At 49.9% G+C, this 277,347-nt stretch overlaps 14 protein-coding genes, 1 long non-coding RNA gene and 1 pseudogene across 33 annotated transcripts; 9 read left to right on the forward strand and 7 right to left on the reverse strand.

Annotated features, from left to right (window-relative positions):
• The first annotated feature begins 223 nt into the window (after positions 1–223).
• On the forward strand, positions 224–41,064 carry XPO7 (exportin 7). Of its 2 annotated transcripts, none has more exons than XM_047092440.1 (28): positions 224–308; positions 836–982; positions 3,027–3,120; positions 3,702–3,868; positions 5,193–5,285; positions 7,967–8,071; positions 9,452–9,617; positions 10,197–10,270; positions 11,938–12,057; positions 15,231–15,377; positions 16,554–16,726; positions 18,696–18,889; positions 19,578–19,683; positions 22,560–22,695; positions 23,209–23,282; positions 24,428–24,508; positions 25,426–25,489; positions 25,897–26,005; positions 26,967–27,073; positions 29,593–29,681; positions 30,390–30,497; positions 33,109–33,191; positions 33,417–33,631; positions 33,874–34,012; positions 36,044–36,204; positions 37,571–37,669; positions 38,337–38,464; positions 39,462–41,064. In XM_047092440.1, exons 1-28 carry the CDS (start codon positions 288–290, stop codon positions 39,553–39,555), a joined length of 3,294 nt encoding a protein of 1,097 aa, XP_046948396.1. In that variant the 5' UTR covers positions 224–287; the 3' UTR covers positions 39,556–41,064. The 2 variants fall into 2 exon arrangements, with proteins under 2 accessions (XP_046948396.1, XP_046948397.1); XM_047092441.1 differs by having other exon boundaries at positions 5,193–5,258.
• A 9,706-nt stretch (positions 41,065–50,770) lies between these two features.
• Positions 50,771–65,601, forward strand: NPM2 (nucleophosmin/nucleoplasmin 2). Of its 6 annotated transcripts, XM_047092117.1 has the most exons (9): positions 50,771–51,038; positions 51,385–51,474; positions 51,576–51,661; positions 51,812–51,937; positions 63,073–63,163; positions 63,956–64,143; positions 64,313–64,347; positions 65,196–65,229; positions 65,311–65,601. In XM_047092117.1, the coding sequence occupies exons 2-9, from the start codon at positions 51,417–51,419 to the stop codon at positions 65,353–65,355; spliced, it is 663 nt and encodes a 220-aa protein (XP_046948073.1). In that variant the 5' UTR covers positions 50,771–51,038; positions 51,385–51,416; the 3' UTR covers positions 65,356–65,601. The 6 variants fall into 6 exon arrangements, 5 of the variants coding, with proteins under 5 accessions (XP_046948073.1, XP_046948071.1, XP_046948074.1 ...); XM_047092115.1 differs by having other exon boundaries at positions 65,196–65,601; XM_047092118.1 differs by lacking the exon at positions 64,313–64,347 and having other exon boundaries at positions 65,311–65,363.
• Positions 65,602–70,762: 5,161 nt separating this feature from the next.
• On the forward strand, positions 70,763–76,126 carry FGF17 (fibroblast growth factor 17). Of its 2 annotated transcripts, none has more exons than XM_047092017.1 (5): positions 70,763–70,896; positions 71,070–71,106; positions 74,105–74,282; positions 74,524–74,630; positions 75,669–76,126. In XM_047092017.1, exons 1-5 carry the CDS (start codon positions 70,862–70,864, stop codon positions 75,960–75,962), a joined length of 651 nt encoding a protein of 216 aa, XP_046947973.1. In that variant the 5' UTR covers positions 70,763–70,861; the 3' UTR covers positions 75,963–76,126. The 2 variants fall into 2 exon arrangements, with proteins under 2 accessions (XP_046947973.1, XP_046947974.1); XM_047092018.1 differs by having other exon boundaries at positions 70,778–70,896; positions 74,138–74,282.
• Positions 76,127–84,590: 8,464 nt separating this feature from the next.
• DMTN (dematin actin binding protein) lies at positions 84,591–103,849 on the forward strand. Of its 6 annotated transcripts, XM_047091158.1 has the most exons (17): positions 84,591–84,885; positions 86,155–86,246; positions 93,018–93,223; positions 93,502–93,576; positions 93,946–94,101; positions 95,025–95,069; positions 95,400–95,499; positions 95,860–95,916; positions 96,147–96,299; positions 96,810–96,934; positions 97,551–97,656; positions 101,378–101,442; positions 101,611–101,659; positions 101,846–101,853; positions 102,032–102,097; positions 102,371–102,451; positions 102,615–103,849. In XM_047091158.1, the coding sequence occupies exons 3-17, from the start codon at positions 93,206–93,208 to the stop codon at positions 102,726–102,728; spliced, it is 1,218 nt and encodes a 405-aa protein (XP_046947114.1). In that variant the 5' UTR covers positions 84,591–84,885; positions 86,155–86,246; positions 93,018–93,205; the 3' UTR covers positions 102,729–103,849. The 6 variants fall into 6 exon arrangements, with proteins under 6 accessions (XP_046947114.1, XP_046947113.1, XP_046947116.1 ...); XM_047091157.1 differs by lacking the exon at positions 86,155–86,246; XM_047091159.1 differs by lacking the exons at positions 84,591–84,885; positions 86,155–86,246 and adding an exon at positions 87,664–87,746.
• A 2,898-nt stretch (positions 103,850–106,747) lies between these two features.
• On the reverse strand, positions 106,748–108,246 carry LOC124520443 (uncharacterized). The gene is made up of 2 exons (XR_006964319.1): positions 107,988–108,246; positions 106,748–107,705 (listed from the first exon to the last, which is right to left on the reverse strand). It is a non-coding gene; the product is annotated as an uncharacterized LOC124520443 (long non-coding RNA).
• Positions 108,247–108,345: 99 nt separating this feature from the next.
• Positions 108,346–126,042, forward strand: FHIP2B (FHF complex subunit HOOK interacting protein 2B). 5 transcript variants are annotated; one of them, XM_047091018.1, is made up of 17 exons: positions 108,346–108,445; positions 112,272–112,350; positions 115,271–115,443; positions 118,197–118,301; positions 118,397–118,519; positions 118,747–118,974; positions 119,078–119,274; positions 119,564–119,672; positions 119,891–119,967; positions 120,535–120,724; positions 121,211–121,356; positions 121,474–121,602; positions 121,762–121,867; positions 122,072–122,254; positions 122,595–122,735; positions 122,951–123,051; positions 123,281–126,042. In XM_047091018.1, the coding sequence occupies exons 1-17, from the start codon at positions 108,401–108,403 to the stop codon at positions 123,417–123,419; spliced, it is 2,271 nt and encodes a 756-aa protein (XP_046946974.1). In that variant the 5' UTR covers positions 108,346–108,400; the 3' UTR covers positions 123,420–126,042. The 5 variants fall into 5 exon arrangements, with proteins under 5 accessions (XP_046946974.1, XP_046946976.1, XP_046946975.1 ...); XM_047091020.1 differs by having other exon boundaries at positions 122,072–122,215; XM_047091019.1 differs by having other exon boundaries at positions 121,777–121,867.
• Positions 126,043–126,453: 411 nt separating this feature from the next.
• NUDT18 (nudix hydrolase 18) lies at positions 126,454–129,120 on the reverse strand. Its single transcript, XM_047091024.1, has 3 exons — positions 128,850–129,120; positions 127,773–127,986; positions 126,454–127,509 (listed from the first exon to the last, which is right to left on the reverse strand). The coding sequence occupies exons 1-3, from the start codon at positions 129,009–129,011 to the stop codon at positions 126,914–126,916; spliced, it is 972 nt and encodes a 323-aa protein (XP_046946980.1). The 5' UTR covers positions 129,012–129,120; the 3' UTR covers positions 126,454–126,913.
• Positions 129,121–134,023: 4,903 nt separating this feature from the next.
• On the reverse strand, positions 134,024–147,969 carry HR (HR lysine demethylase and nuclear receptor corepressor). The gene is made up of 18 exons (XM_047092373.1): positions 147,358–147,969; positions 145,836–146,625; positions 144,020–144,173; positions 143,756–143,940; positions 142,164–142,328; positions 141,299–141,388; positions 141,007–141,122; positions 139,873–139,954; positions 139,370–139,533; positions 139,016–139,252; positions 138,638–138,803; positions 138,377–138,446; positions 138,057–138,187; positions 137,818–137,937; positions 137,603–137,718; positions 135,440–135,604; positions 134,879–135,007; positions 134,024–134,724 (listed from the first exon to the last, which is right to left on the reverse strand). The coding sequence occupies exons 1-18, from the start codon at positions 147,967–147,969 to the stop codon at positions 134,662–134,664; spliced, it is 3,555 nt and encodes a 1,184-aa protein (XP_046948329.1). The 3' UTR covers positions 134,024–134,661.
• A 1,436-nt stretch (positions 147,970–149,405) lies between these two features.
• HRURF (HR upstream open reading frame) lies at positions 149,406–149,672 on the reverse strand. The gene has a single exon (XM_047090770.1). The coding sequence runs from the start codon at positions 149,594–149,596 to the stop codon at positions 149,492–149,494; it is 105 nt and encodes a 34-aa protein (XP_046946726.1). The 5' UTR covers positions 149,597–149,672; the 3' UTR covers positions 149,406–149,491.
• Positions 149,673–157,125: 7,453 nt separating this feature from the next.
• On the reverse strand, positions 157,126–160,781 carry REEP4 (receptor accessory protein 4). Its single transcript, XM_047091946.1, has 8 exons — positions 160,275–160,781; positions 159,434–159,506; positions 158,974–159,050; positions 158,759–158,879; positions 158,218–158,331; positions 157,677–157,812; positions 157,362–157,516; positions 157,126–157,275 (listed from the first exon to the last, which is right to left on the reverse strand). Exons 1-8 carry the CDS (start codon positions 160,304–160,306, stop codon positions 157,210–157,212), a joined length of 774 nt encoding a protein of 257 aa, XP_046947902.1. The 5' UTR covers positions 160,307–160,781; the 3' UTR covers positions 157,126–157,209.
• A 4,646-nt stretch (positions 160,782–165,427) lies between these two features.
• Positions 165,428–172,322, reverse strand: LGI3 (leucine rich repeat LGI family member 3). The gene is made up of 8 exons (XM_047090380.1): positions 172,117–172,322; positions 171,173–171,244; positions 170,250–170,321; positions 169,834–169,905; positions 169,659–169,730; positions 168,726–168,895; positions 168,413–168,577; positions 165,428–166,245 (listed from the first exon to the last, which is right to left on the reverse strand). Exons 1-8 carry the CDS (start codon positions 172,320–172,322, stop codon positions 165,428–165,430), a joined length of 1,647 nt encoding a protein of 548 aa, XP_046946336.1.
• Positions 172,323–177,206: 4,884 nt separating this feature from the next.
• LOC124521292 (60S ribosomal protein L17-like) lies at positions 177,207–177,722 on the forward strand (annotated as a pseudogene).
• A 795-nt stretch (positions 177,723–178,517) lies between these two features.
• Positions 178,518–180,779, forward strand: SFTPC (surfactant protein C). 3 transcript variants are annotated; one of them, XM_047090466.1, is made up of 5 exons: positions 178,518–178,586; positions 179,290–179,448; positions 179,778–179,900; positions 180,155–180,265; positions 180,642–180,779. In XM_047090466.1, exons 1-5 carry the CDS (start codon positions 178,518–178,520, stop codon positions 180,777–180,779), a joined length of 600 nt encoding a protein of 199 aa, XP_046946422.1. The 3 variants fall into 3 exon arrangements, with proteins under 3 accessions (XP_046946422.1, XP_046946423.1, XP_046946424.1); XM_047090467.1 differs by having other exon boundaries at positions 178,545–178,586; positions 180,155–180,273; positions 180,629–180,779; XM_047090468.1 differs by lacking the exon at positions 179,290–179,448 and having other exon boundaries at positions 178,545–178,586; positions 180,155–180,273; positions 180,629–180,779.
• Positions 180,780–182,192: 1,413 nt separating this feature from the next.
• BMP1 (bone morphogenetic protein 1) lies at positions 182,193–225,583 on the forward strand. The gene is made up of 20 exons (XM_047092319.1): positions 182,193–182,346; positions 189,626–189,739; positions 191,835–191,999; positions 192,189–192,306; positions 192,539–192,789; positions 193,576–193,681; positions 195,139–195,263; positions 195,828–195,943; positions 204,164–204,266; positions 207,673–207,789; positions 208,037–208,182; positions 208,281–208,476; positions 211,543–211,668; positions 212,394–212,554; positions 212,939–213,119; positions 217,103–217,228; positions 220,392–220,519; positions 220,923–221,136; positions 222,746–222,996; positions 224,920–225,583. The coding sequence occupies exons 1-20, from the start codon at positions 182,193–182,195 to the stop codon at positions 225,052–225,054; spliced, it is 3,033 nt and encodes a 1,010-aa protein (XP_046948275.1). The 3' UTR covers positions 225,055–225,583.
• A 6,837-nt stretch (positions 225,584–232,420) lies between these two features.
• On the reverse strand, positions 232,421–238,178 carry PHYHIP (phytanoyl-CoA 2-hydroxylase interacting protein). Its single transcript, XM_047090435.1, has 4 exons — positions 238,014–238,178; positions 236,609–236,783; positions 234,637–234,754; positions 232,421–232,955 (listed from the first exon to the last, which is right to left on the reverse strand). Exons 1-4 carry the CDS (start codon positions 238,176–238,178, stop codon positions 232,421–232,423), a joined length of 993 nt encoding a protein of 330 aa, XP_046946391.1.
• Positions 238,179–253,144: 14,966 nt separating this feature from the next.
• Positions 253,145–258,148, forward strand: POLR3D (RNA polymerase III subunit D). Its single transcript, XM_047091171.1, has 9 exons — positions 253,145–253,249; positions 253,456–253,625; positions 254,582–254,625; positions 255,255–255,406; positions 255,566–255,690; positions 255,873–256,041; positions 256,413–256,678; positions 257,107–257,259; positions 257,360–258,148. The coding sequence occupies exons 2-9, from the start codon at positions 253,461–253,463 to the stop codon at positions 257,480–257,482; spliced, it is 1,197 nt and encodes a 398-aa protein (XP_046947127.1). The 5' UTR covers positions 253,145–253,249; positions 253,456–253,460; the 3' UTR covers positions 257,483–258,148.
• Positions 258,149–277,347: the final 19,199 nt, after the last annotated feature.

Genomic DNA, 277,347 nt, shown 5'->3' on the forward strand with positions numbered 1-277,347 from the left:
ACTCTTACAGGTTTCTTTCCTCTTTGCTTCTCAACACTTCCACGTTCAGTGGAAGTAGACTTGCATCCCTTTGGGTTTTGACTGAAGCACACACCCATCCCCTTCCTGCCTCCCTGGAACTGTTTCAAGATTTGAAGAGAAGGGTTTGTTTGGGGGCGTTTCCCTCATCTTATCTCCGTCTGAGCATATGCTAGGGTTGAATGTATTTTGACCCTTCCACTTTAAATTTGGAGCTGAAGCACAAGTTTAAAGTACAACAGGAGAAGAGAGTCTGCTGAACTTTAAACATGAGGGATCCAGGGAGGAAGGTGCGTACATGCATTCTGAAGCTTTCCCAGAGAGGTTGTCCATCTTTGTTTATTCAGACACAGAATTGTAAGCTAATAACTACTAGGCAAAGGGAAAATATTTAAAACTATATAAAGATGTGTGACACATTGTGTGTTTATGTGCTTAATTTTACAGGAATGCCTCTAGTATTGAGTTTTGAAATTGATGGGAGAGCAAGTAAATTCTGAATTTTTATTTGAAAGCCTTTTGGAAAAGCTTAGGAGGATGGGTATTTGCAAGGAAAAATGTATTGTTTGTGATTGATCTTTAAGGCAATGACTAAAAAAGTATAGATAGACATTTTAGGTATTTTATCATTTTGTCTTCTAAAGCATAAAATTTTTAAAAAGCTATAAATAGTTATTATGAGATAAAAGTCACCCAGATTCTCCTCAGAGTTGAAAAGCAAGTCTCTCTCCATTGATTATTACCTATCTTTGTCTAGTGGCTTTGAGGACAGTACATTGTGTGTATAGACTGATTTCTTTCTTGACATCTTTTCCAGAGCCTGGCCCAACTCGAGAATCTGTGCAAACAGCTCTATGAAACAACAGACACAACCACTCGACTGCAGGCAGAGAAAGCCTTGGTTGAATTCACCAACAGCCCTGATTGCCTGAGCAAGTGCCAGCTGCTCCTCGAAAGAGGAAGTGTACGTAAGGCTTGAAAAATCCTGTAGGATCAGAAAGGTTGAGGAAAATACATTCTAAGTTTAAGGGTGGACTGGGATAAGTTTTGTTCCTTAATTCTTCTAGGTACCTCTGCCTCCTTAATTTCACCTTTAAAAAGCACCATAGCCAGCTGCCTGGTCGACAACAAAAGGACACACAGCCCCATCAGGAAAATCTCACTGAAATATATCTTGTTCTCTCATTTTTCATCTTGAATCAAATTTCTGGGGCTTTTTTTTTTTCCTGTTTCTCACACTTAAGTACCACCTCATATCCTTTACAAAGAAGACAGACCTTTCTTACCCACATAGCCCGTGTCACACAGCGTACAAGCTTCCTGGTCACCTCTGTTCTTCCTCCTCTGTACCAGAGCCACTGCTTACTGCCTCAGAGGGGTTGGGGAAAATCTTGACAATGAAAACTACAAGAAGTTACAGTTTTTAAAAAGGGAATCAGCGCTCCTTCCAGCTTAAAAATGGCAGTGTGGTGATCAATATAATGCTGTTAATGAGACATAATTTGATTAAGTTAACATTTTAGGCAAGATAGAGATCTTAGGAAGGGAAGGGTAAGAATCCAACCAGGGTATCATGAAAGGGCACCGAGAGTCAGAATCCCGACTAGCAGCAAATATCTGAAGGTTACAGAGACCCGGGTCAGAGGTTGTAGAGTGCTCTGCTCTGCTTCTGCATGTACTGTTTTGTATATTGCTTTCCAGTCACTCAGTCTTAGGATTGACCCACTTAGATTTGTATATTTGTGCTATGGGAGATGCACAACCAGCTCTTACAGGTGACTCCCACTGGGGCCCCACCCTATCATATCTGACATCATTAACTCCGGATCCTCGTGTTGACAGTCAGTAAGTAAAACAGGCTGGAATAAATTGGTGCAATACTAAACACAATTATAGTGGATGCTTCCTTCTAATCTCTATTGACTTCTTAGAGTGACCTAGCAGATTTATTGGAATTATGTGTGAAAATCATTTAGATGTTATATAATGTATAGTTACATTTATATGCTCTATTCTGCAGTTAGAGTAACCTCTCTTGCGTTATTAGTGATTTGACACACCTGCTGTAATCAGTTAACCCATGTTCAGGGCTGTTGAGTAAAAGTCACATGTCAAGTGATTTTTTTTTATAGATTTTTTTTTCTTAAGCATAAACTTTTTTATAACTGGTGGCATTGTGCAGTGCCTATGGATAGCCTGCTGTCTTAAGGACTTTTAGTGTCGTGGGAAATTATCCTTAAACCTTAATTAAATTGTTTTAATAGTTCTGAGTCTGTCACTGTTATATGACACTATTATAATAGAGCCACATGGAAGAATTTGTACACGGCTCCCTTTTATACATTATGATCAGTTAGAATACTCTTGATTCTCCATAAGGTTAAAATTCATAAAATCCACATACGAGAATATGATAATGCTATACCCTTGCACAGGGCATAATTTTTCTTTCTCATAAATAATTGTTATAAATTTACTTTAAAACTACCATATACATTCTGGAAAGCTGTATCTGATTGCTAGTTATGCTGCTGTGAAGATAAAAGTTTAGGATTACAGCTTAATGTAATGACTTCCTCTAATGCTGCTTTTTTTTTTTTTTTTAACTTTCTAATGGTATACTACAGGAATATTTTGAGTTGAAACTTTTTGAAGCATCATTATAACAAGGCTTTTGACAGAAGATTTCTCAGTTTAAATAAGAGATCTGTCTTCTTAATATCTTTCTGAAGTGACCCCCTCTAAGTGATGCAGAAGTGGCACTGGGTTCAGTTTGATCAGACCATTCACTTCATACTGCCTTGTTCGTAACTGAAATCAGTTAAGTGAACACGTACTGTGTGTGGGACTCATTTTTCCTGAGGCCCTCTAAAATGCAGAGAAACGAAGAAAATAGCAAAACTGATTAATTTTTCTTGAATCTAAGCATAGATATCCAAATAAAAAGCCTCATGACTGACTAATTCAATAAAATTGAATTCTGAGTCTTTTCCCCCCTCTTTTCACAGTCCTCTTACTCCCAGTTACTGGCAGCTACATGCCTTACAAAGCTTGTATCACGCACAAACAACCCTCTACCATTGGAGCAACGCATAGATATTCGTAAGTAGAGAATTATCGGTTTTTCCTTCAAGAAATTAGTTTGTTTAATGATGTGCTAATAATAGTTAAATTCGTGTTGCTTGTTTGATAATGTTCTGAAATTGCTGAGCATAAAAAATATATAGAATCCAGTTTTTTTCCAGAATTAGGGGCCTTAATTATTTCTAGATAAGTCTAAGTCCTCCCTTTTGTCATCAGGGGGACAGTCCTGTCCTTTGTCATCAGACTGTTTTGTTCAGCCTTTACTGCCACTAATAACTAAGAAAAAACAATTGTTAAGGATTTTGAATTCTGTGCAGACAAGCTCAGTACATTCAAGCTCAAGTACATTCAGAACGGCCATACTCCAGGGTCTTCATTGTGACAACTATAAAATCCTGAATTGGAAAGCCTAGTAATCTTAAATTCAAAGGGCCGTTTCTCAGTAGTATTAAGAATTAAGGGAATACAACAAAAACAAGAGTTACAGGAGGTTTAGGGGAAATAGTCTAAATTTACCATTCCTCAGACATTTTGTATATTTAAAGATGTTTGCCCTTCCCTGGCAGAGCTTGCTTTATGTGACTTTTTTTGTTTTGTAGGGAACTATGTGCTCAACTACCTTGCCACTCGGCCAAAGTTGGCGACTTTTGTGACGCAAGCGCTTATTCAGTTATATGCCAGGATCACAAAACTGGGCTGGTTTGACTGTCAGAAGGATGACTATGTCTTCAGAAATGCAATCACAGATGTCACAAGGTTTTTACAGGTAAGATGTATATATCTGATGTAATAAGAATGTGAGAAGCAGCTTGCATACGCATATGTAATAAACATTACACATTTAAACATTACACAAAGTGGTATTATCTTATACATTCTCTTCTGTGTCTTTTTCACCTTTAATATGCCTTAGCTTTGCATGTTTACATGTCAGCACAGACAAACTGTTCCAATCTTAAGATACCATAATTTAGTTAACTAATTTCTTATATAGGTGGGCATTTAGTTTAGTTTTCTATTTTGACTGTTATGTAAACACTTGAATGAATATCCTAGAATATATATACCTGTCATATTTGGAGTAAGTGTGTTTGAAGAGTGAATTCCTAGCCATGGAATTATACAATCAAAGGGCTATGTGCATTTTTGGCTGTCAAAGATACTTCCAAATTATCCTCAAAAAAAGTTGTTTCCTACAGCAATTAAAGAGTGTCTGCCTTTCTCCCGTACCTTCACCCTGGGAGCTCAGCTTTTTAATTTTTCCAATTTAATAGCTAAAAAGAATTAGTATCTCAGCATTTGAGTTATAAATGAGACAAAACAAAATTTTCATTTGTTAATTTACTACCTATTTTTTTCTGTGAACTTCCTGTTTTATATCTTATGTACATTTTAAAAATCTGGTTCTTTGTCTTTTTCTTATTGTATGTAGTCTCTTTGTAAATTATGTTATGCATTCATTTGTCACTTATCTTAAATGTATTTTGCCAGTTTCTCTTTGTATAATGGGTATGAGGTAATACGAGTATTTTTAAAGTACAAAAGGCCTCAATGTTGATAAAGGCAGATTTAGCAGTCTCCCTGCATGACTGCTAGGTTTTGTGTGCTGCAAAGCAATAGTTTTATTTTATTTTATTTTATTTTATTTTATTTTATTTTATTTTATTTTATTTTATTTTATTTTATTTTATTTTATTTTATTTTATTTTATTTTATTTTATGTTTATTTACTTTTTCAGAGAAAGAGAGAGACAGAGGCATGAGCAGGGGAGGGGCATAGAGAGGGAGACACAGGATCCCTAGCAGTCTGCAGGCTCTGAGCTGTCAGCACAGAGCCCAGCACGGGGCTTAACCTCAAAAACCATGAGATCGTGACCTGAGCTGAAGGCAGACACTCAACCAACTGAGTCAGCCAGGCGCCCCAGCAAAGCAACAGATTTAAACTGCAATTCCTTGCTACCTTATCCAGGCAGTTTTGATAGCAACACAGGATTGTGCCATTTCAAAATTGTGAGTGCACTGCCATTGCTGAAATCAAGCTGCACATCCCAACTTCTACCTTATGTTTTTGTTTTTGTTTTTTTTTCCAGGATAGTGTTGAATACTGCATCATTGGCGTCACAATTTTATCTCAGCTAACCAATGAAATTAATCAAGTAAGTGCTACAGCCTTCCTCATTGAAGTAAGTGCCATATTTTTTCTCAGTATTGGTGTTTTCTGCTATGTGTGGGATGATCTTTTTTGGCAGTTGTGTGCTTTTGCGGTAAGTGATTAATGCCCTTTGAAACAATAGTTCCATTGGGTTTTCCTCTGTAAGTGCAGCCTTCCTCATTCTTAATGTCCTGGTCCTCTTCTGTCTCCAGAATATTTGATCCTCCCATCAGCTAGCTATCCTTGCTGGAATTAAGGTTCATTGTGAGAGATGGGAGGAACAGTCCTAAGTCAAAACGTTAATGAAACAATTGTTAAATGAGTCCAAAAAAGGGACCACAAAAGTGGAAGCAGAATATTTGTGTGCCACTTCTGTATACATTAGTATGTGTTTATAATCATTTAAAACTCAGTTCCCATGTGCTATTAAAGATTTGTGGGGGGATCTTTTTAGAATGCATAAAACATTGTGCTAAATACCAAATAATTATTTGAGTATCCATTGACGTTATAGATTACTACAGAGGAAACACCAGTGGCTTTCTTTCGCTCTGGCTATTATTTTGGTAGTCATTTACTTTTATATCCGGCTAAAATTTTATAATTATTGAACAGGCCAGTATTAATATTAATTGTGACATCTCACCCTTAGGTTGTCAGCTCTTAATTACATTGGCATCACTGTTGCTCTGGTGCATATTTATGCAGACATTTTTATTAACCCTGAGAAAATTTAACTGTGAGTTAGTACTACTATAAATGCATCAGCTTACAGCCATTTAAAACCTGGAGTCCATATTATATTCTATGTCACATGCGATCCCCACTGTGGTCAATCATTATCAAAATAATAATAGCTTATACTTTTGAGTGATTACTATGTGACAGGCACTGTTCTAAAGACTTCACTTATATTAACTAATTTTATTCTCACGGTAGTCCTGTGAGGTAGGTACTATGGTTGTCCCGTTTTCTATATAAGGAAACTGAAGCACATAAAGGTAAATAATTTGCCTAAGATGTCACAGTCAGCAAGCAAAAGTATCTGAATTTGAACCCACATAGTCTTATTCCAGAACCTATGCTCTTAACAACTAACTTATTAATGTAACTGCTATTACCTTTATGGTCGTAGTAAAGCATGCATTAACTAAATACAGAGATTGTGGAGTTAATGTTCTCCTTTTTGGGGGTGACTGGGTGGCTCAGTCAGTTAAGCATCCAACTTTGGCTCAGGTCATGATCTCATGGTTCATGGGTTTGAGCCCTGCGTTGGGCTCTGTGCTGACAGCTCAGAGTCTAGAGCCTGCTTTGGCTTCTGTGTCTTCCTCTCTCTCTAATCCTCCCCCACTTGTTCTCTGTCTCTCTCTCAAAAATAAATAATAAACATTTAAAAAAAATTTTTTTTAATGTTCTCTTCTTTGAAGCTTAGCCCCACAAAATACATTAATGTTAATATTTTTAAAAAAGAAAACTTCAAACTTTTGTCTGTCTTGATGGAAATGTGTGTAATGTACTTAATGTAATTATTCTCTATTATGATCAGCATAACTGATTATACTTGGAATATGGTACATAATCTAGCAATGGAATAATATTCAAGACATTTATGATGACACAGTGACAGTGAAGCTAGAATTGGGGAATATTTTGAATCTCTATAAAATTCAGTTTTCTGTTGGGTTTGTGTTTTTTGGGGGGGAGGGGATTGTCAGATTTAAATCAGCATTTTTCTGTTACCATTCGTGTTTGAACTTAGAAATAAAATCAAGGGAGGGGTGCCTGGCTTGTTCAGTAGGAGGAGCATGTGACTCTTGATCTCATGGTCGTGAGTTTGAGCCCCACACTGGTGTAGAGATTACTTATAGATAAAGCGTTAAAAAAAAAAGAGAGAGAATCAAGGGGAGTGCTGCATTACTCTTTAATGAGCCCCCTCTTGAATGAGTTGATTGGTCTATAGAAGAGATTTAAGCTTTCAGTAGGTGGTTGGACTAAAAATTCCCTTGGTAACCTTGAAATCCCTTTGTTCCCTTACTGAAGTGTCTGTGTGTCAGAAATAGAGGGCATACTAAAGAAGCCAGCGATGGAGTCCTTAACCACAGAAACCTTTAAAGTTTGGCTGAAAAGAGAAGAACAGAGGAAAAAAATGAGAGACCAATACAACCATTCAATTTAAGTGCTCACTTCTGGGATAGAGACTACATGTTGAATAGGTTAGAGAAGGCAGAGAATGTTGTGGGCTATTGTCAGTTATCCTAAGTTCATGGCTGTTAGTTAATTAATGACTGTTGTAGAAATTCTATGGTAACTTTAGCCCTGAGCAGATTGTTTACCAAACCCAAGCCTTGCCACTGTCTGTTTCTGAGACTAAGCCACAATACAACATGCTAGTAATTATTAGCAATATCTGCCAGCAGTTTGTTAAATTTTACCCCCTTGTGCAGAGGAAATTAAAACTTTGGAGTGGAGATACTCATCTCTCTTTCCGTCTTCCATCTGTAAGCAATAGACAGATCCTGGCTAGCTGTTAGCCGCTTATTGTCCTTTGCATCCTCTTACTATACATAAGTTAATGGTGATTTAAACATTAAAAATGTATTTTGTATATACAAGTTGGTTTTATTGGAAATCCTAGTTTATTTGAAGTCTGCATGAAAGTTTTTTTTCTTTGCAATTAATTCTAAAACTTGGATTGGTTTATTTTTTGCATAGGCAGACACCACCCATCCTTTAACCAAGCACAGAAAAATAGCCTCTTCTTTCCGAGATTCATCGTTATTTGATATCTTCACACTTTCCTGCAATTTACTAAAACAGGTAAGATTGTAGGTTGGGTCCTCTTTCCCAGGCCTCTTTGAAAGGATGAGAATGAGTGGGGACCTGTTAGGGGTCAGCTCCAAGCCAACCCCTTGAGAGTTGGTGCAGCCCTTTAACCATCACCATCTCTCCTACGACACCTGCCTCTGAGATGCAGAAGAAAGTGGCACGCTGACCACTGACATTAGGAAAAGGATTGGAATTGCCCTATTTCAGAGCTGTTCCCCTAAGCAAAGCACAGTAAATGAACACATATCCCAAGGAATCTAGTATAGCACAGAATTTGGGACTTGCTGTTTGCTTTTTTTATACGCACATAAAATCTTCCTTCATGGAGTAAAGGCATGTTAGCTTTATGGTGTTTGGATTCTTAGTGCTCTGAAAGTAGGTTCAGGCTGCATTGTTAGCATACTGAAACAGGCCAGCTCCCCTGCCCCCTGCTGAGTTACAGGCAGCAAATAAACAAGCAACATCTGTAAGGAAAAGTAGATTTTGAATTTTTAACATCCATTTAGATTTCATATCCTGAAGGGGTAGACAGTTATCATATAAGGAAATTACCTGTTTTAAAGCAGAAAATTGGTGTTGTGGTTCATTTATGGATAGAGTTGAACTAAGAAAACAATGCTCACCTATGAGTTCTACACATTTGTAACAATGTGTAAGGAAGCTTCTCTCTGTAGAAAGCTAAATGGGATTAGCCTCTGGCTGTTTGTTTTTGTTTTGTTGTGGGGGGTTTGGGGGAGTTGGGTTTTTGTTTTTGTTTTGTTTTTGTTTTTAGTCTCTTTTTCCATTATGTCTCAACTTTTAGAAGCAAGTTTGGATTCTTTCTGTTGCTCCATTTAATGATGTTCATCTTCCTCAATTACTTCATTCTACCTCAGAATTCCCAAACATTCCTCAGGTTGGGCAAGCTGCCTGGCAAAAGCTGTTGTACACCCTGGGGGGGAAAGCTTTGGAGAAAACTGAGGATTGACTCCTCCCCACTGATACTGTCAAAAACAGTTAGCCAGCCGGTCACTGAGTTCACAGACGCTATCTAGAAATTATTAGGATCTCATAGCAAATGGAACAACCACACATCCCATATTGCTTCAGAATCCCTTGTGGTCACTGTGTCTACAACATGTAAAGGATAAGTGTCCAAAGAGGGATGTCTTTAAATACCAGTTTCATGTTTTTATGGTAAATAAGGATCTAGTATTTTCATAGTGACGTTAAGGTGATGGAAGTACAGTGTCTTTTGCAGGGGGAAAACTTGCTTTATTGAGTTGAAATACTGCCCTCCTTATCTGGCTTAACAGCTTTCTCAGGAGTCTGGCAGCAAGCTGGGAAGAGAGGAGTGATTGTTTGGGGCTCATTATGTGGTCACTTTTACAGGCTTCAGGAAAGAATCTAAACTTGAATGATGAAAGTCAGCATGGCTTGCTCATGCAACTGCTCAAACTCACTCATAACTGCCTAAACTTTGATTTCATCGGCACTTCTACTGACGAGTCCTCAGATGACCTGTGCACAGTACAGATCCCCACCAGCTGGAGATCAGGTAACAGAATTTTACCACCTGGGACAGACTGCTGCTGCTCAGACCTGCACAGCGTCTGTGGGATGACAGCCCTTTGCTTGTTGTTAGAGACGATTTAGAAGGTCAGCATCTGCCTTGATAAAGTGAGGAAGAGGTTGTTGGAGGAATCTTACAGATCCCTCAGCCTCAGAGCCTTTTTTTAGTTACTGGGTTATTAACGAATGTAACTTTGACCTTCCTACATTAATCACCTAGAGACCTCTGTGATCTTACTCATTTGACCTAATTTCTAGCTTTAAAAATGAAATAAAAGAACTTGTTCTTATTCTGTGTTCTTTAGGATAAAACTTGAACACAGTCCTGATTGGTTTAAGTTCTCTGAGAGTCAGAAAAATGAATCTGTCTCTTAGAGGAGCTAAAACCTAGTTCTCTAAAAACAATAGCGAGGGAAACAAAAAGCCCCACTTACCTTGTCACTTTGAAAGGAGGTAAACACTGGGAGATAGGAAAGCAGGGAGATGTCCACTGATACATAGTCCCATGTGTACCACTGGCAATGAGCAGACATACTCAGTAACGCACTCCTTTGTCTTTTTCCAGCATTCTTAGATTCTTCAACTCTGCAGCTGTTTTTTGACCTGTATCATTCCATCCCTCCTTCATTTTCACCTCTGGTGAGTCAGGACCACAGTTTCTAAAACAAACCTACTTCTAGAAAGTAGCAATGGTGAATGAGCCTTATGCTTGTTCATTTTGTTGTATAAAATCCTAGAAGCAAGGCATAGAAATAGTGGGGGTAGTTATCTAGCCTTTTGTGGTAAAGCTTGTACCCTAAAGGTTCTTGCAGTAAAGTCTTAACTTAATTCTCTCTAAATTATTCCTGTCTAATGACAAATTGCTGCAGATGTCAAGCTCTTTTGGTCTCATCTTGAATCTGACTTTATACTACACCTCAAATCACAGGCTGGAGTGGGAGGGTTCACCTTGTATTGTCTAAATGAAGATGATCCTGCCCAAGAAAAGTTTTTAAAATCCTCAGGCACATGTTACATAGGTGATAAATGGAAGCTGTAAGGGGAAGACAAATTTGTATACTATCCTGGACAACATTTGAGGGCTCTTGGAAGTAATGCATTTCTTCTTTAAAGCAGAATAATTACCCTCCTCAAATCTCAAAATTATCCAGGTCCTAAGAGATACTGGTCTCGTATTTCAAATTGTTTGGTGTAAAATGCTACTGTACGAAACACAAATAAAACAGGAAAGTAATGGATGTTTTGCATAGTTTTTCTACAGTAGACTGTTTTCCTGGTTATTATGGTACTTTTCCAAATGTAGACCTTTGCTTTAGTAGAAACATGAATACATGGCTGTTTGTATCTTTATGTTTACTTCAGGAAAAGGTAGCTCACTCAAGAGGGGTAGTTAGTGAAAGGACTATTTGTAAAGATATGTGGGCAACGTTAAGGGAATCCAACAAGGGGTGGTGAGGTGCCATACACCCTTAAGGGAGTGCAATAGTGGGGAGCCCGTGGGGGCAAGAGGAGGAAACCCTGGAAAGAGCTGAAGCTGTGGCTTAGGGGAGGGCTGGACAGCAGAAGTAGGGACACTGCCAATCATGGCCCAGCCAGGAGTTGAGAAGGGGTGCCTCTCTCTTCCTGCCCTTAATCTCCTGCTAGAACTTTCCAGTGGTTGAGGCCTACTAGAGGCAAGAGGGCAGTGGAGCTTGGCTCTGCTTAGTTAACAGAAGTCAGCTTCTGAAGGAGTAGAGCAGTGTGGAGAAGGATAGAAGATATAGATCTGGAGGGGCAAACAGTGTAAATATCTAACATAGTGGGGAAAGAGAAGTGTTTTCAGTATAAACCCTGGGTTTTTTTAGGACACAGATATAACTTGGTTATTTCATTATAGCACTACATAGCAAAGCCTGATGAGCCAAAAGTCTTCATGAAACAGAGAAAACCAAATCTAAAACTTTACTTAAACTATGAATTGAATGATATTTTAAAACCTTAAATACATATCTTAACAAGAATCAAAGAAGCCGGTAGGTGGTCAAAGAATAATACCTAAGTGAATTTCTAAACTCTGGATTTAACTAGTTGTTATGGTAACTTGGATCTAATGGGTTTTTTTTTCTTGTAATAAAGCTGTTTCCAATATCCTAAGTTGCGTCTTCCTCAACTTTTTCTACATCATTGAAATGGTAGCAGGGGTTGAAAGAAAAGAATTAATGGCATATGTAAGAAGAATATTATAGGAGGGGAAGGAGGGAAAAGATAATATGGAATAGCCGTATCATCTTTTTAATCAATTGTGTTTGGATTGCATCTGCTTTTAGGTATTATCCTGCTTAGTACAGATTGCCTCAGTCAGAAGATCCCTGTTTAATAATGCAGAGAGGGCCAAGTTTCTCTCTCATCTTGTTGATGGTGTTAAACGAATACTGGAAAACCCACAGGTAAGATTTTTGAGAATTTATTTTTATTTGAATAAATACATACATATATATGCTGTTGTGGGGGTGGGGGTGATTAGTATATGCCTATCTGTTAGGAGTCAGAAGGAAATCCATCTAGAGGCCACACTTAGCAGAAATCCTAGAGAGCAGTTGGGTGTGTCATTCTTCAGAAGGTTTAAGTGAATCTGTATCTGTAGGCAGTTTCTTGATCCCAAACGAGGGATTTGTGTGCTCTCGCTTCAAGAATGCAGACTTATACAGGAAAAATAGGGAGAGAGCTAGTCATTTTCCCTCAAGAAATGTGGTTTTTGTTTTTGTTTCTTTTTTTTTTTTAATATACATTATTTACCTAAGTGTATAGGGCTGCTTTTAGGTGGGAAGAGAGATAAAGTGCTTTTTCTAATATAATACATTCTGTAACTCGATTGCCCTTTTTGTCTTTTTCAGTCCCAGAGATTCAGCCAACACCTACTTTTCTTAAAGTACCACTTCTCTACACTAGGAAATACCATACAAACATTTCATTTTTAAATATACTTAGTCCTGTCCCTCTGTTTAAAAAAATTTTTTAAAAATTTTTTTTGAAGTTGAAGTATAGTTGTCTCAGAATGTTACATTAGTTTCAGATGTACAACATAGTGAAACAACTCTTTTATGTTATGGTATTCTTACCTCAAGTGTAGCTACCATCTGTCACCACACAACACTACTACAATACCGTTGATTATATTCCCTGTGCTGTACCCTTTTATCCCTGTGACTTATTGACTCCATAGCTAGGAGTCTGTATTCCCACTCCCCCTTCACCCATTTTTGGTCATCCCCACAAACCTTCCCCTCTGGCAACCATCAGTTTGTTCTCTGTATGTATAGGTCTGTCTCTGCTTTTTTTTGTCTGTTCATTTGTTTTGTTTTTTAGATTCCACATATAAATGAAATCATACGGTATTTGTCTTTCTCTGTCTGCCTCTCTCTATATATATATGCACACACATACACACACACACACCACTTTTCTTTATCCATTCATCTGTCAGTGGACACTTACGTTGCTTCCATGTCTTGGTTATTGTGTTGTATATGCTGCAGTACACATAGGGGTGCATATATCTTTTCAGGTTAGTGTTTTTGTTTTCTTTGAGTAAATAAATACCCAGTAGTAGAATTACTATATCATATGGTATTTCTGTTTTTACTTTTTTGAGGAACCTCCATACTGTTTTCCACAGTGACTGCACCAATTTACATTCCTCCCAACAGTGCATGGGAGTTTGTTCTTCACCATATCCTCACCACCATTTGTTATTTTTTGTCTTTTTGGGTCAAGATTTTTTGTTTGGTTTAAAGTAAGCTCTACAGGGCGCCTGGGTGGCTTGATCGGTTAATCATCCGACTTCGGCTCAGGTCATGATCTCACGATCCGTGAGTTCGAGCCCCATGTCAGGCTCTGTGCTGACAGCTCAGAGCCTGGAGCCTGTTTCAGATTCTGTGTCTTCCTCTCTCTCTGCTCCTCCCCTGTTCATGCTCTGTCTCTCTCTGTCTCAAAAATAAATAAACGTTAAAAAAAAAAAATTTAAAGTAAGCTCTACACCCATTGTGGGGTTTGAACTCATGACTCTGAGATCAGGAGTAGCATGCTCTAATGACTTAGCCAGCCACATGCCCCAGTATTTCTTGTCTTTTTTAAACTAGCTATTCTGACAAGTGTAAAGTGGTAGTATCTTATTGTGGTTTTGAGGATTAATGATATTGAGCATCTTTTCATGTGTCTGTTGGACATCTACATGTCTTCAGAAAAATGTCTATTCAGATCCTCTGCCCATTTTCTAATCAGGTTGTTTTTTGGTGTTGAGTTGTAGGAGTTCTTTATATATATTGGATGTTAACTCTGTATTTATATCATTTGCAAATATCTTCTCCCATTCAGTGGGTTGGTCGTTTTTTCATTTTGTTGATTGTTTCCTTCACTATGCAAAATCATTTTATTTTGGTATAGCCCCAGCACTTTATTTTTGCTTTTGTTTCTCTTGCCTGAGGACACATATCTAAAGAAATGTTGCTGTAGCCAATGTCAAGAAGATGACTGCCTACATTTCCTTCTAGGAGTATAATGGCTTCAGATCTCACATTTAAGTCTATAGTCCATTTTGAGTTTATTTTTTGTGTATGATATAAGAAAGTGGTCCAGTTTTTTTTTTTTTTTTTTTTTTTTGCATGTAGCTGTCCAATTTTCTCAGCAGCATTTATTGAAGACTGTTAAAAATGCATTTATTCATTTAACAAATACACAGATCACCTACTATGTGCCAGGGATGTGTTGGTGAACAAAACAAAGTATGCTAATAGAGGAAGACCTGTGTAAGAAAACAGATATGTTTGTCTAATATGCAAGCAAATCCAAAGTGTTTGATATAAGTATGAAGTAAAACATATAAACATACTAATATAGGACTAAATTTTTTATAACAATGGTGATATAATGTAAATAAACTAAACATTTGTGTAACTTTGCCACTGAAGTGTTAGTCTTATTTAATGATCTGACAGATGTGAGAATGAAAATTTCATAATTTTTTTATCAGTATAAGACCAGTCATATCTTAGAATGTGCTCCTTTTATGCTATTTAATAGCTGCTTTAGGCAATTAATGTGATCCTTCTGGGCTTCTATTTCAGACTCTTTATTGATGCTAGAAATTTTATCTCACAGGATGATTTTTATGAACATATGAAATAATAGATGCGACCGTCCCTTTTTAAAAACAACTTTTAAAAAAAATTGTTTTTAAACATCCTAACAGAAGTGTCATTCTTTTTTTTTTTTTTATTAATTTTTTTTTTAACATTCATTTTGGAGAGACACAGCACGAGTGGGGGAGGGGCAGAGAGAGAGGGAGACACAGAATCCGAAGCAGGCTCCAGGCTCTGAGCTGTCAGCAAAAAACCATGACTCAGGGCTCGAACTCACGAACCGCAAGATCATGACCTGAGCCAAAGCTGGACGCTTAACCAACTGAGCCAACCAGACACCCTGAGATGTGTCATTCTAAGGGAGGACCTGTAGCTCAGAAGTTAAAGTAGATTCTCCTTTCCCCTCATGCCATCCCAAATGTCATTCTGGAAGTATAGTGAATCACATTTTACATTTCATTTTCCTTCTGTGCTGTCACCAGAGTTTATCAGACCCAAACAATTACCATGAGTTTTGCAGACTACTGGCCCGATTGAAGAGTAACTATCAACTGGGAGAATTAGTAAAGGTGGAAAACTACCCTGAGGTCATCCGATTGATAGCTAACTTCACAGTGACCAGCCTACAGGTTTGTCTTTGATTGCTTGTCTCTCTCTTACCTACACATAGGAACCTTTTCTCTGGCTCATTGGTTTTAAACTTCTAAGAATACAGGCAGACCTCGTTTTCTTGCACTTCACTTTATTGCGCTTCACAGATACTGCATTTCTGACAAAGTGAACGTTTATGGCACCCCTGCGTCAAGCAAGTCTTCTGTCTGTGCCATTTTTCAGCACCATTTGTTCACTTCATGTCTCTGTGTCACATTTTGGTAATTCTCCCAATATTTCATGCTTTCTCATGTGTATTACAGTGATCTGTGATCAGTGATTACAGCTTCCTGAAATCTCAGATGATGGTTAGCATTTTTAGCAATAAAGCATTTTTTAATTAAGATATGTACATTGTCTTTTTAGACATAATGCTATTGCACACTTAATATACTACAGTATAGTGCAAACATAACTTTCTTATGTGCACTGGGAAACAAAAAATTCATTTGACTCACTACTGTAGTGGTCTGGAATCAAACCCGTGGGTGTGCCTGTATTCCCTTTTTTCCCTCAAGCCAAAGTGAATAGAAGTGTAGGGCAACTCTGCAAAGTAGTTCTTGCAGCCTACTCATTTGCATTTAAAAAAGTGCAAGGATTTGGTTAGAGGAACTTGTAGGAATTGCAGGGATAATATTTAGATTATCACTCTGAAAAAGGCAAGATTGGAACAGGGAGCTAGACAGAAGAAGGAAGAGTTAGTGACATCTTTTTCTTAGTCACGTAGTATAAGGCAGTGGTTCTCAAATTTTATGGCTTGATTCAAAATCCTCTGGAGTTTGATGAAAAATGCAAGTGCTTGTCTTACCTCCATAATTTCTGCTTCAGTAGGTCCAGGGTGGAGCCTAAGTGTCTCTGTGTCCAACAAGTTCTCCCGGTGATCCTCATGGATACTAATGTTTGAGAACCACTTACGCAAGGCTTTCCTTGTGGGAAGGTTTACACAACCAGGATAGAACAGCTCTTTTTATTAGATGGTTAATCTCTGAAATACTAATAAGTACATTGGATGAGTTGTCATGCACAGAACAAAGCCCATAAAAATCTGTCTTTTTTTTTCCCCAAGTCTTTATCCTTTGTGTCAAGTGGCATGGGACTAATGTATTGTGTACAGAAATGAGAAGTATACTTCCTACTCTTTTGGCTTTCCTTAGCACTGGGAATTTGCCCCGAATAGCGTGCACTATCTCCTGAGCCTATGGCAGCGGTTGGCAGCCTCTGTGCCATACGTGAAAGCCACAGAGCCCCACATGCTGGAAACTTATACTCCTGAGGTCACCAAAGCCTATATCACATCCCGTTTGGAATCTGTGCACATCATACTGAGGTAAGGAACCTGGGACAGGGTTCTGTATTCTCTCCCCAGTTGCCTGGTGTTGGACTTGCCAGAGATTAGACACCCACTTGGCAAAGGCATTCTTGACATGATTCTCTTTTGGAGCTAATGCTGTTAATGGCCATTTTTTCATGTCAGCAGAATAGCAGATGAGAGCATAAAATCTGAAAGAATAGTCTTTCTCTTTAACATACTTATTATGTCCCTCTTTTTTGCCATCCTTAGTAATATCTTTGACTACTAGGTATATCAGTATACTGTTTGTCCTTGCCACTGATTTCCTTTAAACATGAGAGGAACATTTATAAGCTATAGATGATAAGAATTATGTGTAAGCTATAGGTGCTTTATTTTCCCGAAGAAATAAATGGATAAATAAGATGATACAATCCAGAGCTTACTAGGAGATGATCCTAGGCAGTGGATAGCCGATTGTATCATAGGAACACATGGTTTCTGTCTACCTTGACTGTTAACTAGACCGGAAATCTATAGCTAAAGAAATGTTAGACCCTTTCAAAAATGACCTGTATAAAGTGACGTTATTCTTTGTTTAGGGACCTTTCTTGTAGATTTTTTTGTTAGCTGTTTTTCAGGGGAATTTACTTGGATTCTGAAGGTCTGAGGTATTTTTAAAATCAGATCTTAATTGGCTCAGAGTCAAGTACATTTAATTGCCATGAGTGATAGTCTCAACTGTTAATGACTTGAATCATTTCAAAATCCAAGTATTTGTGAAGCCCACTAGAAAGCATCATTCTCTCTCTTTTTTTTTTTTAACATTTATTTATTTTTAGAGAGAGCACAAGCAGGAGAGGGTCAGAGAGAGAGGGAGACCGAGAATCCCATGGAGGCTCCGCGATATCATTGCAGAGCCCGATGTGGGGCTGGATCTCACAAACCATGAGATCGTGACCAGAGCTAAAATCAAGAGTCAGACACTTAACTGACTGAGCCCTCAGGAGCCCTGAAAGCATCATTCTCTTAGTGACATAGTTTCTGTTCCTGAGGATTCAGCTGGTTTCATTGAGGCAGTGTTGAGGAGTGGTTAGACGTGCAGGCTCTGTGCCCAGGGAAGCCAGTTAATAGATGTATGCTCTTGGGCAAGGTTATTCGAAGGATCACACAGCTATGTCCTGGCCCAGTGTGTGGACCATGGTGCACCCACAACTGTGAACTCTAGCTGTAATGGGGGCAGTGTTGCAGCCGCTGGGGTGTCACACTACAATGTAGCAATAGACAAAGAGCTTGCAGTATGACAAGATTTTTAAATCTAGGAGCAGTAGGTAAGGTAGGACCTGGTGTAGATCCACAGCGCCTCAACTGCAATTCTGAAATCCAAGATCTAGAACCAAATTTTCTCATCAGTTTGGAATGAAAATGCATTTGGTGGCAAAACTTGGCATGTGCTAGTATGAGCCCATTTATAGTTTTTTCTAAAACTTATGTTTTTTGTGACTATTCATAATATTGATACATTTTGCTACAGGAATGTTGTATTTGATACCCCAGAGAGTCCATTGAGGGTTCATATTATATGGTGGAAGCATTCATATTGCTTCATTAAAATCTGGAGATTTCTGGAGATTGGGCCACAAAGACCGCACACGAGGACAGGATATTTGTAGTCCCAAAGGTTATTATAGTCAAGGACCAAGAGCCTCTGGGGTGAGAAGCATAAGATAGAGAGGGTTGAGGCAGACGAATGTTAAGGGAGCAGTTGTTCAGATCAAAAGACTGGACACGAACACACAGAATCTATCTAAAGAAGATGCATGCTAGGGTGACAACACTGGTCTTCCCACTTTTTATATATGTTCCTTCTGTGCAAAAGGGAGTGTGGGGATGTGGGCCTCTACCAGTGTAAGTGTTGGCTAAATGCAGAAGAACAAGAGCTGTCGTGGTAAGGAAATCAATGGCATATTTTAAGAGAGCCTCCTTCTTCTTCCCTCGGGAGCAGGGATGGACTGGAAGACCCTCTGGAGGACACAGGCCTGGTGCAGCAGCAGCTGGACCAGCTGTCTACTATCGGACGTTGTGAATACGAGAAGACGTGTGCGCTCCTTGTGCAGTTGTTCGACCAGTCTGCCCAGTCCTATCAGGAGCTGCTACAGAGCGCCAGCGCAAGCCCCATGGACATCGCCGTGCAGGAGGGTGAGTGGGTGGGGGATGCGGCCTGTTAGGCGGTGCTGCCAGTACCCCTTCACTCGTTGCCACCTCTCTCTCTTTTTTTTTAATGTTTATTTTTGAGAGAGCGCAAGTCGGGGAGTGGGGGAGGGAGGGAGAGAGGCGAGACACAGACTCCCAAGCAGCCTCTGCACTGTCAACACAGAGCCAATCAGGGCTCCACGCAGGGCTCCTCCTACTCACGATTTTGACCTGGGCCGAAATCAAGAGTCAGATGCTCAGCCAACTGAGCCACCCAGGCGCCCCTTATCACCACCTCTCTTTCCTCCGTTTACCCCAAAATGACTCTTCCATCATTAGTTACCTCCATCTGCACGAAAGGCTATTATAAATAAATGCCACAGGTAGCTGGGGAAGAGTAACCAAAATCTTATCTACATGGATGTCTTTAACTTCAAGAAAGTACTGGACTCTAAAAGTAATGACCTTGTCTGATAGGAGAATGTCTGTTACCTAATGAATTTCCCCCTTGGCATCACCCTTAGCAGAGTGGGGTGATAGCTATACTCTGTAGGAAAAGTTAGGCATTATAGCTTTACCATAGTGTTCTTAAGATTACAGAAGCCCATAGTAAGAAATGAACCTCACTGTGAGGAAATTTCTTCAATGAAGTAACCACTGGAGTGGACACTAATAGATCTTCTTCCTTTTGCAGGAAGGCTGACATGGCTGGTTTACATCATTGGCGCAGTGATTGGTGGCCGGGTTTCATTTGCCAGCACTGATGAGCAAGATGCTATGGATGGCGAGCTTGTCTGTCGGTAAGTGGTCTCACAGAGGCTTTCTATTTCACTGCTGTGACTGCCACCGCTCCTTTTGGTGTTCTCAAACCATGGGAGCCTGGCCTGCTTCTGTTAGTGCTTTCCTCCCCATGTATAGAATGTAATCTCACAAACCTGATTGCCCATGAAAATGAAGGTCCAACTGCAGACATTTTATAAATACATTTTATAAATATAGCAGGAATTCTACCTTCAGCTTTTACTGAGGAAACATCTGCAGTAATTCAGCAAGGAAATGATGGATACAGAATTAGGAAAATGACAGTAGGGAGTAGCTTTTAGTTTTAAGGACAGTATCTCAGAGTTAATGAAATGTGGACTACTTTTGCAATAGCAGAGTGAGACTAATAGGAAACTGTGGTTCTTCAAATATTTCCAAATATGGAATTGCAGAGTTTCTGCAGCCTTTCAAATCTCTTGACATAACTTTTCCACCCAGAGGATTTCAAGTTACTTTGTACCTGTGATTCTTATCCATCTTTCTAAAAAAACCTATAAATGAACATTTAATGATTTCTAAAATTTCACCTAACACAGAAATAAAAAGGCAGGATTTTTTTTACTCTATTGCAGAGGTTCTCAAACCTTTTCACCAAGACTGTTCGTCCTCTTAAAAAGTATCGAGGATCTCGGGGCCCCTGGGTGACTCAGTCCATTGAGCATCCAGCTCCTGATTTTGGTTCAGGTCATGATTTCATAGTCATGAGATCGAGCCCCACATCAGGCTCTGTGCAGAGCATGGAGCCTACTTGGGATTCTCTCTCTCTTCCTCTTTTTGCCCCTCCCCTGCGCACATGCATGCTCTTCCCCTCTCTCCCTCTCTGTCTCTCAATAAATAAACTTTAAAAATAAATAAATAGTAATTGAGAATCTCAAAGAGCTTTTGTTTATAAGATATAGCTATCAAAAGGACACCCAGGTGGCTCAGTCACTTAAGCTTCCCACTCTCGGTTTCGGCTCAGGTCATGATCTCACGGTTTCGTGAGTTTGAGCCCCGTATCATGCTCTGTGCTGGTAGTGTGGACCCTGTTTGAGATTCTCTCTCTCCCTCTCTCTGCCCCTCCCCTGCTCACACTGTCTCTGCTCTCTCAAATTAAATAAAATAAAACTTAAAAAGGAAATAACATACAGCTATTGATATTTTTCGTATTAAAAAGTAAAACTGGGGTGCATGGCTGGCTCAGTAGAGCATGCAACTCTTGATGTCGGTGTTATGAGTTTGAGCCCCACGTTGGGTGTAGAGATTACTGAAAATCTTTTTTAGGGGTGCCTGGGTGGCTCAGTCGGTTGAGTGTCTGACTTTGGCTCAGGTCATGATCTCACAGTTAATGGGTTCGAGCCCCGTGTCAAGCTGTGTGCTAACAGCCCAGAGCCTGGAGCCTACTTCAGATTCTGTGTCTCCCTCTCTCTGTCTGTCCTTCCCCCACTCATGCTCTGTCTCTCTATCTCTCAAAAATAAATAACATTCCAAAAAAAATCTTTTTTAAAAAATAAAAATAAGTAAAACTGAGAAAGTTTAAATTTATTCATTTAAAAATAACAATAAGCCCAAAACATGTCAACAGAAATAATGTTTTTTTAAATATTTTTCAAAAAAATTAATGAGAAAAGTGTCTTTGTTTTAATGTGTGGCCCAGAAGTCAGCTGGATTCTCAGATCTGTGTCCGCAGTCTGTCATGATGTCATGCGTCTGGTAGCCACTGGACACCCCAGTGCACCCTCCTGTCAGAATGCAAGTAGAAGAGCAGGTCATGTTTCAGTATTGTGTGACCTTGGGGAACCGCCACCCTGAAGGTTTCTGAACTTTGAGATGCTCTCCTTAGAGATAAGCACATTTTAACATGATGCCTTAGAATATATTGGTTCCCAGACATTTCAATCCGTAATTCCTATTCTGAAAATTCCCATTTGTCTGTTATCAGATGCCCGTATGCCCTTAGGTGCCTTAATCCCGACAAAAGTCTCCACGGCATGTCACACTGGCATTTTTTGAAGAGCCGACCAAAGATTTGATAAGGATGAAAGCAAATAAGCTTTCTGATTCAGCAGCTTGGTGTGACACTGTGTGTGTGTGTGTGTCCTAATATAAATTGAAGACAGTGTCTTGTATCCTCGTTTCTCACACTGAGTGTTACAGCATCAGGCCTGAGTCTGATTCACTCATGATGTGTCAGAAATAGTTTATCACCTGTTCTCATGTCATCAAAATGTCAGATGACTTGCTTGTAATAACACTCATTCAGTACTTACATGCTTGCATTCCAGCATTCTTTCGCCAGGAAAAGGCTCGGGGAAAAGAGACAAGGTCACAGTAGCACAGGGATGAGGTCACGGTGGTATATCTGCTCTTGGTTCCTGGAGCTTTTACCTACCTGTGGGCATTGTCCTTCATGGGTCCATTCCCTTCATGTCTCTGTGGGAAAAAAGATTGAGGACCATGGGCTTAGTCCAGTCTCCCTCGTTTTATGGGTGAGGAATTGGGACTCAGAAAATAAATTGCTTTACTCAAGGTCTCACAGAAGTTTCAGGAAGACCAATACCCAATACTGGTCGGGGGCGGGTGGGGTCCACTATTTTTAAGCTAATTATGAGTTCTGACTCAGCCTACGGTCTCAATGGACTAGAAGTTTTAAACATCCAACCGGACATTCATATTCATTCTCTGGCTATGGTTCCTATGGGGGCAGAAATAGAGAATTTTGTTCTCTCAGCAGAGCATAGAGCCTGTAGAGAATGCCTTTTAGATAGGATGGGTAAGGAGAGGAGACACATATGACCATTGGAGGGTAGGTTGGATTTTCTAAAGTGACCAGGATATCCTGCTGTTGAGAGAATCATTGCTCTTCTTCCTCTAGGGTGCTCCAACTGATGAACCTGACAGATTCTCGCTTGGCTCAAGCGGGTAACGAGAAGCTAGAATTGGCCATGCTGAGCTTTTTTGAACAGTTTCGTAAGATCTACATTGGGGACCAGGTGCAAAAATCCTCTAAGGTAACAGACTCTCAGTTGGCTCTACTTCTTTCTCACTTGGGCTTGCGGAATTGCTAACTAAGAAACATCTGATAACAATTCAGACACGGGTTTTAGTATCAGGATAGCCCACATGTCTCTTCTTCATCTGTAGAATTTTGAGAGATTCATCAAAGAATTGGGTCCATCTCTCTAATGCTCCCTATGCTTAACAAATGGCCAGTCAAAACATCTGTTGGTCTCAACACTGGCAATTCTCAGTTTCTGTACATGAATTGATACTGAGAACAGCAGAAGGTTTTGATAGTCTTTATAATCTCAGGGTCGAAGGGGACTGGTAAGATAGCTCGGCATCTATCCAGTGTCAAGTAATACTTCAAAACTAGCTTAATCCCTTCAACAAAGACTTCCCCTACAGTTTCGTCCATTTTCTTCCCACATCTTACCCCTGAATAAGGACAAACACAGTACTGAGATGTGATTTTTCTAATCCATATTTTCTGATTACTTTCTCTTCCCTTAACACAACACCAGCTGTACCGCCGACTCTCAGAAGTTCTGGGCTTGAATGATGAGACCATGGTCCTAAGCGTCTTCATAGGAAAAATGTAAGTGTTTGGCTTGCCATCAGCAAGAGTCCCTTGCAACTGTAAAATGTGATCTTGGCATTATGCTGCCAGTGCCTTGGTATTCCAGCATTGATCGTTTGCGTCAGAAAATTGTGCATTTGAGTGTGTGACAAGCTGTGCTTAGAGATATGGCCCGGCCCCAGAGCATTCCAGGCTTGTACAGGCAAGGATTTAATTTTGTTCATGTGGAATCTCCTCTATAGCCTCTGGAATCACCGGTGAAACCCTGTCATGGCATTAGCAAAATGGACATCCCTCCCCAGAGGTGCTCAGCCTCTCACCCAATCACCCTGCTGCCAGAGATGCCCAGAGTAGGCATTCGTTTTCTGGTGCTGATTTCCACTAGGTGTGCCCCCGCCCCCCCCCCCCCAGGAGGAGAGCCCCACTTTAAAACAGGCTTATTCCTCTCAAGAACTATCACACTCTTGAAGAGTCTTGAATCTGCAAAATCTAGTGCTATTTGAACTGTCTTCAAAGTTGGAGCTCCTAATTGGCCCTTTTTTTGTTTGTTTTCTTTTTTTTTAAGTTTTGCCCCCTTTGTTTACATTTTCCCCTTTTTAGGAGCTCAGTATCTCAAAGCACACAACTAGGAGCTAAATATTTTACCCAGGGCTGTGTGCAAAGTGACATTTTTCCCCTTCCAGCCATCCCAATCCTAAACACCCATATTCATGAGCTGGTTAATAATTTGATGCAAAAAGCAAAGGGGGTCTAAAGGACTCTGCCAGCCAAGAACCCGGAAGCAAGGGCTACTAGAATTCTGCAGCTGACAGTGGATGGCGCAGGTGCAGAATTGCATACGTCTGCATGTTATCACTGCCGCAGAAATCTCTTACCCTTGCTGCAGAAATCAGCCCTGGAGTGCCCCAGAATTCCAAGGGCCTGGGTATGGGCCAGTGTAGCTTTGGAACCAAGTAGTGAAGATTATCTGAAGGATAATTTTTCTAGTCAACCAAATGTAAGTACGGAGATTTTATACCCATTTTTTGTGGTTGTGATGTCTGTGAATTGGTGATGCAGATGTGTGGTGACTCTTGGTGGATGATTTTCTTCTTCTTCCAACCCTCAAGGAAACCAGGCAAATCAAAAGTATCTCCTGCTTTTTTTTTCTTTTTGTCCTCCAGCATCACCAACCTGAAGTACTGGGGCCGCTGTGAACCAATCACTTCCAAGACACTACAGCTTCTCAATGATCTCTCCATTGGATATCCTTTTCTAAGCCGGTTTCTGTGCACAGCAGGAACTGTGGCTTGCCACAGTCTTAGAAATCATGGCCTCCTGCTGCTTCCACTTTAATTTAGCTTTATGTGTGCTCAGGTATTCTCCATTCTCCTAGGAGCCAAAGCCAATACCCACACAGAATCCAGGGAGAATTCCAGACTCCAAATAGGAGCCACCCCATAAGCTAACAGTTTCTACAGATTTATGCCTGGTTATCTCTAAGATCCAGAAATACATAGCAGAGCTGTCTGATCAGTATACACTCTGTGGCCATGATTTTTGCATCCCCAGTGATGACAGAGTCCACCTTGATTGTCAGCCTATTGCTAGAAGCAGCCTGATTCCAGGCCCTGCAGTAAAAGTAGTGGCTGTATTCCCTCTTGGCCTGGACCAAGTCTACTATAAAGTTTGAATTGCTCTTGAGGCAGGCTTCCACAATCAGGGGTCTACAAGAGACTAAACCCTATAAAAATTAGTGACTTTTAAGATTGTACGTAACTAGTGCCATTCTAAATGCATAAGAGAGAACCTAATTCACCACACACCATGGATGCCTTAGGCAGGGATTTAGGGCTTAATTTGCTCTTAGAAGCCTCAGTGAGAAAAGCTGTCCTAGGATATTCATGATTCTTGGGGGGGAACTGCTGGGTTTTATCTCTTTTCTTACAGATAGGAGTTTGGTATGGGTATTCTGTCATCAATCAGTTAAATACTGCTTAGAAGAAAACACATTTTCCCCCCGCTTGGCAGGTGTTATATTCAAGTGCTTAAGGAAAATAAGATAATCTGGGTATGGAATTCATAGCCAAGAAAGAAGCTACTTTATCCTAGAAAGTTGCATTCTGCATTAAAGATTCTTCATTTGCACACACTTTCCTTGACCTTCTTTCTTTGTCTTCACATACAGTAGTGTAAGGAAACTAGTGAAGCTTAGTGCGGTACAGTTCATGCTGAACAATCACACGGTGAGTGATTTAGCACCTCTTCCCGGTTCTCCTCTCCAGCCAGCCACACACACTTCCTCAGCCATATAAGGGGGATGTTTCAATTGAGGTCCGTAGTGCCCCCACAGCCAGAGACTGCTCCCTGACTCCCTTCACACTGCCAGATCACACTTACTCTCATCTGAGCTGCTCTTTGGAATCCAAATTATCTGAATTATGGTGAAGCTGCCTACTATTATTCATAGAAAGATAAATTAGTTGTAGATAACAACAATCATTAAAAAAATTTTTAATCCCACTCATACCCTTAAGGAATGACGATGTGGCCATTAGCTTGAAACGGCTCCGTAATTCTGAAATTCCTGTCTTGCCTTCCGCCTGTGACCCATGTCTTTATCTTTTTAACTTGTCTTCCTTTTTTTTAATAGAGCGAGCACTTTTCATTTCTGGGTATTAACAATCAGTCCAATCTGACAGACATGAGGTGTCGGACTACGTTCTACACGGCACTTGGGCGTCTCCTCATGGTGGATTTAGGTACTGCAATAAATCCTAGAGGCTCGCGTAGTAGTCTGGCATTGTTCTAAATTCTTACTTGAGCATGGAAAACTAGATGTGGGGGAGGTCTCTCCTGTTGTTTCATCAGTAACAAAACTGTCTGAAATAACGATCTGATTTCACCAAGAACAGATCATGCTATAATGGTCCCTGTAACTGGAAGAGAAGAACTATATGTGCCAGAAGTTTTCATCTGATGTGCAGTGATTTTTAAAACCTATTTCATACTTGTCCTCAGAAAGTTAAGAGAATTGAGGCCTAAATGCATGTTGTTGGCCAGATAACCCTCTACCCCACATGAAGGTGCAACCCACCCAAGACAGTCAACACAACTTTTCATCCCCCCCTCCCCCCCCCCCGCCCCAGTTCACTAGCACATGTGAACCCACAAGGCTTAAGAGCCTTTGTAGCTGCCATGTGATATTAGCAGTTTGAGGTCAACTAATGACTGAAACGCAGCACTGTCTTCATTCTGAGCTATTTAAGTTCAATCCTACTATATAACATTACAGAACCTTCCAGGTTTATGGAAGATTAGTGAAAAGAGAGAAGTGTGAAGAGAGCCTCCACAGGCACCTGACTCCAGTACGAGTCTCATCAGGTTCTCATACACCAGACTCGGTCCTTTCTTAACTGACTGTCAGCTGTCACTTAAGGAGAAGTAAATAAAAACATAGTACCTCATACACATAGGAACCTCTGGTATTGTCAAACACAATGTGGACATCCCTGGACTGGATGACTTCCGGCCATTTTCTAGTTTAAAAATTCTCTCTGTATATTTTATTCTGAAATTAGTACTCATACCCGTGGGGATGATAAAGGGGCCCCCTTGAATTATCCTCGGGTCTGCTCATCTTTCATACTATCTTATTTTCCTTGCATGCATAGCTTTGAATTTTTTATATTGGAGTCACACCCTGGGTTGTTTACCTTTCAGGAGAGGATGAAGATCAGTATGAGCAATTCATGCTGCCACTCACAGCCGCATTTGAGGCTGTGGCCCAGATGTTTAGCACTAATAGTTTCAACGAGCAAGAGGCAAAGGTGAGTCCTTCACCCACTGACTGACCAGTTCCTGCTTTTGGGCAGCCCCTGACAGAAACTAGATTAGCTATTACTACAGAAAATAGTGCTCATCCATACATTTCCCACTGATTTCACTTCTATTTAATCTCTTGGGCTCCTGGGATTTTGAAATCGACAAACCAGTAGAGATTTATAAAGTCTTTTGTTTTTATGTTAAAGTGTTTTCTTATGTAATACTTACGATTTTTGTCTACATTTTCAAATATAGTAGCATAAAGTTATTTTGTGTGTTTTCCTATTGTTTTTTGATCTCTGGTTGTATCTTTAGTTATGTGTCGCCTCTCAGTTTTAATACTGCATATTTGTGCTTTCTCTTTCCTGGATCAGTCTTGCCAGAAATGTGTCAACTTTATTAGTCTTTGCAAAAACAAAACAAAACCCTGTTATATCTTTGTTTTCTACTTCATTCAGTTCTGCTCTTTATGTTGATTTTCATATGTTTTTCTTGGGGTTTTTCCATTCTAACTTTTCAGCCCTCCTTCTTTCCTAATGTAATCATTTAAAGCTATAACTGTCCCTCTAGGCATATTATTCCACATGTTGGTTTACATAATGTAAAATTTACCAGCTTAACCGTTTTTTAGGTGTACAGTTGAATAGCATTAAATATATTAACACTGTCATGAAATAGGCCTCCAGAATCTATAGTTTTTGTATGTAACATTTTCATTTTCATTCAATTCTTTGGATTTTCTAATTTTCATTGAGATTTCTTCTTTGACAGGAGTCATTTAGAAAGGTGTATGAATTTCCACATATATGGAATTTTAAAGTTACCTTTAGTTATTGATTTCTGGCTCTCAGAATTATCATTTCTTGATTTTTGCTCTCCTCATCTTCACACATACCTGCTCTCTTTGTCTATAGATCTCTGGACCAAAACCAGAAGATACTAGGCTATTAATATTTGTAGGACGTAGGACTTTTTTGCAGTGTTCATAATGATGCTGAAGCTGAATTATAGTCCCCAAATAGCCAGAAGTATTGCCCCAAGATGCCAGGCTTTACCTAATATTCTAAAATTCTGTTTTCTTCTCTAGAAAGCCTCTTAGTTTTCTGTCTCTAAATCATCAGGGAAGTCACAGAGCAACACCACTTTGCCCGGCTGTCTCCCCTCTTTCTACCAGTGTTTTGAGATAGGTACTATTCAGAGCTGAGTTTAGTGTGGAGCATGTCAGTAACTTGAGCTGGAGTACTAACCAGTACCAAGGATAATTGAGGGATATCACTGAATAGCAGCCCTTTTCCCCATCACTTTAGTTCCATACCAAAGCAGGTGAAATTAATGAAAAGAACCATTTTGGCCACGAACTGCAAGCATTTTCCACATCTTTGTCACACCTCATGTAATAAGTTTTTTAAAGTTGCTGTGTCTTAGATTTGAAGACAAGTTATGGTATCAGTTTAGGAAGAGAATTGTCTGCTTAAAGCAGGCTGTTAGAAGTACAGTCAGTTTTGTTTTGTTTATTTAGAGAGAGTGTGTGTGTGAGTGGGGGAGGGGCAGAGGGGGAGAGAGAGGGAGAGAGGGAGGGAGGGAGGGATGAAAAGAGAGAGAGAGAATCCCAAGCAGGGCTGTCAGTGCAGAGCCCGACACAGGGCTCGATCTTACGAACTGCAAGATCATGACCTGAGCCAGAATCAAGAGTCAGACATTAACTGCCTAAGCCACCCAGGCGCCCCAGAAGTACAGTCATTTTTGGCAAATGAGTCAGGACACCCAAATGTGCCCGTGTCCTTGAGCCTGTTGATTATCAGCTTTTAAAAGCAGTCTTCCTGCTGTTCAGGGCCCACGGGACAAGTAAAAGTCCTGCTGAGAAACAGAGGATTTGGAGTCTCGATGGTATGAGTCTTAACCCTGGCCCTCATGCCACCTAGCAGCATGATGGCACAGTATCTGCCTCTTAGGCCTCCATCTCTTTCACTGTGAAAGTGTACTTTACCCTCCAACATTTACACATCAGTCTTATTTCCAGGGCCTCCAACCAGGGCAGGTAAGATGGAGGCTGCTGTGTTTCCTCCCTGCAGGATCTGCATTTGATTTCCTGTGGTGCTGATGCCTTTGTAACTAGGTGTGGTACCAGACCTTTCAGATATGTGGTCCCTCTGCCTCTTCTTGTGTGGACTTTTTGGCCATTTTTATCTTCTTTTTTCCTAACTCTTCTTCAATCAAGCTTTTTTGCTCTTCTCCTTTTTACTTAGAACTTAACCATATTAGTGTCTTAAAACTTTATCAGCTTCTGTTTTTGCTGTGATGGATCAGGAACCATTGCTTTTTCTTAGTAGATAACAGGCTTACAAAACTAATTTTCTAAGTGAAAAGATTCCATTCTAGTAGGGAAGAGATCAGTTCGGAATATCTGGGAAGGAGTATTTGTTGAATGGTGGAAGAATTTGATTACACATTTGTGAAATCCCCATCAAGTAGTTATAGGTTTGGTTTTTCTTCTATTTTAACCTACTTTTGCCTTCTACTACAGCGAACTCTGGTTGGCCTAGTAAGAGACCTGAGAGGGATAGCTTTCGCCTTCAATGCCAAGACCAGTTTCATGATGCTGTTTGAGTGGATGTATCCTAATACAGACCAGGAGCGTGCTACTACAAGCCTTAACTGGAGGGTGGATGGGCGATGTAGTTATGGGGGATGAGGGTGGGCAGGGTTAGGGAGGCAACGAAGGCAAGGAGTTGCCCCCAAAGGCAACTCGTAAGCTCCCATTCCATAGTGGTGTGATGGCATAGCACTACCTGCTCCCGTGAGAGAGATGGGGAAATGAACGAGGTCGTTTCCTACCACTTTCTTTTCTGGGACCCAGATATAAAATGCCTGTGGAGCTGCTGCATGTGAATTTTGCCACACTTAGAAAAAAGAGATATTTCTATCTACTAAGAAAAGACAGCTTCCCTAGGAATTAGAAAGCCTAACCTTGGATTCATAACCTTGAACAAATCATTTCGTATCTGACTGCCTGTTTCTCCAGTAGTTATATAACGGAAATAGCTGCTTCCCTGTCACAAAGGGATAAGAGGATAAATAACAATATGAAATACGTTATGCTCTTCAGAAGAAAATCATTATGTAAATTACAGCACATTATTAGATGCCTATGAAAATTTTAAGAACACACAGTCTGGTTAGAAAGACTGCAAGATTAACAAGCAGGAGGCAGGAAATTAGAGAACTTTAACTTGACAGTTTATGCTTAGCCAATGCGGAGAGATTATTTTAAATTCTGTACCTTTCTGGATTCAGAATTTTTCCTTAGCTTTTCATTTACAGATATCCATCCTACATGCCAATTCTCCAGCGGGCAATTGAGCTATGGTACCATGATCCAGCCTGTACCACACCTGTGCTCAAGCTCATGGCTGAATTAGTTCATAATAGGTAAGCAAGAGGAAATTTTCAAAGGGCACAAGTGCCCTTTTACCCGAGAGAATTCTAGGAGAAATTATTTCATCTAATGTTTTGGGCAGATTGTGAAAGATAATAAGACTCACTGCTAATAGAATTTGCAAAAAATATCTATAAAAGTTCACGTATGTATATTTTTGTATGTTTGGAAAAAGGGTGCCCCAGCCACACAAAGCCACAGCTGCTTACGGGAAATAAGTCACCTTGAAAAGAGTCCCAAGATACCCATTCTTACAAGAAGTGAATTCGGCAACCAACATTCTGATTTTGCCACCCACATATAAAAGTTAACACTTAGTAATGGTGCCATGCCTACCACATTTCAAAGTTCTCATTTCAGAAGGACTAATTGAGAATGATGCCGGGTGCATTAGAATACCGTTTTAAGAAAGGTATCTATTTGCAAGATTGCAGCTGGATTGGTAAAGATTTACTTAAGAAGAGAGTAAGAGAGACTTCCAAAATACCAAATTTTAGATTCGCCGAAAAATTTAGGGATGGAGGAAAACAGTAATCCGGCACATTGACTTCACTAGAATTTCAGGTCTGTGTAACTGCCTCTCATGGCACACCTGAGATAATTAATTTTTAAAGTTTTTTTTTTTTTTTCAACGTTTATTTATTTTTGGGACAGAGAGAGACAGAGCATGAACGGGGGAGGGGCAGAGAGAGAGGGAGACACAGAATCGGAAACAGGCTCCAGGCTCTGAGCCATCAGCCCAGAGCCTGACGCGGGGCTCGAACTCACGGACCGTGAGATCGTGACCTGGCTGAAGTCGGACGCTTAACCGACTGCGCCACCCAGGCGCCCCGAGATAATTAATTTTTAAAACTGCCTTACTGAGGGGTGGCAGTAGCCTCCCGTCAGGCTTATAATCAAGAGTTACTCATTTACAAGATAAATATTTGAGAGCATCTAGTCTTTGCCAGCCACTTTCTTAGCTGTTGTGTCAGACAAAACCTCTCCTCTCTTAGATTTTACATTCAGGGGAAAAGACAGTAAAACAAGCATGGAAAATCATTTCAAATAATGGTAAGTGCTATGAAAAAAAAGTTGATAAAATGGGAATTGAAGGAGAAGAGGGTCAGAGAAGGCCTTTCAGAGAAAGTGATATTTAGGCTGGGTTCTGAATGACAAGAAAGACTCTGGTAGCCCTGCAAAATAAGGGGAAAAAGCATCCTAGGGGCACCTGGGTGCTTGGTCAGTTAAGCATCCAACTTCGGCTCAGGTCATGATCTCATGGTCCGTGAGTTTGAGCCCCGCGTCGGGCTCTGTGCTGACAGCTCAGAGCCTGGAGCCTGTTTCAGATTCTGTGTCTCCCTCTGTCTGACCCTCCCCCATTCATACTCTGTCTCTCTCTGTCTCAAAAATAAATAAACGTTTAAAAAAAAAAAAAAGCATTCTAAACAGTGAGAACAACTATAAAAACCCTAAGATGGGATGAGCTCACGGGGACTTGAGACAGAAAATACCACTGGCTGGAGCATGGTGAATGAGGGGAGGCCATAGTAGACAAGTCAAACAGGCCGGCAGAGACCCAGTCATATAGCAACTTAGGACAGCAGTAGTGAGGACGAGTGCATTCTCATTACAGCAGGAAGCTGCAGAAATCTTTTACGCATGGGATTAAAATGATCTCTTTTTACCTTATTTAAAGGTATCACTCTACTCTGAAGTAAGAGACTGTGGGGGAACAAGAGTGGGAGCAGAAGGACTGCACAGGAAGTAGATAGATTCAGGGCATACTGTAGAGCTAGATCTTGATGGATCCAGTGTGGGGAGGAAAGGAAAGAAGAATCAAGGAGGACTGTTAGGTATGAGGCCTTAACCAACTAGAGTCATTAAAAAGACCAACTAGAAGCTCATTTAAAAGGTGGAGCAAACCAAAGAAGAGGTGCTCTGGTCAAGAGAACAGTCAGGAACTCAGAACTCAAGTGTTTGTTTGTTTGTTTGTTTGTTTGTTTGTTTGTTTTTTCAAGTTTATTTATTTGAGAGAGCATGAGTGGGGGAGGGACAGAGAAGGAGAGAGAGAATCCCAAGCAGGCTCCAAGATGCCAGCACAGAGCCCGATGCGGCTTGAAACCGTGAGCCAAACCCAACTGGGCACCCCAGAACTCAAGTTGTTTAAAATGCTTGCCTCACCTACTTTGTCCTGTAGCATTCGCAGTCCCTTTGCCTCTCTTCTTTTATAAAGTGGTAATAGTGCTTGTACCCTCCCTTAGTTGCCACCAAAGCTATAAAGGTAAATGTAGATTAATGTCTGACGAGCTTTGAGTTAGTACTACCAAGAAATGACTGTTGTAGAAACTATACTTTAATCAAAATGGACAATTTTAAGAGTAATTTCATCTGCCTCACTTTTTTTCTTTTAAATGCTTTCACTTTGAGAAGCAGAACTTGAGTCTAGGTGTTAGTCTTTAAGATACAAGCTCTGTCACAGGTTAAATATCTTTAACTTGGTTATTCCATGTTAGGATAGGTAATCTGCACATCTTAGTGCAAAAAGAATCACCCAAGCCTCAAGTATCCCAGTCTTCCAGCAACATACCCCTGACTTTTTCTCCTTCTGTGTTCTCTGCTCAGATCCCAGCGGCTCCAATTTGACGTGTCTTCCCCCAATGGCATTTTACTCTTCAGAGAAACAAGCAAGATGATAACAATGTATGGTAAGGGCTTTAGAGGAGCATAACCCTGGGAATGAATTCCAGCTCAGTCGCCCTAGTGTATGCAGTGTAGGTCTCAGGCTAGCCCTGGCAATAACCAGGACAGTATTACAATGCCAGCTGACACCAAGGGCCTTTGAGTAAGAGGGTTGAGTTGGTTACAGAAACTATCAGTTACAATGTGGTTGAATAAATAATATATTACCACATGTCTGTCTACTCACTCAGGCAATCGCATCCTGACACTAGGAGAGGTCCCAAAGGATCAGGTCTATGCACTGAAGCTCAAGGGCATCTCCATCTGCTTCTCCATGCTGAAGGCTGCCCTCAGTGGGAGTTATGTTAATTTTGGAGTCTTCCGTCTCTATGGAGACGATGCCCTGGACAATGCTCTACAGACCTTCATCAAGCTGCTCCTCTCTATTCCCCATAGTGACCTCCTGGTAAGCCTTAAGCATCATTGGCAAGATCTGAGCCCGTCATCTTGTTTGCGTGTTTTTGTTTGGGGGTTTTGTTTGTTATTTTGCCAACACTGATTGAATATTTCTCTGGAGAGCTTACGCTGGCTCCAGCTAGCTCTTCTGTCTTCCCATCTGAAGGGAACTGAGCTGTTTTATTTAAGATCTTGCTCCCTGCATATGGAGGTGCACAATGCTAACCTGATTTTTGTCCTCTCTTCCCACAGGATTACCCCAAGCTTAGCCAGTCTTACTATTCACTACTGGAAGTCCTGACCCAGGACCACATGAACTTTATTGCAAGCCTGGAACCTCATGTCATCATGTATATTCTCTCTTCCATTTCTGAAGGACTTACTGCACTTGGTGAGCGCCCGTGTCGGTTGGTTTTAACCACTTAACAGAAAAGGAGAATTTTGCCCCAGGATCCAAAAGGGTTACTGCTTTGGGGGAATTGGCCTTAACCACAGAGAGTATAAGAATCATGAGTACATTCTCATCCAGCAAATATTTACTGACCCTGTCCTGAGGACCAAGTACTGTGCTATACACTAAGGATACAGTAGTTAACAACACATAGTCCCTGTCCTTTAGGGGCTTTTTATCTGGTGGATGAGGCAGACACATAGACAACTGCCTATTTCCTACACTTTTCTGCTTACTACAGTGAGGACGGAGTGCTGAGAGAGCTGCCAGGAAGCATACCTAAACTAGTTTTGAGGAGGTGAGGTGGGGGTCAGACAAGGCCTGGCTGAAAGCATTCATATCAAAGCATAAACCAAAAAGGTGAATGGGCAGTATCAGGTTAGTGGGGAGGCTTCCCAGCATCAGGAACTGCAACTACTAGCACCTACAGCCCAGAAAGAATCAGGAAATTCAGATGGCAGGTACACTGGTGCAGAAGAGAAGGGGGGTGGGGGGAGTAGAGCTGGAAAGAGATGGCGGGGGGCGGGGGGGGCAGGAGGGCACAAAGGCACCCGTAGTATCTGGATGTCTGGATTCTAACCTACCGCAATTGGAGGCTGTGGAAGGTGTTCACACAGCCAGCTTCACAAGTTTTTCCCCCTACTCCCATCTGGTTCCTGTCAACCCTTTTGTTCCCTGGGTACCTTCAAGCAGTCATAATAGGTGTATATTAGGTGTGTATGTGTTCAAAGAAGAAAATACTTTTTTTTTTTTTTTTTTTAGCATTTATCCATTTTTGAGCAGAGAGAAACAAAGCATGAGCTGGGGGGAGGGGCAGAGAGAGAGGGAGATACAGTCTGAAGCAGGCTCCAGGCTCTGAGCTGTCAGCACAGAGCCCGACGTGGGGCTCGAACTCATGGACTATGAGATCGTGACCTGAGCTGAAGTCGGATGCTCAACTGACTGAGCCACCCAGGTGCCCCAAAAATACATTTTTTGTAGTACGCTGAGCAGAACATAAATGGGAGGATTAAGTCAACTGCAAAATAATCACCATATATTGCAAATGCATATTGGATGACTTGGATTGCCTACATGGTGAGTCATCCACACCTCCATGCCACCCCTTTGATACACATTTACCTCCAGCAGGGTGCAGAGGCATATCTAGGACAGTCTAGCCAAGGGATCCAACCTGGCTTTGGAAGGCTGTTTTATAGCTCCTTAAAAATAGAGGGCCCTCTGTATAAACAGAAACAGAATGGTTGACTTGTTTAAGGGTTCATCCCTCAATGCCCTGGCCTGTGCCTCACGTGGTCAGAGCGCTGTCTGCAAGCTCTGCTGCAGTGTCCCCTTTGTAAATTACACAGACGAGTCTGCAGCTCCCACAGGATGCCTCGGAAACCAAGAATACAGGTCCTCTGACAGACCAGGAATGTTGCTAGGCAGTGCGAAGCTGTGCCACCCCTGTAACTCAGAGCAGAGGCTTAACAACTCACACTTGGATTCTCCTCACGGCCGGTCCAGTTATTAGCAATATGATCTCTAGACTTTGGTTTATTCATTTGTAAAATGGATCACCTACCTCCCAGAGTTCTCAAGAGGATAAATAAGAGATAATACCTACAAGGTCCTTATTAGCACTATCTGGCACAATGGAAGTACTTGCTATACTAAATTGTTTGTTATTTTTTAATGAAGCAGAAGACCTACATCCATACCACCTGAGTCAATAATGTCAATATCAGTCATTTATATTGTCTATCACCATACACACACTCTCAGACTTAGGATCGGGCCTTGCTATCTGATGAGGGTGAGAGGCTAATGGGAAACACCCAGCACAAGGCGTTGACTGAAACGGGTGCAGTTCCCAGTCTGCCGGGGTACCTCTGCCTCTATGGGATCTCGGCTAAGGGCAACCCATGTTTGCCTGGGTCACCGTCAGCAGCTGCGTATCCCTGCTCTAATCCGCCCCTGCCCCTCTTCCAGACACCATGGTATGCACAGGCTGCTGCTCCTGCCTGGACCACATCGTGACATACCTCTTTAAGCAACTGTCACGGAGCACCAAGAAGAGGACGACACCTCTGAACCAGGAGAGTGACCGCTTTCTGCATATCATGCAGCAGCATCCAGAGATGATCCAGCAGGTAAGGAACATGAGCATTAGGAGGCATTGTGGGGTGTTCTACAGTGGAAGACCCTCTCTGGGGGAGAAGAAAGGCCAAGCAAGGTGCAGAGTCTTACGTCTCACCAGGATAATGCCGCCAAAGTGAAGTTTACACCTTAAAATTACAGTGGATTTTGAGTTTGCTGAGCAATCATCAGACAGAAACAATCTGAAAAAATCAGGTTCTGTCTGAGTTGTTCTTCCAAGTGTCACACCTACCGCTATGCCTTGGACCTGTCCTCCTTCTACAGCAATGACTGTTGCCATAAGCGGGGCACAAGTTAGCAGCACCCAGCTATAAAGCTTTTACTCCCATTTGCAAAGTGGGAACAGGAATGCAGGACAGAGGGAAATAACTGACCACACAGAGATCAAACCATATGTTTGCCATCGTTTTATTTGTATGCTGCATCTTTGCAAAAATAAGATTTGCAAAAATAGATAAAAATAGATAAGGAAAGGGGATCAATGGAATTATTTAGCTTTTAGCTACTAGTCCCACCTTTGTCTGTATTATTCTCTAAAGAAACTGAAATAATTCACATTCGTATCACATCCCCAAAATGTTATAAAAGCTGTCTCTGGGGCACCTGGGTGGCTCAGTCGGTTAAGCCTCTGACTTCACCTCTGGTCAGGATCTCACAGTTTGTGACTTTGAGCCCCACATTGGGCTCATTGCTGTCAGTGTAGAGCCTGCTTGGGATCCTCTGTTGCTCTCTCTCAAAAATAAACATTTAGGGGCGCCTGGGTGGCGCAGTCGGTTAAGCGTCCGACTTCAGCCAGGTCACGATCTCGCGGTCCGTGAGTTCGAGCCCCGCGTCGGGCTCTGGGCTGATGGCTCAGAGCCTGGAGCCTGTTTCCGATGCTGTGTCTCCCTCTCTCTCTGCCCCTCCCCCGTTCATGCTCTGTCTCTCTCTGTCCCAAAAATAAATAAACGTTGAAAAAAAAAAATTTTTTTTTTAAAAATAAATAAATAAACATTTAAAAAAAACAACTTAAAAAAAAAAAGGCTATCTCCTCTCAGACAAGTACCGGGGAGCTACAGTGCAAAGGGATTTTACCTAGTATGATCATTGTGTGACCCATCCCATTCCCCACAGAAAACAGGGTGAACTGGAAAGGTCCATTTTTAAAGGAAATATTAAACCAATTTAAAAAGCAGGAAAGGAAATACCTTAGAAAATTTACCTCATAATAGAAGATTAAAATGAAACTTCATAAACTATTTGCCTGGTTTACTCCAGACAGAAGAGGCGTTCAACCCAATAAACTCTTCTGTTTGGAATCTATAATTCTATCTTGGGTAGCTACCCACTAGGTCACTGCCTCAGATTCTCCATTTCCAGATGCTGTCAACGGTGCTGAACATCATCATCTTTGAAGACTGTAGGAACCAGTGGTCTATGTCTCGGCCCCTACTTGGCTTGATACTACTTAATGAAAAGGTAAGAGAGCCAGAAGCATGGGCAGACACATTTAGCTATCATTTGCCAGGGCACTGTGGGGAACGTTATAGGAACACCCCATGATGGTAAAGCAGAGGGAAGATAGCCTGTCTTCTGAGCATGTTCTGTTCATGGTTTGACAAGTACATAATCACTTAACTGTTAGAAGTCACCATGTATAGCAATTCAGACAAAGGTAAAGGCTGAGGAAATGTTACCAGAAGGGAATATACCTGGAGATCAGACCACCTGTGACCTAAATTCTAGCTCAGCTCTACCACAAACAAATATAAGGAAGTCTAGAGATTCCTATAAAAGAAACCAAATCCGGGTCACCAGTCCGGCTCAGTTCGTGGAGCATGGAACTCTTGATCTCAGGGTTGTTGGTTCTAGCCCCACATTGGGTATAGGGATTCCTTAAAAGATAAGATAAAATCAAGAACCTGGATCAGATGACCCTTAGAGTGTTTACAAATTTAAAACTCTTGATTTTTAAGTAAGATGAAGATAAATTATCTGGCAAGTACTTGCTTGAATCAAAAAAGGTACCCAGTTTTGGTAGATAATTCTGTGTCTTGTTGGAGAAGAACATTCCTTCCACCCTGCAGAAGAGGGAAGGCTAATAAGCCTCATCTCTCCTTACCCTGTCTCACTCCTTGCCCCACAGTATTTTTCTGACCTAAGGAACAGTATCGTGAACAGCCAGCCACCAGAGAAGCAGCAGGCTATGCATCTGTGTTTTGAAAACCTGATGGAAGGCATCGAGCGAAATCTTCTTACGAAAAATAGAGACAGGTGAGTGTAGAGAGCCCTGCCGAAAAGTCATAGGCAGTTTCTCCAGTCCTCGAAACAGGACACTCCTTAACAGTCTTTTAGAGGCCGTCTAAAGCAGTGCTGTCCAATAGAAAAGCAAGCCACATAAGTAACTCTAAATTTCCTAGTAGCCACATTAAAAGGGGATAACAGGAAACAGACAAAATTCATTTTAATACATTGTATGTAACTTAATGTATGCAGAATATTATGTCAATGTGTAATCCAGACTTAAAAATTTAGAATTTTAACATTCTTTTTATTTTACTAAGTCTTCAAGATTCTGTATATTGTACATTTAACAGGGAATCTTAATTCAGATGCTAACTACTCATTTGAAATGCTTGATTTGTATTTAGACTTCATAAAATTTACAGTTGACAAAGTAGATTCCCATATTCAAGTATACCAAACATACTTAGAAATTGTCCAGTAACTGAATTGAATGTCAGGTTTCCCTGAATTCAAGTTTAAATTTGATTTCATTTTAAAAATGGCATTTTAATTTAAAACTAATTAAGATACAATTGGGGAACAGAATTTTAAATTTCCATGTAATTTGCTTCAGTTCTTCTGTTGTACTGGGTACATTTCACGTGTTCAGCAGCCATGTGAGGCTAGCAGCTACCATATTGACAGGTCTCCGGCATTAAGAAAGGAAATAGCTTCATTTTCTTCACACCCTCACTGTGTGAGGGTTACTTCCCACCTCTCAGATTTTCCTTTTGTGCTGTCACGAGTTCAAGGCGGCCCTCAAAGCCCCAGATTTGACCAGATCTCCAAGTCTACCACAAGGTTGTCAGGTAGAAAGGGGTGCAAAACTAGCTCAACTTTCCCTTAAGGTCTTAAGACCGAGGTTAACTGACCTTAGATTCATGCATTCTGCCTTTCAGTAGCCACTTCTCTGCCAGAAATGTTTTAGGCAAAGACCTTTCCCTTCCACCCTACTCCCTCAACCTACAATTCATCCTCTCTGCAGGTTCACCCAGAACCTGTCAGCATTCCGTCGAGAAGTCAACGACTCGATGAAGAATTCCACTTACGGCGTGAATAGCAATGATATGATGAGCTGACACCTCCTTGGACTCTACCTGTACAGAGCAGCGTCCCTTTGGTCTGGCCCAGAGGGGCAAACAATTACAAGGGAGAGGGCCTGGCTGATCCTGGCCCCCTCCACCAGGGGTGTGGGGAAAATGGCAAAGGTCAACTAGCTACTTCCCCAGGGAATAGGGATGTGAGTGCACTCACTAGGGGGCAGGGCGCTGCTGGTTCCTGGGGGGATTGGGTGGGAAGGGTGGTGGGAGGAGATAGAGACACAAGTGTGTGAGACTCCAGCCCCTCCTCCTGGGGCCACCCCAGGGGGTGGGGGAGGAACCCCCAGTGTCCTGCCACAACCTGCCTTGTATAAACATGTACATTTTTTCATAACATTTTGAACAAGGTTTATATTGACTCAAGTTTAAAAACAAAAAGTGTGACTGAAAAATTTTTACAGAGTCTAGTGCACCAATGCTGATGTGAGGGGTTGTGTATGCGAGTGAGAAAAAAATGTGTATTCTGGTGGCCTGAAGCTTTACTGGACGAGGATGTGTGAACGTGCAGAGATATATTTAGTGACACAGTGTAGAGAGGCAAAAAAAAAAAAAGGTAAAAATTCCAAATGTATATTTTTTCTTATTGCCCTTTCCTTGCCCCCAAAATTATCACTTCCTGTTACTGTATTACCCTTGTTATTAGGAACTCTAAGCCATGTGGAGCACCATCCTTCCCCTTCAACCGTAGATGCTGCCCTAGGTCCGTTGGCCTCTTGCAGTGACAGACAACTCCAGCTAAAAGTGTTTGGTGTTCTTAGCTTCATCCTTTTTCCCACTTTGCTTATCCTCATCCTCAGACAGATGCCTCTTGCTTTTATAAGTCCGATGTAACTCTATGATTTAGGGTTCTCAGTCTCTGTAAAGGTAGAGACCAGAGAGAAGGAATTGAGCCAGTTGCTCTCCTGTTGAGCGATTTGGATGAGTCCACCAGAGGCCTGATTGTATGGCCGGTAACTTTGAGTCTTCCCCAGCCCTTGAGGCAGTGTGTGTGGATGTGTGCGCGTGGATATTTATATATGTACCCTGCACTCGTGAATGTATGAACTGGAGGAAGTTACTACAGTGGAGGGGTTCTTAATAACAAGGTCTGCCTAGCATGAAGTATTTAACAATCTCCCACCCTTTAAAAATATACATTTTTATAAAATAAAAACCATAATAAATGTTTTGAATATTAAAAAAATTAACCTACAGAAGAAAATTAATGGAGAAAGCTATTTGCCTTGTACTTTTTCCACAATTGCTGCTGCTAGTTGTACGCATCTCTAGTTCAGCTCTTGCCCATGGGACACTCATCAATTAGGTTTTATCTTTATTTCTCTCCTCTACCCCCAGAAACAAGCCTGTTAATTTTTTTTTCCTTCTCCTCTGGCGACTGTGTGGTGAATCCTTTCTTGCGTGATCAGGTTGCGGATAGACTTGTAAGGGTGTTTGCTGCATACAGTGTAAGCATTGTGACCGCCAATAAACTTCAATGGTTTCTACTGACCTGGCTTCAGCGATCAAGTCTAGTGTGTCTATAGGGACACGTCTCACTCTAAACACACTAAGATGTTTGAAACACACATTCTTAAAAGCCAGTAAATGACAGGTTCGTCTCACCCTTGTAAAATTCGCTTGTTTCTCATTCAACTAAGTCTGACTCCATTTCTTTTAAAAGTATGATTGTTTTAGTTGATATATCTATGCAGATAGATATAAATATATATAGATACATACAGTGCTGATATCCACAACTACAAGAGAGAAGCCACTCTACCTCTACTAGCAATCGGCAAAGAAGTAATGATTGCAGAAAGCCCAGTTTTGTTAACGTCCTGATCCCCGCTCCTCTTCTGTGAGCTGGGCTTCATTCATTAGACCCTGACAGGTTCAAGGGTAAGTTTTTCACTGTACTATGCAGGCTTCATGGGCCAGAATTATCAAATGAAGAACCCTATAGTTAATGAGGGCTATTTCTCATCCCCATACTATGTAGTACCTAGGTATAAAAGAACTTAATTACCAGAAACACTGTATCTTAATGGAGATTTACATCCAATGAATCACAGGCTCTAGAGTGCCACTCTTGTCTACCTTATCTAGATGTACTGCTACCTATGTTTGCTGTTTCAGTGTTCTGGGTGGTATCTTGGTCCTAAGTTATTTTGAAGGCAGAAATGTGTATTCTAATGACCAGAAGGCAAATAGAATGGATTTATCTTAGCCAAGTCTATCTCTAAGCCTAAGAGAAATATAAGATGGTCAGGCTTCATTAATATGCAAAACACACCAGTCACATGCCCCAGTGACCTGGAATTCTAATTCTAATTTACTACAGTAAATGAAACAAAATAACTTTCTCACTGGTACTTGAAAAACCTCCTCTGCCCCAACTATCCTGAGATGTTGCTTGATCAGCAAAATGGCAGAGCCCTCCTTTCCCTTCCACAAAAACAATTTTAGAGGCAAGAGACTCACCAAACATGGTGATCTCCTCAGCGCAGCCCTAATGCTGTCCAGTCATGACAAACTGCCATAGTTAAAATCTTCTACAACCACATTAAACTATTTAAACAGTAAAGCTGTTCCTTTCTTGACAGTTCCAAGAGGGGGCACCCCCAAAAAAGCCAAATAAGATATTTTTTCTGGTCAAATTAGCAATTGAACATGACCCGTCTTAATAAATGTGAAAGTCAGTCATCTTTAAACTTTGGTTTCCCCTCAAAGTCCTGTGTAGGCTTTATTCAGTTAAAAAGAGTTGTTTATTAGTTTCTAGGCTATCCTGGGGGACTATGGTTGTCAAGTCAGGTGTCTTTAGACAGTGTTTCCTTACACAAACTATACCTTAACGTTGACAAAACACCTAAAGTCTTTATGGCAGATGACTAAATTGTATTATGTATGTACATGTTTTTTTGTTGCCTCTGCCTAAATAAGGGTTATCTATTCCCACTGAAGTATAAATCAGATGAAGAAGGATTTGGCCCAGGGTCAAATTTTAAGTTTTGATATGACTTTAACCCAATGTCATGAAGTAACAGGAATTGAGTGTAAAGAACCAAAGCACTTCTCTGTATCCATTTGCCACCAGCCAACCCTTCTCCCACCCAAGATTTTTGGCTTGATCTACAAACACACCTAAGTTGCCTTCCAATGCTGCCAAAGTGCCAAATGCCACGACAAAAAAGGAAAGCAAAGAGAATACAGGGAACCTGCACAAGCCATAAATGTCTGTAAACATTTTAAAAGCCCTACTCTAGATATTTCAAAAGTAAATTTGAAAGGATAAAAATGTACACACCAACCATAATTAATACAACTACCAACTGAGTGCTAGGTAATGAATGCCTAAGAATTCTTGCCTCTGTAGCTTGTATCCTGGGTCCATTACATCTATCTTGCAATTTCTTAGATACCTGGAATTCACTGGTCAGCCACTTTGGTGTATTTCAGGAGCAGTGGGTCAACTAAACGAATCAGCTGCCAGACCGTGAGACATCAGATGATCAGAATGGAGGACGGGATCAAGCTTAGAATATTAATCCCTCTTCCTCAGAAAACCCTTAACGGTTTTCAGGGTAGCCTGACTGTTGCTACCTGTTCATTTACCAAATACTTAGCATCCACTTCAGGACAAATACCTTTTTGATGGTCAGCAACAGAAAAGGAAACTCCAAAGCAAACAACATCATGTGCAAGGCAAATTCACTTCCCACTCTTTGCATAAGATCCCTCAAGAGTACAAACTAACTACAAAGCATAGTGAACAGTACTTACATTGTTACACAGGCATCACACACAATTATATGTTTAATTCTGTTTGATAACCATGAAGACAATTTATAATAGATCTAAGCATACAGGACTACCTATATGGGCCAAACCACCCCATTATCCGTTACAAAGGAATGAAGAGGGACAAGTGGGCAATCTCCTAACTTCCGCTACTAGATAACAAATTCAGTCCATTCAAGGTCTGGAGGACAACCAAACTCGAGACAAAAACTAACTGGAAAATAGATTTGGCCTCGAGAAGCTCACGCCACTATACAGTCTGATAAAGTAAAAGGGTGGATGAATTTAAGAACAGTATTCTCAAAGTCAAAAAACTCAGCTCTTACAGACTGATTATATTGTGCAATGAAGGTAAAGCAACCTCTAGAGGCTGAATTAATTCAACTGAAAAATCAAAAATGAAACCACTTTTTAAGAGAGCAGACCATTATCGTTTCTATTTATCAGTAAGCCCAGGGCCTACCCTTTAACACCTTGCCGTGTGGGACAGGGGCCACAAAAGCAAACCAAGTTATAACTTTACCAACCAGGCTACAAACGCTGCAGTAGAACCCTTCCCTTCAACCAGGCATCTGCCTCCACATCCTATCTCGTGCATCCTACCTCCTTTTCCCCGTCTGCAGAACCCTCTCTTCTCAGTCTAAATTTCCATGCCCTTTGCCGACCTGCCGTTTTCAAGACCCCAAGTAGAACCCCACTTCCTTTCTGGAGTCGCTCCCCACTGTCCCTGTCTCCACGTCTTACGGCCTACTCAGGTTTGAGATATTCCTAGCCCCCCCTTTCTCCCCTCAGCAGCTAAAATGTGCTCCTTACGAGTCGGGACCAGATGGCAGGTGAACAGTGGAGAGTAGCTGGGACTAATCTGGGTGAAGCCCCGGCAGCATGGTACGGGCGGGTTAATCTCCATCGCTGCCACAGTCAATACCGAAAGAAAACGAGTAGAAGCCGCTAACATCAACCCCTCGACCTCACGAAGAAGAAAAGTAGAGCTCACCCCGACCCCGTACCCCCGCCCCGACAAACCGCCGCGCCCCGGAAGAGCTTCCACGCGTTCCTTCCGTCCCCGTCGCGTCTGCGCACATAGGCCCTGTCTTCCGGCATCTCCTCGGCGCCGTCGCTTGCCCCGCCTCTGCCGCCCTGCGCAAGCGCAGTCGTTACTCCTAATTGTTCTCGGCGGCTCTTGGTTGCGGTTGGAGGAGGGTTTGGCAGCTGGGTGGTCCTGGGACGTTCTTGGGGAAGGCGGACCTGGGCTACTAAGGCGCCCGGACTTCTGCCCAACCTTGTGCCTTGTAGGGGTTCGAGTTCACGAGCACTGTGGCTTCACACCTAGTATCTGCGGTAATAATCATAGAATTACTGTTCAAGGACTTGGTTCATGGCTGGGAAGGACTCAATGAAGTGGGCAAACGGGCTAAAAAGGGTGATCGTTGGAGGCTTAGTATGCTCTGGGAGTACCAAGGAGCCCACCCCCTGCCCCCAAGTCGAGCCCTAGCAGAATAAGCCGTTTGGAAGAAGGCAGGGGGAAATATTCAGGCAGTGCAAAAAGCCGCTGCATTGTACACCTTGTACCTTTCTCGAGGGTGCAAAAATTGCACGGCTGAAAGGAAAGTGCACATGTCAATGAGGGGTTGGGCACAAGAGATTGGGATTTAGGGGCTCCTGGGTGGCTCAGTCCGTTAAGCGTCGGAATTGGGCTCAGGTCATGATCTCACGCCTCCGGGCTCTGTGCTGACAGCTCAGAGCCTGGAGCCTGTTTAGGATTCTATGACCCGGTCTTAGGGCGCCTGGGTGGCTCAGTAGGTTAAGCGTCCGACTTCAGCTCAGGTCACGATCTCATGGTCCGTGAGTTCGAGCCCCGCGTCGGGCCCTGGGCTGATGGCTCAGAGCCTGGAGCCTGCTTCCGATTCTGTGCCTCCCTCTCTCTCTGCCCCTCCCCCGTTCATGCTCTGTCTCTCTCTGTCTCAAAAATAGATAAACGTTAAAAAAAAATTTTAGGATTCTATGACCTGGTCTCTCTCTTCCCCTCCCCCGCTCAGGTTGTCATTCATTCATTCATTCATTCATTCTCTCTCTGTGTCTCTCAAAAAGAGAGAGAGAGAGAGAAAGAGGTTAGTATTTGATCCTAAAAGCCTCAAGTTTCAAGAGGCTACTTTGCAAAGCAAGCTAGTGATCATTCTTTGTTTAACCCATCAGCTAGTGGGTAATAAGGATTTGAACCAAGACAAGGACTGTGGAGGGAGAGCTAAGAAAGATTGGGGAGGTAGAGGGTGGAGGTTGGAATCGACACACTTTGTGACCAATTGGATGTGAAGAGTAAAGAATAGAGGATTCTAATAGAATTCTCAGGTTCTAGAATGGGGCAGCAACTGAGTCAAGGCAGAGGAAGCACAAGACAATGCAGGGATGAGTGCAGAGCTCTTGGTGAGCCTGAATTGAACTCTGATCCAAGGACACTTCTCTACTCTTGCACAAAACATAAGAAAACAGAAGAGGGAACACTTGCCAGTCATTTTATGAAACAAACATCTCCCTGATACCAAAAGCAGACAAAGATGTTAAAAGGAAAAAAAAAAAAAACCTTTAGAATGATATCCCTCGTAAATGCAAACATTTTTAATATAAGCAAACTTAATCCAAGAATACATGAAAAAGATAATACATCATGACCAAGTGGGATTGATCCTAGAAATGCAAGGTCAGTTTAAAACGTTCAGAAAACCTGGGGCATCTGAGTTGAATGCTTGATCTCAACTCAGGTCTTTATCTCAGGGTCATGGGATCAAGCCCTGTGTCAGGTTCTGTGCTGAGCGTGGAGACTGCTTAAGATTGTTTCTCTCTCTGCCCCTCTCCCCCACTTGTGTGCTTGCTCTCTCTAAAAACAGAAAACCAAATATTTCTAAAACAATTTTTTGATTCAGAAAACCAATAAATAATTCACTGTATCAACAAAATGAAAGACAAAAAGTCGATCATCTCAGTAGATAAAGAAAAAGCACATTACAAAATTCAATACTCATGATAAAAAGTCTCAACAAACTAGGAATAAAAAGAAACATCCTTTACCTATTAAAAGACATCCACGACAACCTACCACCAACAGAATGTGATGGTGAAAGAGTGAATGTTTTCCCTAAGATTAAGAACAAGGAAAGGGCCACCCTCTCTTACTACCTCTATTTAACATTGTACCTCAGGTCTTAACCAGAGCACATAGGCACTTAATTAATTAATTAGTTAATTAATTAATAGTGCACAGTACAAAAAGGAAGAAGTGAAACACTATTCATAAATGTCATGATTTGGGGTTCAGAAAGCTACTGGAACTAATAAGTGAATTTAGTAAAATCACAGAATACAAGGTCAGTAGACAAAAACCAAATAGTATATTTCTATAACTAAAACTATTAGGGGCACCTGGGTGGCTTAGTTGGTTAAGAGTCTGACCCGTGGTTTTGGCTCAGGTCATGATCTCACAGTTTGGGAGTTTAAGCGCCAAGTCCAGTTCCACCCTGACAGCATGGAGCCTGCTTGGGATTCTCTCTCTCTCCCTCTCTCTCTGCCCCTCCCTCTCTCTCTGCCCCTCACCTGCTCATATTCCCTCTCTCTCTCTCTCCCTCTCTCAATAAATAAATAAACTTAAAAAATAAACTATTAGATGAAATTTTATTTTTTTTTAATTTTTTTTTCAACGTTTATTTATTTTTGGGACAGAGAGAAACAGAGCATGAACGGGGGAGGGGCAGAGAGAGAGGGAGACACAGAATGGGAAACAGGCTCCAGGCTCTGAGCCATCAGCCCAGAGCCTGACGCGGGGCTCGAACTCACGGACCGCGAGATCGTGACCTGGCTGAAGTCGGACGCTTAACTGACTGCGCCACCCAGGCGCCCCTAGATGAAATTTTAAAATATATACTGCTTGTGGGGCTTCTGGTGGCTCAGTTGGTTAAGCATCCAACTTTTGATTTCGGTTCGGGTCATGATCTCAGGGTTCATGAAACTGAGCCCCAAATTGGGCTCTACACTGGCAGCTCGGAACCTGCTTGGGATTCTCTCTCTCTCTCTCTCTCTCTCTGCCCCTCCCCTGCTCTCTCTCCCTTTCTCTCTCAAAATAAATAAGACTTTAAAATGAAATAAGATATATATTATTTGCTATAGCATCCAAATACATGAAATACATAGGAATAAATTTAACAAGATATATAACAAGTATATATACACTAAAATCTGTAAAACACTGCAGAGGAAAATCTTTAAACAAATGCAGAGATCATAACATATTCATGGGTTGGATGACTCAAAACCGTGATGTCCTTTCTCCCCAAATTGAACTATGCATTCAAAGGAACCCCAATAAAAATCCCAGAAAGTTTTTTTTGTAGAAAACGGCAAGCTGATTCTAAAATTTATATGAAAATCCAGGCACTTAGGTGGCTCAGTCAGTTGAGTGTCCAATGATTTCTTCAGCTCAGGTCATGATCCCAGGGTTATGGGATCAAGCCCCACTGCAGGTTCTCTTTCTGAACCTGCGTGGGATTCTCTTTCTCTTTCTTTCTTTCTCTCTCTCTCTCTCTCTCTCCACCTCTCTCCGACTTGTGTGCTCTCTCTCTCTTCAAATTAAAAGTAAAATAAAATTTATGTGAAAATGCAAAACATCTAGAACATCCAAAACATTTTTGAAATAGAAGAACAGATTTGGAGAGCTCAACTACCTGATTTCAAGATTTGCTCTAATGCTACAGTAATCAAGACTGTAGTGTTGGCACTATGGCAGACAGATCAATAGAACAGAATAAAGTCTAGAAATAGACCAATATGTACATGGTTAAATGATTTTCAGCAAAATGTGCCAAGGTATTTCAATAGAGAAAGGCTAGTCTTTTCCAAAAATAGTGCTAGATGAACTGGGTGGAGATCCACTTGAGGGGTAAAAGAAATGAACCTGACCTTTAGCTAACACCACACACAAAAATTAACTTCAAATCAATCACAAATGTAAAAGTACAAGCTCACACCACAAGACTTCTAGAAGAAAACTTAGGAGAAAACTTTTACAACCTTGGGTTAAACAAGATTCCTTCAAATACCAAAGCCATGAGCCATTGGACTTTGTCAAATTTAAATTTATCTGCTCTTCAAAAGATACCGTTTTAAAATATGAAAAGACAAGTTATAGGCAGGAGTAAAAAAATCTTTGTAATACATATACATGACACAACACAGGTATCCAATATATATAAAAAATCCCTGCAACTCAGTAAGAATAATCTGAAATAGCCCAATTTAAAAATGGACAAAGTATTTAAACAGGTATTTTGCCAAAGAAGATACACGAATGATCAGTAAACACCTGAAAAGATACTCAACCTCACTTGTCATCAAACAGAAACAAATAAACACAAGAGATGTCACTATATACATCCACTAGAATGGCTAAAATTAAGAAGACTGACAATACCAAGTGTTGATGAAGATGTATGGCAACTGGAATTCTCATACATTGCTGGTAGAAATGCAAAATGACTTCAGAAAGTAGTTTTACAGTTTCACGTAGTTTAATACATGCTTACAAAATGATCCAGCAATTCCACTCCTAGGTATTTATCAAACAAAAACTAAAACATATGTCCATGCAAAGACTTGTTCATGTTATTTTTATTCATAATACATGTCTAAAACTGAAAACTACCCAAATATGCATCAACAGGTATATCAGTCAGGGACATATCACAAGGAATTGGCTTATGCGGCTCTGGGAGCTAGCAACAAGTCTGAAATCCACAGGGCAGGTCATCAGAAAAAGCAAACTGGAAGCTCTCTGGTAGGAGCTGAAGCCACAGTCCACAGGCAGAACTTTTTCAGGGAAACCTCCCACCCACATTACTGACAGTAATCTTTATATAAAGGCAGCTGATTATAGGTGTTAATCACCTCTACAAAATGCCTTCACAGCCACACCATTAGCGTTTGACTGAACAAGTAGGTATGATAGCCTAGCCAAGTTGACACATAAAACTGACCAGCACATGCGTGAGTATACAAATCATGCATAAACAATAAACAGAAACAGGGGCGCCTGGGTGGCGCAGTCGGTTAAGCGTCCGACTTCAGCCAGGTCACGATCTCGCGGTCCGTGGGTTCGAGCCCCGCGTCGGGCTCTGGGCTGATGGCTCGGAGCCTGGAGCCTGTTTCCGATTCTGTGTCTCCCTCTCTCTCTGCCCCTCCCCCGTTCATGCTCTGTCTCTTTCTGTCCCAAAAATAAATAAAAACGTTGAAAAAAAATTAAAAAAAAAAACAGAAACAAACTACTGATACAAACAACAATATGGGTAAGTAACTCTCAAAACACATTTTGTTCAACAAAAGGACTGGTGAAAAGACCCTGTAGGATTCTACTTATATGAAATTCTAGAACAGTCAATAATGATCCACAGTGTCAGAAAGCAGGTAAATGCCTAATGCCAATTAGGCATTGATGTGAGGATACTGACCGCAAAGGGAAACCAGAAAATTTGGAAGAGTGATGGATATTGTAACTGGACTGTGGTGGTGGGTACCCAGGTATATACATTTGTCAAAATTCATCAAATTATACACTTTAAATGAGTGCCTTTTAAGAAATAAATTATTTCTCAATAAAGTGGACATGTTAAAAAGGAAAAACTAAAAGCTGATTCCTGCACAGCACAAGCTCCAATCAAGGTTCCAGAGAGATATATCCAGTTCCTCTAGCACTATTTTTGGAAAAGACTAACCTTTCCTTATTGAATTACCTTGGCACTTTTGTTGAAAAGCACTGAACTTTAAGCACTGAACTTTATGTGTAGGTGAGAAGTTTCCAGAATGGAAAGGAAGGATAAAAATGCAATCTGATCAACTATACTTCATTTTTAAAAAGGGGTTGGGGGAGGAAGGAAAGAAAAGGAATTCAAAGAGAGAGATCCCTGGTTATTTCTGACTCCCAGAGATGATGCATGTGCAGAGTAGGCCAAAGGGGGATGTGGCCGGCTGAAAGGCAGCGTCCTCTCCACCACCCCCAACCACAGTGCCCTGTGAGCTGCTGTTTGTTAGATGACTGGCCCTGGTAAAGTCACTCACTGGGCCCTATGGTGTATTCCCCACCAGCTGCCACAGCTGGTGACCTCTGGTGTCCTAACTCATCCCCACCCCCTTCCTGTCCGTGGGACAAATTATCCTTCTGGAAACAGGGCTCTTCTTCTCTGGGGCCCAAAACCCTGGGGGACGGGCCCTCCTGGCCTTGGAAAAGGCCCACACCGAGAGGGTATGAAAAAAGGAAGGCGTTGAGCAGGAAAAAGCCTTAATGCTGCTTCCCACTGGGTGGCCACGCAAGTCCAAGCTAGGCGATCTCACCCAGTAGGCCTCCGTGAATCCCCAGGGGCCATGAAGGTGGTGCTCACAGCGCGGTCCTCGACCAGCAGCAGCAACTTCACCTGGAAACCCGTTAGGATGCAAATTACCTCGGCCCCACCCAGCCCTCCACGACCGGAAACTGGCGCTGGCACCTAGCTCGGTGCTTTAACGAGCCCTCCAGGTGCGCCGAGGCACGAAGAGCAACGAATGGAGGAGCGGATTGGGGAAAGAAGGGCCTCTCCTTTAAGACGGAGCGGACGCCCCCCGCCGCCCCTTCCCGGGCCTCCTAACAGCCTGCAGCGGCCGGCGGCTCTCAGGTGCGGCTGAGAAGAGGCCGGAGTGAGGGAGCCCGAGACGCCCAGCGCGCAGGGCCGGTGAGGCGGAGGCGGGCTGGCGAGCGGGTCCGGCGCCAGGGGAAGTACAGCCGGGACCGCGACGGCGCCGACGGGGCCCCCGGGCGCAGCGGGCCGGCGCCCAGCACCTTTCCAGCCCGGGCAACCTCAGCGTCGCCCCCACTCCCACCCCACCCCGCACCGCTGGCTCCGGGCTACGGGGTTGGACGGCTGCGCCCGCCAGGGGCTCGGAATCCGGGGCGGCCGGCCGGGATGCGGGCGGGAGCGGGGAACCGGGCCTCGCCTCACGGCGGGCGCCCCTTCCTCACAGCCGCCGGGACCCCGGCGCCCGCGCCCAGAGTCATGAACCGCAGCAGCACGAGCAGCGCGGCCGAGAAAGCGCCCACAGCCATGCTCTGGGGTGAGTGAGGGTCCGGCGGGTGGAGGGTGGAGAGGGAGGCGGAGGAGAAACGGGGAGCCTCCCTGAGCCGGCCCGGCCCCCTCGCTGCCCTCCTTCCGCAGGCTGTGAGCTAAACCAGGAGAAGCGGACCTGGACCGTCAAACCCCAGAAGGAAGGGAAGCAGGACTGTAAGCTGTTGCTCAGTACGGTGGGTGTCCCGGCCCCCAGGAGGGGATGGTAGGATGGACTCGGGAGGGACGTGGCCAGCTGCGGGGGAGCAGGTGGGGCTCTCTGGTCTCTGCAAGTGGAACAGGGGTTCCCTCCGGTGTTGAGGTGGCCTGTCTTCAAACGCTCTCAGATTTGCTTGGGGGAGAAAGCCAAAGAAGAGATGAACCTCGTGGAAATCCTGCCCCCAGCCAGCCAGGAAGACAGGAAGGCCAAGCCCATCACCATCGCCTCTCTTCAGGCCTCGGTGCTCCCCATGGTGAGCCTCCCTACCCCATCCCCCCCCGCCCCCGCAGGCTTCGGGAGGCTGCCTGCCCCGGGCACTCACCGCCTGAGCGGGTGTGGACGGACAAAGGTGGGATACAGTCGTTCTGCAGGAATGCAGTCCCGCCACGGGGCCGTATAGCCAATGACTTTGAGCCTTGGACTTAGGAGGCAGGGAGCTCCGTTTCCATCCCAGCTCACCTTTTCCCAGCTTGGGCAAGTTAACCTCTCTACAAAATCACGTTTTTAAACTTTTTGATGCTGGTGACAGGACACTGTTGATGACTTCCACATTGATTGTGTATCCAGAAGTTCTCTTATCTCTAGTAATTTATCTTGAGTTCTCTATGCAAATCATCATTGTTAATGGCAGTTTTTGTATCTTTTTTTTTTTTTTAATTATACTACACGGTCTAGGACCTCCAGTGTACTATTGAGGAAGATTGTAATGGTAGATGTCCTTGTTCCTTTCTTAATACATGTATGTATATTTTTAAAGGAGTGCTTCTAACGTTTCTCCATTAAGTGTGGCACATCTGATAAGACGATAACTTCCTTTTTCAAGTTAAGGAAGTCCCCATCTAGTCCTGCTCTGCGTTTTAAAATTGAGATTTCTTCTTTTTAATCAAAAATGGTTATCAAGTGCTTTTTTAGATTTAGATGATCATAGGTTCTTTCTTCTTTAACCTGTTAAGGTGGTGAGTTATATTAATAGAATACTCTTCAGCCAACTTTGCATTCCTAAGATAAACACTGATAGATCATACTGTGAATTTCTAGATTTGCTTTGCTAATATATTTTTTAAAAATTTAAATCTTACATACTCGTGAGGTTGGCCTATCTTATTTGGGTGTCAAGGCACACTAGCCTCATGAACTGGGGGATGGAGTGTTCTCTCCTTCTATATGGTGGAACAGTGAATGTAAGACCGGTATCATCTGTCCCTGAAGATCTGGGAGTCCCATCTGTAAAACTGCCCCAAAACTCCCCCACCCCCACCCCCATCTATGAGCTCTCCCTAGATCTCCTTCATTCCCAGGGTTTTATTTTTAAAGACCATCTATACAAATCAAAACTTTGATATTTATTTCTATAGACCCAATCCCTCTCTTGTGCTCCAGATCCTGTGTCCAACTCAGTGTATTTAATAGATATCTAAGAGATAACCCAAACTTAACAAATCCAAATCCAGATTCTTGATTTTTATCTATAATCTCTTCTCCCACCCCCAAACCTGAGCCTCTCCCAGAATATAATTGCTCTCCCAGTTATTCAGGACAAAAACTTCTTTCTCTAACACCACATATCACCAGCAAATCCTGTTGGCTCTGCCTTCACAATGTACCCCCATCTGACCACCTGTCACCACCCCCTGCCATGTCCTGGCCCAGGTGCTCAGTTTTATTGCAGAGTCTCCTAACTGGTCCACCAACCCCCACCCTTGGTTCCTTATAGTCTATTCCAGGGTTCCACAACCTACAGGATTAAATCCAGCCTACTGCGTGTTTTTGTAAATGAAGTATTATTGAAACACAGCCACGCTCCTTCATTTTGTATATTATCCATACCTGTTTTCCCTTGGTAACAGCAGAACTGAGTAGTCTCCACAGAGACCATAAGGTTCACAAGCCTAAAATACTGGATATCTACAGAAAAAAATTCCCCAATCTCTAGTCTATTCTATGTATGCACCAGGTGCCAGAAGGATCCTTTTAAACAAAAGTCAGACCATGTCGCTTCTCTGTCAGAACACTTATGTCAGTGGCTTCCCATTTCACTTAGAATGAAATCCAAGATCCTTTATGTTCTGGCCCTTAGAAACCTCTCTTAAACTCACCCTTGGCTACTCTCCCCTCCCTAATCCTGCTCAAACTGCACTGGCTTTCTTGATTGTACCTTGAAAATTTCAAACATACCCCCTTCCTGGGAGTCTTGCATTTACTGTTCCCCATGCTAGGAATTCACTTGCCCCTCACTTCAGCCTTTGTTCATATGTCACCTCATTCAAGAAGTCTTTCCCAGGGCACCTGGGTGGCTCAGTTGGTTGGGCTCTCAATCATGGCTAAGGTCTTGATCGCACAGTCGTGAGTTTGGTCCCTGTGTCTGACGTGAATCCTGCTTTAAAAAAAAAGTCTTCCCCGACCACAAACCGCATCCCCTCTTCCTACCCTTCCGTAACCACTTTTTCTCCCATGGAACCCATCACTGGCTTCAGTTTTCATCTGTGCCTGTCTTTCTCCCCAACAAGAATACAAGCTCCAAGACAGCAAAGACTTTGCCTTTTCATTTACTGCCTTAGCCATAATGCCTATATACCATATGTTATGGTATGTTGTAGAAACTGGTATATTGTAGACACTCAACATGTAATGAGTGAGTAAGGAAGTGAACAAACTATGTGCAACTGGTTTGATTTTAAACTATTGTCATTTAAGTTTTAGGTCTAGATGTTTCCATTTCTTTGAGTCAGTTTTTATATCTACTTTATTGAGATATAATTTATATACAATAAGATCCACCAGTGTTAAGTATACCATTTGATGCATTTGATAAGTGTATATAATTTTGTAACTACCACTGCAATCAAAGTAGAGAAAATTTCCTTCACCCCCCCAAAATTTCCTCATGCCTCTTTGCAGTCAGCCCTTTCCACCTATCACTGCCTCTGGCAACCATTGATCTACTTTCACTACTCTTTTGCCTTGTCTAGAATTTCATTTAAAGGGAATCATGCAATACATAGTGTCTGGTACCTGGCTTTTTTCACTTAGCGTAATGCTTTGAGATTTATCTGTTGTTGGTGAAACAGTAATGTGCTCCTTTTTTATGTCTGAGTAACATTCTATTTTACAAGTACATATATATGTCAAGGTTTATTTATTCATTCACTTGTTAGCAGACATTTGGATAGTTTCTAGTTTTTTGTTTTGGTTTTTTTTTTTTTTTTTTCATTTTTGAGAAAGAGTCTAAGCAGGGGAGAGGCAGAGAGACAGAGGGGGACAGAGGATCCCAAGCAGGCTCCGCACTGACAGCAGTGAGCCCAAGGCAGGGCTCAAACTCACAAATTGTGAGATCATGACCTGAGCCAAAATCAGACGCTCAACCAACTGAGCCCCCCAGGTGCCCTGGGTAGTTTCTGGTTTTATACTATGAATAAAGCTGCTATGAAGTTTGAGTGTATTTGTATGCACATGTTTTCATTTCTCTTGTGTAAATTCCTAGGAGTAAAACTGCAGAATCATTAGTAAGCATATGTTAAACTTTATTTCCCCCCTCCCATCCTCTTGCATATGTTAAACCTTACACACCACTGCCAAACTATTTTCTGAATTACTACACCATTTTGCATTCCTACCAGTTGTTCCACATCCTCCCCAACACTTTGCATTGTCAGTGTTAATTGTAGCCATTCATAAATTTAGGCCATATGTATAGTGGCATCTCATTGTGGTTATTATTTATGTTTCTTTGATGACTGGTGATATTGACCATCTTGTTGTCTGGTCATTTGATATCTTCTTTTGTAAAATGCCTGTTTAGATGTTTTCCCCATTTTTAAATCAAGTTATTGAGTTGTAGAAGTTCTTTATATATTTTGGATACAAGTCTTTTATCAAAAATATTTATTTCAAATATTTTCTGCTAGTACATGACTTGCCTTTTCATTCATAATGATTTCTTCAAAGAGCACAAGTTTTTAATTTTTATGAAGTCCAATTTGGTATTTTCTCCTCTTACAGTTCTTTTTTTTGGGGGGGGCGGGTGTCCTGAGAAATCATTGCCTAAACTAAGGTCACAAATGTCTTTTTCTATGCTTTCTTCTAGAAGTGCTATTGTTTAAGCTCTTACATTTGTCTGTATTCCTCCATTTCAAGATAATTTTTTTGTATGGTATAAAATAAGCGTAGAGAAACATTTTTTTCCCAAGCTGATACCCATTGCTCTAGCACTATTTTCTTTTTTTTTTTTTAAGACTGTCCTTTCACTATACAATTATGCTGGCATTTTGCTATAAATCAATTGCCTGTGTATGTATGCATGTATTCCTGTATTTTGTTTCATTGATTTGTATTTGTATCTTTACTCTCATGACAGACTGATTTGATTATTATAGTTTTATAGTTAGTCTTAAAATTAGTGTGTCTTCCAACTTTGTTTTTCTTTTCCAAAATTGTGTTGGCAATTCTAGGTCCTGAACATTTCCACATAGATTTCAAAATAGGCTTTCTTTGAAAATCAGTCTGTTGGGTTGTGACTGAGATTGTATTGAATCTATAGACTATTTTGGGGGGAATTGGCATCTTAACAATTTTTAGTCATTAATAATTGAGCATATGTTTCTCTATTTGTTTAAGTCTGTCACTTTTTACCCTAATGTATGTCTTTAACTTTAACTTTTCCTACTAATATTTTGTAGTTTTCAGGGAACTGGTTGTGTACATACTTTGTAAGATCTACCCCAACATACTGCTATATTTGATTTTAGGTGCTATTGAAAATGGTATTAAAGTGTTTAATGAAAGATAATTCACATGCCATAAGCTTCATCTATTACGTGTACAATCAGATGGTTTTTAGTAAATTAAGAGTTGTATGCCCATCACAGCCTAAGTGTAGAACATTCTCATCACCCCCAAAAGTAATTCCATACCTACTAGCAGTCACTCCCCATTTCCCACACTCACCTGCAGCACTAGGCAGCTGTTCATCTATTTTCTGCCTATTTTTGCCTATTCTAGACAGTTCGTATAAATGGAATCACAAAATGTGTGGTCTTTTGTGACTACTCCTTTCACAGCATAATGTGTGGTGTTTTTTTTTTAATGTTTATTTATTTTTGAGAGAGAGAGAGAGTGGCAGAGCATGAGCAGAGGAGGGGCAGAGAGAGAGGGAGACACAGAATTCAAAGCAGGCTCCAGGCTCTGAGCTATCAGCCCAGAGCCCCATGCAAGGCTCAAACTCGTGAACCGCGAGATTATGACCTGAGCCGAAGTCTTAGCCACCCAGGTAGCCCCACATAGCATTATGTTTTTAAGGTTCATCCATGTTGTAGCATATAGCACTACTTTCTTTTTATTGCCAAGTAATACCCATCTTATGGATATATATGAAATCATCCATTCAGCAGCTGATGGACACCTGTTTTATGTCTACCTTTTGGCTATTATGAAGGCTGTTATGAACATTCATGTACAAACTTTTGTATGAATATATGTTTTCATTGCTCTTGAGCATATCTCTGGGAGTGCAATTGCTAGGTCATTGTGGTAGCTTTATGTATGTAACATTTTGAGGAACTGCCAGATTATTTTCCAATGTAGTCACACCATTTTACAATCCCACCAACAGAATATGAGGATTCCACTTTCCCCACATCCTTGCAATACTTACTATTGTCTATAATTTTGATTAGTCATTTTAGTGGGTGTGAACTGATAGTTCAGTGTGGTTTTGGTTTGCTTTACCTAATGGCTAATGATGTTGCATCTCTCTTCATGTGTTTATTGGTCATTTGTATATCTTTTTTGCAGAATTGTCTATTCAGGTCTTTCTTCATTTTTTTTTTAAATTGCATTTGAGTTTGACATTTTAATATTGGTCTTTTTACTTTAAATTGTATGAGCGCTTTATATACTCTGCATACAAGCCCCTTATCAGATGATTTGCAAATATTTTCTCCCATTTTCTGAGTTGTCTTCTCAATTTCTTGATGATATCATTTGCAGCACAAAAGTTTTGAATTTTGATGTAGTCTAATTTATATGTTTTATCTTGTTTCTTGTGCTTCTACTATCAAATCTAAGAACTTGTCACCTAATCCAAGGTCATGAAAATTTGCTCCAATGTTTTCTTCTAGGGGTTTTATAGTTTTAAGTCTTCTAGATAATTAAGTCCATGATATATTTGGAGTTCATTTTTGTGTATAGTATAACATATGCAAATGTATTTTTAAATTTCATTTTATCGGGGCGCCTGGGTGGCGCAGTCGGTTAAGCGTCCGACTTCAGCCAGGTCACGATCTCGCGGTCCGTGAGTTCGAGCCCCGCGTCGGGCTCTGGGCTGATGGCTCAGAGCCTGGAGCCTGTTTCCGATTCTGTGTCTCCCTCTCTCTCTGCCCCTCCCCCGTTCATGCTCTGTCTCTCTCTGTCCCAAAAATAAATAAATAAATAAACGTTGAAAAAAAAAATAAATTTCATTTTATCATTGTTCAGTAGTAGTATATAGTTACATAATTGTGTTGGGTTTTTTTTGCTATTATTTGACCTTGCAAAACTTGCATAGAAATCCTAGCAGCTTTTTGTTGATTCCTAATGGATTTATTCATGTCATCTGTGAATAAAGTCAGTTCAACTTCTTGCATTCTTTTTTCTTGTCTTCTTTCACTGACTAGGACCTCAAATATAATGTCAAATAAAAGTGGTGACAGCATGTCTGTCCTTGCCTTTTTCTCTTCTACCAGTGTTCAGCCTTCTACCATTAAGACACATGAAGGATTTTCGTACAGATGTTCTATATGAGGATGAGGATGTTCCCTTCTGGTTCTAATTTATTGAGATGCTGTTGAGTTTTGTCCAAGAATTCTTTTCTGCATCTACTGAGGGGTTTTTTTGGCCTCCTTTATTAAGTGGCAAATTACATTTATTGATTTGTTTTCAAATTTTATTTTTATTAACTTTTAGTTTTTTTATTTTAGGTAGGCTCCACACTTAAAGTGGGGCTGACACTCATGACCCTGAGATTAAGAATGTCATGCTCTACCAACTGAGCCAGCTAGGCACCCCATCAAATTTCAAACCCATTGTACATTCTTGGGGTAAGCCCCATTTGATCATGATATATTATCCTTTTATATATTTTATATATTACTGGATTCCATTTGCTAATGTTTTATTAAGGATATTTGTTTTGGGGCACCTGGCTGGCTCAGTCAGGGGAGCGTGTGGCTCTTAATCTCAGGGTTGTAAGTTTGAGCTCCACACTGGGTGTAGAGATTACTTAAAAATAATATATTTTTAAAAAATATTTGTGTCTATATTTATGAACAACATTGGACTGTACTTTTCTTGTCATGTTTTTATCTGGTTTTAGTATTAGGGTCATGCTGGCCTCATAAAATGAGAAGGAAAGTATTCTCTACTTTTCTGTTTTCTGAAACAGTTCGTGTAACTTTGGTATTTTTTTCTTAAATGTTTTGATAGAACATTAAATAGATTTAGGACAGTTTGGGTTGTTTTTCTTAAGAGAGCTTTGTTTTTTCCATTTTGTCCACATTGTCAAATTCATTGGCATAGGGTTGTCCATAATATTTCCTTTCTTCCTCTCCTGTAAAATCTGTAGTAAACTCTGCTGTCTTATTCCTGATATTGATAATTTGTGTCTTCTTCCCCTTTTCTTTGTGCAGTCTGGTTAGAGGTTTAATATTTTTATCCATCTTTTTCAAGAACCAGCTTTTGGTCTCAACTTTTCTCTATTGTTTACCCACTTTTGTATTTTATTGATCTCTGTTCTTTATTTCCTTTCTTCTGTCTGTGTGGGTTTTAATTTGCTCTTTTTCTAGTTTTGTAAAGCAGAATCTTACATTATTGATTTAATTTTTTTTCTCACTTCTCTGTATACCTCTTAAGGTGTCTTCACACAAGCACCACCCACCAAATTCTGCTTGCAACTCACTGATCCAGAAATTAGTATTGCGGTCACTGCCAACTGCACAGGAAACTGGGGAATACGGTCTATGGTGGGTACAATATTAGGGCGCTGATATTATGGGAAAAGGGAAGAATGGATATTGGATAAGCAATGAGAAGCCTCTGCCACATCTGGTAAATATGTCTCCATATCTTCAACATTTGTATGTGCTCACATTTTAGGCATGTATCTTATAAGCAGTAAGTAGCTAAACTTTGTTTTAATCTATCTGGCCAATAATATCTGTTTATGTTTACTGTGATGCTATCATACTTGGATTTATTTGTAATATGTACTTTGTGCTTCTATGTTCATTGTTTTTTTTTTTCATTTTTTCCTCTTTTTCCTTTTTCCTCTTTTATTAGATTAAGGTTTCTTTCCCCCTTTTCCTTTCTACTGGTTTGGAACTGTAGAGTCTCACTCTACTTTTTAGTGTAGTTATCCTTAATTTTTTAACAATCATGCATGACCAGTTTAAAATTAATGCTAATTTTCTCTCTCCCAGACAATCCACGGAACTTTCCTGAGCACCCTTTTCTTAACCGACCTGTTGTTATCATGTAGTGTTTTAGCTTCAACTTGTTTTAAACCCACTCAATACTAGTCATTACTAGTACTATTTTATTTTACAATAATGCTGACTTGGATTTGTCTTGGTTGACCAAGTTGCTTGCTCACCACTGCTGCTCATATCCACTTCTTCCTTCTCAATTCGATTGTCAGCTTTTTGAGACCTCATTTAATAGGTCTGGGAGGAGCGAACTTACTTGGGCTCTGCCTGGAAATGTCTTTATTTTACCCTCATTCCTTCATGGTAGTTTGGTTCTGTATAATTCTACACAGAGAGGTACTTTCCCTCAAAACGTTGAAGACGCCATTCTAGTCTTCTGGTTTCTGACGTTGCTGTTGAAACCCTCAGTCTGTCTGCCTATTGTTCCTTTTCTGGACATCTGTCTTTCCTCTCTGGTTTATTTTAAGATAGCCTCTTTGTTTTTGGTATATACCATTTCACTATGGGATGTTCAGATGTACATTTACTTTTATTTATCTATTCAGGACCTAGGTTTCCTGGACATGAGGATCTGTGTCTTTGGTTGTTTCTAGAAGCTCTTGGTTATCACTTTGCCCATTGTGTTGTTTCTAGTCCCTTACTGTGATTAGATGCATCTTAGATCTCATTCTGTCCTCTGTATCTCTCAGCCTCTCTTTCATATTTCGTTCCTCTTGTCTCTGTGCTATGTACCGGGTCGTTTCTTCACAGCATGCTTCCAGTTTACTGATACTTGCTTTAGCTGGTGTATTCTTTTTAACCATTTGTTCAGTCTAGAAGCTGCATTTGGTTCTTGTTATTTCTCATAATACCTTGTTGTTATGCTTCTGATTCCTACTTCTATGTTTATTTGACTTTCATCAACCTAATGTCATAACTGCTAGACTGTTGTTCTTTTCTCTCTGGCTCTTGGCTGCATCGGTCTACAGTCGTCTCGTTTCCTTCCACTCACTCTAGCAGGACCGTGCCTTGGACATTTTGTCACTTTACACGGTGAGGCATCTTCGTGGTTCCACTGTTTTCTCCAAGAGAATTCTGTGTGAGGAAAATTGACAGCACCCCAAGGGATTGGTTTTGTGCTTGTGCCTGCTGTTGGCCCCAGGAGTCACCAGCCTGGGATCTTATACGGGTCTGTTGGCTTCGCAGTGCCCACCAAGTGAATTCAAGCTTAGTGTGAGTGGCAGGTACAGCCATGGGTTTTTAAGTTCTCACAGGAGACTTCTTTTATCCCACATGCATTTCCTTATTCCCTTCCTTCAGTGGAGAGGAGTTCCTGGTGGGTGGGTTTGGGATTCTTCCGTCCCCCGTCCTCACCCCTGACCCTGGAGCTTCTGCCTGAGGTGCACCTGTGGAGGACCCCAGCCCCATTCAGTGGGCCCCGTGACCGCACGCCTCTCTGGAGCCCAGGCCTGTCTCCTGTCCATGAGCGCATGTTAAAACCCAAGGCCGAGGCTGTTTTCGGGCACATTTTCCCTTCAGCTACAGCACCGGTGCTTGTGCGTGCTGCCCTCCTTTCTGGTGCACGGGGCCTCTTCCTTCTGTCCTGCTGTTCAACCAAACAGTGAAAAGATCGGAATACATTTTATCCAGCATTTCTAGGCTTTGGTGGCTACAGAGTTTCAGTTTTTGCTTGTCTCCTTCCTGTCTGAGCCAGAAACTCTAAATTAATATCCCTAAGCCTCAGTTCCCTCCTCTGTAAAGGAACGGCCCCTCCGTTGTGGGCTTGTTGTGAGGGGTTAAAAGAGGAAAGCAGGTGAAATGCTTAGCATAGGGCCTGGCACACGGTAGGAAGTCAATAAATCTGAGTATCATCACTGATACAATAGAAAATGGAAAGTTTGGAAGAGTATCAAGAAAAGAAACACCGTACTGTCCACTGAAAATTAGGGCTCACACTTAATAGAATTCTAACTTTATTCATATGTATATCCACACATGTAAGACAAAAGTAGTACTGTACATACAACTTTGCATCTGCTCTTCTCATTTGATTAGTGTCTTATTCGGGTTGGGCCACCATAACAAAGTACCAGAGAGTGAAGGACTTAATGTGCATCTATCTTGTCATAGTTGTAGAGGCTGAAAGTCTGAGACCAGGGTGCCAGTGTGGTCAGATTTGGGTAGGATCATCTTCCTAGCTTGCAGATGGCTGCCTGTACTCTGTGTCCTCACACAGCAGAGAGACAGAGACAGAGAGAAATCTCTGGTCTCCTTTATAAGGGCACCAGTCCCATCATGAGGGCCCAGCTCTCATGACCTCATCTAACCCTAATTACCTCCCAAAGGCCTCATCTCCAGATACTATCACATTGGAGGTTAGGGCTTCACATAAGAATTTGGCAGGGGCACGTGGATGGCTCAGTTAAGCATGTGACTTTCGGCTCAGGTCATGATCTCACAGCTTATGGGTTTGAGCCCCACCATTGAGCTCTGTGCTGACAACTCAGAGCCTGAAGCCTGCTTCAGAATCTGTGTTTCCATCTCTCTCTTCCCCATGCGTTTTCTCTCTCTCTCTCTCTCTCTCTCTCTCTCTCTCTCTCTCTCTCTCTCAAAAATAAACATTAAAAAATGTTAAAAAAAAGAATTTGGAGGACACAATTTAATCTGTAGCCATCAGACTTCTCTAACAGCTGCCCCTCAGCTTAGAAGCCTGTCTGTGATCTTTAACAAGAATGGGATTATCAGATTCACAGTCTTCCGTTTGAATCCACCTCAACAGGAAGGGCCAAGGGCTTGATAACACAATGAGGTCCAGAGAACCTGTGAAGTGTGTGTAGTTGGGGTTTGGGGAATAAATTCTGAACGTTTCTATTAGACACCATCCCCCAGACAGGTGCCAGGCCTGAGTGAGCCCATCTTTTCTGCTCCTGCCCCTACATCCCTCCTTCTGCAGGTCATGATGGGATTGGAGCTTTCTCCTCCAGTCACTTTCCAGCTCCGGGCTGGCTCTGGACCCGTGTTCCTCAGTGGCCAGGAATGTTATGGTAAGTTGGAGCTTGGACCTGAGGCGGGTCTGACTATAGTGCCTAGCACAGGGCCAAGGGAATAGGTATTCAAACGCTGGATGGATTCTTGAATTACTAGAGAAAATCTCCAAAGGCAGCGTGATGGCCGGTAGCCTGGAATGGAAGTTCTCCTTTACCTCCCCACCATGTCCTCTGTGGGCTGCAGTCCTCTTGCCTGTACCATGAGGGTGGGTGTAGACTTGGTTTCATCTTCAAAGAGCCACTGTGAGGAATAAATGGGATACTCAGGGAGAAGCAGTTTGCATGATAGCTAGTACTAGCCCGCATGTAAAATGTTAGGTGCTATGAGGTATGTAGCTGGAGGAGCGATATAGGCTCTATCAAATCACTGTGCTGTTGACTCTTCTCATATCCTTCTCAGCCCAGTTGTGCCTCTGTATCAGGGTAGTTACTCAAAAACCCTGGCAGGCTCCACTTCCCTTAAGATGAGGTCTAAATTCCTTAGCTGCTGTTTCCATTTCCTCCCTTCCCTTGTGCTCTCTGCCCACCCTCACCCTCCTCTGAATCCTTCCCAGCCAGAGCCACAGCTTACCACCTCACCTGCCCTCCTCTACCAACCACCCCAGCTTTCTGGGGTCCCGGACCCCTCACTCCATCTGAGCTTCTACTTTGTCAGGCCAGAAAGGGTCTCTAGGAAGTGGCAGGTGTTGGCTTCCCCAGGGCAGCTCTGAGAGCAAGACCGATCGTGGAACAGGAGCTAGGCCGAGACCTGGAGCTCAGCATCCCTGCTCCCTTTCCATACCCTCACAGACACTTCAGACCTGTCCTGGGAGGAGGAGGAGGAGGAGGACCTGGAGGAGGAGGAAGAGGAGGAAGATGACAGCGATGATGATGATGATGACGATGATGATGTTGATGTAGATGTGTCCCTAGAGGAGGAGACCCCTCTTAAACAAGTCAAGAGGCTAGCATCCCAGAAGCAGACAGGTGTTGCCAAGGTGAGGGAAGGGACACCCCCCCACACAGGCTCCTCAGAAACCTGGGCCAGGCCTCCCGAGTTGAGTGTGAGTGTACAGAGGCCTGGGGTCCTGCCAGGTGCCCAGCAGGAGTCTGCTGGCCCTGGACCCTGCCCTAACTGTCCCCATGCTGCTTGTGTTTGCTTCCCAGAAAAAAAAGGTGGAAAAAGAAGAGGAGGCAGTGAGGTAACTCTTTCCATCTGTTAACGTGGCCAAAATCTTACAGCTGAAGCCTATAGGGTTAGAAAGGGTCTGGCGTGTGTGCATGTTTGTGAACACACAGATGTGCTGTCTCTGATGGCCAGCACAGCCTTTTTTGGAAGGCATCAAAGTATTCTTATCTTCTGACCTAATTCCACTCATGGTAACCCCTTCCCAAGGACCCCATCCAAAATACAGGTAAAATCATATGCACTAAGAAACTGATCCCTGCATTATTCAAGTAATAGTGAAAAATGGAAGCATTCTAAGTGTCTACCAATATAGTAGATTAAGCTGGGTCACATTTTCCCAGTAGAATGTGACATAATGGCTGTGAAGAATATAGCATCCTGGAAAGTGTTTACAGAATTTAAAAAGAACAGGATCTTAAATCATTTTCATGTTATTTCACATGTTTTTAGAAGAAAAAGCAAAAAGTCCTGCAAGGAAACACATCAAAATGTTAATACCGGTGGGAGGTAAAGAAACAAGTGATTTCTATTTGCTATATTTTGTGCAATGTAGTTAAATATTACTTTTATAATGAAAGAGACCTATTTGTGATAAATAAAAGAAAGCAGGTGGAAGTCTAATAAGAAAACACCTCTTGTTAAAATAAGAGAGAGTCAGAATGGTCCCAGCAGGTGACGGGGTGGAGAGGTGAATTCTGCAGCCTCCCAGCTCTCCATATCACAGCCCCTGGCTTTCCTGGAAGTGGCCAGGGCCCTGCATTGCAGTGTAGGCATTAGGAGGTTCTGGGCTACTGGTGTCCTGCTGAGCTCTCTCTCTTTCTCACCCTCATCCCTTCTCCTGGCCTCCCCACCCTATTCCAGACCCAGCCTTAAAGACAAGAGTCCTGTGAAAAAGGTGAGTACCAGGAGAAGGGGCTGGTCCTCCTGGGGGCAGAGGGAGGGAGTGGGACTCTGGTGCCCTCCCTTCTCTCCATAGGCCAAACCCACACTCAAACCTAAAAAGCCAGGATCCAAGAAATGAGGAGCCAGGAGTGGCCTGGCTGCAGTGACGGAGAGAGAGCCAGCTAGAACACCATACAGAGTGGCCTTCCTGCGGGTGTGCTGCAACCCCATGTTCCCCCCACCCAGCCTCTCTCCCTCTGAGTCTGAATGTGACGGAGCTGTTGAGGGCAACACAAGGGGCCCACACTCCAACTATCAAGTTTCGGCAGGACCTGGAGGGAAGAGCCCTGACCTCAGAGCCCCAATAAAGTTTGATTTGCCGGGACCTTGTTTCTGCCATCTGTTCCAGAGGGCCTGTCCTTATTGCTGGCTGCAGTGAGCCCGTGTGCCCAGCAGAGGGAGGCCATGTGCCAGCACACCCCTACCTGGTGGCTGGCCCGCCACCTGGACTGAGGCTGAGGCACCCAGCCAGCCAGCTGGGCTCTGTTCTGTTCTTTCATCTCCCTCTCTGTCCTCAAACTCCCACCCATTCCAACCCCCCCCCCAGCTTTGGGACAAAAAACCAAGGGTCTCAACCCCCTGCACAGCTTCAACTTTGTGCCCTTGTCCTGAGGGAGGGAGCTCCAGACATTGTGGGTCTTCCTGTGTCCACACTCCCTTCTGGCTGGTTTTCCAGGTAGAGAGTCAGAAGGCTAGAGCTGCCTGCCCCCCGCTGGGAAGGGCCTTAGTCCCTGTCAGACTAGCCTGGGGATCTTCTCTCCTGGCCCTAATCACGTGTTCATTATCAAATGCACAGACCAGGACATCTATTGGAACCTCGGAAGTTCGATGCTAATGCTGCTCTCCCAGGCTTGCCTCTCCTGTTCAGGGTGAGCTCCTGTTCATTTGTGTGAAGATCTGTGTCAAGCAGGAGCCCAGAGGCCTGGACCTTCAAGGAAGCCCTCCCAGACAGGGCAGATGAGGCAGGCCTTGCAGAAGCTATTGAGGGTCTCTTACAGGAGGTGGACAGGTAAACACTTTTAACTCTCATGCGAGGGTTCACCCAGGGCAATTCTCGGAGCCATGGGAACAGGGCTCAACAAATTGTTAGGGTAAGGCAATAGGGGATTGGCAAGGGGACAAATGACCCATTGGGTGGCTCTGGGCTCCTGCCCTCTCCCAGGCCTGCACAGCCACTTTGGAGCCTGGCTCACCCATTGTGACACACAGATAGCCTCCCACTGGGGGTTATAGTTACAGGGCCTCCACTGGGCTTCTCCCTGGCCCTCCTCTACACCCCCACTGGCCAAACCTAAAGTGGGCCAATGGGGAAATGGCCCTGTCCTCTCTCCAGGATCCCTAGGCATGGGTCCCAGAAGGTTGGAGGTCTTTGAATGCCTGCACGGGAAGGTCAGCAACCAGGCTTGCATGTTCCTGTTCAGCTTCAGTTTCTTTTAGTGCCAGAAGAGACTGAGGACGGTAGCTTAGCATTCTTGCTGCTTGCTTTCTACATCCCAGGAGACAGATGTGGGCACCGTCCCACCCTCGAGCAAATGAGAATGAGCCACTGACCTCAGGTCACCCAGAGAGCGACAAGGCACATGGGTTCACATCAGGCTCCAGGTGGGCAGCGACCATTTACCATGGCCTCATGCCACAGTAACACAGGGTAAACAAGACAAATTCTTCACCTTCAAGCCACCTACAGTCTAGTGGAAACACAAAAGCCAACAGCAAAATTTCAGTTACTGTCAAATGCTTTGGAGGAAGTGAGACAGCACTTCTCCAGCCTGGAATTAGCCTATTAGGAGATCAGAGAAAGTCCCTCAAAGGAGAAGACTGACAAGAAGAGGGTGGCAGGCTCCATGAGTAGCTGGCAGAAGGACACTCCCAGGAGCAGGAACCAAGCAATGCAATGGGCCTCAGGCAGAGCAAGCAGAAAGAGAGAGGATTAGCAGGATTTTGGTAATAACATGCTGGAAGCTAGGTGCTGAGCGCCTTCTGGGACTCACTCCATAAAGCCCCATTTCTCAGACCTGGAAAACGAGGCACAGAGAGGTGAAACAACTTGCCCCCAAGGCCACAGAGCTAGTGGAGAAGGCAGGGTTCACCACCAGGTTGTCTGGACCCACGGCTCTTATCTTGAACCACTCTGAAATGACTGAGAGAGACGGACAGCACAGCAGCCAGAGTCCTACAAAGTCTCATAAACTGAAAATAATAGTTAAGAATAAGGTCCACAGTGTAACCCGCACCTTGGGAGGGGCAGCCCCCAGCCAGTTATAGCAAAGCACAGATGCACACAGATACTTCTTCCCTTCATCTCACCCAGGCAAGTGCCCCAGCAGCCTAGCTCAGCCATAGCTCTGTACATAAGGGCACGCAACAGCTAAGCCGTTCCTGACTTGATGTCCAAATGCTGGCAGGCAATGGGGATCAAACAGCAAGGATGGTAGGTGCTCCAAATTTTAAGAGTCCATTTGCCTTTTGCCCTGCCCCAGCCCCAGCCCCAGCCCTTCTGCTTTCCAACAGGAAAATGGTGGGCTGGGGTTTGTAGCAGGTGGTGACAAGTGGCAGGTCCGCAGGTGGGCTCAGTGTCTGCACCAGCTGGGCTGTTAGAAGGAGCAGGCGTGAGACGCCTCAGTTGGGGGGTGTTGAACTTGGCACTAGGGGGTGGGGATTAACCAACCAGCCCAGGCTACTTCTCACTTCCTTTATCACCTCCTGCCACCTCCCCCTATAAATGTTAATGAACCCTACTATTCTCCCTCTCCTCTAGTCAAGGGAGTCAAAGTTTAGGTCAACCGAGTCTGGACCATATAAGAAGGTCTATGCCCCTCGTTTCCATTCTTGTGGCACTTGATACTTTTCATGGAGTGTCCATCTCAGTTGATACTCATGGTGGCAATTTTGACAGCAGTGATAATAGCCATTTCCTTTTTACAAATTAGGAAGCTGAGACCAGAAAAGTGAAGGGACTTGCCATAGGTCGTAGAGGCCAGGGAACGGGGATAAAATCCATGGAACACTCTTCATGCTGCCTCCCCTCTTGGAGCCCAGCACTGGCCTTCCCATGGGGATAAAAGCACAAGCTGAGTCAGAAAGGCAGGCCTGCAGGTGCACAATGGGAAGGGACAAGGAGCAGATGTCACACCATGAAACAGGCTATCCAGCCATGCCCCAGAGGCCCCTGGCACCAGCCCCTGGCTGAGCCCCAAGGCCAAGCTTGACTGCTGGCATCTGTTACCATGGAGACCCAGGCCTGGCTGGGGGGCTGGCCACTGACAACAGGCCCCTCCCCCACTGATAGGAACCAGGCACTCAGGCTCAGAGGCCTGGGGTCCAGACCCCACTAGATGGGGCTCCCGCATCTGCCTCCTTATTTCATTCCACCCCCCAGCTCACCCATCCACCCCAGAACCTCAAGCCTGAGCTATCTCCTTCATGCATCTGCTCTTACCTGTCATCCCAGGACTGAAAGTGGGAGGAGGTAGCCTTTAGTACCCCACCTGGGAGCTAGTTTTTGGTGGAGATGTGGGTGAGCTCAAAGGCCCACCAAGAATAGAGCCAGAGCCAGCACCAGTTCCAGAAGTAGATTTGGGGATTTCCGCAGAAGAGGCAGAGTTCAAATCAAGACCCCAAACAGAACAAATGTGGAAGATGGAAACGATCAGGAGCATCAGCCTGAGCAAAGCAGAGCTGTGGGACGGTCTAGGGCATGCTCGGACAACGATGAGCACTGGATTGGGAGTCTGGGCACCTGGCACCTTGTCTGAGTTGTGCCACTGACTAACTAGCTGTGAGACCCTCGCTGGGCCTCATCAGTGAGTGAGGAGGCTGGACCAGATGAAGAATCTCTAAGACCCCTTCCAGTTTTGACATCCCTTCTATTTGATTCCAAGCCTGGATTCTGCCAGTTACAGGGAGCTACCCCTGCACTCTCCAGACCAGCTCAGGTTCAGCAGGGCCTTGAGTCCCAGAGGCCTGAGGGGTGGGGGGTGGGGCTAGGAGCCTAAAAGCTGGAGGTGGCCAGGAGGTAGCCTTGGGGCTTGTCTGGGGGAGGGGGGAGGGGTGGCAGACAACTTTGTGGATTGATCTAGCTCTGGAAGGTGAGGAGACTTGGAGGTGAGAGTTTCGCCCTCCTGCTCATCTCTTTAGGTAAATACCTCCACATCCAGCATTTCCCTTTCTCTTTCCATCCTGGAGGCACTGAGACCTGCAGGGAGCCCAGTGCTGAGGTGCGAGCTCCACTCCCTACACAGAAGACTTCCCTCAGAGATCCCTCTAAGCACATGCCCCCTTCCACAGCCACCATCACCCACCTTCTGTAGGGAAGGAACCATTAGAGTCCCTGGTCACCTAGCTTCTGGGACCTTAGATACTGCAGCCCGGAGGGCATGGACACAGTGGCAAGGCTCCAGACACGATCCATGTGGACCTTAGGAACCTAGTTCTGCCATTCACTGGCTGGGCCATTCTGAGCTAACTACCCCCCATGCCCCCCCCCACCCCTGCCCCGTGTGCTTTAGTGTCCTCTGCACAGGGGTCCTAGAATGGGGTCCTACCTGCACAGTACAGAGCAGGGTGGGACCAGAGGCCATGTGAAGAGGTTGGTGGGCACAGGGAGGGAGGAGGCCCTAGGGATGGCTGCTGCCCCAGAGAGGAGGGTGAGTGAGGCCCAGAACATATGACACACTTGACGTCTGCTAAGCCCAGTTATCTCCTTTGGTCTGCCGGCATCCTGAGGCACTACTGCCCCCATCTCTCAGGCAAAACTGCCGAGGCCCAGAGGAAAGTAGCTTGTGCCAGTGCACCAGCTCCTCTGAGTCTGTCTTCCCGGACGTCAGGCCAGCTCTCAAGATTCCATCGCGTCCTCCTCCCACAGCTGCACCTTCCTCCCCCTCCCTGACCCCCAACCTGCGGCACCCACTATTTGCTGCCATCGGGACAGCCCTAACACCTCCATCCCGGTGGCCAGACAGCAGAGAGGGGGAGCAAGGGGTGACAGAGGCAGGGGAAGCAACCGCTCCTAGCCAAGCCCACCGCCTGCCCCCTGGAGGGAGGCTCCTCCTTTTAAGGCTGCTTCTGGGAATTTCCACCCCCGGAGCCAGACTCAGCAACCCCTGGCCCGGAATGATACCTGCGCTCACCCTTGGGGAGGTGGGGCACCAAACCTGAGGGCAGGAGGAGCTGACCCTGGGAGGGGAGGAGGGACCCTCTAGTCCAGGTCTGAGGGTCACGGAAAACGTGGGAGACTACAGGGGCCAGCCTCCTTATCAAGAAGGCTCCACAGCTCCATCCTCTGTGCTCGGGTAGCCCAGCAAGAGGCTGGCAGACCCCGCCAGCCAGCGGCTGCTTTGCTGTCTCACTGGCCAGGAAGGTGGACACCTCACACCTCAGTCTCCCAATTACGCCCTCCTCCCCCATTCCTTCTCCCCTCCCTTCTCTCTCCTCCTCCTCCTCCCCTTTCTCTCCTCCTCTCCCCCCTGAAAACCTGTGGCTTGAAGAGACCTTGGCTTCTCTGGGACTCTACCCCTGGGGACTGCCCATATCTGCTCCTGAGTTTGGGGGCAGGAGGGCAACCGCCCCAAGAAATCTCTCCGGCGATGGGAGCCACCCGCCTGCTGCCCAACCTCACTCTGTAAGTGCACTGCCTCTCTGAACTGAAGTTTTGTTGCCATTTGCAGCCTGGGACAGACCTAATCTTACCGGGAATCCCACACGGAGGGGCAGGGAGGGGCGGGGGGCTCTGCCTTCTCACCCTGGGTTGGCTACTGGCACCCACACCAAGGTCTGCCTTGTCTTCTCACACAGGTGCTTGCAGCTACTGATTCTCTGCTGTCAAACTCAGGTAGGCGGGCGCCCCCCACTAGCTTTTCTCCATCTCTCCCACCCCACCCAGCTGGGGGGGGGGTAGCTTCCTTTCGGTGGACAGAGGCAGGTTCTGGCCTCTCCCTGGATCCAGAAGGTTTTTGAGGGTGGGGGCTGGTGTCAGCCTCTGGAGGTGTATAGAAGGGGCTATGGCAGATTTGGGGATTGACTAAGGTCTTTATCTGTCCTCCCTCCATGACCCTCTCTACATGTCCTGAGGTCTCCACTTTTCTCTCCATCCGGCTCCCCTCAAGTGTTCCCCTCAAGGCTAAATGCATGGGGTAACCCAGTCTTGAGGGATGGAGTCTGGAGTGGTAGGAAGAGGGCTGAGGTGATGGCTCAGGTGAGGCTTGTACTTGGAGGTACCTGAAAAGACAGGTTTTCATGCAAAACCAGTTGTGTATTCCACTTACTACCCCACTCTCACCACCATAGATGTCCTGGGGAATCACTGTCCTGGGGGATAGCCCCAGTCAGGGCGGGGTGACTCCTTACCTACAGGGCAATGAGGTCAAGCCCCAAGGGGTTTGTTTGGGACAAGATTCAGGGTTTGCATCTCCACACTCCCCCCACCCCATGTTAGCCCCCCCATGCACACCCCCACCCCAAGCCTCAGCCCCCTGTGCGAGGCTCGGTCCCTTTTTGTGATCCTCCATAAAAGTGCAGCTATTAAAATGCACTGGTCCAGAACCGCTCTGGGGAGAGATCGCTTGGCTTTCCCAGGCCAGAGGCCCGCTTCTCTTCATATCCAGTGGGGACTTTTTTTGAAGGTAAATGCCTTTTCTCTGGGAGAGGGAAAGGGGCTGCCTTTGAAGCAGTGGGGGGGTGGGAGAGAGAGAGAGACAACTCCCCCCCTTTTCCTTCCCCCTTTTGCTCTAGCCCCCGTTCCAGGCCTTTTGCTTCACACATCCAGGGAGAGCAAGAAGAAAGCCCCCAGCCTGGCCGGGAGGGGGCTGGGGGTGGGCCCAACCTGTTCTGGAAGGGGAATTAGCACAATGGTGAGGCTGGCCGGGGCGTTTATGGCCTGGCTGAGGCCCCATTCAGGACTCAGGGAAGGTGGCAAAGCTGTCCTTTCCCCCTTGAAGTGCCCCCTCGCCCCCCTTGGAGGGGGGGCCGGCAGGCCTGACCATAGCCATGCTTGAGGGGCCGTCTGACAAGCAGCTGTCTGCAGCAGTGGAAGGGGAGGTCCCCCCGCAGCGGGAACATGAAAGGGACAGGCCAGGTCCCGCGGGGAGAGCGACTTGTGGGTTGTGGGCTGTGGGGGGGGCGTGGGGCTGCTTTTGTGCAGGGCCTGAAGGGGGACAAGGAGAGGAGGGGGCTTCAGGGGGGCCTCTCTGCTCCTGACCTGGAACAGACAGCCAGAAGGAGGCTGCCCGCCAAGAGGGGCGGAGGGCCTGAACCTGGGCCAGGAGATGGGGGCTGGGGATAGGCTGGACCCCACCGAGGGTCCTGGCCCAGCCAGACCCCACCCCCTGGCAGGAAGGCAGGCCCTCACCCCAAATGCTGGCCTCAGGTTTTTCTGGGGTGGGGTGCAGGGTGCACTCTGCTGCTTTGAGTTTCCAGACCCTGCTCCCATAGGCAATGGGGGGGGGGTGCTCCTGGTGGCACTCCTGGCCTGTGGCCTAGCTGGAGTCGGAAATGAGCAGTGACACACATGAAGGGTTAACCCTGAGCAGGTTACAGGGTCAGCCTGTAGCCGCTCCCTCACCGCCCCCTTCCTCAAAGCTGATCCTTCCTGCTCCTCCCTCTACCATAGAGTGGCCCCTAACAGATGCTGATCTGGGTCGAGGTCTGTCTAGGTGGTTTCTACGGGGCCTGGAATAAAGGTGGCCTTAGGGATCTGGGGTACAGAAAGTCTGTTCCAGCACAGGCCAGTAGGATATGGGTGGGGAGAGAAACCCATTAGCCTAGGGTTGAGGCTGTCACCAGCAGCTGAGAAATGTCATCTGGTTTGCACCTTCCTGGAGACAGAGGACAGGAAGGGGTCTGTTTTTCTCCCACTCAGTGTTGCAGATAGGTGTGACAGGCCAGAAGAAGGTAATCGTCCTGGCTTTGCAACATGCATGGGTAGAACCTGGTTAGCGGGCAGGCAACAGTATTGCCCCCACTGGCCACGAGCCTCTGTTACATTGTGACACAGGCAGGCAGCTCTCAGGAGAGCCTGGGCCACCACTGATAGCTCCTCTCGCTGCTGCAGCCTCCATCTCCCTCGCTAAGGAGGCACCTCACCCCTAGTGGCGGGAGGAACACTGACCAAAAGGGGATGGGGTTCTCTGAGGGTCCTGAGCACCCAGAGGCAAAGGCAGGGGAGATGGGCAGGAGCTCAGGATTCCACAGTTAGCGCTGAAAATAAATGCTTACAGGGGCATTACAGGAGCCTAAACAAAAGGTCTTAGAGCCTCCATAATGCTCTCTGGTAAGCCTAACAGACCAGCTTCTGTATGCGCATGTATGTATATGCCTGTGCATGTGTGTGTGCCTGGGGATAGGATCCTTCAAGGCCAGTGGGGAGGATGAAGGAAAAATCTGGTTATCCTGGCTAATGGAGCCAAGACCCTGGCATTCTGGAGAAGGGACAAGCTCCAGTCCTAGAGGCAGGACAGCACTTCTGTCTCTAATCAGCTGGGTCACCCAGGGCACCTCTTTGACATTGGAATTGGGTACCATAACTGTGAAGGTTCTGTCTAGCAACCAGAGTCATGATTCCAGATCTGCACTGCATCACCAAGGGTCCCCCAAGCCTGTGCGGCCACCAGTTCTCTGCTCCAGGGCAGATGGGGAGCCAAGAGGTCATGACTGGCTCACCCGCTGGCCTGGAAAGACCATGGCCATATGCACCCTTCACCCTGCACCTCTGCTTCCCAGGACAAATGGCCTGGCCCCCTCACACTCACCTCCACACCCCTCTCCCTTGGATGGACCAGTGGTGGTGTCACCCAAAGCAAATTGACACTATTTTTCCCTTGGTAACCGCAAAGGGGGAGAATCACCCGTCTCCTAATTTTAACCAGTACGTGAGGGACCAGGGTGCCATGACTGACCAGCTGAGCAGGCGGCAGATCCGTGAGTACCAGCTCTACAGCCGGACCAGTGGCAAGCACGTGCAGGTCACCGGGCGTCGCATCTCTGCCACCGCGGAGGACGGCAACAAGTTTGGTGAGACCCAGCCCTCACCAGAGGCCACTCACACTGCTGGCCGGCCTAACCTGGTCCGTCCCCAGATCCTGTGCCAGGGCAGGGGCCACAGTGGGAAAACAGGGAGAAGCCTCTTGGAGTAGGGCCTCTCGGTGCCCCCCCCACCCAAGTGCGGAAGTCAGGCTGGTTGGGGGGCCCCCTGCCATACCTGAGCCGGCAACCCTAATGGACGGAGGTCTTTCTCCCCCTCCCCCCATCATAGCCAAACTCATAGTGGAGACAGACACGTTTGGAAGCCGTGTGCGCATCAAGGGTGCTGAGAGCGAGAAATACATCTGTATGAACAAGAGGGGCAAGCTCATCGGAAAGGTGAGAACTGGAAGGAGGGGGAGTGGATGAAGGAATCAATGTTACTGCGTGCCCCACAGCACCCCCTACTCCCCTCTACTAGGCCCAAGCCATGACTGACTACGCACACACCCCAACACTAGGCCACTCTGGTTTCTCCATTTAAGTGAGTCCCTGTGGGGTCAAGAAGCCCTCTGAGGACACTTACTGACCCATAAGGATCTTCAGCTCTGATTTATGAGGTATTTCCCCAACATCAAGGAGTCAGAATTTTAGCACTTACATGATATTGCAGTCCCTATGTTGAGGCTTAAGCGCTGATCAGGGTTGAGAGTTGACATTCATACAAGGCCACTAGTTTCCCCAAGGTCAGTGGGGTCCACAGGATCCAACTAGCAAGATGCACACTAACTGCCTGCTAGCTTAACCACCCTGCAGGGGCAGTTCCAGCACTGTTGGGTAGGAGAAGTCCACTTCCCTTAACATTTGTCAATCCTGGCTTCCAGTTCTGGCTGTTCTCACCAACTATTTGCTTACCTTGGTTAAGCCTCAGGCTTCTTGTCTATAAAAATGGGCATAGTGTCAAGGTTATCTATTGGGTCAAATGGGTGGTGGGGTGGCTCCTGACATAGTCTGGTATTCTGTAAACATTTGCCCCTTGTTTTCATCAAAGACTGTTGCCTCCTTTTCCTCCACCCAGCAGCACCATTGGCCCAGACTGAGGAGTGTGCTCGTGTACAGAGTGCCCACTGGGTATGCGCTGAACTGCATAATAATCTTGATCTTTATGCCACATCTTGGGAAACAGGCTCTGCATGGCTAAATACCTTGCTCAAGGTGTACAACTTCCAAATGACCAGGCTGTATTTAAGTTCAGACCTGACTCCAAGCAAAGCTTGCTCCTTTCTCCCACTTCTGCCTCTCACCAGGCAGAAATCCTTGGGCACACGGCTCCTGTCATTCCTTCCTCAGTCCCACAAAATAGGCCCCAAAGGCAAGCAAGGCAGAAAGTTGGGTGGACAAACTCGCCTCCTCTTGTTCCTTCCCTCCTCCCCGCAGCCCAGTGGGAAGAGCAAAGACTGCGTGTTCACAGAGATCGTGCTGGAGAACAACTACACGGCCTTCCAGAATGCCCGGCACGAGGGCTGGTTCATGGCCTTCACCAGGCAGGGTCGGCCCCGCCAGGCTTCCCGCAGCCGCCAGAACCAGCGAGAGGCTCACTTCATCAAGCGCCTCTACCAGGGCCAGTTGCCCTTCCCCAACCACGCTGAGAGGCAGAAGCAGTTCGAGTTTGTGGGCTCAGCCCCTACCCGCCGGACCAAGCGTACTCGGAGGCCACAGCCCCTAACGTAGTCAGGGACACTGGGGGCAGCTGCCCCTCACCAGCCTTCCCATCCCCTTCCCTTCCTAATCCCAAGACTGGGCTGGGGTGGAGGGAGGGGAGTCAGAGCCCCCAAGGAGGAAGGACCCTGAGGAACTACAAGCGTCAGAGCCTCAAGCCAGAAAGGGGACAGGACTGCCACATAGCAGGGCTGGGGCGTCAGGGCAGCTGCCCCAGACCCAACAATGGAATAGGCCCCGGGGGGGGGGGGGAGGGGGGATGGCAGACCCCCAGGAGAGGAACTGTAGTGTTACCCTGGACTCAGGCTCCCTGAAACAGGCGAAAAGGGCAGCAGGTTCAAAGCCTTGCAGACACTGTCTGGAGCTGGCTCTCTTTAAATTCTCCCCAAATCTTCTTCAGTCTGCCCCCAGCCTCCAGTTTCCTCCTGGCCAGACTGTAGGAAGGGACTTTTGTGTTTATTTCAGGAAAAAAGAAAAAAAAAAGAGGGTTGGCCATTCTTCACATTCCACTACCCAGGCCTGCACCCCCATCCCCGACTTCGAGCCCCAGAATAAAACCATTTTCCTGCAAACGGGTTATCTAAAGGCGGGTTGGAGGGATCCACTACCAAACGGCACTGGTAACAAAGTCTCTCGGAGAGGCGCCCGGGGAAGCCGTGGAAGCCAAGTGCCCCGGCCCGGGCGTGGCCCAGCAGGTGGAGGGGCAGCGCGCGCGCGCGCGCGTTGGGGGCGGCGGGCAGTGCCGCCTGGAGGGAAAGCGGGGTGTGGGTGGCCCAGGAAGGCCCCGCACCTCCGCCCCACGCGAGGCCGGCGGCCCGGGGCGGGCGCAGGCCCCAGGACCGGCGGGCGCGCCCCTCCCTCCGCGCGGGCTCCGGTTTCCTGGCTGGCACTGCGCGTCCCGTGCTACCTGTTGGGGCGAACCAAACCCAACCGTGGGGCCGGCGAGCGGCCGGGGCCGGGGCAGCAGGCCCGAGCGCCCGCGGAGGAGCGGGCAGGCGCGGCGCCCAGGCGGCCCGCGGACTCTGCAGTCTCTTCGCCGGTAGCCAGATTGCTTTTTTCCGGTGAGGAGGGGGGATGGGGGAGGAGGGCTCAGCCGAGCGGAAGGGGGAGAGAGGGCGAGAATGCGTCCCCTTGTTCCCCAGGCCCCTGCGGGGGGCGGAGGCGGGGGCCACACCTGAGGGGAAGATGCAATTAGAGGCGGCGGGCTGGGCCGCGCGGCCCCGGGGGGAGGGGTGGCCGCGGCGGGAGGGAGAGGGGAGGGCGCTCCCACCCCCAGCCGGAGCTTCTCGGGTGGGCTTTCCCAGACGCCTCCAGGTGTGCTTTAGGGGAGTGGAACTAAGAGCCATAAAACCCGCCTCTTTCCTCCTTTTCGCCGGCGTGTAATCTTGTTGAGGGGGAGGCCCTTCCAGCACGTCTCCACGCGCAAGCCAGCTCTTCCGGTGATGGACCCCCCCCCCCCAGCCTCAGTTTCTCCTTCCTCTTCTTTCTGGGAAATTGTTGGAGGGAAATATTACGGAGAGAGAGGGAAAAGGATGAGAGACATCCCTTCTCCCCACTTTTCCCAAAAATGGCCCAAAAATAAGGACCGAATGGGCAATTAGGGAGGAGCCTGGTTTAGTCATAATGGGAGGTGAGTGAAGCAGCCGTCCAAGGCGGTGGGGGCCAGGGGTCCCCCCCCCCCGCCTCTCCTTTGGTGAGGACTAGAGAGGTCTGACGCCCCCAGCTCTGGGCAATTTAGAAGGCAACAGCCAAGAGGGAGGTCTCTCAGGCCCCAGGACAGACATTCTCTCTCCAGCTTGTCATAATTGCTTTGCACCAGGTTGCTTTTTTCTCTCCCCCCTTCTAATCACAAAGAGCCTTAATCCTGGTGAAGACTGCGGGAGACGTGTTGGGGGTCGTTTTCTGGGAGGGGGGCGGTGTAGGGAGGGTGGTCCGGAGCCACAGCTGATAACTGGCGAGTTCAATGGGATTTTAAACACAGAGGCAACGCCCAGCAATTACCTGAGGACAAAGGGTTGGGGCCCCCAGGTGTGGAGGTCTGGACTTGGGGGGCAGGGGCAGGGGGCTGAGAAGGAGGTGTGTTGGGGAGGGGGAGCTCTTACAATCCCTCTGATTTCCGCAGGAATTTGAGACATTCTTTAAAACTCTAGACTGCCTCCCCCCAGCCCGGCTCTCAGACCCACCCCACCCTCCCTGGCTCGGGTTAGAGACAGCTTCAAAGGTGGACTGGGCCCTTTGTCTTGCCTCTGCTTTCTTCTCTGCCTTTCTCCGGCCCCTCCCTCCCTCTCTTTGACCTCCCCAGCACAGACGGCCTCTGGGGGCCGGCTCCAGAAAGCCCTCACTGTTTCCTTTCTTGCTTTTTGAGGTGAGACCTGGTGGGGAGGGCCTGAGACAGGGAGGAGTGAGGGAGGAAGGCAGCTCTGGAGGCCTGTGCCATCCCTGAGTGCCTTGCCCTGCCCCAAGCACCAAGCCTGGCAAGTCTTGGGTCTCTGGCTTGGCTCTCTGAACCTTCTCCCTACACCTTTTAGTGCCTCTGCCAAGTCCAGGCTCCATACCTAGGGGGCCTTGTCATATCTAGTGAAATCTATTCCAGCTGATTCCATCTGGTCTGGGGGTGAGTTCAAAGATGCTAAAAGGAAGAAGCCAAAGGAATAGATCTGATAATGGGGTCTCAAGGGATTTAACATGTGGAAAGGGGGGTAGGGGGAGAAGGCTTCCCAGAGGACCACAGACTACCCCTGGCTGCTTCTGTGTGCCGGAAGGTTCTAAGCAAGTGTGTGGGTGGGGGTGGGCAGTGTGGGGGAAGACTTAGGGCAAGATGAGCACATCCATCTCGGGGAGGATGTGACAAAGTAGAGGGAGCAGGCGGCAGGTGCCTCAGATCCTGTGTTGGTTAGGATTACCAAGACCTCCAGCTAAGAATAGCCTGCATATTGATCTCCCCTCCTCTGTGCTGTCCTCCAACAGCCAGATGGAGCAGAGGGGGACATCCACTTACTTTCTAGTCCTCACAAGCAGGCTACTATTTAAATAACTCTGTTGAGCCCTGTCCCTCATACTTTCAGTGGCCAGTGACCTCCTTGGCTTCAGACCTGGCTGTCCTCAGCCTCATATCCCTGGACTCTTTGAAGGACCTCCCCCCCCCCCCCCCACACACACCTTTTTGAAGCTCTTTCCTCCTTCTTCATTCTCTCACTGGGACCCTACTCTTCCTGGCTCCTCTTTAGAGAAACATTCCCTAAGATTTCTGCCTTTCTCTTCTCTCCTTGTTCTTCCTGCTGAGTCTCTCCTAGCAATGCAACATGTCAGCTGTCACCACCTTGCACACCATTGCTTTCTCTCCCACACTTGGGAACTGCACCACTGCCAGGCCTCGCTGGGGTCTGTCTCAGTTACTACAGCAGCTTTCAAAGTCATGTCTCTGCCTCCTGACACCCCACCTCCTCCAGGACATCACACAGTTTGTTCCCTGGCCCTACCCAACCCTAAACCACAGCTCTGCCAGTGTTACCTGATCACTAGCAGACTCCTTAGCGTGGTTTTCAAAACTCCTGTACAATCCTGCTCAGCCTTCCTTCCCAGCCCTGTCCCTACAAGTCCCCTCTGGGGAGTTCCAGGAGCTCTGGTTTAATAGCCAACCAGCACCCTGTGCCTGGCTCTGTTCCTGAGGTTCCCACTGCCCAGCACACCTTTCTCCAGAATGCTTGCATGCTGCTGTCTCCTCTGCTCCATAGACTTTCCTCCCCTCTGGGGCTAGTGGCAGTCTCTGGTGACACAAGTGTCTCTGGCTGCCGACTTGCCCTTCCCTTATGGCCTATATCACAGTTTTCTGGAACTGTACTTATTTGTGCTTGTGTAATGGTTGTGCTACAAAGCAAGTGTCTCAGATGTAGAAGTAGTAGGTCTTTGCCTCCCTCATAGTACCCAGTGCAGTATGTTACACAGAATAAGTATTTGTTGAGGGAATTAAATCGACTGAAGGTCCAGAAAGAAGTCATTGGCTCTGAGCCCTGCAGTCCCTCAAGATGGAGGCAGAATGAGAACCAGAATCCTGCCTCCACCCTCCATCCTTAGGTGGACTTGGGTGGGGAGGGGTCCTAAGCAGTTATCCAAATACTTATTTATCCCCTACAATGTACAAGCACTGTGCTAGCCCTTCAACTGACCAAAAAGATGGACAAGATATTATGTCATCCCCGGTCAAGATCTCAAGACACTTGAAATATAGGTGGGGGGATAAACCCACTTTTGGAAATTTTGGAACTTTTGGAAATCTCTCTTATACCTAAGATAGCAAAGTGGCATTTGGTACATCCCAAAAGAGGGAAAAAGGAAACAGGAGCTATTGGAAATAAGGACACTAATGTGCACAGAACTCTGGAGATGTGCTTACATGTAACCCCTTATTCAGGGGGTATTCCCATATAATGTGTGCACAAGCTTAGACTCAGAGATATTAACTCATCTACAGTTGCAGCTAGTGAGCATTACAGTCTAGGTTCTTGCCGGTCTTCATCACCTGAGTGGGATGTTCTCTGCTTGTGGCCAAGCAGGGAGGGTTCTCCAGGGTGGGAGAGTACGTGGGGCTGGGACACTGGGAAAGGCTGGAGTTTGCATGATCTTTAAGAATGAGCAGGATTTCAGTTAGCAGAGAAGATATGTAAGGGAAAAATTTAAGAGGGAAAACAGCATGAGAAAAAAGGTTTTGAGGGGCTCCTGGGGTGGCTTAGTCGGTTAAGTGGTTAAGCGTTGGACTCTTGATTTCAGCTCAAGTCATGATCGCACGGTTCGGTTCCAGAATTCGGGCCCTGAGTCAGGCTCTGCACTGGCGGCCCAAAGTCTGCTTGGAATTCTCTTTCTCTCCCTCTCTCTCTGCTCCTCCCCTCTCAAAATAAATAAATGAATAAACATTAAAAAGAAAAGAAAAAAGGTTTTGAGATAGAAAAATGTGAGGAGTGTTCAGGGGAAGGTGAGCAGTCCCTGGGTTTGGATAAAATTGCAAGTTTGCCTGGAGAAGTGGCAGGAAATGATTGGGTTACATGATGGAGAGTTTTGTGTGGCAGAGGCTTTGAGAAGGAGAGTGACCATGCAATTGTGGGGTTGGAAGTTGGGAGAGGGACTGGTCTGGTGGCAGCATGCTGTGAACTAAGGCTCTGGGGTCCCTGAGACAGAGGGTCCAGTGCATAGAGGTGGGGTGTGTGTGTGACTTCTAAACTCTTTGGAGAAAGTGTCATTTCCAGGCCCTCATCTTTCCCTTTATTCCTTTGGCCCAGTTCTTCATCACCTTGCCCTTCTCCTTAGGTGCCCAGGTGCCCTCATTAGCCTCTCCAGGAGTTAATGTTTAGATAGCACGGGGGGAGAGTCCCTGGTGCTCCCAGCCCCAGCAGGCTGGTGCATGGGGCGGGGCAAGGGGCAATGGAGTGAGACAGAGTACAGAGAAGCCTGTTGCACAGGCCTTGGTGAGGGGGCTGGCGACAGGGCCGAAGTCCAGCCGGGACATCTGGCACCAGTGATCTTGCTGCAGAAAGGAGCCAAGAACTAGTTGGGGCCTGGGACTGCCTGCCTGAGAGGGGCAGGAGCCCCAGCCCTTGTTGTGGACGAAAGGGGCCATCCTCAAGGCCTCAAGGCACTCCTGAACTTAAAGGTATGCTAGTCCCCTTAGTAGCTGGGTATGGCCAAGTGGTACCCAGGAAGCCTACCCCGGGGCCTGGACAGTAGGCACTGGTATTCAGTGTTGCCTGGCTCTAGGGGAAAGATTTTGCCTCCCCTCTTATCCCAGCCTGAAGGGGAGAGAGGCAAGCACTGGGAGGGGGGATGGTCTACTGGTCTTGAGGAGTCTAGGGCCTTCCCAGGAGGAAGCCACTGGTGACAGAGCAAGTCTCACTGTAGGACAATAGAGGAAGTGGAGGTGCAGCAGAGGCAGGCAACAGAAGGGTCTCCTGGCCTGGCTGTGACCTCCCTGTGAGCACCAATACACACACACACACACACACACACACACACACACACACACCAGGATCCCTCTCAGTAAGGAATGACCTTGACAGCTACCATGCCTCAGGTCGACAGAGGGAGCCCTAACTCTGCAGTCCCCTTGGTTCCAGGGCTGGCTGGTGGCAGACTGTTCCTGCCCAAGGTGGCTCTCCCACCCTGTGGAAGGACATTCCTGTAGAGTTGGGGGCAGTGAGAATGGGCCTTGCAGGATTGGAAGACTCTGATTCTCCTCTTGGTCAAGGGGAATGAGAGGAGGAGATGCTCAGAGATAGCCGAGGTCAGATGCGGGGCAGACTTCTGGGCCTGAAGCCCTGTGTCCACCCCAGCCTTCCTGCTGGAAGCCACCCTCTGACCCTTTAACATAGGTCATCCCTCCCTGTTCCTATCACTGTTCCCCAGCTGCACACCAAGCTTTCTGGAATGGAGGATGCTGCCCAGTGCTGCCTCCCTTTGCAAGTTCGGCCTGCTGTATGGCCCTGAATTAGAGCTGTCCTGAGGCCATACTGGGAGCCAACCCCAGAGCCTTATGGAAACGGGGAGGGGAGACTCAGTGGGAGCCCTGGCCCCTGCAGCTACCCCACCCCCACCTCAGCACCGAGGCAGACCTCAGGCCGCCTCCCTCCATCACTGAAGAGGCAGTAGGAGTCACAGCCGCCTCCTCCCCCCTCCCTGCTGCCGCCGCGGCTGAGCCGGCAGGTTGTCTTGGCAACGGGAGGCGGAGAGGAGATGCGCCGAGGGATGGAGGTGTATGTCACCGAGGAAGCTGCCGTGCTCCTGCCCCACGCCCCAGGCCCCTGAAGGTACCGGAGAGCCCTCCCTTCCCCCTCCCCTTGCCCTTTCCCCTGGATTCCCCCACTCTATCCAAGAAGGGCCTTGTTTCACAGACGAGAATGCTCCCTTCCTCCCAGGCCATAGAGACTCCTACCCATTTCTCATGAGCTACCTCATTCCAGGCCCCTGTCCACAGCTGTCCTTCCCTGCACCAGCTCATTCCAGCCCTACCTCTGGTCACCCTTGCACCGGAAGACAAATCTCCTGGGGTGGCGTTGTCTGGTGGGGGGCAAGTGGGAGCAGGACAGGAACCGTGGTAGTGGGAAAAATCAGGGGTCCTAAAGGGCTGAGGTGGAAAAGCACCTGGTGCTTGGTCTCCTGGAGGGTTGGCAGCAGGGCCAGGGCACTAAGGGTGGGCTTGAAGGGAGGGAAGCAGAGAGGCTGTCTGAGGCTGGCAGTTTACCCAGAAAGGCCTGATTCCCCCTCCTCCGAGGCTGTAGCCCCTCCTGCCACATCAAAGGTACACCCCCTCCTGCATCATGTCCTGACCTTTTTTTTCATGGTTAGATGTTTCTTTTCTCACCCCCAGGCTTTCTCATTCCTTTCCACAGGGCCCTCTCCCTAGCCACTCCCCAGCAGCTGAATTCCTTCTACCCTTCCTCAGTCACTCAGCTGCCTGCCTTCTTCATTTCTCCATTCTTTCTGGAGCCCATCCTTTGAAATTCATTCTTCTCTTTCACTAACCCAGACATCCCTCCCTTACTGTCCCTACCTGTCCCCTCCTGTCCTCTTTTCCTTGAGCAAGAGGTCTGGAGCACACTCTCATCTGTCCCCCTCAAGACCCTCCCCCTGTGATTTTCCATTCAGATACCCCAGAGCCCCCTCCCCAGATTCTAGATTTCCCGAAGGACAGCTCATACCATCAGCTGACCGGCTGTGGGCAGTGGTTACCAGGGCAACAGCAAGGGCTGCCTAGGTAGGCAAGTCTGCTGTGAGGTGGAAAGACTGCTGGGGCCACGGCCAGGGCCAGCCGGCTGAGTTCCCTCCCCTGCCCCCCAGGGGTCAAAGATGAACCACGCTCTGCTCTGTGCCCACAGAGAACCAACAGGCCAATGACAGGGTCCTGGACTTGTGAAGGTTTTCCCAGACAGGGAGGGCACATCCTGTAGTTCTGTGCTGGGACCTGGGCATCACCTGGCCGGAAATTCCCTTTTGATGAAGCTGCCCCAGTGAGAGATGGAGTGCTTCTCACAGTTGCCAGGGGATTCTGGTAATCTAAGGGCCAACCCAGTCTCTTGTGCTGAGGACCTGGTTTTTCAGATCTTCCCATTTGTCCCTCACCAGGAGGGGGTTAAGCCTTCCTTGAGTGACCAATTCCGGCATCTTTGCCCTCTCCCTACCACTGAGAATCTATGCCCTTTAGCACCCCAGGGAGGCAGGACCCCAGAGGCCTCCGTTGCTGCTCTTAGGCAAGGAGTCGGAGATACAGGTGCTGGGAGAAAAAGGTGTTGTCATCTCTCAGTTATCAGTAGAGCCCCCTCTGCCCCCACCCCAACTCAAATTCTGTTTATGAGGAGGCTTGAGGGGCTGTGTGTGTGTGTGTGTGTGTGTGTGTGTGTGTATGAAAGTGTGTGAGCATGGAATGTTGCAGGGTTGGGGGTGTGGGAAAGGGAAAAAGGCCAACAGCTCGCGAGTCTGCTTCCGATTCTGCTTCGTCATGATGCCGGGTTAATGCTCCTCTTGTTTGAAACGGATTGAACTGCAGCTTTGAGCTAGGTGGAAGCGCAGACACATACAAACACACACCCTCAGGCCGGCCACACGCTATCAGCTGGAGGTGGGGAGGGTGCTGTGGGGGAGCCAGAGGCCCGCCCGCCAGACCGCCAGACGCAGGCTCCAAGCGCAAGCCTGTGGAGAAGCAGGGTGGGGACGAGGGGGTGGGGGCTCAGAGGGTAGATCCCCTCCTGTGCCAGCTCCCCCCACCCGCCCACCTACCCTAAGCCGGGTTTTTCCTGCTATTTGTGCTCTGGGAAAGCACGGCTGGGTTCCTGGAAGAGACGCCTATTACCTTGGTTCTGGAGAAAAAGCGACAGCGCTGGGATCTGGGCCTGTGCCTGCCCAGCCCAGTCTTGGGGCCTCAGAGCATCTGGGCGACACTGTCTGGGAAGAGGTAGGTGGCAGGGTCTCCCATCTCTCTTCCCCTCTCTGGGCACTTTGGGCCACAACCCCTGCCTGGGAGTGAGGCTCTGGGTGGTGGCACGGATCCCCTTAGGAGGGGTCGGCTATGGCCGCTGTTCAGGGGGAGAAACCCTGGGACTAGCTGGGTTTGATCTCATCAAGCCTGATTTGAGGAAGAGGGCTGAGGGTTCATGCTGTCACTCCAGTGCCCCCTTCACCTAGCTGTGCTGGGCAGAAGTGCAAGTGATGGAATTGGGGGGGGCACTGGGGTGGGCAGGGGAGCTGTTCTTTCTTTGCTGAATAACGGGGAGTGGAAGGGGTTGCCCCCCTCGCTCCCAATGTGCTGCAGGTTTTGAGGGGGAAGCACTACACACAGACACCTGAATGCTGTTGGTGAGGGGTGTGTTCCTTGGGAGGAGGTACCTGGTGAGCCCCTTTCTAGCCCTTGGCTGGCCAGGCTGGGGTGAGAACCAAATGCAGAATGATGTTGGGTGGTAGGGCGTGGCTGCAGGCCTGACCCCTGCTCACTCCTGGCCACTGCTGAAGTGCTTGAAGAGGCTGGGGGCTGAGCAGACATTCAGGCCTGTGAGGATCCAGAGGCAACCCCTTGCCAGCCTAGCAGGCCAAGCCCCCTCCCTGGGCAGATGCACCTAGTGTTTCCCTCCCAGGGGACTGTGTTGCCAGGGTTTGAGAGTCAGGGGAGCAGGGGCAGGTGTAGGAGAAGGAAGGCAGTCATGCTTTGGGAATGGGGAGCAGGGAAGCCACCAGGGAGTGGGTAAATGGGGGGCATACATGTGCACAGCTCAGGGAGGGGGTGTCAGCACGTGATGCGAGTGGTTGTGAGCATGGAGAACGGGTGCCAAGAGAGGATCAGTGGGTGGGTGGGAGTGGGTGTCAGTAGCACTGTGTGTCACTGTGTGGGGGCCTTGCTGGGAGAGTGGGGGCGTGATCTTGCAAGCAGGGTGCATGGGTTCTGCAACTGTGTTTCAGTGTGGGCTCTTGCCTGTGTGGGCAAAGTGCTATGTCCACATGTGTCTTGCCTCAGTGCTGCTGGCCTCTCCTTATGTTCAACACCTGAGTCAGGCAGTTCACCTGGGGATGCAGGTCTATAGGAATTCCTCTTTTGGGGCTCGCGTGCGCGCGCGCGCGTGTGTGTGTGTGTGTGTGTGTGTGTGTGTGTGTGTGTAAACATCAGAGTAAGGATACCCTCAGAATTCAGAAAGCTGAACTTGGGACTCAAGATCCTTGCATCTCCCCGCAGCTCTATCAATCTACTTTGTACCAGTGGCACCACAATGTACCAACAGAACCAGCTATAAGTAGAGACCAGAGCAGAAGCATGCTGAGGACCAAGTAAGCCTGAGGAGTTGGGGGGCACACAGAGAGAGGGGCCTCTTCAGAAGGAAGGTATAGAGAAAGGGTACGTCAACACAAGAGAAGTCTAGGAGAAACTGAATGAAAAGATGCATATTTGTATGAAGTGGGGGGAGTGGAAGGGGCTGCCTGGGCCCAGTCCTGCTGTCATCAGGACCAAAGATGGGGCAGGGCCTTGAGCAGGTGGGTTCTCAGGCTGGGGCCCAGATTTTGGGCCCACCTGCCCTGCCTGATGCTTCAGCAGAGTGTGAGAGGGTGATATATATATAGTGTTGGTATTAGAGGAACACCAACCCTAGTCCTAGCATATCGAGCAGGCCTTAAAAAATGGGGATGAGGAGAGAAGGGAAGAAGGGCAGGCACAGGCCTGATGGATGCTCCATGAACTGCTGGCCCAGAGCTGGGAGCCCTCTCCTGGCCTTCCTCCACGTCCTTTTGGAGCAAGCATGGGTGCCCCCTGCGCACGCGTGCACACAACCACCCACACCCACCCACCCACACGTACACCCTCAGGCCTCCCTGGCTACTGCTGGTCTGCTCCTGCCCACTCTTCCCCTCTCCACCCCAGGATGGGATGCTGTTTTGGGAACCAGTGACCTAGCTGGATCCTTCCTTTATTTCTGGCACTGAATTGTTGCCACAGTAACTGTGGGGGTGGGGCTGGGAGCAGGACAGTGTGAAAGGGAAACAGAGCCAAGGGAGGAAAGATGAAGAAAGAGAAGAAAAAGGGAATGGAAAGCAGAGAGTGGAGAAGGAGCAGGGAAGGGGCAAGGCAGGCAGTCACACTGTGAGTGAAACTGGAGAAAAGGGAGAGGGGCAAAGTTCCTGCCCACACTGACCCCAGCCCACTTGGACAGCTCATTTGTCTCATTTCACAACTCACTTACTCTCTGCACTACCCGCGCCCAGGCTGACTTGACCCTGCCCAGGGGCACAAAGCCCCAGTCCCCCAGTCTCCCTGTTCCTTGTCCACAAGTCAGTCCAGCGGGCAGGAATCTGGGTGGCTCCACTATGTAGGGTTAGCACTATATAAGGTTAGCCCCAAGGCCCAAGTTCAGATTGAAGTAGGATCTTCAGAGACCCACTGAGAAGACTGTCCATTGGCTTTAGCCTGAGACAGGCCTGGGTAGCAATTCCAGCTTGCCTTCTATTTGTGTGGCTTTGGCAAGTCAGCCTCCCAGCCACAGTTTCCTCATCTCTAAGTGGGGGAAGGCTTGTGTGGAGGGTAAAGAGGATGTTATGAAAGTCCACGGCACAGCGACTGGCACAGAGCCAGCGGGGGTTGGCTTAGGATATGAGCAGAGGCTGGACTGGAGGTCCCCAGCTGTGGTTCTGCCCGCTGAGCCTTCATTTCTACAAGTCCAGGGAGGCACAGCCAGGCTAGTCCTATTTGCAGGAGGAGCCGGCTGGGATGGGTGCAGAGGTCTTATCACCCCCAGCCCAAAGCTGAGAGGTTCTAGTTGCCATGGAGATGCGCAGGTGGGCAATGTGAGGTGGGGCTGGGCTGGTGGCTTAGATAAGGCAATGCTGCGGGGCTGGGGGAGGGTGGGGTGGAGAAGGAGGGATGAGGAGCCCCAGTGTGTGATGGGAGTGAGCAGCTGGGAAGTCCTCTCCACCACCTGGGCTTGCCTGCCTCCACCGCCTTTCTTTCTTTCCCTGTCCTTCCATCCTGCCCTCCCTTCCTGCTGCAGCCTGCCCTTTTCGTCTGGTTCATAGGAGGTTTCTGGAACCGAGGGGGTGCATGTGCATGTGCATGTGCAGACACAAGGGGTGTGTACGGTCGGTCGGGAGAGAGGGTCAGGACTGGAGGAGGGGAGAGTGGGTGTTGACTTGGGAGGAAATTAGCTTTGGGGGAGGGGGCCTCTTGTGGGTGGAGTAAGCAATTGCCTGCATAATGTGATTTGAGAGAAGCCAAGAAATCCCTCTTTTCCTCCCTCTCGCCCTCTCCCTCACTCTCTCTCCTGAGAGAGAGAGAGAGAGAGAGAGAGAGAGAGAGAGAGAGAAACTCCACCCCAAAGCATTTTTCCTTAAAATTTCACCAGAAAGAACTTCACTTCTTAAGGCTAGCCCTAAATTAAAATGTAGTGCCCTGGAAGAGTAAGAGATCAGTTTGTCAGCGTGTTTCCTAACACACTGGGCACTGCCAAGCAGGCTCAAAGGAATGTGGCTCAGAGTAAGGGAGAGGAGACTCTGAGGCTAAGGGGATGAGACCCAGCACAGGGGACTGCCGCAGGGTTGTGGACAGCTCTGGAAAGGCCCAGGCAACAGAGCAGACACATCATTATTTTGAATCCTGTTTCTGAGTGGCTATGCCCGAAGGCCAGTGTTTGTGCACACGTGAGTGTGGGTTCAGGGCGATTGTGCACTGCAGTGACGTGGCTGGTCTGGTACCCTTCCCCTCACTTCTTGCCTGGGCAGTTACCACTCTGATACACAGTCATTGCCTCATCCTGTACCTCCCTGCCACACACACACACACACACACACACACACACACACTGGTGCTCGAGGGGAAGGTGCCAGGGCCACCACCAGGCTCAGCCTGAGGCTCAGAACACATGGAAACTCTCAGTTCTCCCTGGCAGCTCAGCCATCCACACTCCCCACCAGACCTTTTCTACTGCCTTTAGCTTCTGCTCACCAACCTGTCAGATCTGCGTATGGCCTTATCTGTCACTTTTCCTGGGAAAATAATGGCCTCCCAATGGGACTGGCCCAGGCTACATGCTTCTGTGTTGTGGATACCCAACTTTCCCTTTCCTCTCCTTCCAGGGAAGCCTAGAGTTTTCTTTCCAAAGCCAGCCTTCCACTTGGGCCTGAACCACATGCCTCTCCCCTGCTGGGATCCCTCTTCCCTCTTCAATGCCTACAAGCATGTTCAGGTCTTCCCTTTCTTTAAACACCTTCAGCCAATCGGCCTCCTCCAGAGCCACTCTCCAACCCTCTCCCACCCTCTGTCACACTCTTCTTGCCTGTGTGCTATGTAGGCCAGCCCTGACAAGGGAGCCTCACTACTCCTCTGGAAATGCTCTCACAGGCCACCAAACCAGAGAAGCTTCACTCCCTGCAACACTTCCCGCCTTCTCTGGGCCAGGGACTCTTGGCTCCATGACCTTCTTTTCTCAGCCCCACTTGCCTACCATTTTTCTCCATATTTATTGCACTCTTACTGTGCACTAGATACACTCCGTGCCCCCAAGGAGCTGGCCATTCCATTTCACCTCTCCCTTTCATGCCATCTGTGACTATTCTGGTCCCCTTGGTATTTCCCAGGATGCTGGTTTTAAACTTCTTTTCTCCTTTGACAACCTCATGTGCAAAGTACCGTCTGTAGTCAGATGGCTTCCAAATCTCTATTTCCAGCCTGCCCCTCCCTCAACCTCCTGTTCCTCCTGGATGTTCCCATGGGCTCATCGACTGCACCCACCTCAACCTCAAAAAGTGAACTCCATGCTTCCCCTTCTGTCTCTGAGGGCAGCCACCTCCCCATCCCCCAGGGGTTCTCCAGATCAAGTCTGTTTTGCACATTGTGCCTCTAGGATCTCTCCCTTTTGCCTCCTTTCCATCATGGGCCTCATACCCAAGTCAAGGCCCTCACAAGCCCCTGCCTGACTGCTGCCGTAGCTTCCAGGCTGGTCTTTGTCCACACTGCCCCTTCCTGTCCAGTTCGTCTTCCAGGCTGAAGCCACATTCAAAGCACTGCTTGGGTCTGTCACTTCTTTGTTTGAAAAAAGTTTCTAAGCATTCTATGGCTCCTCTTGCCCACAAAATACAGTCTGAATCCCCTAGTCTGGGTTGGAGGCCTCCATAATCTGACCCCTGACCTCCTGCATCAAACATATTTCAACCTTATGAGCTCTATAATTTAGCCATATGTGCTGTTCCCTAGCCAGACCCAGTGCTGCTCCCCATATCTCTACTTTTGCTCATGCTGCTTTATCTCTCAAGAATCCATTTCTTCGGTTTTTACATGAACTCAAACTGGGCATTCAAGGCCTACCTCGACTACCTCCTCTAAGGGATCTTTTTTATTATTCCTTTCTCAACACCCCAGCAGGAGTGATCCCTCCTCCTGTGACTTCTCATGGCTCCTTATATTATCTTATCTAGCACATGTAATTTTCTGCTTTGCGCGCAAGTTATCTACATACATGCCTCATTTCTGGAGGGGCAGCTCGGCTCCCCTGACTCATCTTTCTGTTCTCCATAAAGCTTATCACTGAGTGTTGTCTGTGGTTACTGAAGAATTAGGTACTCAGGAAGTATTTGATGAATGGATAAAGCAATATATGACTGGGTAGGTGGGTGGATGGATAGGTGGGTGGATGGATGGATGGATGGATGGATGGAAGGATGGGTAGATACATGGATGAATGAGTGTTTGGCTCTAAGGCTAAGCCAAGTATATAGTTAGTTTGACAATGGCTGCTAACACAGTAAAGATCAGAGAGGAGTGAAAAAGAACTAACAGCTCTTGAATATGTATTAGAGTTTACTCTGATCCTCAGACACCTAGTTAAAAGCATTACAAAGTGAGAGCTAAGAAGGCAAGAGAAGGATAAAGCTCTGGAATGGAGTCTTTCCATGGGAACCAAATACCTAGTGTGACTCTGATGGCCAGAGTCCTGTCTTAGACAAGCCTTGACTCTAGAATTTCAAAAGGACTTGAGAAATGTGGCAGATTTTAGTCTATCCCCACAATGCACCTGACACGGCACTAGGCAGGCACTTTGAATCATGCCAATGCTGAAGAACAGTCATTTTCAGCTCACAACTCTGGACAACTTTTTAACCTGAGCCTCAGTTTTCTCATCTGTAAAATGGGTCTACCTTTGTTGTTGAGGGGGGATGAAACAAAATCATTCTTTTAAAGTCCTTATCAGAGGCACCTGGCTGGCTCAGTTGGTGGAGCATGCGACTCGACTCTTGATCTCAGGGTTGTAGGTTCAAGCCGCACACTGGGCATAGAGATTACTTAAAAATAAAATCTTTAAAAAAAAAAAGTGCTTATCAAAGTACCTAACATGACCATTCAAAAAATGGTATCTATTGTTATTGTTTTGTCCTCGAGAAGTTAGCACTCATTCTGGTTAGTGAAAAAACATTTTCTGGCATTAGGCAACATATAATCAAGGGCAAAGTTATGCAGGTTTCTTTTTCAGTCCCACTGGAATTCTGAGAAGCGTTATAAGAAGGCCTAGAATAGTAGAGGAGGCCTCCCAGAGGAGCAGAGCTTAGGATGGACCCTGAAGGACTAGTGGGTTCTGGGAGACATGGAAGGGGACAGAGAATAGTGGAAAGGGCATGCGCAAAAGCAGGGACATGGGAGTGAGGGCTGCTTTTGCAGCAAGCAGGTGGTTTTGGTGGGGGAAAGAGGGTGAGCAGAAGAATGGCCTGATACAAAGTAACAGGTGATAAGATTGGGAGCACCAATGACCTCAGTCTTTCATTACCCCCTGTGGTAAAGAACAGCTACAGAAAAGACACAAAAGTTCATTAGCCTTTGGGGAAATAGAAATAATAATAGTTAATACTCCACATAGTAGAATTTATAATGTTTTAAGCATTTCCCATTTTATAACTTATCTAATACGCAGAGCCACCCCATGACATAGATACTATGACTGTCTTCCATTTTACAGATGAGAAATGTAAGTACAGAGAGAGTAAGTAACTTGCCCAAGGTCACACAGCTGCTGAGTAGCAGAGTCTACTCACTCCCAGGTACTCTGGTCCAGAGTTCATGCTGCCTCTTCCCTGTACCTTCTGTAGCCATCAACTCTCTGCACTCAAAGGCCCATGGCCACCATGGCTGGAAAGTCAGCCAGGCATTCACTAAGTGGTTATTATGTGTCTAGTACAGGCAGTGGGGGGATGGGAAGATTGCTAAAGGAATCAGGGATGAAGGGGAATACATGGACTGTGGCCCCAGGGAACTCATAATCTGCAGCAGACAAGACCCAACTCCCCAGGAACAAAGAGGCAGCAGTGCCAGCTGGGATGCCTTCCTGCTGAAGCTAGGGGCCCTGCCTTGTAGAGAAGTAGCAATTCAGAGGACAGCCTCAGCACAGGCATTCTGAGAAGGCTGTGCAGAGCTGGGATGTGGCCTCGACCCCAAAGGGGACTCTATCAAATGCCTGCAAGTGAGACTGCCTGCTGGACAGGGACAGGGACACCGAATGTGGTCTCCCTCCACACTCCCCTCCCTTTTTCCAGGAGGCCTCCCCCAGCCCATGACAGGGCCACTTCATGCCAAGTCAGTTTCACTGCATCTCCACCCAGTCTGTTCACCTGATAGGTTCAGTAGGTCCCTCTGTGTTAAACCTGCCTGGGATTTGAGACACAGGGGGCACAATGGACAATGGATTGAGTAGGGAGAAGGACAGGCGCCAGCACAGAGCCAGGGAGAGAGGCCACGGCCTTGGCCGAGAGGAGTGAGAACCAGGGCTTGAAACCGGACTGCAGCCCCAGGGCAGGGCAGGTGTGACAGAGCCGGAATGTGAGGCTGCACCGGAACGGGTGACCCCTGCAGTCATTTCCTTTCCGGCCAGAGAACAATGGCTCAAAAACAAGTGCAATCCCTCCGCTTTTCCCGCTTTGCCGTCCACACGCGCGCTCGCTTGCTTACCCGGGGCTGAGCGAATGGAAAGCCTGAACCCTGAAGGGCGCTGGCTCCTTTCCGCCCTGCTCTCCGGAGCTCCCAGAGATCCGGGGCCCCACCGCCCTCCCTGGCACGTTCTTCCCTCCCAGGCCCGGCACTCGGTCACCAGCCGGGAGAGTCACTGAGGGATGAGGACGCCACAGCCCGGTGGAACGCACTTTCTGCTCTCGTGGCCCCGAGCGCGCAGCGCCCAGGAGCCGGGCAGAGCCTGACGCCCTGTCGTCAACCCTCGCGCACGGGGCTCTGCGGGTGACCGGACCGGCCAGCTCCCTGCTGCATGGAACGGCTGCAGAAGGTGCGCGGGAGGTGCCCCCCCCCCCCCCCACGTCCCGGCAGTGCGCGGCCTGGGCACCGGGTGGGGCCAGGCTTCCCCGCCGAGGGTCAGGTCGGGAGTCGACGGTGCCACCTGCTGGTTGCCTGCAGAACCGCACCTCGGGGCCCCAGAGGCCTAAGGAAGCCCTCCCCTGCCCCAGCCCCACCCTCCTTCCCTCCCTCCGCCCGGAGGAGAGCCAGCCCGCACCCGGCCCTGGCACGCACGCTCATTCCCACCCGCCCGCCTTTCACTCTCCCCAGCAACCACTTACCTCCCCTGGGAGCGTCAGCTCCTCCCGAGGCTCCAGTGTTCCTGGCTCTCCCTCCAGCATCGTGGTGAGTACTTCTCGGCCACCAGCACCCCCAAGCTGGGACAGGGATGGGGTGGGGACACTGCTGGGCCACTTCACCCAGAGCCTCCCTGACGATGGTCCTGCCAGGGCTGATGGGCAGAGAGAACCCAGAAATCCAGAGAAGGTTCTCCACACCCCCCTTCTCTGGTCTGGTCCTGCCTCATTGTACCCAAAATGCTAGGTGAAGGATTATCATTTTGTAAGGTGACTCTCTAAACTCTTAAAATTAAAATAATAGAATTATTAACTTTTAAGAGCTGACATCTCAGATGGCTGCCCATTTTCTTCCTAAGGCCAGTATTCTAGGTGAGGCTTTTGGCACATCTGTTCCATTCACACCATTTCCCTTCAGGCCAAGATGGACAATCAGGTGCTGGGCTACAAGGACTTGGCTGCCATCCCCAAGGACAAGGCCATCCTGGACATCGAGCGGCCTGACCTCATGATCTACGAGCCCCACTTTACCTATTCTCTCCTGGAACATGTGGAGCTTCCCAGAAGCCGGGAGGTGAGGGGTGGGAGGCTCCTCTTGGACAGGACTTGGGGGAAAGGGCTCCCCCAGCCACACCGGGTAGGAGGTGGAATCCCTCTGACGCTTCCTTTCCTGGTGGCCAGACTCCAAAACAAGAAAAGGAACTGTGGGCAGAAATCAACCAATGGTCAACCCAGTGTTTGTGGAGAGCAGGCAGAGACAGGCCGGAGGCTGGAGGATAAGCTCCATGCAGAGAGTGGGGAGGCCATGTTTGAATGGCAGCCTCACAGAGCCGGTGGTGGGGGCAGGGGGGGGTTATGGAGGAAAAGGGTGTGAGTGGTCAGAAAAAGCAAATTTGCCAAAAGCCCTCAGGAGCACTGGACGAGAAGGCTGGAATTCCTAGCTGAGTGACCTACGTGAAAGTATGGTTTCAGTTTCCCCTCCTGTAAATCGAGGCAATACATCTGCCCTCCCACCTCACCAGCTATTTAAGTGTGAGAGAGAACTTGTGGCAGCTACTTTGTAAGCCGTGTTCCAGAAAGGGGTAGTGTCATGGCTGAACTGTGGGCTGGGGGCAGGCTGGGGGCTACCCTGCTGGGAGCCCAGACTCCATCCTGGCTGCTTGTGGGTCTTGTCCCTTCCCCTGGGTGCTAGGCTCTGAGGACAGGGTCAGAGCCACCTTCAATTGGCCCTCAGAGCACAAGCACACTGCTCCAAGATCCATGGCTTCTTCATACATCCAGAGAAAGAGAGGGCTCTGCCGAGGAGAGCACTAGGATGAAGAAGGATGGAGGGCCAGTTCTGGGAACTGGCAAGGACTGAGAGAGAAGAGGTGGCTCAGAAATTGGCCGGGCAAGGGTGCAGAGTTGGGCGGGGGATGAAGTGGCCCTTCCGGGGCTCTAGGGATGAGGATTTACCCCTACCCTTGTGGCTCTGACCAGCCTCCTCTCCATCCGCAGCGCTCACTGTCACCCAAATCCACATCCCCCCCACCATCCCCAGAGGTGAGTCTGCCCCACACCTGACACTTGCCCGGCTCCCCTCCCCCACACATATGCAGAGCCCATGGGATGACCTCATCCTGTTGCTGACCAGCTCTGTGTCCATCTGTCTGTCTGACCCAGGACCTCATTTAACCCTTTCTCCCTGGGTCAGACATCATCAGTAGGTTGAGTCCTTGGATACCCTTCCTCTGCCCTGGGGTTGGGGGCTTGTGGGCTGTCAGGGTGGGGGGGACAGAGATGGTGGAGTCAGGTGAAGCAGTGTCTCTCTGGGTTGGAGAGGGTAGGGTGGGAGACCTGGGAGCTTCAGTGAACCACACTTCTGTTCTGCAGGTGTGGGCAGAGAGCCGGTCCCCTGGAACCATCTCTCAGGTTTCAGCCCCAAGAGCCACTGGGACCCCACGGACCAGCCTACCCCATTTCCACCATCCTGGTAGGCTTTACTGTCGTTGTGGCTGCACCCTTTCCCTGGGACCTCTTTTTCCTGCAGGAACCCAAGCTTTTTACTGTCTGTCCCCCACTCTCTGGGGTATATGCTCACTATGGAATTGGCTGGAACCCCTGATGGCAGGACCACAGGCGGATGGTGCCTTCCCTCCCACCCAACGAGAAAAGTGGGAAAAGTCCCAATCCCCTGAGGGACAGCTCTAGGAACTCCAGTTCTGTCTTGGCTCTTGGCAGGAGCCCATGAATTTCCTGCCTTCTTCCATTCCATTTGTGCCTCCTCATTGGCCTGGTCTCGCCCACCATCAGCATATCCTCCTTCTCATCTGCTCTTGCTCCCTGTCCACAGAGACAACCCGCCCAGATTCCAACATCTACAAGAAGCCACCTATCTACAAGCAGAGAGGTGAGGGTTCCCCTCACTGACCTGGGCCGCTTTGCGCCACCGGCTAGGGGACCGTGGGAGAATAGCTGTTCATAACAGCATATAACCTCTGCTCTGTATTCTTTGCTGTGTGTTGTGTTTACACCCATGGTCTCACAGGTGTGAAAGAGGACAGGAGAGGGAGTTAGGGGCTGGGCTAGGCCGAGGTGGCCTGGCAGGGGGTATGGGCTGACCCTGACCTTCACCTGCAGAGTCCATGGGAGGGAGCCCTCAGAGCAAGCACCTCATCGAGGACCTCATCATCGAGTCCTCCAAGTTCCCTGCAGCCCAGCCGCCTGACCCCAACCAGCCAGCCAAGATTGAAACCGACTATTGGCCATGCCCCCCGTCGCTGGCCGTCGTGGGTAGGACACTGTGTTGGAGAGGGGAAGGGGAGGCCTGGGATACTGCCTCCCGAGAGCTGCTGTTGAAGCTCCATGAACCCACCCTCTCTCCACGCCCACCCCACGTCCTTCATGGCCCTCTCAGCTCATCGCCCTTCCCTGTGTTCCAATGGCTCTTGGTGTGTGTGGCCCTTCTTGTTAGTCTTTCATTCACTTTCCTTTCATTTGGCCACTCAGCAGACATTTACCAGAAGTCTGCCTCCCAAGCTCTGTGACAGGAGCTCTGGGAAAGAGAAAGAGGAGCAAGACAAGGGTTTAGTCCCCTGTAAATTTAAGTCATGTGAGTGTGCATTGCCTACTCAGCTTTACCACAAGGCTAGAAAACGTTACCTTTATTTTATTTTTTTACAAAATAATTTGTAGTGTTCTCTTCAAGGTGCAGCCCAGTTGCCACGCACAAAGCCAGCACCTGACAAATGCTTGTTGAGCGAATGGCTGATTGACGAGCCTGCTTTTGCCTGTGTTCCCCAGAGACAGAATGGAGGAAGCGGAAGGCATCGAGGAGGGGCGCAGAGGAAGAGGAAGAGGAGGAAGATGACGACTCTGGGGAAGAGATGAAGGCTCTCAGGGAGCGTCAGAGAGAGGAACTCAGTAAGGTAGCATCTCACTACCCCCCAGACACCCTGCCTATATCTTCTTGGGGACAAAAGTTCTGGTTCACTAGCTGTTCTGTTCTGAATGGTGTCATGCCTGAAGAACATCCTTGTAGGAACACGAGGAACCCCCCTTCTTCCCAGGACTTCAGCTTGCTGCTACTGAATGGACACCAGGACCTCGTGCTGCTTTTGGGAAACACTAGTTAATTTAGGGTCAAAAGGAAAGAAAAGGGTGCCCCCTCACAGTGCTAGGCTTCAGTAGACTAAGTTCATGGGAAGAGGAGCAAGGAGAGAGCAGGCCACTGGTCTCCAGAGCAGGAGAAAGGGTGTTGGGGGTCCTGGAAAGGTCACTGACGGTGGCACGGACTTGTGCTCTGGGATGCAGAAGCCACTAGGATACAGTTACACTGAGCTGCGCTGATTCCTTGCTCTCCAGGGTGGCCAAACCCAGTGTGGCAGTGCATCAGACAGTGACAGGCCCCACAGGCTCCAGGGCACCACCGAGCCACTCGGAAACCAGTCCCCAGTCCTGCCTGCAGATACCCAGCTCTGAACCTTTTGGAGATGAGAAATGCGGGTAGAAGTCTTGGACCCATCTTCCTTTCTCCTTCTCCAGGTTACTTCCAACTTGGGAAAGATGATCTTGAAAGAAGAGATGGAAAAGTCATTGCCTATCCGGAGGAAAACTCGCTCTCTGCCTGACCGGACACCCTTTCATACCTGTGAGTGCCATGGGGTGGGGGGGCTCCGAATCACCTGGCCAGACCTTGAGGCCAGAATCGGAGTCTGAGTTTGTTTATCATATGCCCAGCTCTGTGCTCCTGCGGTGTAAGGGACAAAAGATCGTGTCACTGGCTCAAGGCACTCGTGTTCTCCTTAGGGCAAGAATACCAGTCATGGAATAAGACTAAAGCAGAATTAGCAAATTTTGTTTAACTTATCAAACACTTATTGTGTGTTCAACATATGCTAGACATTGGGGATTATAAAGAGTCGAAAATATAGTCCTGTCCTTCAGTAGCTCCCGGTCCATGGGGAAGCTGACATGAGAATTACAGTCAGTGCAGTTTGGGGAGGTGTTGTGGTGACATGAGAGGCACACAGTGAGTGCTTCGAGAGGATCGTGACTGGGCCTGGGGCTGGAGGGTCGGGGAGGAGGGTAACTAGGTCTTGAAGCGAAAGAGTGAGTGGGGGAGAAGGGCATTGTGGACACAGGACAGTGTGCGAGCAAAGGCAAGGAACAGGAAACATCCTGGCCACCATACAGGGCCTGCAGGAGCCTGCAGTTACAGAGCCCAGAGTGTGCCTTGGGGTGGCAGGGATTAGCCAGAGAGATGGTGGGGGTGGTGTCCTGGGCTTTGGGTACTAAGCCCTCTAAATCACTGGAGTTTAGCCTGGACTTCCCTAGAGCAGGGCGGCTGCAGCAGAGGGAGGGAGAGCAGAAAGCCCAAGCTGCAGCAATGAGGCCTCTAAAAGCCTAGCCTCAGGAGCCACCCAGCATCACTCCTCTGCATCCTATTGGTCAGAGCAGCTCATGGGGCAGCCTAGACTCAAGGGAGGGGAGAGGCATTCCACTGCCTGATGAAGGCAGTGGTACAGAGGCTCACGGGCTGGAAGAAAATGTGCAAGCCATCTTTGGAGACACTCTACACATTTCCCAATAGTCTGGATAAGGACTAAAACTGTACATAGGTTCAGAGGAGAGGCGTTGGGTTTGAGAAATATATAGGAGGTGGAATCAACTGGACTAAGTGGTTGACTGGCTGTGGGAAAGGAGAGCCGAGTCAGGGTCTTGGCTTGGGTGCTAGGTGGGGACATACCTGGAACTGATGTGATGAGGGAGGAAGGGGTTGGATGAAAGATGAAGGGACTGGTTTAGAACATGTTGGGCTTGAGGTACATGTAGGTGAAAGCTGGGTCTTACTGAGTTGGAAGTTTGAAGGGCAAGTTGAGTCTTCAGCTTGTATGTAGTGGTAAGAGCCCCAGCAATGTCCAGCTGGAGGTCCCAGGAGGAGGCCCAGCCTCAGGATGTGGGAGGTGAGCCTTAAAAGGCCCCTTTCTCTGAGGGCTGGGGACTCAGGTCTGGGAGCAGGCCACATGGGAAGTTGAGGTTGTCTGCTGAGCGGAAAGAGGGTGAGGCTGGGTGAGGTTGGAAAGGTTAGGACCAGACGCTGCAGGGGAGGGGAACCGTTGCCAGTCTTTCGGACTGTAGTGATGATCATCCACGCAGTGTGGGCCTTATCTCTGTGGTTTGCAGGCAAGAGTTGCTGGCTAATCCAGGGTTAGAGTTTCATAAGGCAGGTGTCGAGGGATGAGGGGCTGGGTGAACTGCTGAGTGGTGGTGAAAGTGGTTATATACCCCACCATGGGTTGAAGGTCCCAGGGGAAGCGGGGAGCAGGGGGATCAAGACACTGGAGGTCCCCATGAGACTGATGGACATTTGTGCTGGGAATGAGGATGCAAGGAAGCCGCAAACAAGAAAGGTGCTATGGCTGCAAAGTGGGATTCCCAGGCTTCAAATGTGCAGCAGTTGGGGACAAGACCTAGGGGGTGGCCATTTGAAAGGGCTGCCTGATGGGGCTGAGGTGAAGGCCACAGAGGGGGTGGGATTCAAGGAGCCGTAAGGGTCATATGTGCTTGGACATCCACAGGGTCACTGAAGGTCCCCAGGATGGTATTTCAGTAGGATTGGGAAGAGTTACAGTAAGGCCTTTTTAGAGAATGTAGAATAGTGAAGGCTGGAAGAAAGAAGCAGATAGAGAGATGTCCCAAAGGTTGGATTCAATCTTCATGTTCTACCAGAATTTGCTATTCAGTCAAAATTAGCTCTTTAACTTCCATTTTGGCCTTGCAGAGTTGAATGGCCAAATATCTACCACACCATCATGTTTGGCATCCCTGAACTCCTATGTGACCAGTGATCACATGACTGCTTGACTGCTTACGTTACTGTCATAGCTAATCAGCCTCAACAGTTTCAGAATTGTGAACAGGCATGTCATTCTGACTTGATGGTAGTGTTGAAATGGTCACTTTCAAACGTAAATGAGCATTCTAAAAATAATTCCAAGTGAAAATCTTCTGATATGCTTTGTAGGTTGAAATTCTATCATTCATTTGAAATATAAATGTATACTTATCACAGAAATGAAATGCTTCAATAGTGAATGATCATTGTAGAAACAGATAATTTCCTATACAAAAGTAAGAAGTATTTAAAAAAAATTTTTTAACGGTTCTTTATTTTTGAGAGACAGAGAGACAGAGCGTGAGCAGGGGAGGGGCATAGAGAGAGACAGAGAGAGGGAGACAGAGTCCAAAGCAGGCTCCAGCCTCTGAGGTGTCAGCATAGAGCCTGATGGGGGCTTGAATTCACAAACTGTGAGGTCATGACCTGAGTCGAAGTCGGATGCTCAACCCACTGAGCCATCTAGGCGCCCCTTAAAAGAATGTTTTAAGAAGACAATTCCTTATAATTTTGAATCTGTCAAGGCTGAACCTTCAAACAAATTGTTTATCAGGGCACATGTCTGGCTCAGTCAGAGGAGCATGTGACTCTTAATATTGGGGTCGTGAGTTCAAGCCCCACATTGGGTGTAAAGATTACTTACATAAATAAATACATACACTTTAAAAAAATGTTAATCAAAATGATTGCCATAGATTGCCAATGATTTCTAGCATTTGGACATGAAAGAGTTTTGAGATCTGGGCAAACTAAGAATCTTAGGTACAAAGTTCTCTTTAGGAAAACCTGTTACTGAAAACCAACAATATGTAGAGATAGAACGCCTAGTGATCCTATGAAATGTGTAAGTTCAAAGTGATATCTGATCTTGCACACGTGAAGTCCCTCTCTAGATATTTTTAAGTGATCTCTACACCCAGCATGGGGCTCGAACTCATGACCCTGAGGTCGAGAGTCGCATGCTCCACCCACTGAGGCGGCCAGGCGCCCCACAAACATGGTGTATATGGACTTCTGTGCTCGTATACTGCTGCCGCAGTCTAGCAGCTGATGGCGCTGAGGAAATGATCGTTTCTGTATGATAACGTCATACATCTGAAATGTGATTACTAGCATTGCTAATTGTAAATTATGATTCCGTCCGTCATTTTGACGAAATTTCAGATATATTTCTGTAGTCCAGAGTTTCATCTTAAGACGGTGAGCCTCATCATCTGACTGTCACTGGCCAACTATCAGTTTTAACACTTGGGCATTTTGTCCAGATGTGTGTTTGTTTAGAGAGACAGCCCAGAGCTGCCAGCACAGTGCCGCTTGCTGAAGGTAATGGGCAAGAGCCAAAAGCCAACAGGGGCTCCCAGGGCCCCCCAGGTCTGCCCTTCACGGCCCTGCCTCTGGCAGGGGAGGCCAGGGAGGAAGCCCTCTCAGGAATGGCTGTCCAAAGGCACCGACCAGGCCTCTTGCTCTCTTCCAGCCCTGCATGCAGGAACATCAAAGTCATCTTCTCTCCCCGCCTATGGCAGGACCACTCTGAGCCGGGTAAGGTCCCAGACCAGAGATCAGCGCCTGCCAGGGAAGAGTGTGTCTTTGGGCACCTCTGAGGGACTGAGCTACTTGGGCATCCTGAGGGCACAGGAGACCTTTAAAGTGAGGGGGAACAGTGTGGAATCCTCTAGCTTCCTTCTGATCCCTTCATGTCCTTTCTAGCTACAGTCCACAGACTTCAGCCCCTCTGGGAGTGAGACTGGAAGCCCAGGTGAGAGACAGGGCCATCCAATACCAGGCGAGCAGGGAAAGAAAGGGGCCTCAGCAGGCCCCAGGGCAGCCCCGTGTCTGTGATGTGGGCTGGGCTGTGGCTGGAGGTTGGGAAGGCTGAGCTGGCAGGCTTGGAGGCCTGCTGACCTTTGAGCTACCTCCAGACAATGACTCTTCTCTCCCACAGGCCTGCAGGTGAGTGCCTCCTGGAGGGGAACACATGGAGCAGCAGAAGCCATGGATGAGTGACAGGCAGCATTGGGGGAGGGGGGTGTGGGGCCACAGAGGCCTGGTAAGGACTCTAGAAGCCCAGGGTAAGGCTGGGGAGGTCTCCCTGCCCCACTCTGGCTCACTGCGGCTTTGGTCTCCCCAGAACGGAGAGGGCCAGAGGGGGAGGATGGACCGGGGGAACTCCCTGCCCTGTGTGCTGGAGCAGAAGGTGAGGGGCAGGGGCAGAGTCAGGGGTGGTGGGCCGGGGACAGAACCATCTACAGTGGGGGTGGGCCAGCCAGCCGGGGGGAGAAGCCAGGGAAGTGAATGCACTAAGGGGTCGATGATGGGAGGGGCAGCAGGGAAGTTGGGGGACATGGCTGGCAAAAATGGCATGAGCCCTGAGGGCCCCTACAGGCTGATAAGGGGCCCAGGGAATTGAAGGGTTACACTGACAGGAAACTCTACGAGCCTAAGACTGCCCCTTCCCCTCCCTGCCCAGATCTATCCCTACGAAATGCTGGTGGTGACCAATAAGGGGAGAACCAAACTGCCTCCAGGTGTGGATCGGATGAGGCTTGAGGTATGCGGAGGAAATGTGTGGGGTGGGCTTAGGTGCCACTAATGGGGTGCCTTCCCTGCCTGATGGGGAGAACCAGGGGCCTCTTTGAGTGCCCCCTTAGTCATTTGGCCAGCCCCACCCTGCACCCCTGTTCCTAAGCTGCCCCTGTGTGTCCCCTCTACAGAGGCATCTGTCTGCGGAGGACTTCTCAAGAGTATTTTCCATGTCTCCTGAAGAGTTTAGCAAGCTGGCCCTGTGGAAGAGGAATGAACTCAAGAAAAAGGCCTCTCTCTTCTGACCACCCCTCCCACTCCTTGACTGACCCTGTCCCCTGCTGCTTCAGGGCTCTGGAGCTGGGATCACTAGACCCCAAAGCATCATCCCTTGGGGGAGCAGGGAGGTGGGGTGGAGGTAGGGTTGGCTCCATTCCCCAGGTGAGGAGGAACCAAGACCTCTGCAGTGCTGGGGTTGTAGGACATGAACTTGCTTCCCCATAATGAGCTAGGGGGGGCCTCCTTCCCTCATCCCTGGTCCTCACTGCACAGGGCAAACCCAGTCTGGACTCCAGCACACACAGAGTTAATGTTTGCACCCTCTCCCCACCCCAACCCCACATGAAGGTCCCCACAAGAGAGTGAGGAGAAACGAGGCAGCATTAGTGGTCAGGCATGTTGGCTGTCTTGACCAAATGGGTGGGTAGGACCCTCGGACCTGCTAGGAGGCAGGTGAGGGTGGGAAGCAGCCAGGCAGGCAGGGAGAGCCCCAGGATGCTGTGTGCACCCAAGCACGCCTCCTCACCTCACCTTGGACAGCTTTCCCTATACCTGGGCCTCTGGCTTCTCTGACTCTTAGCAGGAGCAGGCTTGAACTCAGCCTCTAACAAGGAGGCCACCCTGCCCTCCAGCTCACCTTGTCCTCTCCTTGTGACCCCTAAGCTTCAGAGCCTCTTGCTCCAGCCCTGTGGCTTCCCCAGAAGCCTTGGCTTAGAGTGGAGATGTTGCAGAACCTCAGCCCGCCGTCAGCCTGCAGGCAAAGTCCGCTAGACTTCTAGCACCCAGGTCCCGGGCAGAACCCAGGCCTTCAGGCTCCTTGGATGGGATCAAGAGGCCAGGCTGAGTGTCCTGGCTAGCAGGTCCCGTCCATTCCCACGCATCCCCCACCACGCTGTCTAAAGAATGTAATTTATTGGGGCACCCCCCCAGCTGCTTTCTCTCCTAACTCTCTGCCCTACTTTAATCACACTCCCAGCTTTTCTTCTCTACAGAAACATATGTGTATATAATTATATATATATTTTTGCCTGGGGCTGGGTTTGGTACCTGCCCAGACTCTGGCATCCCTTTCCACTGTGTGTGTGTGTGATAATGCTGTGGGAGGGGGACTCTGCTTGGAATTAAAAGGTTGCACTGGGCCCCCAAATCTATTTGTTCTTTCTGAGTCACCAGATCTGGGAAGGAGGGAGAGGTGACACCAGGATGAGGAAATCCATGGGAGTGAGGGTTCAAATGGGGAGCACGTAGGGTCAGAAGAGGTGGGGACAGCACACACACTGCCCTCAAAAGCAGGAGCTAGCATAGCAGGGTCCCATCTGCCTCCTCTTCTGGGCTGTGTGATGGTGGTGTGGAGGAAGGGCAGAAAGTCACACTGTGGAGCCTGATATAGGAGCCAGCTGGGAGGAAAGCTTGTCTGTCCTCTGCTGAGGCCCTATATACTCACCTTGGCAGTCAAGCTCATCAACACCTGACGTGAATGCACCCTCTGGGGCCTAAGATACTCACTGTTCAATGGGGAGGCCAAACACACAGAGAAGTTCAATGGTGTAGGAGTAGGCGGTGAGCTGACTTGTGAAGAGCAGGCGGGGAAAACCAATCAGTGGAGAAATGCTGGGTGAGATCTAGCGGAAGGCTGGTTAAGTGGAGGCTGAGGGAGGAGGTGGGTCACATGGTCTTGGTTGACTTAGCAAGGCCTCCGGTGGGGGGGGTGGGTAGACAGGGAACCAGAGTGTGGAGGTGGGTGGAGGGGGTGAAGGTTGGAAGATCAGAAGAACTTCAGGTGTGGGTGCTTGAAGGGAGGGGCTGGGCTCACCTGGCCAGAACAGAACCCAGATGTGGGTGCATAAAGAGGCGCGCAGTCAGAAGGACTAGGTGAGCTGGAGTGTGAACCTAAGAGCTGGAACCTGATTCCAGTCTGCTACCCCTGAGACGAGTTTCTATCCCCTTTGGCTGAAACAAAAGCAAAGGGGATAAGAATCCCTCCAATGCAGACAATTATTTTAAGCTGTAGAAGCTCTGATACATCTACAACATGGTTTTATCCTTTCAACAACCTGCGAGGTAACAGCATAGATCATTTTAATCCTTTTAGGCAATGAGAAAATTGTAGAAGAGTTCAGCCGAAGCCTGAAGGTACGTGTAAGTGAATGAGTGGAGAATGGAGACAGACATCCAAGTTTCATCACTGTTAACCCAGGACTTTCCCCAACGTAGTTCCCTCTCAAGGGGTAGCAAGGAGGGCCGACTAGGAGGCGTAGAGAGAATAGTCTCCAACACCAGTACCCAGTTTTAGGTGTTCAACCAATGTTTGGAGGGCTTACCCTGTTCCAGCATTAGAGATTCAGTGGTGACAAGGCCAGCATCCTCAGGGCCACGGAACTCCCAGGGTGTTGAGCACCAAGGGATGCTGAGGCAGTGTTTGATCACAGTTCACTGGGAAATGCTTTTGGTGGGGCAGACTGCATGCTAACACCTAAAGGATTTTAAGTTCCTGAGATTTGGAGACCTGGAGTGGAGGTGGGTCCCTAAAACAAAACCTTAGAAGAATCTCTCAGTGCCTCTTCCTGCGACACACACACGCACATGCACATGCACATGAACAGGCACATGCACATGAACAGATACAAAATCTTCATGATTACTTAGCAGTTTGCAAAACTTTTTTCAAAAAGTGTATCTTGGGGGCACCTGGGTGGCTTAGTCAGTTAAGCCTCTGGCTTTGGCTCAGGTCATGGTATCACGGTTCGTGGGTTTGAGCTCTGCATCATGCTCTGCTGTCAGTGCAGAGCCTGCTTCGGATCCTCTTTTCCCCTCTCTCTCTGCCCCTCCCCTGCTCACACTCTCTCAAAATTAAATAAAAACATTAAAAAAGTAAAAATTACATCTTATTATTAGTAATTGGAATACATTTATAAATTGAATTTTATAGTTAATTATAAAAATGAGTGAGAACAAAGAAGCTCTGATGAATAAAAATTTTTGAGATTTGTATATGACAGTTGCCCTTTTTTGTTGCATTTGGCTGCATAGTATCAGGAAAATCCTGATTCATACAGATAAGTAGTTACAAAATTGTGGTGGTTTAAAAATGCACACAAATCCATTCTCATTCCTCCCATCGAGTGGCAGTGTCCATGCCCCCTCTTCTTGAATCAGGGCTTAAGTGACTTTTACATTTAAAACTATTCACCCTCCAATAGCCTTCCACCCTCATTTAAACTGACAGGAGGAAAGGCTTTATTCAAAGGTCTTCTCCCCAATGAGCTAATCTGTCAGACTTTAACTACAGTTGACCCTTGAACAGCATGCAGGTTAGGGGTGCTGTCTCCTCCGTGCAGTCGAAGATCCACATACAACTTCTTACTGCCCCCAAATCTAACTGCTAATAGCCTGTTGACCAGAAGGCTTACTAACATAAAACAGTTAATGAACACATGTTTTGTATGTTATATGCACCATATACTGTATCCTTAGAGTAAAGTAAGCTAGAGAAAAGAAAATATTAAGAAAATCACAAGGGAGAGGAGTACTTGGCTGTCTTGGTCAAAAGAGCATGCAACTCTTGATCTTGGGATTGTGAGTTTTAGCCCCACATTGGGTGCAGAGATTACAAACACATACACACACACACACACACACACACACACACACACACCAAAAAAATAAGGGCACCTGGGTGGTTCAGTCAGTTAAGTGTCCGACTTCGGCTTAGGTCATGATCTCACGGTTCCTGAGTTGGAGCCCCACATTGGGTTCTGTGCTGACAGCTCAGAGCCTGGAGCCTGCTTTGGATACTGTGTCTCCCTCTCTCTCTCTTCCTTTCCCCCACGTGTGCTCTCTCTCTCTCAAAAATAATAAACATTAAAACAAAAAACAAAAACACACATAAAAAACCTTTTAAAATTTTTTTTAAAAAGAAAAAATCTTAAGGATGAGAAATTACAGATAGAGTGTTGCACTGTATCTAAAAAAATGCATGTATAAGCAGACCTGTACGGTTCAAACCCATGTTATTCAAGGGTCAACTGTACATCAGTGGGCTCTAACACTTTTGGCATATAACACGTTTCCGCTAACATTTATTAGAAGTTCTAAGACAAAATTTTTAAAGTGAAGCCAAATGAAAGGTTATGAATTCCTGATGCACTTTCACTATATCCCAGAGTTTCTTGGGGAAAGCTGATTTAATCCATTCAGCTGCTTCCCTTACCTATGAGGAAGCTGGCCCAGAAAAACAGTGCAGGACTGGACTCAGGTCTCCACCTCTCCAGGTGGCCTCTCTGTACACAACAGGCTTGTTTCTTCCCTTTGTTCTTACACATTCTGGCCTGAAAGCTTCCTCTTCTTTCCCATAGGGCTCCTCACAGGGGCCCATTTGCAGATGGACTATTTTAAAAGGTCTCTTTTTCCCAAGCAGTTGTCAGAGAACTGAGATCCAAATGCCAGCTCTGGATGGGATGGGCAGAACCCTGCCCCCCCCCCCCCTCGTGACTTAGCCTGGACTCCAGGCTCCACTCCAGGGTACACAGCCATCTCTGGACAGGTCGTTGTCTCCTGGGCCTCAGCCTGACTGGTAAATGGAGCCCAAAAGGCAGGGCTAGTGCGGTGAAGCCCCAAGACCCCCTCCCCCCAGCTCTAGGTCCTACAGCTTTGTGATAGAGGCTACCCCTCACCCTCTCATCAGATGTCAGTGGTCAGTAGAAATACATTTTGAACAGATATCAGCCCTCTTCTCAGAAAGATCTTTCCATTCCTGAGGGTTGGAGGTGGAGGTGGTAGGGAAAATGGGCTTTAAACTGTCAAGAGTTGCTGCTCCAGACGTTCCAGGAAACCCTGCTCTTGTTGAGGGTTCTGCCTGTGTAATTCTTGGGCTCACCTTGCCCTGGTAGGGGGCGCCTCAACATGGGAGACCCATCTTCTGTTTCTTTCCTTGGTGCTGCTAGAAGGGCAACCGGGCCAGTTGTCGCTTCCTCTGCAGAACCTCTGCACCAGTGGTGTATCCACTTAAAGGAACAAGCAACAAGGGAAATTAATTTTAATAATCTAGTCCGTTTAACCCAATATATCTAATATATTACGATTTCAACAGGTAATCAACATCAAACATCATCAGAGAGCTATTTTACATTTTCTTTGTGTACTAAGTCTTCAGAATCCGAGGTGTACTTGACCTTCGGCACATCTCAATCAGGCCTAGCGCGTTTGTTTCAGGGCTCCACAGCCTCATGCGGCCAGTGGCTACTGTGTTGGGCAGAGGGCGGGGGTAGGGGCATCTGGAGACTTACAGGATCCACAGACGTTCTTAAGCCTGTCTTCCTCGGGAGGAAGAAACCTCCCGGTCCCACTCGCCCTTCTCGCTGCCATCTGGCTCCCCAGGGAGCCCTGGCAGCACTTGAAGGCGCCCCTCCGCTGCGACGCCGGGCTTCAGCGTCCCCCCTGGCTCTCCACGGGCGAAATACGTCGGCGCCCGGCCTCCTTCCCGACCACGCCGGGCCGGGCCGGGCCAGGCCGGGCCGGGGCTGGGGCGGTGGGCAGCGGTAGCCCCGGCGGGCCGAGGCGGGGCGGGCCAGGCAGGGCCCCGCCTCCTCGCCGCGCCTCCCGGGCCGCGCTCCGCCTGTGAGCTCCGCCGCCGCTGCCGCCGCCGCCGCCCGCCGCCGCCCAGGAGCCCAGCCGAGCCGGGCTGGGCCGGGCCGCCAACATGCTGAGCCGGCTCGGAGCGCTGCTGCAGGAGGCCGTGGGGGCGGTGAGGCGGGGGAGGCCGGGGCGCGCGGGGCCTAGGCCGGAAGGGCGGGCGCGGGACCGGGGGAGGATCCGGCGGGCGGGCGGGCGGAGGAAGCGGGCCCGCCTCGGGGAAGGGACCCCCACCCAGGCCGCGGCGCCCTTTCCCCGGCCTCCTCTCTCCCCCGTCGCCTCCCCCCCCCCCCCCCCGCACAGCACTCCTGCTTCGCGTGGCTTCTTTCCCAATCGCACCGACTTCCAGCCCCTCTCCGTATCGCCCCAGCCCCTAACCCTTCTCCCCAAATGGCTTCCTGTCTCTTTTTCCTGCTCCCCGTTCCCAGTTCGCTCCCAGTTCCCCAACTCTTCTGTGCCAGAGGGCTCCCTTGTCACCCAAGAGTTTCTTCCCCAAAGTCCCCTCCCCAGGCTGTTCGCCTTCCTCCTCGGCCCACGCTCCTCCCTTCCTGGCCACCTGGGCTTGAAAAATAGACGTCCCTTGCCCTCCTTCTGAGCCTCCAGACAACCCCAGGACCTTAGTCAGGCGCGTGTCTCTCAGCCTCCACTTGAGAAGTCCCGGCCTAGATGGCCCAAGCCCTGACCGTGTATACACAACCCAGAGGTGGGTGGGTGCCTGGCCCAGGAAACAGCAGGGCCCAGGGGCTGTATACGGAATGTTATCTCCCACCACACTAGCCGCACCACACCAGCCGAGCCAGGTTGACCTTGAGTCAGGAGAGGCCAGCCTGGTGGGGCCTTGGGGCAGCCATGTGAGGAAGAGTTTGTGTTTTTGCCATTTTCTGTTGGGAGTTGAAGGCTGGTCACAGGCGGGTTCACTTCATTCAGTGAGATAAAAGTGCAGTGTGGATAGGGTAGGCCAGAGGCCTTCTGTTTAAAGCAACCCTGCCAAGAATCTGTCTGTAGAGTTAACAGTTCTTTTGTCTCAAAGTAGAAGTCCTCCTCTAATTGATCGGTTTAGTATATTGTATCAGAGTTGCTCTGGAGAAAGACTTGTGTTTCACCTCCTTTCTCCTCAACGCACCCCCCCCCCCAAAACAGAGCTTATTGTACATGGGAACAGGCTCAGCCTTAATGAGATTTGTGAAGAAAGTGAAAAGCTTCTCCTCCTGCCTCTCCTCCTGTCCCCAGCCCTGCCCTTCCTGATGTCCAGGTGCTTCCAGGGCAGCCCCCCTTGGGAGGGGTTCTAAAATGATCTCTTCTTCCGCTCCTCCTTGTCTCCTATCAAGACAGCTGTCATCTTAGAAAGTGATGTGACAAACTACTTCATACCTGTCAGGGAAAGCTCCATGGGCAGCGTGGGTAGGTGGGCCAGAGAGAGCCTTAGTTTTGAGAAGTGAATTTCTAATGCTTCCAATGAGGGAATTTCTGCATCAGTGGCTGGAGGGGGTACTGGTGGTCAAGGGAGATATTTTTAGGCAAGTGATCTTCTGCTCCTGAGTATACAATATATAGACAATTCTGGAGAAGTTTGGCTGACCCAGTATAGCTGTCAGGAGATATAGGAGCCCCTCTTTTGCTCTCTACCCCCCAGATCAGGGCATAGCCCTTACCCTGGCTGTGTCACCAGGTTAGGACCCCAGCAAGTTGCTTGACTCCTTGTTATAAGGAGGGAGAGTGCTCCTTCCTGCCCTCTTCTGACAAAACAGAATAGCAATCCTTATGGTTCTTTTAAAAAAACATCTTTGTTATCATTAACGAAGATAGTAAAGATCATCATGTGGTATAGTTCCTTTGGAGTTATGATAACTAATAGTAGATTCCCTTGCTTTCTTCCAACAGTCTGTTTTGTGACAATCCGTTACAGTTTGCTAACAGTCTGTGTTCTCTGGGTTCTCCTCTTACCCAATTGTTCTTTTCTAATGTAAGTCCAGCTCAAGGTTTTAGGAGACTATCAATGAATTTTGAGACTAGATGAGAGCCCATCACAGAAAAGTGAGATAATTATAGTGCTGGTCAAGGAGCAGGGGGCTTTCCAAGAGACAAGAAACTATGGAAAGGAGGTGTTAAGGAGTTTGCTGAGCTATTTAGTACATATGAATGAGTAGTCACTATGTGCAGAGCCCTTTAGGAGCAGGCAGAGGTAGAAAACACAGAACCCGAGCCCTCAGGGAGCTCACAGTCTGGTAGAAGAGGTGAGCACTAATCCAGCAATAATAGTATCACACAGGACGTGGTAAGATGCAGTCAATTCATGTGGAAAGTGTGTTTGGAATGACTTACTGGAGGTGCCACTCCAGTAAGAGTCATGCCCCCCACAGCTAACTTTGAAAGAAGACAAGGTTGTCTGGGAGCGTTTCAGGGCCTCTGATTCAGTGTTACTGCTTCTTTCTCCTATCTTAATGGCCTCCCAACCATTCTTCCTGCCTTCATCTCCTACACAAAACTGCCAGATGACCCTGCCTGGAACACTGCTCAGAAGATGTCGTTGACTGCCCCCCACTGCCTGCAAAAAACAATCCTGACTTGGTGGCTTGATGTACAGGGACACATACACTCATCAACCCATCCTTGTCCCAGACACTCTGTGCAGAGTTCCTTCTGCAGGAAATGTCTTTCCTTCATCTCGAACTGTTGAACTCGGACCCTGTTCTTCAAGTTTTAGTTCAAGGGTAACCTCAGTAAAGCCTTCTCTGTTCCAGTTCTCTTTTCCCAGAGATCATGTTCCATCTCTCCTGTGTCCTCATGCAACTTCCTGTAGCTGAGTTATTCAGGGTGGTTTTATATTCTCTTCTCCCTGGCACTGGGTCTTCAACATCCTTATATTGCTTATAGCGTCTAGCATAGCATCTTGTACACAGTGGGCACTCAAAAGATACTGAATAAATAAGGAGTAGACTGTCAGTTCTATGATGTAGTAAAGTGTGAGGTTAGAGAAAGATGTGTCCAAGAACTCTGGCAAGGCCTTTCTGGAGCTGGTGGCCCTTAGCCGGACCTCACTGGTGACTGTTAGGATCTAGGCAAGCGTAGGGGGATGCAGGGCTTCCGGGGTAAAGGAGTGGCCTGAGCAGAGATGGAGAGGTAGAAATGAGCATCTGTGGTAAGGGATTATTTGTGCATTTTTCTCCTGTAGTCATTTACTCCGCAAGAAAAGGGAACAAATGCTCTTTTTTGGAGTTTTCAGAGAAAGTAGTTATCAATTCAAAGCTACTCTCAGTGTAGAGATGGAGAGATCACTTCTGGAAAAGGGAGAGGTTTGGGGCTTGCTCACAATGGGAATAGAATTCCCTGGGGCTTCAGGCTGTGCACCCCTAACTCCTCCAGCAGTTCTCAGCCTTGGATAAAAGACGCAAGCATGTTGTAAGTAAGGCACTTTATTAATATTATGCTAACGTTACCCATCTGGTTGAACGAAGCCTTTCAGTGGCCTTGAACACAGATTTTTGCAGACTCTCAGATTGAGAGGGACCTAAAAGCTTTGTCTCTGCCATGTTTTCCACGTGTATCATTTTTATTTTGTTATTTTGGGGACGCTTCACTGTTTTCCTCTGTGTCTTTCTATTGTAGTGTAACTGTCTTGAGAGGATCTGTTTCTGTGTCTGTTTCCCCCACCAACATTCTTAGCTCTTCCAGGACAGGGACTGTGGAATCATGACATGTAGCAGGAGTACAGCATTTCCAGGACAGAGGGGGTCCAGGAGAGGTGCCAAGAGATTGTCCTGGGGAAAATGTGTTATTGTTCCCTTTGAGAACCTGGATCACAGTGCTTCCTCCAGGGCCTAGCACTGACCCAACACTTGGTAAATGGTGGAACATCTGTTCTGATGGGTGATGGTGGCAGCGGAGCCCGTGATCACTGTGGTGGCTACTTAGGCTGTGTGTCTCTGCTCTCTCCACAGCGGGAGCCCAGCATTGACCTGCTGGAGGCCTTTGTGGAGCACTGGAAGGGCATCACGCACTACTACATTGAAAGCACAGGTGGGGCCTGCTTCCCCTTGGACGGGGGACTCCTGCAGGGAGTGGGGAGGAAGGTGTAGGCAGGGTCACCACGCAAGGCAGAGATGCAGGTGTCCTGGATAAGGTGACAACTGCTGCCGAGGAGTTCAGACTGGGGGCTGGCCCCACCCTGACCTTTTGGGAGAGGAGCCGAGTGAAGTAGGAGTGGGGACTAGGAAGTTGGGCATCTCACTGGCCTGACACTGCAAGGCAGAGGTTGAGCCCCACTTGCCCCTAGCTTCCAGCTCTGCAGACGTCCAGGCCTTTAGTCCCCAGGTACCTGTTCCTCTTTTCCCTGAGCTGACTTAGAGGGCATTTCCCTTATAGAAATCTAGGGTAGGAGGAGAACTGAAGTCCAGGCATGTAACGTGCCTGTGTCCTTCTCCCCTAGCTGAGAGCCAGAGCCTCGGGTAATCTGGGCCCATCAGGATGGCTTTCTGAGGGGCGGAATCTGATTGGCTGCTCTGTAGTCGATATGTTGGTATTGGCAGATACACACTGGTGGCCAGGTAACCCTGTCCTGCATCCCTGGCTTTCTACCTCCTGGTTCAGACTAGGGTTTGATTCCAGTCTACATCTTTCCTAAAGACTTTATTTCCAGCCTGAGCCAGCCCAAGAAATTAAAAAGCAGTCTTTGGACACTCTGAGGGACCCCTAAAAGTCCTTTTAAATCACGTTTCTGAATCTTGGTACTGTTGACATTGGACTTAATCATTCTTTGTTGTGGGGGGGGGAGCTTTTGGGGGTGCGTGTTTAGCAGCAGCTCTGGCCTCTACCCACTGGACACCAGTAGCACCTCCTACCCATTGTGATAACCATAAATGTCTCCAAAAATTGCCAAATGTTCCTGGGGGCAAAATCGCCCCCAGTTGAGAACAATTGCTTTAAACTGAAGATCTTTGGGGGCACCTGGGTGGCTTAGTCGGTTGAGTGTCTGACTCGTGATTTCGGATCATGTCATGATCTCATGGTTCCTGAGATTGAGCCCCACATTGGGCTCTGTGCTGACAGCACAGAGCCTGCTTAGGATTCTCTCTTCCTCCCTCCCCCCCCCTCACTCTCACTCTCTCTCTTGCTCTCTCTCCCTCTCTTTCTCTCTGCCCCTCCCCTGCTCTCTCTCTCTCAAAATAAATAAACATGAAAAAAAAAAGAATCAGAGGGGCATCTGTGTGGCTCAGTCATTTGCACATCTGACTTTGGCTCAGGTCATGATCTTGTAGTTTGTGGGTTCAAGCCCCACATCGGGCTTGCTGCTATCAGCCTGTCAGCACAGAGCCAGCATCAGATCCTCTGTCCCCGTCTCTGCCCCTCCCCTGTTTACGCTCTCCCCCAAAATAAATAAATATTTTTAAAAGGAATCAGAAATGTCATTAGCTATTAAAAAAATTAAACTGAAGTCCCTTTTTTATTGAGATATAATTGATGTAACATATCATATAACTCAGATATACAACATACTGATTCAATGTATGAATATGTTGTGAAATTATCATCACAATAAGTCTAGTTAATATCCATCACCCTGTATAGTTACCAATTTTTTTTCTTGTGATGAGAACTTTTAAGATCTACTCTTAGCAGTTTTTAAATATACAGTACATTAACTATAGTCACCATGCTGTACTTAACATTCCCAGGACTTACTTATTTTTTAACTGGAAGTCTGTACCTTTTACTTATTTTTTTTTTAATTTTTTTTTAACGTTTTATTTATTTTTGAGACAGAGAGAGACAGAGCATGAACGGGGGAGGGGCAGAGAGAGGGGGAGACACAGAATGGAAGCAGGCTCCAGGCTCTGAGCCATCAGCTCAGAGCCCGACGCGGGGCTCGAACTCATGGACCGCGAGATCGTGACCTGAGCTGAAGTTGGACGCTCAACCGACTGAGCCACCCAGGTGCCCCAAGTCTGTACCTTTTAGACTGAACATCTCTTGACAGAGAGCCCCAATCTATCAGGACAGTGGGAAAAGATCCAGAACTGACTCAGGTCCACCTGAGGTTTCATCTGACCCCATCCATTCATTTCCTGAACAGTACCTAGACCAGAGGTGCAGATGTGGGGGAGGTGAGCCAAGTTGCTCAAAAGCCAATGCTTTTGAGAAAAGCTAGGGGGTGCTCCAAGGCCAGTCCCAAAGCATCAAAACTAGTTTTACAAGAACACTCCGTCTGAGACTCTGACTACAAAAGCCCCAGCTTCTCCACCAAGACCTTCGCACAGTGAAACTGCTTTGCCTCCGAACCTGTGGTTGTGCATGGACTTTTTTCTGCCTTGTAAAAAATGGAGTACTGTCTCCTGTGAGTGTAAAGAGGACAGGAGGTTACCTCTCAGGAAGCTGCTAGAAGACAGCTTCTACATTATGTGACAGAGACCCCTAAGCCCATGGCTTGTCACTTTGGCCCAGAGCTGGCCTGCAGCCTGGGTAGTGTACCCTTCTGTATGTCCCAGAGTTTGGAGAAAAAATGATGCCACTTTTTTGTAATTTTTTTAATGTTTATTTTATTTATTTTGAGAGAGAGAGAGAGAGAGAGAATGAGCAAGTGAGCAGGGGAGGGGCAGAGAGAGGATCCCAAGCAGGCTCCACACTGTCAGCGCAGAGCCCGACGTGGGACTTGAACCTATGAACTGTGAGATCATGACCTGAGCCAAAACCAAAGTCAGACCCTTAAGCAACTGAGCCACCCAGGTGTCCCTAAAAGATCTTTTGTCTTGTTAAATATAGAGGCACCAAGTGCTAACTTCCATTTCCTTTGGTCTTTGAAGCAAACTGTTAACCTGGCCTTACTCCAGGTTTACCCTCCGCCCCCCCCCCAGTGTTTCCGGGGGGGGGGACTGTGGGCTTGACCCCCTCAACACAGAGTCCCCTCTTTCCCCCCCACCTTTGTCTCCTGAATCTCTATTAGATGAAAACACCCCCGCCAAGAAAACAGATATTCCCTGGCGGCTGAGGCAGATGTTGGACATCCTGGTCTACGAGGAGAGGCAGCAGACAGCAGCTGGCGAGGCAGGGCCCTGTCTGGAATACCTGCTGCAGCACAAAATCCTGGAGACCCTGTGCACGCTGGGCAAGGCTGAGGTGGGCAGGACCCTGGGGTGCCCCTGGAACTTTCCACCCAAACTGGAGCCCCTGTGTTCCAGGCTCTTCCACCTGTCCTCCCGTCACCTAGGTTGAGGAAATGCTCCCATTACTGTCAGCATTCATTCAGTGAAGATGTACTAAGAATCAGCCATGTGCCAGGCAGGGTCCTAGGTGCTGGGGACACAGCAGTGATTAAAACAGACAAAAATTCTAGTCAGAGAGTGGTGGATAATAAGAGGAGCCTGCATGCAGTATATTCAACAATGACAAGGTCATGGAGAAAAATAAAGCGGGACGGGGAATTGGCAGTGCAGGGGAGGCCAGTTTCATACAGGCAGACTTCGTTTTATTGCACTGCACTTGACTGTGCTTCACAAATACTGCATGTTTTACAAGTTGAAGGATTATGGCAGTGCTGCGTTGAGAAAGTCTATTGGCGCCATTTTTCCAACAGCATTTGTTCATTTCGTGTCTCTGTGTCACATTTTGGTAATTCTTATAATATTTGAAACTTCGTTATTATATCTGTTATGGCGATCTGGGATCAGTGATCTTTGATGTTGGTATTATAATTGGGGGCACCACAGACAGTGCCCATGTAAGACTGCTCCACCTACCAGCCACTCCCCATCTCTCTCCCTTCCCTTGGGGCTCCCTATTCCCTGAAACACAACAATGTTGAAATTCGGCCAATTAATAACCCTATAATGGCCTCTACATATTCAAGTGAAAGTAAGAGTTGCATGTTTCTAAATCAAAAGTTAGAAATGATTAAGCTTAGTGAAGAAGGCACGTTGAAAGCTGAGATAGACCAAAAGCTGGGCCTCTCGCACCGAGCAGTTAGCCAGGTTGTGAATGGGAAGGAAAAGTTCTTGAAGGAAATTAAAAGTGCTTTCCGGTGAACACACGAATGATAAGACAGCAAAGCAGCCCTGTTGCTGTTACTGAGAAAATGTGGGTGGTCTGCATAGAAGATCAAACCAGCCACAACATTCTGTTAAACCAAAGCCTAATCCAGCACGTCCTGACTCTCTTCAATTCTGTGAAGGCTGAGAGAGGTGAGGAAGCTGCAGGAGAAAAGTCTGAGGCTGGCAGAGGTTGGTTGACGAGGTCTGAGGACAGAAGCTATCTCCGTGACATCAAGGTGCAAGGCGAAGCAGCAGGAGCTGATGTGGAAGCTGCCGCAGGTTCTCCAGAAGATCCGGCTCAGATAATTCATGAGGATGGTGACACTGAACAACAGGTTTACAACGTAGTGAAGCAGCCTCTGTTGGAAGAAGATGCCACCTAGGACTTTCACAGCTACAGAGGCAAAGTCAATGCCTGGCTTCAAAGCTTCAAAGGACAGGCAGCTGGTGACTTCAAGTGAAGCCAGTGCTCATTTACTATTCTGGAAGGCCGAGGGCCCATAAGGATGATGCTAAATCCATCCACTCTGCCTGTGCTCTGTACATGGAACAACAAAGCCTGAATGACCACACTTCTGCTCACTGAGTGTTGTAAGTCCACTGCTCGCTGACAGTGCACGGGTCACCCATGAGCGCTGATGGAGATGGACAACGAGGTGAACGTGGTCTTTGTGCTTGCTCACACAGCATCCATTCTGCAGCCCATGGGTCAAGGAGTCATTTCAACTTTCAAGTCTTATTATTTAAGAAATGCATGTTGTAAGGCTATGGCTGCCGCAGACAGGGATTCCTCTGATGGATCTGGGCAAGGTAAATTGAAACCTTCTGGAAAGGAGTCACCATTCTAGGTGCCATTAAGATCATTCGTGACTCACGGGAAGAGGTCAAAATAGCAACATGAACAGAAGTTTGGAAGAATTCGATCGCAGCCCCCATGGAGGACCGTGAGGGCTTCCGGACTGTGGTGGCGGAGGTGTCTGTGGGTGTGTGTCGGGGGGAACGGCGAGAGAGCCGGGACTGGAAGAGGAGCCTGGATATGGCACTGAATTGCCGCCGTCTCGTGAGCAGACTTGAACGGATGAGGAGTTACTCCTTCTGGATGAGCAAAGACTATGGTTTCTTGAGGTGGGAGCTACTCCTGGTGGAGATGCTATGAAGATGCTTGAAATGACAACAGAGGGGTCAGAACATGACATAAACTCAGTCGATAGAGCAGCGGCAGGGTTTGAGAGGCTTGACTCCAATTTTGAAAGAAGTTTTGTTGTGAGTAAAGTGCTATGAAACAGCATCGCGGGCTGCAGGGAAATCGGAAGACTCGATCAACACGGCAGATTTCATTGTATTATTTTCAGGAATTGCCGCAGCCACCCCGACCTTCAGCAACCACCGCCCTGATCAGTCGGCAGCCACCGACATAGGGTCAAGACCCTCCACCGGCAAAAAGATTATGACTCGCTGGAAGCGTGGATGATGGTTAGCATTTTTTAGCAATAAAGTATTTTTAAGTTAAGATCATGTACATTGCTTTTTAGATATAAGACAATTTCACACTTAATAGACTATAGTATAGTGTAGACACAGCTTTTATGTTCACCAGGAAACCAAAAAATTAATTTGACTTGCTTTATCGCGATATTCACCTATTGCAATACTCACTTGATTGTAGTGCTCTGGAAGCAAACCTGTAGTATCTCCAGGAAGTGAAGGAAGGAGGCTTGCAGAAAAGGCGCCCTCTGAGCAGTGACAGAAGGGAGGATTGTGCTATGGCCCATGGGGGAGGAGCACTCCAGGTGATGGTCATGGCTTCATCTGCTGATGGGCACTCTGTTCCTTGACCCCCAGTACCCCCCAGGCATGCGACAGCAGGTGTTCCAGTTCTTCAGCAAGGTTCTGGCCCAGGTGCAGCACCCCCTCCTGCATTACCTCAATGTCCACAGGCCTGTGCAGGTGAGGGACCAAGAAACTAAGGGGTGTCTGAGGGTCAAGCCCTTCTCTTCCCTGCTACCCCATTCCCTTCTGTTTCTATCTTGCCTCCCTTCTAGAAGCTTCTCCGACTTGGTGGGACAGTTCCTGGATCCCAAACAGAAAAGGAGGAGGTGCAGTTCACCACTGTTCTCTGCTCCAAGATCCAACAGGATCCAGCCCTGCTCACCTACATCCTGGAAGTGAGCACCTCTGTGGGGAACAGAAGCGGGAGGGCCCAGACCCCAGGGCAGACCCCTGTGGCCCTTCTGAGGAAGTAGAGGATGGAGCAGGTACTCAGGCACCTAGGCGGCTTCCTCTCTAGCTCCACGCCGAGGCCCTGCCAGCCAGTGTGCAGCCTGTATTCCCAAGGGGGCATCATGGGGAATGGTCTGTACCATGAGCTGGCCTCATGCAACCTTCTTTGCAGGGTAAAAAGATTGTCAGTAGGAAGAAGTCATCCAAAGAACCCATCACCCTGCCTAGAGAGGCAGCCAGCATCCAAGACAAGGACCACCCCCACAGCAAGTCTCCTGACCTGAGTCCCTGTAAGGCCCAGGCCTTGACCGCCCAGCTGCCTGCTGAGACGGAGGAGCCAGATGGAGGAGTTGGGGAAAGCAACCTGATCACCTCTCTGATCGGGTTGTGCAAGAGCAAGGTGCTAGCTGCACACAGAGTGGGCAGGGGTGGGGAGGGTGAACTGCTGGGAGGGGATCTGGGGGCTCAGATGTATGTCCCTGAAGTTGTACCCCTACCCCTAGAAAGGTCGGGTGGCTCTGAAGGCCCAGGAGAACCTGCTGCTCCTGGTAAGTGTGGCTTCACAGGCAGCTGCCACCTACCTGGTGCACAGCAGCCCATGCTGCCCTGCCATCGTCGAGCACCTCTGCCAGCTGTACCAGTCCATGCCCACCTTCCTGGACCCCGCAGACATTGCCGCTTTAGAGGGCATCAGCTGGAGGTAGGCACTTGGCCAGGGAAAGCAGGGCTACATCTTCAGTGGCTAGCAGCCCTCCCTGTCCTCTGGTAGCCACTCCTCTGATTTCCCAGGAGGGATGGGGACCCCTGCTGGCCACCCTCTTCCTGAGGGTATAGCCCAACCCAGCCCATCCCAGCTTTCCCTTGAGGAAAACACCACTTTTGCTTCTGTACCTGATCTCCCAGCAACAGTGGTTGCAGGGAGAAGGGGCCCAGATTCCAGAAGGTACCTGAGGCAGGCCTCCCAGCTCCTTTCTTGCTTCCCCCTTCAGGTTGCCCAGTGCCCCGTCTGATGAGGCTTCCTTCCCTGGCAAGGACGCCTTGGCTGCCTTTTTGGGCTGGTTTGATTACTGCGACCACCTCATCACAGAGGCACACGTGGTGAGCAGGGGCGGACATCAACAGGGCTCTCTGTGGGGGTGCCCCGCGGTTCACCCCACTCTCTTCACTGCATCCACCTTGAGGAACAAGTAGGTCTTTCAGGAACTAGGGCCCCAGGTCTGCCTGTTATGTTAGACACTGTGCAAGGACACAGTTGTTTCTCAGTGGAAAGCACTCGTGGGGTAAAATGTGTTTAATACATGCTCTTTGGCACCTAGGTGGTTGCAGACGCCTTGGCAAAGGCTGTAGCTGAGAAATTATTCATGGAGATTCTGCAGCCCCACCTCCTGCATGTGTAAGTTTATGTCCAGTCCCCTTGGGCATGGCCATGGTCTGGATCCAGCTGCCCCTCCCCACCAAACCTTTTCCTGTCCCTAAGGCCAGGGACCTCCTTGGCCAGAGTCACATGGGTCTGTGGGCTCCATGGTTAATGTTTGCCAGGTTTGGCCCCCTGACACACGTGGCTCAGAGCCACATGGGCTGACAAAGTCCTCCCGCTCCGGGACTCTAGGACCTCAGGAGGGCTAGGGAGCGAGAAATGTAAGCCAAGATGTAAGGAAACCAGGAAGGGGTTCTGTCAGCACCACATTCATTCACTCCTAGCTGCCTCTTTGGTCTTACGTCCCCCGTCTGGCTTTCAGACCCCAGGCCTGGCTCAGTGCTCTTTCCCTGTAGTTTTTTTTTTTTTTTTTTTAAGTTTATTTATTTATTTCTTTTGAAAGAGAGGGAGTACGAGCGAGCAGGAGAGGGACAGAGAGAGAGAGAGAGGGAGAGAGAATCCCAAGCAGGCTCTGCACTGACAGTTGTCCAGTTGTCCAGACGCTAACTGACTAAGCCACCAGGTGCCCCTGTCTCCCTGTAGTTCTGAGCAGAGTGTGCTGACCTCCACCGCCTTGCTCACGGCCATGCTGCGCCAGCTCCGCTCCCCTGCGCTGCTGCGAGAGGCTGTGGCTTTCCTCCTGGGTGCAGACCCGCAGCCCGCAGCCCCCGAAGATGGCCCCCGCACTCTGTGCGCTCACCTCATCGGGCACTGCGATCACCTCTCTGATGAGGTGAGGTGGGGCAGGAGGGGGCTTATCCTACTGCCTCCCATCAACCCCTGCCCAAGGGATTTCCTGCATGCTTCTTCCCACTGTCGTTAGCTTACCTTGAGGCATTGGAACTCCTACCTGCGCCCCCAACAGTGACATGGTCATGGCGGCCAGACTGCTTTTGTCACATAGTTTTCTGTGATCGCATACTTGCCATGTGACTTGATATTTTCCAGACCTATTTCATATTCATTTGGCTTGTTTGAGGCTTACAGCCACTCTGAGCTAGGTGAGGCCGATATTCCGTTTTGCAAACATGGAAACTGAGACACAGAAAAGCCAGTTGGCTTACCCGATAGCACACATCAAATTAGTAACAGAACCAGCACCAGGCAGACTCCTGGCTCCTAGACCAGCACCCACCCACTCCCCCCAAACCCTGCTGTCTGATCTTTCTTATCCGAGTGAGCAATTCCTAGGTACGCCTGCTGACCCTTTCTTACCCAGATCAGCATCACCACGCTGCGGCTGTTTGAGGAGCTGCTCCAGAAGCCACACGAGCAGGTCCTCCGCAGCCTGGTCCTCTGCAACCTCGAGGGCCGCCATTATGTGGCCCGAGGCTCCCCTGAGCCCGAGAGCTACGAGGACACCCTGTAAGTGAAACCTTGTTCCTCTGGGAAGCCTCAGGCTGCCCAGGACCCATTACGGCCCTCAGTACCCCCACACTTATTCATTTATTCCTTGGTACCACTCGTCTGCCCTGGCCACAGAGATCTGGAGGAAGACCCCTACTTCACGGACGGCTTCCTCAACTCCAGCTTTCAACCCTCTGCAAAGCCTCCCCCAGCCCCTGCCACCAACTCAGATGGCAAAACAGCAGTGACCGAGATCGTCAACAGGTAGGGAGCTGGTCAGGAAATCTAAGTCACTTGAGGTTTGTTTGTTCTATCTTTGGCCATAGCCCCGATGAGGGGCAGCCCAGGAGGGAGTGTTCCCTCAGAGCTGGAGAGGGGGAAGGGAAAGACAGAGCAGCCCAGCCGGAGCCCCTCCACACCTAGGGTCCTGTCTCTCAGTTTCCTCTGCCTGGTTCCCGAGGAAGCCAAGACCTCAGCTTTCCTAGAGGAGACTGGATATGACACGTACGTCCACGATGCTTATGGACTGGTAAGTGTTGAAGCTTCTGCCAACATCCACTTCTCATTCCTCAAAGCCGTGGTATTGATAAATTCCACCTTCTCCCTCTGTGATCTCTCTCTCTTCCCTGCTCCGGCCAAGAACCTCGAGTGTATCCTTCCCACATGGCTTCCTCTGCCTGTGGGTGCCTCCTGACCACTGGGCTCACCTCCTCAACTCTCACTTCTGTTTCAGTTCCAGGAGTGCAGCTCCCGAGTCTCCCCTTGGGGCTGGCCCCTCGGTCCCACACCCCTGGACCCCCATGAGCCTGAACGGCCTTTCTTTGAGGGTCACTTCCTCCGAATGCTGTTTGACCGCATGTCCCGGATTTTGGAACAGGTAGTCAACAGGACTGGGCCCTGGCTACAAGGTTACAAGGTGAGGGCCCACAGGAAAACTCGAGGCAGTTTGCCTCTGGAGTCCTTCAGGAGAGTGGCCTGGCCCTGGGGGTCGAGCCCTCTTTGGTTCTTCAGCTCCACACTCTCCTTCCCCCAACCCCTCCCCTCTCCATTCTCCAGGCGGGAAGCCCCATCTTGCCTCTGCTCCACACGCCCTAACATGTTCTGGCCCTCAGCCCCAGGGAATCCATGACACACACACATCACGTGAGACTCCCACCCCCGCACACGTTCACACTGGCCAGGCGCCTGGCTGGGGGAGTGCAAAAATGCTCACCGCCCCCTGCCAACCCTCAGCTTGTCCACTGTGTTCCCTACAGCCATACAGCCTGAACCTGCAAGTGACCTCAGTCCTGTCCCGGCTTGCCCTCTTCCCCCACCCCCTTATCCATGAGTATCTCCTGGATCCCTACATCAACCTGGCCCCTGGGTGCAGGAGTCTGTTCTCTGTGCTTGTCAGGGTAAGGATGCTGGAGCCGAAGGGCGTGTGTCGCTGGTGGTGCAGGAAGGGAGGGCAGTGGGACGGGGGTGGGGGGCTACAGGAGTGGGAACCCTGGCCAGCGCCAGGGGAAGGCACAGGCACACGGCCCCTCCCCTGCCACGGTACTGCAGAGCTAGGGGACCCTGCATGAGTGTCACCACTGCCCCCCTCAGTCCTGTCTCATTCCTGCTCTAGGTGATCGGGGACTTGATGCAGAGAATTCAGAGAGTACCTCAGTTCCCAGGCAAACTGCTCCTGGTACGCAAGCAGCTGATGGGTCAGGTCCCCGGGGAGCAGTAAGTAACCGAGGGAAGTGGTGCCCAAGGATGGACCCTGGGGTGGGAGGGCAGAGTGATCAAGGGAAGTGGGAGGAGCACAGGCCAGGGGGCAAAGAGGGCCCGTTGCCGAACTCCCATCTTCCCTCAGAGGTGTCTGCCATTGGGATGTACCTCATGGACACTGGGTTGTCATCCTGGGTATGCTCCTGCTGCCTCCCAGCTATGACCCACATGCTGTCTCCCTCAGGCTGGACCACCAGACTCTCCTCCAGGGCGTGGTGGTTCTTGAGGAATTCTGCAAGGAGCTGGCTGCCATCGCTTTTGTCAAGTTCCCCCCGCACAGTCCTCACCTGCACCTGTCCCCACCCCAGGAAGGGCACGTCTGAGCCAAGAGCAGGACCAGATGGGGGACTCCTGTCCTCACCTCTGCCCAAGAGCTGCCTCCCACCTGGCATGGCTGCCACCTCCCGCCTCCCAGGGTGGGAGCTTGGTTCCACCTCTACATCCCAGGTGCCTCTGCCTCTGAGGAGGCCTGGGCTTCCACTCCCAGGTTAACTCAAGAAGACCGTGGCCTGTCGGTCACACCAGACTGGGTTCAGGGAGTGGGTCTCCAAGGTACCAGAGGCCAAGGAGCAAAAGAGATGGCCTTCCAGACAGCATGGTGTCCTCGGGGCTTTCTTAGGAGAGCTGGGTAATTGCCAGCTGAGCACCCAGACCCAAACCCTCATGTGTTCCGTGCGTGTCACCTGTCTCTACGGACGATTTGTGGCCAGGGCCAAAACCTGTGGCTCAATTCCAGGGGCACAGGGGGAGTGAGTGATGGCTCTCAGGCTGGTCAGAACTATAGGCCAGAGAGATGGGGGCGTGGGAGCCCTGTCTCCGTCTTGCTAGGTACCACAGATGCTGCTGAGACTTGACATTTTTTCTCCTGCCTTCTTGACTTAACCTGTGGTGAAGGGGCAGTGGATGGCAGAGAAGCCCATTCTCCCTTCCCGGCCCTTTTGGAGGCTGTTGCAAAATTCCCAACCACCTCATGGCAAATGCCCAAAGCATGCTCCGCGCCCAGGCGGGGGCAGCTGCTAATGAGAGCCTTGGTGCAACTGCAGCCAGGGCAGGAGAGGGCTTGGGAAGTGGGGGGCTGGGTGCCAGGCCCTGGCTCCAGCTGGTTTCTCTCTGGCGCCTCTGAACCCGTCTCGGCAGGTCCTCAACACCTGGGCAGAGGGGATCAGAGACCCGGGGAGGCCAGGCCTGGCCCTCCACATCTCACCCAGCCCACAGAGTTCTTGACGGAATACTCTTCCAGGGGAGCAAGGGAGCCAAGGGGAGAGATGAGGCCAGGATGCCCACCTGACCCCAAGCCCCCATGGCCTAGTGGGGAGGTGCTGGGGCACTGGCAGCCAGTTGTAGTGTTGTTCTCCCTGCATGCCCTTCACAGCTGGGGCTGCCACCCCACCCGGCCCGAATCTGTCTCAACCTGCAGGAACACACAGGCGGCGCCAGGCATTACCTCACAGCAGGACTGCAGTGGCTGGCTTTGCTCCTGGGCAAGGAGGAGCAGGCCAGAGCCCCTTTCGCTTCCTTTTCCTGCCTATGCCGCTTCTAGAAGCCGGCCGCAGGTTGCCAGTAGGTGACATGAAAGAGGAGGAACTCAGTGACCTCTCCCTCTCCTGCATTCCTCCAAGCTGGGGAGGACTTAACTGCCGCTCTGAAGGACACCGTGCATGTGCGTGCATGCGTGTGTGCGCACGTGGGTGTTGGCGTGGGACAGGGGAGCAGAGCTCATGGGGCAAATTGGGTCTGAACTCTTCAAGTCAGAAAACATTTGAGCATCCGGGAGTCACAGATCCTCCCCTCCTCCATCCCCCTCAGCATTCGCACTGCATCCCCCCAGACAACACAGCAATCAATGGTTTGGTTGCGTGGGCACAGCTGCCCCGATCTCCACCGTTCGTGTCCTCCTGCGCAGGCCTCCGCTGCTCATTCAGGCCCATCTTCCTCCCTGAGAATGACAAATTCCTTTTCCAGCACTAGAGCGGAGGGGGGCAGTGTGCTGGGGGGCGGGCGGTAAATAGAGACAGGCTCTGGCAGCGCAAATCTGATGTTCCTCCGCGCCTGCCAGGAATCAGGCTCTCTCTTGGCCAAGCCACACTATTTCTGCCCAGCTTACCTACAGCTGAGAGCCAGCTAGCCTTGGAGACTCTGGGAAAGAATGGGCCATCTGAAGCATCTGTATGCAAGTCTCATTTTGAGGTTTGTATGTTGGGAATTGTATGAATGCTTTAGAGGACTTCATATTTTAAAAACTTGGTCCCTAAATGTGTGTGGGGGTGTGCTCAGGGGGGGTAGCTGAGAGAACTCCAGGAGAGAGCAAGTTGGGAACTTGGAGAGGGCTGCTGAGTGGCTCTCACCTCAGTGCATGTCAGAATCACTTGGTTTGCTTTTTACAATACCAGTGAAAGCAGTGTCTCTGGGGGGCGGCCCAGCATTGTTAATAAAGCTCTCCAGGTGATTCTAATGGGCACCCAGGGTTGAAAACTACTATAGGCTAAATAAAGTGGGAGCAAAGTTTGCACTTCGACATGGATATAGACTGGTGGGTCCCTCAGACCCTGAGAGAAGTGAACCAGAGTGAAAGGGTTTGGTTCCATCATGTGGGAGATGTTTGTCCTCAGAGGGGACAAAAGGATTCCTACCACAGCCTAACGCTAGAAAGATAAGATGGCAGGGGGAGGGGATGGGAAGGGGGCCTTGGAGGTTATCCTGGGTCTTCAGTGTCAGAATGGAGTTACCTCAGAAGGGAAGCCTCATCAAGTGTTTCCTTGCTCAGAACCAGAAATCTGTATTACATCCATTGAGTAGCACACGATATATTTTCTTTGTTCACTTCCTGTGGGTTTTTTCCTTAAATTTTAGTAAAGTTCTTTTAAAAAAAAAAATTTTTTTTTTTTTTTTTTTTAAATCAAGACTCTTCTGAACTGAAGGGAAATGAATAAAAGGTTTTGGTCTGGCTTGGTCTGGAGTTGTAGAATGGCAGAGGCAGGAGCCTAGAGGTAGGCAGAGTGATGCAGGGAGTGGACAGGGAAGCCCAAAGAGATGAAACTCTGCTGAGAGGCAGGGCCAGCTTTCACAACTCCTTGCCCCCCTTGGAGTTTCTGGTGTTCTCACAGCTCAAACCTTGGAGGGGATGTGGACACCTCGCACCATGGCAGACAAGAGAAAGAGAATCCCACTGGGCCACAGACGCTACAGCGGGTGGCAGGAAGTTGGCCTGCCCCAGTCCTGCAAGTGGGGGACACGGGCCTGCTGTCTGGGAAGACGTGGGGGGCGGTGGTGGGACAAGGGGAGGAGCTTCTTTTTTGATGTGCTCCCCTCTTCCTGTTCACTCCCTCTCCACAGAGACATTTAGGCAGGAAAGCAAAGTAAGTACCACGTATTTACTCAGCAAGGGGCCCACTCCCTTGGAATGACCTCCCTCAGCACCCAGTCCATGTTCTCAGCGCCTGAGAATCAGATGTAGGCCTTTCCTGAGGCAAGCATGGAAAATGACAAGTAGGTTCATGATGACGAGTAGCCATCTCACATTCAGAAGGTTCTCACATCCATCCCCTTAGGGAGGAGGGCCCTCATCGGTACCCATGGGGCAATTAGGTCCTTGAGCTCTGGAATCCTTGTTGGGTTAAAGGCACTGTCCTTTCGGTGCGATGTAGGGACCAGCTCCATGGAGAAGGAGATTCCCCTGACAACCAGGGGACCAGACAACCTGCCTGCTCCCAACACCACCAGATCCCTGACTGCCAACCTCCTGCTTCCCCCAGAGGAAAGCAAAGCCATGGTGGGGGGAGCATCGTCACCCAGCTCCTTGCACAGAGATGGCACCTTCCTATCTGTTGACTGGGACGACAGAGGATTCCCGAAGCCTCTGTAAGAGTTGGCTTTGTAGGTCTTCCTCCATCACCTTCCACCAAAAAAAGTTCTCACCCCGAACCTTTGGGGGCTCCCTCTGCATACCTGGGTTCCGAAAAGCCACAGTCACCAGCACATTCAAGCAGATGCCATCTGCATGGTCTTTGCCCAGGTGCTGCAGTCCAAGCAACCCCTTGGTCTCTACTGCCAAGTGGTGAAGGGTCAGACACTCCTGTAGCAGCCGCAGGATGGCCATCTTGATGCCACCCCTCTGCTCCATGGGAGTGAAGCCACAGGCAGTGATGGGCAAGTGAGGCATCCCCACTGTGCCCACCAGCACCCACACTGTCTGGACGCTGGTAAAGGTGGCCACAAGCCGCTGGCAGACCAGACTGCAGGGAAGCTCCTGGGGCAGAATAAGAGGGTGCCTGGCTTGCTGGCGGTACTGGGCAGCTAACTCCACCAGGTGCAGAATGTCCTGGGCTCGCAGCGGAGTGGGCAGGGAGGTCCGAGGGTACCAGCCAGCCTGCAGGGACTCTGCATCTGCCTCCTTGGGAGTCTTGAGAATTCCACCTGCAGGGATGTCGAGGATGGGGTGGAGGAAAGGGTCTCTGTTGAGAGAAATGCTGGGCCTGGCGGAGTAAATGGCCACCCAGGCATTCTAGCCCTGACCCAGGGTCATGGGGCTGTGGGGGCTGGGGGTCAAATCTTCAGGCTGGAATCTGGAGATGCCAGGCTTGTACCAGACAGAATAAGGGGCTCATCTCACCAGAGGACAAGTTGGGGGAAAGGTGTCAACTGCCCCCTGCCAAACACTGCCACCAGGTGGGCCATACCTGTGGCTTGAGCGAGGAACACAAAGCGGATCCAGGAGGGGCCCCGCTCCTCCACAGACAGCAACGTCAGAGGCTCACAGTGCAGCCCAGCCTCTTCCTTCACCTCCCGCTGCAGTGCCTCAACGATGGTCTCCCCAGGCTCCATTCTCCCCGCGGGTAGGTACCAGGACCCACGGCACTCTTTCTTGGCCTCCTGGATCAGTAGCACCTCATCCTGAGGGGAGAGAGAGGATCCTCACCCCCACCACAGCTGGGCTGGGAACCTTCCCTTGCCCTGGGGTTAGATCCTAGCTCAAACAGAGTCACCCAACACCCCCTTACTGGTGGATACCTCAAATTGTTGACTGGTCCTTGTGTGCTTGGGGGCTGCAGCTGTCTCGCTGTGCAATGTATCCCTCTTTGCTTTCAGACTTCCATTTCAGAAAGGGGCTAAGATTCCTGGGAGCTGTTTCAGGGGCTGGGGATTAGGCCCCACAGTGAGGCTTGCCATGTATCCTGCACTGACTCCTGTCTGTAGATGCATTGTAGACATCCCCCCTCCCCTCATGGAGGGGCCTCACACTGGGGCCTAGGCTTTGAAACACACTCCCAGGCCCCACCCCATAAACTCCTACCTACAGCCCTGGCCCCTTCTAGCTGTTGTTGCAGCAACTTGTACAGGGATCAGCACAAAAGAACATCACACGGTGGGGCAGAAAGTCTGAGTATAAGTGCAGGTTGTGCCATTACTGTCCATGGGACCCAGAGGTCTCTGAAGCACTGGACAGATCTGAGCCCACTCCGAGGCGGGCACTATGCTAGATTCTGGGGAAAGAAGGCAGCCCTCCTCTCAAGACAGTGAGGCCTAGCGGGAGGAAATAAACAGGTTCCTGGGCCTCAGATCCCTCTTCTGAGGGTACAGTCTCGGGGCTGGGCCGCACAAAACTCAGATGTAAGTGTGAGTGTCAGTGCTTTGCAAAACTGGGAAGCACCACGCACTAAGAAGCGGTGGCTCTTGTCGGTAGGTCCTCTGTCCCCACCGGGGCTGGCTGCGTGCTCCAGAGGGCCGGGCGCTGGGCCCGGCGGGCGGACGCTCACCTGCTCGTTGAGGAACACGGCCAGCACCACGTAGCAGACGTTCTTCCGCAGCCGCACCGGCGCCGGCGGCTCCTCGGCCGGTTCCGAGTCACAGCTGTGCACACTCAGCCCCTGGCCCCCCAACACCGCCGCCAGCGCCCCGGCCAGACCCTCCGAGGCCATCGGGTCCCCTGGGAGGCAGCGGACGGGCCCCCGCAGGTGGGTCGCGCCGGGTGGGGTGGGACGCGGGTGAGATCCCAGTCAGTCGCCCTCGCCCCCTCCCCCTGCCGACTCGGACCAGGCGCGCTCGAGAACGCGGAAGCGCCCGGCGAGCCCTGTCCGCTGATAGGCTACGCGTCACCGCGGGCTGCCCGGATTGGCTGGCTCGCGTCAGTGACTGAGGGGGCGGGGCCAGTCCGTAAGGGGTCTAGGAGCCAGGTTTGAGTGGTGTGCGCAGCGCACTGACCTCTGCCTCTCAGTTACCTCCCGCCCCCCCCCACCCCCCGCCCCGCCCCGCCCCGGCCTCTCTCCGGCATTTCTAGCTGCCAGCTTCGCTAATTCCTCCAGCAAGCACTTGTCTGGGCGAGTTCGGACGGTGACGTCATCGTGCCTGCAGGCTGCAGAGGAGCGCCACAGTGGCCAGCGACGATGACGTCACAGCAAGCCGATGACATCACTGAGGCCCGGGGCTGTGGCTTGGACCTATACTGTGCAGCTGTGGTTATACACATACCATGGTATTGCCCAAATTGATCACTTCCCAAATAACCTTCTTTCTTCACTAAAAATGTACCACATGTCACTGTCGCAGGAGGAAGAGTAGCTCCTGCCTTGGAGGAGATTCTGACCTTGGGAAGGTGGACATAAACATATAATAAAAAGTCATCTGAGGGTTATAAGCCAAGTGCTAAATGATTGGCTTGGTCAAGAGGTGTGACAGGTGCTCAGAGGAAGGAGGAAGCAGGGCTGAGATGGTCAAGGTGTGGCTGGAGATGGGAGGAGGGGACTGGGGATAGAAAGAAGGTCTGGAATCAGCCAGTCCAGCCTTCATCGATGTCCTGGCGGCCTGCCCACTGCATTTCCCACACAGTTTTAGGGCCCTCTCCACTGCAGACTGAAAGCCCTGTGGAGGGTAGGGACCAGGTCCTGCTCCTTCATCTTTGTCCACCCCCCCTTCCCCCACCCCTACACACACCCAGCTCACACGGCCTGGTGGCCTGGCGCAATGAGAGCAGGGTGTGGGTTGTTTTGGTGAGTTCTTACTTCTCTCCCAGACTGACCTTTCCTCCTCAGAGCTTCCCTTAACCTACTCTCAGGACAGTAGGACAGGGCCAACTGGAGTGAAACTGTGAAGCCAGCCAACTTTGGGCTTCTTGTCCTCAGTTGGGTCTCCCCTTTCCCTGCCTGCTGGCTTTGTGCACTTTCCTTTTGGGAGCTTGGTGGAGCAATGCATTGGACTTGGAAGCAGATGTCTGGCCACTGCTCACTGGCTGGCTATGTGCCCCTGGATAAATTGTGGGCCTCAGTTTCCTCATCTGAACAGTAGATTCATAGTAGCTCTTCTTTCACAGGGTTGTTGGGAAGGTGAGATGTCATGGGAGGAGCTCTATAGACTGTCCAGTGTGGGTCACCATGACCAGGCAGCCTCAGGGTGGGTCCTCCTGGCCACAGCTCTTGTTGCTGCCACACAAAGGCCCACTGTCATGAAATATGCCTACAGAACTATATCCTCAGGAATTCCAGTCACACCAGATTGGCCTCGTTAGGCCTTTCTCTCCCAGGGAACTGACTGCAGGTTCCCTGGAGACAGGGCCCTGCATTTGAAGGTGGGATGTCCCTGCCAGGCCCACAGTCTTTTGAAGTACTTGGCAAACACTGCTGCCCCCAGCCCTATCCAAGACCTCTCCACTCCCAAACAACGGAACTCACGGGACTGAGTCAGGCCCCTAGGACTGAAAAGCAACTTGTCAACGTATTTGCTGTGTGTGTGTGTGTGTCTGCAGGTCAGTTTTCACATCTGTGAAGTGGGGACTGCATTGGTCCCAGACTCCTTTCTGCCTCCCAGGGATGATTTGAGAGAGAATGAGGTCATGTCTGGCAGGGCTATGAGAGCCTCAGAGGCAGCCTAAGATAAACACCAGGCCGCCTGGAAGAGCAGACTGCAAGAAACCACGGCTCCACTCCCCCATTATCACTGGGAAAAACACTCCTCCCCTGTTAAGTGGACCTAATCACCCCTGTGGTGAGGAACACACGAGGCAACAGGAAAGCCCCTTGTAAACTGAGAAGGGCTGCGCAGGCAGAGGGCTCTCCAGGCACTGTACCCAGCCCTTCTGGGAGTGCAGAGGGGGACAACAGAAAGTAGACTTTCTCAAGGCATTGGGTGGAAGACAGAACACACCAGACTAAGCAGAGGCCCTAAGACTGACAAGAAAAGCTGAGGGAGGAAGGGGGGCTGAGGGAGAAGCCTCCAGAACCAGAAATAAAGAAAGTTCTTTGTTAAAGTTTGCTCTGTATCCTCCATTTCCAGAGAGAGCAGAACACTGGTGGGGGGTGGGGCTGCCCAGCATGATGGACAAGTGTGGCCAAACTGGTAGATCACAGAGTACAGGCCTCCCAGCATCCATGGGAGCAAAGCCTGAGGCAGTCATTTCAGAGCACGTGGACACACATGCGCGTGTGAGCACATGTACAGGAAGGCAGTGTAGGCAATCTTGGAAACAGGGCCAGGGATGGGCAGGCAGGGTGGGGCAAGGGTGTCTGTGATTCTGGAGGCCTTTACAGAGCAACAAATGCCGTCCCTCTGCAAAGTAGGAGTGTGAGGAGGGCAGCAGCCCAAGGTATACAGGGAGGGGGAGGTTTGGCTCAGCCTGTGCTCTGCCACTAGCTGGCTGAATGACCTTGGGAGAGCCACATCTCCCCTCTAGGCCTTCTGTATCATGCAGGCATAGGTGGATCCTGAAACAGAAAAAGGACATTAGTGGAAAACTGGTGAAATCCCAAAATTCTGTTGCTTAGTTAATAGTGTTGTATCAATAGGGGCGCCTGGGTGGCTCAGTCAGTTGAGCGTTTTTCAGCTCAGGTCATGATCTCAGGGTTTGTGGGTTCAAACCCCGTGTTGGGCTCTGTGCTGACAGCTCAGAGCCTGGAGCCTGCTTTGGACTCTGTATCTTCTCTGCCCCATCCCTACTCACACTCTGTCTCCCTCTGTCTCTCAAAAATAAATAAATATTTTTAAAAATGTTTAGTGTGTCAATAATGATTTCTTCGTTTTGATCACTGTGCCATGTTTGTGTAAGATGTTAACATGGGACAAAGCTGGATGCAGGATAATCAGGAACTTCCTGTACTATCTTTGTGACTTGAGTGTAAATCTAAAATCATTTCAAAATAAAAACTCTGAAAAGGTACTTTATAAGAAAAAAGAAAAAGGCGGCACTGCTTATCTACATGCTGATGTCACTTCCGGCGCTGAGGGTTGTGCTTCTGTGTTATCTGGGCGAGTGAGAGGGGCTGGAGTAGACAGTGGACAGCGGGGATGCTGGGAGAAGCAGAGACCCCAAGGGCAGTGCTGGACTGGGGTGAGCCAGCTGAGCCTCCATGAGGAACAGTGCCACCAAGTGCCCCCAGACGTCTCAGGGTCAGTACCCACCTGGACTGGCTTCATGCCCAGGGCCAGTCCTAGAACATTTGGTCCACCTGCTGTTTGCAAGAGTCAGATCCAATATGCCCTCGAGGGTGCTGTGACCTGCCATGAGATGGAGGCAGCAGAGAGGTGTGCAGAAAAGAGAGGCCTGGTGACTGGGCTATCTCTGTCTTCCCGCAGGAAGGACCCCATGTTTGGGGTTCTAGGGTGACATTAGGACACAGCTATATAAGGTGAAGTGTAAGTAGGGATGGTCGTGCAGTGCCACTTGGAACAAGATCAACTGTAAAGTGTGTGTGTTGGAAGGAGGACAGAACAGCAAGCTCATCTGCAAAGTCCATTAAGGGCCGAAACTAATGTAAACGAGGCTCAAGTCCGGAAGCTTGGTTCAAATCCCAATCCTGCCACTGAAATTGCTGCGTGACCTTGGGTGACTCAACCCCAGCCTGCCTCTTTCCTCTCTGTAAAATATAAATAAATAATATCTACCTCAAAACCATGATAAGGGATTAAATGAGATCAATTAAATGAAAACAGTGGCAGAGTAAAGTGTAGGACTGCTTCCATTTTTTCTTCTCTCTCTATCCCATGATAAAATGAAAATAACCTTGCTTTGCAAACAATGAAGAAACCTAATTTTTTAGGTGCAGGATGGTTATGTAAACCACAGCAAAGCCACATAAGGGAATATAAGCAGCTATTTAAAATGAAGGTTGCATAGCAACACAGAAAATGACCATAACACAGTGTCGAAAGGAAAAATCAAGTACAAAACGCATCAATTCAATCATGTATGAAACCCTTAGAGAAAATACAAGGAAATACACCAATAATGCTAACAGTGGTTGGGTCGGGGTGAGTGGAGATGAGCTTACAAGTGACTTTTTCCTATTTTCTAAATGTTCTGAAAGTATATTAAATTTATAATAAAAAATTTTATTTCATAAAAAACAAAAAACCCACTCCCCGAACCACCGCAGGAACAATTAGGTATAACAAGAGCTGGAGTATGCTGGCGCTAAGATGTACAAGGGCAGCGGAGCGGGCTGAGCCACCCCGGAGGGCCCTGGGGGCGGGGAGGGGCCCGTCAACTGTCTCTCGGGCAGCAAGCCAGTCCCCGGGTAGCGGGCCTGGGGCCAGCCGCGGGCACTGAGGGCAGATGGCTAGGCAAGGGCTCTCCTGGGCCGCACTCCCAGTGCTCCAGGTCAGGGCAGACAGGAGAGCTGGGGTAGCCTGAAGTTTGCCCGCGGGTCGGGGCTCTAGATCTCTGCAGCCAGTGCGCACAGGAAAGCTGCCATGCTGCTGCACCCCAGGGTGCCTTGCCCACCGTCTGCTGTCAGGAGCATCCTCAGGGGCAGACCCCTGGAATGTTCCATCTGCTCCTCAGTGGGAAAAGGATCCAGGCCCCAGGAAGAAGAGTAGGCAGGGGTGTTTGAGGTCCCTGTCATCACCCCCACCCCTGCCCCACTCCACTTCCTTATCTCCCCACCCCTCCCCAGTCCATGTGGCCTGCAGGAGCAGGGCCAACCACTCCAGCAGCATTCACAGAACAACAGACTTTAATGGAAATCATGAAGGAGGGAGGTGAGAAGAGGGAGCAGGAACAGGGCATCACCCATATCATTCCTTCCAGCCAAGCCTGGGCAATGTTCTGATGCCACCCTCTCCCCACACCTCACTGTTCTCTGGCGAGAGGGCAGGATTTCAGTGGCCCCTTGTCCAGCATGCCTGCAGTGTGAAGGGCCACCCGGGAGCCCAGTGAAGATGCAGGTGGTGTAAGGAGAGCACGGGCATGGGTGGGACAGCAGGGGATGAGGCAGCAGAAGAAGGTGTTGCTTAAGCCAGAATGATTCCCGAGGTGCCCCAGGGAAGGGCTGTTTGCCTCCTGGGTTCAGGGGGCAAGGGTTGAAGGGAGTCATTCACCCCCAGTGTGGGCCTGGTACCATGGCAAGAGATGCAGGGACAGCAGGTGCCAGCCTGCGAAGGGCAGGTGTGAGCTTCGACGGCACTGTGGTTGCTGGCTGTAGGGCCTAGGTTGGAGCGGGGAACAGGGTGCCCTGTCTGTGCCCAGAGTGGTGCTTGAGGGATTGACCAAAAGTCCCCAAGTCTCCCAGCATCATTATCTGCTGAAGCTGTGCCTGGACTGAGTATTTGCCCCCCAAACTACCCCAGACACTGGGGATACCCCTATTTAGCCTCCTGTAATGTTCCCACAGCCACCTTCACTGCTTGGAACACAGCCCAGTCCATCTAGGAGAAAAAGAGAGGACAAGGTGTTTACAGTCACATTCCTGGGCTCTTCCCACTGAGGATGCCCTTCCTAGGCCCCGGCTGGCTGCTTGCTTGGCACAGAGTAGATCTGCTATGCCACCCCAACTGCCCTCCTGGCCAGTGTCACACTCACCTGGGCATAAAGCAGGCGGTGATCAGGGGGCAGGCTGGGTCCCTGGTGGCAGAGCTGAGCAGAGAGGGCAGAGGTCTCCGGGGACAGGAAGTGCTGAGTGACACTCACTGTGCTTACTAGGCCCTGTACCTGTGCCAGACAGGAGGTAGGCAGAGGGTCAGTGGAGACTCGGGCTCACACATCCTCCCCTTGCCCCTCTTGTCCCTGAGGTCTACTTCCCATAATGACCCCCACCCAGCTCTCAGAGAGCAGAAGCCCTGGATCCAGCACCAGGCACCTCAAAGGGCAAGGCCAAAACCATGCCCAGGGGATGCCAGAGGTGGCACAGGCAGGGTGGGGAACCGAGGACAAGAAGCTCAGTTGGGCTAGATGACTTCAAGACCACTCAGCTTCTCCTCTTCCTTACAACGGGGCGTGACTTCCTGCCCTGCCTAGCTCTCAGGGCATCGGGAGGGGCAAAGACAGAGCAGGCCGGGGAACACTGTGTCACTGTGGTGTCTGCTCTTGGCGCTTCGCATAGTGTGAGCTCTCTGCAGAGCCCCTGGCTTGCTGGGGAAGCACCTGGTGGGGAGCCCCCGCAGGCACCAGCACAGCCTCTCCAGGGGCCTGCAGCAGGGTCCAGCAGCTCACGCCCCACTCCTCCCGTAGGCGCCGCCGCAGGCCTGCGTCCAGGTAGCAGCTGCCCGGGGTGCCAGGCTCCAGGTTGCCTGCTCCGGCCGGGCACACCTCAAAGAAGAGAAGGCAGAATGAGGAAGGTGGGGAAACAAGGACAGGGCTGCCGGATGGGGCACAGACTTCCCAAAGGTCAGGGCGCAAAGGCCAAGAGCTGAAGGGGTCAAGTCTTGCAGGGCAAGGAGGGGAGGTCATAGGAGTGGGAGAAGGGGCTGGGTGGTGAGAAGCTAGGGCTGCTCAGGTTGGCAGAACAGAGATGTGGCTGGAAACAGCTTAGAGGAAAGGTTTAAGGCTCTGAGGCTGGGAGTCTAAACCCCCACCTTTCGTGGGGCTAGATGCCTTCAGTAGCCTCTGTGTCCCTGGTCCTGGGCCCCTTTCTCTAAAACCCAGAAAGATATCCTGCATAATCCCAACTCATAAACTGTCTACATGAGGAGATCTTGACTTGGAGTCCTGTGAACGTCCTGAATTGTGTGCTAAGTTGTAGGTGACTAGATAGCTGTATATCCTTGAGATGAGATGATCTAAAGCATTTATCAGATTCTTCTAAGATCCTAGATGCAACAAAGGCCACACAGAAGTTCTGATGCCCAGTGGAAGTACATCCTTGCCTGCTGGGCTGAGGCCTCTGGAGCAGGCATGGCTATGGGGAGGGGTGGCCTTCATCAGCCCAACCAGAGTGGGGAACTCCTTGGGCACACAGGGATTCACGGGGGACAGAGAAGTAGACGCCCAGGGAATAGCCGTAGGGGTAAATGCCAGCATCGTGCCCCAACTGGCTGCTGGACAAATCCACCCCTTCAGTAGGACCTCAGCAATTGTCCCTGGACTTAGGACTCAGGCTTCCAAGACTGGGCCATGGGGAAAGGGGAGGCTGGTGTGTTAGGCTGGACCCTAGGTAGCCCCAGGCAGGTGCCCAGGCTCTTTTGCCCTCTGAGTGCATCCTGGAGTTCGATCAGTGTTTCCCAGGCCACCCAGTGAGAATATGCCCCTCAAACCTTCTCCATGAATCATCAGGTTTGGCCATATGAGACTGCCTAGAGGAACCACACCCAGACTAGATGAGGCTGTCTATGTATGAAGGTGTGCTTCTGTCTGCTCCCTCTGTGTGTTCTAGCATCTGTGTGTACATCTACAGATCTGTGTGTGTTTGTCGATGTGTCTGCAGATACACATGCCTGTGGGCAGGAGGGTGGTGGTGGACAGCAAGTTTAACACCTGCATGTCTGTGTATATGTATGTGTGTGCCTTAGCAGGGGTGACATTTGGTGGACGTCTTTTTCCCAGGACAATCAGAGTTCAGCTGGCCTTTGGAACTGCTGTGCCTGTCCTAACCTTAACACTAGCCTTCCACTGCCTTCCACCCCCTGGAGCTTCCTGCCCCCTGCTCATCTTCTCCTTCCCTGCTCCTCATCCTGTCCAGTCTGTCCCTCTACCTACCATGCTGTCTCCCTCAGCCTTCAAGTGCTAGCACCCCAAAGAGCACCTCCTCATAAGGTGTAGACAATGGACAGGGGAGAAGCAGGAGGACATCTCAGATGGGCTTCCCTTTGCCCTCTGCCAGGCCCCCCCCTCCACCCCCAGCCTATGCAGGGGATGCTGCCTGCCCCCAGGAGGAGCAGTGTAGTGACCTGAGGTGGGAATAGCCATAAGCTCAGGTCTCCACTCTACCACTTAGCCTCAGTTTCCTCATCTGCAAAATGGGAAAGCAGCAGTGCCTGCCACACAGGGTGGTTATGACGACTAACCGAGATAATGTACCCAAGGCTCTTACACAGTGCCTAGCCTGTGACGGCTCCTGCTTTCATTTCATAATGAGGTCCCTCCTCAGCCCCTGCTCTCTCTGCATGCCCCAGCACACAACTCATAAGGTCCCAGTCTGCCTTCTCTGTACCTGTCTGTGGGAGTCAAGGCTGTCCAGCTCACCTAAGGGGCAGGGAGAGTGAGCACATGGGACACACACAACAGGGAGGGCTTCCTGGGCTGGGAACCCCGACTCCCAGGGAGCATGAGGGCAGCGCAGGGGAAGAGGGCTCCCAGCTCCTTCCTCACCATCTGGAGAAAGCGGCGGATGCGTTGGGCATCCTGTGCCCGGAACACGTGCCACACGGTGCTGACCTGGCTGCCTGGAGACCAGAGCCCCTCCCCGTCCAGGCCTGAGAGGAAGTCTATGGAAGAAAAACAGCTCAGGAGGGCCCAGGGTAAGCAGAAACAGCACGCTGAAATCTGCAGATTGTCCCCACCCCTGCTTCTGGCCCAGGACCCACCTTTCTGTGCCCGGTGCCAGGTAGGCAGTGGGGCCTCAGCACGTACCAGGACACTGACCAGGTCAGCCACCTCCACACAGAGGTTCTTGGTTCCCAGGTGCCCACGGTGTGGGCTCACACCTGATGGAGGCAGAAAAGGGACAGCTGGGCACGGGCTCCAGGACTTTGGCACAGACACACATGGGCCCAGAGGTAACAGGAATGGGCTCAGGGGCTGGGCAGGGTGGAGTAGCACTCACCATACGCTGCCCACAGCTGGGGCTCCAGTGGACGCAGGGCAGGACCAGGTGGGAGGTAGGAAGCCAGGTTGAGTTTCCCATGGTGGGCACAGTACTCTGGGAGTGGCAGGCTGGCAGCCAGGTTCTCCATCCTGAAGGGGGCAGGGTCATACCCAGCAGGCTCAACCCAGGCACCCAGATCCCCTCAAAGCCCACCACTAGTGAGGTCACTCCCAGAGGCAAGCAGGGAACACTGAGGTGGGGGGTGAAGAAGGAGAAGTGACAGCAAGGGGCTGGGCAGAGCCTCGGCAGGTGGGGCCAGCCCTTGGTACTATACACACCTGCTGGTGTCCTCGTCCCCCAGAGCTCTGTGCAGCAGGAGGACGGAGCCCTCATCTGACTTTGGGCGAACTAGAGGAGGAGACATGCCATTTGCCGGGGGAGGAACCTCCTTGTCCAGAGGACCCCGGCCCCCTGGCAGCAAGACAGTCTAGTTTCTGCCCTGGGCTCTGCTTCCAGCTGCCCCCCAGGGTCACCATGGGACTTCGCTGCCCCCTGGCTCAGTCTCCCAACTCCCCATACCCCACATCAGGGACACTTACTTTCAGGCCTGGAGAATCCCTCCCAGAACGTTGCACTGTGGAGGCTTGTGGGCTGGGGAGGTCCAAGGGGGGTCAGTGCCTGCACTTGGCCTCCAAGTGCTCCAAGAGCTTCCGTCTCCCACAGGTTGCCTTGCAGTGTCCTCTGAATCCCTGACACCAACACGGGCTGTAGTGAGGAAAGGAAGAGGGATGCAGGGAGAATGGACAGGCACCCAACTTGGCCAGGCCAGAGCATGTTGTGAGGGACACCAGACCAGTGTGGGGACCAGCCCCGCTGCCCCTTCTGTGTGATGGACCAGGTCTGCCTGATGGTGACCCTGAGGCCCTGAGGGTGACCAAGGCCATGAGAATGGGGAGCTGGGAGGTGAGGAGCCTCACCTGGCCCTGCCTCCAGTGCTCCTGGAAGAGGTGGAAGCCTCGCTGAGGTCTGGGCTCCTGCAGCCACAGCAAAGCTCCGGGAGGAGGCAGCCGTGGCCGCACTGGCGAGAGGGGTAGGCCCAGGCCTTTGCGCAGGCCTGGCCCAGCCCGCAGCCCCGGCCCCAGGGCTTTCTCCTGGATCTTCCGTTCTACCACCTGTGCGATGATGCTGTCCAGGATGTTGGTGATGCGGTCGTCCTGTGTGAAGGGAGGGATGGAGGAGCAGAACAGCTCAGGACCTGCCTTACTCCACAGGGAGGGCCAGCCCAGCCTCTGTCCCCGGGCCCCCAGGCCTCCCTCTGTGCCTTCGCTCACGCTGGGCAGGGCAGGAGTGACTGGGGCAAAGGCCATGTGTATCCTCTCGTGCCCCAGGCAGAGTTTGACAGCAGTGGAAGCCAGCAGTTCACAGAGAGAGGGACAAGGCAGGGGCCCTCGGCTGGCACGGTCCTCTGCTGGGGTCTCCGTGGAGTCGGGGGTCTCTGGCAGGGAGGAAAATGGTGAGAGGCTTCCCCTTCCCTTCGAGGCTCCACAGCCCATAGGGTCTGCCCTCATCTCTTGGCCAAGTCTGTCTCCCGCTGCCTCTCCAAAGGAGGGGCTCACAGTGGAGTTCTGACTGGACAGGGGTGGGGAGACTTGTCCTAGATTGTATTTAGATTTATTTCATCTGGAATGACTTGAGAAGAGTGAGGAAGATTATTGGGGGCAGGGCGGGGGGGAGGGGTGCGCTGGCTAAAGCAATTCCCATCTGTCCTAGGGATGCCAGCCCTGGCCCAGCCTCCCCATGCACAGTGTGAGCGAGGGCCAGGGGGGCTGCTCACCTTCCTTGATGTCCTTGGTCCTGTCAGTATCCCCGTTGCAAGAAGATTGTGGAATTGGGGGAGTTTTCTCTGTCGGCTCCTTCTGTTAAACCCGTCCACCAACCCCCCCAATCCAACCAGAGATTTAAAAATGGCAAACACAGCTCAGTCCAACCCAACCCACAAGTATTAACAACAGACTCTTATAAATCCTAAAACTGTGTTTACAAGGAGCAAAATATTATGTGATATAACGTTAGGTGGGAAACAGTTGCTTACGGAATGTCACACAAGTCTGATCTAAGATACACAAAAACAGACTGAATAAATATACAGGCAAGTGCCTGGAAAGAAATATGTCACAATGATAATGGTGGCATTATAGGGCTACTGTTGTTTTCTTCCTATTACTTGCTTGTAGTTTTCACCATGGGTATGTAACACTGACAGGCACACGAAATGCATTCAATAAGCCATTTCTTTTTTTTTTTTTTTTTAATTTTTTTTTTCAACGTTTTTTATTTATTTTTGGGACAGAGAGAGACAGAGCATGAACGGGGGAGGGGCAGAGAGAGGGAGACACAGAATCGGAAACAGGCTCCAGGCTCCGAGCCATCAGCCCAGAGCCCGACGCGGGGCTCGAACTCACGGACCGCGAGATCGTGACCTGGCTGATGTCGGACGCTTAACCGACTGCACCACCCAGGCGCCCCAATAAGCCATTTCTTGAACGAATGATTTTTATAATAAGAGCATGAACTTTATAAAAAGTTTGTAAAATGCATACTGAGTGCCTGCTATGTATTAAGTGCAAGGCACACAGGGAAGGTGGGTCCAAACGCCACCTTCAGGAGTCCATGCCGGCTGAGTAGAGAGACAGGACCCGCCAGCAAACGCTAAGCTGTAACACGCACAAGGTGGATAGGAGTTCTGAGCAGGAGCGAGGGAGGTGGGACAGGTGCTAGAGCTCAATCCATGGATCCCAATCCCCAGAGGAAGGTGAGAAGTAGCTTGATTTTACCCAGCTTCCATATCCTTCAGTCCCATCAAAAGATACGGGCCAAACCCTGCCAAGGTCAGTAACTTCCAAACACACTGCCCAATCCTGGGGCCAACCAGCTAGTGCTGGCACCTGTCCCATGCCCTGCTTCTTACCTGCTGGCCCCCATCCCCAGCGGCCCACACCCGGGCATCAGCTTGGCAGGGGCAGTGCCCCCGGATGTCAAACTTGACCCAAACCTGGTGCATGGCGGTGCTCAATTCTGCCAGAGCTGTGAGTGGGGAAGGGAGATAGAGTTTGGTGGTGAGTGTGGACAGGAGGCTGTCCCTGTGCTGCTTGGCCTCACCAAGCAAGAGGGCATGGGATTAGGCTGAGGCACATCCACACAGAAAGCTGCTCTCCCCAGGACCCGCCCTCTGCACACCCCATTTCTCCAAGATGGCTTACCTTGGCTGGAGATGAACTGGGTGAGCATCAGGGAACTGGCACTGTGCCCAGCCTCTTGAGGACACTCCTCTGTGGACTGCTCCTGAGAGCCTGTGGGTAGGAAGAGAGAAGGTGCAGGTCAGGAAACCAAAGTAACCACAGCTTAAAGACAGGGAAGAAGGACAAGGGCATGATATCTAAATCAAGGGGCTTGACAATCCATAAAACATGGGCTTTCTAGGAAACTTGGGTTCAAGAGTGACATAGGATCCTTTGCTTGCAGAATGCAGAGCCTTTAAAATGATGATATGCATTGCCAGACTCCAAGATGATCACATAGAATACGGTGTTCTGAAACATTTCTGACCCTGCACCTCCTTTTGGCTATCTCTGTTGGAACACTGGGAAATTTTAAGTCCTCAGGTGACTGAGTGGAGCCAAGGGAGAAAAAGCTGAGAACCATGAAAAGAGTAAGACTTGGGATTAGAAGACGTGAGTCTGCATCCTGGACCTAACACTTACTAGCTGTGTGACCTTGAACAAGTCACTTAACCTCTCTGAGTTTTTCTTATCTGGAAAATTGAGGCAATAATACCCACCTCACAATGTTGTAAGGTTTAAAAAGATGCAAGCTGAGCAAAGTGGGAGGCATAGAGTAGGCACTCGACTTCTCTTAAGGGTGGGCAAAGACACAGGCGTGGCCCTCTGATCTGGGGAGAGGGAAAAGTCTGCTCTAAGGGGCATTGAGCCATGGTGGCTGAGGCTGGGGCTGGGGAGGGAGGCTTTCTTGGGGAGAGGCAGCCAAGAAATGGCCACACACCTTAGAGCAGCCCTTGGAGGCCCCCGTCTCTGCCCTCCCACCCTCAGCCCCCAGCTCCTTTCCTACCTGCTTTGTCCCTGGCCCTCCTAGCACCTGCCATGCGACCACAGGCCACACATAGCCGGTGGCTGCAGTGGGGGCATTTCCAGTGGGTGTTGAAGAGTCCACGATGGCAGCTGCTGCAGCAGAGTGGAATGCCTGGGTTGTCCTCTGTCCTGGTTGGCCCCTGGCCTGCTTACCACGGGAGAGAACAGGGTCAGAGGAGGCTCAAGCCATAGGTCCCTTTTGAGGACCTCCAGGCAGGGATGGAGAAGAGCAGGAGCAGCTTCCACTGTGGGGCCACCCTGGAAGGGAGACAGGCCCCTTGCAGACACCCCCACCTACTCGACAGCCTCTGTAAAGAAACTCCCCACAGCACGTCTCCAGAAAACCCTCCCAGGGAGAGTGCAGGCCTCACCTCCCCAATTCCTGCCCCAAGGATTTCCCCATCAGTCCTGAATTACCAATCCACACCATTTCCAACACATTCCTTCACCCACCTCCCTCCCTCCGGAGGTGGCGTTCCTGCAGGAGACTCTGTACACCAGAAGAGGAAACCTTAGGTGGCCACTCCTTCCCTCGCCTGGGGTTTCTGACTAAGCCCTCCGCAGTAGGTGGAAGGACGCCAGTGAGCACACGCTCATTTACTCATGCAACAGACACCTTGTCCTGTGTGGGGCTGAGCGCTGGGGACTCAGAGCTGGTCAGGGCTCAGAGATACCCTCCTAGAGCTCACATTCCAAGAGGGGAGATGGGCCCATAGACGGGGCAATGACCACAGCACCACGGGGTGGGCGCTGGAGTGGGAGAAAGGGATAGAAAGACGAGGATAGGGATGGTGGGGGCAGCTTCACAAAATGCGCCCCTAGAGTGATGAGTAAGTGTTCATTCATCAGGGAGAAAGGGAGGAGAAGGCCATTCCAGACAGAAGGAACAGAAAGTGCCAAGGCCTGAGGGGCTGGGCAAGCTGGGGTGAGCCGAGGAGGACAGGCTGCTGGCTGATGTGGAGTGCTGGGAATCCAGGCTGAGGGAGTGGCAGGCTAGATGGGCTGAGGAAAGGGGGAGGGAGCTGAACTTTCTGGGACAGGAGGGAGCCGGCTTGTGACCTTGCTGCAGGTGTGTGCACACATTTTCAAATGCACATGCAGTGTTGTGAGAGGGAGCAGGAGGGAGAGCCTGAAGCCAGGGGGACCCACGGAATGTCTGGCTCCCCACTGGTGTCTTCACATCAGCCCAGACCCTACTAGCTTTCTTAGGGCCCATTAGCCTCGAAACGCAGGGAGGGCCCTCACCTTCCAGAGTTCGTACATATACCTGGCTCTCAGTCTTGTTCCCCCAACAAATGCAGAAGCTCTTAGGCAGCTGGACTGGACCGGGTTTCACACCCTCCCAACATCCCTCACCCAGGCCAGAAACTTCAGAACTCATGTTAACTAGAAGCCTAAGCCAAGAATAAGGGCAAAGCAGTGCAGGAGCTCTCCTTGAGCCATTATCAGGACAGACAGCGTTAAGGGGAGGAAGGGGCCCACACTCTGCAGACCTCCTGCTCCTTGTAAAAGCACAGTGACCGCAGGATCCAGCCCTCTCGGGCTCCTGGCTGCCCCACGGGTCCTGCTCACCTTCCCGCTGCGCCCAGGCCAGGGCTTCACGCTCCCTCCGAAGCAGACGGCATAGTCGATCCCCCAAACCACTTAGCAGATGCTTGGCAAGGCCCTTGCTGAGCTGGGCCTCAGGGCCAGACCCTCCTCCCTCAGAGCTGACTGCTAAGTCTTCCTCCTGATGCTGCTCCCCTTCCGGAGGCAACCTGAAGACAGGGCACAGGAAGGTAAGGAGGGAGCCCCCACCGGGAAGATGCTGGGGGCACACCGGGGCAACAGGCTCACCTCAGCACTTGCCGGGAGCGGCAGGCCGGCCCTCCCACCTCTCCAGCTGCATGGGTACAGCTTTGGCACTGAGCCACGCATGCCAGAGGAGCCGAACAAGGTGTATCCTGAAGCCCTGGGTCCTGGAGGCTGCTGGCCCTACCATCTTGGGGTCCTGAGGAGACAATGAAGCTGGTCAGGCACTTGCTGGGCTTATGTGAACCCTGGGCCATGCCTTAGCACTCAGCCCACCCACATACAGAGCCAGCCCAGCCCCTAGGCCCTAGTCTACTAAGCCTGATTTGGAGCTAGTGAAAGTGAACCAGGCAGCCAGAAACTTCACAAAAAAAGGCTGGGCAGGGAGTCTGAGAATGACACGGGCAGATGGCTGAGAGGAGGGGTCTACTGTGCTGGGCCCAAGGTTGGAGCAGGTGGGATGATTATCCTGCCCCAAGTTCAAGATCCAGTCAGTGTGGACTTTGTTATATCTTTTTTTTTTCTTTAAAGTAAGCTCTGCCTTTAAAGTAAGCCTCAGTGTGGGGCTTGAACTCACAACCCTGAGATCAAGAGCCACGTGCTTTACCGACTGAGCCAGCCAGGCGTCCCTCAGTCAGTGTAGACTTTTGGATTGCTGCGCCGTGGGCTTAGCAATACCTCTGGCGTCGTGTCAGCCTGAGGAGACAATCCCGGCATGGGACGGAGGGCGCCGGAAGGTGAGAAGGCCTGAGGGTTTCAACATAGGCCACAGGTGCAGTAACCCAAGAAGGGAGAGGGGGCCAACTGCTTCCCAACCCAGGCAGAGGCATGCGAGAGTGTGGACAGACCCACGCCAGGTGCAGGGGTGCTTAGGCAAGGCCATTGAGAGTTGGGATCCAGGTCTGGCGGTCCTGGAGGCCAAGACTGAGGTGATGGGCCATCAGTGCCGGCTCCCTCCACGAAGAGCACAGCATGACAGAGGGGTTCAGGATGTGCCCAAAGTCCTAATACTGGCAGAGTCCAAATTGAGTTTCCATGATCCCATTGCCCAAGGGAGTAGTTGTTTATTCCTGGGGCAGGACAAGGGGTCCTTCAGGAGGGATAATCTGCCAGACAGGGTTAAGTGGCACAAGTAAGCACAAAGACAAATGTTTAGCAGGGCGCCTGGGTGGCTCAGTCGGTTAAGCCTCCAACTTAAGCTCAGGCCATGATCTTGCGGCTCGTGAGTTCGAGCCTTGCATTGGGCTCTGTGCTGACAGCTCAGGGCCTGAAGCCTGCTTTGGATTCTGTGTCTCCCTCTCTCTCTGCCCTTCCCTGGTTCACACTCTGTCTCTCTCTCTTTTCAAAATAAACATTAAAAAAATAATTAAAAAAAAAAATGAAGACGAATGTTTACTGAGTCCTTACTCAATAAAGTGCCAGGAATTCTTCAAAGCCCTTTATGTGAATGATATCATTTCATCTTTGCAGCAGTCTTTATGAGGTAGATGCCGTCTTTATTCCCACTTTATAGATGAACAAACTGAGGCCCAGAGAGGTGCAGTAACTAGCCCAAGGTCACATAGCACCAATCAGCAAAGTCAGGACCCAGGCACTCTGACTCCAGAGCCCATGCTCTGAACCATGTTGTTATATTGCCACCAACACATCATAGCTTGGGAGGAGGCAGATGGGAAGAAGAAGCCACTTTCTAGAAGGCTCTGGCCTGTAGATGCTAATGAACTCCCAGGGAACTATCACATTTCGGTGGGAAACCAGACAACTTGTGCGATCCACTCATAAACATCTCTAATGACCCCACTTCCCCACAAAGCCCCAGTCCCAGCGGCCCCCTCCCAAGCAGGGCCCCGTGCACACTTACCTCTGTGGTCATCATGCTGTTCTGCCTCCACTTTGTTCCCAAAGGATGAGTTGAGCATCTCCTGCCAATCTCTGGCCCCCTGCCCCGCACTGCCTGGGAAAGGGTTGGGTGGGCGCTTGGCAGCTGGACTGCCACCTGCCCCCTGGACCTCAGGGCTGCTTGCCCTCTTGAGGGCCTGCAGGTGGGCAGATGGGTTCTCCTCATCGCCAGGGCAGCCACCTGGACACCTGAACTGCTCTGAGTGTCGTGTGAGCCATGTCTTCTTCAGCTTGGTATGATGGCTGGGTGGGCAGGCCCTGGGACCAGAGGTCTTGTTTGCTTCCTCGTTGGATTCACTGGGCCCAATGGTGCCCCCCTCCAGGCCCTCCTGGCACTTCCCACAAGGGCCAAGATCTCTATCTCTAGCAGGTGGGTGAGATGAACAACAGCCCACCTGCGTGGTAGGAGGCCCAGGAGAGGGGCACCTCAGCGTGGCTGATGGCCCCAGCTGGCACCCAAGGCTCCCACCCCCTGGTACAGCCCAGACGTTGCCAAGAGTATGAACCAGGCCTGGGGGACAAGTGGGCCAGGGGTTCCGGGGAACAGCATCTGGATGTCCCAGGAGAAATGGGCAAAGATTCTGATGCCTGCTGACTCCTGCCTCTCCGTCTCTCTGATGGAATGAAGGACGTTCCACTTCCCCAGTTCTCTGGAGACGCCCACCAGGGGCTAAGCCCAGCAACCCAGGTTCCACAGTTGCCAATGGCTCCTTTGCCAGCCTGAGAACACTTGGATCCTTGTGGTAAAAGCCCTAAAGAGAGGAGAAGGGATGGAGCTAGTGCTGACTTTGATCCCCAGTGCTTCAAAGGACGAGCAGAACCGACAACCAGCAGGTGTGCGCCTGTGTGGCCTCAAGGGTTGTGAAAACACTGAAGAACTCAAGCCTGGTTTATAGGCACTGCTCCCTAAGTGCCTCCCCACTGCCCTGGCCACCCCAGATCCTTCCCCCAGGATTTCTCAGACCTCCGCACAAATCCAGCAACTAACAGGTTAGTGCTTGCCACCCCCAAAGGGCCTCCAGAATCTATTGAGATTGTTTGATGACCAGTACCATACTGGTCTTAAAATATTTTAAATCTTATTCCTAGGCATGTGGGTGGGTTGCCTGGGGCAGGGGGAGGTGACGTAGACACAGGCCATGGGGCACCCTCATGTCCCACTCCCAGACAGACAGCCTCGTCTGCTCCACAACCCCAGGATGAGACCACACATTCTGAGATCCCAGTTCCCAGGGATTTGTTCTGGGTGGACAATGGGTGAGTCAACCTTGAAATGGCCCAAAGGCAAGGAAGGCTTTGTGAGATGGAATTGCTCAGAAGAAGAATTGCTTGGGGTTGACTCTGAGCTGACTACTTGGGTGCTGTCTTATCTTGTCATCAGAATGGAAGAGCAGAGTTGTGTGGCCCTGGCAGGGCTGCTCAGGGATCACTGAGCTACCTCGTGTGGCCTGAGCCTCAGGTACCTTCTCTGCTCCATCACTCACCTTGCTGCCTAAGCCAAAGGCAGAGGGCACTTTGGGCTGTCCCCCTGAGTACACCCAGGGGTGTGGGGCCAGGGGCCAGTCACATGGACGCTCTGGGGGCAGGCTGGACACTAGGTAGGGTGGCAAGCAGGTGGGCATCCAGAAGGGAGCTTGCTCCAGGATCTTGGTCTCCAGCAGGAAGGGGCAGTGCAAGGGCCGGAAGGCCACAGGGTCACTCTTGGGATGGCCACCATTATGCTCAGGAATCAGGGGGCCATAGCGGGGCGGGCACGCAGAGCCACAGAGTGCCAGTGGGTGGTTTAGCATTGCCTCCTTCCAGCGCAGACCCTCTTTGCTGCCCAGCCAGCTGGCCTTCCTCTCCCCATTGCGGGGGTCTTCTCCCTCCACCAGTGGGAGCGTGTCCTTGGGGCTCTGGGGAAAGCCAGGGGGACGCCAAGAGTCTGGGGTGCTTAGGACACCCCTCCAGAAGGGGGCAGACTCTCCCAGGCACAGTGCCCCACGACGCAGGCCATCTTGAGGCAGGGTATCCGACTCCTGTCCCACAATGCCATTCTCAGGGGCTATCTTCTCCCAGGCTGGGGCGTCCTTCAGGAAGCTGGGCGTACTCTCCATTACTCTCCTGCCCTCATGGGGCTTTCCAAGAGGGGATCCCTGGAGCATAAGCAACAAAGCATGAGTTTCTCAGGCACATGCCCCAAGCACCCTACCACCTGCTACAGAGCAGGCACCGCCCTGGCAGCACCAAGGCAGCTCAAACCAGTAAGGCAAGTGCCAACCCACAGCTAGACTCCACACTGCCTGCCCACATGCGACTCGAAGGACCTGCATGGGTGGGATGCTCAAGTGTGGGGAGGTCACCCCTTTGCCCAAATACCTGGGACTTGACAACCCACCTGGGCCAGAGCCCCTCAGCAAAGACTGCCATTTCTAGGATAACATGTCGTTGCATTGCTGAGCCTGGACCCTGGTCACGAGCCATTGGGAAGGGCAAGGGGGAAGAACCCAAAAGATGAGCTCGGTGGGAGGTGCTGCACAAGGGGACAAGAAGGCTAGATCCTGGCCCTGACTCAGCACCTGCTGCATGACCTTGGGCAAGTCATATCACTCCTCTGGACGTCAGTGTGCCCTTGTGCAAAATAGGGCTTGGAAATTGGGAGTCTCAGAGGCTTCTTCCCACATTGCAGTCTGTGGATCTGGGGGTACTGCTTGCCTACCCACCCCTCAGCCCTACTCAAGCTTATAGGGGTGGGAAGTGAAGGCAGGGCAGGCCAGAGTCACTGGGGAGAGCTGCCAGGCAGGGCTGCTGGCTGGTATCTTTCCCTACACTTGGGCAGCCCCTAGTGTGTTTCTTCCCAGCTCTGTACAGTTTCTTGGCTTCTGAAGCAGAGTCCCCGGGCAACTGCTGGGGGCTGGGATCTTCACCACTGCCCCCAAGGGAAGGAGTGAGCCAGCACTGAAGAGGGGGATTAAGAGGACTCAGCTGGGATGGGTCAAGCCGCTCCAGTCCAGCAGGCAGTGCCAGGGCCGCTGGCGGCCGCTGGTAACTGCAGCCTGGCAGGGGGAGGGAAGGAGGCGGGGAAAGCGGGCTGGGCCCCAGAGAGAGGCAAAGGAGGGAAAATTGAACGTGCATGCAAAGGACCAGGATGACAGGTGGCACCAGAGCCGCAGCGCTCTCCCAGCACGGCCCCCTCTGCCGGCTGGATGAAGCCCCAGGAGAAAGGTGAGGGAGCCCAGAGAGCCTTGGCATGAGGTCGCTCGGGTTTTCTGGGGCCACCGCTCCGTCGCAGTCCAGCCCTGTCTGGCATCCTAACTTTTAGATCTGTGGCCCAGCCCGGAGAAGCACACTGGAAAAGCACAGGGAACTCACTCGCTGCGTGCAGACCAAGCTTGCCTCAGAAATGCCCCGCTACGAGTATCCCCTGAAGGCCCGCCCCTGGCGCCCCCTCTCGGCCCTTACCTGGGCTTCGCAGGCCGGGCGCGGCGCGGGCGGCGGCGGCGGTCGTCGTGGCCGGCGCCGGGCGCCCGCTCCCCATGGGCCGGCTCCGGGGCCTCCCGGCCGGCGAGCGAGGACGCGTTCTCCCGCTCTCTGCTCAGCGCGCTCGCGTTCTCTTTCCCCCGGGGCGGCGGGGGCGCTCTAGGGCCGCAGGTTAGAGGGGTCGGATTCCGGGATTTGCAGGATGCGGCACACGGCGCGGATTGGCCGCACCAGCTTCTGGGCCGAGGCCGTGGGTTGCGCCATGGGACGCCGAGACTCCGTGCTGCGCCGCGGGGAGGGCCGGGCCGGGGCTAGGGAGCGGGTGCCCCCGGAGGGAGAGTGGGAGCCGGGCCGGGGGGAACGTGCGCCCCGGGTCGGAAACGGCCGAGTCGGGGGAAAGGCCGAAGGGCCGGGGGAGGGGGTCGTGCCTGGAAGGGGGGCCCGATCCCGGGTCCCAGGAGAGAGGCACCAGAGAGGGCGCAGCACGGCGCAGCGCGGCTAATGGAGGGAGAGCGCGGCGGACAGCGCAGCAAGACCTCTCATCGCCATCGCCAGACGCGCAACTGAGAGTGGGGAAGCTGCTCCGCCGGTTTCCTCCTCCAGCACCCTGCGGGAAACAGGAGCCCGTGATTCGGAGGCCCCGCCTGGGCCTGCCCCCTCCCGGGCCCTGGGGGCTTCCGCCAACGCCCCGGCGATGCCACCGGCTGCGCACGGGGAGAATGAGCCCTTTGTTCCCCCCTCCCCCCCGCGGCACCCGGGCGCCTGCCGAGAGAGGCTCCCCCGGGGCAGCGTGCCAGCTTCCCAGCCGCCCCACCCTCCCGTGGGCCCGGCCCCGGAGCCTGGCAGGCGGGCAGCACCCCCACTATAGGTGCCAAGCCCGGGAACTGGAGCAAAGGGCGGGAGGGGCCGGACCAGGCCATGGTGGGGCGGGGTGCCCCCCGGGGTGCTAGGGCGGGGCGGCTGGGAGGGGGCAGTGCCAGAGCTGGCAGGGGCAGTCGGGTTCTCACGGGTCAGTGATGGGCTCCTGACCCACGCCAGCCGACCCTGTGCCTGCTGGACCACTTGCTTGTGGTCCTTCAGCTCTGGCACATGGGTACACCCCCCCCCCCCCCCCCCCCGTGGCCCAGGTCTGCCCTACCTCATCCTCACCTGGCCAAGCTGCTCTTCACCATTCTTGACTAAAGCCCCCTTCCAAGTCCCAGTAGCAGGCCCCGTGTCCTGCCTTAGCAGTTCTGGGAGACCTAGGCTCTGGTCTGTCCCTGCTCTATGGGCCTAGGTTTCACCAAGTGTCCAGAGAGGAGGTGGGACCACATGAGCCCCAACACCTGCTCCAGCCTGGTGTTCTGGGGGTCTGCCCTATCCCAGTTCCTAGTGCTTCCAGGCCCAGCACTGGAGAGCAGCCCATGGGAGTGGCTCCTGGGAGGGAGCAGAGAGGAGGAGAGGAAATGGGAAAGCAGGGCACCCTCCACCCGAGGAAGCATCCCGGCTCCTCTGCGGGGGTGGTTCCAGAGCACAGACACAAACAGACAGATTCAAACACACACAGACAGATTCAGACACACATAGAAACCCACACGCCCAACGGGCGCTTCCCTTCCCCTCAGGCCCCCCCACCTCTCACCCCACAGCTCCCCTGCCACCCTATGGAAGCCGTCCTTGGCCTGCCTTCACCCGGCCTAGGACAGAGGCAGCACCACCCCACCCACCCCCATCCCAACCAAGGGATGAGCTCTCAGATGCCTCTAGCCTGGTTCGAAGTCACACTAACATCCCTGGAGAGGGGAGCCATGAAGAGCTGGGAGCAAGCCTTCCTCCCAAGAGACAAAGGCAGGAATTCTTTTCCCAGATGGGGAGAAGAGGAGGGGGCCTAAGAAGAGGAGTCCTGAAGGGGCACTGGGCAGGACTTGGGTCATGTTGGCATAGATTCACTCAGCCCCTCCACCTCCCCCCAGAGGCCGCTTCTGTGGCAGGGCAGGCTGGTAGGGGTTGTTTACATGACTAAGTTATTAACACTCCCTTCCTCCCCCAGCTCCCCTGAGGGGTGGCCTGGACCTGAGTGTGCCCAGGAATATGATCATGGAGGGTCTAATGCAGACTGCAATGCCAAGATCCCAAGCCCCAGACCCTCCCCCAGGCTGGCTCCACGATGCAGATGGGGGGCTGGGGTGTGCCTGTGGTCCCCCATCTGTGTCCTCTGGCAGCCAAAGCTGGTCGGAGAGTCTAGGGGGGAGAAGTCTGGGCCCTTCAGCTTAGGGCCTAGAAGAGGCTGGGAAGGGCAGGGTGGGACTCTGGGTTGTCCTGGGTGCTGAGGGCCTGTCACTGTCATCCCAAAGGAGATGGGGACTGTCCCAGGGGAGTATGACAGACAACTCCCCCCACCTCACCCCCAGTTGCCTTGTCTGCCTTGTTAGGTCACAGTCTCTGGACTAGAACAGGACTCTCAGAATAGGTTCCTGAAATGCCGAGGGGGTTATAGGGAGGTGCGGGGAGAAGGCCCTTTCCACCCTCACCCAGCTCCCCATCTTGCTTCACAGCCCATGCCACCGGCCCACAGAGCCCTTATAGCCGGCTATTCTGTGCCTGAGGACGGAGAAGATCTAAGGAGACACACAAAAGACACAAACACAGAAGGAAAGCCACACACGCGGGGACACAATGCTGAATTCGTGGACAAAGGCAAGCTGACCAGCACCCCCAGATGCGTACTGGCCCACCCCAGGCTCACATAGAGCCCTCAAGAGCACACACACACATACACACACACACTCTGATACACACATTCATGCTGACAAGCACAGCAGCACTCACGAGCCAGCTGCCCTCACGCTGTCCCCAGAGCCCCTTACCTGGGCAAGCACAGTGCCCCTCGGGTGGAACAGCCCCCTGCCCAGGGGAGGGCAGCAGGCGGGGGCGGGGGAAGGAGCCCCGGAGAGTCAGGCCAAGCTGCCACTAATCCGGGCGGGGAGAGGGGGGGGCACCCACGTCAGAGCGGGGACTGCCGGGTGGAGGGCATCTGAGGACATCCCCTCCCACACACGCGGCCGTCTGGGCACCTAGCCCTACTTCCCCAGCCCCTCCATCCTTCAGACAGCTGAGGCTGGCCTCCCCCCACTCTGCCCCCCACCCTTGTGGCAAAGCCTGGACCGGGGGGCATGGGGGAGGGGGAATACCGGGGAGAATTCTCCCAGGACCTGGGGTGAGGGGGAGAGAGGAAGGGAAGTGTGGAAATGCTTTTGGAGCCAGGAGGAAGCTCTACAGTAGATGCCCCCTCCCCTCATGCCCACCCACCCACATCCCTGACCTAATTCCTCTTCTCAGCCCACACCTCCCCAGTGCCCCATCCTCCCTCCCCCACCCTCCCCTCCCGGCATCTAACCACCCTAGTAGAGAAAGCTACCTCATTCTACCCCAGGCTCAAGACCTTCTGCCTAGCAACCAGGCTCTGGCCCCCAGGGTTTCCTGAGCAGCAGGCATCATCCTCCTGCCGGCATTTCTGCCCCCTACCCAGCCATTATCCCTGATGTTTATCAGGGACAAGGGGCGAGAGCCTGGGTGCTCTTGTCAACCCCCTTATGGGTGGGGCAGTGCCAGCCCAGACTCCCCAACTCAGCTTGGGCCAGGGCCGTGTTGAAACAAGAGGTTAACTATCTGCAGCCCAAGAGTGGCGGTAAGACTACAGCAGGGGGCCAAGTGCACCTGGAGGCCAGAGGCAGGAAGGGGGACCAGGACATGAAAGGGCCACAGGCTGAGAGGGGCTGAAGAGGCAGGGAGAGGGGGGAGCCGTCTAAGGTCCAAAAGAAGGTGGGGCAGTGCAGAGGCAGGAAAGAGGAGGCCAGGAATTCAGGACCACACGCACCTGGCAACTGGGAGGCAATGGAGGAGACCCTCGAGCAGGCAAGGTGGACTGAGACGCCAGAGAGTAAGCCCTGGGCACAAACCGAGTGGGACTAGTACCGGGGCCAAGCAGAGGTATGTTCTTGGAAGGGGGCTGGCCTAGGTTGTCTCATCTCCCTACTGGGTGCTCAGCATGGAGCCCAGCACATCTGTGCCCTAAGTCAATTGCAGCAGAAGTCCAGCCTTGATCCTACCTGGGCATACTAGTGGATAATAGGAGGTTGAGGGCTATGGGCAGGCCAGAGCTTAGGGGGCCCTAGGGCCAGGCCCCCCATGCAGAAGGAAGCAGTGTCGAAGAAGGCAGACGTCTCAGTGATTGTCAGAGGGACAGGGCAGGCTCTGAGGGAAGCCCAGCCCACACCCAAGGCTCTAGTCTCAGGATCACGTGTATGCTTGGCCAGAAATGCCCCAGAACTTGGAATTCTCCTTAATACCCCTTCCCCTCTGGCCTCAGGATGTCTTGGAACCCGTATAACTGCAGCAGCAGCGATTTGGCAAATGTGTTGTAGAGACCCTGGCATTTTCAAGGTTCTGTGATGGGCACAAAGAGGTACAGTGCACAAAGATGAAAGCACAGGCCATCCCTGCCCTCAAGGAGCTTATACTCACTTAGTGCCTTTGTTCTTTTACCAGCAAACATTCACTGGGGCCTCTTACATGTCAGGCCCTGTGCTGGGCACTGTGGGGTGACTGTTGGAGTTGGCATATTAACAAATGAGTACGAGGTGCTCTTAGTCCCACCCTGGGGAAGTGGGGGGAAGCTTCACGGAGGAAGTGATGCTGGAGCTCACAAGTCAGAGAATAAGTGGGCCTTCACTGAGCCACACACATACGACGACATTTCACTTTGGCTAAACCACCACTTATTCCAGGCTGGATACAAAAGTGAATAAGTTGCAAGTCTGTTCTTTATGAAGCCACAATGAATTGGGGGAGAAAATAGGATGTGCTCAAGGCAAAAACAGAGAGGTTCGTGTAAGAATAGCTATGGTGTGGTCTGGATGACCAATCAACTCTAAGGAGGCAGGGGGGCGTGCTCACAGAGGGCTTCCTGGGATAGGTGGTGTCTGAGTGAGGTTCACAGGGCACATAGGAGGAGGACAGAGAGTTGAGTAGAGGCGGAAGATCATGTCAGGGGGAACGGCATGGAGGTATGAGGCAGTCCGGTTGGATAAGGTGGGGATTACAAAGCAAATCAGGTTTAAGGGAGGCCAGCTGGGGACTGGCACACCCACGCAGCCCACTGTGAGCCCAAGATTGGTGAGCCAGCCAGAGATCAGGAGCTTTAGTAGCTTGAAGAGGAGTTGGCAAGTCAGGGAAGGCTTCTGGGAGAAAGCAGGTCTCAAAGGAAGGCTCTGGGGGGCCAGGAAAGAAAGACTGTTCAGAGGGCAGGAGAGTCATACAGCTGGAGCAAAGGCCTGGAGGCTGATGTGATGAACTTGAGCGCTCTGGAGTCAGAAAAGGCAGGAGCTGCAGAGCAGCCAGGCTAGCAAAGAGGCTGGCGGGGAGGGGGGTGGAGGTGGAGATCTTGGGCCTGAGAAAGTGTCACCATTTCAGCCTAGGGGCCCAAAAGACCCTGCTCCCCACTCAAAGCACATTCTAGGAATGAGGGCAGGTGAAGCTCCAGCTCCCATGAAAGCTCCCTCAACACCCTTTAACTTCAGGCCTTCCCCTTCCTCGGAGTTTTTGTGTCATTTGCCCGTTCATCACACATTCCTGTTTGCTTCCCCCAGTTCGGGAGTGTGGATCCTGCCATTCCACGTCTACCGCAGCAACTTCTGGGCAAGCTTGCCTCAGGAAACAGGGACACCACCCACAGGCAGCCACGACTGGGGACAAGTTGCTTCACTTCTCCAAGTCTCTGTTTTTTCATCTGTGAAATGGGTCTAACCCCTCCCTTCAGGCTCGTCAGGAGGATTCAAGGAGATCATCCCTATAAAATGCCCAGCACAAGGACAGGCACACAACTACACACACAACTACACACACAACTGCATGTTTGCTACACACTTACCTCCTTCTTCTTGTCTCATTTACTTTAGTCCTGCACAGTGGTTAAGTGCACTGACTCTGGAGCCAGACTGCCTGGTTCAAAGCCTAATTCTGCCACTTATTAGCTGTGTAACCTCAGGCAAATCACTTGCCCTCTCAGTGCCTTGTTTTCCTATTTGTAAAATGGATGTCATAATAATAGTACCTACCTCAGGAGATTGTCATGAAGATCAAGTGAATGTGTTAGGGGCTTAGAGCAGCACCTGCTGGGGAGTCACATTCTAGGTGCTAGCCATTCCTAGACTGCATTCTGAGTATTTGGAAACACGCCTGGTACCCGATAGATGCTCAACAGACTTTCTGAATGAAGAAATGAAGAAATGAGGCAACACCATGATGCAAGGGAATGCCTACATAGGAAGTCATTGAACACCAATACGTGAGGAGCTAAACCACCCCGACCGATTAAGTGCCTTCCCCAAATAAAACCCGGATAATCCCCACACCAAGAGTTAATCCACACTCCTCAGGTCACTCCGGGTTACCACACCATTTCCCTTCTTCCCACCCGCCTCTTTGCTTAATCAAAAGTGGGAAGGAAGAACAGGCATGGGGTGGGCAAGGGGAGCAGCCCCGGGACACCACAGTGAGACCAGCACCCAGGAGCAGGAGCAGGAGAGGGCAAAGCCAGCACTGACTGCCCCAGGGATTAGAGGAGGGGATGGAGTAGAGCAAGCTCTGGCAAAAAGCCTGGGTCTCAGGACAGGGGAGACTCCGTGAAGGGGGCAGACAGGACCAATGACCACAAACAACAGGAAGGAACAGCAGAAAGAGCCATTGGAGGCCAGGCCAGCATTCTGCATCGTCTCTCCAGCCAGCTAGCCAGCCAGCCAGCCAGCCAGCCAGCCAGCCAGCGGCCAGGCCCCTGTAGGGCAGGGCTCTGGCCAGCCTCCCAACCCCGCCCTCCTTGACCTGGAAGCTAGGGGCAGCCCAGACCTTGGCAACTGCTGCCCTCTCACGGCCACTCCAAAGAGGTGCAATGCTCTCTGCATTATCCTGGGTGTTTGCAGGAACTCAATGTCCCCAGAGCTGCCTAGAGACCACCTCAGGCCCATGGAGGAAGTTGGCCTCCCCAGGCCTTGTCTGTTTACAGCTCCAGCTAGTCCCCATGGGATTATTGTGCTGCCCAAGCTCCCTCCACACCTCTGTTCCCACTGGCTTCTACTTCCCATCAAGATCTAACCCCATCTCCTGATTGCAGTCTTCTTAGACTCTGACCCCTCTTAGGGCTGTTCACCTACTCCCTCTGTCCCCCATCTATGTTCTCAGAGGTCTCCAAGAATTTCCTGTGACAGTACTTGACCCATTACAACTATATGTCAATGGCTACCTCCCCCATTAGACTGGGCCCCTCTGGCAGTCTGTCTGTCCCTTGAGCCCCCATCCTAGGCCTGGACTGGCCTGTAGAAGGCTGTTTAATAATATGTGCTATGAGGACCAGGAGTACAAACCAGGACAAACAGACCACTTTTATGTATTTATTTACCAAAACTTGCATAAACCTGACCTCATTCACCAACATAAAACATACAACCAGGACACACACACACACACGGACACACACACACACACACAGGCCTTGGAGGAAACTGTCAAGTACTTTGAAGGACAGGAAGGAATGAACACAGCTGGGTGGACTTTTGGTTTCATTTGCAGAGGTTTGAGAAGGGCGCTTGTCCCACACACCGGGAAGGTAGAAGGATGAGAAAGACAATAAATAGAATCCTGGGCCCAGCCTGCTTTGGTACATTACAGGTATAGTCCTGTGCATGGCCTGGGCAGCACCCAGCCCTTAGCCAGCAGCAGGAGCCGAGGGGGCAGAGCCTGAGCAGCTGGTGCAGGTAGGTCAGACATGCAGCCAGAGGTCCCCTCCAAACAGTACCCGGTGCTCCACAAGACAAGAGGTAAGACTGAGCCAGGCTCTGAAGACCCTAGCTGTTCATGTCTGAGGAAATGGTCTTTTTCCTTGTCCGAACCTTCAGTGAGCGCGAGGTGCCCTGCGGGGAGAGGGCAGGCACAACCTGAGAGGTGTAGGCTAAGTACCTGGACAGCCCACCTCCCTTGCGCCTTCCTTGCCACTGACCTCCCGCATGGGTGGCTTCCTCTTGACCACACGCAGGCTCTGGCTGCGGCTCAGAGGCTTCTCTCGGGGCCGGGCAGGTGGCTGGGAGACTGCCTCTGTATCTGACCAACACTCATCCTCAGTGTCGCTGTCCTGCAGGCCCCCTGCCCTATACCCTGTATAGAGGAGAGGGAGGCCAGGGAGGCAAAGCTGGGCATTTCCATAGTCTGAAGGCCCAGGGCAAAGATATACCTTCTTCTAACCCTTAGGGAAGCCACAGTTTGCATGGAAGAGGCATTCCTTCCGGAACAGCTCTGGATCTCTCTGTCCACTTACCGATGGGCGGCCTGCGGCAAGGTACCTGGTCCTCCAGGTAGAGGGGATCCTGGTAGGTAGGGGCAGGGGCATCAGGGATGGAGCGCAGGTCCTGCATGGAGAAGCTCCGCAGCCTTCCGGCCAGTGCACCCTGACTCTGCAAGTGATGGGGAACCACTGTATCACCTGGAGGAATGGGGCAGGGGATCCTAGTAGGAAGGGGTCTGAGTCGGGGCAGCTACTCAGGAAAATCAAGGGCTGACTGGTGGGTAATCACTGGGGCATAGGCCTCAGAACTAAAAGCAACCCAGTCACCTTCTAGCCCCGTGCCTTTGTGGCACCAACAGGAAACAGGCCCAGAGAGCAGGAGCAACCACTCAGTCACTGTCCCAGCCAAGGAAGTCAACTTCCTGCTCCACGCTCCTGCCAACACCCCACTGTCACCTCTCATCCTGTTCCCTGGCATGGTCAGCTGCTCTCTCTCAGCTCCCTGATAGAGAGCTGGACTCGCCCAAAAGGCACGAGGTTGGGAGGACTGCTGAAGGGCTGGGGCCCAAGGTACCTTGGTGGCAGCCTGTACAGCAGCCGAAGCAGCAATGTTGAGGCCCCGTTTCCCAAAGCTGAGCATCGTCTCATAGCTGCGCTCCTTGGCCTGCACGATGCAGGTGTCAATCTCCTGTAGGGGTTGGGAAGGGGAGAGAGCTCAGGTGGACACCTGAAGACTGAAGTCACTCCTCCTCTGCAGCCCCAGAGAAGCCAGTGCGTGCCATGCCTCCCTGCCCACCCCTGCCTACAGTGCACTAGCAACCACACCAAGAGCAGACATTCCCATGCTTCAGTGAATGACCACGCTCAGCTTCCTCCCACCATCCCCAGCACAACTTCCAGCTGGTGTTTCACACCTTCAAATGCTCATTCACCTGTGCCCCCATTTGATTATCACAGAAGAGGAAGAAGGCTAGGTTCTATCAAGGTCCCACAGCTGAAGGGCAGCAGGAGTCAGATTAGAACCCAGGTTTCACCCAGCGTCCTGAACCCCAAGTCCAAGGCTCTTTCCTTCACACCCACCCCTATGTTTCCCTCCCTGGCTCCCCCCGAGGTACCTTCTCATGACGGGATAAGGATGGGTGGACAAACTTTCGGTAAAGCAGGCTGGCCCCTTTGGTGTAAGGCGAGAGCAGCCATAGCACAAAGGCCATCTTGATCTCATAGTAGAAAGGGAACCTGTCAGAGCACAGCGGGAGTAAGGTCAGCCAGGGAGCTGGGCCAAGAGTGGGCCATCATCTCCCCACAGCCCACAGACCCCCTGCATGCATACCAGGAAATAAAGATGTCTGTGAAGGTTTCCACTGCCATGAACAGTGCAAAGACTATCCAGTACATCATCCACCGCACCTGGGGGTGGGGGTGGGGGTGTCAGAGGCCAACAGCTGAGCCTGCAGAGCCAACTCCCCTGTCCCAGGCTGACCCAGAGATTCCAGAGAGCCTGTCCTACTGCATTCTCCTGGCACCTGGCTGGCCCTAGAGAGGTGCCTCTGAGAAACTGCCACTCATTCCTGTACCCACCCCCAAGAAGCTTCACCCACAAGATTCTGCACAGGCACCCCCATAGCCTGCCCTCCAACCACACCCACTCTACACGCACCTGCTTATGCTCCTGGAGGAAGGGGAGGCCAGGTCAGACCGTCCCCACCTTGCCAAGGCCTACCATACCCCCCAAGGTTGACTGTCATCCCGTCCAACCTGAACCAAGCTCTCCTGCCCACAGCCACACTCACATATTCACGTATGTTCTTGGTCTTCACAGCCTTGTAGGAAGCATAAGCTGGGTACAGCATCCCAAACACCAGCCTAGAAAACAGAGGGGGAGTATGAGGGGCATCATGCCCTCCCTCCCCACACCAGGTGGCCACTTCCCTGAAAGGTGTGAAGTAGCAAGGGCCTACCCTGTTCTTCTTGCTTGGCTTGCACAACCTGTGCCTGAGTCAGTGCCCTGGAGGCCACCTCCCCACCCTGCTGTTTACAAACAGTCCAAGCCTGCCCAAGCCTGCACCAGTGGCCTATGGGTGCATTATTGAGCGGGAGCACACACAGCAGGTAGGTGGGAAGCAGGCTTCTGAGCTGGTGAGAGGGCCAGGCTGTCCCCTCCCATGGACACGCAATCAGGGCCACCAGACCTGGCACTGCCAGGCTGCAGACAGGGATCTTGGAGCCAGGTGCTGGAGTACTGAAAGGTAGGACAGAGTGGGGAGGCTGAGGCCAGGGTGGTGAGTCATGTGACTGCTCAGACAGGAAGCAGGCACCTGAAATCTCCGCCCACAACGTGCCACAACACTTTGTTTGCCAAGGGGCTGCAGGCTGGTGTGAGGTCCTCTGTCCCACACTCCTGTCTGCAGTGTATGTGACTGCGGGGGGCCGGGGAGAGGGCGGTCGCCATGAGCCAAGAAGGCTTTGGGGGTAGAGTACAGGCACGGGTGCCCGATGCCACGCGGTAGGCCCGAAGGTCCGTTAACCCTTGCGGGCACTAAAAGCCCCTTTCCCACCAGATGTTCCCATCTTCCACCTCAAGGGCGGCCTGGCACCTGGAGGTAGAGGGGGTATGAAAGCGGCCATACTCACACTACCAGGCGACATATCATCCAGGACACCATCCCGCAGCCTCAGGACGAAGGGAGAACCCCTACAGGATGCCTAGAGGGACGCTCACGCAGGGCTGGGATGGGGTAATCAGCGGAAGGGCGAGAACCAGAGGGGCGCTCCGGCTGCCCCTTGGCAGAGGCGGAGCCGGCCGCCCCCTAAATCTGCAGTGCGGGGAGCCTGAAGAATGGGGAGACCCGTGGGCTGAGGCGAGGAGGCCGGGGCTCGGAGAAACCGACTAGGGAGCCGGTAAGGGCGGGCGCGCTCTGCCGCCTCGCCGCGCTGCCGGGGCAGTTACGGCTCCCACCCGCACTTCCTGCTGCGGAGAACCAGCTGTTCGACTCTCCCCGCGGCGCTGCTGCGTCCCAGGCAGCGGGTTGCGGTCAAGGCCTTCGTTCGTTCGGGTCCCCGAGGTCTCAGAGCGCTGGGCCACCGGCTCCGGCCTCGGGGCGGAGTTTGCAACTCACTTGAAAGTTGCACGGAACTGGGTTCTGCCCAACCCCAGGTCTCCGGTGCTCGGCGCAGGCGCAGTGCGGCCCCGGAGGGGGCGGGACGAGGTCAGGGAGGCCAGGGGCCTGCCCCTTAAAGGGGCGATGCACCTCCTACTTGTGGATGGGGTCCATAGGTTGAGTAGCAGCCCTGATTGCAAAGATTAGAGGGTGGGAAACAGCGACAAAAAGGTGGGGAGGAGGAAAAGAAGGAAATTTGGATTCCAGAGTTTTCTCAGAAAACCGGCTTCCTCCTTTTGCCTTGTCTTTCCTTTCTGTAAAATGAGAAAGGGCATGGGATGGATGCAGGACCCCAATTCCAGGCTCACGCACACTCGGAAGGAGGCTAGGCCTGGACAAATCCAGGTCTTGCACCACTGGGCCAGGAGATGCGTGAGTGCCTCAAAGACGCTGAGTTGACCTAGAGCGAAAGCGGGAGGAAGTAGGGAGAGGGGATCTGAGGGGCTCAACATCCCCATGAGATTCACCCTGAAGAGTGGGCTTCAGGAGTTGACGTCTCTCAGAGTTACCTCTCCAGAGCCCACATATCTGGGTGGGCTGACCATGATGATTTGAGAGATTCTCCGCAGAGCCCTGAGCACCCGCACTCCCCATGCCTTCTTCACCAGAAATTTGAAATTCCACCTATTCCTGGGAGTCAAGAACACAAATATCCCTAAGAGCTTAATCATATCAACAATTGCCACTTTGTAGCAAGTTTTTGTATGCAGGGTCTTGACCTTTACAAAGATCCCTTTTTTACCATTTAGGAAATACATTCCCTCTGGGATGAAAAGTAACTTCATCTGATGGTATTTATTGCTGGATGATAATGCTTGGCTTATCAAGTCTTCTGAGCTCCAGCCTGGAAGGGGACAGGGAACTCAGAAGCTCCTCTGGGGGGAGGTGCATATGGGGAAGAAGGTGGGAGCTCAAAAGAGAAGGCAAAAGTTGTTGCCTCTAGAACTTTGTATATAGGATTGCACTCCTTGTACCTCTTTTGCGTAGCACTCCATTCTCCCTCGGGCAATGGGACCTTGCCTCCCCCACCTAGACCCTGTGCCACCTCCCCTCTGCTTCATAGGGCTGGTGTGAAGGAGACAGCAGAGTTCCCCAGAGCCATGGAGGTGGGCAACTTTGGCAGTTATTACTTTTTATTAGAGCTATAGTTAACACCCACCACCTATGGAAAGGATGGAACAGGTAATGACTGGGACCAGGGAAAGGAGGCTTCCTGGGAATAAATAAACTCGTGGTAATTATGTTCTTTTAATTACTATCATCAATTTTATTGGTGTTGCTGGGTGTGAGAGCTAGCAGTGAAACTGACCCACAGGAGAAACTCCCCTGAGGCCTGCTCTTCCCATCTAACCACCCCCTCACCCTGGGCCTTGCTCCCACCCTATGTTGGAAGAACAAGAGACACCACAGGCTAGGATCCCACCATCTATCTCTAGGCACAGACATTGTGATCGAGGTGAAAGTTGAGGTTCATCAAGGAGACACATCCTTGTGTCCTTGGAGCAGAAGGATGTGACTGACTTAATAGGGGGCCAGCTCAGAAGGAACAAGGAGGTTGCGGAAGAGGGAAGGGACATCCATTCCTCTGGAGGAAAGGGTACTAGGCTGACTGTGTGCATGTGTGCCTTGGGTCCTTTGGTACCTGCTACAGAACCACCTCCTTCCCAGCTGCCTTCCAGAGTCACCTGCCCTGACCTCAGCATCTACCCCTACTTGCTGGCAAAGACCTCCCCTGTACCTATTTGAAGGCTACCCAGCCGGGAAGGTCTCTCACATGGAGACTCCTGGTCCTGATGACTGTGCTTAGGAAATCTAAGGGACATCAGAGGTTTGCTCCTGGGAGCAGGACTCAGCATGGAGGAGCATGTGGCTGGCAGCTGAGGGGTATCATCCTTCTTGGCTTTGGCAGAGTGAGTGGACTCTGCCTCTCACGGCCTTTGGTCATGAGATGTTGACACAGTCACCCAGCTACACTGGGTTGCTGAGCAACTCTCTGGACACACAGATGAACCCCCAGGGCAGGTGACCAGGCAGGCATATAGCAGAAAGCTGGGCATTTGGGGAGAGAAGTGTCTCCCACCCCTAGAAGGAGTCCTGGGGGGAAGTGACAGAATGATGTTTATCTTCCTACTGGGCAACAGAGTGCCAACGTGTCTGAGAGACTCAACCCACTTTCCCTGGCAACTTCTCCCTGGCACAACATGAGGGTCCATTGCCCATTTGAAAAAGCAGAACAGGAATTCCCAGGACAGTATGGCTGTGGGGCCTGAGGGGCACCTGCTAAGCCAAGAACACATGAATGTGGTTTGAAGAGGTGGAAACCCAGACATGTCACCTATGAGACTCCACTTTGAGGACTGGTCAGGGGCAGGCTTGGCTGGGCATCTGAGGCTACAGGTGAGACATAAGGCACAGGGGCTCTGAGACTGATGGCTAAGGAACCCTCAGCCACAGACGGCAGTTCTCCCCAAAGATCAACCTTCTCTCCCACCAAGCACTCTTCTCTGAGCCACCTCTGTATCTCATATGGTCCTAAATACCAATACAAATCATAATTCTGTGACAGACACACTATTCCAAGGGTCTTTCATATATTAATGTATTGTATATTTAATGCATTTACATTTCACACTAACCCTGTCAGGTATGTATCTCGATTATCCACCTCTCATAGATGAGAAAACTGAGATACAAATAGGCTAAGTAACAGGGTTGAGGCCACCACTGCTAGTAAGTGGCAGAATCAAGAACTGACAGTGTATGTTTTATTATCTACTTTACAGAAGGAGAAACCAAAGGCCAGGGAAATCAGTCAACTTGCTTGAAATCTCACACATAGGGCAGGGCTGGCAGCAATGGGGGAAGGGGAGAGGAGAGGAGAGGGACTGCTGAGCTTGTCTTTGGCTATGTTGGTTGGAGTTGACCTCATAGAGGGACAGACTCCAATCTCAGTGGGCCCCGAGACTGTGATCTCCAGGAAGAAACAGCTGGGTCATGAGTCAGCCACAGGTGGTAGAGACTAGTCACACTTTCTCTGCACCTGAGTATCATCACCATGAACTCCTCACTCCAGGACCAGCTGACCTTGGGGTGCCCACTCGCTCCTCCAAGGAAAGAGAACATGGAAGAAGGGAGTCTGAACACTAATGCTGCCCCCCCCCACGCCTCCGTGAACAGCAGGGACAGAGAGCACAGCCCTGGCTCTGTTCTCAGTGAAACAGCTACCACCAAAGCCACTGGACACCTGAGAGCCAGCAATGGGGTAGGAAATTTTTATTTGCAGCAGTGAGTCGTAACATTGCCCCCAAGTGCCCCTGGGCATCTTGCCACCAGTACGCCCTCACACAGCCTGGGCACAGGGATGTTTCCCCACCCTGTGCCTTCTCCACTGGCCTCCAGCTCAGAACTACCTATTCCCAGCATACAGCAGAGGGCAGCAGAAGCTTGACTCCCAGGTGCTACTCCCACAGGACCCTCACCCCCTCCACCACTCAGCTTGCTTTAGAAGGCAATGCACCTGGGGCCTGTCTCTGTGGACTAGAGAGGTCCCAAGATCCCCCAAGATGCTCTCTAGCCCTGCTCTACTCTTGGCACCCACCCAGTTGGCTCATGTTTGCAGAGTCCCTGGCTCGGCCAGCTCTTGGACCCACCCAAAGGAGCCTACACAGCTCAAGGTCCAATCCCAAAGGTGGGGCTGAACGACAGGGTGGTCTGAGGCTTCGGCAGCTATAGTAAAGAAAAGCTGGAAGGCTTTTATCTGGGTGGTCTCCTGTCCACAGGTGAGCGGCATTCAGGATCAGAGCAGGAAACTCCAGTAAGAACAGAGAGCCCTAAGAAGAAGTCAGGGTCTGCTGTTGTTATTGCTTTGGGCAGAGGGGCTTTGCCCCCAGGACATCAAGCTGGTGTCCAGAGGCTGGCACCACCATTCCCATCCTTATCAGCTACGGGGTGGGCACACCAGGGATGAGCAGAGGAGGGTGGGTACTGTGTGTCTTCTCCAAGAAGAGAGGCAAGGTGATGAAAGAGAGCCTCGTTAGGCAGCACTGAACCTGCATGTGTGCACACAGAAATGGGAGTGTCAGCAGGTGTGTGTGCATGTGTCCACGTGTGCATGCAGAAGTACAGCATGGGTGAGTGAGCCCAGCAGTGTGAAGGATGTGGCTGTGGGCTGCAGGGCAAAGCACAAGTAGGTAAACAGACACTGCGAGCACCAACAGGAGAAACTTCGGAGTAGGAAGAATAAGCTGAAAAACAAGAGGGGGGGTGGCCCTGCCCTTCCTTCCCGTACTCCTTCCCTGGGGCCGGAGCACGGGGAAAGCAGCAGACCAAGGGGGGGCCTTCAGGTAGGGTGTGGGGCCGATAAGTGTCCACATATGAGAGGGCACAGGGTTGCTGGGTTGCCTGGTGCGTATACAAGTCTTCATGCTGATTACAACTATGACAAGTGGCTCTCCTGGGCCAGTCCACAGTGTGGCCCATGCTCATGGGGAGTGCGGAGGGTGTATGTGAGGGCATGTACACAGGTTGGCTACATGTGTCTTCACATGGGCACACATGCTGCTCACACAGAGACTTCTGTTCAGCCTCGAGTGGCTGCCCGAGGAACACAGAGGCCTCGGCACCCCTCTAGGCACTGAGATCCACCACTACGTGTCGGTACACGAGCGTCTGTCCCTTGAAGCTAGGGGCCAGGAGCAGCTGAGCATCCCCAGCAGGCATGTAGCAGAAGGCCCGAGGGGCCTGCACAGCCAGCTCCTGGAACCGCACAAACTTTTGGCGCCCCTCATCCCACTGGTAGATCTGCGTGAAGGAGAAGTCGCTGCCCAGTGCCAGGTAGCGGCGGCCACCCACGAGGAAGGGCTGCATGGCCAGCGAGCCCCTGGAGGGCAGGGCCTGCACTTCAGAGAAGCGGGTGCCCTCCCAGCGCAGGATCTTGGAGTCACCGATGTAGCGGCTGAGACACAGGTAGCTGTCGCGCCCAGCACGAAAGTGTTTCACAGCCTGGGCATCAGGCACCTGGGTCACCTCACCCTGGGCCACAAACTGCTTCTGGGTGCGGCTCCACTGATAGATGACAGGTGCCTGGGAGCTACTAGACACAATCAACCGTGGCTTGCCCTCGCCATCTACAAACTCCAGGTCAGTGTCACGGTGCCAGGCATGCAGGGCCTGGTGGGAGTAGAAGCCATTCTGGTGCCAGCGGTAGAGGCTGGTGGCACCCGCCTTGGAGCTGTCGGCCACGGCAAAGTACCAGTCGCCGTCAATGCGGAAAGCTTCCAGGTCGTTGGGCTTGCGCACACGCTGTGGGTCGATATCCTGCAGCTTGGTGAAGCGTGTGGTGTTGGGGTCCCAGTGGTAAATGTAAGATCCACCGAACAGCTGGGCCACAACCACGTACAGCTGGCTGTCTACCACCATTGGCTTGCAGTGCACTGCAGAGGGGGCTGCCAGGGTGGAGGGAAGCAGGGTGAAGGCAGTGTCAGGCAGCCGCGGGCCCCCAGCCCACGCCATGCCCTCGGCAAAAGGGGGTCAGTTCCCTCCAGCCCCGGGCCAGAACTAAGGCTCTTCCCTAGAGCATCCCTCCCCCTGATGCCCACCCACTTTTCACAGCTAATAATCTGTCTCAGCATCATGCTCCCTCCGCCCTTGCTCCCAGAGTTTAAATATAAGCTGACACTAAGCACAAAATAGGTATCCCTAGCTATTGACCCGTTGTTTATCCATAATGTCATTATTGAACTTTTATTGTGTGAAGTCACTGTGCTAAGTGTGAACACAGTTCCTCAATTAATCACTCCGAAGTGGAATCTATTATTTTGCTCAGAAGCAGGCTCAGAGTCTAAGTGACTTGCCCAAAGCTACCTGACTGGCCAGATGCCAGGCAGGGGAAGGAGGAAGAGTCTGTGCCTGTCCACAGCCTGGTGATAGAGCCAAGATATACAAAATGACAGCTTGATGTTTGGATAGTTGTGTATGAAAACGCATTCTCCTAAGAACTCCTACTTTTGAAAGGGCCTTAATGTATGAGGACGTCCACACAAATGTATTTGTCAACAACCAGACAGATCTGACCCCTTCTCAGGCACCCAAAGCACATGGGGCCACACTCTTAACCTGTCTTAGTGTCCTCAGTCATCTCCTCTCCACCTCTCCCCTCTCCTTCCCACCCCTCCCCTCCCTTCTCCTTTCCTCTCCTCTCTTCCTTCCCAGTGCTGCTTCACCCATCCTCCTCCTCCCCTCCTCTCTACCCAAGAAAGCTCATGCTGAGCCCCAGGCTCTGGCAGTCACCCCCAAATCCCTTCCACAGCCTTGGTGCACCTGTGTAGATACTGATGATTCCCCCAGCACCCGAGCTGCAGCTCAGACCCTCCCTGCCCACACACCCAAAAGCACCTCAAACTCCAGCTGGCCATTACTGAGCAGATATGTGCCCCCAAACCTGGTCCTCTTCTCCCTCTGTGTTCTCAGCTTCAGTTTGTGGCAGTCCCCCCAACCAGAAACCTAGAGCCATCCCCAACACCTCCCTGTCTCTCACTCACCCACAACTAATTAGTCCTGAGTCCTGTCAATCCTCCCTTCTGCTTTCTAATATAGTTTGTGTAGGATTGCTGTTATTTTTTTTTCCATAAATGTGTTATAGAATTTATCAGGGAGACCATCTGGCCCTGGAGTCTCCTTTTGGGGGAAGTTTTTGTTTTGTTTTGCTTTTGTTTTAATAAGGACTTTAAGTTCTTTTAGAGATACAGGGCAATTTAAATTTTCTGTTTCATCCTGTGTCAGTTCGCTCCTCCTTTCTAAATCTATCTCTCCACCCCACTACTATTGCCCCAGTCCAGGTTCCAGCAGATCCCCCTAATAGTGTGCCCACATGACTTGGCCCATGCCAAGCCACTCTCCATGCTGCATACAGAGAGAGTGTTCTAAAATACAGGTTGGATTGGTTCACACACTCTGCTCAAAACCTGTCCATGACCTGGTCCTCATGTCTTTTGGGTTTCACCTGCCTCTCTCCACTTTGAACCATATGGTGCAGTCAAATGAGCTGCTTATGGTTTACACATGTACACATTCATACACTAAGCTGTTGCACTCCTTCTTGAATTTGCTCATGTCGTTCTCTCTGCCAGAATATACTTTCCACATTTTTTCTCTGAGCTAGGTATCCCTCAGCCTTCTAGATTCAGCTCAAATTCAGTGGATCCCAAACTGAGCTCACTAGCCACTCCCATCTCCTCCTTGGTTTACAGGCCCCACCCAGTTACTTAAGCCAGGCTCTTAGGCATCACCTCTGACTTGTCCTTCACCCTCACCTTCAAGACTCAGCTCAGGTGTCTGCTCCACTAGGAAGCCTTCCTTGATTGTCCAGGGTACACCTCTCCTTTGCAGTCCCAGAGCATCATGTACATATCTCCCTCCTCACACCCATCTATTACATGAATGTTACCTGTGTATATGTTGGCCTCTCCCCCAAAGACTGGAAAGTTATTATGGGCAGAGACCATGTCTCATCTATCTCTCTACCTATAGGAACCCACTGGAGAGGAACAATTAAGACCATCCCCACCCCAACCCCTTAAAGTGGGGCCAGCACAGCCAGACTGGGGCAGGTACCTGGTATTCTATCATAATCTCGAAGCTGCCGTTCAACATAGTCCCACTTGAGGACGGTGCAAGCGCTGGCACCTGGCTGGGCCAGAGCCAAATAGAGGTCACTGGAGTAAAGGAAGGGCTCGGCTGATACTGCTGGGAAGGGCAGGGTCTGGTACAGCACAAAATCTGCAGGGTCAAGAAGTGAGGGGTGGGGTGAAGAAGGGTAAGAGCTTGTTGGGTGATTAGGTTGCTGGATTGCAAGGCCAATGTTGGGGGTGGTTCTGGCAGTGCCTGTGGGGCTGCCCTGGGGAGGTCTGCTGGGGGCATCTCCTACCTGTGGTGATGCAGTCGAACTCCCGCAGCGGCAAATCCTGCACCTTGTGCTCTTGGAAGCGGGGAGGGCTGGCGCAATAGATGGGAGCCACCGTGGTGTTGGTGTGCACCAGCCACTCCACCAGCCACTTCACTTTGCAGTCACAGTTGAGTGAGTTGCCCCGCAGGTCCCTGGATCATGAGGGTGACGGAGGGAATATAGAGAGGAACAGGCTCCCAGCTGTTCTGCCCACCCAGGCTCTCTAGGTTTTTAGAAGTAGGTATAATCAAGGCCACTGCTGGTTGCTCACATGGCATCTTTGCACAGATTAGAGAAAGGTTCCCCTGGGGGTAGGTACACCCCTGTGGAGACATGCTTGGCCAGTGGAGTGGGAGCTGAGTTTTAGTCCCTACTTGCCTCCTAGGTCAGGGGCCTTTTGCAGTGTAGAACCTGCACAACTATGTTACATCTCAGTTCCTCCAGACCTTCCACAATCCTGGGTTGGTTTTCTTCTTGTGTAAGTACTGATTGATTGTGGCTATCTCTAGGACTTCAGTGAAGGTTCAAATCAAACATAGATTTAAAAAGCACGTGTTTGGGGGCACCTGGATGGCTCAGTGGGTTAAGCACCTGACTCTTGGTTTTGGCTCAGGTCGTGGTCTCATGGTTCATGGGATTGAGACCCGCTGACATCATGGAGCCTGCTTAGGATTCTCTCTCTCCCTCGCTCTCTGCCCCTCCCCCCCAAAATAAATAAATAAATAAACTTAAAAAAAAAACATATACACATAGTGTCTCGTGTGTATCAACACAGCCTTCTGGGAGGCATCTCCAAACCCAAGCCCTCCCAGCCTCTCAAGACCTTATGATCTTCCCAATTCTGGCTCCCACACCGCTCCCTCCAGGGATGCGCCCCTCTGTGGCATTGTTAAAAGAAGTAGGGCTCAGCCTTACAAGTCACTCAGGATGTCCAAGGGCCGAAAGATGTCTCTAGGCAGTGTCTGCAGATTATTGTTGGCCAGCGATCTGCAAGAGAGACCCTGAGTCACCTGAAGATTGTGGCTAAGGCCATAGGCCACAGGAGATGAAGGGCTTTGGTCTGGTGTGCTTATGTACATGATGTACTCACAGGTGTGTCAAAGACTTGAGTCCTCTGAAGGTAAACTTGGATAGTGCCCAGATGTCATTGTTCTCAATGAAGCTGAGAAAATGAGAACTTGTCTTAGATGCCACTCAGCATCCCAGACCCCCAACCAGCTATTTCCCTCTGCTCCATCTAGATTTCTGCCCATGGTCCTAAGCCAGGCTTCCATTCTGATTCTGGAGACATTAAGCCTGTGGTGACAGGGCATCCAGGCAGGATGGTTTAGGCAGAGGGATGGATGAAATGACCCTCTGCTCAAGTCCTGTGGTCAGAGGATCCAAGGGCTCTCCACTCACCCCATCTTCCCCCAGCCTTCCTCATTTACCCTCCCCTCTCAGCCCACCCAGGTCCCAGCTCCCTCCTCCCTTCTAGTTCCCATTTCCCGGTTCCTTGCCACACACAGGTACTGCAGGTGCGACAGTCCTGTGAAGGCATTGTCTCCAATCAGAGTAAACTTGTTGGAGTTGAGCAACCTGGAGAGACAGAGGGAGAATTAGAGCTTCCAAGCCTGTGCCCGCTGTGCCAGCCCCCAGCCTGTTGCCTCACCCTGGGGATTCCTCACAGACTGGCTGCCCTGCCACTCCACCTTGGGACCCCAGCCCCAGCCGGGAGCCCCAGAGAAGCCCAGCAGCAAGACTAGCCAGGAACCCGTTCTGGTCCCAGAATCTTCTTCAAGGGTAGAAACAGCCAGGGGCAGATCTGTCCGGTCAAGCTGGGTCCTTCCCCACTGCATCATTCCTGTCTCCATCACCACTCTCTGCCTCCTACCCTCGCCCCAGCTCACTCTGTCCCTTTCAGACTGGTGGTGAGTTTGAGGATAACCCACAGTGAAAAGGAGTTGGGGTAACTCACAAGCACCCTTTCCTGCAACTGACTCTCCAAACAGAAACATTCCCTATTACAATTCCACACCCTCTCCTCCCTCCCTTTCAACCCCCAACTCTTCCTTCAAATCCTGGTGTCAGCGGTCTCTATGATGACCCTTCTTCCTGCAGTGTCCACCCTATGGCACCAGCCCAAGTTACTGACCCCAGTTCTTTTGGGTCTCCAGAGGAGGCAAGTCCATTCCTAATTGGGCCCTAAATATCCACTCTTGGCTTTTGCATGCAACCCCCAACTTCCTTCTCCCCACTGCGGCTCCCTTCACCCTTCCTGACTCTATGCTGCTGCACCTTTTGTGGCTATCCCATCCAGTAAAAGTAAGGGACACCTGTATGTTAATCTCCAATGGCTATCTTCATTTGCTCTCCTCCCCCCAGTCCAGGGTCTGCCCCCTTCCGCTGCCCCACCCCCTACCCGCCCTTCCTCAAGGCCCTGTCCATACAGGAACTGCAGCAGTGGCAGGTGGGAAAACGCTCCATCCTGGATCTCCGAGAAGGCAGCATTCACCAGCGTCCTGCAGGGGACACCTGAGTCAGTACTGTGGGGACTTTGCAGGGACTGGGGGGGTGGGGGGGAGGGGTGGGGTTCACAAGGTGAACAGGGCAATTGTTCTGTGCACACTTGCCCTGGAAACCACTCATTTCACCAGCCTGGGCCACCCACCTAGGGCTATCTTTCTCTTCTCCTCATAAACTCATTGCCTTCCGTCTCACTATCCTCCCCTACTGCCTCCCTCAGCACCAGTGGCCCCAGGCTCAGCTTCCCCTTCAGCCAAAAGAAACACCCACAGTGTGCTGGGTGCTGTGGAGGGATGGGGCACTGGGATGGCGGTGGGGATTAGCACCCTGCTTTCAAGGACCACACAGCTCATCTAGTCCCTGAGGCCACTTAACTGCAAGTGACAGGCTGGCTGGCCCAGTGCCAGAGTGGATGGGAGACCAGCGGCAGGCATCTGTCCCCAGACAGGGCACTGTGTGGGTATATCCCACTTCTATCCCTTCCCCTGATTCCACCCTCCCTCCCCCCACAAAAAGCCTTTCTGCCCTTGGTGTGACATCACAGGCCGGAGCCCACATGCTCTTGTAAACAACCCCTCCCCCCATGTTCAGAGCCCTGCACACAGTAGGTCTCATTGATGCTGCCGGTGGTGATGATTCATTCTTGGCCATAAACTCCTGTTTTCCCCAGCCATGGCTGCTGAGCCTGCATGACTACAGAACTCCCTACCTGGAGGATGCCTTGAATCTCCAGTCCTGAGGACCCCTGGAGTCTTCCTGCTCCCCACGCTTTGTAGACGGGGAGCAAGGGTTTTCCCATCCACTCCCAGAGAGGCTCTTGCCTTCCTCCCTCTCTCTGCTCCCCCACCTCAGAAGCCAGGGCACTCACAGAGAGATGACCTCGGAGGGCAGGTTCCTGGGCACTGCCTTAGAGTCCACGCAGAAGGCGGTGTCCCTGGTGCAGGAGCAGCTAGGCGGGCAGGGGGGCGTCTTGGGGGGCCTCTTGGCACTGACTTGCAGCATCAGGCAGAAGCCGAGCGTGGACAGCGCCAGCAGTCGGAGCCCGGAGCCCCGCCTGGCCCGCAGCCCCGCCATGCTGACTGCAAGCAAGCTCTCCCTCGGGTCACCGGCCGCAGCCCCCGCCCCGCGGCTCTCCGCCACCCAGCGCGGTCTGGCACCTCCCGGCCACTGCCGCCAGCAGCCGCTGCCGCAGCTAGGGGCCCGGCTGCCCGCTGCGGAGAGCCGAGTCCTCCAGCCCTCGGCTGCGGGCTCCGTCCCCTCCCCTGCTCGTTCTCGCGAGCCGGCTGGGAGAGCTGCGCGGGCCCGGAGCCGAGCGAGGGCTGACCGGCGGGGGCGGGCGCGGACTGCGGCGGGGGCGCGCTCAGGGCCGAGGGGGACGGGGGGCGGGGAGCGGGGGGGGGGGGGTGGGACGGCGGGGGGAGTCCCGGGCTGGGAGTAGCCAAAGAAAGAAGTGGTTGCGGCTCTGGCCGCTGTATGCACTACCAGCGGTCTCTGGGGCCATCTGCTTGCGTGTCTGGCACCCAGAGGGTCTGTCGTGAGCGCAGGTGTGCGAGGTATACATGTGCATCCTATGATGGCATGACTGTGCACGCGTACACACCTGCCTCTGCACGGGAACGGGCACAAACTCCCTGCTGCGGGCATTTCTGCATTGTGGGTCCACGTGCTGTGTGTGCCTGTATATCTGTCCTGGCCCTTAGGGGACACATCCTCTAAACAAGAGTTCATGGGTGTGTCATAAGCGCCATGTATGTGCATCTGTGTTCTTTTGTTTCCAAGAGCCAGTGAACAGAATGTGCCTGTGTGTCTCTGTGGGAAAAGGGAAATGTTTGTCACTCAGTTGGACTGGGAGTGTGTGGAATTCTGGAACATATCTCACTACCCAACCACAGACTGTTGAAGCTGGGAAGAGCTTTGGGTGTTTTCCAGTCCATCTCTTTGTCACAAATGAGGAAACTGAGGCCCAAACTTGGAGGAAAGCAGCCAAGCTTTCCACAGTAGATGTCACATCCACTGTGTGGTGTGCCCTCTAGGCATGTAATCCTTCTAACCTTTTGAGGATGATAGTAAGCCCCCTTTTACAGATAAGAGGAGTGAGGCTGATAGTACCTGAAGAAAGCGACAGAACCAGGATTTCAACCCACAGTGCCCAATGCCAAAGTTCACAGTCATACTTCTACACCAGGAGTCTTCAAAGTGTGGTCCAGGGAGTCCAGGGGGCCTTGAGAACCTTCCAGGGAGTCGCTGAGGTCAAAACAATTGTCCTAATAATGTTAGAACATAATTTCACCTTTTCACTTTCATGCTTTCACAAAAGTATCCTGGAATTTTCCAAAGGCTACACAATATATCTTCTATTAAGCCAGAAATTAGGGGTGCCTGGGTGGCTCAGTCGATTGAGCATCCAACTTCAGCTCAGGTCATTATCTCACATCTCATGAGTTTGAGTCCCATGTTGGGCTCTGTGCTGACAGCTCAGAGCCTGGAATCTGCTTCAGATTCTGTGTTTCCCTCTCTCTCTGCCCCGCCCCTGCTTGTTCTCTGTCTCACTCTCGTTCAAAAATAATAAACACTAAAAAAAATTTTTTTAAGCCAGAAATTAAAGAGATTTACAGAGGGGCGCCTGGGTGGCTCAGTCGGTTAAGTGTCTGACTTCAGCTCAGGTCATGATCTCATGGTCTGTGGGTTCGAGCCCCGTGTCAGCTCTGTGCTGACAGCTCAGAGCCTGGAGCCTGTTTCAGATTCTGTGTCTCCCTCTTTCTCTGACCCTCCCCTGTTCATGCTCTCTCTCTCTGTCTCAAAAATAAACATTAAAAAAAATAAAGAGATTTACAGAAATGCAAGGCAACAACATTCTTGCTTCTAATTTCTTTTGCTTTGTAAAATAAATTTATTTAAAAATTATGTTATTTATGTTAAAACATAGAATGAGTTTATCGCAATTTTCATTAATTAATTAACATTTAAAAATAACCTAAACAAAAGCTCTTTGGGGCCCTCAGTATTTTTTAAGAATTTTAAGGGGTCCAGGGCATCTGGGTGACTCAGTTGGTTAAGTGTCTGACTTTTGATTGCAACTCAGGTCATGATCTGCATAAGGGCTCTGCACTGTCAGGATCTTGCTTAGGATTCTGTCTCCCTCTCTCTCTGCCCCTCCCCAGCTCACACACACGCTTTCACTCTCTCTCTCTTTTTCTCTCTCTCAAAAACCAAATAAACTTTAAAAAAAAAGAAGAAGAAGAAGGATGTTCTCAAAATGTTTGAGAACCGCTGCTCTATACCTCCCTGGGGGTCCTCATGGGGACTGACTGTACCAAAAGTTTACAGGTACAGGACAAGGGGAAACTTGGTCAGGTTGGCTGGGCTCTCAGTCTGGTATTCTTTCCACATCAAGCCAGGAAACTGAGATCAAGATCACTGGGTTTAAGATGTGTCCCCAGCTGTCCCCAGCCTCTGCCAGTGGGGGCCTCTCTGGTAGGAGCTTATGTCCATATTCTCTCAACCAGGGATGTCCCTTCCCTTTGATGCTCACTTGCCAATGCCCATTGAGCTGCCCGTGCTGCCCTCCCATGCCAGCTTGTGGGAATACAAGCAATGGGGGTGGGGAACGTGGTTGGGGCAGCTGGGCAACCGTCCCCACTGGTCCCTGGCACGGCTCTGCCCAGCACACAAAGGGCAGAGTGAATCTTGTCCTAACCCCTGCAGCTGAAGAGCTGGAAGGAAGAAAAGAGGAGGCACACATAAAAGGAGTGGCTACCATAGGGCTTACATCACCCAAGGTTCTCCCAGAGGGATTTAACCTGGAGACAGACAAAAAGAGGGAGTCTGGGTCCTACTGTCAGCTAATGAGAAGAGATGTCTTGGGGGGGGGTCAGCGAAGTAGATGATGATAATCATGATGATCAGCTTGATGATGTCATTGGATCCTCACAAGAGCTTGGAGAGAGAGACAGAATGGGCAGACTGGTCCCATTTCACAGTTGTCCACACTAAAGCCTAGAAAGGCAGAATGACTCCTTTAGGGTCCCAGAGCTGTCAGTGAAGCATTGCAATGTCCACATACTGAAGGAACAAACTATCGACTGTTGGCCAAGAGCCACTTGGTGTTTGGCTATACCACTGAATATAATTCCATGTTGGCTGTGTGCATGCTCCTTGCCCTGCAACAGGTACACAGAATCCTCGGGGGAGCATGGTCTCAGGGCCAGTCCCAGGGAACATAGGGCAACAATAAGCACCCACATAGCTGAGGAGCACAGCAGTGGATGCTAACTGGCAGGTTAAAGAGCAGCAGGAGACTGGGAGATTTTGGAGGAGGGATGGGGCACCGCCTGGAGTGGTGTGGTCACAGAGCAGGTGCGATTGGCTCTTGTCTGGCCTTTTAGGGTGGGTGGCTCTCAGAGAGGTGGAGAGGCATCAAGGGTGGTATTTCCAGGGGAGAAAAATGGCCTCAGTAAAGACCAAGACATGAGAAGTCTACAACAGAGGGCTGTTGTTGGGGCTGAGGTGATAGCTATGCGTGCTCAGCTAAAGGTCCCTCCTCGCTTCCTGAGAAGGAAGACAAGGACCGCAAGACCTCTACTGGGTCAGTTCCAGAAGTCTCAGTGCTAGCATCTGGACTCCCCTTATGAAATTTGAGGGCAACGTTCTTTCCCCAATTGCTGAACAGGCAAAAACAAGTGTGTGTGTGTGGGGGGGGGGACCATAAAGCTTGTGAGAATTACAGCCCAAGGGCAGCCTGCAGGGGAGACTGAGGACCTGAGAGAGCAGAGGCTTCTTTCCAACAGAGATTCCTTTCCCCGCACCAGCTGATGACGGCAAGCCCTACACACAGTGCCTGCTCAGAACAAGCTCCACAGCTGGACCATGCGCCCCCCTGAGATGCCCGCAGGGACCCCGAGATGCTTGCAGTCCTCCTTGGCTCTCCTGCTGGCCTCCTGCCCACCTGGCTTAGGCCCAGTGCATGTGAGTCAGCCAATCAATCCCAGCGTTGCCTGGACAACCAGGGGCGGGCAGGGGTGGGCACTGCAGGCAGCTGTCTCCTACATCTGGCACCTGCTCACAGCCAGCCGAGGCTACACACAGTTGAGAGGAGGATGCTTCCCCCTCCTTCCTGGACCCCTCCCCCCTTCACTCCTCCTAGGACACTTGCTGTGAGAGGTTTTGGCAAATATTTAAAGGGGTAGTTGGGGCTATTGGAGGGTGGTGGGAGCAAACACCCTTCCCTTCCCTCTCTCCTTCCCTGAGCTTCTCAGGCACTCTCAGCTCAGATGCCATGCTGTTGTGCAACCTGGAGGCTGAAGGCCCTCCAGCTGGAGAGAGGGTCCTTGTGGGGAAGGGCAACCTGCCAGTGCTGGAGAGCTGGGGGTCAGCTCATGACTGAATGGCAGGGCCAAGGTGTGGAGGGAGCCCCCAGGGCAGGGACAGGAACTGGGGTGAAGTGTTGGAGGTAAAGTGTCAGGAGGACAAGGGAGTTCGGCCTAGAGGAGTGAGGGTGGGGCTCTGACTTACACACTTATGGAAGTTCCAAGGTAAAGGCACTATAGAGACCACCTGGCCTGGCAAATGGAGGGGAACCCAAGAGAAAGGATGCAGCCATTAGTAGATTTGGTTTAGTACAACAAAGCAAAAGAAGTGGCTTTGAGGAAGGAGATAAAGGGACAGAAGGGAGAAATAGAAGGTCCAGAAAGTGGATTATACTGGAATGAGTAGCATTCCCAAGGCAAATTTAGGATCCGAGTGTATAAAAAGAGGGACACAGAGGAATAGGGTCATAGGCAGCACCAAGCAGATGAGATTCAAGGAAGAGGGGATTGGGACCCCATCAGTCACCACACCCATCCCTGTGCAAGGCTGCTGAGGTATAAGAAAGAACTGTCAGGTGTGGAATCTGCTATCAAAAGCCCTCAACTTGATCTCTGAAAATGGTTACTATTCACTTGATGCAGAAAACCCACAAAATCATTCAAATCAAGAGGTTCAAATCTTCACATTCATTTTAACAACACTCATGAAACTCCCCAGATCATTAAGGGCATGTCTATCTGAAAAGCCACCAAGTATCTGAAGGATGTCACTTTACAGAAGCAATGTGTGCCATTCCATCATCATAATGGTGGAGCTGATAGGTGTGTCCAGGCCAAATGGTGGGGCTGCGCACAGGGTCAGTGGCCTAAAAGGAGTGCTGGATTTTTACTGCACTTGCTTGAACATGCAGAGAGTAATGCTGAACTTAAGGGTTTGGAGGTACATTCTCTGGTCATCGAGCACATCCAGGTGAACAAAGCCCCCAAAATGAGCCACTAAATTTACAGAGTTCATGGTGAGATTAATCCCAGCATGAGCTCTCCTTGCCACACTGAGATAATCCTTACTGAAACAGAGCAGATTGTTGCCAAACCAGATGAGGTTGCACAGATGAGAAAGATATCCCAGAAGAAACGGGAGAAACAACAGTATATGACTGGGGAATAAATTCAGCATAGAATAAATGGAAATGAAAGTAAAAGCGGTGGTGGTGGGGGGGGGGGGGGAGGATGGCCTTCAGTTTACAAACAAGCCCAAAGCAAAGAAGGAAAAAACCACACATTAGTGGGTATGACTTTATAGCCAGAGGGCACAGAGTTTTCAGAATTAGGAAAAGAATGACCAGGGGCAAGTCTGAGGTTGGATAGCAGACGTGCTGGAAGGGGCCAGGCAGGTGGCATACTTGAATTGAAAACGTGAGGCTCTCAGAGAAATGGCCATATATGGACCCCCACAAGGGATGCCAAAGCACAATCTGCCTTCAGCATTGCCTTTCTGGGTCCATAGGCACTGCCTCCTCACTCCTGTTCCTGGAGCTCATCCCTATGCATGAGAGAAATTCTGTTGGGAAATGTGGTGGACTCCCCATTGGGTTAGACCCCTGGCTGCCTGAGAGGTTCAAGCTGGCAGAAGAACAGGGAAAGCCACAAGACTGCAGGGGCAGGTGCCAGCAAGAAAGGCGGCCAATGCCAGGAAGACACCCACAGTGAGAGGCGCAGATTGCCCAAGGGCAAATTTGCTCAGTGTGCCCAGCTTCGCTCTTGCCCGGGCCAAGAGGACTCATGTGCCACGGCCAAGAGCCCTTAGGCGCTCTTGCAGCTGGCTTCTCCGGACATCAGTTCTGGAGGGCCAGGAACAAACAGGCTTCAAGGTCAAGGGCTTGGCTGGCAGAAGGGGCCTGGATCCTTCACCTCTGCCCCCTCTCCCTACTAGCACATATAAGATGCTAGTCACACTTGGGGGATGAGAGGGGAAGGCGTCTGCAGCAAGATGGATGTGGGCAGCAAGGAGGTTTTGATTGAGAGCCCGCCGGTGAGTGTGACCGTGTGTGTATATGTGTGTGTGAGCTGGGCCCTGCTTCATCCAACCTCTCTGAGACTGTTTCCTCATCCAAATTCATTCATTTAACTAACCCACGACTGTGCTAAGTTAGGGCAGGGACACCAACCACCAAGGCACAGTCCTTCGGGGAGACAGACGTGGCAGCCAATAATTCCAATGTGAGGGGCTGAGAGCCACCACAGTGGTCAGTAGAAAGGGCTATAGAGAGCGCTGTGTAAGCAGCCACTACTTGGGAAGTCACAGGAAGCTTTGCAGAGAAAATGACATTTGAACTGGCTCTGGAAAAATAGGTAGGAGCTCACTAGGTGGAAGAGGCAGACATTGTAGGAAGAAGGGGGTAGTACGTGTAAAGGCGGGGAGGTGTGAGAGATTGTGGATTATTTGGGGGAACAGAGAGGGACTGGGCATGGCTGGGGTGCCAGGGGTCTGGAGGAAACAGCAGATGAGACTAGCAAAGCAGAGTCTCTTGGGTCTCTTCATGCTAGACTTCACATCTAAGCATTTCTGTTGGAATCCAGGCCACCTCTTCCAAGAAGCCTTCTCTGATCTCACCCTCTTCTGCATGTCCATAGTATTGGTGTCCAGCTGTGGGAGGGTATCCAGCTTGTGCAGGGAGTAGAAGGGCCAACTTCATGATCTCACACCTATCTCCCTGCCTGCCTCACCATGTCAGGACTACTCAGCAGCCCCCCGGGGCCGGTTCAGCATCCCCTGCTGCCCTGTGAACCTCAAACGCCTCCTCATCGTCGTCGTGGTGGTAGTCCTTGTGGTCGTGGTGATTGTAGGGGCCCTGCTAATGGGTCTTCACATGAGCCAGAAACACACCGAGATGGTGAGCAGGCCTGGGATGGAGTGGGCAGTGGACACAGGACATGCCAAACAGAGGGGCTGAATGGGCTGGGTAGACAATGAATGGTCCAAGGGGACCGGAGGGGAGGAGGCAAGGGTGCCTCAATAAAGGACAGAAGCACCTGGTGGCAAATCGGGCTTGGGTTTTTGCACCAGGCCTGTTGCTGGTATGGCAGCCTGTTCTTTCCAGGCTCTCTGAGCTATCAGGGAAGAAGGGATTGCATTTGAGTAAAGAGGGCTGAGAGTGGACATGGGTGCCAAAGGGATGAGCGGGGAAAGAGAAATGTCAGTCCACCCTATGCCCTCCCCCAGGTCCTGGAGATGAGCATTGGGGGACCAGAAGCCCAGCAGCGCCTGGCCCTGAGTGAGCGTGTGGGTACCACTGCCACCTTCTCCATCGGCTCCACTGGCATTGTAGTGTATGACTACCAGCGGGTGGGTATACCTGGACTGCCTGATGCTGGGGACGGGGGGCCAATGACGAGGCTTTGCTAGACCCACCCAGCTGTGCCATTTCATGCATATCCATCTCTCCCCAGCCCCTAGCTCTTTTGCTTGCCCAGGTTGATCCCCAGATTCCAATATGACTGCCTTCGGTGCCTAACCTAGAGGGAGATAGCCCAGGATCAGGGTTAGGGAGTGAGTAAGGCAGGGCCTTTCTGAATGAACCCTGGGGTTTCTGTCCTCAGCTCCTGATTGCCTATAAGCCAGCCCCAGGAACCTGTTGCTACATCATGAAGATGGCTCCAGAGAACATCCCAAGTCTTGAGGCTCTCACCAGAAAGTTCCGGAACTTCCAGGTGGGTGTGTGAGTGAGGAGGAATAAGTTGTCTCCCTCCCAGGGCTGCTCGGAGGAGCATTTGAGATAACAGCTATTTGTCACCTGTAGAGCGCTGCTCCTTGTGGGCTGCCAGGTGAGTGCCCCTCTCCAGACTCACCTGTGTCACACCTTCCCTCCTATTCCCCAGCCCCGCCCTGATGCCAAGCTGCTGGGCTCAGCTGAGCCTCACCACTTGGGGGCTTCTGACTCCAGCACAGCCCCCTCTTTACTGGTAAGGAAACCAAGGCTTTTAGGAGGCTCAGAGAGATGGTCTCACATGCCTGAGGTCCCACAATAAGGGCCACAGGTGGAACAAAAACTCAGTTCCCAGGCTCAAAATCAGGTGCTCTTTCCAGGTCAAGCCTGCAGTGTCTACCTCTAAGCTGGGCCAGGAGGAGGTCCGTGATGCTGGCTCAGCATCCTCTGTGGACCTGGACTTCCTGGGCACCACTGTGAGCACCCTGTGTGGCGAGGTGCCCCTCTACTACATCTAGAACCCCTCAGGTGAGCAGGTGTGACTGCCAGGGCACTGAGCAGCTGTGGCCCAGGAAGGCTTGGGCCACCTCCCCATGTCAGCTGACCAAGCAACAGGGAGGATCCACTGAAGCCAGGTCATCTAGGGAGCTCAGGGGAGGGAAGGTTCATAGATACCTCCCCCCAGTCTCTCTCCCTCTCATAATAAACAGTGTTTCTTTGCTTCTCAGGGCCTGTGGAAACCCCAAATGGACAGGAAAGATCCATGAGAAAAGGGTCTTTTGCAGAGACGCAGGAAGCTGCTCCTGCCCACACCATAGGGACTGGTGCTGGAGAAATGGGAGCTGTGGGGAGAGGTGGGAACGGGCAGCGGAGATGCTCCTGGGGCCAGGGGGCTACTACCATGAAAGAATAAAGCAACCCGATTGAAAAACGAAGGGTGAGCCTTTTCTATCTCCCACACCCTCTCGCTCCCGCTCTTGGTGGGTGGGTCAGGGGAAGGGTAGGACCTTGGGGAAGCAATGGGGGTTTCCCCTTCCCACTGCGTCCAGGAGCGATGCGGGGGCGGGGGGCAGTGGCGAGGGGACTAGGCAATCCACGGGCTCGAGGCGCCCCCCAGTGGTGTCTCCCGAGGGAGGGAGAGAGACAGAGACAGCCAGACACCGAAAGACTGAACTAGAGAGACAGGGACCGCGATGGGAGAGAGCTAGGGTCCGAAAAAGGCAGAGACCGAGAGAGGCGGGCGGAGAAACGCAGTCAGAGACCGAGGGGGCAGAGGCGAGCTGAAGCCCGGGAGAGACCTGACAGCGTGTCCCGCTGCCCGGGACGGGGCTCGGGCCCGGCGCCCACGGGACCAGCCGCCACTAGAGGGCACCTCGCGGGAGCGGCCGTCGGCCGGGCACCCCGGGGCCCGGCGCCCCCTCCCCGGCCCCGCCGCCCCGCGCCCCGGGCGGCCGAGCCCCCTCCGGGGGCGGGCCGGCTCTCCGCGGTCCCCGCCCCCGGCTGGCGCGCTGCCCGACCCGGCAGAGCGCTGTCCGGGACCCGAGGGAGGCCGAGCTCCAGGCGAAAACCCGCCCTCCAGCGAGCTCATTTCCCTAAAAAGGGGGGGGGGGGGAGGGAGGGAGGAGAGAAGGAAAGAGGGAAAGAAGGGAAAGGAGCGGAGAAGGCTGGAGGCTCAGGGAGAGAGCCGAGGAGCCGCGCAGGAGAGGGGGCGGGAGACAGGAAGGAGGGGGGCGAGGACAGGGAAGGGGGAGAGGTAGAGACGCGCGAGGGGGGGGGTGGGTAGCGCGGGGAGGGAGCGCGCGGGCGAGCGGAGGGGAGCGCCCTCCCCTCGCCGCCAGTCCTCCGCTTCCCCTCTCGCCGGCTCCCGCGTCCGGGCGCGACCCGCCGCCGCCACCGCGCCCGCCGCCACCGCCGCCGCCGCGCCCTCCAGCATGCCCGGCGTGGCCCGCCTGCCGCTGCCGCTGCTGCTCTGGCTGCTGCTGCTCGCGCGCCCGGGCGGGCCACTGGACTTGGCCGACTACACCTATGACCTGGGGGAGGAGGAGGACTCGGAGCCCGTCAACTACAAAGACCCCTGCAAGGCGGGTAGGCGCCCCCCACCCCGCCGACCGGCAGGGGCGCCGGGGCCGGGGAGCGAGCAGGCCCGGCGGGGAGGCGCGGGCTGCTTAGGGTTTGGGGTTGGGGGAGGACAGTCCAGTGTGGGAAGCCGGGAGCTGCCTGGTTGGCAATGCAGTGGGGAACAAAAGAAAGAGGGAGAGAGGGAGGGGGAAGTTTGGGGGACTTTTAGGACTGAAGTTTTGCTGCTATTTGTGGAAGCTGCTGCCGCTGCCTCCTCTTCCCAGAGGATTCCTGGGGAAAGCTCTTTGGGTCCAGGGAGAAACCTGCGGCCAAGGAGGCTTTTCCTCCTGCAGGAAACTTTTCTGGCCAAACTCCCGTGTGTGTGTGTGTGTGTGTGTGTGTGTGTGTGTGTGTGTGCGCGCGCGCGCGTGCACTTTTCCCTTCTCCCCCATCTCAAGCTCCAGGACATTGGTGTTTTCCAGCCTGTCTGGGCTGCCCCCAGGCTGCACATCTGTCTGCCCAGGGGGTGCGGGAGGCCTGCATCTCTGAGCAGCAAGTCTCCTGAGGCCCCCACCCAGCCAAGAGAAAGAAGAAAGTCTTTCAAGGGATCCTCTGAAATCATGCTCCCTGGGTATCCCATGTGTCACCCCACCAAACACAGCAACCTTCTGGGACAGAGGAGACAGCTGTCAAAGTTAGAGAAGCCAGCCAGGGAGGGGGAATTACCTCTGCCCTTATGTGCCAGAGAGACCTAACAAGGCCAAGTTAGGGTGGAAAGGAGAAAAACACAGAGAACTCAAATACTGTATATCAGCTCTCTCAGTCCACAGACACTGGAGGCTAATTAGCTGAGGTCAGAGCCCTGGAGTGTGTGTTTGCGTATGTGTGTTCTTTGTCCATGAAGACCCCAAGTAACCCCTTCACTCCTGCTGGGCCCAGAGGGGTCCTGCCCCTGGAGTGACCAGATGGCCAGGCGCACAGGCCGTTTGCCTAATCAGATGACCCTAAACAGGCTGCCTGGGACAAGAGAACACACAGGGCATAAGATGTCAGAACCTTTCCTCAACTTCCTGCCTCTGATTTCAGCCTGTCTCCAAATAGCCAGGGCCAGAGGCAGTGGCACAGTCCCTAAGGTTCTAGGAGTGCCTGTATGTGGCATAAGAGGTTGGGTCACTCTAGTCCTAACCCTGGGCTCCCCACTTTGGGTGAATGGATCACAATAAGCTGCAAAGTAGGAGACCCTTCTTCCAGTGGGAGGAGCAGAAGCCAAATCTCTCAGCCCTTCTTCTCCACCCCCTCTGGATTGTGGGTGACCCAGACATTAGCCATCATCTTTCTCCCTGGGCTTGGGGTGGGCATGAGGCTAAGCAGATAGAGCTTGGCCTTTGAAGGCAGGCCGACCTAAGCTGTCAATCCTGGACCCACAGCTCATTAGCTCTACTGCCTGGCGGATGTTAATTATCATCTCTGAACTTGGCTTTTCTCACCTGTAAAATGGAACTGATAATATGTCTCTCTGTAGAGTTGGTGGTAAGGATTAAATATGAGAACATATATAAAACACTTATTAGAGATTAACACACAGTAAGCACTTAATAAATGTTTGCTGCCTACTCCCCTGTGTTCTGTGCCTCACACTCTCATTTCATTATTTTTTCTGAGGAATGGGCTTGGTTTTCAGGAAAAGGAAGTGTTCTCCCTGTCTCTGTCCTTGTATTACTTGTTTATTCTACTGGTCTACATGTACTGAATGCTAATATGTGCCTGGCCCTGGGCTTGATGTTGTGGGAGATACAGAAAAGTGTAAGACATGGCCCTTGCCCTCAGTGAGCTTCCAGTCCAGCAGGCGCACAAGACGTGTAAACAACAGCACAAACCACAATGCGTTATGTGCCACCTTGGAAGGAAAGGACTTAAAGGCTCAAGGAGCCTCTTGTCCCTCTGCAGTCCCAGTGGTGACAGTGGCAGAGAAACAGTGATCACAGCAGGCTGGGAAGGTTGGAGGGGGGGGGGTCCTCATGCAGGAGGCAAGGCCTTAAAGAATGGGTAGGAAGTCATTCTGATGTATTTCACTCCTGGTTGGAATTGGAGTGATTTTTGGAAGAGGCAGCAGGAGGCTGAGGGCTCTATCCCCAGTCTCGGATTTCATGCTAGGGTGGGGCTGGCTGAGTTGGAACTTCAAACAAGGGCTCTGGAGAAAGCTCTGCACCAGGGTGAAGTGAGGCTGGTGGGGAGCTGGGCCAGGCCTGGGGGGTGGCCGAGAGGGCCCGAAAGCCTGACAAGGCCAAGATTCAGGGTCAGATCAGGCTTCCCTCTTGGGTGTGACTAGTGCAGCCTTGTGTACCTCTGCCCTGACTCCCTAAGACCCCACACTGACAACCCTCAAGCCTTAGGTCCCTAGGCTCTTTTCTCTATGTTGCTGTGTCTTCTTGCCCTCTCTGAGCTCTGGTGGTAGGTGTACCTGGATTTACCTCCTTTGGATACACCTGATATGTCTGCTTCCCTCTTCTCCCTTGACCCTGTCCATCTCTCTCCTTTTCTCCTCCTTGCACACAGAGAACCAAGAATGAAAGCCCTGTTCACTCCCCTGGCTCACCTGTGATCTTTTCAGGATAACCAGGCCCCTTCATTTGAGATTACCTCTTGCAGTTACTGTCAGAGTTAGGGCAAAATTGAGGGAAGTAAGGAAAAATTAAGACCCTTGATACCCTGGAGAGTTTCCTGGATCTTCTGGGCAACACCAGAACAATAGGCGGGAAGCCAAATTGGCCTATGTGTGTGCTGATTGCTGGTCCCACCAAGCTTGCACTCTGGTGTGCAGGCTGTCAAATGCAAATATGAACTCTGTCTCTCTGTCTCTCTCATTCTCTCCCCCTTGCCCAGGGAGATTGCAAGTCAGCCCTGACTTCTTGTATGTTAGGATGCCAAACCATCAAGGGGGGAGGGGTCCTTCCCTGAGATTCCCAGCTCTGTTTGGTGCCCCAGGAGACTTGGCCATGACCCTCAGGACTCTGGGAGAGACCCAGGAGGCAGGAATTGGGACATAGTTGCTCCCATAAGCAGAGAAACACATAGGGACTACCCTTGAACCAGTGAGGACCTTCCTTTTACCTCAACTTGCATCCCAGAGGTTTGCTTTTAGGAGGTGAGGTATGGGGGTAGCTTACCAACCCTTATCACTCTCCTCAGCCCAGGGCCTTGTGGCCCAGATTTGGACTTCAAGGGGCCTTAGAGGAGTAGGTCACAAGCTCCGGAAGTTGAGAAGCAATCCCTTCTCTTGCCAGACCACATTCCCCCTCCAGACACTCTGAATGAGTCACCCACCCACCTATGCCCCTGCTCCCTGAGTCACCTTCTCTTTTAGGTGCCCCAAGGGAGGAGGAAAAGACAGTCTCCCTGGGCTCCAGATGGAGGGGAACTATGGGACTCCCCAGAAGAAGGAACTCTCAAGAATTCTAGTTTCTCTAGAGATCTGGGGAGAAGATATTAGGGGAGGACAGGGAGAGAGTAGAATGTGTCACTCAGGCCACTAAGGACTTCCTAAGGGTATCCAGAGGAATCAGTTAATCTCTCTGTCTCTTTCTCTCTGTCTGCACCCCCCCATCCATTTTTAAGGTCACCCTTCTCCTTTTGGGGGTATGGCCTGTGAAATGTGCACATGCAATTATTTGTATGTTTGAACACACTACGGCTTACACAGGGAAGTAGTAAGGATGGTGTTTGGGCACATTTATGGGTGCACCTCTGCTTTATGAGCAAGTCTCTTCAGCTGTGCATATGGGTACTCCTGAGTACATGTAAGGATGCATGCAAATACACACCTGTATATAAGCATACAGCTGTGATTAAGTATGTTCTCCCCAGCTAGAAGCTTGCATTTATGTGATAGGACATGCGTATACCCGGTACACATGGCATTGGGGCTCCATCACACCAGTGAGGGTCCTCTCCCTCTCCCCAGAAGGGGATGCCTTGCAACACCCTGTGGGGAGGAGACTCTGGAGTCAAGAGGCCTACCTACAGGATGGGCATATGAGGTCCACCTCACTCTTTTTCCTCTCCTGCTCCCAGCCTGGCAATGGAGCAGCCACGATTGCTCCTGGCTGGTTTACAGCCGGAAAACAAAACAAACTTTTGATCCTGTGTTGAAAACAACTACTACTCTGACCCTGACCTCAGGGCTTCCTTCCGGGTAAGGGTTAGGGGGGAGGTGTCCTGGACTTTCCAGCATCCAGATTCCCTAGCTTCCCCATGAGGGAATCCCAAATGGGCAGGGCCTTCAGGCTCAGCTCCTGGCCAGAAGGCTCTCCTGCCCACCCCGTGTCTCCCCACCCCCACTCTGTTCCCACACATTCTTCAGTCATGACATCCCCACCACAGGACTCCGGCTCTGCAGAAGAGCTCTGCGGCCAGCCTAGGGCCTTCCCGCCTTCCACTTGCCCTGCTCCCTGCTCCCTTCCCCCACTGTCCTGGTTTCACAGGCCAGCACAGTTCTGTGGCCTCTGTACTTGGAATTCGAGGTTCTACTTCTGAGCACTCCAGGGCTTCCCTCAGCTGGGAGGCCAATGTGGGTGAACCAATGTGCCCTTGGAAAGTAGAGAGCAGATTATGAGCTTATGGGGCTGTTATTGGAGTAATATTAACAGTAGTCATTTAGTGGGTACTTACTGTGCTCCACACTCTGTGCTAGGTGCTTTATTTACATGCCTTATTTCATGCAGTAATTCTAGGAGACAGATTCCATTGTTAGCTTCTTTTTATGTAGGAGAAAATTGAGGTTTAGTAGAGCTTATATGACATGTCAGCTAATATTAGCCAAGCTAGGATTCAAAGACAGGTCTAACTACAAAGACTTTGCTTTTTGCTGCTGTGTGCAGAGATGAGTCTAAATATCCAGCCACATGTGTATATGATAATGCCCACGGGCACGTGAGCTTGGAGGTACTTGTGTCTGTGCAAAGGTGTGGGGTTATTCATGTGGCATGAGTGTACCTGTCTGAATGTTGGCGTGCAGGAAGCCGTCACTGCCTCCTTGGAGTGTCCCTCTGATCCTATGATCTTTGCATGTCAGCTAAGAAATGTCTTCTGTTGCTGTCCCACCAGTTCCTGAGCCAAGGCCACCAAGGGCGACATTTTACAGAAAAGAATATTGCTCGTGTGGTGGAAGAGATTCTGGGCCAGTTACCAGCTGGTGACCTTGGGCAACTCATTTCCTTTCTTAAGCCCAAGTGTTCTAATCACTAAAGTCGGGGAGGTGGGCTGGAATCTAGCCACTCAGTTCTCTCTCCAGCAATTTGTAACTGTACACGCCCAGGCAAATGCAGAGATGGAGTGTGGCTTAATGGGCACGTGCCGAGTGGGCCAGGATTAAGTGAATCCTTTAATGAGAAAGCACTTTGTCAACTAGGAAGCACAACATCGATTTCAACATTAACATAAGGTGTCATTATTGCTACCATTATTGGCTTCATGGGTTTGGAGCTTGCAGTTAGTTTGTGTGTGTTGGAGCTTGTGCATGTGTGTTTTTTTAGAACACGTGGTTTATGACTGTATTTTTGTGTGTGGATGTGTGTGTCTGAGTGAGTGTCTATCTTTGTATATATGGCTCCACAGAGGTAATGAACTTGAGTGCAGTGAATGCCAGACTAGGAATCAGGAGGCCTGGGTTATGAATCCAGCCTCTCCAATGACTAGCAGTGTGGGAGACCATTTCCCTTCTGAGCCTCAGTTTCCATATCTGTAAAATGGAAGGCTGGCCTAGATAACTGCTAGAGGGACTCCCACGTTCTGTTGATCCAGGTGAAGGTCCCATCAGAGTACATATCTATGGGCATGTGTTTTTAGGCCTAAAGACTATTGATGTGATACTTCACTCGAATAAATGTTCTGGAGTGCCTTCTACCTACAAGGGTGGTGTGGGCGCTGCTGGGGGAGGGGGCATCTCTGTGACTCACATAGCTCTGTGTTTGAGGGCATGGCTGTGGATGTCACCAAATGTCTGTAGGATCACTAACCCATGTGGCTGATTCTCTGTGTGATGAAGTGTGTGTGTGTGTCCACCCAGCGGGCCATCTGGGGAGGAGAAACCTGTGTGCAAGGCCTCAAGGTTAAAATAATTTGTGTAATGCTGCCGCCAGGCCTGTGTAGCACTCAGGATGAGAAGCAGATGTCGCCATGGGTGGAGCTTCAGGGAAGCTGCTCTGCGCCCCACCTCCATCCAGCTCACCCTCCCGCCTCCCCAGCCCAGCTCAGCATGAAGCTCGCCTCTGAGCTCCTTCCAGAGCACTCAGCTTCCTCTTGCTCCCAGCTTCTCCAAAGTCAGGCAGATTGTTTAGCTCATCTCTCCAGAAACATCTCTCCCCAGGTCCAGAAATCAAAATGCCTATTCAGGGGGCTCTATTCCCCCAGGCCTTTCTTCCTCCAGAGAGGAGACCCTGAGACTCAGAATAGGAATCGCTTGAAAACCGTTAAACTTTTTCCTCCTAGCTGGGCAGCTCCCATTAAGTGTCCTGGTTTCCCTAATAGGCCTATCTGCTCCAATTTTTGTTCACGGCCTCCCCTCAATTTAATTGAAACGGCATTTGTTGAGTGAATACCATAGGCTCGGAGCAGTGCCAAGGTTATGGCCCCACAGAGTAGATGCTCTATCATCTCACCCCCTTCTGTTTTCTTCATAGCATTCATCACTGTCTGGAATTCTTGAGTTCAGTGTTTATTTAGTTATGTATTGTTGAAGGTTAGCTCTATGTGAGCAGGGACCTCTTTTTTTTTAAGTTTATTAATTTATTTTGAGAGAGAAAGAGAGAGAGAGAAGAAGAAGAAGAGAGGGAGAGAACACAAGCAGGGGAGGGGCAGAGAGAGAGAAAGAGAGAATCCCAAGCAGGCTCCTTGTTGTCAGTTCGGGGCTCGATCTCACGACCATCATGAGGTCACGACCTGAGCCGAATCAAGAGTCAGATGCTTAACTGACTGAGTCACCCAGGTATTCCAAGCAGGAACCTCTTCTGTCTTGCTAATAACTCGAGTGGTACCTGGCTTACTAAATATTTGCCACAGAGCGATGGGAAAAGTGACATGATCGTGTCTTCCTCTGGTAGGGAGTGTGTATCAGCTTTGCTAGATTCCCAACTTAGAAGTGAGCACGAGTCTCCCCCGGGATCCTCAAATCCAGTCCCCTATGACCCCCTTCCTCAGAAGGCATTTGAAGACTGATGTTGCTATGGGGGTAGGGGTGGTACCCATGGGGTTGGAACTGTCAGTGCTGGGTAGGAGGATTAACTTCCCAGGCCTCGTCTTTTCTCTCTAGCTGCCTTCCTTGGGGACATCGCCCTGGATGAGGAGGACCTGAGGGCCTTCCAGGTGCAGCAGGCTGAGGACCTCAGGCAGCGTGCAACCCACAGGTCTTCCATCAAAACTACAGGTACTCTGGGTACAGGCGGGCCCTTCTATGTCCCAGAAATGGGTTCCAGAATTAGAGAAACAAGCAACCTCCCTGTTTCCCAACCAGGCCCTCTCAGGACAGAGGCTATGAGCTTGAACCCAGCATAATGGCTTATCTTCCCTTGGGATATCTTTGTCCCTTCCCCAGAGGAGCAGCAAGTATAGACATACCCAGGAGCAAAGAACTGACATTCTTTTTGCTTACAGTTTACAAAGTGCTTTCACCAGCATTATCTAACCTTTCCCCAACCACCTTCAAAGGTAGATGTAGGACAAGTCCTGCATTGCAGATCCAGAAACTAAGACTCATGGAGATAACGTGACTCATTCAAGATCACATAGCTGGTCAGTGGCAGTGCTGGGACAGGAACCCAAGCCTTCTCACTCCAAATCTGATGCTCTTTGCTCAACACCCCAATCCCTCCCAGCTTCTCCTCATGCTCCCACTTTGCAAGCTTTTATACTTCCTTCAAAGCCCATCTCAAGAGCTTCTCTGATGAAATCTTCTCTGATCATCCCCCAGGCATGGTTATCCACCCATTTTCTGTGCTCTGTCTGCTCTCTGTTTACAGTATTAGTATCTCACTCATGGAACCATATTTCAATGATTTTTTTTATATGTCTATCTCCCCAACTGGACCCAAAGCTCTTTAAGGTCAGGGACGGGTCCTTCTTATCCCTGGGTGTGGCCCAAGCACCTAGCAACCCACCTGGCACTTATGAATGGGTGAGAGAATAGGAAGAATGAGTGCCTGGGCTGGTTTAGTTCTGTCCAGCTTTGTCACTGCTCAGGAACATGGTGCTGCCCACAGGGAGCCCTCCCACTGACAAAGGATAGGGATTCTCATCCAGAGCCCATTTTGCACACACTCTGGTGGTTGTCCTGTCCAGCATGAGAGAGGATCTTGGCATGGGCAGCCATGGAGTAAAGGTCAAACTTCCCAGAGAGGAGCTGGCATTGGAGGGGAACATGGTGGCCTGATGACTAGCAAGGCTTACTTGGCCTGAGAGGGGACCAGCAGACATGGTTCAAGCAGAATGGAGGAACTGGAGCATGTGGGCCTGCCACTAACTCACTAGGTGACTTTGGGCAAATCTTTGGCTTTAGTTTCCTTATCTGTCAAATAATACACAGTGACACTTGCACAGTGCATCCCAGAGAGCTATTGTGTCAAATGAGAACATATATTTGGGAACACTTAAAGACGTCAAGCTCTATATGCTCCACAAGGAGGAAGTTTTATTAGATGAGAAGTCAACATTTCCTGGTCTCAAGTCCCCTATAGTTCCTAGGAAATTAGTACACCATTGTTCTCTTTTTCAGTTTTAGTCCATTCTTGCTATCTGTGGTAGTTATGAATAGAGTTATGGAATAACTTTGTTCTATAAAGTCACTGTGAACACTGAATTAACAAATACTGAGTCAGTCATCACTCCTAGGAGAAATACAGGGTTAGGTCCCTGCAAGCCTCTTGTCACAACATTCTCACCAACTGATCAGCATGTAACCCTGTCTTACGTATGTTTCTGTTTAAAGACCCCTTATTTAATTCACAGTAGATTCATTAACTTTGAGCTATAGCCAACAGGACTGTAATTTAGGGGCTCGACAAAGCATATTAACACACATGTATTTTCTCCATAGGGCACATCAGATCCTTCTTGCACTTAGGAACGTTGGACAGTGGTCTGGTGCCTCTGTACTATCAGGGCAGAAGGGGGTCATTTTAAACAGCAAAATCACCAATAAAAAGTCCCCACATACAAAAAAAAAAATGTGGCACTAAACAGACTATGAAAAAGATGCTTATTTACATTCTGAGAGCTGAACCAAGAAGGCAAAGTGTCACCTTGTTCAACCTCGGTTGGGTATGGGGGTGACTCATGTTTTTCACTGTCCTGTGCGTGTCAGTGATTGACCGTGAAAGAGCTAAGGTTATTGGTTTGGGGGTTACAAATAAATTTTAGTGAGTGGACAGGTATGGAATCCCCCCAAAATGCAGATAGAGTATAATTTGTTTCCCCGTACTCCTATTCCTTCACTTGCTACCAGTGTCTTCCTCTCCCAACACCAGGAAACTCTTCTACCCCCAACTGCCAGAGCACCAGTGGGCAGCCACAGAGGAGAAACCGTGGGAGATGGAGAAGCAGGTCCCGGAGCCGGCGGGCAGCCACATCCAGACCAGAGCGTGTGTGGCCTGATGGGGTCATCCCCTTTGTCATTGGGGGAAACTTCACTGGTGAGCATGATGTTGTGGGGCCGAGGGAGCAGCCTGCATCGGGGCCTAGCCTTGGGGCAGCCTTGTCATGTGTAGTGGTATGAGTGGTGTCCTCTGCCTATCTGTCCAACAAGAGGCTGACATTCTGGCAGTGGGTTGAGGTTGGCCCACCTGGACACTGTGGCAGCCTGGCCCCCTTCATCCTGGCAGGCAGTCAGAGGGCAGTCTTCCGGCAAGCCATGAGGCACTGGGAGAAGCATACCTGTGTCACCTTCCTGGAGCGCACTGATGAGGACAGCTATATTGTATTCACCTATCGACCCTGCGGGTGAGCAGGGGCCCCTGGGCACTGCACCCTCGGCCATCACCCCAGTCCACATTCTGCTCTGGGCACTACTGCTGCCCCATCTGGGCACGATCCTACATCATCTGTCCCCACTCCTGCCATCGGGCATCTTCCCAGGAGCTGCCCCCTGGTGTGGCTATGACCCCTGAACACAGCCTGGGCATCCCACGCTCAGGCCCCTCCCCTGTACCTCACTCCCTCACGCTCCTGGCAGCCTCGCCCGGCCCCTGAGTGGATGCACTCCCCCAGCTCGGGACCGCCCCCCTGAGCTGGCCCCGCCCTCCAGGTGCTGCTCCTACGTGGGTCGACGCGGTGGAGGCCCACAGGCCATCTCTATCGGCAAGAACTGTGACAAGTTCGGCATTGTTGTCCATGAGCTGGGCCACGTCATTGGCTTCTGGCACGAGCACACGCGGCCAGACCGGGACCGCCATGTCTCTATCGTGCGTGAAAACATCCAGCCAGGTACGCACCTTGGCCTGAGTGCCTAGCTGTGTGCCACACCTGCCCCCGCCCCCCCCTCCCCAACCACTCCAGGGCCTCTAGTAGGGGTGGGAGCTGCTTCCTGGAGCCATAGCTTGTGGTCAGCTCAGTGTTGTGGCAGCCCTTGCCCAGGGCCCAGGTTGGTCCAGACCCTGCCCCTGAGGCATCTGCTTCCTGCCAGTAGCAGCTCAGAGACGGAAGATCAGTTGTGGAGCTGTTTGGGGGGCTGGGAGAGGTCCTGGTCCTGGACACGCAGGCCTTCCAGAGCAGCCCAGAGCCCAGCTGGCCTTGGGGGGAGGGGGGGAGGGGGGAGTTGGCCCATCCCCCATGCCACCTCAGCCTTTCTTTTCACTTTTGCCCAGTCTTCTGCCCTCTGCCTGTTCTCCCCTCTAAGGGTTTTTTTTTTCTCTTGTTTCTCCTGGCTACCCCCTCTCCCCTCCCTTCCTGCTTCCTTCCTCCCTCCCCAGGCCTCCTCTGCTCTTCCCTGCTTTCATCTCCCTGTGGTTCTAGAAATGGGTGCTTCCTTCCCATACTCTCTGAGCCTTCCCTCCAGCCAGTCCTCGTTGACCCTGCCCCTCTGCTGGACCGACTCTTCTAGAGACCCGCCCCTACCCCCCCAGACTTCCCTTGGCTGCTCCCTGGACCCTCAGGTAGGGGGGCACCTCTCGAGTACCTGAGGGGCCCCACTCCCCACCCTGAAAAAGTGGCACTGTGTGGCACACAGACCCACCCCTCCCACCCCCCACACCTTTTTCCTGGTCTTCGCAGGGCAGGAGTATAACTTCTTGAAGATGGAGCTCCAGGAAGTGGAGTCCCTAGGGGAGACCTATGATTTTGACAGTATCATGCACTATGCCCGGAACACGTTCTCCAGGTGAGAGATGGGGCCTGGCCTCCTCTGGGGCAGCCTAATCCTGCCTTCTGTAGGGCGTTCTCTTTGGGCCTCTCACTTTGCACTGGGCTGCCCTGCTGGGGCAGTCACCAAGGGTGAGAGTGGGCTTCTGGGTGGCCCCAGCTCCCGAGCAGAGGACCCATGGATGCTGCCTGCCCTGCTGTCCTCTTCCATTGTGGGTCCATAGCAGGGCCTGGACCCACGAAGCCTAGTACTGTGGACCCCTGGGATACCTGGCTCAGGAGGCTGAAGTCCAGCCATTTTGCCTGACACATATGTATATGCTGTGGCTCAGAACTGTATCAGCCAAGGGAGCTGAGCTTTTCCCTCATCTGTCAGCCAAAAGAGGACACATTTTTCTAATTGGGGGCATCCTTTGTAATCAGTTTGCCTTTTTGGAACTGGCTAATTTGCACAAAGGCTGGCTACTGCCCTGAACTAGCCCTTTCCTCTGCTTACAAGCGCACACACTCCTCCTGGGGGCCCACATTCCCCGAAATCATGACCGGAACCCCCAGAGGTAGTGGCCCAGCCTCTGCACCGGCAGCTTTTCCTTAGCAGAGTGTGGGAAACAGCCCCTCCCTGCTCCTTTACAGGCTCCCCTTCCAAGCCTGGCCTTTCCCATGCCTGGCTCTTTCCTTATCCTCTGTCTGCAGTCCTGCTCTGTCCCACGCACAGTGCCCCTCCTCAGTCTCCCTGCCTCCAGACCTGAGGGAACAGAGACCAAGGAAGGGTGGTGAGGTCATCCTGCCCCCCACAGCCACAGACCTCCCCTGGACATTTCCCACCACATCCCACCCCACCCCCTGCTGAGTTCCACCCAGCTGGGTGTGAGTCAGGGACCCTGGGGAGGCAGAGGGCCGCCTGTTTCCCTTCGTCCTGCTCCTCCCAGATGGAAACACCCAGGACTTAGCAGGCTGGAACTGGGCAGGGGGGACAGGAGACATGGATGGATCCGGAGTTGTGTGGTCTGACCATGGTGGAACCTGTCAAAAGCAGTCCGTGCCAGCAAAATGAAGCACTGGCCTTGATAGTCCTGGGAGAAGTTCAGTCACGGCCGAACGAGCACGAGGGGCCACAGAAGCAGAGGCTTGGTGAGGCTAGAGACATGGTCGCTAGGGGTCCCAAGCTCTCCTGAGGCTGGGGGTTGGACCTAGACTGAGCCAGAACACCACTAGCTTCCCAGGGCATGTGGAGCCTGTGTCCCTGACCTCCCAGCGTATTCCTGGGGCTCCCCCAGGCTCCAGCAGTGTGGCTGCCACGGAGCAGGGTGGCTGCTGGTCAGTGGGCAGCATAATGACAGGGTGAGCAATCTCCACCCGTCCCTGACCCTACTGAGGAATGTCTGGGCTCTGGCAGGGTCGTGACCTTGGGTACACACAGGCACACCACCCCTCCCTCCATCAGACTCTCACCCAGATCGGGCTTTTCCTCTTCAGGGGCATCTTCCTGGACACCATTGTTCCCAAGTACGAGGTCAATGGGGTGAAACCTCCCATTGGCCAAAGGACCCGGCTCAGCAAGGGGGACATCGCCCAGGCCCGCAAGCTCTACAAGTGCCCAGGTCAGGGCAGGGAGGGATGGACCAGGGAAGGGTGGAGGGCAGGGCCTGGGGCTGAGGAGGTTAAGGCTGTAAGTCTTAGAGAAGGCCAGCAGCTGCCTGGTGGTAGGGGTGGAGGTACCCAGGCAGGGGCAGTGTTCAAGTTAAGGAACCAAACTGGGGCTGGGATCAGGTGGTGAGGGGATCAGGTGAGATACCGAGCCATGTACCTTCAGAGGGTCTGGGAGAATACGGCAGTAGGAGCAGTAAAGGGGACTATCAGAGCAATTCTCAGGGACGGAGGTAGAGTGAGGCCCACCAAAGGAGCTTGACCTTAACTCTGGAAGCCATGTTGCCTGGACAGCAGGGCATCCTGCAGCACTAGGCCAAATAGGTCCAATGGTGTGGGCTTATGTGTAAAGAGCATGGAGTGGATCTTAAAGGGACAGGACCACCCCAGACTCCTTCCTCTGCTTAGCCGTTCTTCTCTCCCCTGAGTGATGCCAGAGTTCAGGGCGTGGGAAGCCAGGAGGTTGGGGGAATTGAGCATCTGCAGCCAGCAGTTCAGTCATTTCCTTTCTCTGACAGCTTGTGGAGAGACCCTACAAGACAGCACAGGCAACTTCTCTTCCCCTGAGTACCCCAATGGCTACTCCGCCCACATGCACTGCGTATGGCGTATCTCAGTCACACCTGGAGAGAAGGTAACTGAGCGTCCCCTCCTCTGTGAGGACCCCAGAGTAAGAGAGCTTAGTTGATTGTGGCTGTGAATGACCTACCTGGGAAACGGAGACCCATTCACTGCACAAGAACGATGGAGCACTACCTTGAGGAGGGGCTGACTTACTACTCGAGAGGCACTTTTCCAAGGTCTTCTCAGATCTATCTACAGGGTTTTCCTGTGGTATCTGGACCTCTCACTCACCCCTTTACCTTCAGTGTCCTTCCGTGCATTTTTATTGTTCCCAATAGTCAACTTTAAGACTCTATTCCTCTTGATTGGAATATGGTACTTAATGCACTCGTGCAGTCTTGAGCTTGACTAGATTTTATTACTGGTCACATTGTTCATTCCAACAGCTCTCAAGACCATTTGGAATCTGAATTCCACCATTCAGCAGATGCCATCTCTCTTACTCTGTCCTGAGCTCATTTGATAAGCATGTCTTTTCTGGGTCTTCTGAAACTGGTCTTTGATTGAAACATTGAACATGACATGAATCAAAGCAGAGCCAGGTTCCCTCTCTGAGCTGACACTGTTCATCTGCAGACTTTGGGCAGATTTATTCCACTGGCTATGATACCACTTGCTACACTACCATCCAGCCATGAGTCATCACCTTGTTGACTGCGAAGTGAGCTTCTCTGACCATGAATTTGTCACCTTTATATCCCTGGGATAGGAAACAGCTCATAAATGCTGAATATATAGATGGATTGCCTTACCAAATCAAAGCCACTGTTCCACCAGTTGGTGAAACACCTTTTAAAAAGAAATGACATTTGTCTGATGTGCTTTATTTTAAGTGAACCTGAACCAGCTCCTAATAATCAAGTGTCTCTTTTCTAAAGGGTAGCAGGCTATCTGCTTATTTGGGGATTGACATTCAACTTAGTGGGTTGTGATTCCCAGGATTCACTCCAAACCCCTCTTCCAACACACACGCGCACGCGCGCGCACACACACACACACCCCTTTTGGAAACTGGCAAAGCTTTTGTTCTGAGTTTTCGAGATTACAGACACTGATCACATCTGTAAGTTATTTGAATGTCCTCTGATGTCATTTTTGAGCCTAGAGGCAACAGCCAATTTAAAGAGGTGCTCACTGACTCCCCTCCAATATGAATGAGTTTCTATTCCCTTTCCAAACTATGCTTCTTTTACTTTTTGCAATTTGAAGATCATTCTCATTTGTGGTAGTCTTTTATTGAGGGTTGAGTAATTCCGTCATCTCTCTCAGTTAACATTCTGTCACCCTCCCTCAAAAGTGAACCCACCCTAGGTGGCTCAGTCAGTTAAACATCCGACTTTGGCTCAGGTCATGATCTCACAGTTTGTGGGTTCAAGCCCTGCATCGGTCTCTGTGCTGACAGCTCAGAGCCTGGAGCCTGCTTCAGGTTGGATTCTATGTCTCCCTCACTCTCTGCTCCTCCCCTGCTCATGCTCTGTCTCTCTCTATCAAAAATAAACATGAAAAAAAATTTTTTTTAAAGTGAACCCATCCCTTCCTTGTTCTTTTTCTTGTTCTGAATCTAATTTAAAAATTGCTGTCCTTTTTGCTGTCTTGTTCTGACCATTCTCTGGCTTCCTTTATCTCTCTCTGCCAAAGGTCTCCACAACTTCTGCTTTTGGAAATCTCACAGCAAATAACAATAAAAACAACTAAAATTATTGAGCACATGATTGGCCAGGCATGTGTTAAATTCTTTATGTGTTATGTCTTATAATTAACACAACAACATTCTAGGCCGGGTGCTAATGTTGTCCCCATTCTGCATATGAGAGAACCAACTTGGAAAAATTAAGTAACTTGCCCAAAGATTATGACACAAAAGTCCATGATTGCAATACTGTGAATTCTAAACCCTGTCCCACATCAATAATTGCTAAAGTGCCCTTCCAGAGACCTGTGTGCTCACTACACACCCGGCATTGGGGACAGAGAGATGCATGAGAGAGTCCCCAGCCCCTGAGGAACACAGAGTAGGGTAGAGCGTTGCTTTTTTTTCCTGTTCAAGAAGTTTGCTCAGCCAGCAGGGATATGCCAACCTTGGTCAGGATCAGCTTCTTTCCCTGTGGTTCCAGGCTGGCATGGGCTGGCCCTAGTCTCTAGTAGACAGATGGACTTGCCCCAGGAGCCTCTCTGTGCCTTAGGCATGCTCCCTCCACAACACCCAAGAGACTCCCCATCCTTTTTCAGAGGCCTGCCTGGAGCTCCAGGGAGAGAAGTAGGCTACAGAGAAAAATTTCAAACTTTTCAGTGCATAGCTGCAGAAATAGAAAAAGTAAAATTCACTCACAGTTCTGGATCAAATTGTGGAGCTGTAATTGAGTCAAAGATGGAACCCTGGGGGACAGGAACCCTCTAAGGGTCTGCAGAGGCTGGGGAGCCAGGGAGGATAGCGTCATGAAATAATAGTGACCATTCTTTGCTGTTTACCCATTACGTTTCAGGCAAAGTATTAGGCATCTTGTATGTATGACCTCATTATTCCCCACATCAGTTTTGTGGTGCAGGTGTTCTCGTCCCTTCTGTGTAGATGAGGGAGTCGAGGCTCAGAGGGCATCAGTAAATCTGCCCACGTTTACACAGGCAGTCATGGTGGAACCAGCATTTAGTTCCAGGACCGTCCAACTCCAAAGTCTACGCTCTTTCAACAGTCAACCTTAAATAAACTCGCTTGCATTCGTGGGTGGACTTTGATGTTTCTTTTGTGCTGAGAGGTTGTTTTCACTTGCCTCCTAGTTCTCTGCTTATTGCCAGAAGTTTGAGTGATACAGAAATTTTATGCAAGGCAGGGATATATCAAACAAGAAAGAGCCACTTTGGAAGGCTTCTTGTAGGACCCCCATGTCTCCCCTGCACGTCATTGGCAGCTGCTCCAAAGAAGACTTAAGAGTGTTTCCCAAGCGACAAAGCCCGCCCCTTAGGAGCAGGAAAGTGGTTTCAGGAGATCATGGTCCATTGTTGCAGCCGAGCCAAAAAGATAAGAACTTAAAATGTCTTTTGGCTTTGACAGTGTCCACCCTCATTCCCATCCCTGCCTTGTGATATCTTGCCTATTCTTCAAGTTCCAAATTCCGCTCCTCTGTAATGCCTTCCCCAACCCCACCTCCAGTCCTCCAGTTGGGCAGCTATGACCCCTCCCTTAAGTCCCTGCTTCCTGGTGCTGAAGGGTGTGGGGCTCTGAGGGTGAAGGGAAAGTTGACCCTCATTCTTCATGCAGCTGTTAAGCAAAATTGACTGGCAGGCCTGGGGAGGCCACATAGAATATAAGTTTAAGGGTTTAAGTTTAAGACCTGAGTGCCTGGGTTTGACTCCCAGCCGTGCTATTTGCTACATGCATGATCTTGGGGAAATTGCTTAACCACTCTGTTCCTTTGTTTCCCCATTTGTAAAGTGGGTCTGATGGTTGTGCCTCCCTCGTGTGGTTGATACAAGGATTAGACAAGTTAATGCACGTAAAGTGCTCAGTGCTGTGCCTGGCACATGGCAGGAATTCCATCAATGTTGGCTGCTACTGTCATTCTGTAGCCTTTTTCTTTTTCTTTTTTTTTTTTTTACATTTATTTAGAGAAAGAGCACATGTGCATGCATGCATGCAGTGGAGGGGCGAGAGGGATAGAGGAAGAGAGAGAACCCCAAGCAGACTCTGGGCTGACAGCTCAAGGGGCATGACCCCACAAAACTGTGAGATCATAACCTGAGCTGAAACCAAGAGTCAGATGCTCAATTGACTGAGCCACCCAGGTGCCCAATGTCATTCTATAGTCTTAATCTATTAAATCGGTAATCCCTGGTCGACTTCCTAGGTCCCCCTTTTGCCTCCTTCTACTTCCAGATTCTGGGATGAACCATTTCAAATTTCAAAATCTTAAGCAAACTCAACTCCAACAGTGAAATTAACTTTTTTTGAGTGGCATACACAGTACTATATATGTGTGGCATGTATGTATATTGCATGTGTGACACATACATGTGTCAATGTTATAAACTTTCCATGTATTGGTTTAATTCTCTAAGTCCTATGAGGTTGGTACTATTACCATTACCATCTTATAGATATGGAAATGGAGGCACAAAGGTGTTCAATGATGAGCCTAAGGTCATACAGCAAAGTCAGACTGAAGCCAGACTGTGAGTCCCCGGGGGTCAACATATCGTCCCAATTGCTCCCTGAGAGCATCCAACAAATGTGGGGGGTGCTGCCCATTTGCGGGGTCCACTTGTGGACACTCTGCACCCTGTTTCTCACTGAATCCCCCAGCTCTTTATGATTACTGCTGTTTTTTAGACAAAGACACCAAGGCACAAAGAAGTCAAGCCACGGGCCCATCATCACCAGCCAGGAAGTGGTAGAGGTGGCCAGGTTGTCTTTGGCAAAGGGCAGTGCCCCTGCCACCAGAGCACAGCTGTTTCCACATGACAGAAGCCATTACAACTCTTAATTAGACATCTCTGGTCTCAATATAGCCATGGTGTGCCCTCCTGATGGATGCCTTTAACTGCCAGCACAGGTCTCTTCTTCCTGAGCGAGGTGACCACTGCTTCCTCCTGCCCCATAGGAGGTCTCGGGTGGGTCCTTTGGGCTTCTGCCTGTGGGCATGGTTCTTCAGGAGGGTGTGAAGCCATCCTCCCTGGACAGAGCCAGTGTAGTTTCTGAGGGCGAAGGGAAAGTTGCTGCTGTTCTTGTCAGCTGCTGAGCAAAACTGATCGGAGGCCACATGGAATCGTGGTGAAGGATGTAAGTTTAGGAGCCAGACTGCCCTCACTCAGCCCTCTGCATTCCTTTGTCCATCCAGCAACTCCTTAAAGATGTTTTTGTTGTTTGTCAGATATAGAGATAAGTATTTTGAAAAGTATAGGAATTCATATGGTAAAGAGTGAATATTCTGCCCTGGGTCCTCCTCCAAATCCCACTCCCCAGAGGCGACCAAACATTGGTAACACTTGGTATGTCCTTCCAGACTCTTCTAAGTATGTGTGCGTGCATGTGTGTATGGATATGTGGTCTTATGTAACTTGCCTTTCACTCAGCAGGAAATCATGGTCATTGTTCCATGTTAGCGCATCAAGTCCTACCTCAGACATTTTGATGGTTGCTTAACATGCTGTCATCCCCATTCCTCTGATGTTTCATTTAAGTTTTTTCCAAGTTTTTATCATTACCAAAAATGCTACAGTAAATATCTCAAACCTGAGATCTTTATATACTTGGGAAAGTGTATCTATAAAATAGATTCCTAAAAGAAAAATTCTATCCAAGAGACATTTATTAAGCAACTACTACATGCCACACACCAAAGATTCCATATCGAGTTAAATAAAATTCCTGTCCTCATAGGGTTTACATTTTGGCAGAGTAGGGGTAAGGGGGAGACAGACAAGCAAATAAAAAGTAAATGCGATAGGTCAGATGGTGATAAGTGTTATGAAGGAAATCAGCAATAGGAGATAAAGGAGTGAGGTGGGGGTTACTGTAACATGTGGGATGGTTAGAGAAGGCCTCATCACATCAGGTGAGTTGGAGTAGAAATGGATAGGAAGTGAGGGAACACATCAGGCAGGTAGCTGGGAAGAGCTTCTAGGCAGCAAGTGCAAAGGCCCCAAGGCAGGAGCAGGCTTGGTGTGTTTGAGGACCAGTAGGGTCCATGTGGCCAGAGCCAAGTAAGCAAGGAGGAAAGTGGTAGGCGATGGGGTCAGAGAGATAGCAGGGGGCTAGATTATAAATGGCCATAGAGGACATGGTAAGTAAGGACTTTGGATTTTACTCTGAGTAACATGCATTAAAGGATTTTGAGCAGTGGGGAGATATGATCCAATTACATCATGAAAGCTCTGCTCTGCTGGGAGGCAAGATCAAGAGCAGGGACTATTGAACTAATCTTGGAAAAAGATAATGGTAGGGCCAGGACTGAGAGTTCAAGAAGGGGTACAGATGGTTTGAGGAGAGAGGAGGAGAATGTGAAAGGTGTGCCTGGCAGCGCTAAGGACGCAGTGGAGGTCAGTGGTCTCAAATTTCAAGTGAGACAAGCAACATGGTTGTATTTCCTCTAACCATGACTTCAGCCTCCTGGGAACAGGCACAGAGTAGGTGGAAAGTTGGATTTAAGCAGGGGTGTGGTTTTCCAGTGAATACAATGAGGAGAAAAGAGGAAAAAGAGAGTTGAGGTCCTGTACAAGGAGGTGATGATAAAGATGGACCATGGATTTGCTTTGAAGTGAGGTGACTGCCCCAGGCCTTTGCCACTTCATCTATGTCCTACTTTGGTCATTGATCCAGGCACACTGTCTGTCTCCAGAGCAAGAGCCAGAACAGATTTTCAACCTCAGTTTTTCAAAATACCAGGACTTGTATCTTTATAATAACAATAATAACACTCAATGATGACTAATAATAATCATCAAGAGTAATAGGGTGCACTTTTCAAAACCTGGTCTTGCTGATTTCATCTCAGAGTGCCACAATTCATAAATGTTTCCCCAAACACAAACACATTTCAACTCATGTACGAATCAAAAGAAAAGAGGCAGGATGGGCTATGGATTCCAAGCCAGGCAAGGACTGATGTGAGTACTTGGAGATAAAGGGTGGGAAAACCCCATAGGCTCAGAAGGTGGAAGGTCACGGTGAACTGGAAGGATTGTTGGACTAGGTGTATGGAGCAAGTGAACGAGGAGAGATTGGGGCACGTGGATGGACAGTGGGGTGCTTGAACTTGAGCTTATGGGGGATGCACAGTTATTGATGATAACAGGGTCTAGGGCATGTCATGCCATGTGTGGCCGAGAAGAGGTGGAGAGAGGAAGTCAGGGAATGGGGAGGCCCAGAAATGGGAAGGGTCATCTAGGTGGCTATTGAAATCACCAAGAATTCTAAAGGGGTCGGTGTCAGGGAGTGACCGAGAGCCAGAGTTATTCTCTGACCATCGACCGTCACAGCACTGACACATTCTCTGACCATCGACCGTCACAGCACTGACACAGGCTACAGACCACAGTTGCCAGTGCCTGCTTTGGGATCTTTTTCATTCTCACCTCCACTCTGACTGTCTCTAACTGCAGTGAGCCAGAGGGGAGATACACCTTGTCCCCTTTTCCTCCAGCAGAGAAGCCAGCTAGACCTAACAGGTGGGTTCCTGGGCCATTTGTGTCCACTGTATACACCTCTCAGGTCACCATGAACTGTTCCTGCTTGTTGGACTCTAGATACAAAAGAGGCTTTGGGGGCACATTCTGGAAACTACTAAAGCAATTTCCCTCTTGGAAAGTGTACCTGTCTACTGTTAATATGCCCACCGGCTGGGGAGAGTTGGTATTTACCAAGGTGTCAAACGTTCCTCCAGTATTACATGACCATTTGATGAGTTCAAAGGCTGAAATGAGTTCATGAACAGGAGGCACTTAGGGCGGTGGCTGTACCTACGAGGTGCTACTTCAGGGTGAGGTGCTCTTTCCTCATTTCATGCTCGTGGCAGCTGAGGTCAGAGAGGTTGGGTGATTTACCCAAGGACTCCCAGCAAGAAATGCAGAGGTGACGTTCCAACCCAGGCCCATGTGTGTGGAGTCTGAGTTTTTTTACTCAGTGAGCTTTTCATGTGTATTTCTTATCCTTCTAAATCCTTATCCCCTTGACAGGGACGGACGTTAAACCCACTCACAGGAAGGATTCAGATCTGGTATTCCCCTCAGCAGCTAGCATGACCCCTTGCCTGGAATCAACATTCAATGAATATGTGATGATGGGTGACTCAGCCCGTCTCTCTGCCTCTCCTCTCTGGACCCTTCATTTCCATTTCAGAGCCCCTGGTACCCACATGCCACCCTGGGCCCTTCCTATCACTGACACCTCACCCCTCTAATGGTGCTGTGATTGGTGTTGTTTAAGTCGACCAGGAGGAGAGATGGGTTTGTTTAACCCAAACCAGCGTCTCCTCACTAAGGGGATCAGTAAAATGAGACCTCTGGTCTTATACAGATATTCAGCAAGGCCATGTATGTTAAGTGATGACTGAGTTATCTGAGAAAGCTGGCCGTCATTGGCAGACAGCTGGGGAGAGGAGTGCCATCTCTGCACCAGGAGCTCCTTTTCTGAGCCCCTTCACTATTTATGCAGAGTGAGGCAGGCAGTGGTCATGGGGCCGGCAGGCCAGGCTGGTGGGGAGCTGTGTAACCCTCTTCCTCTGCCCATTTCCCCTAGATCATTCTGAACTTCACGTCCATGGACCTGTATCGCAGCCGCCTGTGCTGGTATGACTACGTGGAGGTCCGAGACGGCTTCTGGAGGAAAGCACCCCTCCGAGGTAAGGCACTAGCCCGCCCCCTGCCTCCTCTGTGGAGCCTTCTTTTTTGTGTGAATTGAGGTCTAATTAACATGTAATACCCTCTTAGTTTCAGGTATACATCACAGTGATTGAATATTTTCATGTATTACTAAATGATCCCCATGATAAGGGTAGTTACCATCTGTCACCATACAACATTATTACAATATTATTGCTTATATTCTCCATGCCGTACATCACATCCCCATGCCTGATTTATTTTGTAACTGGAAGCTTGTATCACTTCTCGGCCTTCTGGCTAAGATCAAGTGTACAACTGGAAGCTTGTGTCTCTTAATCTCTTTCACCTATTTTGTCTACCTCCCACCACCTCCCCTTTGGCACCCATCAATTTGTTCTCTGTATCTATGAGTCTGTTTCTGTTTTGCTTTGTTTGTTCATCTGTATTGTTTTTGGATCCCACATATAAGTGAAATCATATGGTATTTTTCTTTGTTTCACTTAGCATCATACCCTCTAGGTCCATCCGTGGTGTCACGAATGGCAAAATCTCATTCTTTTCTATGGCTGAGTGATATGGATAGCCCACATCTTAGTCAATCTATTCATCTACTAAGGGACACTTCGGTTGCTTCCATCACCTGGCTGTTGTAAATAATATTGCAATGAACATGAGATTGCATATCTCTCTTTGAATTGGTGTTTTCGTTTTCTTTTGATAAACACCCAAAAGTGGAATTGTTGGATCATAAGGTAGTTATATTTTTTTAGATTTTTTTTAAAGTTGATTTATTTATTTTGAGCGGAGGGCAGGGCAGAGAATGATGGAGAGAGAGAATCCCAAGCAGGAGCCACACTGTTAGCGCAGAGCCTTATGCACGGCTTGATCTCACAAACCATGAATGAGGTCATGACCCAAGACAAAATCAAGAGTCCGACACTTAGGGGTGCCTGGGTGGCTCAGTCAGTTAAGTGTCCAACATTGGCTCAGGCTGTGATCTCATGGTTTGTGGGTTCGAGCCCCATGTCAGGCTCTGTGCTGACAGCTCAGAGCCTGGAGCCTCCTTCAGATTCTGTCTCCCCATCTCTGCCCTTCTCCCACTCTCTCTCCCTCTTTCTCTCTCTCTCTCTCTCATCCTCTCTCTCTCTCAAAAATAAATAAACATTAAAAAGAGAGAGAGAGTTTGACGTTTAACCGACTGAGCCACCCATGCGCCCCGGTAGTTCTATTTTTAATTTTTGAGGAATATCCATACTGTTTTCTAGAGTGGCTGCACCAGTTTGCATTCCTATCAACAGTGTACAAGGGTTCCCTTATCACCACTTCCTCAAACCTGTTGTCAGTGGTCTTATTTAAGCAAGCTCCACACTCAGCATGAAGCCTGATGCGGGACTTGATCCCATAACCCTGGAATCATGACCTGAGCTGAAATCAAGAGCTGGATGCTCAACTGACTGAGCCACCCTGGCGCCCCCCACCTTTTTTTTTTTTAACTTGTCTTCTTGATACTAGCCATTCTGATAGGTGTGAGGTGATATCTCATTGTAGTTTTGATTTTCATTTCCTGATGATGAGTGATGTTGAGGATCTTTTCATGTGTCTGTTGGCCATCTGTATGTCTTCTTTGGAGAAATGTCTACTCAAGTCCTCTGCCCGTTTTTTAATTGGGTTGTTTGGTTTTTTTATATTAAATTGTGTAAATTCTTTACATATAGTTTGGATAGAAATCCCTTACCCAATGTATGATTTGCAAACATCGTCTCCCATTCAGTAAATTGCTTGTTCGTTTTGTTGACCATTTCCCTCAGTGTGCAAAAGCTTTTCAGTTTGATGTGGCTACTTCCTTCCTACACCTACTCATATTCTCTTCATCCTCCCCTGAAACCCATAGCTTGGCCAAGGGTGATCTGGTGTGGGAAACTGGACTCCTGATAGAGTCAGTGCCTGATAACTCCATCACCAAGTGTATAACTTTGGGCAAATCCCTTCCCTAGTCTGGACCTTAGGGTCTTTGGTATGGGCTTCTGGGCCTCCCTCAGAGGTGACTCTCAGTGTGTGGGTCAGGGGAGTCATATAAGTTGACAGAGGAAGACAGACAGGCACATCTCCACAGTTCCAGGGTCTCCTCATCTGGGCAATTTCAGAGGCTCTGTTTTCTTTATCTGCAAGGTCTGGCTTAAGGGTACCCACAATGCAGCCTGGCACACCACAGAGGCCTACCTACCTGGCACAGACTTGTTTGCACAGGATACTTTGTCCCTTGGTGGTGGGGGGTGGTGAGTAAGTGGGGGATGTGTAGTCAGAACCACAGGACAGAAGTTATTTTAATGGACATGGAGTTAGGGCCAAAAGAAGCTTTTGCGTCAAGCCTGAGGAGCTGTGTGAATTCTCCTTCTCCAATCTGGACATAACCCTAAATAGCCCGGGACTACTCATTGTCACTAGAGTCTTTGCTCCACAGCCTGTGTCTGAAGCAGGATGACAAACCGTTACTAACCATCTCTTTTCCCCCCAGTTTCTGATATTTGAATATTTCTTATTAGTCACCCAAAGCAGCTGTCATTACAACACATCCTCCTGAAGACATGTTAGCATTTCCAAGATTACAGTTTCTTTTTCATAACTTACATTCCTGGGTCAGCACCCTCTGTCCCTTGCTGAAGGTTGGGAAACACCCAATCTTACTCAGAACACACAAACCATCCCCACTTGATTCTCCACTACAAAGAATTCTACAAATGGCCAGCCTCATCTGCTTACACAGATTCCTGTCAGGTTTTATTTCAAAGGGGACATTTTCTGACCCAGTCCCTAGATTCTAGGATTTATTTGGGGTCCTCTGCCATCTCTTGCGTTTGGTCAAATGAAAACATTCTAAATGTGCAAAGAAAGCTGAGTTCGTTCTTGGTTATTACTTGTTTGCATGAAGGTCAAATAAGAAAAGTAATGATAATATGCTCTTTGAAAAAAGTAAATAGGGCTGCTGGGTGGCTCAATTGGTTAAGTGTTTGACTCTTGATCTCAGCTCAGGTCTTAATAGGGTCGTGAGTTCAAGCCCCGCATTGGGCTCCGTGCTGGGCGTGAAGCCTACTTTTAAAAAAAGGTAACTAAAACACAGATACAGTTTGATATTGTGCGAAGTCCCCTTTCCTCCCAGAACTCATATTCTATTCCTCGAGTGCATAAAATCCTGTAGAAGTTAGTACTCTCTGGCCCTTCAAGACCACACTAGACCTTAGACTAGTTTCAGGCCAACTGGAGGGCCTTGAGATTGTGTGCCAAGTGCAGACCAAGGCCAGAGCCCCTGAGCCCCTAAGCCCCTAGAGTGGTGGGACAGGCTCCCTGGAGGGACAGCCCTGGAGCAGGGAGGGGAGAGGGACCCACTTCAGGCCTCACTGCCCTCTGTCCACACTGTCTGCGCAGGCCGCTTCTGCGGGGGCAAACTCCCCGAGCCTATTGTCTCCACCGACAGCCGTCTCTGGGTCGAGTTCCGCAGCAGCAGCAACTGGGTCGGGAAGGGCTTCTTTGCCGTCTATGAAGGTACGGAAGAAGAGTGACGAGGGAGGATTGGGTGTGGTCCCTGGAGATCAAAACGCTCACTCCTGGCACACTAAGGGCAAGGTCAAGGGAGCATGAGGGAGGAAGCAGAGACCCCAGTGGGATTGGCCAGGCCTGGGGGCACTAAGAAGCTGGGGGGAGGGGTACATAGGAAGGACTGAAGGAGGGGAGAGAGGGGCTCTTGAGCTGAGCAGAGCATTCTAACTGACCTCACCCTGTGTCCCCAAAGCCATCTGTGGGGGAGATGTGAAGAAGGACAATGGCCACATCCAGTCACCCAATTACCCTGATGATTATCGGCCCAGCAAAGTCTGCATCTGGCGGATCCAGGTGTCTGAGGGCTTCCACGTGGGCCTCACCTTCCAGTCCTTTGAGGTAGGTCGGAGACCCTGCTGTCCCACCTGTTGTGGGTTTCCTGGTGTTGGGCCCTGGCCACCAGAGCTGCTCCAGCTGATCCAGCCCCTGACCCTCAGATCGAGCGCCATGACAGCTGTGCCTACGACTACCTGGAGGTGCGTGATGGGCACAGTGAGAGCAGCACCCTCATCGGGCGCTACTGTGGCTACGAGAAGCCGGATGACATCAAGAGCACTTCCAGTCGCCTCTGGCTCAAATTCGTCTCTGACGGATCCATTAACAAAGCTGGCTTTGCTGTCAACTTTTTCAAAGGTGCTCCTTCCCCATTCCCCACCTGGCCCACCCCCATGGCCAATCCATCTCCTCCATTCCTTCTTTTAATTTTTAAAATTGTGTTTTGTTGTGGTAAAAACACGTAGCTTGAGATGTGTCCTCTGGATGCTTTTGTAAGTGTACTATACCAGGTTGCTGGCCGAAGGCACGGTGCTCTACAGCAGATCTCCAAGGCTTATTCATCTTGCTTGACTGCAACTTTATGCCTATTTGATTAGCAGCTCCACATTTCCCCCAGTCCCCAACCCCTGGCAGCCATCATTCGTTCATTCATCCACTCATTCATTCATTCATTTATTGAATCTATTTTAGATAGCTCGTATAAGTGGAATCCTGCAGTATTTGTCTTTCTGTAACTAGCTTTTTTACTGAACATAATGTTCATAAGGTTCATCCATTTTTATTCCACTGTGTGTATATAACACATTTTTTAAAGTGAAGAGTAATCGACACACAATATCCTGTTAGTTTCAAGGGTACAACATAGCGATTCAATGTTTATGTACATTATAAAATGGTCACCACGGTGAGTCTAGTTACCATCCATCACCTTACAAAGTTGTTACAATCTTGTTGACTTATATTACCTATGCTGTATATTACATCCCCACGTCTTGCTTTTTTTTTTTTTTTTTTTTTATAACTGGAAAACTGCACGTCTTAATTCCCTTCACCTATCTTGTTCATCCCTCCACCCCCTCTCCTCTGGCACCCATCAGTTTGTTCTCCATATCTATGAGTCTGTTTCTGTTTTGTTTTGTTTGTTCATTTGTTTTGTTTTTAGATTCAACATGTAAGTGAAATCATACAGTATTTATCTTTGTCTAGCTTATTTCACTTAGCCTCATACCTTCTGGGTCCATCATGGTGTCACAAATGGTAAGATTTCATTCTTTTCTGTGGCTGAGTAATATTCCACTGTATGTATATACCACATCTACTTTATCCATTCATCTATTGATGGGCACTTTAATTGCTTCCATAGCTTGGCTGTTGTAAATGATGCTTCAGTGAACATGGGGCTGTATATATCTCTTCAGATTGGTGTTTTCATTTTCTTCAGATAAATGCCCAAAAGTGGAACTGCTAGATCATATTGTAGTTCTGTTTTTAAATTTTTGAGGAATCTCCATACTGTTTCCCGGAGTGGCTGAACCAATTTACATTCCCACCAACATGCAGAAGGTTCTATTTTCTCCACATCTTCCACCAACACTTGTTATTCTTAACTTTTTGATACTCTCCATTCTGACAGGTGTGAAGTGATATCTCAATGTGGTTTTGATTTGCATTTTCTCTGATGATGAGTGATATTGGGCATCTTTTCATGTATCTGTTGGCCATCTGTATATCTTCTTTAGAGAAACGTCTATTCAGGTCCTCTGCCCATTTTTAATCAATAGTCGTTTTATATTGAGTTTTATGAGTTCTTTATATATTTTGGATGTCAACCACTTATTTCATATAACATTTGTGAATATCTTCTCCCATTAAGTTGACTTTTTGTTTTGTTGATGGTTTCCTTCACTGTGCAAACACTTTTTAGTTTGACGTAGTCCCATTTGTTTATTTAGCTTTTGTTGTCTTTGCCTGAAGAGACAGATCCAAAGAAAATATCATTAATACCAATGCCAAAGAGCTTACTGCCTTGGTTTTCTTCTAGGAGTTTCATGGTTTCAGGTCTAATATTTAAGTCTTTAACGCATTCTGAGTTTCTTTTTGTGTATAATGTAAGTAAGTGGTCCAGTTGCATTCTTTTGCATGTAGCTGTCTGATCTGTCCATTCATTGAAGAGGCTGTCTTTTCCCCATTGTATATTGTTGCCTCCTTTGTCATAGAATAATTGAACACATAATCATGAGTTTTTTTTTCTGGACTCTCTATTCTCTTCCACTGATCTATTTGTCTGTTTTTGTACCGGTACCATACCATTTTGATTTATTTGTTTTTGATTATAGCTTTCAACTACAGTTTGGAATATGGGAGCATGCCCCTCAGCTTTGTTCTTTCTCAAGATTGCTTTGGCTGCTTGGAATCTTTTGTGGTTCCATACACATTTTAGGATAATGTGTTATAGTTCTGTGCAAAATGGTATTTTGGTCAGGATTACTTTGGATCTATAGTTTGCTGTGGGTAGTATGGACATTTTAACAATATTAATTCTTCTAAATCCTGTAGCACATTTTCTTTATCCTCATCTGTTGGTGACCATTTAGGCTGTTTCTACATCTTGGCTATTGTGAATATTGCTGTGGTGACTTCGTGTCTTCTTTATTCACCCATTCTACACAGAGATTCTATGAGGGATGCATAGACCATGGTACCCTGTGCTTGAATTTATGGCCTAACTGGGGAGAAGAGGTCAACTGCACTGAGAAACTGCATATCTCATTGAGTAAATGACACACATATGTAAAAGTAGCTGACACGTGGTAGGTGCTCAACTGTGAATTGAAATAGTAGTTCAGGAGTTGCCTTAAAGTCCAAAAGTTTGTGTAGAAGAAATGCCAGTGAGGCATAGAGGCAGGAAGTGCCATAGAAGCTTAGGGAGGAAGCAAGGCAGCATGGATTTCTTTTACCGGTGTGATTGTGGACAGGTAATCTGTCTGAACCTCATTTCCTCATCTGTAAAATGGGGATAGTAACAGTCCCTCCATCACTGGTCATGTCAGGATTGAAGGATAAATGAAGAAAGGCTGGGGAATGACACACAAGAGGCACCAATAAATGGTGGTGGTCACCAGCCCAGCCATTGTGGTCAAAGAAAGGCTCTGTGGGGTCTACCTGTCCCCTCCTTCAGGTTACTACCTGTCCCTTTGGGGCTCTCAGGAGTAGGAACCCCTGGGGACCGAGTTGGGGGGCTGGCTGGGGTAGGGAGGGCCACAGCCTCAAAGCTGAGTGGTCCACAGCTGACTCCTGTCCCCTGCAGTGGGGCTGGAGGTGGTCACAGGAAGGCTGAGGGACACTGGAATTGACTCTCAAGCAGAGCACAGGAGGCAGGCCCTGGCCTGGCAGTCACTGACACCCTTTCTTCCCAATTGGCAGAGGTGGACGAGTGCTCACGGCCCAACCGCGGGGGCTGCGAGCAGCGGTGCCTCAACACCTTGGGCAGCTACAAGTGCAGCTGTGACCCTGGGTATGAGCTGGCCCCGGACAAGCGCCGCTGTGAGGGTGAGTGCCTCCAACACAGCCCCAGGGCCCAGACCCTCTAGCCCAGATCTCTTAAGCCCTTGGACACACCCCTTCCTGGGAAAGCCCAGATTCCCTAGCACTTTCTTCACTCATCACCAACAAGGAATACATTTTATATGGCAGCCCTGCAGCCCCCTGAACACACTTACGAGGTGTGATGCACTCTGGTATTTTTTTTTTTTTTCATTTTTATTCACTTAAAATGCTGATCATGACCTGCTGATTGATTTCATCATCCTCTTGAAGGTCATGATCCCCAGTTTGGAAACCACTGTTTTCAGACAGGCAATGATTTTTCAGCCTCTCCCTATACCTGCCCCTGAGGTGAGAGCATTCCCTGCCAACTACCTGCAGCTCAGCCTGGGTTTGCTGTGTGTCTTTTCTCTACCCACCTTCCTCTCCCTGCCTCCAGTCCTCACTGCCCACCGGCCCAGCCTTCCCTGAGCCCTTCACTCCCCGCCTCCTTCTTAGCAGAGGCCCTGAGAAAGTAGAGTGTTCATGCATATGACTCCCCAATTCCTCATACTCTGAAGGTATACCCCTCACCCTGCCTGCTTCCCTCCCATCCTTGAGAGACCAGACACAAGCCCCAGGACTGCAGGGCATCCACACATCCCCCTCTTCTCCTTAATGCACCCTTACCCCTGGCCCTTACCTAGAGTGGGGACTCCTGGTGGCTGATGCCACCTCTGTTGTCCCCACAGCTGCCTGTGGTGGATTCCTCACCAAGCTCAACGGATCCATCACCAGCCCAGGCTGGCCCAAGGAGTACCCCCCTAACAAAAACTGCATCTGGCAATTGGTGGCCCCTACCCAGTACCGCATCTCCCTGCAGTTCGACTTCTTCGAGACGGAAGGCAATGACGTAAGTGCCCACCAGAGCTGAGGAGACTCAGGAAGGTCTGAGGCGTGGGAGCTCGGCTCAGTGCCTGCTTCCTTCCATATGAAATACCCAAAGAATGTAGAGGAGGAGAGACTGCTCCCAATTCCAGGAAGCAGGGGAGGGTCGGGGAGGAGGGCTTGAAGGTCAGGGAGTGCACAGGGGAATGTGGAGCAAGGCAAGACTCAGTCAGGGCTTGTGTGGGGAGCGCAAGAGGATCCTGTGGGGGTGGCTTGGCACCTTTTTGAGTTGTTAGATTATGTAAGATGGGTGACTAAAGACAAAAGGACAAAAGGGAGCCTTCCCAGGTGGGGGTGGTCAGGAGAGGCTTCCTGGAGGAGGCAGGCCTAGAGCTGCACTGCCCTGCAGGTGTGCAAGTATGATTTCGTGGAAGTACGCAGTGGGCTCACGGCTGACTCCAAGCTACATGGCAAGTTCTGTGGCTCCGAGAAGCCCGAGGTCATCACCTCCCAGTACAACAACATGCGTGTGGAGTTCAAGTCTGACAACACCGTCTCCAAAAAGGGCTTCAAGGCCCACTTCTTCTCAGGTAACCCGGACTACCCAGCTGTGAGCCCACCGCCCCTCCCCCCTGCCACACTACCCCTGCACTTTCTAGCCCTCTCTGTTACCAGGCCAGCAGGGTCTGTCCCCTGCTCCCCCCATTAGCCCACCACCACCAGGCCAACCCCTCTGCTCCTGAACCCCATTACTCCTGAACCCTCTGGGCTGTATGGGAACCAGCCTGAGGATGGGCAGTACATAGGCATGAAGAAATGAAAGGAGAGGGCTTTCCTTTCAGGAGCCATCATGCTGAGGCCCCAGAGAGGGCAGGCCCTGGAAACAGGGAGTTCAGCATGGCCAGAGAACGCAGGGTGCATGCAGAGGAGGAGGGTGTTTGCCTTGGAGTGTGTGGGGCAGATTATCTGGCAGCGGCCACATCTCTAATCAGACCCACATGCCAAATGGGTTCATGCCGAGGCCTTCAGAAACGATGAGGAGCCTCCCTCTCATCAACACCAAAGCCTTCCCACTCACCCTCAGCCCATAGGTGAGGGACTCAGATCCAACCAGCATATGTTTATTGAGAGCTGCCCCGTATAAGGCTTGTGATCAAGCCCCTTTGATGGACCCATTCTTGAGAGGCCTAAAATGCAGTCAACCTCTCTGAGTTGGGCCTCCAGGGGTCCCAGGAGACCTGCCCCCCTGCCTTAGTCTTCCCTCAGTCCTTCATCCTGGGGCAAGGCTGGTGGTCTTTCAGAGGCACTCTTTGACTTGGGACGTTGATAGTGTGGGGTGGGAACTCCATGAACTTGAGTTGGGGAGTGGGAGGTGGAGGGAGTGGCTGAAGCAGCTGGTTTTATATGGGAGTGGCCCAGGGATTCTGATCTCCAGCTGGCCTGGTGGGCCGGGCATGGGGTAGCAGGAAGGCAGGAAGCCCATGGCCTAGTCCACACTGCCTTCCTTTTCCCCCCCTTTGCCCAGGGTCCTGCATCCTCAAGCCCCCTATGTTGCATCCCTGCACCCCTGCCTGCCCCACCTGGATGCCATGCACTGCCCCTGTGCACTGGTTCCCTGCTTGTCACTGCCAGCCATCCTGCTCTGCTTAAAGTGCCCCACAGCCCCTGCCCCACTGCTTGCTGAGACCCCCTCCCCTTGCAATGCGAATCCTTTTCTTCCCTATGCCCACCTGGAACTCCTACAGGGTGCTCACCAGAGGGCCAAGGGGATGTAACACCTACTCAGGGGTGGGCTCAGCCCTGGGGAAACCATTACCTGCTTACTCTCGTCTCTTTCTGCCCTTCTGTTACTTGACTCTCAGAGGCGGGAGGGGGACCGACGCATCTGTCAGGCTAGAGCCCAGGTCTCTCCACCCCTGGGTACTGCCCTGCCCTGGCCTGACACTGGGCCACCTGCCCCCTCAGCCCCACACAGAGACGCACACACACACACACGTGCACAGCCACACACACACACACACACACACACGTGCAATGCCCTGCTGCCTAAGAAACCTGCAGAGGACCCTCACCAGTGGGCATCAAGGTTCGTTCAGCCCTCAGGGCATGGGGCATCTGACTCTGGCCCCCCAGGAGGGGGGCTCTTTGGACTTTTGGGACACCCAGCGAGGAGACCCTAAGCCAAGAAGGAGAAGAAAGAGCCTGAAGACCTTCAGTCTGACCCCAGCCACCTTCCGGGGCATTTGGCACTGGAGGGTGAGTGCCGTCTCCTTGTCCGGGCCATGTCCACCCTCCCCGCTCCTGCCCCTCCTGCAACCTGCTCCCTGGCTCCTCGGCTCCTCTGAGGTGAGGCTGTGAGGCTGCCACTCCCACTCCCCACCCCCCCCATGCCAGAGCCCTGCCCCGGGACGCTACAGCAGGCCTTCCTCAGGACTCACTTTTCTGTCACTCATCCATTCAGCCACCCACTTGCCCACGCACTCGTTCGTTTACTGGGCAGGTATTTCTTTTACCCCTCCTATGTGTCAGGCACTGTACTAGGTATTTAGGGTGCACATATAGGGAAGGTGTGGGGTTCAAAACATTTCAGGCAAATCTTTGCTCCATTTGTAAGATGGGGCCCCTAGAGTTCCTAGTGTAGTCACAGGCGAGTTTCTGGGCTGTAGGGTGCCCCTCACCCCCACCTTCCTGCAGGGCCGGCAGCTTCCACAGGGCCCTCAGCGAGGATCCCCTGTGAGGCTGTAACTGAGAAGGAGCCCTGGGGAGGGACTTGGGGATCCCACCTCTTGACCTTGAGTTCCTGCGGGCCTTAAGGGGTCTGGCCCACCTGAGAATGGAGTGGAGAAGCCGGGCCTTCCGGAAGCCAGTGCTCAGCCCCCTCCACTACTGATGGAGACCAGGAACAGGGTCACCTTTGTCACAGACCCCACCTGCCCATTTGAATGCCAGCGGACATCTTTCTACCTCACGATTCCCCTCTGGAAATCTGGGTGTCCGTTCGATCTACACAGCTTCCCTGAACACCTGCCTCTGTGCCAAGCACACAGTCCCCAGAGTGACCGCAGACAGACTGGAGCATGTGTGGGAGTGACAAACACATGCCTGTAGCCTGTGTCTCTGTGTGTGTGTGCTCATGGGAGAGTGCGTGTGTGGGTTGACCCGAACTTGAGCAGCTGCATGTGTGAACACACTTGAGTCCACAGGTCTGCTGAAGAGCCTGTGGTCTCTGTGTTTTTGTGTCTTTATACCCACGTACTGGCCCCTGAGTGCCTGCCTATGCATCTGTGCACACGCTTCCTCACACACATTTGGGAAGAAGTAGTGTGTGTCCCTTATGCACACGTGCACACAGGTGGATGGCTGGCCAGTGGTATGTGTGCATGCGGTCTCTATGTCTGCCTGTGGGTCCTGCGCCTGAGTGTGGTGTACCTGTGGGTCAGTGTCTGTGCTGCCCCAGTGGGACCGCAGTACATCCCCGAGGGATCCCGTGTCTGTGGGCATGCTGGTGTGGGTGTGTGTGTCTAAACACAGCCTGTAGCTGCAGCAGCCAGAGTGAGAGCTCGGAGCTCCCAGCCGGGCCCACCCTTTCCGTGGGCTGCTCTCCTCTACCAGAGACTCTGTTTCTCTCCCTCCATATGTGCGGGCCTCGTGCCTACCCCTCCAGGCCTTCTTCCTGCCGCAGGCTCTCTTCCTTTCTGTTTCTGTCGCTGTGCCTCTTCCCACTTGCTCTTCCTCTTTGACCTGGCTGCGCCGGACATGGCCGTCCTGCATGTGTGTCCCGCCGCCTTCCCGCATTGCCCTGTGAATCTGCCTCTGAGGCCCCGGGTTGGTTTTCACTGCTCTCCCTCCCTGGTCCCTGCCCTCCACCCCCACCCCTTGGTCCCTTTTCTCCTTCTCTCTCTCGTTTCAGAAAAGAGGCCCGCTCTGCAGCCCCCTCGGGGACGCCCCCACCAGCTCAAATTCCGAGTGCAGAAAAGAAACCGGACCCCCCAGTGAGGCCTGCCAGGCCTCCCGGACCCTTTGTTACTCAGGAACCTCACCTTGGACGGAATGGGATGGGGGCTTCAGTGCCCGACCACCCCCCACCTCCGCTCTGCCATTCCGGCCTGCCTCCTTCTGGCCGGACAGAACTGGTGCTCTCCTCTCCCCTTGTCCCCCCCTCCCATGGACAGGGGACCTTCCCTGCCCCCACTCCCTCCCATTTTGATGGTGTCTGTGACATTTCCTGTTGTGAAGTAAAAGAGGGACCCCTGCGTCCTGCTCCTTTCTCTTGCAGTCTGCTTGTCCGTGTGTCTGTTTTTCCACTTGTCCGTCTGTCCAGTAAGCAGGTAATGGTAGAGGGTGCCCATGTTGGTCAGCTCCAGCCCCCAGCCCTCCCTCCACCCCACTTCTACTTTCTCTCCCCACAGCTGGGCCACTCAGCTGGCTCCGCTGGATGCACTGCCCTGGACCCCACCGTGGCCTTGGCCCCCCCGGGGGGAGGAAACCCAGCCAGCCTCCCGCTTCCCCTGGGGTGACCACCCCGACCTCAGCCCTGCACAGACCTGGGCCCGCCTTGTTTGCTCCCCTGCAGACAAGGACGAGTGCTCCAAGGATAACGGCGGCTGCCAGCAAGACTGCGTCAACACCTTCGGCAGCTATGAGTGCCAGTGTCGCAGTGGCTTCGTCCTACATGACAACAAACACGACTGCAAGGAAGGTAAGCGCTGCCAGTGCAGCGCCCAGAGCCCCTAGGGCAGGGCCAGCAGGCCCAAAGGACTGGAGGCTGGGGACACAAGGACACGGGTGCCATCTCCATCTGGCCCGGTGTAGACTCAAGGTCACGAGTGGTCTCTGAGGTTACCTTGTTTTGCCTCCCACCTGGCCCACAGATTCTTCCGTCCTCAAAATATCCAAGCCACACATGCTTCCGTGTCTCCTTGTGCATGTTAGGAGAGGAGGGGCTCACACTCATCCCCAGGCTCCATTTTTAGACTGATCTTAGTGCTTCTTAAAATCCATGGGCAAGTCCTTGTCTTCATAACGACCTTCCTGTGGCAGAGAGTCGAGATGGCACAGAGGTCGAGAGCACAGGCTGGAGCCAGGCTGCCTGGCCCAGCCCCACTGCTTAGCCAGCTGCGCACCCTTGAGCACTTCTGTTTGTTCCTGTGTGACACGTAGGTCGCAATAGACCTACCTCATCAGGGCACAGGGCTCTCTGAAGTGCTCCAAGCAGTGCTGAGCTCATAGCAAGCACAGTCGTATGTCAGCCGTTATTGGTCACACTGCTGACCCCTGGGTACATTCAGAACAGGGTCACTGCCTCCCAGACACTAAAGCCCTGCAGATATTTGAAAACAACACTCATATCATCACTAACATCATCTGATAGCTCTTTGGACATGCTACAACACTGGCCTGTTCCAAGTCCTGAATGCCGTTGTGTCCCCCGCTTGCTGGGGCATACTATCCCAGCAGCACAACACAGACCTGGCTCTGCCACTGAATGTCTGTGTGACTTTGGGTGAATCACTGCACCTCTCTGAGCTTCCAGTTCCTCACCCATGAGATGATTAACAATGGTAACTGCCTTGCAGCATACTAAAGTTTACAGATCTTGCTTGAACACTTAGCACAGTGCCTGGCAAATGCCTCTTCTCACTGTTCTTAGGTGGACAACCAAGGTATAAACAAATAAACTCCTGGATAAAATAAACAGAATTGAAGCACTCAGCAGTGACCCAATGGACACTAAAGAGCTTCCAACCCGATTACTTCGGTCTACCCGAATACGAAGTTCCTGATTCACAGGGCCTCCATGTCTTTTAGCTGGAGGGAACCTTATTCTGTGGTTGTCCAAAGTGCATTCTCTCTCTGTGTGTACTGTGTGAAAAAGAGTACATCAACATTAACAAGATAGCTGTGAGAGGTTTTACACTTCTAGGGTGGACGACCTGTACATAGCTGAGTCATTTTAGAAGCACTCATGATTCCTCACTCAAATGATAGGCGAATTACAAATCAGTATTTCCTGACTCCTCCTTGCAGAGGTTGTGCAAAGTTCTGCAGGTACCTCAAGAGGGGAGTTCCTCTGGGGTGCCTGGTTGGCTCCGTTGGTAGAGCATGCAACTCTTGATCTCAGGGTCGTGAGTTTGAGCCCCACATTGGGCATAAGGCCCACTAAAAAAAAAAAAAAAAGAGGGGAGTCCCTCTGCCCCCAGGAAGATTGCAGTCTAGCCAGGGGAGAAGTGGGCACACACAGAGAAGTTAGAGGGCCCCAAAGACCTGTGTATAAATGGGGGAGAGCAGCGAATGTGGCCTTGGAGAACCACAGAAGGATGATGGACACAGCCCATAGGTCCACTGTGGAGAGCCAGGAGCTCTACCTGCCTCCACAGGGCCTCTGGGCAGCCTGCACACTGCTCTCTGGGCCTCATGGCTGTGTATTCATCCTGTGAGCCGCTGACCATAGGCACCTATCCATCCCTTTCTCTTCCCCAGCCCACAGTGCACTGGCCGCCTGTTTTTCCCCAAGAAACCTGTCAGATTGGATGATAATAAATCATGAACATCAGCTTTTAAATTCGTTTGTGAGGCCACACTCTCAGAGGTGGGAAGGCAGATTGCAATGGATCAAAGAGCCATAAACAGTGAGAATGGGGTAATAGCAAGTTTTCTTGAAGAACAACTGAGAAGAAAAGGAGAAAGGAGGGGTGGCAGCTAGAGGGGAATGTAGGGCTGTGGGGGAGTTACTTCAGGATGGGGCAAAGCATAGGAGGGTCCACAGGCTGGCAGAGATGACACAGAGAGTGAGGGTGGATAATTTGTGGTACAAAGGTACCCAGGTGGACCTGGGACTCCTTTTTGGAGACGAGGAAGGAGGAAGGTGAGTTTGCAGGGAGGGGCTGGGAAGCTGAAGTTGTTCATATCTGAGGCCCTGATTTTTTTCAGGGAGGCAGGAGGTGAGGTGATCTTCTGAGAGGGAAGGGATGGGAGTGGAGAGGGCTGAAGATTTGGAGCCGTTGTTGAGGAGGTAAGGGGTGGAGGTGGTGAAGGACAGATCCAAGAGTATCAAGTGGTTTCGGTTCCCAGTGGTTGAGGCAGATGGGGTTTTCCGAGAGGACACAGTAGAAGGACAGTATGTTGATGAGCAGCCGGGGTGATCAGCCATATAGTCCAGCCAGATAGGGAAGCAAGTTAAGTCAACCAAGGAGGAAATATTGGGAGAAAATAGAAGGATCAAGACCCTGGAAGTCTCTCTAAAGCTGAAGAAGTGTTGAAAGGATAGTGAGGGCCTGAGCACCCTGGAAGAACAGGAAGTGGTCACAGAGAGGTGATGTGTTTGTAGCATCAGGAAATGGTAGGTGATGGCAAGGCCTAGAGTAAGGTCATGAGCAAGCCCGGCTTGAGAGGAAGAAGATAAGTGCCAATAGAGCTGAGAAGGTCAGGAACAGAGGGGCTAGAGTGTTGGCTGACATCACCTGGGATGGCAGCAGGAATGGGTATAGAACTGAGTCAGGTGCCAAAGTCTTCTGTGAATGTGGAAGTGTGGCAGGATACCAGAGGATGACAACATCATGGAGGGCAGAGGGGGTGTGGCCAGAGGCCTCAAAGGTCCAGGGATCTGCATGGGAGTGCCTGTGAGGGCAGCTTTCATGGATGCTGCCAGGCAGACCTCGCTTGGAGGCAAGCAGCTAGATTTCCCCGGCCATGGGTAACCGAACAGAAAAGAAGTAATGTAAGCCTTCCATCAGTTTGTAGGTGGGGGACAAGAGAAAGAAGCAAGGAGGGCAGGAAGGAAGGGCTTTGTTCCTTTCCTCACAGGAGGCACTAGAGCACCAAGGTTCTTGCTGATTGATCCCTTTACCTTCACTTCCCCACAGCCGGCTGTGACCACAAGGTGACATCCACCAGCGGCACCATCACCAGCCCCAACTGGCCTGACAAATATCCCAGCAAGAAGGAGTGCACCTGGGCTATCTCTAGCACCCCTGGCCACCGGGTCAAGCTGGTAAGGTACCCACACCCCAGCCTGCATGGGGACCCCTGCTCTTCCATGCCATCGGGCTACACCTGTTTCCTATCAGTTCCAAAGCTCTGGGTAATTCAGAGGTCCTGACCAGAGCCATGCAGACTGCAGGCTGGTGGCCTGGCTGAGCCCACAGGGCTGTCATCCCTATGAGGATCCTCATGAGCCCCAAGTCTGGTCTGGACAGAGGCCCGGTCCCAGTACATATTGGGGGTGTGCCTGCCATTACCCATTCCCGGGTCCTCCCTCACTGCTACCAGCAGTGCCCCTGGCAGGGGCTGCTTCCCTGGTCTCCATCAGCTGGGGTCTGGAGGCCTAGATTTGGGGCCACCTGCTGCCCCCCCAGACGCATTCTGAACTTGCTGTCCTCCCTCATGCCCTCTAGACCTTCGTGGAGATGGATATCGAGTCCCAGCCTGAGTGTGCCTATGACCACCTGGAGGTGTATGATGGCCGTGACGCCAAGGCCCCCGTCCTGGGCCGCTTCTGTGGGAGCAAGAAGCCTGAGCCTGTCCTGGCCACGGGCAGCCGCATGTTCCTGCGCTTCTACTCCGACAACTCCGTCCAAAGGAAGGGCTTCCAGGCATCCCACTCCACAGGTGAGGCCATCTCAGGCTAGCCCAATGTCCTCACGCTGTCTTGTTTTGCGAGCTTCTGCTGATCCTGCTCTCACAGGCAGGCCCAGGCTCTGAAGTTTCACAGGGGGATTAGAAAGAGTGTATGAAGGGACAGATGGACAGAGCTATGGCCTGGGTAGACAGAGACTGTGTTCTGAGGGCCGGGCAGGGGAGCAGAGAGTGAGCACTAAAGGGAGAGTGGGAGAGGTCCCGATTAGGGGCCGCTAAGTTGCCGGAAAACAGAGTGCAGTGACGCCAGTGGGTGGGGAATCCAGGGATGGGGAGGGAAGCCCCACAGTCCCCAGCGATAGGACGCCTGACTGTGTGGCAGCCCACCCACATTCCAAACCCAAAAGTCACTCGTCTAGAGATATTTATTAACACATAACATGTATGATGAAGCAGTGCTCTAAGTGCAGGTCACAAAAATGAAGCAGACAAACATCTCAGGCCTTGAGGGGCTACTTAGTGATCGTTTGTCCATTTATCTAACAACCATTTGCTGAGCTCTGGCTGTATGCAAGACTCAGAGGGGCTTATGGAGGTGAATCAGGCATGAGCCCTTCACCCCTGCACACCAGGAACTCGCGGTCCAGAGGTGAGGTGGGACGTGCACAGATAGTTATAGCATGAGACAAAACATGATAAGGTCTAGCTCTGGGCAGGAGTTGGTGGGGTCATTCCAGCAGGGGGAGGAGCCCAGGCACAGCCACAATCCCAGGACAGCTCTGGGTGTGTACAGGTGACCGCAGGTCATTTCGTTTGGCCTGAGCAATTGGTATGTAAAGACAGGACAGTAGTGAAGTGGAAACAGTGCAGCAGTAGAGGAAGCCTGGAGCCCAGGCTTGGGAGGCCTGGAACATCAGGTATCAGATGGGGGCTTCACAGGCTCCTTGTGGGTCTTGAGCCACCTGTTGCGGAGTCCCCAGGACTGCTGGGTCCAGAGCCTCTCATCCTTCCTTGTAGCTCAGGCCCTGTCCCACCCCCTCCTCACCCCTCCAGGGAGACATAAGCACCAGATTTCCTAGAGGCCAGAGGGCTTCCAGAGGAGGATGGACGCTGAGGACCCTGTCCTGCATGCTCTCATTTGCCCCTCCCAGCAGAGGGTCACAGACTGGAAGCCCAGAACTCTATCTGGCCCTCAGTTCCGCTCTGTTTGGCCCACAGTGTGTTTTTTAAAAATGTGAGCCAACATTGAAAAATCAAGAGTTTTCGCAGAAAATCCAGATGTGGTTCTTCTCTCTTAAGAATGGAAGCCCTGGCAACGCAGGGCCCACATTCTTCCATGACAGCCATCAGCTGGAGCAAATTAGCAATGTGCTCTTTTGACAAGCGTGCCCTCCCCAGTGCCTCAGCTCAGAGTTGCCTAACAGCCCGGTGTGTCCCTGGTCCTCTGTGGGCATCTATCCAGAAGTAGAGCAGCAGAGCACTTGTTCTGGGCCACGTCCCAGGCAGGTCCAAACCCACTCGCCCCTAGCCATGTGGCCCTCTCTCCATCGAGCCATGAGGGTTCAGCACAGTGAGGCGCGGTACCCTGTCCCTGGCCATGCTCAGGGAGTGGTGGCCAATCCTGTTGCTCCTCCCCCAACAGAGTGTGGAGGCCAGGTTCGGGCAGAGGTGAAGACGAAGGATCTTTACTCCCATGCGCAGTTTGGTGACAACAACTACCCTGGGGGGGTGGACTGCGAATGGGTCATCGTGGCAGAGGAAGGATATGGCGTGGAGCTGGTGTTCCAGACCTTCGAGGTGGAGGAGGAGACAGACTGTGGCTACGACTACATGGAGCTCTTCGACGGCTATGACAGCACAGCCCCCAGACTGGGGCGCTACTGCGGCTCAGGGGTGAGACCCCGCCCCCTGCCCAGTGCCCTTGCCTCTGCAGGTGTGGGGTGCCGGTATGGGTGCTAGCACATGCCTGGCCCTTTGCAGGAGCTGGGAGACCCTGCCTGGTGGGTGGCTGCTCACAGAGGCCCGCCCTGCCCTAGGCCATCCCCACCCAGGAAACTCTGTCCTTTTTTGCCCAACACTGTGGTTTCTGCATCCTCTGGGACAGGCCCTGCCCTGACCCAAGCCTGCTCAGCACCAATTTGTTTGGACCTACAGGGTAGCTTGCATCCGGGGAGATGGATGGAGTTCCCTCTACCACCCCTGCCCCCCCCCCCCCCGCCCTTGTTCCAGTCCCAAAGCAGCTTACCAGGGCCCAGGGTCGGGGGCAGAGGTTGAAGCAAAAGCCAGGGACCTAGGACCTGAGCCGAACTGTGCTAACCAGTCATCTGGCTGAGCCATAAAAACACCCTCATCTCTTCCACTGCCAGTTTCCCTTCTTGGTGGGAGGCCAGCTGGTCCCAAAGCCCTTGGTGCTACTGTCCAAGCAGACACTGAGCATTGCTTCTTGGTCCATAAAATGGCACTTTCAGAGGCAGTGGGCAAAAGTTTGCTTGATTTTAACTGAAGCCACGGGAAAATGACAAAGGTGGATTTATGTTCCTCTCAGAGCTGTGGCTTCTTTTTGTTTTTGTGAATCCTTTCCCCTTTCGGAGAACACCATATTCTCCTCTCCATTACACACCCGTGCATGCGTGCGCACACACACACACACAAACACACACGCCCTCCTGCCCCTCACCTCCCTGGTCCCTCACCTCTCTCATGGCTATGCTCCAGTGTAACCTGGGCACCTTAGGAAGTGTTAAACTTCCTTCCTGGAGCAGCAGCAGCATCTGCTGGGCCCAGCATTAGCCAGCTGAATGTGCCCTTAGTACAGAGCTTCTGCTTCACAGGGTCTGGGACAGGGCAGAGAGGTGGGGGGGTGGGGCAGGAGCAGAGCAATAGGCCCCTCCCCTGCCTGGCTCACCACTCTGGAATCCCCTGGTCACCAAGCCGGCACCCCCTCCCCATTTTGCCCTTTGTAACTCCCTTGATCTGGCACATTCCAGTGAGCCACACACCAAATTGGGTGTCCCCAGGTGGCTTCTTCCAGACACTTCCACCAGGCTGGAGCCAACGGGAGGGAACCTGGGGAAGGAACCCAATCCTGTCAGGGCTTCCTGGCAGGGTTGCTGGAAATGTCCCCAAGGTTCTCGGAAATGATGCTTTCTGTGCCCTGAGAGCCAGGGCATCCGTGTGCTGAGGCTCTGTGGGCGGCTCTCACTCTGAGGGCCTGTACACAGAGGTAAGGAGGGGCTTGCAGGAGCTAGGCAGGGGCATCGCCTAGAGCCAACCATGGCCAGAACTGGGGGAGGATGGGAGGGGAATGGCCACAGCTATGTCTGGAGGACCCAGCTATTCTGTCTTCTCCGAGAAGCAGCTGAGACAGTGAGAAGGTAGCCTCTCAGAGAACCCACTCCTTTTGCAAAACCCATTCACAACCACACTCTCATTTGCTCCCTCCCACAACCCCCATCAGCCCTTCTGAGCTTGGAGAGCAGGGAGCATTTACTCCCGCTTGCCCTTGAGGGAAGTGAGGCCCAGAGCGGGACAGTGCCTTGCCTGAGACTTCACAACTAACTTGTTAATAGCAGCGTTAATAGCAGCGCTGGGTATGAAGTGTGACTCTGAACTTAAGGCAAGCTCCTCTATCCCCTGCTTTTCTTCCCCTCCTCCAGGTGTCCCCTTAAACTCTTGCTATCAATAGTCTTCCCCCTGCTTCAAGGGGCTGGGGGAATCTGGTGAATGTCTGGGAGCTGCCCACCTTCCTTAGAGCAGGGGATCCTGGGGAGGAAAAACAGCAGCCTCAGCCTCATGCCCATCCTTTTCCTCTGTCAGCCTCCTGAGGAGGTGTACTCGGCCGGAGATTCTGTCCTGGTGAAATTCCACTCAGATGACACCATCACCAAAAAAGGCTTCCACCTGCGGTTCACCAGCACCAAGTTCCAGGACACACTGCACAGCAAGAAATGACCACTGCCTCACACGGGGGCGGGGACGGGAGGCCTGCTGCCCTCAGTCACCTGGACTGGACAGTGGGAGGTGGGCAGGAGGTGGGCACCCAGTCCCTGTCCCCCAGGCGCCAGGACCTGCAGGCCGATGGTCCAGGTGAGGCTGTCCTCAGGAGGCGGGGGAATGGGACTGCTTCGTGAGCCCCTTCCCCGTGATCCCTTCCTCCTTGCCCCCACCAGAACAAGGGGCCAGGGCCAGGGAGCCAGAGCTTTCACGGAGACACTTGAAGTGGCCATTCCTCTCTGGGGGCCTGGCCTGGGGGGGAGAGCGTCTGTCAGCAGACCCTCCCATCTTCCCTGCCCTCTCTAAGTGCACCATATTGTGTATAGCCGGTGGCATAGCTTCATTGTAATGTACATTTCCCACCCCTTCTCCAACCTCGACATGGTTTTTTTGAGCCCCTATTTCCCCACTTCCTGGGGTGTGAGTTTCCATACGAGTCCCACAGGATGCACCGTGAGGGGCTGCAGAAGAGGGGGTGGGGAAACAAGACGGGGCTTCTCTCAGGCCCAGCGGCTGGTCAGCCACACCAGGGCACACCAGCCAATAAACTGAAAGTGTTACAGCCAGTATCTTGTGCCAGATGCTGTCTGGGACATGGGGCGGGGGGGGGCGGGGGGGGTGCGGTGCATCTCATTCCAGATGTGCAGCTTGCTGTGTCTGAGACCAGCCCACAGCCAGGACACCTGGCCCTGCTGGCTGCACTTCCTTCCCTCGATTCCAGGACCCCTGAGGGTGTGATTTCACACTCAGGCACACACAAACACAGCCTCCTAGCACACTTCAGCCTGCAGGCGTACCGCATATACACGCACTGCTCATAGCCCTCCCACACAACGAGAGGAGTGGAACATTCTGTAAAGAGGCTGTTTGGGGGCGGGAGTGGGGGGAGGTAAGTAAAAGGGGATAGGCATGTGTCTGTCCAGCTGGTGTCCATCCATGTCTTCTGTCTCTGACTGGGGAAGGGGTGGGTGGGCTGGAGGGTGTCCCAGGAGAGCTCGCCAGAAGCCAGAAAACTGGCATCAGCCTGAATGGATCTACTGACTGGCCCTGAAACTCTGCCTTCCTGAAGGTCAAACACCCAGTGCTGGCCCCCTGCAGGTCCTTCTCTTCTCATGGAGACAAGAGCCAGACACTAGGCAGCCACTGAGCAAACATTCCAGCTCTGGCCCCCTCTCCCAAGGCTGTGTCTTGTCTGGCCTCCTCCTTCCTGCCACTGCCCCCTCCCTCCCCAGACAGCAGTGAGGCACAGACCTGTTTCCCAGAGACCAGGAGGAGAGAAGCCACATCCCTGCCCCTTCCATTCAGAGGAGCCTCTCTCTCCCTTTACTCTACATGGATCTCAAAGGGAAAGAAAGAGAGAAGACCCACGTTCTTATGCCTGGGCTAGCCCCTCCCACATTTCAGAGCCAGGCATGTTGCTCCAACCCCCAGGGCTCCCTGAGATCCTTCAGTGGGTCTGTAGGTCTTTTACTGGCCTCAAGCTCCGCCCTATTGCAGAAGCACATGTTGTGCCTTATGCTCTCTGGACTGTGGGAGGGGACATACCCCTAGGCAACATTATGGTACGGTACACCCCAGATGGGCCCTTGAAGCAGAAAGCAGTAGTGGAAACCAGACACATTGCTGGCATCTGATGTGTATGCAGGACCCTCTCCTTCCAGGAAGCCAGCCTGCTCCCACTGTCAGGCTGTAGCCCTCTCTTTCCGTCCTGAGAGCAGATGAGGCCTTGAGGTCCTGCAAGAAAGGGGGGATGGCCCGAGGGGTTCCTGCCTATTGCTCCAGTGAGGTCACAGGCTGTGACATCATAACCACCCTTCCCCGCCTCCACCTCCTCTGACCTCGGTGCTCAGGACAGCCTGGAGGACCATGAGTAGAATGGAAAGGCCCGCAAACCATTGGAGCTGTCTGGGCATCTCACCCAGACACTTTGCCATTCCCATTTGGCAGAATTTGTAGTTGGTGGTCACAGCTCTCCTCACCAGCCCTCCAGGGCCCTCTGAAGCTCAGAGGACCCTACTCCCAGTTCACGAGTCACATGCCCAGAAGGAACCAGGCTCAGAACCCCCCCGGACTGTGGAGAGTGGCCTGCAGCCCAAAGCGAGTACCCAGTCTTCCACCCCGAACAAGGGCTCTGTGAACAGCAATGCCACAGCCAGAGGCAGCTCAGGATTGACTCATGCAGCCACCCCAGATGCCTGTCCCAAGACTTCATCACCACCATAGACCCAGATCCCTCTAACGACTTAGGAATCATGCTGGTGGGCCTTCCCTGTCTTCTCTGGGCCTATCTTCAGAGGCTGCCTCCCAGTGGTAGAGGCTGCTCAGGACCTGGGTGCAGGTCATTAATATATATTCCAGAACTTTATTCATGCACTCTTCAATGCTTTGCCCACCCTCACCTTCTGCCGGCTTCAGGGTTCTAGACTAGACCAACTCCAGTGTAGCTACCATCAGCTCAGTTGACTCCATGTCACGGGAAGGTACTCCTGCTCCCACAACTGTCTCCAAGCCCCAGAGGGCCCCCTGAGGGCCCCCTTGGTTCTGAGTACATGGCCAGTAGTGGAAGAGCTGGGATGGATCTGCCCGACTTCTAGGTTGAGATAAGCACCTGAAGCTTCAGACTTGTCCTTCCAGGAGCACCCTTGTAGCCCTCAGAGGACAGGACAAAAGAATTAGGAGATGCTGATCCAGGAGACCTGAATCTGCCATGGTTTGCCCAGTGGTGCTGGTCAGCTATTTCCTCCCTGGGCCTCTACTCCCCAAGCTTGTCATCCTCCCCAGCAACCCTCCTCCCTCCTGCCACTGCTGAGACAGACAAGAAGACTCAGGGTCTGTCTAGTCTCCAAGCAGCCAGAGAGCAGGGTTCTTCATGGCGGGGGGGTGGGGGAGTGGGGGGGTGGATGTCTAGGGCCAAGTTTGGCTCAACTGTAGTGGAAGGAAAGTCACGTGCCCTGTACCTCTGCTTCACTGTTTCTTTCCTCTTTTTCCCTTCCCCCTCCCCCAACCCTAACCCTATATGCTTCTCTGTCATGAAAAAGGTCACAAACTTGCATGCAAACATAGCCGGTTTTGAACATCAGTGCTACCATTTGGTGGCTGTGTGCTCCTGGGTGAGTCATTTAACCTTTCTGAGCCTCAGTTTCTTCATCTAGACACATGGAATGACAACACTTCACAGGGTTTCAAGGAAGGAATGAGATAACCTTTGAAGAGATCCTGGCAAATAGGAGGCTCTCCATAAATGGACCTTCTTTTCCTTTCCTCTGCCAGACAATTTTCCAGTTCCTGGACTACTCTCTTTCTATGCAAAAAGGAAACTTCTGGGTACACTAGTTTCCAGTCAAGCATTAGGAGCTTAGGGCAGATGTACTCCTGCCAGAGAAGGCAACACTTAGCCCGCAGCAAGGCGGGGCTTGTGGGGCAGCAGGAGACATTTCTGGCTAGCTGGTAGCCTTTCTGGGCACCTCCCAAGTCACACCCTGTGCTTGACTGTCCCTACACACAGGCTGATTCTAGAATCTGTGAAAAGATTTGCTGCTCCAGTTTGCAAAAATAGCAGTGTCTGATTTGGGGAGTGGGGATAGGGCAGCCAGCTGTCTTCCCCAGAGAGCCACGAGGCCCTCCCCACTCCCCCCCAACCCAGCCTCCTCCTGACCAGCCTGCTTCTCCTGCTCCAGCCTCCTCCCAGCCCCACACCCTCCCCTCCCCCATCCCAGGAACATCTGGTTCCAATCTCCTCCAGATGCTGTGGCCAAGCTGTTATACGGCCAATCACCTCAGCTCAGCTTCCTGAAGGCCTCCCTCCATTTGGGGGAGTGGTCCCTCCTCATCCCTTTCCTTGGGACCCCAGCCACTTCTTTTCCTAACACAGAGAAGAGACGCACACCAAAACCATACAAAACTGTGAGGGTCCTCAGAACTGGCACCTCCCCTCCCACTACCTTGGGAGAACTGTCATCCATTCAAGATTAAAAGAACGTTGCTAGCCCAGAAGGGAAGGAATAGGCAGAGGAGACCAAAACAGGGAGGTGGAGGCATGAGTGTGTGTGTCCATGTGTATGTGTTGAGTCTATGTGTTTGTGCTATGCCCCACTTGTAACCTGGAAACACCCCTTGGTGGCCTCTGCCTCATTTTCCCTCCCTGCCTGTACTGGAGCGGGGCTAACTTGGAATCCCTTGGCTGGACAGTGGCAGCCACAGCCCAGGGTAGTCCCTCACCTTGTGGCTCTCTGTGGCAGCCAAGCGTGTCTTCTAAACCCAGCGCAGGGAGGTGGTGTTTCTGTGTGTTTGCGTGTGCACCCACTCTCATGTAGACCTCTTTTCCCTCCACCAGGTCAGATTAGAGAAACACAGGCCAGAAGGGACCCCAGGGCAGATTCCAGCGAGTGCCCTGACCCAGCTCTGACGAGCGCCTTGAGCAGCACAGGGCTGGCAGTATGCCAGAGAGCAGCCATCTGGAGAGAGGAAGGAGAAGCAGGCTCTCTGGAGAAACCTGCATGTGGCTCCACCCCCACCCCCACCTCAGTTTGCTGCCTTCATCCCCCACTAAGAGGACACTGGGAGTCAATCTTTTCCTAAGAAACCCAGAGGGCTCACAAAAGGAAGACTAAAGCCTGCTCCTCTGGGAGGATTCCAAAAACCCCTCTGGGGTGGGGTGGGGGTGTCCTGACCAGAGGTGGAAGGATGGATCCTGGAGGTCACTCCCCATCCATGGAATTCTGGCACCAGTGCTGCCCACTACTCCTTTAAAAGAAGGCTCCTTGGTATTTGTGACTCCACAGCCCCCCCTGGTGTTATTCAGGATGGAGGCGCAGCCTTGGTCAGCCAGAAGAGATGTGGAGGAGACCCTTGAGAGGGCCACATATTCAGATGGGCCTGCCCATGTCTTACAGCCCAAGTGGTCCCTGGCATACATGAGGGAGGACAGGACAGTGCAATGGGAAGATTCCAGCCTCTGAATCAAACCCAGGCACTGTCGCCTACGTGGCAATCCTTTTAACTTCTTTGTGCCTCAGTTTCTTTATCTGTTAAGTGGGAATACTACAGCACAGGGCCATTGTGAAGCTGATGTGTGTGAAAGCACCTGGCCAGATGCCTGGCCCATAATAGGCCCTCAGGAAGTGGTCGTTTGCCCTTCAGCTTTCCCCTAGCCCAAGGAGGCTATGCCCCAAGCTCTGGATGACACATGTTCATTTGGCCCTGAGCCCAGGCAAGTGTCAGCGAGGTGACTCTAATTTTTCTGGAGCTTTCATACTCTGGCAGAGGATCATTTTAATAAGTCCATAATAATAGACGCAGAGGTGACTCAGATCTGCAAATGAGGAGCCCTGCTGGGGAGGGGACATTTGGGCTCTGGGGGAGGGAAATTCAGTAGCATCTGGGGTTGATGCAGTGTCAGGCTGCTGCACTGGGAAGGGCTCCAAAAAGAGGACCTTGGTTAGGTCTCCAGATTGCTATAGGTTCTCCTCTAAGAAGCCTCAGTTTCCCCTTCTGCAAAGTGCAAGGTCATAAGTACCAAAAGACCTTCAAAGTCCCTTCCAAGCTAGAGATATGGCTCTGCTCTCTGAGCTCTGCCTCCCACAGCAAGATTTGGAACACCCTTGGAGACAGTTCCAGATGTCTTGTCCTGGGGGGCATCCCCATTTGAGTTCCTCTGTGCTTGTGCAACTTGCCTAGTCAGAACTACCCCTCCCAGAGCCCAAAGAGAGTCGGGGCTCTCAGGCCATGGTGGTTTATTGATGCAAGCACAACACAGGCGGGTGTGCCCCCAGCTCAGGGCAGACACAGGGCCAGGGGAGAGCAGTGGGCCACCCCCACAGCAATGCTGTCAGCAGAGGCGGAAAAGGCCTGGGGGCCCATGTCCTCTCCTCCATGCATCTCCCAGGGCCCCCAGACCTGTTCTGTGCCACAGAGACAGCTGACCACACCACTCCCTGTGGCTACACAAGAGGCAACCAGCTGTCCCACCTGTGCCCTTACTGAGATATGGCCTTGTTGGCCTGCTGGCCCCTTCTGTGCTTCATCACAGAAATCCGGCTCTCACTGTGGGGGCTGTTGTCCTCTGCCTGACATCACCTCCGTCATCCTCCAAACAGCTAGCTGCCTTCATCCACACCTCTACCCAACACCCCCCCGACCTGGTCCGCTTATCTCAGGGGTTCACCCTCACCACCCTCATGACCCATACAAAAGTAGGAAATTGGCAAAAACGCTGGGAAGCCCAGGAAGACTTCATCAAGAACTCCCCAGGGAAGGAGCTCTTTGCCAACAGGCTCGCAGTGGGGAGCAGACAGTGCCAGTGGGTGGGGTGTGAGGTGCGGTGGCAGGGAAGCCACAGTCCAGGTCACACACAGGCACAGGGCAGTCACGGAACCGTGGCAAAGAGAGCGAGCAAAGCGCACAGTCAGGCAGGGTGCCAGGGCTCTTAGGGAAAGCCCTCAATTCTAGTTCCACACTGGGTCCCCTCGGAGCGTGAGGCCGCCCATTCCTGGCCTAAAAGGGGTACCTCTGGGTCTCAGGGGTCTCTTTCCCCCTCCTCAACCCCAGTGGCTGCCATTGGGGGAACCAGACCTCAGTGCTCTGAGCAAGAGAGAAGGTATGCTGGGGTATTTATCATCTCCAGGTAAGAAAGGAAAAGTCCCAACAGCCCGGAGCCCCCAAAGCCGAGAGGAAAAAGAGGGCCCCTTTCTAGAGGGCAGGTGGAGAAAGGAAGGGACAGCTCTCCCCATGCAGGAAGAGGGTGCTGGGAGTCAAGGAGCAGCTGGGGGGCAGAGCGGTGCAAGAGACTATGTATAGAGGGAAAGGGCCAGGCCTGAAGTGGGAGGTCCCCGGCCCAGCAGAGCGGGGAGGGGCATTCTGTGGTTGGCCCTGAGTGGGATGGGCGGGGCTAAAAAGGAGCACCCCGCATCTCTCTGCTGTGCCTCTGGGGGCGGGCAAGCAACTCGTGGGCTTTGGCTAGGGTGGGCTGCTCAGCGAAAGCCCCCAGGCTGAGAGTCTCCGTTAAGTGGAGGCCGGAATGAAGCAAGAAACAGCAGGACGGGGAAACCGGGAATGGGGAAATCTCCAGAGATCTACCCTCCTTCCACCAACCTACCGCGGCTAAGAAGCCTTTCCAAGTCCGCCAGACGTTGAATAGGCCACGCCCACCAAGGGGACCGCCCTCTGTTGCCTCTAATGCCTGCGGGGTGGGGAAGGGGGAGGCCGTGGCGTGGAGGGAGCGGTTGGGGGGGGGGGCAGGGGAGAGAAAGCCAGCTCCCTGAACCTAGGCCACCCATCGCCACCCTGCCTGTCATCTCTCTCTAGCCCCCCACCTCCCCAGGAGTCCCTAGCGGCCCACGCTGATGTTGCAGGTTTTGCAGCTGGGGTCTTTCTTGGCGTCAGCAGTGGACAGGCTCATGAGCTGGTGCCCGCTGATCTCCCCCAAGGTGCCCAGGGACAGGTCGACGGGCTCGGTATAGATGATCTCCAGGATGAGGTCCTGGGCATGGCGGAAGATCAGCTCCCCATCCTCCACGCTGCAGGTCAGGAACTTGTTGCAGGCAATGTCCAGGAGGGGCAGGCGGTCACGGCAGAAGCGGTCCCCCAGGGAGCCCTTGGGGGCCAGCACCAGGATGGCGTAGTGGTAAGCTGTGTACATACAGTAGAAGTCTGCAAAGTAGAGGTTGGTGCTGGGGTTGAAAAGGCGCTGGGCAGGGATCTGGAAGCGCCAGCGGCCGTAGGGGGAGTCCTGAGGCGGCTGGCCTGTGTTGAACTCTGTGTTGCAGCTGAAGAAGACGCCGTGGAGCATGCCACTGGTTGGAGAGCCATGGCTGCCGCTGTTGTCCTTCAGGTAGGGCTGCAGCATGTTCCCGCAGTGGGTCCTAACCACCCCCCGGGGAAAAATGCCAAAGGGAAGAGAAAATGCCGCTGGTTAGCTGGGCTGAGGCTTGGCTGCTGTGTGTGGTTGAGAAGGGAGCCAGCGCAGCACCCCGCTCTCCCACCCGCTGCCGCCTCCATCAGTCACAAATAGAACATTCCAGAATGTGAGAGCAGGGAGAGCCCTGGAGATGGGCTGATGCAGCCCACTCCTTCGCAGAGGAGATGTCTGAACCTACCACTCCCCAGTTTAAAACCCTTTAATGGGGCTTTCATGAAAAGCAGGGCTATCACGATCTGTCCTTTCTAACCCCACCTCCCAACACCCCCACATCCATAGGTAAGATCCTCCAGCCACATGTGAACCCCAACTTTCCTGCCTTTGTGCCTTTGCAGTGCTCTTCCCTCTGCCTGGACTGCCTTTCCCACCTCCTTTCACCTACCCTGGCAAATTCCTAATCATCCATCAAGGCCCAGCATAGGTATCCCCTGCTCTCAAAATCTTCCAGGAGCATCAGGCATTTGTATTCAACAAAACCATGTGCAGACACTGAATTTTACTCAACAATCACACACACACTCATTACATTCCATCTGTCTGTACTGTCCCCCCGATAGACTCTGAGGTTTTCAAGAGGGGGCACTCTGCCTTTATTCACCTTTATATCCTAGCACATATGGGTGCTTTCTGACTCTTTCTTACTTGCTGAAAGAGGAGCTCAAACTGGGCCAGTGAGCTCACCACACACCTCACTGCCTCTCTTCTTTAGTACAAACACCAAAGATCTCCCTTGTTCCCTGCTGCCCTGGGGTAGGGTCAGAACGTCCCACCCCAGCTGAATGCAATGACAAAGACAGTAAGAGTAGCAGCTTGCCCTAGTCCAGCCTTAGAAGGACAATGTCTTGGAGCAGCGTCAGCAGGCCTGGGGAGGATGGGCAGCCCCAGACCCAGCCTCACCCTTGCCTGGTCCTGGAAGTCTCAAGAAAGTAGTGGCTTTCTGGGCTTCAGGCTCTCCATCTGTAGGCTGAGTGGGTTGGACCAGATCATCAATTGGATTGAATATTTCTGGACTACAGAGCCCCTCTCTTTCTTCCGCGAAGGAATTTATACATAGGCGGTCCATAGGCAATAAAACTGAAGATGCTCCAGCTGAATGATAGGTGTGGGGCCCACCAAGACTCAGCCTGATTTCTTCAACAACCCGTCAGTACCCCCCTCTCCCCCCACCCCAAAGTGCCCTGAGATAGCTTCCTGGAGCCTCCAGGCTACCCAGCACACAGTTTGAAAACAATGACCCTTCATGCATGGAAACCTGTCGCTCTGTGCTACCCTCACCACCTCCCCCAGGCCCCAGGGCTTGAACTGGAGAGATGGCTGACCCTTGGCATTAGAACCCAGTGAAAGGAACTGTCCCAAAGGAGGAACAAACCCGAGATCTCGTTCACCCAGGCCAGTTAGCATGGTTCCCCCAGGCAGCCCCATCCCAAGGAGAGTCCTCTCCTTCCTTGGAGCCCAATCCCAAACAGCCAGCCACCCCCCCAGAGCCAGCCTGTGATAAGATGCCATGGGGACTCTGGTCTGGCAATGACAAGGTGGGGGTGATGTCAGACAGCCAGGGCTGTGTGGGCAAAGCAGAGCCAGGGGAGGAAGGAGAGACCCAGGCCCTGATAGGGGCCATGCTGTACCTGGCATGCTGGAAGTACTCCTTGTGGTGGTTGCGGTAGAAGACAGAGAAGCGGAGCATGCGGCCTGCGATCTGTTCAGCCTTCTCCTGCAGCTGGGCCAGGTGTTCCTTGGCATAGTCTGCAAGAGTCCAGGCTGGTAAGCCCAGGGCCAGACTGAGCATCACAGCCTCCCACACTCACCCACTGTGCACATTGAACACCAGCCCACAACTGTCCTCAGAGCAACAGGGGATACCAAAGAGTTACAGCACCTTGGACCACATAGGAACAGGCCAGGTGGCCCAGCTGGGAACATGGACAGCTGGGTGCACCTCTGCACCCTCGCTGCCAGAGGCTCAGGGCTCTGAGTCAGAAAGGGGCAGGGGCTGCCCAGTTAGACAATCACGCTGGGGACCCCAGGAGCTGTAATCACTAGCTATCCTCATGTGAAGAGGACCAGCAAGCAAAGGAAGGATTGAGAGGGGAGAATTTGAGGTCCTCTAGGGAGAACTCAAACCCAGCAGGCAAAAGGCTGTGGAAGCCAGTGGTAATTACAGGTGGGGGCTCATGAGGAGATCACAGAGCACTGAAGTGAATGGTTAGCCAGACCAGGGTCTGAGGCAGTGAGTGCATCTGCACCCCAGGAGAAGCAGGGAAGGCTGGAAACAGGATGGTAAGATTGGACACCTCCCAGGGCCAGGATCAGAGTCTGGGGCCCTGGGGCCCAGGCAGGGCGGCTGCTAGCCAAGACAGAGCCTTTGTACAAATTAGAAAAAGGTGCCCTTTCCTCCTTGCTGATGTAGTCCTGGCCAGGGTGCTGGGTTTGGCAAGAGTAGTGTGGACTGGACTGCAGCCATCCCCAACTCCCCAGTTTGAATTAAACTTCCACCACGTGTGGAGTTCTGGGGTAAACCCAGAGGCTTTCCCCACAAGGAGTGGGAGCACCTCCAGAGAGTGGGGTTTTGCAGCCGAGCTAAGAAAAAGCACCACTCAAAAGAGAATGGCATGTCAAGGAGACTTGGGGCATAGGCCTTGGCAGAGGATGGAACCAGCAGCTTCAGAGGCCCGGGGCTAAGAATGTTCCCTGCCCCTTCCTTGTGACAGAGAGAGATCTGGAGCAATTCTCACTGTGGACACCAAAGGAATGGAATATTGTGGGGCAGATCGTGGGTCATCCACGACCAAGTACACATAAGCCTGGTGTTTGTTCATGCTGGAATTTGCCAACTGAATTCTGCTAAGAGGTTTGCAGGACCACCGAACAGGGGTCATTTTCCAGGCTAAGTGGAGCCTCAAGACAAGCAAATGTGATGACCTACTGAGTATCCATCTACCGACGATGGATGAACAATGTGTAGTCCGCACATACAATTGTTCAGCCTTGTAGAGGAAGGACGTTTTGACATATGCTCAACGTGGATGAATCTTGGGGACATTATGCTGAGCAAAGTAAGCCAGTTGCAGAAGGACAAATACTGTGATTCCCCTCACGTGAAGTACCAACAGTAGTCAAATTTACAGACCCAGAAAGCGGAATGGTGGTCGCCAGGGACTGGAGTGAGGAGGGAAGGGAGAGCTGCTGTTTAATGGGGTTAGAGTTTCGGTTTGGGAAGTTGAAATAGTTCTGGAGGTCAGTGGCACACCAGTGTGAACGTACTTAATACTACTGAGCTATACATTTAACAATGGTTAAAATGGGAAATTTTGTGTTGGTGTGCATTTTACTACAGTTCAGAAAAACATGCTTGCCCCAAGCCAGAAAAGTAATTCCATGCCTGTACGGGAATGGTATTGTCAACATGATTAGCAGGGTTCACGTCTTCCTCCTGTGTCAGACTGCAGGTTTGTTGCGGGCAGGGGCGAGGCTCATCCATGAGTATCTCCCTGACAGCTGAGCATAGAGCCTGTATACAGCAGGTGTTCCTAAGTGTGTGCTGGGGTAAGATCACAACTAAGCCAGATGTGCTAAAGCGGCAGGACAGCAGGGCCTCACCCCCAGTGCAGAACTCGACTGTCTCGCTCCAGCCGGACACCAGGTACTCTCCATCACTCTGCTTTACGGCGGTCTGCACGGCCACGCTGTACTCTGTGCGGGGGCTCAGGAACCAGTGGCCTCTCACTGTCATGGGCAGTGGCACGGCCTTGGCCACAAGCTTGGTGGGGACATCCTGAGAAATGGGATACAGACGGAGAGCCAAGAGTCAAACTGGGAGTCACGTCCAATCTTGGCATTCTGCCAGACTTCACACTCCCCAGATGGCACCTGGGCCACCTTTGGAGGGCCAAAGTCTCCAAGATTCAATGGCTTGGTGCCCTGGCCACCATTTTCCTGAGGAAGGAAGCAGTGGCCATTGGGAAGGCCATATTGATAGCCCCAGCCTCCACCCCTCATCAATGCCCCCTGACACCCACTGTCTTGGGAACTAGGGAGAAAGGCCACTGGGGTGGAGGCCGAAAAGTTGAGGGCGGTGAGACCTCCGTTTTCGAGGGAGACTTCGAGAGCTCTGCACACTGCAGTGCCGTCTCCACGGCAACGGCAAATGCTGAGAGCCAGGGAGGAAGGGAAAATATCCTTATTCTTTGGGGGGGGAGGGTTAAGGGGGTGGTGTTGAACATTCACGTCACCGTGGCAACTGGCCTGCCAAAAGACACCCAGATCGGGAGAGCCAGTTCCAAAGAGAGAGAGGGTGAGTAACCCACATGATACGGTCGTCGTGGGAACCAGCTCCTTCCCACCTCACTCTTCCCCCTTCATCTCTGCCAGCTTGAGAAGGTGGGAGCCTTCCTCCCGCCCACCCCCACACTGCTCTGACCCAGGGAAAGCACACTCCAGCCAGCGGAGGACTCTCTCATGTTTCTTTCCTAAACCCAGCCACACCACTAAGCCAGAGGGCCAGGACCAGAGAGGATCACAGGGGCCTAAGAGGCGTCCTTGAGGACCAAGCAAAGGGCCCCACCCTGCCCATGGCCCGAGTGGCCCACACAGTCAACAACAAAGCTGCTTCCTGAGTCGGGGGCTTTGTTGGATCCTGAGACACCAGCCCAGGTGTGATGTCTGTGCCCCCCGCCCCTCCCCCTGCCCAGGTTTTCCTGATCCGTCTGAAGCCCAGTCATGATGCCGATAATGGTGTCCATGGTGGCTGGGCCCCAAGCCAGACACCACGCAAACATTACCTCACCAAAGCCTCTCACAAGCCTGCGGGGGCTGGCATTGTTATTCCCTTTTTACCAGTGAAGGAACTTGGGCTCAGAGAGGCTAAAGAACTTTCCTAAGATTACACAGGGTAATCTGAACCAGGCTTCTCTGACTCCCGACGATCACCCACAAGCATTCCATCACCCTGCTCCTTTTAAGGAGGGGTGTAAACAAGAGTCCCTCTGCAACACCCTCCACTCACCCGGTGCTTGAACTTGTTGGAGTTCTTATTCTCCTTCTTGTTAAGGTCAATGAAGTAATGGGTGACCCTCTCCAGGTCACTGTTCTCCATGGCCCAGGAGATGCGGAAGGAGTCACAGGTGATGTTGTTGACCTCGATGCTGTGGGGTGTGGACAGCAGCTCCATGCTCCCCTGTGGCTTGGCTCCTTTGGGGACTGATGGGAGAGGAAGAATTAGCAGCTTCCTCCCTGCCACCGAATTTTCTGGAATGTCTTGCTCCCAGCGTCTCTTGCAAATTGGAACCTTGGGGATAATCCACTGATTACACCTGCCTCATCCAATCTGATGGGAAGATTGCATGGGAAGATTGCATGGTGGAGGGGTAAGACCAAAGGTGGGATGGGGTGTCTCCCCTGGGGGGTTCTTGGCTCTCCTCAGAGGGGTCTGCTGAGCAGACGCACCTGACAGGTGGCAAAGGCAGTGGGAATGCTGCAGACGCCAGGCAGGACAGATTTGCAGCAGATGGAACCGAGGAGGGGGGCTCACAGCCAGCAGGCGTGAAAAGAGAAAGGGGGTGGGGGTGGAGAGAGCTGTGCGAGGCGTAGGAGAGACAGGAAGCACCCACGGAGGAGACTGGTGCGAGGGTTGAGGCGGGCAGAGGGCACTGGCAGCCGAGAGGCCAAGGGTGACAGGTCGCTCCGGCTTGGGCCGCCCTCGTCTCTAGGGGTGACTCAGGGAGGGTCACCAAGATGCAGGGCTAGGAGGACAAGTGCCACGGAGATGCCCTTGGATACACTGGTGGCAGGAGGGGGCAGCGTGGGCCACAGCTCTTCTTTCACCCATGACTTTTCAACTATCACTCTCTCCTTTCAGCTGATCCTCTGTTGCTTGACTTGTTTAAATAATTGGTTTTACCTTTGACCTTTTCCTCAGGCATCTGTGTGGTAATAATAACTGCATAAGCATCATATTGTGCAAACCTCACAATAGGTAGGTACTCTTATTGCCCCCCATTTTATTTTATTTATTTGTTTTTAAAGTAGGCTTCATGCCCAGCACAGAGCCCAATGTGGGGTTTGAACTCAAGCCCCTGAGATAAAGAGTCAGATGCTTAACTGACTGAGCCACTCAGGGGCCCCTATCCCCATTTTACAGATGGATTAACTGAGGTGGGGGGGGTACCAAGATGCCAAAGGTCACACAGCCTAAAAAATGATTTGAATTCACATCTGACTCCAGAGCTCAAACTCTTTATCATTAAGCCAAGGTTGTGTCCCCTCGTGTGTGCGTGTGCGTGTGTGTATGACATGTGTGGCATGTGTATATGCATAGGTGCACATGGTTTTATTGCTATTTATTTTTCTTCCTTCTATCCTTCCCTTTCAAGTAACTGCATTTTCTCTCACCTTCCTCTTCTCTCACCTTTGCTTTTTCTACCCCGGCTGCTCTTCCAGGTATAAAAGGACCATAGCACTGTCACTCACCTGTGCTTTTGCTAGGAAGATCTGACCCTGTCCTTGACTGTGGCCTGGCTCATGAGGTCTGGGAAACAGGGTGGGGAAGGGAGAGGGAGTGGGGAGAGACTGTCTCTGGGACAAGAACATGAATGTGGGTTGGACTTGCTCCCGGGCATTTGCTTAGTGCCCAGTGAAGCTCATGCTTTCCTGGTTCTTTCTCAAGCCCCGTCCAAGCACACCTCAGCTTTCTGGAATGTGGTTTCCTTTTCTCCCCTTCTGCTTCTTCTCTTCTCTTTGCCCAGGTGCTAAGGGTAAGGGTACCTTTTGCCTTCGAAAGCAGGTACTTCTATTTATAGCTTCCAGAAGATCCAACCCACACTCTCCTGTCAATTAAGCCTGTTGTGGAGCCTGATACCTCTAAATTCATCCGTGGGCTGCCTGAGTGGCAGGCACAGGGTGAAGGATATGGGTGATGGCTTTTACCTATTCCAGGGTGTCCCCTGAGCCCTTGTTTCATTTGAGCTTCTTACCCTAAAGCGTGAGCCTGCCTGTTGTGAAGTCCAGCCAAATGCTGGTGGCTTGTGCACAGAGAATCCTACGGTAAACAAGCATGGGGGTGCTACCAGGTCCACCCAAAAATAAAACAGAATAGGATTGGTAAACAACTGGATGATAATAAACCAGTTTGCAATTCATGGGGACAGATGTGGAGACGTGGGGAGTTGCTATCCTCTGGGCTCCCTGTGAGAAGCTCCCCAGGGAGACACACACACACACACATGCACCCACATGCACCCACATACACACACACACACACACATGCACCAACACAACACACCAACACAGACACAATCCCACACTAGAAAGGGCCTGAGCCACCACCTCCCATCCACAGGGGATTCAGTCTATGCCTACCCCACATGTGGACACCTATTCCTCAATACTCCTCTCTTCAGAGTCTCCTCCAGAGACGGGGCAGCCATCTTTGCAAGGGGGGGGGGTGCATCTCCAGGACCTGGCTCATCCTTTCTTTCTACAGTTCTAGAAAAGCTGAGATTACTCCCCCATGCTAGCTTGGGAGAGTGGTCATGAGTGACACTCGGGAGAACAGCAAAGCCAGGGTGGACCAAGGGTGGGTGTGAGCCCCAGTTCTCCAAGTCCAAGTGACTGGGGAAGGTCGGGGTGTGAGGGACAGGTTGAGACAGGACCTGAGAAACACCCACGCTGCCAAGACAAGCATTTACACACCCACACACAGGTAGGCACATGTGTGCATGCACACGTATACACACACGCACACATACACTGAATGTGCCCGCCCACACCTGCCGCACACGGGCTGCACACACCTCCTCGGACATTCTCGGTCCCACTCACTCACCTACGCACTCGGGTGCCTCCGCCACGTTCCACATTCTAAGAATGTCCCACAGTTTCCCCTCTACAAGCTGTCACCTCCACACAGACCCACACATGTTCAAGTTCATAGGCTCACGCACACACATATACAGGCACACATTCTCACAAGCTATATTTGGAGGGAAGAGAAAGCCACAGGCGCGTCCTACCTCCACAAAAGGCATACAACCCATATGCCTGCTTGCACACACATGTGTATTCACACGCACGTCAACCTCTGCCCATATTCTGATATTCTCTCTCAAGTCTTCCCCAGGCTCAAAGACCCCAGCTATGGAAATGTGGTTTGTCTCTAGCCACACTCTGCCAGCCCTGATCCTTCCCGTGCCAACAGGTTTGCACACCTATGAGGGGCTGCCCACAGACAGTGGCTTCTGCCCACACTCTCCACCTACCTATCCCTTTCTGCTCTGGAGTCGCCCCTCCCCACATAGAAATGATTTGGTTGCACGCATTCCCTCCCTCACCATGTACTCCCACACACATGACAAGTGATATGTCCACCCCATAAATATACTGCCTCACACTGCCCCCGCCCACATAACCCAAAGGCTACTCAGATAAGTGATCCCCACACACACACGTACCTCACATGTACAAGAAACGTATGTTCCTAAACATGCCACACAGCTGTGGAGACCCACACATGAGCACAGGCGTGTACATACAGAACTATCTACGCAAGCAAACCTCCACGCTCCTCGCAAGCATGCATACATGCTGTGCACACGGATACCCCTTGCCCATGCCCATCCAGAAGAGCCACCCACAAGCCAGAGGGAAGTCTCTCCCCACCCCACTGTCCCTGTTGGCATCGCTGACTGCAGCAGAATGGTCACGGGGTGACTGACTGTGGTGCCCCGGAGACTGGATCCGGGGGTTAACCTCTTTGCCAAGGCCCTGGGGAACAGGGGACAAGGTCGTTGGCCCTGGCAATCCAGGTGGGTACCGTGGGCAGTGGCAGGCCCCTGGTGCCCCCACCTCCTAGCCCCTTGCCACCTGAGTCCCTCTCAGAATTGACAGCAGGATGCTCTGGGGAGAAAGGTCACTCACCTGACTCCACTGGGCTCTGCAGAGGAAGACCTGGAAGGGAGGGAAGGGAGAGACCTCTGTGTGGATGTGCTCCCCAGGGAGAGGGGCAGCGGCGACGCCTGGGTCACAGACAGAGGCGCGCTCGCTCTCCTCTCGCTCCTCTCGAGGCTGCCAAAGAGGCTTCTTCCATGCCCCGGCAGGCAGCTCCTGCCGGCTCTGCAGCGCACTGCTGCTGCCCCCAGAGAGGCGATGTTCCCAGCCGAGCGCAAGGAGAGGCAAGAGCGAAATCAAAGCAGCGTGGAGGAGAGAGAGAGAGAGGCAGAGAAGGCGAGAAAGAACGAGAGAGCCAGACTGAATCTGGCTCCACCAATGGGATCAGTGGCTGCCCAGCGTCAGGTGACGATAAGCAAGCTCGGTCCCTGATCGCTCTGCTCGCTCGCTCTCCTGGGCTGGTGTGGGAGGGGAAAGGGCAGAGGGTCTCCTGGGAAGCTACAGTGATGTCCTCAGAGATAGCAGCGGTGGCTGCCACTCTTTTCCTTGTTTTTCCAGGACAAGCTGCCCTCAGAAGAAGTCCCTCTAACACACCCCTACTTGGAAATCTCTCACTTGAATGCAGCCCCCAAACTTTAGGTGCTGGGAGAGGGGTGGAGCTGTGCTCAAAGGCTTGGGAGCCCCTAAACAGGGATTCTGATTGGGGGAAGGGAAGGGGAGCCATGAAGGGAAAGGGTCCAGATGGGGGATGTGGGGGCGGTGTAGGGGAGGTTGGTTTGTCTTCAGTCTGGATTCTCTCCTCAGGGACTTAGGCTGATCCATGGCTCTATTTTTTTTTTTTTTTTTTTTTTTACCAACTCTGTCAAAACATATTAGACTTGCAGTCCCAGGGATTCCCAGTTGTCTAGGGAGAGTCCTCTGGCTGCTTAGGTGTCTCTGGGGAAAGGGACAAGAGAGAGGAGTTGTTGGGCAGTGAAGGGTGTGCAGAGGCAAGAAAGGGGGTGGGAAGAACATACAGAGAGCCTGGAATTTTCTCATCCCAGCCAACCATCTGGGCCAGGGAGAGTACTATCTGCTCTCTTATTGACAGGAGGCTTTGCTACCACCAAAGGAAAACTCCAGGGATGCCACTGTGAAGAACACTCAAGGAAATTTGAATCAAGCAACCAACAGTGACAAAGAGTGTGCAGTGTGGAAAAGCATGGGCTTTACAATTAAACAGACACAATTAAAATTCTTGTTCTCTCACTTTCTAGCTGAGTGATCTTGGACTAGTTACTCAATCTCTCAGAGCTTTGATTTCTTCATCTGTCAAGTGACATTATAAACACTGCCATCACTGAGTGAGAAATTATGTAAATCACTAAGCTGTGGGCCTGTACACCAGAAGGGCCCAGTCACCTATCAGAACTGTTATCATTGCCATCATTATTGACAATATCTGCCTGCAAGGAGCCCACAGTCTTTTAGGGGGAAAAGGGTGGACATAGAGAACAAGAAATCTAAAACTAAGTTGCAAGGTACAGATAAGGATTCAGAGAAGAAGAAGTCCGAACCTGCTTGAATACAGGTGGAGCATGGCCAAGAGGGGATGCTTGGAAGCAGGAGCATGGTGGGGGTGGGGAGGGCTTGGTGCAGGGGCAGCAGACAGACCATGCAGGCTTCAGAGTGCCACAGAAGACATGAGCTGAGTGCACAGGACCCAGGGGCTGCGGACATCAGCAGGCGGTAAAGGTTAGAGAAGGTGACAGTGGACAGAATGTGAATATTGCACAGAAAGCAAAGACAAGCAGAAGCCAATCCTTCCCTAAATGGGTGTGGAGAATTTGAGCAAGTTGGGTCAGATCCTGAACCACAGAATGCAGTGCCGTGTGTTACACTGAGACAGGATTAAGCACTCCCTTCGCCAAACAGAGGTAGGTCCCGCCCCATGCACACCTACACTGAAATGTTGCAATCCCGAAGAGATGCAAAACGTAATCTCATGGTTATGGCCAGCACCAAACATCTGGACCAAAACCTGGCCCTACAGCTAACCTGAGAGGCGGTGTGAGGAAAAGTCATGTTCTCTATGACTCGGTTCTCCCCTTAAAAGGAAGATGAGTCCCAGCACACCTCTGCCTCCCACCTTCCCGGGATGGCATGTGGAGACCGCGTGAGATCATGTGTCCCAAGCGTGAACAACAGCCATATGAATGCGCTTTTGTGGAGCTATGTGCTAGCATCAGGTGGAGGCACAAAGCCTCTCAGGGCTTCTGCTTCTTCTTGCCTCTGAGGACTTCTCTGCAGATCACATGAGAAAACACATGGTAAAAATGAAGCTTAACAAGCCAAATATAAGTAACTCTGTATGAAACCAAACAACCACCAAAATGCGCTTTTGCTGCATTTTTATTTTTAACAACTTTTTATTACACAAGTAATACATGATCACTATAGAATGATGAGAAATTTTAATTCTAAAATTTAGGAGAGAATTAAAATCATTCATTCCCCCACCATTCGAAATAGGCATATGAGATATATATTTTATTAACAAAAATAGAAAGTGTAAATACTGTTTTATAACCTGCTTTTTTCACTCACCAATACCTTTTCTGTTCAATACACAGTCTTTCTACAGTATTGTTTTAAACTGCTGTGTATGTTCTATTGTCAGGTCACATACCCTTTTTTTAGAGCCAATCCCCTATTCTTCTATGATTATTTTATTTTTCTTCGTTCTAAACAACACTACAATGTGCATTCTTTTTTTTATTTAAAAAATTGTTTTTTAACATTTATTTATTTTTGAGAAAGAGAGCACGAAGAGGAGAGGGAGACACAGAATCCGAAGCAGGCTCCAGGCTCCGAGCTGTCAGCACAGAGCCCAGCATGGGGCTCGAGCCCACAAACCGTGAGATCATGACTCGAGCCGAAGTCAGTCGCTTAACCGACTGAGCCACCCGGGTGCCCCTACAATGCACATTCTTATGGTAAAACTCTTCCCATACCTTAATTATATTTCCAATTAAATATTAAAGGGTATAGACCTTATTTGGCTACTGACTTAAACTGTTCAAAAACAAACCCCATGTGACAATTGGGCAATTTGAATACTAACGAGGTATTTGATAGTTTTTAGGAATGACATTCTGATAATAAGATTTTATGGTTATTTTTCAAAAGAATGTGTCCTTCAGAGATACCTACTATAATATTTACAGATGAATGACATGATATCTGTGATCTATTTCAAAATAATCGGGGGGAAGGGGGACACAGGACAGACAGATGAAACAAGATTGGCATGGGTAGATAATTGTTGAAGCTGGGTCCTTGGAGGTCCAATAAACTATTCTCGGCATTTTTGTGCATGCTTGGAAGTTTCCATATTTAGTAGTATATCTAAAGTATGATTCCAATGATAACAACAGCATTTAAGTACCAAGACCCTAGGCACGAGATTCTCACAACAACCTTGAAAGGTGGATCTTTCAGTCTCATCTTGAAATGGTTGGTGGTGGGAAATGAGACTCAGTTCATAAGAAGTAAAACTAGATTCAAATTCAGGTCTGACTGCAAAGGCTGGGTTGTTCATGGTAGGACACAGAGCAAATAGAGTCTGAGGCAATAGATAGAGGCCATAAGGAAAAAAGATCTACAGTCTTAATATTATTTGTGCATTTTAAAGACTGAAAATGTTTACGTGTATTTCCCCATGGTTGAACTAAGTGTGGAGATCTCAGGGCCAATGAATGCAAACACATCCAGACAGCTCATAAAAACAACTTTGTTCATTGACATGTGTTGGCAATGACAGGAGTGGGCAGTGACTATTTATAAGAACTGTGTGGATTTCTCAGTGCTTATTTACTTTATTGTTTTGAAATTATGTTTAGACCTCTTACAACCTTCACTACATTGAACGTTTAAAATTCTTTAGCTGTTTTTTACTTAAAGACTTAATAATTTTAAGACTGGGAAAATGCTGAATTATATTTAAGGACACTGAAAAAGCTACAGGAGAGACACTAATGAAATGTTGGAGGGGCAAAAGGGACTTCAAGGGACAAAAGACCACAAGCAATGAAGAAAGAATCACAACCAAAATAAGAAGTGAAAAGACTAATATGATGAATCCATGGTCCTGGAATAGCCACTGAGTTACATCCGAGAGGACAAGCATAATGTAGAAGCTATGGAATACCATTGGGCACTTCCTGGCAAGACACCAGGGACAAGTCTTGACATAGTGTGTACAGAAACCGCTGCCATGCTGCAAAGGCTTCCCTCCACTCACTATTTGCTGCTTACCTACTTACTCTATGAAGCGACTTGCATACAGAGAACCTATAGAGAAGACATACAGACACACAATGCAAAGATAGCTCTTACATCAATGGTGCTAAAGTTAAATCACTGATACAATCCACCAGAAAACAATCCACCCTTATTTCTCCAGCGCACATCTGGATTTGCTACTTGGTCTCAACACAAACTGGAATTCATTCATTCATTTAACAAAAATTTATTGGGGGCGCCTGGGTGGCTCAGTCGGTTAAGCATCTGACTCCTGCTCAGGTCATGACCTCGTGGTTCACGGGTTCAAGCCCCACATCGGGCTCTGCGCTGACAGTTCAGAGCCTGGAACCTGCTTCATGGATTCTGTGTCTCCCTCTCTCCGCCCCTCTCTTGCTCATTCTCTCTCTCTCAAAAGTAAATAAAACATTAAAATTTTTTTTTAAATTTATTGGGTGCTTACTCTGTGTGAGACACTGTTTCTGGCAATTAGTATACTGTAGTGGAAGAAGGGGAAAAATCTCTGCTCTCATGGGGCTTACTTTCTGGTGGGGGGGGAAGACGGACAGACAAACTCTACAGTCTGTTAGAGAAAATATATTAAATATGTTAGAGAAAATATAGTACTATAGATAAAAAGAAGTCTGTAAATAGGGAAAGAGAATGTCGTGGGGGAGGTTACAATATTTAATAATGCTATCAGAGAAGGCTTCCTTGAAAAAGTGACTCTGGGATAAAAAACCTGACTGAAGAGAGGAGGGGAGCTATGCAGAAATATGTGGGGGAAGGGCATTCCAGGTAGCAGGTGCAGAAGCCCAGAAGAGGAAACACATCAGATTGTTTCAGATACAGCAAGGGGACCAGTGCAACTAGAGCAGAGTGAGTGGGGGGCATGTGGTAGGAGTCAAGGACAGAGAGATGGTGGGTGGAGGGATAGATTACTTGGGCTGTGTAGGCCAGTCTAAATTCTTTGGTTTTTACTCTGAAATGGGAAGCCGCTGGGAAGTTTAGAGCAGAGATGTGACCTGATGTGAAATATGTTAATTATGCTACATTGAGACTAGATGGAGGGGGCCAAGGTGGAAACAGGGAGGCCAGTTAGGAAGCTATTAAAATGGTGACAGCAGAGGCATCTGGGTGGCTCAGTTGGTTAAGCAGTTTGACTTTGGTTCAGGCCATGATCTCACAGCTCATGAGTATGAGCCCTGCATTGACTCTCCTGTAGAGCCTGCTTCAGATCCTCTGTCTCCCTCTCTCTCTGCTCCTCCGCCTCTCTCTCAAAAATAAACAAACATAAAAAAATTTGTTTTAAATAATCACAGCAAAAAAAAAAAAAAAATGATGGCCAGGCCCAGGGTGGGATGTCAGTGAAGGTGGTAAGAAGTGGTAAGATTCGGGATAGATCTGGAAAAGCTGACATACTAGATGTGTCACACGAGAGAGAGGAGTGAAGAATAATTGCAAAATTTTTTACTTGAACTGCTAGAGGGATGGAGTTGCCGTGTATGGAGATGGGGAACACTTTAAAGTAGTTTGAGAAGGAGGGGCACCTGGGTGGCTCAGTTGGTTAAGCGGCTGTCTTTGGCCCAGGTCATGACCTCGTGGTTCCTGAGTCCGTGTTTCAGATTCTGTGTCTCCCTCCCTCCCCTCCTCTCTCTCTCTCTGCCCCTACACCTCTCTCTCTCTCTCTCTCTCCCTCAAAAATAAATAAACATTAAAAAAATGGTTTTATGTAGTTGAGGAACATCAAAAGTTTGGGTGTGAGGGGCACCTGGCTGGCTCAGTTGGTAGAGCATGGGACTCTTGATCTTGGAGTCATGAGTTCAAGCCCCATGTTGGGTATAAAGATTACTTAAATAAAAATAAAATTTAGGGGCACCTGGGTGGCTCAGCTGGCTGAGCATCCGACATCGGCTCAGGTCACGATCTCACGGTTTGTGGGTTCGAGCCCAGCATCTGGCTCCATGCTGATAGCTCAGATACTAGAGCTTTGGATTGTGTCTGCCTCTCTCTCTGCCCCTCCTTCACTTGTGTTCTGCCTCTTTCTGTCAAAAATAAATCAACATTTAAAAAATAATAATAAATAAACATTAAAAAATTTGGGTGTGGACACAGGTTTGAGATGGCTCGCAGATATGCAGGTGGAAGGGTGGGCTAGGCAGAGATGCACATCTGGAGTTCAGAGAGGTCCATGCTGAGATAAGCAGTGGGGAGTCATCAGCATTTATCACAGGGGTTGAAGCTGAGAAACTGAACCATTGCCAAAAGAGTAAGTATAGAGAAAAAAGGGACGGGGTCTGAGGACTGAATCCTGAGCTCTCCAATGCACAGAGGTCAAAGACCTGAGGACGAACCAGCAAATAATGGTCTGCAAAATGATGCAAACAAATCAGGGTAAATTACTCATAGAGAACATGCAATGGCTTGAACTTGGATAGCATCTTCATACCACACGTTCCTTTTATTCTACACACATCCAAAACAGTTTCCTATTCATTTAGTATTTCCAATGCCCACCGAGAATTCATAGAAATAGGCTTTTGACAGAATGTTTATACCTTCTGAATTCTGCATTAGACCAAAAAAACTGTATTTGCTCTTGAGTTTATTAATTTCATTAAGTTATCAGAAAAGAATGAGATTATTGCCTTTAGTATGAAATTGGTAGAAATAAAATGTTATTAATAAGATCGCTAGAACCACAGATGCAATGACATGGGGTTCAGCTGGTAACGATTTACAAGTTTCTTTTGAGGCTAGATAAAAGAATGTACACTCTTTGAAAGAAAATGGAGAGGGAGGTGTTAGAGTAAATAAAGAAAGGAGAATGGTGCCAAAAGTATATTAGTCTAATTAGAGGGAACACTGGAGAATATTCTTAATGAGAAATTACAGTAATTGTTGTTAGGAAGCAAGCCCCAAAATATTAAAGATAGAAGGCTTTCTTCTCTTGTCCTGTTGGGGTGAAAAATTTTGTGGAAATCCAATCAGCATTGCAGGAAGGAAACTGGTTAAATTATGGTGCAAGATAACAATGTGGAGTACTATTTAGCCATTAAAAACTATAAGGTAGGGGTGCTAGGTGGCTCAGTCCATTGAGCATCCAACTCTTGGTTCCAGCTCAGATCATGATCCCAGGGTCGTGGGATTAAGCCCCATGTCGGGCTCTGCACTGAATGTGGAACCTGCTTGAGAGTCTGTCTCCCTCTCTTTCTCTCTTTCTCCCTCTGCCCCTCTACCCCACGTGCACTGGCTCTCTTTCTCTCTCCCTCGCTCTCTAAAATAAAAAATATTACAATTTAGAATATTCAGTAACTCAAAAAATGTTTATAATATATTAAGATGGAAAAAAAGCAGCTTTTAGAACCATATGTAAAACACCTCAATTTTAAAAAATCTACATGCATAGGGACATCTGGGTGGCTTGATAGGTTTGGCATCCAACTTGGGCTCAGGTCATGACCTCACGGTTTGTGGGTTTAAGCCCCACGTTGGGCTCTCTGCTGTCAGCACAGAGCCACTTTAGATCCTCTCTCTCCCTCTCTCTCTGCTCCTCCCCCACTCTCACTTTTTCTCTCTCTAATATAAAATAATAAAAACATTTTAAAAATCTATATGCATAGAAAAACAACTTTGTTTTATTACTACAAGTAATAAATACTTGTTTTAATACTTCAAGTGTATAACAGATGACTTTCATTTTCTTCTGGGTGCTTGTTAAAATTTTCCAAATTTTCTGCAATGAATAAGTATCTTTGTAAAAAACAAAACAAGAAACAAAAAACCTAGGAGATACTAAAAGGTCTGTGACCTCAGAGCCCAGAGAAATCAAAGCAACTTCATCTAGTGCTCTAGTCAGAAGGTAAAGGCTACTGTGTATAGCTCTATAGGAGACAGGAAGAGTCTTCCTTTGGTTGGGTTTAGTTATCATAAAACCAATATGTAGAAAAGAAGTTGAAAAAAGTCTGGTTAGAAACTGACCTAAAAAATATTAATTTAATATTAACATATTGAGAAATTGGCAAAAAAGTTTAAAATCTTAAGAGCCCATACTCAAAAGGCTCCTGGGTGGCTCAGTCAATTGAGCATCCGACTTAGGCTCAGGCTCATGGTTCATGAGTTCGAGCCCTGCATCAGGCTCACTGCTGTCAGCCTGTTAGCGCAGAGCCCGCTTTGGATCCTATGTCCCACTCTTTCTGTGCCTCTACCTCTGTTCGTGCTCTCTCTCTCAAAAAATAAATAAAACATTTTTTTAAAAGTATGTCGCAAAACATTACATATGTTATGTACTCTACATTCCTAGTGGTAATGCATATTAGAATGACCCTTTTTAAAAAAAATTTTTTTTAACATTTATTTATTTTTGAGACAGAGAGAGACAGAGCATGAACAGGGGAAGGTCAGAGAGAGAGGGAGACACAGAATCCAAAGCAGGCTCCAGGATCTGAGCTGTCAGCATGGAGCCCGACGCGGGGCTCGAACTCACAGACCGCGAGATCATGACCTGAGCCGAAGTTGGATGCTCAACCGACTGAGCCACCCAGGCGCCCCAGCATGACCCTCTTTGAAAACAATTCAGCAATACAGATGAAGAACTATAAAATGTACAATGTTCAAAATGGTATAGCCATTGTGGAAATAGTTTGGCAGTTTCTTATAAAACTAAGCATATGCTACCATTCAACCAAACAATTGCACTCATGGGCATTTATCTCAGAGAAATGAAAATTTTTATTTATTTACTTACTTATTTTTTGAGGGAGAAAGCATGAGCAGTGAAGGGGCAGAGAAAGAGGGGACAGAGGATCCAAAGTCAGCTCTGTGCTGCAGCAGTGAGCCTGATGTAGGGTTTGAACCCATGAACCATGAGGTCGTGACCTGAGCTGAAGTCTGATGCTCAATTGGCTGAGCCACCCAGGTGCCCCTTAATGTGTGTGTGTGTGTGTTGTTGTTGTTTTTGAAAATTTATGTTTATATAAAAACCTGTACATACGTGTTCACAGCAGCATTATTTGTAATAGCCAAAAACCAGAAACAACCCAGATGTCCTTCAAAGAGCAAATAGTTAGGGGCACCTGGGTGACTCAGTCGTTTAAGTGTCTGACTTCAGCTCAGGTCATGATCTCACAGTTAGTGGGTTTGAGTCCCGTGTCAGGCTCTGTGCTGACAACTCAAGAGCCTGGAGCCTGCTTCAGATTCTGTCTCCCTCCCTTTCTGCCCCTCCCCCACTCATGTTCTGTCTCTCAAGAATAAAAAAAAAAAACATTAAAAAACTTTTTTAAAAAGAGCAAATGGTTAAACAAACCATATATACTCAGCAATAGAAAGGAACGAACTAGTGATACATGCAACAATTTGGGTAATCTCCAGGGAATTATGCTGAGTGAAAAAAGCCATCCCCAGAAGTCACAAACCATATGATTCCATTTTTGAAGGAGTTCTACTTTTGAAATAACAAAAGTATAAAAGTGAAGAACAGATTAGTGTGGGCAGAAGGAGGGAGGTGTGGCTATAAAAAGGCAACAAAAAGGGCTCCTTGGAGTGACGGAAATGTCTTATATTTCCACTGTATCAATGTCAATATTCTGGTTGTGATATTGTACTATAGTTTTGCGGTATGTTTCTATTGGGGGAAACCTGAGACCTCTGTTATTATTTCTTAAAACCACATGTATACCTACTATCTCAATTTTTTTTTTTTTTTTTTTTTTTTAAAGAGTACATCTTATTTTGGCCAGTTATCACAAGTCTAAAAAGTTGTCCTACGGAGGGGTGCCTGGGTGGCTCAATTGGTTAAGCATAGGACTCTTGATTTCAGCTCAGGTCCTGATCTCCAGCTGTGTGCTGACAGCACAGGGCCTGACTGGGATTCTCTCCTTCTCCCTCTCCCTCTGCCTCTCCCCTGCTTCAGCTCTCTTCCTCTTAAAATAAGTAAATAAACATTAAAAAAAAAAGCTAGTCCTACGAATATAATCCAAAAGAAGAAAAAACATTAGATGCACCAGATGTTCACCACAGCATTATTTACGGGAGTGGGGGTGGGGGGCAACCTAAGCGTCCAAATAGGAAAATAAGCAAATCATGACATAGCCATTGAGAATTACATCAGTTATTTGATGCAGCAACAAAGAAATGTTATTTCAAAAGGAAGGATTCAAAATTGTAGTACAATATGACAGCTCTATGAAAGGGATTGTAATATTTTACAGAAGTTTTAAAAGTAGTATTCTATGTGGAATTGTAGCAGAAATGTTTTCCTTCCCTCAAACTTTCCGCAGTATTAAGTGATTTTTACATGGTTTGGGGGTGGGGAGAAGAACAGTAAAGGCATTTTTTTATGTTAAATTACAAATGCTGGAATCATCATAAAAGTTCTTTAAATTCTTGCCTCCCAGTCGATCAACCTTCGTTTTTCAGGTTCCGGGCTTGGAACAAGAGTCCGCCACAGCTGCCCTAGCGCTGCGCCCACAGCCCCACTACAGGACCCCACCAGGAATCCAGGGAAGGGACACCCCCCAAGCGAGGGCGAGGCCGGAGCCCAGAGTACAATGACCACTCCAAGGTCATCATCGAGCCCGCAGCCGCAACTCGGCCGGACTCAGGGATCCTCAACTCTGAGTCCGGATCTCGCTCTCGGCCCCTCGCCCTGTCCGGAGCCGCGACCCCACTGCTCCCAGAGGCTCCGCCACGGCAAATCCCCATATTGGGTTGTGCCGTGCCAAGACCCCCCGGACCCCGAGCTGGACGCGTCTACCCACTCGCCGCTGGCCAAGACCCCCGAACGCGGCACCGCAGGGTAACCTACACCCCTCTTCCTTTTTCGCCCTCTCAACCCAGCTTTTCCCGACTCCGGGAAGAACCGGGAAGAGAAGGCGGAGGGGAGCGAGGCGCCGCCGGATAAATACTGTGGCCTGGCCCCGCCCATCGACCTCACTTCCGCCCCGCGGCAAGATGGCGGCGCCCGGACCCTGCCACGCAGACTTCCGCCGGGCGGAGAGACTCAGGGCCGGCTGCGGGGTGCGTCGGAGGTGAAGTCGGGACGCGCCTGGTGTGGAGCCACAGCTCGGGGGCGCTGGGGTGCGTCTCAGCCTCGTGCCTGACCCGGGTCCTGGGCAGAGGGCTAGCCAAGCTCTCTAAGTGGGTGGTCCGGGGAGTCTTGCCACGTGGAAAGGGAGGGACGCACTGACTGGGGGGCGGGTGGCCACGTGGGCAGGGTTCCGCCCAGGGTCCGCGTGTCCGCCCCCTCGAGTGACTTTGCTGCCCCTTTCATCCTCTTCTCCCAGGCAACATGTCGCAAGGAAACGCCGCAGGCGAGCCGAGTGGTCCGGGAGGGCCCCGACCCCTCCTCTCTGGGGCCCGGGGGCTTATCGGGCGGAGGCCGGCCCCTCCACTTACCCCAGGTCGTCTTCCCTCCATCCGCTCCAGGGACCTCACCCTCGGAGGAGTTAAGAAGGTACCCGATGGCACCTTTCTAAGGAAACCCAACTACCTTGAATTCCAGGACCTGGGGTTCTACCGATGTTCACGGAGGGCCTGCCTTGTGCCAGGCGTGGCTTTGGGCCTAACAAATCTTGTCCGCAGACTTTGGCCAACAAATTCAAGGGAGCCTGCCCTACCTTTAAGTCTAGATACAGGGTACAAGATGTTGACGTGTTTCTCAGAGATGGCTGAAGGGCCGAGAATCCTAACTAGTTCCCAAGCAACTTGAGCATTGTTTATTTACCTTTTTTATATGTTTTAGACACCTTTAAGAAACCATGGAAGCCAGCAGGCATAAATTTTGCCTGCAGTTTTAGAGTTCTGAATTGGCCGTGGATCCTAAGGGGCAAATTTTTATCTAGAGTGTAATGAATCCTAGGCACAGCATAAGAGGCTCTGTGACCTTTTCTGTTGTGTTTATGACTGTAGATATAGGGATACCCCTGAAATTGGGGGGTGGGATGGATAACAAGCATAAAGCAGCCAGTGTTTGAAGACTTGTTTGCATTGGGAAATGCTGGTGGCAGTCTAAGGCTATCATCCATTTGTGAGTGCTGGCCTACTTCCTACTTGAGCCTTGCTGCTAGACCTCTTTCCTGTGATACTCAATGGTTTCTATAGCTGTTTGAGGACAAGAAGTGAGATTAGATAAATAAGTTTTAGAAATCCCGAGGGCTCTCTTTTCAGAGGGCAGAAGCTGAGGCTGCTAGCTTAATGGTTTTTGGTATCCTGTTCCGTAAGCCCACTGTTACCATGACATGCTGTTCTTCCCTCTTAAGTACACGTATGTCTCTGTAAATCACTGGCAACAGCGTGGAATGTAGAGTGGTAGTCTTGGTCCATACAAGATGCCCTTTGAGAGTTGTCATTTTTCTCTGTACTTTGGGATCAGAACTTACCAAATCAGTGACTCCCATATTTTACTTTCAGAAAACCTTCACCCCAAATATCATCAGTCGGAAAATCAAGGAAGAGTAAGTAGCTGGGCCTTCTAAAAACTTTCCCCTTATTTACTTGCTCTGAATTTCGGTCTTTTGGGAAATAACTAGGTATGTTATTTCCTCAGACATCTAAATGTGCATATTTAGTTTTTTTCACTAGTGATTTTCAACCCTGGCTCCAGGTGATTCTAATGTGCAAGTTTTAAAAAAGTATTGATGCCTAGAAATCCATTTCTAGAAATGGTGATTTAACTTTTTTGCAATGCAACAGTGATTATTTTTTTACAGCTGGAGTTGAGAGCCATTAGTTTAGACAAAGATGTATCAGGTTTTCACTTATGTTCTTTTGTATTACAACCTTTTGCTTTCAGGCAATTGTAAAAAGTCCACATTGGGGGCAGTCTCTGTAATTCAGCGTTTGAGTTATAATTCTAATACAATTCTTCTCAAGCAAGAAGGTAAAGCAAAGCAAACTGAAAGGACGCTGCCCCATCAGGTAGAAAAGGTGCTAGCTAAACTTAGTATTGGGTTCTGTTTCTGATACAGTTACTGGCTCTCTACTTATCCACTCAGGTGGAGGAGCAGAGTGGTGTGAGGAAGTAAGACCAATTCTTTGAGGTGGAGTGAATGAGTGGTTTTCCTTAATCCATTTTCTTTTCTAGGCCCAAGGAAGAAGTAACCATCAAGAAGGAGAAGCGTGACAGGGATAGAGACCGGCAGCGAGAGGGGCACGGACGGGGGCGGGGCCGCCCAGAAGTGATCCAGTCCCACTCCATCTTTGAGCAGGGCCCAGCTGAAATGATGAAGAAAAAGGGTACCAAGCTGCTGGGGTTCCGGGAGGAAGGAATCAGTGGATTTCAGTTCAGACTGCCTGAGAGAAGGGCAAGGGCAGTAAAATTACCTTGCTCCCAGTTTAGTTTTCCTTGCTGTTGGCCTCTTCCGTACCCTTGGTGAACTGAGTGATTTCCTGCAGGGAACTGGGATAAGACAGTGGATGTGTCAGACATGGGGCCCTCTCATATCATCAACATCAAAAAAGAGAAGAGGGAGACAGATGAAGAAACGAAACAGATCCTGCGCATGCTGGAGAAGGACGATGTAGGTACCGGCAGACTGGGAGGAATGGGCTTCTGGGGGGCCGAGCTTGGTGGCAGAACTCTCTGATGTCCTGGAAGCCTGTGAGCAGGAGGAATCTTCAGTTAGAAAAGGCTGAGGTGGGCTGCAGTCCACCTGTGTGTATGCTAGCCAGACCACGTGACCCCCTGTCTCTTCTCTGGTAGTTCATCGATGACCCTGGGCTGAGGAATGACACTCGAAACATGCCTGTTCAGCTGCCGCTGGCTCACTCAGGATGGCTTTTCAAGGAAGAGAATGAAGAACCAGATGTTAAGCCTTGGCTGGGTGGCCCCAAGGAAGAGGACATGGAGGTGGATGTACCTGCTGTGAGAGGTACTCTGTGTCCATTAACGTCTCATCTCCTTTCCTGTGGATGCCCCCCCCCACCTGAATCCTCCCAAGGAATGAACCTCCCAGACTAATAAGCAGATCCCCCTTCCCCACGTTCTAGCTGTAAAATACATGACCTTACAGAGACTGTAAGTTCTCACTCGCAGAGGGTTCATGCTGCCATGGATCTGTGGGTCAGCCTCAGATAATCCTTTTTAGGTAAGTCATACAACTCCTGGGTCCTTCTTCATAACCATAACCCTCCAGCTTCCTAGCTGAGTGACAGTGAAGCAGACAAGGATGAAGGGATGGGTACAATGAGAGGACGTAGAGGGTGGCCACTTGATAGCTCTTCCATTTGTTATTTTGGGCAGTGAAAGAGGAGCCCCGGGATGAGGAGGAGGAGGCCAAGATGAAGGTTCCTCCCAGAACAGCCAGAAAGACCCCAAGCCTTCCAAAGGACGTATCTGTGGCAGAGCTGCTCAGGGAGCTGAGCCTCACCCAGGATGAAGAGTTGCTGTTTCTTCAGCTGCCAGACACACTCCCTGGTCAGCCGCCTACCCAGGACATCAAGCCTATCAAGACCGAAGTGCAGAGCGAGGATGGACAGATGGTGGTTATAAAGCAGGAGAAAGACAGGGTATGCTCAGGAGTGAGTTCTGTGAAAATGCGGGGGGACCAGGAAGGGAAACAGCAACCTGTTGGGGAAGCAAAAGTGTGCCACCCAAGCTGAAATGCCAAAATAATACACATTTGTTCTTTCTACCCATGAGGGGCTTGGGGCTTTGTACTTCAACCCCAATTACACGTGTTTACTTTTTACAATGAAATATTTTAAACATGTACAAATGAGAAAATGTCAGCAATTATGAATATTTTGTCCATTCGTTCATCTGTTTGCTTTGGGTTTTGTCGTTCAGCCAACGACAGGCAGCCTTGGGAAAAGGCCTTCTTGAGGAGCTCATTCTAACCTTTGCTGCTGCTGCCTTCCTTTAGAAAAGGTTTCATCCATGAAGGATGGAGGAAGCGGCTCCTTACCCAGTGTCCATCTCCTGATTCTCTCCACAGGAAGCCAGGCTGGCAGAGAATGCTTGTACCCTGGCTGACCTGACAGAGGGTCAGGTTGGCAAGCTGCTCATCCGCAAGTCAGGGAAGGTGCAGCTCCTCCTGGGCAAGGTGACTCTAGATGTAACGATGGGAACCACCTGCTCCTTTCTGCAGGTGAGAGCCTGTAGGGGTTGGGGATTATCACATGAGAATCATAGGACTGAGTAATGAGCTGTTTGGTTTGTTTCTCCTCACTGTCTCTGTTGGTTGGCAGGAGCTGGTGTCCGTGGGCCTTGGAGACAGTAGGACGGGTGAGATGACAGTCCTGGGACACATAAAGCACAAACTTGTATGTTCCCCCGATTTTGAGTCCCTCTTGGATCACAAACACCGGTAAAATGAGCAGATGGAGGATGATGGTGACTGTGCCCACGGCTGCTGCCTGCTCCAGACGTTTTGTTCTCAAATCTGTGCGACCCAGAAGGGGCCTGTTTAGCCCACCCACTCCAGCCTTTGGCGGCCATTGTCCCAGTTTTCCCCATAGGGCCCACGTGGCTCCCTCCCACAGCAGCTGTGAATGGCACAGTGGCCTTCCCACAGCATGGATCCTGCACATCCTCGCTGCTGGGGGGCTTGTCCCTTCTATTTATTTTTGTATTTATGTCTTATCTCTTCAAATGACTGCACCCTCCCCTGGTAGAGAGGGGAGGGTCTGTGGGAAAGCCCAGTCTCCTTCTCTTGCTGACTGTCTTGTTCTCAGGGTAGGAAGCGTAAAGACTGCTGCTGCTTTTGCTCCCTCCTCCTTCCCAAGAAACAGTGTTGGAGAGAGAGCAGGGAATTTTTGAGTCTGGGACTCAGTGTGCAGTCCCAGTTCCATCAGTTACTAGCTGTATGACCTTGGACAAACTACCTAACCTTTCTGAGCCTCATACTCCTCATAGGACAAAAATGAGGATAATACCTACCTCACAGGGTTGGTGTGAGGATTAAATGGAATGTTGTAGATGAAAATTCCTTGCACAAGGCCAGATATACACAGTAGGCACTCAATAAATGTTAGTTTCCCTTCCCTTTGCCTGAGTCTGTTTTCAAACAAAATAGAGGTTTCAAGAATCTCTTGAGAGAAGTGAATAGAGCTGCTGTATCTCTGCCTTCTTGGTGCACCTCCCATCCCCCCCTAGGCCCTGAGGCTCTCAAGGTATAGGTTCAGGCCCTTCTCTGCCCATTTTCTCCTGAGCAGTTAAGTGCTGCCTGTTCACTGTGGTGAGTTACAAGCCAAAGGTTCTACCAGAGGTGAAGTCAGAGACTCCTCCCAGCTCTCTACACTTGCCTTTGGGTGACATCATGGTCCCGGGACTCCTTCCTTCTATCCCTCAACTCCTCTCCCCTATCCCCCCAACTCCTCCAATAAGTAGCAGTACTCTTTTGACTTCCATTTAAATATTTCCCAACAGAATCCTGTGACCACTCAGAATTATAACCACACTCAAATACTGCTAAAGAACAACCTCTGATAAGACAGAAATTAGGATTTATTGAAGATCCGCCTCTTTGACACTTGACAGATGACCTCCCACTTCAAAGCTTTGAATTTGAGAGGCCCCCCTCTACCTCCTGTCCTACCGTCACCAGATCTGCATCTCAATCCCAGCTGGCCACAATGGCCTTTGAGTTCATGGGTCTGTGATCTTGTTTCTTGTACCAGGTCATTACACTCTTGAACCTTCCAGTGTAGTTTCTGGAGGAGCAGCTTCTCTTCCCTTGTCCACAGGCTGGGTTTTTTCCCTGGTTCAGTGGTAGGAGACATCTTTGGGATTAGGGAAGGCTGCTCACAGCAGTGTCTGTGGTTGTTAGATGCTGATGTCACAGCTCCCTGTTCACTGTAGTGAGGTGCTAGCTATAGGCTATACCAGAGGTAAAGTCAGAGACTCCTTCCAGCACCCTACAGTTACCCTTGGGTGACATCATGGTCCCAAGTTGAGAGCTTAGCCAACCACCTCTGGAACAGCGATGGACCACACAGGCTCATAAGAGTGCCTCCTCCTGACTTTTAGGTGGTCCCAGAGGTTTTGGATGGATATACATTCCTTTGGTCTCACCTTTCTGTCCCTCAAGTCTGTTTTTTATTCATGACAGCTGGGGTTTTCCTGTCCTGAGCCCCTCAAACTGCCTAGCCAGCAGGTATGAGGGGTGATTGAACATTGCCCCTTCTGTAGCTAAGAGGTCACATGAGCTCTGTTGGTAGTGTTGCTCTGGTGTCTTCATTATAAGGGACAGAAGTCTTCTGTGGAGGCATATACCATGAAAGTTCTGTTTTGTCTAACGCTGAGTTTTTGTTCTCTGGGCTTCAGTGCTGTCTTTTAGATAGCTAATGCACTGCCAGTGGGCCTCTTGTAATTCTCTGTTTCTCTTCTGTTTCTTTGGTTCAAAAAATCTTCTGCTTTTTTGGGCTAACTCAAAGGCCCTGCCTCCTTAGCTGTTTGGTATCTTGCAGTCTTTAGCTCTTTGACTTCTAAGAAAGCTTGAGGAAGAGTGTGTACCACTTTCACATTATTCATTTCAAGTATCTTAGCGATTGAATATTATGATCCTGCATCAGAGTCCTCGTGACCTGTCTCTATATCCCTGGTGTACAGATTGGAGGTCATCAGTGAAAGTGTGGAAAAAGATGAAGCAAGTCTGTTTTTTTTAATTTTAGAGAGCATGTGCAAGTGAGGGAGAGGGGCAGGGAGAGAGGGAGAATCCCAAGCAGACTCCACACTCAGTGCAGAGCCCAACACAGGCCCAATCCCATGACCCTGGGATCATGACCTGAGCTGAAATCAAGAGTGGGACGCTCAACCAACTGAGCCACCCAGGCACGCCAGGTCTACTTTCTTTAAAAAAAATTTTTTTTTAAATGTTCATTTATTTTTGAGAGAGCGCTAGCCGGGGAAGGAGAGAGAGAGAGGGAGACACAGGATCCCAAGCAGGCTCCAGGCTCTGAGCTGTCAGCACAGAGTGCAACATGGGGCTTGAACCCACGAACTGTGAGGTCATGACCTGAGCCAAAGTCAGACATTTAACCGACTAAGCCACCCAGGCGCCCCCCCAAGTCTACTTTCTTGACCAAGCCTTTGAAGTATACATTTCTACCAAGAAATACATGCAAATAAGGAGAGTAAAAAGCCTAGAGTCAAGTTCATAGGTGTGAGTGCAAATGCATGCAAATTTATTACTACCTGCATCTGCGTGTAGGCATTTTGTTACGATTCTAAAAGAGAGAGCTATAGACTTGTTCATTTTTTAACTGTAAGCGACACAGTGTAGGCTTTAGAGTCAGGGTTGGGTTTTAATTCAATTCCACCAGTAACTTTGGGGAAAATTGGTTACCCTTCCTAAGTTCAGTTTTACTCGCTTTCTATAAAAATGAGGTCATAGTAGACTTTTGATAGGGTTGTTTTTCAATTAGAGCGAACATAAAGCGTTTATTTGTATATGTGCTGCTGAAGCGAGCACCATAAAGCATTTATTTGTTGCCAGACAGAAAAGTGTTTCTTGCAGAATGAGATTGGCACAAGTGTGACAGGAAACTGGGCGGACAGTGACATAAGCAATAAGGATGTTATCACCTGTAAGGAGAAGTCTAGAGATAAATGGCTCCAGACTTGGGTGGCAGCCAAAACGTTATCAAGGTTTTTCTTAGATCCTTTGGTTTTGCTAGCCTCAGTACTGCAAAGTGGCTGCTACACAATGTCATTTCTTCAAATAACCGTCCAAAGACACAGCAAGAAGCAAAGTAAACAGCAGTAAAGGAACTTTCTCCTCATTATGCTCTTAGGGAGGAAGTTCCTTCAGAGGCCCGAAGAGACTTGCCCCTGTGTCTCTGACAGCTGGGCCACATAACTACCCTAGGATGGGGCACTGACCAAGAGGGATGGGTAGATCAGTTTGTCTCCTGGCCTTTGGCATCCTGTTACCTGAGACAGAGTTTTGTTAGTAGGGAAAAAACAGCAATGATAGAGTTGAAGTATATCTAGGTAGAATTTTTTAAATGTTTAATTACCTTTTCTTCTAAATAAACCAGTTTTAACATTTTAGTACACGCTCTTTCAGACTCTAAAATTGTGTATATTCTGGATGATGATATAAACATTATACTGTCTTATGTGCATTATCTTGCTTGAAAGTATATATAGTTCTTTGTTAATAAACATCTTTTACTTAAGATACATCTGAGGTAGGGGAGCCTGGGAGGCTCCGTCAGTTAAGTGTCCGACTTTGCTCAGATCATGGTCTCATGGTTTGTGAGTTCATGGTTCTCTGCTGTCAGCGTGGAACCCACTTCAGATCCTGTGTCCCCTCTTTCTCTGCCCCTCCCCTGCTCGTGCTTTCTCTCTCTCTCTCAAAAATAAATAAACATTAAAAAAAAAAAAAAAGCTATGCCTGAGCTAGCTGAACGAATTAAAGACAGGATCTTTTGGGGCGCCTGGGTGGCGCAGTCGGTTGAGTGTCCGACTTCAGCCAGGTCACGATCTCGCACTCCGTGAGTTCGAGCCCCGCGTCAGGCTCTGGGCTGATGGCTCGGAGCCTGGAGCCTGCTTCCGATTCTGTGTCTCCCTCTCTCTGCCCCTCCCCCGTTCATGCTCTGTCTCTCTGTCCCAAAAATAAATAAACGTTAAAAAAAAAAAAAAAATTTAAATAAAAAAAAAAAAAAAAAAAAAAAAAAAAGACAGGATCTTTTAATCCTAGACTACCCCTATGGTCCAGTTGAACTGATCACTTAACACTTGGCTCTTTAAAGGAAAAGAGGCTTAATTCTAAGGTATTATGCACAATTGCCTGTTCATCCTGTGCTTCCACCGCCATCCTAGTGCAAGACACTCACGGTTTGGGCTTTTGCCCTCTTCAGATGGCTGTAGCTAATGACAGATGTGGTATTAACAGCTCCTCTTGGACATGGTTCAGCTGCCAAAGTTCTCCAATAGAGGATAGGGACTGGAGTGCAGCTGGGTCTCAGGGTTATCCTCAGAAAAAATGGAGAGAGAATGCCAACTCTAGTAACTCCCTGTGTGGCCAACTTATGACTTCACTTTTCTGAAGCATTTCTTTCCTTCCCTTGTATTAGAGCAGTCATGAGTCCAACTCCACACGAACTGAAGCAGGGGTTGGGCTTTCTTCTATTTGTCTCATTTACATCTAAGATCTAGTCAGAAAAAATGTAGTCCTGATCATCATTGGCCTGACAACTGTATCTTGTGTGTTTTTCAGGGTTCAGTGGAAAAATAAAAAACATTCCAATTATTCTTTTTTTTTTTCCAATTTTTAGTTAACCTACAATACAATATTAGTTTCAAGAGTAGGATTCAGTGATTCATCACTTCCATACAACACCCAGTGCTCATCATAACAAGTGCCCTCTTTAATACCCATCACCCATCTAGTTCATCCCCTACCCACTTCCCTCTATCAACTCTTGGTTTGTTCTCTATCTGTAGGAGTCTTGTGGTTTGTTTCCCTCTTTCTTCCCCCCTCCACCCTTATGTTCATCTGTTTTCTTTCTTAGATTCCACGTATGAGTGAAATCATATGGTATTTGTCTTTCTCTGATTTATTTCACTTAGCATAATGTACTCTAGCTCCATCTATGTCATTGCAGATGGCAAATTTTCATTCTTTTTGATCGCTGAGTAACATTCCATTGCATATTTACACCACGTTTTCTTTATCCATTCATCAGTCGATGGACATTTGGGCTCTCTTTTGGCTATTGTAGATAATGCTGTAGATAAACATCAGGGTGCATGTACCCCTTAGAATCTGTATTTTTGTATCCTTTGGGTGAATACCTAGTAGTAGTGCAATTGCTGGATTGTAGAGTAGTTCTATTTTTAACTTTATGAGGAACCTCCATACTGTTCTTCAGAGTGGCTGCACCAATTTACATTCCCACCAACAGTGTAAGAGAATTCTCCTTTTTCTGTATCCTCACCAACACCTGTTGTTTCTTTTGTTGTTAATTTTAGCCATTCTGACCAGTGTGAGATGGTATCTCATCTTGGTTTTGATTTGTATTTCCCTGATGAGTGATGTTGAACATCTTTTCATGTGTCTGTTGTCCATCCGGATGTCTTCTTTGGAAGAGTGTCTGTTCATGTGTTCTGCCCATTTCTTAACTGGATTATTTGTTTTTTGGGTGTTGAGTTTGCTAAGTTCTTTATAGATTTTGGATACTAACCCTTTATCAGATATGTCATTTGCAAATATCTTCTCCCATTCTGTAGCCTACCTTTTAGTTTTGTTGATTGTTTCCTTTGCTGTGCAGAAGCTTTTTCTTTTGATGAAGTCCCAACAGTTCATTTCTGCTTTCGTTTCCCTTGCCTCTGGCGATGTGTCCAGTAAGAAATTGCTTCAGCCAAGGTCAAAGAGGTTGCTGCCTGTGTTCTCCTCTAGGATTTTGATGGTTTCCTGTCTCAGATTTAGGTCTTTCACCCATTTTGAATTTATTGTTGTATAAACCATTCCAATTATTCTAAGCAGAAAAGTTTAATACAAGAAAATAAGTGTTTATATAGACTCATTGGAAAGCTGGAGGAGTAATAGGTTGGGCCTTCAGGAATCAGAACGCCAGAGAAGGGACCACCAGAGGAGCTACAGCCTCCACCATAGTCGAGAGGGTGGAGAATCTGGCCATAGAGCGGTTGAGTTACAGAACACACTGCATGCTGCATTCCAGTGATCACGAAATCCCCAGTCTCAATCACCTCTGAAGAGCCACAGAGAGAAAGACTGGACCCTGAAACACCTGCAGAAAAAAACCCACACAGATGGAGTGCCTCTGGGGTGCTAGATACAGTTGTAGCTTAGGATACATCAGTGTGAAACAGAAAGAACTCTGTCCTGCTGGAACTTTCATTTTGGTGAGGGAGACAGACAACAAGCATAAGTAAGTATGTTGCATGGTATTTGTAAGGTGACAAGTGCTTAGAAATTTTTTTAAAATGGTAAGGGGAATCTACAGGTGGCAGCTCAACACATTATAGGAAGTTGAGAAAGTGTCATTTGAGGATGTGAACTGGCAGGATCAGAGAGTGAGGACAGCTAGAATCAGCAACAGTAAAGGAGGCTGGCTAGAGCTGAAACCACGGGAGACCAGTGGAAGAGGAGTTGTGGGGTGTGCAGTCTAGGTCAGCCAGGGCTTTAGGCCACTGTAAGGAGTTTGGTTTTATCGTAAGTGAAATGGTTGGTTCACTGTGGCAAGTGTTGTCTAAGTTTTAAAAGGCTCACTTCAGCTGCTGTGTTGAGGCAAAGGTAGAAGCAGTGACACCAATTCATAGACTGCTCCAGTCATCCAGGCAGCAGATGGTTGTGGTGTGGACCAAGGTGGGAATAGCGGATGTGCCTGGAAGTACTTGGACTGTAGATAGTTCTTTCAAAGGTAGAGCCAGCTTAGTCTGCTGATAGAGTAGATGTTAGGTGTGAGAGAAACAGAAGAATCAGACTCCACAGCTTTGGCATCAGAATACAGCCAAAGCAGTGTGAAGATGGCTTTCACTTCCCCCTTTAAGATCTCAATTGGTAGAATCTAATTCACATCCAGAACCCCAGCACAAGAGATTTGGGGAAATGTGGTATTCCCTTTCTAACCCCGGATAATCAGGTGGCACTTGAGTGCTGGTAAGCTGTATTTACCACAGTTGGCTTCAGGATCCAAAATTTAAAAAAAAAAATTGTGTAAGTTTTTTTATTTATATTTGAGAAAGAGACCACAAGTGGGGAAGGGGCAGAGACAGAGATGGAGACAGAGTCTGAAGCAGGCTCCAGGCTCTGAGCTGTCAGCACAGAGCCCAATGCGGGGCTCAAACCCATGAACCACGAGCTCATGATCTGAGCCAAAGTCGGATTCCTAACTGACTAACCCAGGTGCCCCAAGGACCCAAAATTTTAATAAAAGCTTTCTGTGACCATGCCATGCTGCCATCCAAAGTTAAAGTTCTCACTGATTCATTCCTTTAACACAGTATATTCCAAATGAAAACGCAGTTAGTACTTAAAACTAGCTGTACTGAGCATGGCTCTTAAACCTTTCCCCAGGGCAAGATAACCACAGGAATTCTTTTGCAAATGCCTCAATTATTTTCTTAGGATCCTTTTTTAAAAATGGCTTTGCTGAGCCAATTCTATAACATTTTTAAGGCTTTGATAAATACCTCCAGAGTACTCCTATCCATTCACATGCCCATTAGCAGTGTATAAGAGGAGGTCGCACACTTGTAAAGTTGAATGCATAGTCAAGATTCTGTGTTAAACTGTATAAATGTAGGAGGTGCCTGGGTGGCTCAGTTGGTTGGGCATCTGACTCTTGATCTCAGTTCAGGTCTTGATCTCAGGGTTGTGAGTTCAAGCCCTGTGTTGAGCTCCATGCTAGGCATGAAGCCTACTTAAAAAACAAAAAACAAACAAACAAACAAAAAACAACTATATAAATGTTAAAAGATGCCAAGTAGCAGATCTGACCTGTACTCAACTGGCTGTCTGGATAGATAACTAATGTTCTTTCTCTCCCTCCATCAAACATCAGAGAGGGTTAATGTGGGAAGAATACACTGCTCCCACAATTGATTATATGCTCCCCAAAGTCGTGTTTTACTCAGCTCATTTTTGCCAGCTGTGTTCACTGTTGTAATTACGTAATTCAGTTAAGCGTTGTATAAACTAATAAAGTATGAGGGCTAAGAGAAAGTGTTTCTGATGAAAATAAGGTAAATGTGTAACTAAGTTTTACATAAACTGATAAAATATAAGCATTAAAACAAAATTCTTATTTCTAAACTAAGGTAACTGCTGTGGGAAGACTTAATAAAGGTGAGTCAATAAAAAGTGCTGTTGAATTAAGTGTAGGCAAGATAAATGTATAAGTGTCATGTTAAAATATTTAAAATAGCTATGCTTCTTTCATTTAAAATGTTGCCCAAAATATCAGTTAAGATTAGATCAGCTATGAGAAACAGAGCCCCCCCAAAACAGTAGTTTAAACAAAATTATATTTCTCACTTATAAAACTGTAAAGATGCACAGTCTGAGCTGGTATGGCAGCTCAGCTCCACAGAGTCCCAATGGCCTAGGGTTCCTCCAGCTTATGTCCCTATGGTGTCTAGGGTGTGGACCTCATCCTCATGTTCTCAGTTGAAGACCAGAGCTCTAGCCATTGCATCCCCACTCTAGGCAGCCAGATGAATGAAAAGTTCATACCCCCCACCCCTTGCCAGATGACAGGGTGTGTATCAGTTCTTTTAGGGAGGTTCCTGGGAGCTGTGTCATGATATTGATGATGATATACCTTTGTCCAGAAAGTAGAGACATAGTCACCCCTGGCCTTGAAGGAGGCTGAGAAATGTGGTCTTTGTCTTGAATGAGCATATACACTCCTAAAAGTCAAGGTTCCTGATCATGAAAGAAACAGCATATTGAGGAATGACAAACAGCCTCTGTCACATCTATTTAACTTACTTTAAGAATAACTGAACAACTGCTGGTCCCAATTGTGACAGAGAAGAACTGCGAAGGCACATCACTTGCATAAGCAAACCCTCAATTGTCTGTGTAGATATCATGCGTGGTTGTTATAACCACTTCCTTGCATACACTCTCAGTGCCCTTGCCCCTCTCTCCTGTCTTATTCATGGGACAAAATCCCACTTTTAGGTAAATGGAAAGCTCTACCTACTCTGCATTTCCCCTGAGGGCTGAAACTTGGCTGGAGAAACACCCAGCCAAGCTGATGATCTCACTTTTAGACCAACTTTCCTTGTCCACTTAACTTTCCTCACTCCCCAGAGAGGACCAGTGAATCCCTATTCCTGTGTCCTCAAACCTCCAGTACCTCTCCCCTTCTCACTCTTAGCTGATGACCCTGCCTCTTACTGCACTAAGAAAATAGAAGCACTCAGAACACGTATTCCCTCTACAGCATCTATGGGTCTGTTTGCATCTGTGTCCGGGTCTACAGCCTCACCTCCTGTTACTAGGGATGAACTGTCTTGCTCCTCCCTGAGACCATACCCTTCACTGGGGCACTCAATTCCGTCTCCTCTTGCCTATTCCAAGGGTATTGCTCCAGCAACCCCCCTACACAATACCCCAATTTCCCTTCTATTAGATCAGTTTCGGGGCACCTGGGTGGCTCAGTTGGTTAAGCGTCTGACTTCAGCTCAGGTCATGATCTCGTGGTTCATGAGTTCGAGCCCCATGTCTGGCTCTGTGCTGACAGCTCAGAGCCTGGAGCCTGCTTTAGATTCTGTGTCTCCCTCTCACTGCCCCTTTCCCGCTCACACTCTGTCTCTCTCAAAAATAAATAAGCATTAAAAAAATTTTAAAAAAACAGAGACCAGTTTCACAGGATACAAATAGGCTCTTACGGATCCATCTTGAAAACAACAAATTTTCCTTCAAGGTTGTGTTGGCCTCCAGTTAACCTTTTTCCTCTGCTTTCCTTTTCAGTAAAACTTCTTGAAAGAGTTGTCTTTACTTGTCTCCACTTGCTCTCATCCATTCCCTCTTGAATCAGCTCTTCTCAAAGTCACCAGTGACGTCTTTACCAAACTTAATAGTAAATTTGCAATCCTTAACTTGACTGAATCTGTTACCACATTTAACACAGTTGAGCACTCCTTCCTTCTTTATGTACCTTCTTTTCTTGGCTTTGGAGTCACTACCCTAACTGTTCCTTCTTGTCTCATGTTGGATGTGCTCCTTACCCTTCCTAGTCCCTCCCTCACCATCTCCCCACCTCTAAACATGGGAGTGCCCAGGGTTCAGGCCTTAGAGGGTTTCTCCTGTCCTCTCATCCCCTCAGCAGTCACAGCCAGGATCATGGTTTGAACTATGTCTAGGACTTTTAATTATTATCACCAGTTGGATCTCTCCTGTCCCCCGGCCCTATATCCAACTGGCCACTCTCCCATTTCTTCTTGAATGTCTACTAGGCAACTCAACCCTAACTACCAAATTTGGGGAAATACAGGGACCCAAAAAACATTAAAATCACCCAAGAGAGTCCAGTCTGCAAAATCTTGATTGTGTCTACAGGACTCCATTTCTTCAACAAACTGTAAGGGAAAAAAGAGAGAAATGAAGGAGGACCCTATAGATTAAAAGAAATGTAAGACAATTGTCAATCAGTTACAATCCTTAAGTGATACGGATTCTGAGAACTGCAGAAAACTCTCAGCATGAACACTCCCTTCAAATCCCTGCCCTAAGAGTCTTGACCAAATTTTAACTTGGCATGTAACATCTCAAGGCCTCATCCCTGAGACAACCCAGCGCCTTTTGAGTTCCTGTTTGGAAAAGCTCAGCGCTGTCAAAACAAAAAACAACAACAACAACAAAAACTGCTGTTTGCTCCAGCTAACACCTGACGTCGGCCCCATCTCTTTTTCTTAGAGCATTCACTAAAAAGGGCTTACAACTGTGAATTCTTCCTCTGTCTCTTTGAGATGTATGTATATCTTCTATAACTCCCAACTCTGTCCCAAGGACCTGAAAGCCTTCCTTTGAAATATAATCAGGAAGGAGAGGGCTTCTGTCTCCCAGTCTCTGGGAGGATAGATTCCTAACTTCCATAATTGCCAGCTAACAGATACTGCTGGCCTAATCACATTGACAGTGACCAACCCTTTGTAATTTTCAGCATGAGGCCCTGTTTTGCCCCTTTGCCTTCATTCTCCCTTTAAAATGCCAAGTTGCCTCTTCATAAATCAGAATGGAGCTCAGCTCTTTTCCCTGTTGTCAGTAGTTACTGAATAACTCTGTTTTCACTGCTTTAACTAATATCCAGCTTTATCATTGACATTTCTCACACATGTAAAAATAACTCATGAGGTAATCTGGTATGTCTATATGTCAACTAGATACTTGATAATATCAATAGTTGTTATTTTTGAAGCCGTGATAATAGTGTTGTGGTTATATTTTTCAAAATCATAATTAAAAAGAATTTCTCCAGAATGTTACCACTTCTCACCACACTTCCAATCTAGCATTCTCTCTTCTGGGATTTCATGATTACCTCCTAAACAATCCTCTTGCCTCTATACTGCCCCCCTGCCCCAGTCTGTTCTCAACACACAGCCAGAGAGATTCTGGTAAAATGTGCCATATCATGCCACTTTCCACCTCATTCAGAGTAAAAGCCAGGTCTGTTCAATCTACCAAGACCTCACGGGACCCTCACATGTCCTTCATGACCTCGTGTCCTACCCTCCCGGGTCACTCAACTCCAGCCGCACAGGCCTTGCCACTTTTGAAACAGAGCAGGCAGCCTCCAGCCTTAGGGTCTTTGCATTATTACCACCCCACCCCCCCAACCCCACCTAGAACCCACTTTCCTGGACATCTTCACATCTTGTTTTCTCATTCCTTCCAGTCTTTGAGACAACATAACCTGGTTGTGCTGCATAAATTAGTGAAGTCCCATCTCAGACACTCCTTATGCCCCTTTTCCTGCTTTTCTTTTTTCCATAACATTTACCGCCATCTGACATATTATTTTTTTGTTTGTTTGATATTCCCTCTAGAACATAAGCTATGTGACAGTAGAGACTGTTTTGCTCGTTAGTGTATCCCCAGAACTTGAAATAGTTCCTTGCACATAATAGGCACCAAATGAATGTTTGTTGAAACAATGAAGGGATGACTATCGTTATGTAGGTTGTAAGTGTGTGCTAAAGAATTGATAACCATATTCCTGAGCAAGTGCAAAAAAGGACTTTTCAAGTCTCCTTTCTTCCTCCCAAGGGAAGAACGTTCCTCACTTTTCCAGAGAGAAGAAAGGATCTCATTGACCTTGTAGGCAGGGCTTTGGACCAATTCCGTGTACTGTTCTCATGGCTTTCACTGCTGAGTGTGTAACTGGCACTGGTGTTTTCCATGAATGTACTGTGAATGCTCATAAGTGCCCAAAGGGATTAGACCAGTCCGGAATGCTGAATCAGGGAACTGCTAGTATTTGGCGGGACATCATAACCTTAAGGCCCCTTTGAGCTAAAAATCTCTCTAAATGATCATTTTCCTGATTGATCATTTTCCAAGGAGGCTGCCTTCACCATGAGGCACCCCTTGTTGGGGGTGGAGGTGAGGGGTTTCCTCCCTAATGTGGCTAAGAGGTATACCTCTTTTGAAAAGCAGTTCTTGTCAAAGCTGAGCGCCTGAAGGTGCTAGAACACACACCGATGGCGGCCTCGTGACAACTAATAACTTGGGAAAGGGCCCGACAAGTCTCACTGTTGTGATGGAAATGGTGTATTTAAGTCTGCAGCTGCCTGGCCTCAATGGCATTTTCAGCTTTACATGAAGAAAACATCTATCCCTTTGGGGGAAATGTTATCTTCCACTCCATAGCTAAAGCAAAGCCATTTGCTCAGTGGGGCCCTCAATCCACAGAGGCTCCCCTAAATGCCTGGGCGTGGTTCACTGATGGTTTGGCTATGCTGAAACCCATGATGTCCACTGGACTGCTGTGGCTGGTCGGCACCGGTGCCAGCTACGTGGAATGGAAAACAGATGTGGTCACTCCTCTCAGAGGGCAGAACTCAAAGCTGTCCTCACAGCTCCAGCCAGTACTCCTTGTTGAACGTTGTTACATTTCTACTGGCTGTTAACACTGGCCTAGCTGTTTGGTCTGCCACTTGGAAAACTACAGACTGGCAGATTAAAGACTTCCCTCTTTGGGGCCATGAACCATGGAAACAAATCATGGCTGATGATGGAAATTTTTGGATCATTCATGTAAGTGCCCATGGTAGGGGTCCATTCTTTGAGACCGACTGGAGTCAAGCTGCAGGTTGAGCCTGCACCACCCAGTCACCTTTGCTGTGTGGACCCATCATTAAATCAGACACGCAGCATACCCACCAGCATAAACTGGGCACTGAGTAAAGGACTCAGATGCACCAGCTCTTACTGTATGCCAGGCCTGTGACTCATAATAAAAGTTGAACCGTTTGTCTCTCTGTGAGGAAGGCCCATTGCACAGGGTGAGACAGTTGAGACCATCGAACATTTGACCTCCTTCCTGGGGCTACCGGTGGTAGCTTACCACTGCTGATAATTTTTTTAGGTTGCAATGTTGCTGCAGTGCTGAGTCCAATCAGTTGACTCTGGCTAGACCATTGTAACACTTGAAATTGATATTTGTTATGTTTCTGGCTTTCCAGACATTTGCAGTCTGACCATGACGTATCTTTGATCGCAGTGAGCGCTCAAGCCACTCAAGGTATTTATTGATGGACCTTCTGTACCATCCACCATCCACAGGCATCTGTGATTGTTGAGCATTGGAGTGGATTCTTCAAAAATCAACTCAAAACAATTTCTGACCCTACCTCCATCACCTCCTCCTGATTCAGGCATGTTAGTTAGGCAGTGTGGTCACTAAATTTGACTGTTTTAGAAAGCAATCGTTTCTTCTTAACCACTGGTGGGGTGTTACATAGGCCTACTTTGAGAATTTGAGATTCTCTTATGCATGTGATGTTTCTTCCTCTTGAAGTCAACCCTGGAAGACCTGGTAGCTTCACCCTCTGGTGGCTGCCCAGCTAAAAGGGGGCCTTGGGAATTCCAATTTAATGCTGATTAAGTTTTTAAAATATTAACTTGTTATACGGTTTGTTAACATTCACACTAGTAAGGAATATTAAATGTGACAATCTGAATCCCTCCCCCAAGAATTTTGTGCCTAAAAGTAAATGATTTTGTGTTAGACCCCAGTTCCCAAACTGTATCAGGAGGCTCTCCAGGGTGCTGCAGCAGTAAGCCCATGGGACACCACAGACTATTTTAAATGTTCAAGAGAAGCACCCTCGACATCTGTAGGAGACTGTGAACTGCTAGTACAAGGTAGATCATGGCTCCAGCATTAGAGTATTATCCTTTTAATAATGTCATATCTTTGCAAAGTTGGGTTTCCTGCTGTTGCTGTGATTAAAAAGCATGTACCGTGTGAATATCAGTGTGGAACAAGCAATGAATATGGTGGTGTCCAATCTGACTCCAAGGTTTGAGAACTTGTACAGCACTCAGAACATCCCATTAGCAAATAATTATAGTTACTTAAAAATAGAATTAAAGTATTATTTTTCTTCCAATTTATATATATTATTTTTTCAAATGGTTACAAGCTATGACAACATAAATATGTGTTAAGATACTGGGACCTCACAAACTAATAATGGGATTGTTAGGTGTTTCTTTTGTCCTGAGTTGCTGTGAAATAAATTACCCAGCACTAGGAACACAACCAATTAAATTTTATAAAATTACCCTTGTCCCTCTTGTACCTGACCATCTGGACAAATGGTCTTGGTGTGACAAATAGTAAGTTTACAGTTACTGGAATGGGAAACAGTGGAGAGAGAATAATGAATTACTTGCCAGGGAAAGACCACTTCAGTCCCTGAGAAGGCATGGGAGAGGGTGAGACCTTCTCTGGAACTTCCCCGCAAAGGAAAGAACTGCCTCTGGAACTTCCCCGCAAAGGAAAGCACCTTGCTTCTCTCCACCTGTCACAAGCCCTTGACACTGAACTGACTGCTGAGTCGGCCTTCCTCTGCAAGATAGCTCTGACCTCCATTTGATCACCTTTCTCTTTAATCTTAGCTAGGGTCTATGGGAAAGAGCAGGGGCCGGTCCTAGCTTCTTCCCCTTCCACATGAAGCACCCATCAGCACCTCTGGATTTCACCATCATTCCTGTAGCCATTGATCAGTCATTCCACTGGATGGATTGATGAATGCCACTTGGCTGGTGGTGTGGACAGGTAGAGGAGGGTGAACTGACTGCCTTCTAGCAGTCCCTCCAAAAACAAGGATTAGACTCAATTCTTTGAACAACACTATGAACCCTAAGGATTACAATCCTGCTGGGAGGTCACATTGGAGATACTGTCAGCCTGTACCCGTGACTGATGTAGGGTCCTACTAGGGGGACCCAACAATTATAAACCATGCTTTTTTTTTTTTCCAGAAGCACCATGAATACTTTTGATACATGGAAGCCAGGCATTAACTTGCCTGTATCCCCAAATCATAGTGACTTGTATGTACTTTGGGGTGAGTAATAAGAGACCATGAGAACATGACTAGTAGATCATGTGGCTCTTAGACAACTGTAGAGACCTCTTCAAAATGAGCCTGTCTTTTCTTACTGGGAGATAATTAGCTTGTTATTTGTGTGGCACTACGTGGGGAGTTATCTTCATGATGGGAGTTGTCCTATTAGAAAAAATGCTATAAAATTTGTCCTTGAATTTAGCTGAAGTGATTAATGACACCACCTTGACTCTGGAAGGTACTCAGACCAGAGCCCTTTCTTTCCAATTCTTGACAAAACTTCTTTAGAATAGCACTTGCAGGGCACCTGGGTGGTTCAGTTGGTTAAGTGTCCGACTTCAGCTCAGGTCATGATCTCACAGTTTGTGAGTTCAAGCCCTGAGTCTGGCATGGATCCTGCTTAGGATCCTCTGTACCCCCTCTCTTTGCCCTTACCCCTTTCTCTTATTGACTTTCTCTCTCAAAAATAAACATTAAACATTTAAAAAAACATTAAAAAAAACATTTAAAAAATAAAAATGTTTAAAAAAAAACATTTAAAAAAAATTTTAATGTTTGTTTATTTTTGAGACAGAGAGACAGAGTGCAAGTGGGGGAGGGACAGAGAGAGAAGGACACACAGAAAATCTGAAGCAGGCTCCAGGCTCTGAGCTGTCAGCATAGAGCCTGATGTGGGGCTCGAACCCACGGACCACGAGATCATGACCTGAGCCAAAGTCAGACACCCAACCAACTGAGCCACCCAGGTGCCCCCAAAATAAATAAACATTAAAACAGAAATAGAATAGCACTTGCTACATAATAAACTCCATATGAATATTTGTTAAACAACAAGTACATAAACAAAACCAATAAAGCCTGTGATCTGTGTTATTCAAGTCTTCTCTAACCTTACTGATTTTTTTGGTTTACTTGATCAGTCAATTACTGAGAGATGCATGTTGTCAACTTCCAGTTTGTTGGCGGGTTTTTCTATTTCTCTTTGTTTTCATCAGTTTTTGTTTTACATATTTTGATGCTATGTTATTAGATGCATAGAAATTTGGAATTGTCCTTGAATCCTCTGACATTAATTGACCCACTTTTTGTCTAATAATACTTTTGCTTTAAGGTTATTTTGTCTGAAATTGATACAGTAGCACCAGCTTCTTTTTTCTTTTCTTTTTTTTTTTAAAGCATTTGACTTTCAGCCTTCCTCTATTATTATATTTTATGTCTATCTCTACTTAATATTTATTAAACACCATATCATTGGACTTTGTTTTTTATTTTTTATTTTTTGGATTTTGTTTTTTATTTTATGTTTACTGAGCTGTCAGCACAGAGCCCAACGTGGGACTCAAACTCACGAACTGCAAGATCATGATCTGAGCCAAAGTTGGACGCTTAACTGACTGAGCCAGCCAGGCGCCCCTGGATTTTGTTTTTTAAATCTAGCCCAATAATCTTTGTCTTTTATTTGGAAAGTTCAGTCCATTTGTATTGTAATTACTAACACTGTTGGATTTATTTCTACCATTTAATTTGTGCTTTCTCTTTGTCCAGATTTTTTCTATGATTTATTTTTCTTCTTTCTTGCCTTTTTGTTTGGATTGAGTTTTTTCTCATTTTTCCTCCTACTGATTGGAAATATATGCATTTACTTGTTTAAACAATTCTTAAAATAGGACTACCACATGATCCATGTGATCCAGAAATTCCAAATATGTGTGTGTGTGTGTGTGTGTGTGTGTGTGTGTGTATGTATATATGTATTTGGAATTTCTGCATATATACATACATATATAATTCAGCTGTAAAAAAGAAGGAAATCCTGCCATTTATGATGACATGGATGGAATTGGAGAGTATTATGCTAAGTGAAATAAGTCAGAGAAAGACAAATACCATATGATCTCACTTATATGTGGAATCTAAAATACAAACAGGCTGATAGATACAGAGAACAGACTGGTGATTGCCAAAGGTGGCGATGGGGGTGGCAGGGTGGGAGAGAAGGATGAAGGGTGTTAAAATGTACAAATTTCCAATTATAAAATAAATAAGTCATGGGATGTAATGCACAGCATGCTGACTATAGTTAATATGTACTGCATATTTGAAAGTTGTTAGGAAGCCACCTGGGTGGTTCAGTTGGTTAAGCATCCAACTCTTGATCTCAGCCCAGGTCTTGATCTCACAATCGTGAGTTCAAGCCCTGACTTGGGCTCCATGCTGGGTGTGAAGCCTACTTAAAGTAGGGGAGGTGCCTGGGTGGCTCAGTTGGTTAAGTGTGGGACTCTTGATTTCTTCAACTCAGATCATGATCTCACGGTTATGAGATCGAGCCCAGCATCAGGCTCTACGCTGGGTGTGCAGCCTGCTTGAGATTCTCTCTCTCCCTCTCCATCTGTCCCTCCTCTGCTTGCATGTACTCTCTCTCTCTCTCTCTCTCTCAAAACAAAGAAAGAAAGTTGCTAAAAGTAAACCTTAAAAGTTCTCATCACAAGAAAATAAATGATTTTTTGTGATTACGTAAGGTAACGAATGTTAACTAGACTTATTGTGTGATCATTTCACAATGTGTACAAATATCAAATCATTATACTGTGCACCTGAAACTAATGTAATGTTTTATGTCAATTACACCTCAATTTTTAATTAAAAATTGTAAATTGTATGTTAATTATACTTCAATAAACAATATTTTTTAAAGTTTTAATATGCATACTTATAGAGTGTAAAGTTAATTATTATACTCTCCTCCAGAACTTCATAATGCTTTAATTCTAGTTACCTCCCTCTTACCTATTATTTTTCTCAACCTCCTGGCTCTCCCTTTTTTTTTTTTTTTTAACTTCACTGTATTGGACACCTCTTATGTCTCATTACAAATCCTCTTGGCCTTACTTCTCTTTATACAGCCAGCTCTGTAGTGAACAGTTCTCTGTGGGCACTCACCAGGTCTACACAATTACAATCTGATAATGCCTAGCCTCAGGCTTGCCCTGTCCATCCCCTGCCTTCTCCCCTGAGAAGGGGATGATGCCAAAGCACAGAAGAGCATAGGGACATGCTCTCTCTCACCTGGCATGGTGCACCTAGAAGGTATGAGGGGTTAACGCTCCATGAGGTGAGCCTTTGACCAAGGGAAAGGAGAGAATCAATGGATACATGCATCCCCCTTACTCTCCTAGGTGCGTCCCCTCCCCGCAGGATGAAGTCTTTTTTTTTTTTTTCTTTTTTTTGAGGGTAGGGGGCGAAAGTGAGCAAGGGGCAGGAGACAGAATCCCAGGAGGGGCAGAGGAAGAGAGAGAGTGGGAGAGAGAGAGACGGGGGGCATTTTTTTTTAATGTTTATTTATTTTGAGAAAAAGAGAATACAAGTGGGTGAGGGGCAGAGTGAAGGGGACAGCCCGATGGGGGGCTCAAACTCACAAACTGTGAGATCATGACCTGAGCCGAAATCAAGAGTCAGTGCTTAACTGACTGAGCCACCTAGGCACCCTGAGATAGAATCTTTTTTTTTTTTTTAATGTTTATTTATTTTTGAGAGAGCACAAGTGGAGGAGGAGCAGAGAGAGGGGAACAGAGGATCCCAACTGGGCTCTGCACTGACAGGCTGACAGCAGCAAGCCCAATGTGGGGCTCGAACTCATGAACCAGGAGACCATAACCTGAGCCAAAGTCGGACACTCAACTGACTAAGCCTCCCAGGTGCCCCTGGGAGAGAGAGAGAGAACCTTTTTTAAATTTTTAAAAATTCTTTTTATTTTTAGAGTTTTTTTAGTTTTACAAAAGAATTAAGCAGGAAGTATAAAGATTTTTTACATAACCTAGCCTCCTCAACTCCCCCCTCACTTCCCCTATTAGCATCATTGTGCATTAGTGCAGTACATTTATTACAATTGATGAATTTTTTTTCAATATATGAAGTTTATTGTCAAATTGGTTTCCATACAACACCCAGTGCTCATCCCAAAAGGTGCCCCCTCCTCAATACCCATCACCCACCCTCCCCTCCCTCCCACCCCCCATCAACCCTCAGTTTGTTCTCAGTTTTTAAGAGTCTCTTATGCTTTGGCTCTCTTCCACTCTAACCTTTTTTTTTTTTTTTCCTTCCCCTCCCCTATGGGTTTCTGTTAAGTTTCTCAGGATCCACATAAGAGTGAAACCATATGGTATCTGTCTTTCTC

The sequence above is a fragment of the Lynx rufus genome, unplaced genomic scaffold (assembly GCF_022079265.1).
Source record: "Lynx rufus isolate CCGP_SWC_20201006 ecotype Redwood Valley unplaced genomic scaffold, mLynRuf1.p SCAF_3, whole genome shotgun sequence".
Taxonomy (NCBI): Eukaryota; Metazoa; Chordata; class Mammalia; order Carnivora; family Felidae; genus Lynx; species Lynx rufus.

What these genes read in the sequence shown, in the direction of transcription:
- NPM2 (XM_047092113.1), top strand. Translation starts at nt 51,417, where the DNA reads ATGAACCGCAGCAGCACGAGCAGCGCGGCCGAGAAAGCGCCCACAGCC. An exon ending in GCCCACAGCCATGCTCTGGG is followed by an intron (nt 51,475 to 51,575) that starts GTGAGTGAGGGT and finishes CTCCTTCCGCAG; the next exon opens with GCTGTGAGCTAAACCAGGAG. An exon ending in CAGTGGCCAGGAATGTTATG is followed by an intron (nt 63,164 to 63,955) that starts GTAAGTTGGAGC and finishes ATACCCTCACAG; the next exon opens with ACACTTCAGACCTGTCCTGG.
- XPO7 (XM_047092440.1), top strand. Translation starts at nt 288, where the DNA reads ATGAGGGATCCAGGGAGGAAG. An exon ending in AGGTGCAAAAATCCTCTAAG is followed by an intron (nt 22,696 to 23,208) that starts GTAACAGACTCT and finishes ACACAACACCAG; the next exon opens with CTGTACCGCCGACTCTCAGA. An exon ending in CTTACGAAAAATAGAGACAG is followed by an intron (nt 38,465 to 39,461) that starts GTGAGTGTAGAG and finishes TCCTCTCTGCAG; the next exon opens with GTTCACCCAGAACCTGTCAG.
- LGI3 (XM_047090380.1), bottom strand. Translation starts at nt 172,322, where the DNA reads ATGGCGGGGCTGCGGGCCAGGCGGGGCTCCGGGCTCCGACTGCTGGCG. An exon ending in CTGTCGCACCTGCAGTACCT is followed by an intron (nt 169,906 to 170,249) that starts GTGTGTGGCAAG and finishes TCATTTTCTCAG; the next exon opens with CTTCATTGAGAACAATGACA. An exon ending in TTGGACATCCTGAGTGACTT is followed by an intron (nt 168,896 to 169,658) that starts GTAAGGCTGAGC and finishes CTCATGATCCAG; the next exon opens with GGACCTGCGGGGCAACTCAC.
- HR (XM_047092373.1), bottom strand. Translation starts at nt 147,969, where the DNA reads ATGGAGAGTACGCCCAGCTTCCTGAAGGACGCCCCAGCCTGGGAGAAG. An exon ending in CGCTCCCGGCAAGTGCTGAG is followed by an intron (nt 143,941 to 144,019) that starts GTGAGCCTGTTG and finishes CCCTGTCTTCAG; the next exon opens with GTTGCCTCCGGAAGGGGAGC. An exon ending in CTGGCACCGGGCACAGAAAG is followed by an intron (nt 137,719 to 137,817) that starts GTGGGTCCTGGG and finishes TTTCTTCCATAG; the next exon opens with ACTTCCTCTCAGGCCTGGAC.
- SFTPC (XM_047090466.1), top strand. Translation starts at nt 178,518, where the DNA reads ATGAGAGGGGAAGGCGTCTGCAGCAAGATGGATGTGGGCAGCAAGGAG. An exon ending in GCCAGAAACACACCGAGATG is followed by an intron (nt 179,449 to 179,777) that starts GTGAGCAGGCCT and finishes GCCCTCCCCCAG; the next exon opens with GTCCTGGAGATGAGCATTGG. An exon ending in GAAAGTTCCGGAACTTCCAG is followed by an intron (nt 180,266 to 180,641) that starts GTGGGTGTGTGA and finishes TGCTCTTTCCAG; the next exon opens with GTCAAGCCTGCAGTGTCTAC.
- PHYHIP (XM_047090435.1), bottom strand. Translation starts at nt 238,178, where the DNA reads ATGGAGCTGCTGTCCACACCCCACAGCATCGAGGTCAACAACATCACC. An exon ending in CCAACAAGTTCAAGCACCGG is followed by an intron (nt 236,784 to 238,013) that starts GTGAGTGGAGGG and finishes CCCATTTCTCAG; the next exon opens with GATGTCCCCACCAAGCTTGT. An exon ending in AGTCGAGTTCTGCACTGGGG is followed by an intron (nt 234,755 to 236,608) that starts GTGAGGCCCTGC and finishes GGACTCTTGCAG; the next exon opens with ACTATGCCAAGGAACACCTG.
- FHIP2B (XM_047091018.1), top strand. Translation starts at nt 108,401, where the DNA reads ATGCTGAGCCGGCTCGGAGCGCTGCTGCAGGAGGCCGTGGGGGCG. An exon ending in TCGGGTTGTGCAAGAGCAAG is followed by an intron (nt 118,975 to 119,077) that starts GTGCTAGCTGCA and finishes CCCTACCCCTAG; the next exon opens with AAAGGTCGGGTGGCTCTGAA. An exon ending in TCCACGATGCTTATGGACTG is followed by an intron (nt 121,868 to 122,071) that starts GTAAGTGTTGAA and finishes CTTCTGTTTCAG; the next exon opens with TTCCAGGAGTGCAGCTCCCG.
- POLR3D (XM_047091171.1), top strand. Translation starts at nt 253,461, where the DNA reads ATGTCGCAAGGAAACGCCGCAGGCGAGCCGAGTGGTCCGGGAGGGCCC. An exon ending in TAAAGCAGGAGAAAGACAGG is followed by an intron (nt 256,679 to 257,106) that starts GTATGCTCAGGA and finishes TTCTCTCCACAG; the next exon opens with GAAGCCAGGCTGGCAGAGAA. An exon ending in CCACCTGCTCCTTTCTGCAG is followed by an intron (nt 257,260 to 257,359) that starts GTGAGAGCCTGT and finishes GTTGGTTGGCAG; the next exon opens with GAGCTGGTGTCCGTGGGCCT.
- NUDT18 (XM_047091024.1), bottom strand. Translation starts at nt 129,011, where the DNA reads ATGGCCTCGGAGGGTCTGGCCGGGGCGCTGGCGGCGGTGTTGGGGGGC. An exon ending in CCGTGTTCCTCAACGAGCAG is followed by an intron (nt 127,987 to 128,849) that starts GTGAGCGTCCGC and finishes CTCTCCCCTCAG; the next exon opens with GATGAGGTGCTACTGATCCA. An exon ending in GTTCCTCGCTCAAGCCACAG is followed by an intron (nt 127,510 to 127,772) that starts GTATGGCCCACC and finishes ACATCCCTGCAG; the next exon opens with GTGGAATTCTCAAGACTCCC.
- BMP1 (XM_047092319.1), top strand. Translation starts at nt 182,193, where the DNA reads ATGCCCGGCGTGGCCCGCCTGCCGCTGCCGCTGCTGCTCTGGCTGCTG. An exon ending in GGACAAGCGCCGCTGTGAGG is followed by an intron (nt 211,669 to 212,393) that starts GTGAGTGCCTCC and finishes TTGTCCCCACAG; the next exon opens with CTGCCTGTGGTGGATTCCTC. An exon ending in TCGAGACGGAAGGCAATGAC is followed by an intron (nt 212,555 to 212,938) that starts GTAAGTGCCCAC and finishes ACTGCCCTGCAG; the next exon opens with GTGTGCAAGTATGATTTCGT.
- FGF17 (XM_047092017.1), top strand. Translation starts at nt 70,862, where the DNA reads ATGGGAGCCACCCGCCTGCTGCCCAACCTCACTCT. An exon ending in GGAGGACGGCAACAAGTTTG is followed by an intron (nt 74,283 to 74,523) that starts GTGAGACCCAGC and finishes CCCCCATCATAG; the next exon opens with CCAAACTCATAGTGGAGACA. An exon ending in GGGGCAAGCTCATCGGAAAG is followed by an intron (nt 74,631 to 75,668) that starts GTGAGAACTGGA and finishes TCCTCCCCGCAG; the next exon opens with CCCAGTGGGAAGAGCAAAGA.
- HRURF (XM_047090770.1), bottom strand. Translation starts at nt 149,596, where the DNA reads ATGGCGCAACCCACGGCCTCGGCCCAGAAGCTGGTGCGGCCAATCCGC.
- DMTN (XM_047091158.1), top strand. An exon ending in CCCGTCGCTGGCCGTCGTGG is followed by an intron (nt 96,300 to 96,809) that starts GTAGGACACTGT and finishes TGTGTTCCCCAG; the next exon opens with AGACAGAATGGAGGAAGCGG. An exon ending in AGAGAGAGGAACTCAGTAAG is followed by an intron (nt 96,935 to 97,550) that starts GTAGCATCTCAC and finishes CTCCTTCTCCAG; the next exon opens with GTTACTTCCAACTTGGGAAA.
- REEP4 (XM_047091946.1), bottom strand. Translation starts at nt 160,306, where the DNA reads ATGGTGTCCTGGATGATATGTCGCCTGGTAGT. An exon ending in ATGATATGTCGCCTGGTAGT is followed by an intron (nt 159,507 to 160,274) that starts GTGAGTATGGCC and finishes TCTGTTTTCTAG; the next exon opens with GCTGGTGTTTGGGATGCTGT. An exon ending in TTGCCGCAGGCCGCCCATCG is followed by an intron (nt 157,517 to 157,676) that starts GTAAGTGGACAG and finishes TCCTCTATACAG; the next exon opens with GGTATAGGGCAGGGGGCCTG.